The sequence below is a fragment of the Urocitellus parryii genome, chromosome 9, assembly GCF_045843805.1.
Source record: "Urocitellus parryii isolate mUroPar1 chromosome 9, mUroPar1.hap1, whole genome shotgun sequence".
Classification (NCBI taxonomy): Eukaryota; Metazoa; Chordata; class Mammalia; order Rodentia; family Sciuridae; genus Urocitellus; species Urocitellus parryii.
The window spans coordinates 21275339-21488419 of NC_135539.1; the positions used below are offsets into that span (position 1 = coordinate 21275339).

The 213081-nt window shown below is 45.3% G+C and overlaps 8 protein-coding genes, 2 non-coding genes and 1 pseudogene across 20 annotated transcripts; 6 read left to right on the forward strand and 5 right to left on the reverse strand.

Annotated features, from left to right (window-relative positions):
- Window positions 1-36579: 36579 nt before the first annotated feature.
- Window positions 36580-37438, reverse strand: LOC113190837 (elongation factor 1-alpha 1 pseudogene; annotated as a pseudogene).
- Window positions 37439-58455: 21017 nt separating this feature from the next.
- Window positions 58456-96851, reverse strand: Bcl7c (BAF chromatin remodeling complex subunit BCL7C). 2 transcript variants are annotated; one of them, XM_026400428.2, is made up of 6 exons: window positions 96538-96851; window positions 95946-96024; window positions 95504-95612; window positions 95249-95410; window positions 93667-93752; window positions 58456-58653 (listed from the first exon to the last, which is right to left on the reverse strand). In XM_026400428.2, exons 1-6 carry the CDS (start codon window positions 96627-96629, stop codon window positions 58456-58458), a joined length of 726 nt encoding a protein of 241 aa, XP_026256213.1. In that variant the 5' UTR covers window positions 96630-96851. The 2 variants fall into 2 exon arrangements, with proteins under 2 accessions (XP_026256213.1, XP_026256214.1); XM_026400429.2 differs by lacking the exon at window positions 58456-58653 and adding an exon at window positions 92891-93072 and having other exon boundaries at window positions 96538-96840.
- Window positions 75748-75853, forward strand: LOC113190930 (U6 spliceosomal RNA). Its single transcript, XR_003301841.1, has one exon. It is a non-coding gene; the product is annotated as a U6 spliceosomal RNA (small nuclear RNA).
- Window positions 96852-99191: 2340 nt separating the features above from the next.
- Window positions 99192-104925, forward strand: Ctf1 (cardiotrophin 1). 2 transcript variants are annotated; one of them, XM_026400448.2, is made up of 3 exons: window positions 99192-99266; window positions 100365-100480; window positions 102999-104925. In XM_026400448.2, exons 1-3 carry the CDS (start codon window positions 99242-99244, stop codon window positions 103482-103484), a joined length of 627 nt encoding a protein of 208 aa, XP_026256233.2. In that variant the 5' UTR covers window positions 99192-99241; the 3' UTR covers window positions 103485-104925. The 2 variants fall into 2 exon arrangements, with proteins under 2 accessions (XP_026256233.2, XP_026256231.2); XM_026400446.2 differs by having other exon boundaries at window positions 99205-99266; window positions 100362-100480.
- Window positions 104926-104929: 4 nt separating this feature from the next.
- LOC144256957 (cardiotrophin-2) lies at window positions 104930-108872 on the reverse strand. Its single transcript, XM_077802888.1, has 3 exons — window positions 108860-108872; window positions 106855-106991; window positions 104930-105388 (listed from the first exon to the last, which is right to left on the reverse strand). Exons 1-3 carry the CDS (start codon window positions 108870-108872, stop codon window positions 104930-104932), a joined length of 609 nt encoding a protein of 202 aa, XP_077659014.1.
- On the reverse strand, window positions 107643-107748 carry LOC113190932 (U6 spliceosomal RNA). Its single transcript, XR_003301843.2, has one exon. It is a non-coding gene; the product is annotated as a U6 spliceosomal RNA (small nuclear RNA).
- Window positions 108873-130238: 21366 nt separating the features above from the next.
- On the forward strand, window positions 130239-149051 carry Fbxl19 (F-box and leucine rich repeat protein 19). 3 transcript variants are annotated; one of them, XM_026400362.2, is made up of 11 exons: window positions 130239-130537; window positions 131797-131997; window positions 133406-133549; window positions 133663-133749; window positions 133842-134060; window positions 134537-134698; window positions 136073-136584; window positions 144140-144303; window positions 144398-144559; window positions 148272-148490; window positions 148595-149051. In XM_026400362.2, the coding sequence occupies exons 2-11, from the start codon at window positions 131821-131823 to the stop codon at window positions 148771-148773; spliced, it is 2025 nt and encodes a 674-aa protein (XP_026256147.1). In that variant the 5' UTR covers window positions 130239-130537; window positions 131797-131820; the 3' UTR covers window positions 148774-149051. The 3 variants fall into 3 exon arrangements, with proteins under 3 accessions (XP_026256147.1, XP_026256148.1, XP_026256149.1); XM_026400363.2 differs by having other exon boundaries at window positions 134537-134569; XM_026400364.2 differs by lacking the exon at window positions 133406-133549 and having other exon boundaries at window positions 130458-130537.
- Window positions 149052-150793: 1742 nt separating this feature from the next.
- Window positions 150794-156403, forward strand: Orai3 (ORAI calcium release-activated calcium modulator 3). The gene is made up of 2 exons (XM_026400408.2): window positions 150794-151226; window positions 154922-156403. The coding sequence occupies exons 1-2, from the start codon at window positions 150999-151001 to the stop codon at window positions 155588-155590; spliced, it is 897 nt and encodes a 298-aa protein (XP_026256193.1). The 5' UTR covers window positions 150794-150998; the 3' UTR covers window positions 155591-156403.
- Window positions 156404-157494: 1091 nt separating this feature from the next.
- On the forward strand, window positions 157495-181790 carry Setd1a (SET domain containing 1A, histone lysine methyltransferase). Of its 3 annotated transcripts, none has more exons than XM_026400343.2 (19): window positions 157495-158548; window positions 159301-159465; window positions 159690-159785; window positions 161996-162266; window positions 164599-164720; window positions 164931-165160; window positions 165546-166395; window positions 166548-167333; window positions 167807-167983; window positions 168105-168192; window positions 168858-169015; window positions 169154-169241; window positions 171498-171839; window positions 176996-178048; window positions 178476-178648; window positions 178725-178835; window positions 179020-179139; window positions 180790-180927; window positions 181004-181790. In XM_026400343.2, the coding sequence occupies exons 2-19, from the start codon at window positions 159316-159318 to the stop codon at window positions 181175-181177; spliced, it is 5127 nt and encodes a 1708-aa protein (XP_026256128.1). In that variant the 5' UTR covers window positions 157495-158548; window positions 159301-159315; the 3' UTR covers window positions 181178-181790. The 3 variants fall into 3 exon arrangements, with proteins under 3 accessions (XP_026256128.1, XP_026256130.1, XP_026256129.1); XM_026400345.2 differs by having other exon boundaries at window positions 157495-158509; XM_026400344.2 differs by lacking the exon at window positions 157495-158548 and adding an exon at window positions 158691-158968.
- A 530-nt stretch (window positions 181791-182320) lies between these two features.
- Window positions 182321-185813, forward strand: Hsd3b7 (hydroxy-delta-5-steroid dehydrogenase, 3 beta- and steroid delta-isomerase 7). 3 transcript variants are annotated; one of them, XM_026400365.1, is made up of 7 exons: window positions 182321-182479; window positions 182863-183034; window positions 183270-183425; window positions 183700-183808; window positions 183882-183981; window positions 184162-184324; window positions 184806-185813. In XM_026400365.1, exons 2-7 carry the CDS (start codon window positions 182869-182871, stop codon window positions 185219-185221), a joined length of 1110 nt encoding a protein of 369 aa, XP_026256150.1. In that variant the 5' UTR covers window positions 182321-182479; window positions 182863-182868; the 3' UTR covers window positions 185222-185813. The 3 variants fall into 3 exon arrangements, with proteins under 3 accessions (XP_026256150.1, XP_026256151.1, XP_026256152.1); XM_026400366.1 differs by having other exon boundaries at window positions 183936-183981; XM_026400367.1 differs by having other exon boundaries at window positions 182915-183034.
- Window positions 185814-189128: 3315 nt separating this feature from the next.
- Stx1b (syntaxin 1B) lies at window positions 189129-204188 on the reverse strand. 3 transcript variants are annotated; one of them, XM_026400431.1, is made up of 11 exons: window positions 204159-204188; window positions 198687-198695; window positions 196119-196193; window positions 195805-195904; window positions 195643-195717; window positions 192865-192938; window positions 192411-192519; window positions 192144-192217; window positions 189832-189969; window positions 189618-189728; window positions 189129-189353 (listed from the first exon to the last, which is right to left on the reverse strand). In XM_026400431.1, the coding sequence occupies exons 1-11, from the start codon at window positions 204186-204188 to the stop codon at window positions 189273-189275; spliced, it is 876 nt and encodes a 291-aa protein (XP_026256216.1). In that variant the 3' UTR covers window positions 189129-189272. The 3 variants fall into 3 exon arrangements, with proteins under 3 accessions (XP_026256216.1, XP_026256217.1, XP_026256218.1); XM_026400432.2 differs by lacking the exon at window positions 198687-198695; XM_026400433.1 differs by lacking the exons at window positions 195643-195717; window positions 198687-198695.
- Between the last annotated feature and the right edge of the window lie 8893 nt (window positions 204189-213081).

The following is a 213081-nucleotide window of genomic DNA, read 5'->3' on the forward strand; positions in this document are numbered from 1 at the left end:
GCGCTCGCCTGGCATGCGGGTTCAATCCTCAGCACCACATACAAATAAAGATGTTGTGTCCACCGAAAACTAAAAACTAAAAAAAAAAAAAAAAAGAATGAAGTTTCATCTAGGATTCAGACTGTGTAGCCACCAGGAAAAGAGGTCCAGCCCAGCCCTACCTCTTCTTGCTTCTCAGGGCTATCCCCTTTTACTTTCGCCCTCCAGGCACATCTGCCCCTTGTCCCTGGCTGCTACTCCTGACTCTCACTTTAGGGCCTTTGCCCCTCCTTAGTCTGTTCTTTTTCTTTCAGCCCACAACAGAACATTTCTGTGTTCTCTGTCTACCTCTATTTGTTCCTCCACATACCCTCATCACCTGATGTCACTCCTCCTGGGAAGGGGCTTTATCTCTTGCATACACTATTGTGTCTCTAATACACAAACAGTGATTGGCAGGTAGCCCCTGGGGCAGTGATATTATAGGAAAGCTTTACCTTGGAGGCTCACCAAAGAATTTAATCTGGCTTACAATTTTTTTGTTTGATATTTTAACTGAATTTTATTGCCACACTTAAAAATCAGTACACAGAAGCCCAGCACAGTATCACACATCTGTAGTCCCAGCTCCTGGGGAGGCTGAGTCAGGAAATTGCTTGAGCCCAGGAGTTTAAAGGCCAGTCTAGGCAAGACTTCATCTCAAAAAAACAAACAAATGAACAGTGTATTTCACATTAATATCTGAATTTGGGGTTTCTTTGGAAAATCTAAAGATGTGGCATTATGACCCAAATATTCACATGTCAAAAACTGACCTTAGCTGTGCTTGGTGGCCCATGCCTGTAATCCTAACAACCAGGAGGCTAGGCAGGAGGATTGCGAATTTGAGGCCAGTCTCAGCAATTCAGCAAGATCCGTCTCAAAAAAATAAAAAGGGCTGGGATATGTCTCAGTTGTTAAGAGTCCTGGGTTCAATCCATAAATAAATAAGTATATAAATAAGACAGATTGGGGATATAGCTCAGTAGTAGAATGTCTCTGGGTTTAATATCCAGTCCTGAGGGTGGGACAGTGGGGGGATCTGTTCTTAGTGGGACAGTATCTTCTTTCTGTATAGGGGCACTGACATCCCAAGGTTTTTTGCTCTTATTTTGTCCTCAATCCTGAGACTTAGAGGTGGTTTCATTACTGAATGGGCTTTGTTATTAATGTCCCAACAGCCTTTTAACTGTGGATATTGATAACCCTTAGTCTGCATCCCCCAAGTTCAGAGTAAACAACCTGAAAATGATGTCTTCTGAAGGGGTTGTCTTGATAAGCACTTACTATGTGCCAGGCACTGTTCCAAGTATGTGCAGGCTCAGGTTCCTTGAGCCTTCGTGACAACTCATGACACCAACATTACTACTGTCCCAAAGATAAAGAAGGTAACTCACTTGCACACAGCTTGCTGGTGACAAAACCAGATTGAAACTCAGGAGTGGTGGTTCCAGAGCCACCATGACTCCTATCCATCATTGTGCTGAGTGGAGAAGTACAAGTGTATTTGGGATCAAAGGGTAAAACTCTCAGTCCCTCCATTCTCTCCCTCATCTTGTTCTGGGAGCTGGAGAGAGGAATTGAGAAAAGCAGGGCAGCCCCATTTGGGTCAAATCCTTCTCTGGGAACAGCTTGGGGATCCTGCCTCTAGGAAGGTGAAGGGTTCTCTGATTGTACACAACAGTCTGATGTCCTCTTGCTTACAGTCAGCTGGTACTGGAAGCCATGAAGGTAAAGGTGACACTCCTGGTAGGGGAACTCTCAGAAGGATAAGGGTGACACTCTCCCATGCCTTTCATGAACAACCCACCACCATGTTCTTGGTCATGGCTCACTATCCTCCTACTGAGCTCCTCAATTCAAGTCCTTATGCTCCAAGGCCCAAGTTGCTGTGAGTTACTTGAGTAGACCCTGGTCCACCCCCTATGCCATCCTCACTAGGTGGTGTGTTCTTGGGCACTTTGCCTCTTGGAAATTGAGCTTCTTCTACTTTGGTTTCTACTATTTTTCCCTCCAGTGCTAGGGATTGAACTCAGAACCTTGTACATGCTAAGCAAGCATTCTACCACTGAGCTACCCCCTCAGCCTCAGCTTCCACTTCTTCGGAAAAAGAATAAGTCTTGGTACCCAAGGGTTGAGAGGGTTAAGTGAGATAATATTTTGCTGAGCACTTGGCAAGAATTTGTTTCCTTTCCCAGAAAGAAGTGACCATCTCTAGCCAAGTCTGCCTCACTCTTCCACATCAGGCAGGAGAGCCAGGGGTCTCAAAACCATGTCCTGAGGCAACTCAGGAGATGTTTAACTGGGAGGACTTAGGGACCCACAATCATATGCATAGTCCAATGCTTTGCTCCATGGAAGAGATGCAAAGGTCAAATATGAAACTGGCTAGGGATATAGCTCAATGGTAGAACACTTGCCTAGCATGTGGAGATCTGGGGTTTGATCCCTTTCACCTCCAAAACAATCAAATGTGAAGCTGAAGAGGCTGATGCTGTCCACCACTCTAGCTGCTTTCTCACCAGGACAGCTGCCTAAATGCAGGTAGGGAAGGCTGTCAATGGGAAAGGATGGGATTTGGAGATATGCATGCCCCTCCAGGGTGTGTTGAAGACTGCTTTTCAGGATATGGTCCTCAAATATGGGACAAGAGCTGGTCCAAAGAACCTGGAAGGACCCTTCCACCTCTGAGAGTTTGAGATTCCAGGACCAGTCACTCCTCTGCTCAAGAACCTGCTGTGGCTCCCTAAAGCTTCTCACATCAAATCCACCCTCAGGCTTCCTCATCACTGCTACTTTCCTATGGCTTAGACCTCAGTCCTTCCTCTGTGTAGTCTTCCTCAAAATTCTCAGTATACTCAATTCCAAAATCCTTAGATGCCAGCTGCACAGTCCTTGCTTGATCTTTCTTTCCGTTTGCTTAAATCTTATCCAGATTCACCAGCTCCATTTCACTACACCAAACTTAATCATCCTGTTCCCCAAGATCCTCATCTATATATGCCCCCTTAGCCAGAATTTCCTCAGGCGATGGCACCCCTGCTATCTGCCCACCTCCTCTGTTCAAGGTGCCCATCTCTTCTGCTTAAGCAACCCTTGAGTCTCATTCTCTGTATGTTTGTGGTAGTGGGGATTGAACCCAGGGGTGCTTTACCACTGAGCTATATCTCCAGTCCGTTTTTTTGTTTTGTTTTGAGACATGTGTTGCTAAGTTGCTTAGGGCCTCACCAAGTTGCTGAGGCTAACCTTGAACTTGCTATCCTCCTGCCTGAGCCTGCCAAATCCCTGGGATTGCAGGTATGCCTCACAGCAGCCACCCAGCCCTTGGGTTCTCATTCTTGAATCACCACAGTTACTTTCTTTTTGGTTGCCTGCTTCTAGCCCCCTTGACTCTTTCCTGCCCATCTGGGGCCCCATGGATCTTCCTAAAAGCATTGCTGTATTCTCCTGCAGAATATCTCCTGGTCTTCATTATCAACAAAGGATTTTAAAACATTTTTTTTAGATGTATGGACCTTTATTTTATTCATTTATTTATATGTGGTGCTGGGAATTGAACCTAGTGCCTCACAGATGCTAGGCAAACACTCTGCCACTGAGCCACATCCTCAGCCCCAAAACATTTTTTGAAATTATGAAATTTTTATATTTTTAAAAAGTCAAGGGGGCTGGAGATGTGGCTCAGCGGTAGCGCGCTCGCCTGGCATGCGTGCGGCCCGGGTTCGATCCTCAGCACCACATACCAACAAAGATGTTGTGTCTGCCGAGAACTAAAAAATAAATATTAAAAAAATTCTCTCTCTCTCTCTCTCTCTCTCTCTCTCTCTCTCTCTCTCTCTCTCTCTCTCTCTCTCACTCTCTCTTTAAAAAAAAAAAAAAAAAAGTCAAAATAAGCTGAGTGTGGTGGCATACACCTGTAATCCCCGCGGCTTGGGAGGCTGAGACAGAAGAATCCCAAGTTCAAAGACAGCCTCAGCAACTACAAGTAGCTAAGCAACTAAGTGAGACACGATCTCTAAAAAGAAAATTCAAAATGGGGCTGGGGATGTGACTCAGTAGTCAAGTACCCCTGAGTTCAATCCCTGGTACCAAAAAAAAAAAAAAAAAGTCAAAATAAGTTGGACACAGTGATGCATCCTATAATCCCAGCAATTTGAGAGGCTGATGCAGGATGATCACAAGTTCAAGGCCAGCCTGGGCAACTTAGCAAGACCCTGCCTCAAAAAAGAAAAATAAATAAATAAATAAAATAAAAAGGACTAAGGACACAGCTCAGTGGTAGAGTACCCTGGGCTCATTCCCTAGTACCACAAAGAAAAAAAAAGTAAAAATAATCTTACACTATAAAAAACATGTATAATTGGGCAAATAAAATGTGTATTATACTAACTAAAATAAATATAAATACAATTAAGGAATGTATGCAATTTTATAACCAAACATTTGCAGTATGTGATCTGAAGGTGTGATCTGAAGTATGTGATCTGAAGGTGTGATGAAGGTGTGATCTGAAATAACCCTGTCACATTTCTGGGCCTCAGTTTCCTCATTGGCAGAAAGACAGGATGGGATGAGATGTTCTCCAACTCTTAAGAACTGTGACTCTGGGGCTGGGGATGTGGCTCAAGCGGTAGCGCGCTCGCTTGGCATGCGTGCGGCCCGGGTTCGATCCTCAGCACCACATACCAACAAAGATGTTGTGTCTGCCGATAACTAAAAAATGAATATTAAAAATTCTCTCTCTCTCTCTCTCTCCCTCTCCTCTCTCACTCTCTCTTTAAAAAAAAAAAAGAACTGTGACTCTATCAATTTTTATGTCTATCTTGACTATCTGGGGTGGGTATTAAGTGTCTGAAAATAATAGTTGTTTCTGGGAGGAAGGACTGACTATCTGGAATAAGAAGGAAATTTAATTTGCAAACTTGTGTTCTATTTGATAATTTTAATTTAAAACACTTTTTAAAAATATTTATTTTTTAGTTGTGGTTGGACACAATACCTTTATTTTATTTATTTATATGTGGTGCTGAGAATCAAACCCAGGGCCTCACATGTGCTAGGTGAGCGCTCTACTGCTGAGCCACAACCCCAGCCCCCCAAAATACTTTTTAAATGTTATTTGGAGTATAATGTTGGGAATGGAGATTGTGGGATTAAAACTACATGTTTTAATTTACATCCTTTTCAGATTTGAACTGATCCAAGTTAGACTTGAGACAAATGTGACTGATTTCCTACCCACAATTGACATATGACCTAATCTTCCAGAGAGGTCCCTAAATCACCTCCAGGAACAAATGCCCTAGCATGGCCTCAGGGTTGGAAAGAGGATTGAAGGTAATTGGAGGAGAGTATTGTATTGTTGCACACAGTTAAGAATACTTGAAAAACCAGCAAATCTGTCAAAACACTTTCTAATTCCACCACAAGCATACCCCTAGGAACTTTAAATGGGGCCTACGAAACAGTGAAGGCCACACTCCCTGGGGGCCTATCAAAAAACTCCTTATCAGAAATTGACCTTTCTGGCTGGTGAGGTGACACATGCCTGTAATTCCAGCAGTTTGGGAGGCTGAGACAGGAGGATTGCAAGTTCAAAGCCAGCCTCAGCAAAAGTGGGGTGCCAAGCAATTCAGTGAGACCCTGTACCTAAATAAAATACAAAATAAATCTGGATGGGCAGGGGATGTGGCTCAAGCGGTAGCACGCTCGCCTGGCATGCGTGTGGCCCGGGTTCGATCCTCAGCACCACATACCAACAAAGATGTTGTGTCTGCCGAGAACTAAAAAATAAATATTAAAAATTCTCTCTCTCTCTCTCCTCTCTCACTCTCTCTTTAAAAAAAAAAAAATCTGGAAATGTGGCTCAGTGGTTGAGTGCCCCTGAGTTAAATACCTGGTACCCTCCCACCCCGCCCCAAATTGACCTTTCTGCCTGTCTGAACAATGCTCTCCTGGTAATTTCCATTCTCATGTGGCACCAAATATCCCTCCCCTGGCACATTCAAGACCATCCTGCTCCTGGGCCATTAGCTGAGCCAGGTCTCCCTTCACTTTCTGAAGAACTTCTTTGTACTTTGGCAAATTTTGTCCATTTTTTAGGGTCCTCCTCAAATGCTAGCCAACTTAAAGTCTAGGCCCTGGTATTAACTCACATTTAATTCACATTCATTAAACATTCTACAGTGTGAACTTCCATACACATTAAATCATTTGTCTCTTTTTGCTTTTTGTTTTGTTCATTTGCGGTGGTGCTGGAAAGCATCATGCCACTAAGCCACAACCCCAATCCATTTGTTTCTTTTATCTCTGAGAGGCCTTTATGACCCTCTTTATATTCATGAAGAAGTAGGACTTTAGACTGATGAGATAACAGGTCCTCCAGATCTTGGGATCTGGGGTCTTGGACTTTCTAATTCAAGGCTGGAACTTCCCACTTTCGAAATCCAGCTGAATCCTACCCCTTCCACCCAGCCTTCCCTGACTACCATGTCTCCTAAATAATCACTTTGGTTGTTCCCTTGGTCTGACTGCAGGAATGCCCAAGTTTTATTTATAATCATTGCCATACCCAGGTATCCTTTTGTATTGTTATTTACTTGATATTTTTCTTCAATTTGACTCATTTTCTTTACTGAAAGAAACATATCTGAGAAGGAAACTCAACATTAGGATGATAAATAGTAAACTGTTTGCTATAAGTCATAATTATAAAAATAAAATGAAATTCAAAATCAACTCCAAATAGATCAAAGACCTAAATTTAAGGCCTAAAGTTATAAAACTTTTAAGAAAAAAATGGAGCTAAATCATCATGACCTTGGATTTAGCAAGCACAATCAACAAAAGAAAAAAATGTATTTACTGGACTTCATCAAAATTTAAAATCTGTATATCAAAGGAAATTATCAAGACAACTCACATTCATGAAAAACAACAACTCACAGAATGGTAGGAAATATTAGCAAACCAAATATCTGACAATGTTCTAATACCCAAAGTACAAAAAAACATATCACTGAATAGTGAAAAGACAGACAACCTTATAAAATGAGCAAAGAACTTGAGCAGACATTTCTCCAGAGAAGATGTGCAATACCAACAAGTGCAGAAAAAGATGCTTAATATTGCTAATCATTGGGAAAATGCAAATCTAACCCACAGTGAGGGGCTGTGGTTGTGGCTCAGTGGGGAGGGCTTGCCTAGCATGCGTAAGACCTTTGGGTTGGATCCTCAGTACTATAAAAACAAACGATAACAACCACAACAATAAAAAAAAAAAAAAAACCCAAACCAAAATGAGATACCACCTGACACCCACAGGGATCATTATAATAAAATTAATAATTAGGACTGGTGATGTGGCTCAGTGGTAGACTGCTTGCTTGGCATGTGTGAGATCTTGAGTTCAATCCCCAGTACTGCAAAAGATTGAATAATTAAAAAATGGAAAATAACCAGTTGTGTTGAGGATGTGAAGAAATTAGAACCCTCACACATTAATAGTAGAAATGTAAAATGGTATAGAAGCTATGGAAAAGACTTTCATAATTCCTGAAAAAGTTCAACAGAGAATTTTCATATGACCTAGCAATTCCATTCCTAGTATACACTCAAGACAAATGAAAACATATTTCCACACAAAAACTTGTTTATGAAGGTTCACAGTAGCTAAAAGGTGGAAATAACACAAATGTCCATCAAGAGACAAACAGATAGACAAATTGTGGTATGTCTGGTATTTTTTTTTCCCTAAGCATCTTTTAAAAACCTAGTTGTTATTTCTTGTTGCTTCATTGTCTTTGGAGCCATGATTTTAATGGCTGTACATAATTGCTTCCACATAGCCAATACTTAATCGAGCAATTGCTAGGCAAGTGCTCTACCACTGTGCTATATACCCATATATACCCAGACTATGCTTCTATTTTTTCCTTTTGTAAATAAAACTTTGACCATTTTTTTTTTTTTTTTTTTTTTTGTGTGTGTGTGTATGGGGTGGGGAATACTGGGGATTGAACTCAGATTACTTTACCACTGAGTCACATCCCCAGCTCTTTTTTTTCTTTCTTTTCTTTTTTTTTTTTTTTTTTTTTTTAGTTGTAGATGAACAATATCTTTATTTATTTTTATGTGGTGCTGAGGATTGAACCCATTGCCTCATGCATGCAAGGCTAGCGCTGTACCACTGAGCCACAACCCCAGTACCCCCTAGCTCTTCTTTAAATTTTTTTTAAAGTTTTGAGATAAGTTTCTTAGGGCCTTGCTAAATTGCTGTTGAACTTGTGATCCTCATGTCTCAGCTTCACAAATCACTGAGATTACAGGTGTGCACCACTACACCCAGCTGATGAAGTCTTTGAGAATATACATCTCAAAAATATTGAAGTTTTCTTAAAATACATCCCTAGGAATAGAAGTAGTGGGTTAAATCTGTGAATATTTCTCTAGCTTTGGTGGTGCCTAATTTTTTTAATAACATAATACTTCTATTTATTTATTAGTTTTCGGCGGACACAACATCTTTGTTGGTATGTGGTGCTGAGGGTCGAACCCTGGCCGCACGCATGCCAGGCGAGCGTGCTACCGCTTGAGCCACATCCCCAGCCCGGTGGTGCCTAATTTTTATGAGTAGTTGTGATTCTTTTTTTTTTTTAATTTAATTTTATTTTTTTAGTTTTCTGTGGACACAACATCTTTATTTTATTTTTATGTGGTGCTGAGGATCGAACCCAGTGCCTCGCGCATGCCAGGCAAGAGTGTTACCACTTGAGCCACATCCCCAGCCCCTGTGATTCTTAATGACAGTCAGCCTGTGTCTTTCTATTTTGTCCAAAGGATGTGAGGAAAGATTTTATTATATGTCTTAATGTATTTATACTAGATGTATAAAATTTCTCTAACCTTATAATCACAGAAAATAGTTCCTGCTTCATAGAGTGCTCATGTGGATTAAATGTGTAGGTGCATGAGAGCTCTTAGAATGGTGCCTGGCTTGGAGTGAATATTCAGTTGTCATCAGTGATGACTCTGATCACTCTTATAAAGGACATGAGATTAGTTTTCTACTATGATTCTTTATAATTCATCATTGAAGTATTAGAGGTTGAGTTTTGGCAAGTTATCATCACTAGACAGCTGGCTTCTGACCATGAAGGGATTTTATTTTGCTTTGGAAGTTTTTTTTTTTTTTTTTTTTTTTTCAAATACAGATTCATAAAGAGAGCTACAAGGTCAAAGTTGTGCAGCTCATCTCTAGTATATATGGCCTCAGATATGAAAAACACACCTTTGAGTGAGTCCAATCAAGATGATGAAGGAATTTTTGGTTGTGCTTGTTTATTTAACCTTGCTTGGTTTAAAAAAGTACATGAAGCATTTATAGAGCCACATATTATACAACACGTGCTCCGCATCTAATAAGACTCACAGCTGCTCCATGTTGGCCATTGTTGCTGATAGTAGCAGCAGTAGTCAAGTAGTATCATTAAAAAGATTAAATAAATAAATAAATAGCGATTGCTGGAGTTGAGGCTCAGTGGTAGAGTGCTCATCTAGCATGTGCAAGGCGCTGAGTTAGATCCTCAGCACCACATATAAATAAATAAATAAATAAATAAATAAATAAAATCAAGGTATTGTGTCCAACTACAACTAAAAAAATAAAAAATAAATAGCAAAGGAAATTTGGGGAAATGATGGCCTGAAGCTAGCTAGGGTTGACATATAAAACATCTTTATAAAGTTCTGTTTATGCAATTGCTAAAAGTGGGTTATGGATTTGTCAAGCTTTCTAGAGGCCCAGGTAAATATTAGTTATATAATTCATGGGAAGCTTCAGGTAAAGTTCTCCTGTAGGTCCTCATCAAGATGCTCTTTTGTGGACCAGGGGAGGTAACTCAGTGATAGAGTGCTTGTGTAGCATGTATGAGGCCATGGGCTCAGTCTCCAGAACTGGGGGTGGGGTGGGGGGAGGTATTCTGTGGTGCAGAGGGCCACATCTACATCTTCTAACCCCATCACCTACATTATATATATATATATATAGTTGTCAATGGACCTTTAATTAATTAATTAATATATGGTGCTGAGAATCGAATCCAGTGCCTCACACATGCTGAGTGAGTTCTCTGTCACTGAGTCCCAGCCCCAGCCCTCTCATCCCAATCTTAATGCCAATAGCAGATTTATATAATGTTAATTTTTTTAAAAAAATGTATATATTCATTTAATTTTTTTAGTTGTAGTTGGACACAACACTTTATTTGTTTGTTTTTATGTGGTGCTGAGGATCAAACCAGGGCCTCACACACTGAGAAACAACCCCAGCCTCAGAATGTCAAATTTTAAGCAGGGTTGAACTCCAAGAAAAAACTAGCTACAACATGTTTCTTTTGGCTCTCTGGGGTTACTAGTTAGATACAGAGTACCTCTTCCTTGTCCTTCTCCAGCAGACATTCACAAAAAAATGAAACATGGTGGCCTTAGAAGTATCCAATTAGTAAAAAGATGAGTTTTGTTTGTGCCATGCTCCCTGCATTGGTATCAGAGACTGAAACTAGAGGCACTTCACCACTGAGCTACATCCCTGCACTTTTATTTATTTATTTGTTTTTTAGTTTTATGTGGACACAATATCTTTATATTTATCGGGGTGCTGAGGATTAAACCCAGTGCCTTATGCATGCTAGGCGAGCACTCTACCACTGAGCCACAACCCCAGCCCCTTTCCTGCATTTTTTATTTATTTATTTTTCTTTCTGTTTTTATTCATTTGGAACCTGGGGTTAAAACCAGGGGTGTGTAACCATTGAGCTTACATCCCCCAGCCCTCTTTAAAATGTTTCAATTTTGAGACTGGGGTCCCACTAAGTTGCTGAGGCTGGCTTTGAATTTGTCCTCTCAGCTGGAATTATAGGTGTGTGCTTCCACTGGCTTTGAACATGGGTTTTGTTACACACTAAAAATAAAAGGTTGGGCTGGGGATGTGGCTCAAGCGGTAGCTCGCTTCATCTGGCATGCGTGCGGGCCCGGGTTCGATCCTCCGCACCACATACAAAGATGTTGTGTCCGCCAAAAACTAAACTAAAATAAATATTAAAATTCTCTCTCTCTCTCTCTCTCTCTCTCTCTCTCTCTCAAAAAAATTGCTTGTACTAGAAAAAAAATAAAATAAAAATAAAAGGTCATTGGGGGGCTTGGTGGTAATATTTGGAGGTTTTGGTGGTGGTGGTTTTTTAAATATGTTTTTAGATCTGCCCACTGAGTTTGGAGCAAGCCTGCCTTTTATAGGGCAATCAAATTGTTCTGGCCTCAAGCTACTCTAGCTCCAGGTCATCTGCTGGGCCTCCTTCCCTTTTTCTCAGAGGTCTACAACCTATAACCTCAGAGAGCTTGAATTTGACTCTCTCCCTTCCATTTTCATTAACACCCATTGTGTCCCAAAAGCCTTTTGCATGCTAGGAATTGAACCCAGTAGTGCTTTACCACTGAGCTTAGGACTTTGCTAAGTTGCTGAGGCTGACCTGAAACTTTGGATCCTCCTTGCCTCAGCCTCCTGAGTCACTGGGATCACAGGCATGTACCACCACACCTGTGGCTGCTACTCCTATTTCATGCTGAAGTAATTTAAATTCAGAGTTATAGCCTTACCCAAGGATGCTGGCTACTGTGAACTATTGTTTAACACAGTCTGCAAGGACCACAAGGATTTGTATTTTCAAAATATAAAAAGAGATGAAAAAGAAAAACTCAAGGAAGCTGAGCATGATGGCACACACCTGTCGTCCCAGCTACTCAGCAGGCTGAGATAGGAGGATCATTTGAGCTCAGGAATTCAAGACCAGCCTATCCAACATAGTAAAGACCCATTAAAAAAAAAAAAAAGCATGAAAAAATATTTTTTATTTTTATTTTTTAATATTTATATTTAGTTATAGGTGAACACAATGTCTTTATTTTACTTTATGTGGTGCTGAGGATCGAACCCAGTGCCTCACACATGATAGGCGAGTGCTCTACCTCTGAGCCACAACCCCAGCCCCAAAAAACATTTTTAAAAAAAACTTATTAAAACTTATTAAAAGTACATATAATCAATCTATAGCCATATATAGCTAAAAATAACCAATAAAATTTTAAAAATCAAACAACAAATACACACACACACACACACACACACACACACACTGTATGGATATGATTTTTCTTGCAGTCAAGAAAGTGTACATAGTCGGAACCTAGAGATGTATTATGCTCTTTGGGGGGTCCTTGTGCTTTCTGTGGGATGCTCACTCCCTGACATTGCCCACAGGAAATAACCTGATGCAAGGTAAATGCCACCAACAGGGAAGCTTTACAAAACCACTCTCTTGCGGTTGTCTGGGGAAAGCCCCACGCTGTCTCAAGGGTTAGGGTGCTGAGAAGATGAGATGGGCAACATCTGCCTGCTCAAAGCTTGAACCAGGCAGAGGTTCATGGCCAAAGGCAAGGAAGTGAGAAATTCCTCTCCCCATACCTGCCCCCTTCTATGACTGCCTGCTAATTCCTAGGGTCCAAGATCTGCAGGGAATGAAAGAAGAAAGGAGAGGCTGATCAGAGACTCTAATGGAGGCCCTGTAGAGGCTCTAACATGGAGCCACGTGGAAATTGCCCCGAGGGAAATGGCCAGTAGGTGATGTCTGTTCTTCCAAAGCCTCCACTAGTTGGGTGAAATATCAGGCTTGCACATCAAAATGTGCTTTTACTGTATCCTTTAAAAGCTTATTCAATGCCTCTCTCTCTCTCTCTCTATCTCTTGCTTAGTCTCAGGGTCAAGAGTTTTTTTTAACACATTTGTTTAATTTTTAAATTTTTGTTTTTTAGTTGTAGATCGGACACAATACATTTATTTTGTTTATTTTTATGTGATGCTAAGGATCAAACCCAGTGTCTTACATGTGTGAGGCAAGTGCTGTACTTGTGAGGCAAGTGCTGCATCCCCAGCCCAGATCATAAGATCTTCAAGCAAGATTGGGGTCTTCTCTGGGCAGCAGCACCATTCCTGATGGATTTTTATCCTGTTGTAGGAATTAGGTGATTTTGTACAGCCCCCTCAGCTCTGACTAACTAGACATCCATGTCTGTGGCAGCCCCATGGGATGGATGCTTTAGTCTGGAATTTCCTGAAAAAAAGTTTCCCAAATCACAGATGCAATGTGGGGAAGAAAGATCATGCATTTTGGAATTAGGGGGCCATGAGTTCAAATCAGACTCTGACATGCACTCCATTATTAACCACAATTTCTTAATCCATGAAATGGGACTAATAAAGCTCCCCTCACAGAAGGCCCTGCGGTAAGAGATAATAGAGATAAAACACCTAAGGAATCTAGCCCATAGAAAGCGCTCACCTACAGGCAGGTACTAGGGGTTGAACCCAGGTGTGTTCTATCACTGAGCTGCATTCCCAGAGCTATTTATTAATTATTGTTATTAATTATCATGCCTGATATAGATCTATATCACATATATGTGGTACTAGGCATTGAGCCCAGGGGCACTTAACCACTGAGTCACATCCCTGCCCTTTTTATTTCTTATTTTGAGACAAGGTCTCTCTAAGTTGCTTAGGGCCTTGCCAAATTGGTGACTGGCTTTGAACTTGTGATTCTCCTGCCTCAGCCTCCCCAGCCGCTGGGATTACAGGTGTGTGCCACCGAGCCCCGCCATGACCTTTTATTTTTACTGTGAGACAGGGTCTGACTAAATTGCCTATGCTGGCCTCAAACTTGCAATCCTCCTGTCTCAGCCTCCCAGATCTATGGGATTACAGGCATGCATCACTATGTCTGTTTCACGATCCTTATTTTCGGGTCACAAAACTGATCTTCCATCAAGGGTCCTTTTGAAGTAGTAAAAATGAGGAAAATAATATCTAGCATTTATTGAGCATTTACTATATGGCACTCTTCTAAGTGCTTTACACAATTTACAGGTGTTCATTACAGTAACCCTTTGAAGTAAATACGATTATTTTACATATAAGAAAGCAAAGGCTCAGAGAGGTTTAGTAACTTAAAGGAGGAGACCCGCAAGGAGACCCACTCGGTATCAATCACGCAGTCAGGCCCTGCCCTGCAGATGCAGGCCCTAGAATCACCCGAAGGGTCCCGAATCGACACAATAGACTGCTCCGCCCTTCTCGGGAAGAACGTGGACGAATAACTCCAGAGAACCACTTAGCCTGCTGGAGCAGAAGGGGTTATTCCCACTGAGACGCCAGCCCCGGGCTCCTAGAGAGGCCCCATGTGGGCGGGAGCCGCGCGCGCTTCCTGCGAGTGGCCGGGACTCCGGGATTGCGACCCGCAGGCTCCGGGCTCGACGCTCGCGCCAGGTTGCGCGCCGGGCTGCGGCCTGGGGCCCCCATCCTAGAGGGCGAAGGGAGGAGGAGCCCCCACCTGAGCCCCGGAAAGGGAGGACGAGGGGCCGGGAGCCGAGGGGGTGCGGGCAGCCGGGCGGGTCTCTCCGGGGACCTTCGGCCGCCCTGCGGCTGCGGGTCCTCTGGTACCCGAGGCTCCCTGCGGCGGGCCCAGGCCGCCGCCCGCCGCGGCAGGGACTTCTGGAAGGACCCAGCCTGCTGCGCAGGGCCCTTCAGGTGACATGGAGCCTTCTAGAGGCCCCGGGTAAGGAGCCATCGTTCCTCCACTTCCCCAGGGCGGGCCTGGCCACCTCCTTGTCACCCTCATAACCGCCCTGCGGGTCGTGGCGGGGTGTCCCTACGGGCTGTTGGATAACCAGACTTGGCCGCAGGGCAGCCACCAGGCAGATCTGTGAGGAGGTTTTCAGGACCCTCCACGAGGTGGCCGCGACCCGATCCAGATTCTCTAAACTCAGATACCCCGAAACCAAACTGGCTGTCCTTCCCCTTGGCAGGCAGAGGGCTCATCCTCAGTCCAATTGGAACCTCGGTTACCTTTACTTACCTGCCACTCTTAGCCACTTCCCTGGTCCCCACCTTATCATATTAGTCTTTGGTGGCTTAACTACAGCCATCCCCCTTTCCCCACCCCCACTCTCTGGATACTGTCCTTATTCTCAATCCGTAGAGACTTGCTGCTCTCCGTTCTCTCCTTGAGAGATAAAAAGTTGCTCTTCTTTGTTCTCAAGAAACAGTAACTTGCCTTCTGCAAAATCAGGTGATACTTGCAATGCCAGTGACAAGGGCCAAATCCGCCGCTAACGCGCGGCCATGATCCCGGCCTATTAAAGGTGATACTCAAGGAGGAGTTGCTGCTGCGACCCTCTCCTGCCACTGTCTCCGCGTGGAGCAACCGGTCAGGTGCCTGACAATAAATGTACTTATGCCCCTGTCCTGCTTCACATTTCTTTCCGTCCTCATCTTTTGCAACTAACCTGGCTTTCCAGTCCTACTGCCACCATTTTTGGACCCCTCTGTCTCACTAAAGTAACCTGCCATCTCGACTGCTTCTCCCTTTTCTCTTGTTTTTTTTTTTTTTGATTTTTTTTTTTTAGTTCTCGGCGGACACAACATCTTTGTTTGTATGTGGTGCTGAGGATCGAACCCGGGCCACACGCATGCCAGGCGAGCGCGCTACCGCTTGAGCCACATCCCCAGCCCCGCCCTTTTCTCAAAAACCATTTGCAGAGTCCCCAATCCTTGCATCAAGTGGTTCCTTCTCTCTCTCTCTCCAGCTTACCTTTCTAACCTGACCTCTCTTGGTTCCTTAAGTAGAGGTCATAAACTGGCAGATTCAACTGAAAATTGGTTTCCACTGGCCAGCAGAATTTCAACTTGATATTTATTTTTAAATTAGGCGATATTGTTCTTTAAAAAATCAAAATTTGAGGCTGTGATTGTGGCTCAGTGATAGAGCGTTCACCAAGCACACGTGAGGCACTGGGTTTGATGCAAAGCACCACATAAAAATAAATAAATAAAATAAAGGTATTGTGTCCATCTGCAACTAAAAAGTATTAAAAAAATACAAATTTCCACCAGGCATGATGGTGGACCCCAGCAAATCAGGAGGATGAGGCAGAATAAGTTCAAGGCCAGCCATACTTATTTACAGAAACCCTTGGCAACTTAATAAAAACTGTCTCAAAATGAAAAATAAAAAAGAAGGGGCTGGGGATGTGGCTCAAGTGGTAGTGCGCTTGCCTGGCATGCATGGGGTGCTGGGTACCACCTTAATAAATAAAAATATTTTTAAATTTTTATTAAAATGAAAATAAAAATAAAATAAAGATGTTGTGTTCACGGAAAACTAAAAAATAAATATTAAAAAATTCTCTCTCTCTAAAAAAAATAATAATAAATAAAAATAAAAAAGGCCTGGGAATGTGGCTCAGTGACCCTGGATTGTTCAATCCCACCCCCCCAAAAAAAAAAAAAAAAAAACGGGATTGTGGATAGTGCTTGGGTGTGATACTGGCCAAATTGTATTGTTTCATTGTATGCATGCATGAATATGTAACAACAAATCCCATCATTATGTACAACTATAATGCACCAGTCTGGGGATATACCTCAGTAGAGTGCTTGCCTTGCATGCACAAAGCTCCGGGTTCAATCCCCAGTATCACACACACACACACACACACACACACAAAAAAAAAAAAAAAAAAAAAGCAAACTATAATACACCAACAAAAAACATGGGGAAAAAAGTCCAAATTTATTGTTTCTTTTGAAACAATAGTGCCAGCACAGTTGGTCCATGTTTTTGCATTCAGTAACTGGTTAATTTGGGAAGTGGTTGCCCCCTTTAGATAGGGCTATGACTCCCAATTTGCCATAGTCTTTACCACTCCCAAGACCTCCTGTCTCTGAGCCTGAGAGTTAGCTGTTGTGCTTGCACTGATGGTTTTCATATAATAGTGAACATTTCCAGGACTCATGTCTCTACCTAAGTATACATGTGGAAGTTAGACAAGAGAGATGATGTTTAAAAGACAACTGAGAATGTATCCAGTCTCTTTAACTCATTTATTTTTCTTTCTTGGACCCCATAGCTGCCACTCCAGCCTTATATGAGTCAACACAGCTAGATTAGATGCTTCACAGATTTTTATAGCTCTGCTCTACCTTCTCCAGTGAGTAAACTCTATTTAGCAAGGTCCAGAGCTACTTTTACTCTACAAAATCTTCCCAGAAAACAAACCATCCATCCATCATCCAGCCACCCACCCCAGCAACTCTTTTGGAGTCCAGGGACTGGGTTGGGTGGGTATGACCATATCACTATTACCTCTCCCTCCTCTGGATTTCTGTATCTGTCCTTAAATCACAGTCTTACTGTTAAACATAACATCATAATGTTATACAGTGACTTGTACTTAGTAGGTAGTCAATAAATATCACCTGGTTAAATGGCATGGTCATGCACATGTCTTCTAGTTTCTAAGGCCTTTGTATCTGTCTTTGCACTGACCTAGTGATTAGCACAATGCCTGACACATAGTGAACATTAGGTGATGTGGGAGGAAATGTGCTGTAGCCAGGCGCCCCAGACAAGTTTCTTGTGCCAAAGTTGGAAACAGCCCACCCAAACCTTAATAGTACAGAGGAATGAAAAAGAAAACCCAGAAAACAGAGGAGAGGCCTTACTCAGTCCTGAAAGCGGGAAACATGTCACAGACCACTTGACCTAGAGGTTCTGCTCAGGATTCAGCCGAAGCTACCTCTGGAGCTCAGCTGTATCCACGTGACCTTGTGAGCAAAACATCCAGCTGGATTCTGATTCTGAATTCCAAACTCTAGAGTGACAACAATAGTTGTCAGTACTGAGACACTCTTTCAGCCAAGCACTTGCCAAGAGCTTCATACCATGACCTCCATTTAGCCTCCATGACATAATACTGACTATCTCTAGTCTACAGATGACAAGCCTGGGGTTTCTGTGTCCAGGAAGCCTGCCTAAGCAGAGCCAGGATTTCAAATGCACACAGACAATTCCAGAGCCCCCATGCTCCTTTAAAACATTGAGGACTGGGCTGGGGTTGGGACCCCAACTCTTTTTCCTCAATTTTCTCTACCATACTTCTTTAACTCCCTGCCTAAGAGATCAAAATATATATCATCAGGGAGCAAGAAAACATTAAAAAGTCTAAAGAGAAAACTTCAGATTTGTATTTATTTTACCAAGCTGAGAGAAAATGTAGCTTCAAAGTCTTGAGTAACAAGCTTACACTAACAGAGGGAAGCCACTTTCCAAAGAAAGGGCAGAGAGGGCTGGGGTTGTGGCTCAGTGGTAGAGTGCTTGCCTAGCATGTGTGAGGCACTGGGTTCGATCCTCAGCACCACATAAAAATAAATAAAGGTATTGTTTTTAAAGGGTAGAGAGAGAAATTGTACTTATTGAATACCTGTTGTATACCAGGGCCTGACTTTCATATTATATCTCATAGATATCTTATGATAAGTATAAAGGTATTAACCTATTTTAGAGAAGAGAGATGTGAAGGCTTCCAACGTCATATAATTTTTCGAGCATTAAGCTGACGCTGAGGGGGACAGTGTGGATCAGATACCAGGCTTGGTGGTCACAAAGCATCTAACACTCACTACCCTAGTCCCTCACTGCCTAAATGTCACTCTACACTTTCTCTTCTTGTACTTCAGTGTTCTTGTAGATAGGTCTATGGAAGGGAAAACTAATGCCTCATAACCAAAAATAAGTAAGTTTTATAAAATATCCTTGTAAAACTTTTCTTCTTTATCACAAAAATCTATCCCTAACTATAAAGTGCCCAGTACATTAGTCCATTCATTTATTCATTCAATAAACCCATTAAGTACTTATTCTGGGTGCTCCTAGCACTGTGGGTATGATTATTGAACACACCATATAAAAAGTAATTTTTTAAAAATCCTGCCTTCATCATTTTTTGCCTTTTTTTAGCAGTTGGGAACTGAACCCAGAGCCTTGCACATACAAGGTAAGTACTCTACCAACTGAGCTATTTCCCCAGGCTGAAACTCTGCTCTTCAGGGCCTAAATTCTACTAAGGAAGACACATAAAAATGAAACTAAACCAGACAAACACACAAAAAGAGAAAATAAAGTGAGGAAAGGAAGATAGGAAGTGTGGGGATCAGGGAAAATGTCAAAATTTTGTATGGGTTGGCCAGGGGGACTTCTCTGAGAAGGTAGACTTTTAGTAAAGACATAAAGGAAGTAGATGTTTAATAACTGGCTTCTGGAATAAACAAAAAACAATTTTTTTTTTTTTGTATCAGAGATTGAACCCAGGGGCACTTAACCACTGAGCCACATCCCAGCACTTTTTAATTTTTATTTTGAGACAAGGTCTCACTAAGTTGCTTAGAGCCCTGCTAAAGTGCTGAGGCTGGCTTTGAACTTTTGATCCTCCAGCGTCAGCCTCCTGAGCTGCTAGAATTACAGGCATGTGCCTGGCAGGAATAAATTATTAAAAAGATGCTCCCTCCAGGAAGGAAACTGCAAAGCTACTTACATATGATATGTCATTCTTGAAATAGTACAAGAAGAAAAAAAATCACAAAAGATGAAAGTCCTTTTCCTTTTCACCATTCCCTTTTATTCTTTCTAATTTTGCCCAAGGAAGTTTCTCACTTCTCCGAATGTGCACCAAACTCATTTCTGTTCTGCCATTTCTGTTCTTCCCTCCACAATCCCAATTCCATCATGGGTAACTAAGAAATGAGGTGGCTATTGGCGGGACAGCCTGTGGTGCCTCCTTCAATTACATGAGCCAGAGCATAAAATGGTGCCCGAGCTTGAGATGGGCAGACTCGGAGATCCAGGAAATCATCTGCAGGGCCAGAAGGTCCAGCAGAGCACCCCAGATCTCCCAAGAGTGAAAGGGAAGAAACATTGCTTCCTGGGATGTTGCTTTTGATTTAACAGCTTTATTGAGATATAATCATATTCCATACACTTCATCTACCTAAAGTGTACAACCTACCGATTTTTAGAATATTTACAGGTGTGCAGCCATCACCATACTCAATTTTAGAACATTTTCATCTCTCCAAAATAAATCTTGTGTCTCTTAGCTGTCACTTCTTGCTTCTCCTCAGTCCCCCTCCCCAAACCCTAGGCAACCACTAATGTACTGCCTCTATAAATTTCCTTAATCTTGATATTTTGGGGCTGGGGTTGTGGCTCAGCCATAGAGTGCTTGCCTAGCACGTGCGGGGTGCTCGGTTCATTCCTCAGCGCCACATAAAAAATAAAGTTATTGTGTCGAACTATAACTAAAAACAAAATATTTAAAAAGATCTTGACATTTTGTATAAATGACACATATTGTGTTTGGCTTTAATTGGCTTCCCCCCCCCTTGCTCTTTTTGGAAGGTGGTTGAGTGACCAATGACAATTATGTGAAGGTGTATTTGGAATCGCTTCTGAAGGGGACAAAAGTAACAGGAAAAACAAGAGGGAGATCTGTTTACCTTTTGTCACTCCATTTTTGCTTTGAAAGTAACCATAAATGTAGGTAGGATAGAAATCCTAAGTAAGCCAGATGTGATGGTGTACACCTGTTATCCCAGTGGTGCTGGAGGTTGAGGCAGGAGGATCAAGAGTTCAAAGCCAGCCTCAGCAACTTAGTGAGGCCCTAAGCAACCCAGTGACACCCTGTCCCTAAATAAAATATAAAAAGGGGGCTGGAGATGTGGCTCAGTGGTTAAGCACCCCTGGGTTCAGTCCCCAGTACCACAAAGGAAGAAAAAAAGAAATCCTAAATAGATGAAAGTGGGAAGTACTGCAAATTAGTTTATATTTCTGTGGACAATTTTTAATTTTATTTTTACTGGGGTGGTGAGGATTGAACCCAGGGCCTTAGTGCATGCAAGACAAGCACTCTACCAACTGAGCTATATATACCCCCGGCCCATCTGTGGGCGATTTTCTTTCCCTGTTTTTACATATTGCCTTCTGTTTGTTAACAGTGTGTAAAGTCAATAATCACAAAGTTGGAAAACCTGGGTTTTTTATATTGTGACTCAGCCACCATTCAAGTTTACTATTCTGCAAAATGAGGGGGTTGCCATTATTCTCTCTAGCAGCATCTCCTGAGTTGCAGGCACAGTCTTTCAGGGATCTGTTGATATTTTACTTCAAGCTGCCAACCTAGACTTTACCTTTCTTTTCTAGAAGTTCAGTATACAGAAAGTGCAGGTGGGGGCTGGGGATGTGGCTCAAGCGGTAGCGCGCTCGCCTGGCATGCGAGCCTGGCACGCCTCTCTCACTCTTTAAAAAAAAAAAAAAAAGTGCAGGTGGCTGAGAAGATCTTAACTCCGTATAACATTTTAAACATTTACAAAAAAAAAAAAAAAAAAAAAACCCTTTACATACGTTATCAAAACTGTTAGCTAGAAAGGGCCTCAGAGGACATCTAATCCAATCCCTTCGAAATAAGAAGAGGAAACAATCCCAGAAATAGGATGTGATTCGATCAAGGCCTCCCCCAAGTCAGTGCCAGAGCTGGGGTCAGTTCTAGGCTTCCCCATGCCTATGCATTTACATATGAGGAAGCCCAAGCCCCAACAAACCTAAGGAATTTTGTAAGAACAGGGCCTGTCAGCCCTGCGGGGCGCGATGGCACACTAATCCCAGCGACTCCAGGAAGCCTGGCAGGAGGATCACAAGTTCAAGACCAGCTTCAGCAATTTAGTGAGACAATGTCTCAAAATAAAAAATAAAAAGGTCTGGGGAAGTGGCTTAGTAGTAAAACGCCCCTGATTTCAATCCCCAGTACCAAAAGAAGAAGGTGTGTGGGGGGAGTCCTGTCAAAAGGGTAGGATCCTTGGCGATCACCTAGAGTCCCATTCCTCCAACTTTCATCAGGCTTAGACGAGGGTCCAAAATTTCTTGGGATTTCCTGGACCCAGATCCTCCGAACTTGCAATGAGCCTGAATAAACGACCCGGAGGGGTCCCAGAGGCAGAGGCATCTTTCTTGGAGCCGGGCGGTGACAATTACTCTGGTCCCCAAGCTCCTCCTCTGAACCTAAAGCAGGGCAATCCCGCCTCCGCAGCCAACAGCTGGGAGAGCCGAACATGCCCGGGTTGGGGGCGTGGTCTTACAGCAAGCCAATCCCAGGCCGTACTATACCAGGGGTGGAGCCACCGCGGCCCCGCCCCTCCCCTTCAGCTCTTCGCGGGGGAAGCTGTGTGGTGACCCAGGCAACCGCCAAAACTAACCGCCCGCCTACTGCAATCAGCTGGTGTTGGCACAACCGTTCTTGAAGCCGAGGTCCTTTAAGGGACAAAAAGAATAAAGAATTTAACTGGTTAGTTGAGTAGCGTGAGTTTGGAACTGAGCAGAGGAAAAGGCTTATGCGGAATGAAAACTCGGTGTCTCTAAAGTACCTACTGTCGGAGGTACTGCAACAAGTTCTTGCTCTCTGGCCCCGTGCCACTACCTGCTAATGTTAGTAGTGGTCTTTTTAGTAGTATTGCAAGGGATAGGCGTTTGATTTTACATTTAACGTTTATTGAGCGCCTGCCTGTTGTGAGGTCCCGGGCTCAGTGAAGGAAACAGATTTCTGCAGTCTTGAAGGTTATATTCTAACAAAAGGAGGCGATGCATTATGTGGTGTGTTAGAAGCTGGTTACGAGGTTTGGGGGAGGAAGAAGTAGGGCAGTTCACATCATTAAATAGGAGGTCAGGTTAAACACCAGTGGGAAAGTGAGATCTGAAAGAACTGAAGGAGGCTAGGAGAAGAGCAGTCCAGGCAGAGAGAATAGTTGACATTATCAAAAAGAAAAGAGGGGCTGGAGAGAGGAAATGAGAAAGTGAAATAGAGGGCAGATTTCGCAAGGTCCTGCGTGGCTGTTACTCCGGAATGGAGAACATTGCAGGATTTTGAGCAGAAGAATGACTCCATCTGACTTATGTTTTAAAATAATTGCTCTGGCTGCTGTGTTTAGAACCAAATGAAAGAGAATATTGACAGAAGCAGGGAAACCTGCTAAAAGGTTATTCCAATAGTGCATAGTACAGGGTGCAGGAGATGAATATTGCTTGGACCAGGTTAGTAGTGAAAAGTGCTCAGATTTTTTTTTTTTTGGAGGGGTATTGTAAATTGAATTGAAGATCTCTTATGCATGAGAGCTCTACCACTGTGCTACCCACCCCTAGCTATTTTAATTTTATTTTGAGACAGGGTCTTGCTAAATTGCCAGTCACAAACTTGTGATCTGACCTAGCTCAGTGGCCCATGCTGGTAATCCCAGCAGCTCAGGAGGATGAGCCAGGAGGATGGAGAGTTCAAACAGCCTCAGCAATGGGAAGGCACTAAGCAACTCAGTGAGACTCTGTCTCAAAATACAAAATTGGGCTGGGGATGTGGCTCAGTAATGGAGTCTCCCTGAGTTCAATCCCTGGTACCCCAAAAAGAAACAAAGCAAACAAAGGAAAAACTTGTGATCCTCTTGCCTCAATTTCCTGAGTACCAGAATTACATGCATTCACCAAGTGCCTGACCAAAAGTGGTTAGACTGAATGCATTTTGAAGGTAGAGATGATATCAAGAGAGGAATTAAGAATCTCTAAGCCAGATCTGGTGGACTGTTACCGTAGTCTCAGCTATTTGGGAGGCTGAGGCAAGAGAACTGATTGAGCTCTGACCCTGGGCCACATATCAAGATCCCATCTCAAGGGGCTGCTGTTGTATGTAGTTCAGTGGTAGAGTGCTTGCCTAGCATGTATAAGGCACTGAGTTTGATCTACATAAAGATAAATAAAACGAAGGTATTTTATTCATCTACAACTTAAAAAATAAAAAAAAGAAAATCATCACTTTAAGGATTTGGCCTGAACAATTAAAGGGGGACTTGACATCAATTGAGGTAGAAAAGGCTAGGAGCGGAGGAGCAGGCATTGCAGAACAGAGAACTAGTCCAGGGTCTGCTGAGTAATTAAGAGGAGATGCCCCTGACCAAGGCTGGGATCCCAAAGCACTAGACCAAGAGTAATTTGACCCAGCTTCCTTGACACCTCAGGGAATTGGGGAAAGAAAATCTTGGTGAGAGTAGAGAAGAAAGAGGGAAAGAAATTATTTCTGAGAAATTGTGATGACACACCAGACCTGGGGTAGATATGCAGCTCTAAATTACATAAATTTTGCAGTTAAAAATACTCTTTTTTTTAAGATGTTGATGGACCTTTATTTTATTTTATTATTATTATTATTATTATTATTATTATTATTATTATTATTTAGTTATAGATGGACACAATGTCTATTTTATTTTTATTTATTTTTATGTGGTGCTGAGGATGGAAGCCAGGGTCCCAAATGTGCAAGGCAAGCATTTTACCACTGAGCCACAACCCCAGCTCCGGACCTTTATTTTATTCATTTATTTATATGTGGTGCTGAGAATTGAACCCAGTGTCTCGAACATTCTAGGCAAGCACTCTGCCACTGAGCCCCAACCTCAGCACCTTAAAACTACTCTTAAGCTATAAATTTCAAGTGCCTACAGAAACAGGACATTGTGGTGTGCACCTGTAGTCCCAGTTATTTTGGAAGCTGAGGCAAGGGGATCACAAGATCAAGGCAACTTAGTGAAACATTATCTCAAACAATGTTAGGGCTGGGGATGTGGCTCAAGCGGTAGCGCGCTCGCCTGGCATGCGTGCGGTCCGGGTTCCATCCTCAGCGCCACATACCAACAAAGATGTTGTTTCCGCCGAGAACTAAAAAATAAATAAAAATTCTCTCTCTCTCTCTCTCTCTCTCTCTCTCTCTCTCTCTCTCTCTCTCTCTCTCTCTCTCTCCCCCCTCTCTCACTCTCTCTTTAAAAAAAAAAAAAACACAATGTTAGTTAACTGGAAGAGGCAAATACAAATCTTCTAAAATGTTTTCATGGAGAATATAAAGTCAAAATATCCACATAGAGAAATAAGAAAAAGCAGAATCTGGGCTGGGGATGTGGCTCAAGCGGTAGCGCGCTCGTCTGGCATGCGTGCAGCCCGGGTTCGATCCTCAGCACCACATACAAAGATGTTGTGTCCGCCAAATACTAAAAAATAAATATTAAAAAAAAAAAAAAGAAAAAGCAGAATCTGACATACAAACACTTAATATATTGGAATTATATTCAAATTATAAAATATCTGTGAGTATATGTTGAAAGAAATAGAACATGAGTTTGAAAAATATTTGTAAGGAGCAAGAAACAGCATCAGCCCGGCATGGTAATGCATGCCTATAATCCCAGTAGCTCAGGAGGCTAAGGCAGGAGAATCCCGAGTTCAAAGCCAAACTCAGCAAAAACAAGGTACTAAAGCAACTCAGTGACATCCTGTCTCTAAATAAAATACAAAATATTTTATTTTGGGGATGTGGCTCAGTGGTTGAGGGTCTCTGAGTCCAAATCCCTGGTACCCCCCACAAAAAAAAAAAAAAAGAAGAAGAAGAAGAGGAGGAGGAGGAGGGAAAGAAAGAAAGAGAAAAAAATAAACAACATCAAATGACCTATCAGAGCTGAAAAGAAACAAATAGGACTTTTTCTTTTTTTCTTTCTCAGAACTGGGAATTTAACTCAGAGGTTCTATTTTTTTTTTATTTTATTGGTTGTTCAAAACATTACAAAGCTCTTGATATATCATATTTCATACATTTGATTCAAGTAGGTTGTGAACTCCCATTTTTACCTGGTATACAGATTGCAGAATCACATCGGTTACACATCCACGTTTTCACATATTGCCATAATAGTGACTGTTGTATTCTGCTATCTTTCCTATCTTATCTCAGAGGTTCTATACCACTGAACTATATCCATAACTCTTTTTTTTTGTTTTGTTAATATATATAATCTTTTAGTCGTCGATGGAACTTTATCTGTGGTGCTGAGAATTGAACCCAATGCTTCACACATGCTAGACAAGCGCTTTACCACTGAGCTCTACCACCAGCCCCCATAAATCTTTTAATATAAATTTGAGACAGAGTCTAAGTTATGAAGGCTGGCCTCAACTTGAAACCCTCCTGTCTCAGCTCCCCATGCCTGACCCAAATGGAAATTTTCAGAAACTAAACACAATAACTGAAATTTAAAACTCAATAGAATGGAAGTTTTTTATCTGATAAAAGATATACCTATAAACAAGTTCACAATTGTGAAACATGGAATACTTTCTTTCCAAGATTGCAAACAAGTCAAGGATGTCCACTCTCACTACTTCTATTCAACATTATACTGAAATTTTTAGCCAGTGCAATAAGGCAAGAAAAAGGAAACACATGAGAATTAGAGATCAAGAAACAAAATTATGGGCTGGGGATGTGGCTCGCCTGGCATGCGTGAGGCCTGGGTTCAATCCTCAGCACCACATACAAAGATGTTGTGTCCGTCGAGAACTAAAATAAACATTAAAAAAATCTCTCTCTTTCTCTCTCTCTCTCTCTCAAAAAAATTAAAAAAAAAAGAAACAAAATTATTTCCATTTGTGCCTGACATGATTATTTACATAGAAAAATCCTAAGGAATCTATAACATTACTACAACTAATAAATTAATTTGGCTTTGCCTTGGATACAAAGTCTATATTGCAAAAATCAGTTGTGGGCTGGGGATATAGCTCAGTTGGGAGAGTGCTTTCCTTGAATTCACAAGACCCTGGGTTCAATCCCCAGCATCACACACACACACACACACAAAAAAAAAAAAAAAAAAAAAAAATCAGGTGTAATTTTTCAGCTGTAAATTTTGTATATTATTAGCAAAAACTGAAAAGCAAAATTTAAAGGATGTCCACATTACAATTCTTCATTTAACAAAGTCCTAGAAATTCTAGCCAGCATAATAAGGCAAGAATAGGAATTAAGAGGCATACAGACTGGAATAGAAGAAATAAAACTGTCACAATTTATAGATTACATAATTGTCTACAGAAAAAATATCAAGGAATTTACCAAGAAAAATTCTAAGGGGTGGGAGATGTGATTTCGGGTAAAGCTCGCCTAGCATTTATGAAGCCCTGGGATCAACCCCCAGTACTACAAAAAAAAAAAAAAAAAAAAAAACTCCTAGAACTAAGGTCTAGGGATATAAGTTCACCAAGGTCTAAGGAAATAAGACAAACATTTTTCAAAAGCAATTATATTTCTAAATACTAGCAATGAACATGTGGACATTGAAATGAAAAATACAATATCATTGCCAGGTGTGATGTTGCACAACTGTAAACTTTGTGATTTGGAGTCTGATGGAGGAGGATTGCAAGTTCAAGGCCAGCCTCAACAATTTAGCAAGACCTTTGTCTGAAAAAAAATATTTTAGAAGTGCTGGGATGCAGCTCAGTGGCAGAGTGCCCTTGGGTTTAATACTCAGCATGGGAAAAAAAATCATCTACAATCTCTCAAAGTATGAAAAAAAGAAATAAATAACCTAATAATTAGTAACCAATAAAATGTGTATAGGGCTTCTATGCCTAAAACTACACAAAGGAGATATCTGTAAATGGAGAGATATGCTGTGTTAAAGGAGCAGAAGACTCAAGAAAAGACTCAAATCAATTCTCCCCTATTTGGTACACAGATATAATGGAGTTCCTATCAAAATATCCCAGCAAGATTTTTTAATAGATAGAGATAAGATTATTCTAAAATTTATATGAAAAAGCAAGGGCGGGGGGTGCTGAGTGGTGGCTCAGTGATAGAGTGCTTGCCCTAGCATGTGCGAGGCACTGGGTTTGATCCTCAGCACCACATAAAAATGAAGAAATAAAATAAAGGTATTGTATCCAACTACAAATTTTTTTTTTAATTTTAATATTTATTTTTTATTCTCGGCAAACACAACATCTTTGTTTGTATGTGGTGCTGAGGATCGAACCCGGGCCGCTCGCATGCCAGACAAGCGTGCTACCACTTGAGCCACATCCCCAACCCCCAACTACAAATTTAAAAATATTAAAAAAAAGAAAAAGAAAAGGCAAGTAGAAAAGCTTGAACAAAAATTGAAGAATAAAGAGGGGCTGGGATTGTAGCTCAGTGGTAGAGTGCTTGCCTAGCACGTGTGAGGCACTGGGTTCAGTTCTCAGCAATGCATGTAATAAATAAAAGGTCCATCAACAACTAAAAAATAAAATAAAAGAGGAAGGAATAGGGCTGGCAGACTGCCATCAGTTGCTGGCACTTAATATAGGGCTTCCTAACCTCCAGAACTGTGAGAAATAAATTACTGTTCTTTATGAATTACCTAGTTTCAGGTATTCTTTTATAGCTCAGTAGCAGAGTGCTTGCCTAGCATGTGTGAGGCACTGGGTTTGATCCTTAGCACCACATAAAAATGAAACAAATAGGGCTGAGGTTGTAACTGTGGTAGAGCGCTTGCCTACCACCTGTGAGGCATTGGCTTCAATTCTCAGCACCACATAAAAATAAACAAAATAGGGCTGAGGTTGTGGCTCCGAGTGCTCACCTAGCATGTGCAAGGCCCTGGGTTAAATCCTCAGCACCACATAAAAATAAATAAGAGAATTGTCTACAACTAAAAAATAAATAAATAAATAAATGTTTTTAAAAAATAAATAAATAAACAAAATAAAGGTATTTTACCCATCTAGTTAAAAAAAAAAATGGAACAAATAAAGGCATGCTGTCCATCTACAACTACAAAAAAAAAAAAAGTGTGGGGGGAAGGAATCACTTTCGAGATGTTTTATTTAAAGTTAACCAAGACGGTAGAATGGATTAGAGAACCCAGAAGAGATACACAAATATTCCCAGTGGTTTTGTTGTTGTTGTTGTTAAGATTCAAAACAATTAATTGGAGCTCTTTCAACAGATGGTGATAGTATAATTTGACATGCTTAGGAAAAAAATTACAAAAATTATTTCAAAATGAATTACAGGCTTAAAAGTAAAATGTGAAAACCTTGGGGAAGAAAATGGGAACATCATCAGGATCTAGTGCTGGAAAGAATTATTTTATTTTACACCTAAAGCATGTTTCATAAAGGAAAATGGTGATATATTGGACATCAGAATTACAAACTTAAAAATAGCTTTATTGAACCATATGTAATCTGCATGCCATGTAACTTACCCATATATACATATTATATACTTTAGGTTTATAGTTCAATGGTTTTTGTACATTATTTTAAAAATTGCAATATGCTATAACATAAAACTTTCTATCTTAACTATTTTTATTTTATTTATTTTTTTGATTCAGCAACATCAATGTTTATAATAGCACATTCACAATAAGCAGCCAAGTTATGAAATCAGTCCTTAATAGATGAATGGATAAGAAAATGTGGTGTATATACACTCCATAAATTTTACTCAGCTATAAAGAGCAATGGAATTATGTCATTTGCTAGTAAATGGATGAAACTGGAGAATATCTTGCTAAGTGAAATAAGCCAGGCTCAAAGTCAAGGGTTTGTTTACTCTCTTTTGCAGAAGCTAGAGATAAATAAGAAATAAAAAATGAAGGGAGACCTCATGAAAATAGAAGGGAGAACTGGAATAAAGGAAGGGGACTGAGAGGAGGAAAGAGGAATGGTTAGGGGAGGAATTGTAGATTAAAATTAACCAAATTATGCTGTGTGCATGTGTGAATACATCATGATGAATTCCACTTTTATCTATTTTTTTTTAGTTTTCTTATTATGTTATTTATATAGTATCTTTTTTTTTTTTGCATTACAATCCTTATTACACATATAGAGCACAATTTTTCGTATCTCTGTATATAAAGTATGTTCACGCCAATTTATGCCATTATACATGTACTTGTTTTTGCATTATAATTCTTAATACACACATATACCACAAGTTTTTATATCTCTGTTTGTATATAAGGTATGTTGACACCAGATTCAACTCTTCGTACATATACTTTAGTTTTTTTTTAATATTTATTTTTTCATTGTAATTGAACACAATACTGTTGAGGGCCACAACCAAGTCAAGATGGCGCCTGGCACTTTGCCAGGAGGAGTGGTTTGTGAAGTAACGCCACCAAGCCAATAAGATGATGGAGATTCCTTATTGGCTGATAGCTGTATCTAGATGATGTTAATTGAAACAAGCTGTGTATAATCGGTTGGGTATATATACCTCTGCTGTCCTGCAATAAAGCGGCTCCCGCTGTTTCAACCTTCACAAGTTGCTTGTCACCCCCCCACACACACCCGGTTATTTTGCCCAGCAAGACTGCGGCACAATACTTTTATTTTATTTATTTATTTTTATGTGGTACTGAGGATTAAACCCAGGGCCTCACACATGCTAGGCAAGCACCCTACCACTGAGCCATAGCTCCATCCCCCATACATGTACTTTGTATAATGATGATCATTACATTCCACCATCCTTGCTAATCCCTTTTCCCTCCCTTTCCCTCCCACCCCTCTGCCCTATCTAGAATTAATCTAATCCTCCCATGCTCTCCCTCTCTACCCCACTATGAGTCACCTCCTTATCTATCTTAACTATTTTTAAACTCAAAGGCAATAATTAAATTTGCAGTGTGGTGCAACCATTGAGCTATACTCCCAGTCCATTTTGTTTTATTTGAGACAGGGGACTCCATAAGTTACCCAGGCTGACCTTGAACTTATATCCTCCTGCCCCAGCCTCACAAGTAGCTGGGATTACAAGCATGTGCCACCATGCCTGCCCAAAACTTTTTTATCACATCAGACAGAAACTGTGTGGTGTTTGAATGTATTCCTTCCAAAATTCAGATATTGAAACTGGCCAGTGTGACAATATCGAGAGGGGGGGACTTTAAGAGGTGATGAGGTTTTGAGGCCTCCTAATTTAGGAATGGGATTAAGTGCTTTTATTAAGAGTTTGATGGAAGGAGTTTATCCCTTTTTGCTCTTTTGCCATGTGAGTATGAAGTGTTGCTACCCTTTGGAGTACTCATTGTTCAAGGCATCACCTTGGAAACAGAAAGCAGCCCTCATCAGATGCTAGCAGTCCTTCATTTGGGGCTTCTTAACCTCCAGAACTTTGAGAAATCAATTGCTGTTCTTTATGAATTACCTAGTCTCAGATATTCTTTTATAGCAGCACAAATGAGCTAAGACATCATTGAACTCCCGGGCTGAAAAGCCCCAGCATAGTGCTTGCTGATCCCAAAGAAAGAACTTGGAGAGGGGGCTGGGGTTGTGGCTCAGCAGTAGAGCACTCGCCCTCTTATGTGTGAGACCCTGGGTTCGATCCTCGGCACAACATGAAAATAAATATGCAAAATAAAGATATTGTGCCCATATATAACTAAAAAAATATTTAAAAAAAAAAACTTGGAGAGGATTTGGACATTTTCTGACTCACGAACTCCATGGCAACAGCAGGCTGGGACCATATGGAGAGCACAATGTACTTACAAGCTGGGGGAATAGATACACAGGATGGGTAGCATGCCAACTGTGCATATGAGGTTTTTCAGATATTTTATAAGTACATGCCTTTACTTCACAGCCAAGGTCCTTCTGCTTTGATTCCTACAGTAAAGATTGGAGATAAGTGGCCAGTTTGCCTCCTCCTTACCTTCCCTTGGAAGCACATTCTTTGAAGTCCTTCTTAACTTACCTCCTGGAACAAGCATTCCTGGGCACTGACACTCATTAAGTAAGAACTTCCCATGTTTCCCTCTTGCTAGGTATAGGTTACCTCTTGGTGACCTTTAATCTCCTTTCTGTCTTTTTTAATTTGCTTATTCTAAGTACCTCATCTAAGTAGAATGATAAAATATTTATATTTTGTGTCCGGCTTATTTCACTTAGCCAGGTTGATTCATGTTATAGCATCTATTGGAAGGAACTTGACTTTTTTTAAAAAAATTTTTTTTCAGTTGTAGATGGCCACAATACCTTTATTTTATTTATGTGGTGCTGAGGATCGAACCCAGGGCCTCACACATGTGAGATGAGTGCTCTACCACTGAACCCCAGCCCAGGAACTTCACTTTTTTAATTGCTGAAAAATAATTGTATATAAGTATATACCACATTTCCTCTCTTCATCTATTGATAGACATTTTGCTTGTTTCCATCTTTTGGCTATGTGATAATGGTGCATGAACTTGGCACACAAGTATCTAAGTCCTTGATTTCAGTTCTTTGGAGTGGAATTATTAGGTCATATGGATAGTTAGTGTTATGAGGAACCATTAAACTGCTTTGATAATGGCTGCAACATTTTACATTACCCCAGGCAATATACAAGGTTCCAATTTTTTCTTTTTTGTCTGAGGATTGAATCCAGAGCTTTACAGACATTCTAGGCACTTGCTCTACCACTGAGCTATTATATCCACAACCCCTAAAGACTGTAATTTATCCTAATCTTTGCTAACATTTATTTTTGCTTTTTTGTTTGTTTTAATAACCACCATAATGTGTGTGAAGTGGAATTTGATTGTGGGTTTTATATACATTCTCCTAATGATGCTGAGCATCTTTTTCATGTGCTTGTTGGCCATTGTCTTCAAATCCTTTTCCAATTTTTAAATTGATATTTCGTTTTGTGGTTGTTGAATTGTAGAAAATCCTTATATATTCCAGGTATTATTCAATCCTTCATCAGATATATGATTTGAAAAATATTTTCTCCCATTTAGTGAGTTGTCTTTTTCACTCACCCCCATTAACTTTTGTTTTAATGGGTCCAGTTGTTTCCATTAAAAAGTACTGCTTTGGGGCTGGGGTTGTGGCTTAGTCGTAGAGCGCTCGCCTAGCATGTGTGAGGCACTGGGTTCGATCCTCAGCACCACATAACAATAAATAAAAATAAAGGCATTGTGTCCAACTACAACTATATATATATATATATATATATATATATATATATATATATATAATTTAAAAAGTACTGCTTTTAATGGGCTAGGATTGTGGCTCAATGGCAAGCTCTTGCCTAACACTTATAAGGCACTGGGTTTGATCCTCAGCACCACATAAAAATAAATAAAGGTACTGTGTCCATCAAAACTAAAAAAAAAAAATATTGAAAAAACAAAAAAGTACTGATTTTAAAAACTAATAACTTAGATGGGCACAGTGGTGCATGCCTGTAATCTCAGAGGCTCAGGAGGTTGAGGCAGGAGGATCATGAGTTCAAAGCCAGCCTCAGCAAAAGCAAGTCCCTGAGCAGCTCAATTAGACCCTGAGCAGCTCAGTTAAACCTTGTCTTTAAATAAAATACAAAATAGGGCTAGGGATGTGGCACAGTGGTCAAGTGCCCCTGAGTTTAATCCCCACAGTAAAAAAAAAAAAATAAACCCTAATAACCTAAGGGCTAGGGCTGTAGCTCAGTGGTAGAGCGCTTCCGAGTATGTGTGAGGCACTGGGTTCAATCCTCAGCACCACATAAAAATAAATAAAATAATTATTAAAAATACCCTAACTTAAAACTGCTCCCCGCCCCCAACCCACAAACACAAAACATTCTCCTTTCCTGCTGAAGGCTTTACATGCATTGTTATCATTAACCAGTTGTTGGAAGCCACCATGAACTGTGCATCAGCTAAAATCTGTATGGAAGCCTTTAGGTGGGAAAATCTGGTATCTGGGGGCTCACAGCAGCACTCCTGCTGGGGAGATACCCAGGACATGTGATATTCCACCTAGCTCTGCCAGGTTCAGCACTGCACTGGGGTTAGGGTAACCTGCTGGAGCCCACATAGACACAGAGCCTCTCAAAGATAGGTGTGGCTTTTCAAGGTGCCAATGAACTGTTTGCTTCAACTCCCCTGCCATATGGAGAAGCAAGGCTCCTCCTGCTGAAACCCTATCACTACCTTGGATGTGTTCTCCCTTAAATAAAGGACTGGAGCCATTTTCTAGTTCATTCTGATCTAGCTCCTACCAGGGCTGAAGAACCTATCAGGAGCTCCATTTGCCTTTTAAAAATATTTCCTAGCTCTTAGCTCTGTCTCTTAATTCTTCTCTAATTATTTCAGACTTTATTTTCTCAGGTGGCTCATCACCTCCTAAGCAGGAAACTGCTCGGGCTAGGCACTGGCAGCCCCAAGATCACCACTCTTTTACTAGTAAACTTAAAAAGCCAATTGAGACAAACCATTCTGAGACCGTTCTTCACCACTGGTGAAGACTGGTGTGGTGGCACATGCCTGTAATCTCAGGGTTAGGGAAACTGAGGTGTGGAGCAACTTCAGAGCTAGCCTCTGCAATTTAGCAAGGTCTCTAAATAAAATACAAAAGAAAAAGGGCTGGGGATGGGATGTGGCTCAGTGGGTTCAATCTCTGGTACCAAAAACTAATTATATATTAAAAAAAATGGGGTAACAGGGTTGGGATGATATTCATTTTGCTTTCTGGGCAGACTTGGTGACCCTGCCAGCTCCAGCAGCTTTCTTGTCCACTGCTTTGATGACACCCACAGCAACTGTCTGCCTCATACCACAAACAGCAAAATGACCCAGAGGAGGATGTCAGAGAAGCTCTCAACACGCATGGGCTTTCCTGGAACTTATCCACAGTCACAGCATCACCAAATTTGAAGAATTTAGGGTCATCTTCCAGCTTCTTACCAGAACAGCAATCAGTCTTTTTCCTTCAGTTCAGCAAACTTGCAAGCACAGTGAGCTGTGTGACAAGCTAGTACTGGGGCATAGCCAACCTGATTTGGCCTGGATAGTTCAGGATAAACACCTGAGCAGTGAAACCAGCTGCTTCCATTGGTGGGTCACTTTTTGCTGTCAACAAAAACATTGCCACAATGAACATCTTTGAAAGACACATTTTTTTTTCACATTTAAAAAAATTAGTAGACATGCCAGTAGAGTATATTTTGACATATACATACATGGAGTATAACTTCCCATTCTTTTGATTGTATTCGTATGTTAAGAGGTCCGGCGGAGCGTCAGAGAAAGAGACCACACAAGAGACTGACTTCATGCAATTGGCAAGGGGGATTTATTGGGAATCCATTTCAGCGCGCTGGGGCTCCGTGCTCACTCAAGAAGGGAGAGCAGCCCAGAGCCCAGAGCAGAGGTCAAGCAGAGCTTAAGTACACTTTCTGGAGAGGGCGGTGGGCTTTGCATACATCAGAACAAATCATCATGAGGCGCGGGAAAATTGAACAACAACTCTGAGACAGGATTAGTACATTCATTGGAGGGAACAGGGCGGGCAGGGGTGATTGGTCATTCCTAAGCGGGGTACAAATTTAAACTGATTGGTTTTGGAGCCTAGATGCTTATGTGCCAAGTTACCTGGAGCCCTTAGCTATTAAACAACCAGGGAATCAATGGAGATATTTACTGGGCAGTTCCCGCATTGTCCTAACAACTTACAGAGTTTACAGGTTCCGGGGGTAGCAGAAGAATTTTAACAATACCTAGTCTTTACTTTTTAGCCCAGGCCTTGCCATTTAGAAGCTTTTCAATGCCCAGTCTTTTACACTTTAACTCAGACTTTTGCAGCTTAGAATCAGCTTAGAAATTTTACCTTTACACATATATGAATATAGTAAAGGTATGTCCAATTCACTCTACTGTCTTTCCTATTCTTATCCCTCTCCCCTTGATTTCCCTTTGTCTAATCCAATGAACTTCTACCCCCCCCCAACTTATTGTGTGTTAGCATCTGCATATCAAAGAGAACAACTGGCATGTGTTTTTTTGGAACTGGCTTATTTCATTTAGCATGATAGTCTCCAGTTCCATCCATTTACCAGAAAATGCCATAATTTCATTCTTTATTATGGCTGTGTATATATACCACATTTAAAAAAAAATTTTAATTGTCAATGGACCTTTATTTATTTATTAATTTGTTTTTTTATTGATATGTGGTGCTGAGAATTGAACCCAGGGCCTCACACATGTTAGGCAAGTGCTCTACCACTGAGCCACAACCCCAGCCCATCCACATTTTCTTTATCCATTCATTTGTTGAAGGGTTCCATAGCTTGGCTATTGTGAATTTATATACACTGATGTGGCTGCATCACTATAGTATGCTGATTTTAAATCTGTTGGGTATATGCTGAGGAGTATGATAACTGGATCAAATGGTGGTTCCATTCCAAGTTTTCTGAGGAATCTCCATACTGCTTTCCAGAGTGGTTGCACCAATTTGCAGTTCCACCACCAATGTATGAGTGTAGCTTTCCCCCACATCTTTGCCAACACTTGTAGTTTTAATTGGCATTTCTCTAATTGCTAGAAATATTGAACTTTTTTTATATATTTGTTGTCTGATCATATTCCCCCTTCTGTGAAGTGTCTTTAGTTCCTTTACCCATTTATTGATTGGGTTAGTTGGTTTTTTTTGTGTTAAGTTTGGTGTTAAGTTTTTTGAGTTCTTTATACATCCTGGAGATTAATGCTCTATCTGAGGTGCAGATGACAAAGATTTTCTCCCATTCTGTAGGCTCTCTGTTTACATTCCTGATTATTTCCTTTGCTGTGAAGAAGCTTTTTAATTTGATACCATCCCATTTATTGGTTCTTGATTTTACTTCTTGTGCTTTAGGAGTCTTGTTGAGGAATTTGATTCCCAAGCAAACATGATGGAGATTTGGCTCTACCTTTTCTTCCATTAATGCAGGGTCTCTGGTCTAATGCCTAGGTCCTTGATCCACTTTGAGTTTTGAACCAATACCACCAATTTCGTAGACATTCTGGAGGAGCAGACACAAAGGCTTGTCAGTTGAATGAGTTGGTGGCAGAATGAAATCTAAAGCTTTGAGCAGTGTGGTTCCAGGGGAACTGCCCTCTTTGCGGTTGATTTTCCATCCCTTGAACCAAGGCATATTAACATTTGGCTCCAACATGTTCCAGCCAGAAATTGGCACAAATGCTACTATGTCAGGATTGTAGCCAATTTTCTTAAAGTAGGTGCTGACTTCCTTAACAATTTCCTCATATCTCTTCCTACTATAGGATGGCTCAGTGGAATCCAATTCGTTAACATCAACAGTTAGTAGTTTCACATCCAGTGTGTAAGACAAGAGGCCATGCTCATAGGTTTGCCCATTCTCAGAGATAACAATTGTCAAATTCACCAACACCAGCAGCAACAATCAGAACAACACAGTCAGCCTGTGATTATGTGCCTGTAATCATGTTTTTGGTAAAGTCTCTGCATCCTGGGCCATCAATGATAATCATATAATACTTGTGGGTCTCAAATTTCCACAGGGAGATGTCAATGGTGACACCTTGCTCACGCTGAGCTTTCAGTGTATTTAAGACCCAGACATACTTAAAGGAGCCCATTCCCATCTCAGCAGCCTCCTTCTCAAAATTTTCAGTGGTTCATTTGTTGATTCCACCACATTTGTGGATCAGGTGGCCAGTGGACTTGCCAGAATCTACAGGTCTGATGACAACGATGTTGATGTCTTTTCCTTTCCCATTTTGGCTTTGATTTAGCAGTGGGTTTTCATGACACCTGTATTCTGGCAGCAAACTCATCGCACAAAAGTCATTCTCAATAGTGTCCTTGGGTACATAAAAGTTTTTAATTTTGATAAGGTCTAATTTATTTATCTTGTCTTTTATCGCTTGTGCTTTTTGAGTCCTACCCAAGAAATCATCACCAAATCCTGTGTCAGAAAGATTTTTCCCTATGTTTTCTTCAAGGAGTTTCATAATTTTAACTCTTACATTTTTGATCAATTGGGTTAGTCATAGTATATAGTTTAAGAATCCAACTTAATTTTTAAATTTTTTTTTTAGTTATACATGACAGCAGAATGTATTTTAACATATAATACATACATGGAATGTACATACATCAAAGCTTAATTTTTTTACATGTATTTTGTTTTCCTAGCATCGTTTGTTGAAAAGGTTGTTATTTGTCCACATTTATCCATTAAATGGTCATGGCATCCTTGTCAAATGTCAGTTGATGGTATGAGTTGGGGTTTATTTCTGGGGTCTCCTCTTTATTCCGTGGGTCTATATGTCTGTCTTTATCCAATACTATGCATTTTTTTTTAAAGAGAGAGAGAATTTTAATATTATTTTTTCATTTTCAGCAGACACAACATCTTTGTTGGTATGTGGTGCTGAGGATCGAACCCGGGCGCACGCATGCCAGGCGAGCGCGCTACCGCTTGAGCCACATCCCCAGCCCCCCATACCATGCATTTTTGATGACTGCTTCTTGTAGGAAGTTTTGAAGCAGGAAATGTGAGTTCTATAACTTTATTCTTTTTTAGTTGTAGTTGGACACAATACCTTTATTTTATTTATTAATGTTTATATGGTGCTGAGGATTGAACTCAGGGCTTGGCACGTGCTAGGTGAGTGCCCTATCACTGAGCCACAACCCCAGCTCAACTCTAAGATCATTTTGGCTATTTAGAATCGCTTAAGATTCCATGTGAGTTTTTGGATGGCCTTTTCTTTCTATAAAAAATACATTTGGGGGGCTGGGTTGTGGTTCAGTGGCAGAGCATTTGCCTAGCATATGTGAGGCACTGGATTTGATTCTCAGCACCACATATAAATAAATAAAATAAAGGTCCAATCAACAACTAAAAAAAATTAAAAAACAAAACAACAACAACAAAAGCACCATTTGAATTTTAAGAGGGATTGTTTTGAATCTATGGACCACTCTTGTATTGTCACCTTAACAGTATTAAGTATTTTAATTAATAAACATTAAATATATATTTTTTATGTTTGTTTAGGTCTCATTTTATTTTATATATATATATATATATATATATATATATATATATATATATTTTTTTTTTTTTTTTGAGATGGGTCTTGCTGTGTTGTTCACGCTGATCTAGAACTCTCTGACTCAAGAAATTCTCCTGCCTCAGCCTCCTGAGTAGCTGGGACTACAGGTGCATGCCACCTTGCCCACTTTGTTTTATAATTTTTGATGTATAAATCAATCCTTATTTAAATTTAGTCCGAAGTATTTTATTCTCTTTTGGCTACTGTATTTGAAATTGTCTTTAAATTTCCTTTCTAGGTTGTTCACTGAAAGTGCATAGAGAAGTACAACTGATTTTTGTGTTTTAATTTTAATTTTGTATGCTGTATTTTTGTTCAATTTTTTTTGTGTGTGTGATGGGAATTGAACCCAGGGATTTATCCATGCTAGGCAAGCACTGTCACTGAACTACATCCCAAGCACTTTTTAAAAATTTTTATTTTGAGAGTGTTAGCAAACCTGTAATCCCGGTGACTGAGGAGGCTGAAGCAGGATAATTTGCAAATTCAAGGTCCCCTGCACAATTTAGCAAGACCCTGTTTCAAAATTAAAAATTAAAAAAGGGCTGGGGAGGGACTGGGTTGTGGCTCAGTGGTAGAGTGTTTGCTTTGCAGTGAGGCACTGGGTTTGATCCTTAGCACAACATATAAATAAATAAGGTATTATGTCCATTTACAACTTAATAATAAAGGGGCTGGGGATGCAACTCAGTGGTAGAACACCACTGGGTATAATCCCTGCTACTACAAGTATTACAAAATCTTTTTTGAGCCAGAGTCTTACTAAATTGCCCCAGGGCTAGCCTTGAACTTGCCTCCATTTCCCAAGTAGCTGAGATTAGCAGTTATGCACCACAATGCCTGGTTTGAACTCACTTTTTAACACTAAAAATTGTGTGTGTGTGTGTGTGTGTGTGTGTGTGTGAATTGTTTAGGGTTTTCTACATAAAAGATGTCATCTGCAAACTAATATTTTTCTTTCTTTCCAATTATGTGCCATTATTTTTTTCTTACCTAATTGCTTTATCTGAAATTTCCAATAAGTCAAATAGAAATGATATAAGTAGAACTGGAATGTAGCTCAGTGATAAAATGTTTGTCTTGCCCTGAGTTGATCCCCAGTAATGAAAAAGAAAAAAAAAGTGACTAACATAGGTATCATTGTTTTGTTCCTTAGAGGAAAGGCTTCCATTATTTCACCACTGAGCGTGATGTTAACTGTGGGGTTTTCCTATGTGTGCTTTATCTACTTATTGTTGAGGATAAAATTCTTAGCATACTGTTTTTATCATGAAAATGTGTTAAATTTTGTTGAACTTTTTTCAGCCTTCAGATGATCATGCTGTTTTTTCCTTCACTCTATTTAAAGTTAATTCTCTTATACTTATATAAATATTAATTCCTTGTACTAATTATTCAATTTAACATACCTAATAATCTGTGTATTCCAAGAATTAATCTTTGTTATGATTATAAAATTCTTTTTTTTTTTTGAGAGAGAGAGAGAGAGAGAGAGAGAGAGAGGAGAGAATTTTTTTAATATTTATTTATTTTTTTTTAGTTTTCAGCGGACACAACATCTTTGTTTGTATGTGGTGCTGAGGATCGAACCCCGGTCGCACGCATGCCAGGCCAGCGCGCTACCGCTTGAGCCACATCCCCAGCCCTATAAAATTCTTTTAATTTGCTGCTAAGTTGGGTTTGCTAGAGCTTTTGTTGAGAATTTTTGCATTTATACTCATGAGATATTGGTCTGTAATTTTCTTGTCTTTGTTTGGAATTGTTATCAGGGTAGCGCTGGCCCCATAGAACAACTTAGAAAACATTCCCTTTTCTTCAAATTTTTGCAGGAGTTTGAGTAAAATTGGTAATGGTTCATTTAAATAATACATCAGTAAAACCATCTGATTCTAAATTTTTCCATTGTTGTAGGGATATTTTTTGATTATTGATACAACCTCTTTACTAGTTATTGGTTTCTTCAGATTTTTCAGTTTCTTCTTGAGTCAGTTTTGGTAGATCAGTTTTGGTAGATGGTGTGTTTCTAGAAAAACTTCCACTTCATCTAAGTTATCCAATTTGTGAGAATGCAACCATTTGTGGTTTTCTTTTATGTTTTTATTCTGTAAAATCAGTAATAATGTTTTCCTTTCATTTCTGATGATTTTTTTGAATTAGAAAACAGTTCCAATTTTATTCATAAAATTATTAATCCAAATTGCAAAAGCAGATTTACATAGGCATAGATCAATTACAAAACAGGAGGACAATGAAATGTTCCAGAAACATCCTGAAAAGTTCCAAGCAGCACATTCTATGCAAAACATCCAGTTAAACCACAGTTGTGGGACAGGTAATATTCATTACTGCCTTTTCTCCATGAACTCTTCCCTATATTTGCTTTTCTTTTCCAACTTGCTGAGACTTGGCTCTGCATACAAAAAAAAAAAAAAAAAATTCTTTATCAGAGTCTAGCCTGGTGATAACCACCTTGCTTGGGTGGATGCCCATGTGGACGGTTGTACTGTTAGGCCTTCTCAGATGCACCCACTCAGTGTAAATGACTTATTTTTCCTTACACCTGGACTACCTTGCTGATTTGCTGATCTTTGCAGTGTCCTTGAACTACCTGGACCTTGTTGTCCTTGCAGATAGGCACCTGAAGGTCTTGTAATTCCGCCACAGCTCCTCCGAGAGCCTGAGAACCAGATCTTCCTGCACATGTGCTTTTGTGGTTTTTAGTGGTCTGAGATCACTAAGAGGTTGAACTTCATGCAGACTGAGGGCACCTGCGGTGTCAGTTCGTTTCTGTTTTTTTTTCCTTTCTGGCTTTAATATTTTGAGTCTTCTCCCACCCCCACCCTTTTTTTTTAAGTGAATCTGGTTAAAATTTTCTCAATTTTGTTGATCTCATGAACTAGATTTTAGTTTTATCGTCTCTATTGTTTTTCTATGTTCTATTTATCTCCAATCTAATCTGTATTATTTTCTACAATTTGATGAATTTGGATTTCATATACTCTAATTTCTTCCTGTGCTTTGTCCCCTTGATCCGTTTCCCCGCTTCCTCCTCTTGATCCTCCTCTTTGTCCTCAGCCTGGGCAGGCTTATCTGTCTGACTGTGGGTGACTGGGCGAGAACAGGCAGAGAACAGGCCAATGGCCAGGCTTAGCCTTTGTATTAGACCGCCTTGGGCCAGCTCGGGTTGACTCCATGCCTAAGGCTAATGAGCGGAGCTCAGAGTCAAAGGATCTTAAGTCTTTTAAAAGTTGGATCTGTTCCCGTCTATGTTGGAGAGACTCTTGCAAGGGAGCCAGGTTAGGCAGGGGAAGTGGGGAAAAAATATCTGAGGGGGCAGTTGGCCCCTTAAGGGCCGGAGCACAAAAGGCAGGAGGGATATAGGAGGGAGGTGGATGTGTGAGTCCTATAGGCTGTGGCAGGGTCCCGAGAGGTGGCAGGTCTTCTGAATAGTAGCAAGCTGCTTCCTTCTCCAAGGTAGCCTCCTCCCCAGGGGCCAATGTGTCTCCGGGATTTAAAACTGGATAAAGGCAGTTGGTAACCGTTGGAGCCTTATTCATTAGGGTGGGATTTTGAGGGGACCAGGAAGGTTCCCAGGGTCCTGGGGAGACTGAGAAGGATCTATGTCTATACTAACTGAAGGGCATGCCGAGGGGGGACGAGAGGGACGGGAGGTCTTTTGCATAGCCTCTTCCCCAATCCTGACAAGTTTTAAGGTACCACTGTCAAAGGGTGAACTTTTAAGAATTTCATTAATTAAGTTCCAGTAAGAAAAGGTGGGAACAGGCACCTTTTCTGGGCCAAAGGATTCATAATAATCTTTTAAACATTCTCCTACTCTAAGCCATCTTTTACCATCAATGGTCCCTTCAAGGGGAAACCACGGACACAATTCTCCTATGTATGAAAAGAATAATTTTAAGTCCTTTTTCTTAACACGCACCCCCCCATGTCTTGAGGGCCTCCTTGAGGCCTGACAAAAACAAATCATGTGATGAGACTGCTTGTCCCATGGTGGGTCACTCACCGTGCGTCGTCCCCACTCTCCTCCTGGATCTGTCTCTTGGTCTTGTCTGCCGAGGTGATCGCAAGCTCCGCTTGGCCAAGTCTTCCTGGAGGATGGTGTTCCTTCTCAGTCAAAGGCTCGAGCACACAACGTTGGGCGCCAAATGTCCTGACAGGCAGGACACATCAACGTGGGCGGCGAACATAGGTGGGGAGGAATGAAGGGACAAGAGACAGGAGGGATGACAGCAAGACAGGAGTTCTAATCAAGCTGCAAACTTTTATTGTTCACACAGGGGTATTTATATGCTGGGGATGGGGAAGCTCTCTAATCAGCAATTGCTGGATGTGGGTGGTAAAACTGCCAGCTGCAAGATGTCTGATGATCCTGATAATCCCAGGATGTTCCAGGGAGATAGGTAGCTGCAGGATGTCTCCCAGGGGGCTGTTTCTTGTAAATGTCAGGCTATTCTTTGAAGGAGAATTTCCTTCTAGCCCCTGACATTTCTTAGGAAGTTTATTTTATTTATTTTTTAGGTACTGGGGATATAACACATTTTACCACTGAGCTGCATCCCAATCCTTTTTTTTTTTTTTTTTTTTTTTTTTGAGACCAAGTTACTTAGGGTCTCTAAGTTGTTGAGGTTGGCCTTGAACTTGTGATCCTCCTGTTTCAGCCTCCCAAGTCACTTCTAGAGGTGAACTAGCAAATCCACTTCAAAAAGTCACTTCCAATAGACAATTTCTGAATTTTTAAAACAAATGGACATTTACCAGAATCGTTATTTACTATCTTGCTTCCAAGCTCTTTACAACTAGGAAGTCCAGATGTAGGGAAAAGTTTTCCTTCAAAAGGATAGGGAGGGGGGCGTGGTGGCGCACGCCTGTAATCCCAGCGGCTTGGGAGGCTGAGGCAGGAGGATCATGAGTTCAAACCTAGCCTCAGCAATTGTGAGGCTCTAAGCAACTCAGTGAGACCCTGTCTTTAAATAAGATACAAAAATAGGTCTGGGGATGTGGCTCAGTGGTCAAGTGGTCAAGTGCCCCTGAGTTCAATCCTTAACCCCCCCACCCCCACCTCCACAAAAAAAAAAAAAAAAAAAAAAAAAGGATAGGTACTGCCATACCCAGCTCCAGATTTTATTTTTTTCCTCATGATTTCATTTTGTATCACACATCAATGCCAATCCTAAGGTCAAGAAAATTTACCCCTGTGTTTTCTTCTAAGGTTTTTTTTTGTGTGTGTTTTACTCTTTTATTTTTAGACCTTTTTTGTTGAACCATTTTCAGTTAATTGCTGTATATGGTGTGGGATATGGATAAGCTCAACTTGATTCTCTTGCATATGGGTAGCCAGTTGATCCAGCCCCTTTTCTTTCTACCTTGATCAGTCTTAGAAACTTTAGAAGTTGAGACAGGAGGATTGCAAATTGGAAGCCATCCTGTGAGAGCTCTGTCTCAGAATAAAAAGTGCTGGGCACGTAGCTCAGTAGTATGGCACCCCGTGGTTCAATCCCCAGTCCCCTTCCCCACTAAAACAAAAATCACTGAGCCCATCCCAAAGAAATGTTAATAAAGCAGCTCCCAGCAAATGTGGAGATGCTAATCCAAAAGTCCTTCCTGGGGCTGGGGATGTGGCTCAAGCAGTCGTGTGCTCACCTGGACCCTCAGCACCACATACAAACAAAGATGTTGTGTCCGAGGAAAAACTAAAAAAAAAAAGTCCTTCCTGCCCAGCTTACTGAGCACCTGTCCCCCACCCTTAGGGTCTTCCCACCTACATTCTATCACTGCAGAACAAAAGACAGGAATGCTGACTGGAATGTGGGAAGTCTAAAAGAAGACTTTAGCCATAAAAGAGGGAAGACCTCCCCCTTCCATGGATTCTACTTCTTGGGTCCCCTTCTTCTTCCTGGGAGAAGTCTTCTCTACTGTCCTTTAATGAAGTTTTACTTTCCACTCTAAATCAATCAATCAATCAATCACTGAATGATTTTGGCACCCATGTCAAAAATCAATTCACTATAGATATGGGATTTTACATCTGGACTCTCGATTCTATTCCATTACCTTTATATCTGTTAAATTGCTAGTATTAAACTATTTTGATTATTGTAGCTCTGCAGTTAAATTTTGAAATTGGCAAATGTGAATCTTCAACTTTTTTCTCCTTTTTGAAAATTGTTTTCACCATTTGGGGCCTTTGCAATTCCAAATGAATTTAAGAATTAATGTTTCCAATTCTACAATAAGAAGACATTAGAATTTTAGAGGGATAGCATTGAATCTTTAAACTGCTTTGAATATACTTGCTATTCTAATCATGTTACATCATCCAGCCCACATGTGTTCCTATTTACGTAGGTGTGCCTCAATTTCTTCTAGCAATGTTTTGCATTTTTTTTTTTTTGTACCAGGGATTTCACCCAGGTACTTAACTACAGAGCCACGTCTCAGACATTTTTATATTTTATTTAGGAGATAGAGTCTTGCTAAATTGCTTAGGCTGGCTTTGAAATCACAATCCTCCTGCCTTAGCCTCCCCAGCTGCTGGAATTATAGGCATGTGCCACCAAGCCTGGCTGTTTTTAATGTCCTAGCCTTTCATCTCCTGGAGTAAATTTATTCCTAGGTATTTTATTATTTTTGATGCTATTGTAAGTGGAATTGCTTTGTCAATTTTCTTTCCAGGTAGTTCATTGTTGATATGTAGAAACAGTTGATTAAAATATATATATATATTTATATATATTTAGTTGTAGATGAATACAATACCTATATTTTATTTATTTTTAATGTAGTGCTGAGGATCTAACCCAGTGCTTCATGCTAGGCAAGAGCTCTACCACTAAGCTACAACCCCCAGCCCAAATATATATATATATATATATATATATATATATATATATATATATTAAGGTGTAGATGGACACAATACATTTGTTTTTATGTGGTGCTGAGGATCGAACCCAATGCCTCACATGTGTTAAGTAAGCACTCTACCACTGAGCCACAACCCCAGCCACACTCTTAATTTTTGTGTTGATCTTGTACCTTGTAGCTTTGCCAGACTTGTTAACATTTTTGTGGAACTTTTGGCATTTTCTATATAAAGTTCATGTTATCCATGAATAGGGATAGTTTTGTGTCTTATTTCTGATATGCTCTAAAAAAGACCACCAGAGACCAAGATCGATGTAAGCAGCAAAGAGGTGTTTATTGCAAGCTAGCTCAGTCCTCTGTGCGCACCCAGCAACTGGTGATGCTGAGAGGCAGCAGTTTTATACACTCTTTGGGAAGGCAGGGACTTCACATATATCATAGCATCTCTTAGCAAATCATCACACACCACGGGAAAATCATAAAACAAGTCTAAAACGTGATTAGCACATTCACTGGCCGGAACAAGTTGGGTAGGGGTGATTGGTTAGTACAAGAGGGGGATTCATTTGAACTGATTGGTTTAAGCCAAGAGGGGTGTACGTGCTGAACTACATGGTTTCCCAACATGTTATCAACCACCATAAACTACTGGGAGGGTCATCTGGCATCCCAGGTATTTCCCTGTCTCATGCTGATTGGTGGCTGCTAGGGGGCTGCTATGGATCCCCACCTAGCCTGACTGAGTCAGGGACACCTGTCGCAGCAGATCTCTCCTGTTATTTGTAGATAAACAACTCAGCAGGGTGGGTAGGTGCCTAGGAGTGCTCTGTGGGTCTTTCCAAGGACAAGGGTCACGCCCCCTTCCTTGGACAGGCTTTGCTCTGAGGTAGAGGCTGGTTTTTCAATTTCCTCATCTGGATGCCTTTTATTCATTTTCTTGGCTAAATGCTTTGGCTGAACCAATCTTAGTTATTTAATTTCTACATATTGTGAATTTTCCAGTTTTCTTTCTATTATTGATTTCTAGCTTCATTCCATTGTGGTCAGATAAGATACTTAGTATGATTTCAATATTTCAAAATTCATTGAACATATCCATGTGCTCTTGAGAAAAATATTGCTGTTGTTGAGGGGGTGTTCTATATATGTCTGTTAGGTATAGTGGGTTTATAATGCCATCAAGTCTTCTTCTTGAATTTTATTATTCTGTCTAGATGTTCTATTTATTATTGAAAGTGGGGGTGTTGAAGTGCATCAAAAAAGACCTCAAGTAGGAGCAACTGGAGATGGAGGAAAAACACAGAGACAAAGAAATCAGACATTTTCAAGTACAGTTGGGGCCAGGTGGGGCACTGCATTCTGATTGAGGAAGAGTGACCCAGAACTAGCTCTACAAGTTTATTATATAGGGCCTCACAATCAGGAAGTTAAACTATAGGGGCATTGTAAATTGTTCAAGGCTTATGAATTATAAAGAGGCTTCTTTGTGCACTAAAACGTTACAGAGCTAGAAACATTTTTGCAGCTATCCTGCTGCACCCAGGAAGCCCATTGTACTGGAAGGTTAGGTAACTGTTAGCGTTAGAGCTGAGTGTGGGGGCTGTTAACACCTTTGCCTTTTGGTAAGGAGTGTTCCCAGGCCTGGCTTTTTCTGATACCTTAAGAGCAGTGGATAACTGGGAGCTCATCCGATCTCCACATTGAAGTCTCCAACTACTACTATTTCTTCCTTCAATTCTGTCAGATATTCATATATTTTAGTAACTCTACTATTGTTTTATCTTCTTGAGTGATTTATAATCTCTCTCTCTCTCTCTCTCTCTCTCTCTCTCTCTCTCTCTCTCTCTCTTTCTCTCTCTCTTTCTCTCTGGTACTGGGGATTGAACAATGGATGCTCCACCACTGAATCACATCTCTAGTCCTCTTTAAGTTTTGAGAAAGTGTCTTGCTAAATTGCTGAAGATGACCTCAAACTTTCAATCCTCCTGCCTCAGCCTCCTGAGTCATTGGGATTGCAGGTGTGCAATACCATGACCCACCTTCTTTGTGTCTTGTAACTTTTTAAAAAAAAATCTTAAAGTCTGGGCTGGGATTGTGGCTCAGCGGTAGAGCGCTCACCTAGCACGGGCAGGACCTGGGGTTGGATCCTCAGCATCACAGAAAAATAAAGGCATTGTGTTGTGTCCATTTAGACCTAAAAAGTAAAAAAATTAAACAAACAAACAAACAAAAAACACAACAACAACAAAAAATCCCAGTCTATTTTGTTTGATGTTAATACAACCACCCCAGCTCTCTTTCAGTTACTAGTTGTTTGTAATATCTTTTTCTAACCCTTTAATTTCTTTTTTTTTAAGTGAGAGAGGAGAGAGAGAGAGAGAGAGAGAGAGAGAGAGAGAGAGAGAGAGAGAGAATTTTTAATATTTATTTTTTAGTTCTCGGTGGACACAACATCTTTGTTGGTATGTGGTGCTGGGGATGGAACCCGGGCCGCATGCATGTCAGGCGAGCGCACTACCGCTTGAGCCACATCCCCAGCCCTATCCCTTTAATTTCAACTCATTTGTATCTTTGCATCTAAAATTAGTTTCTTGTAGACAGTATGTAGTTGGATCATGTGTTTGTTTTACCTTGTTTGTGTTGGGGATGGAACCCTTGCACATGCTAGGTGAATGCTCTGCCATGAAGCTACACCCCCAGACCACATTGCTCTTTTTAAAAAAAAAATTTAGTTGTAGATGGACACAATACCTTTATTTCATTTATTTATTTGGTGCTGAGGATGGAACCCAGTTCTTCACACATGTTAGGCGAGCACTCTTTCACTGAGCCACAATCCCAATCCATTCCATTCCTTTTTTAAGGCTGAAAAGTATTCTGTTGTACATATATGCCACATTTTGTTCATCAAGTCATCTCTCCATGGACATTAGAATTGCTTCCTTGTTATAGCTGTTGTGAACATGGGCCCTCTCTACTTTTTTGGTACTAGAGATTGTGTGTACTCTGTCACTGAGTTACACCCCAGGTGTTGCTGAATTGCTGAGGCTGGTCTTGAACTTTCAATTTTCCTGCCTCAACCTCTTCAGTTGATGGATTACAGATGTAATGGTCAATTTGATTTGTCAATTCGATTGGATTAAGAGATGCCCATGATTAAGAGGTTTATGACTGTGTTGATGAGGGTGTGTTTATGAATGATTGGCATGTGGATTAGCCAATTGAAATGGAGAGTGAACAAGAGAAATTCTGAAATGGAATACTGTGATCATCTTAGCTTAGAATCTCCCAGAAGCTGACCCTGGGCCAAGGATTAAAGTGCAAATTATTTATTGAAGAAATTTTCCTGGAAAAAGCCAACGAGAAAATGTAGGATAAACAAGAATGTGAAGCTGAGAGGAGTTCTGGATTATAAATGACACCTTAGTTAGAGTTTGTCCTACTTCAGGGCAAAAGAGCTGGATGATGATGATGATGATGGTGATGATGATGGTGATGATGATGATTTTGCACTGGGGATCGAACCCAGGGCCTTATGCCTACAAGGCAAGCACTCTACCAACTGGCTGTGTCCCCAGCCCAAAGGTGCTGGACTTTTGAACTCACACATCAGTCACTGAATATAGGTTCCTCTGGAAGAGGGCAGAGAATGGGTAAAGTGACTCCAATGTCCAGCAGCAAGCATCTGAAGGCTGTGGGTATAAGCCACAGCAGAACATACAGAATATGGGTTCACAGTGCTGGTAAAAGAAATTTGCGGAGATGAAAAGACTTCCCATGTTTATGGATAAGTAGAATTAATATTCTTAAAATGGCCATAATACCAAAAGCAATATACAAATTCAATGTAACCCTCATCAAAATACCAATGACATTCTTCAGAGCACTTGCCTAGCATGTGTGAGGCACTGGGTTCAATTCTCAGCACTGCATATAAATAAATAAAGTCCATTGACAACCAAGAAAATATTTTTTAAAAAGAAGACAAAAAAGAAGAAAGTGTTGGGTGTTGGGGACTGTAGCTCAGTGCTGGAGCACTTGCCTAGCACAGGTGAGACTCTGGGTTCAATCCCTAGCCCCCTTCCACCAAATGTGTGTGTGTGTGTGTGTGTGTGTATGTGTGTGTGTGTGTGTGTGTGTATGTGTGTGTGTGTGTGTATGTGTGTGTGTGTGTGTTTAAGTGCTAGGAGGCTTCAGCTTTATTTCCCCTTTCTAGTTTTTACAATGCCTTCTAATGCTCTATATGAGGCACCCTGTCTATCAAATATGTGCTGAGTAGATAAGAAAAGAGGTTCCTAAGAGTTTTTCTACCTCTGTACCAAAGGCCTCCCTGCCAATAATGGTCAGGCAACATAATGATGATCATAATAATGTTTAGCTTTATTGAGCACTTACTATATGCCAGGAAGTACTCTGAGTGCTTTATATTCAATATCTCATTTAATCTGAGAAGTTATACAGAGAGGAGCCACATCCCCAGCCCCTGAGAGATGATTTCCATTTTATGGAGAAGAGCCTAAGGTAATAAATGGGAGAGCTATAATCTAAATCTTTAGGCTATACGAGTCCAGAAACCAAGCTCTTGGCCTCACTCTCTGAAAGGTATAATTAATGGTGAAAGGGTTTGATTTCATATATGTTAAGTAAACAACAAAACCTATAAAATAAAATATCGATAATGCAAGAAAAGGGCTGGGGATATAGCTCAAAATAGAGTGCTTGCTTAGCACATGGGATGCCTTGGTTCAATCCTCAGTACTGAAAAAAAAATAAAGAAAAAACATGAGAAACAATTTTATTAGAAATATCCTAACATATTTTCTGGACAAGTAATCAAAAAATAAATAAGGACATAGAAGATATGAACATATAAATTTCTTTTACTCTGAAAACAACCAGTATAACTCCTTTCCAAGTTTCATGGACAGTGACAAAATTCAATAAATATTAAACTACATAGAATATTTCAGTTTTGAAAAGTAGAAATTGTAGAAGCCATTCTCTGAGCAAAATGCAGCACAACTAACAATAATATAAAACATGCCACTTAGAAATTTAAAAATATAAATAGTAAATTATCCTTAAGGAGTACATAAAGATTAAAAACAAACTGTTTGGAAAATAATTTGAGGTTGGAGTTGTGGTTCAGTGGTAGAGCACTTGCCTAGCATGTGTGAGGCACTGGGTTCAACTCTCAGCACCTCATATAAATAAATAAATAAAGGTCCATCAACAACTAAAAAAAATTTAAAAAAATAATTTAAATAGCCAAAGTTATATGTAGAGGTAAATTAGCATCATTAAATACTTTTTAGTTTCAAAAAGAGAGAAAAATAAAATGAACGAATTATGCATACAAATTGAGATTTGGGAAAATAAGGTAACAACAATTATTCCCTCCAAGTGAGAGAAAGGGAATATTTGACATAGAAAACAGAAAACCAAACCAAACAAAAACCCAAAAGCCTAAGAGCTGGTGAGATGTGCTTTGTGCCTGTGGATAGACAAGTACATTGTAGTGTCTGTGTGAACTTGGTCTTCTGACATGCAGCTCTAGATTTTTCTACATTTGAATATCCTGTACCTCTATTGTGGCACTGTACATGTTGCTTGACAGTGAGTTTTTCCACTTATGACTCTCTTACTATTAGACTTGACAGGACAGAGACCATCTCTCCATGCTCATTGTATTCTTGGGGCCTGGTGTGTGGTGTTGGACCCTTGATAAATGTTTGCTGAATAGAATCAATGGATGAGTTCAAGTATCGACTCCCATGTCTCCCACGTTGTATTTAGCCCCAGAGTTCCTTCTGTCTCCACTGCCTAGCCACATGCCCCAAGCCAATGTCATGAGGCCTGAAATGAATTATTCTTACAATAAGGGACAAACAATGAAATATCTGTCTAATGGAATATTTTGTAACCAATAATAATTGTGTTGGCAATGTGAATAAAATATGAAGATGTGGGGCTTTGCTTTTCTTCTTATTTCCACCTATCCACTGAATAATCAAATATTTCTTTTGTAAAATGGCAAATAGTCTTCTCTACCCTCAAGGCCCAGTTCAAATGCCACTCTCTTCTGGGGACCTACCCTGATTTCTCCAATCAGAAAAAAAAAAAAAAAAAAAAAAAAACCAAAAAAAACTTGCCTGTTCTGGGATTTCACAGCATCAGCTCCTCCCTCTGCTCTCTTAAAATTTCTGCTTTTGGTTATTTGTGTGTGCTAATGAGTCAACAGCACCCCCTAGCAGGATTGCAGCTTTCCTATGAACTACCACCTCTGATAAGAAGGTACACTGTGAAGTTCATCTGGACTTGGAAATCATCTCCCATGGTGAGGGGCTTGGGCAGGGTGGGGAGGGCACAAATGCACAGGTTTGAATGGGTGGTTGCTTGAATGACAGAGACCATGCTGGATTCACAGCATGCCAAAGCAAATGATCACAGAGTCCCCAGACAGATTTCAGCAATGCTCAAGGACCAGTCCATGTACACTCACCTACATTGTACCTGGCTGGGAAAAGTTCCCTGAAGCAAGTTGTATGGCATTAGCCAAAATGAGGAAAGAAGAAGGTGTATGCTGTCACAATACCTGGGGTGGATAAATGCAGTGGAGATAGGTGTTTATTGTATTTGTGCCCGGATGAACAGGAGGACATTCCAGGCATAGGGACCCAACTTATCCTAGTTACTTGAGAGCTACAGCATTGGAGAGCCCTCCAATCATTTCACTTGGCTGTCAGAACAATCTTTCTCTAAAGCCATCCCCGTCACTCACTCCTCTGCTTAGAAACTCTTCAGTGGTTCCCCATAACACTTGAGAATTGGCCTGATATCCCAGGCTCATGTGTTCTGGTGTCCACAGATGTATCATCTCCTGCTATGCATCCAAACTGAACATTTCAGTTTGCTCCTCACTCCAATGCCTACAGTGCATTCTCAGTAGGCAAACTGAATCATGCTACTTCATTGAAATAGAAATGAAAGGGTTCTCACTGGCCAAATCTGGGACAATTCTGGCACCAAAATCATTCAGGTTAATAATTATAAGATCATTGGAAAATCAGAAATCCAAGAGCCCCTATAACAGTAAATATGTAAACAAGTGGGCAAAAGAATGTCAAATGTTGATTAATAAATGTGGAGTGAATAATCCTTAGAGTTGAGAAGTTAGCATATTCTAACCATCATGATATTTATTCAGGCAAGGATTATCATCCATCAGTAGATGTTAAATCTATTTATAACCTCTGAGAATGGAGTGGGATGATCAGAAAGTATCTCCCCATGGATTGCTTATTAGTTGTAGGGAAAAAACAGTAATTCTAAATTGAGAAATCAGACAATGCCTTGACTGAGTGATCAAAATTTAAATCACCAAAGACACTGAGGACACAATATCACTTACACAGTCTTACGCCATGAATGCATTACTCATATATAATAATGAAGAAACAGAAAAGAAACCAAAAGGAGAAACATTCTATTAAAATAAAGGGGAAGATTGCATTCTTCAATAGTGTCAACATCATAAATGACAAAGAAAGGCTACCTATTCTAGATTAAAAGATACTAAAGAGAAATAACAACTTAATGAAACACATCATTCCTAGACTGGATCCTGTATACTACAGGGGAAAATGCTATATAAAGGACATCATAGAAAGAGTTTACAAGAGAGGTGGTTAGCTGCCGTGTTGCATCAATATTAAATTTAGTGAAGTGGGCAATTGCATTATGGTAGGAAATATACACTATATTTAGGGGTAAAAGAACATGATGTATGCAACATATTTTCAAATAGCTCAGAATAAAAGCCATTGTATAAGTGTTCAGGATAGAGAGCAAATTATAAAACAAATGGGGTAAATGTTAACAATAGCCTTTTGTTCTTGTCTTACAATATTCTGAAATTTTAAAATTGTTCCCCCCACCAAAAAAAGTTAAACCCAAAATTCCAAGTTCTTTACCATATCCCCCCCCCCAATATGTTCCAGTCACAGCCCCAGCTACACAGACTGAATTTCAGTTTTCCTAACATACCAAGGTCTTTCCCACCTCTAGACCTTTGTGTGCCTACTGTTTCCTTTATATAGAATTCTCTTCCTTCTATTCAGGTCTCAGGAATACAGTAATTGTCACTTATCAAAATGATCTTCTTTGTACCCCCCTCCCCCACATTTAGATTTATTGTATTCTTTAATAGCACCCTAAACTTTTCCTTCACAACACTTAACACAGTCTTATATAAGGATTTGTATTTGGGGAGGCTGGCTTAATGTCAGTCTTCCCCAGAAGCTTGGAGGATTCCTGAAACTAGGGCTCATGAATGCATCCTCAGCATGGGCTACTGAATCTGGCACATCAGTGGGCACTCAGTAGACAGCTGACTGGTTAAATAATGAATTCTAATCTCCAATTTACCTCCAAACTCTTGGCAGCTCTCAGAGAATGTACCCTGCATTCCATCTCTAGAATTATTCAAGAGGCTTTGTCTTTGAAAGCTTCTTAGATTCCCCACCATCACATTAGTATTTGAAACAAAGAGGCCATGGTAAGGAGGGGAGAGCTCAGGAGAGGCATGTTAAGGGAGAGATGCTGAATCAGAAACCTGGAATCACAGAGGAGGAGTTATCAAGGAGGCAGTTTGTTGATCAGGCTGGTGCTTAGAAGGAGAGTCTGGTAAGGAGAGATGACCAGTAGTTGAAGCTGTTAGCACAAAGAAATCTCACCTTGGGTACAACAAAAAAGGGTCCAGGGATGGGGCAGAGACCCTGCCTTAAGGGCTAAGCAGAGAAAAACAGCAAATAAGCAGCACATAGGAGAAAGAGTGATTACTGAAGGTAAGAGTGGAGGAAACTTGGGCACTGAACTTCCTTCTTTCTTGTTCAAGACCAGCAATCTGGAACCTGGTGGGTTAAGGCAGCTCAGTGCAGGTGAAAGGCTGGGACTCTGAATCCTGACTCAACAAAGCATAGAGCTGTGTGTTCTCGGGCACTGAATTTAACCTTCCCAGACTCCAAGTCCTCATCTGCAAAATGAGAGTAGTGCTAGTATTTATTTTATGGGGCTGCTGTCAGGATTACCTGAGGTCATCTTTGGAAGGCCCTTTGAACTACATTTGGTCTAAGGTCTAGGGAATGAATGACATTGCATGTGCTTGCACAGCAGGAGAGGATGTACTCGTCCCAACTATGGGGACCATGTCCTAAATTCAGCCTTTCCTCAACAAGAGTTTCTGACAAGAGTCAAGACAGCCCTCCTTACCTTGTGTTACATGTCCCCTTCCTCTGATTTGATCTCTATTAAAAAAAAATCCTATGATGGGGAGATTCCTTTTAACATCACTCTTTCCTCCACAGCCTCCTTTTGAAGTCATCAAAGTGGGAGTTTGCCCACTTGATTGCAATTAACCCTCACCTAAGAGCACTTTGTACCCTGTTTTTCAGGTAATGACACCTCCTCAACACAGCTACCTTCTGTGAATATAAGCTAGGATTCTCAGGCCCCCTACTTGGGGGTGCCACTAATGTCTGCCCGAAGCTTCTGACCATCCCATCTCTGAAGGAAAGAGTGATATGTGGATACCATTTCACAGTTTAGAAAGCACATCCCCCCAGCAGACTCCCCACTTCATCCTCACAACTGCCCTGTGAGGTAGATACAGCAGATAATAATAACTATACTGGTCCACATTTACCAAGCATTTACAATGTACCGTGCTCTATGTTAAGCATTTTCATGTGTGATCTCATTTAAACTCAACAACATCCTATGAAATAGATTCAATCAGGGTCCCCATTTTACAGAAGAGAAAAACGAAGTGGTTAGAACTTGCCCCAAATCAAAGAGGTAGTAGTAAGTAATGGAGCTAGGATTTGAACCTCAGACTGTCTGACTCCAAAGCCACACTCTTAACCCTCCCTGTAATACGGCCTCGCAAAGCAAGCATATTCTTTCCCAGATGTTATTCTGCTAAATTGAAATTCAGAGAGGTAAAGTGATTTTCCTAGTCTCACAACCAGAAAGTGGCAGAGCTAGGATCCACATTTGGATCCTTTGGCTCTAAGGCCTCTGACACCAGGAAGCTCTACTGGCTGAACTTGATTGACAAAGAACTAGGTCTTGCCTTGCCAGTGCTGCTCAGCCCAGGGCAGTGTCTTTGCAGAAATTCCTTTCTGGTATTAACTGAGAAATTTTATGTTTTTCTGAATCTCAAAAACAATTGGTGGGGCTGGGGTTGTAGCTCAGTGGAAGAGTGCTTGCCTAGCATGTGTGAGGCACTGAGTTTGATTCTCAGCACCACATAAAAATAAAGGTCCATTGACAACTAAAAAATATTTTTTAAAAATTGGTGAAGAAATTGGCAATATGGGGAAAAGCACTATAATTCTCCTGTGAGAATGAATGCTTAACAATACAGAGGAATTTAAAAGCAAGAAAAGGAAGTGTTGACACAGGGAACTTGAAGTTAAAGTACACATTTCTGAAATTTGGGATAAGGACCACATAAGAAAAAAAGTTGTTGCAATTTAATTCATTCTTTTGTAACTGTTGACATATTAAAAATTTATTTATGCCAGGTGCAGTGGCACATGCCTGTAATATAAGGCAGGAGGATGGCAAGTTTGAGTTCAGCCTGGAAAACTTGTTGAGACTCTATCTCAAAATAAAAATTTAGAAAAGGGCTGGGGATGTGGCTCAGTGGTAGAGCACTGGAAAAAACTGTATCTGTGGGTCTATGATTAATAGTGAGTCACACTAACAAATAAGATAACATGTTTACATGCATAGTATATTTTATACAAATTCTGTGAATGATGGTCCAAGAAATAAAATGTTTTGGAAATAAGCCTTATATTGGCAATTTCAACTCACGACTGTGAAGTTCTGTCAATCTAGTTATTTAAACACTTTGCTATTTAAATATTACCCAATAGTGTTTGTTGGCATTTCCAGTTTTTGGCTACCTGCTATGGCCTACAGTTCTTTTCTTTTTTGGTACTAGGGATTGAACTCAGGAGTGCTTAACCACTGAGCCACATCCCCATCCATTTTTTATATTTCATTTAGGGACAGAGCCTCACTAAGTTGCTGAGGCTGGCTTTGAACTTGCAATCTTCCTCAGCCTCCTGAGCCTCTGGGATTACAGGGGTGTGCCACCACACCCAGCCTGGCCTATAGTTCTTTTAAACTGCTACTAAATGTGTTTTTACTTGTTTTAAAAAACATAGAAAGTTAATGAAAAATACAGAATAACAGATTTCAGGAATTCATAAGAATTCCAGTTTTTCATTTCTAAATTTGGAAGATTAATATCTTTGGGAATTTGGAAATCTTAATTAACAAAACTTTGTTATTTGAGCTTCCCAAGCAACACAGTGGGATAGCAGATGGTGCCCAGAGGCCCTCTTCCTTCACCTCCAGGAAGCATCCACACAGGAACTGGTCTGAGTGGGGACCAGCTTCCTTCACCAACATCACTCTAGAGAGGTCTGAAAAGAGGTCACTCTAGGGAACTATGGGTTGAGCCTGAAGCACTGGTCTTAAGCACCAAAATTCTATGTCATCTCAAATTTCATTTCAATCATTGGTACAAACGTTCACTTTCCTCCCAGGGAGCCTGAACACTTTAGTATGAAAAGTGTTCTGTATAACTTATCACTGAGAAAAATGAATGCTCCATAAATGGATGCCTTGTCAAACTCACAGCCTTAATTCCACCGTGTCCAGCACAAGAAGTGGCATATTAGCACCGACTGTGGAGTCAGACAGGCAGACCTGGGTCCGAATGCTGGTTCTGCCACATACTGGATGTGTGACTTTGGGCAAGTCCCTTAACTTCTTGGAGACTTAGTTTCTCTGTCTGTAAAATGCTGATAATATCAATGACACAAAGATGTTGTGAGGATTAAATGAGATAATTCCCATAAATCACATCGCCTGGCACAGAGTAAGCTCTGGATAAATGGGAGATGCTATTGTTTCCTAGTGTGATAGGCCCAATAATAAAGTCAGGAAGCAAGAGGTTGGGGAAAGCCCTGGACCACTCATTTGCCATGGGTTTCTCCAGGTGGGATTTTCCAGGTAGGGTGGGTTGGCTCAGGGCTGCCCCAGAAGTCTCCATCAGTCCCTCCATATGGGTCCTGCAGCAGGAAGCGGGGTGCCTGGGCTGGAAGGCCTCTGGACCATGTGGGTTCCTAGGTTGGCTGGCAAGATTGGCACCCTGGTGTAAGTTCCAGCAGCTCAGAGGCCAGGCACCCATAGACTCTCGGGGCTGCAGGCATGGTATCACAGACCCCGTGCATGGGTGGCCGTCGGAGACCTTTGTCAGCAGCGTGTGGTGGGGCAGGCAGCTCAAGGACAGTCTTTGGTGCCTCCAGCACCCCTCTTGGTGGTGAAGCCCCTCGCCAGTGTGGTCCCTGTGGCACTGCACAGTCGGACTCAGCCTGTCTCCGGGAGTCAAGGTTGCAGTCACGTTGCAAGCACACTCAGGCCATTTGGCCAAGGGCCGCGCTGGTGTGAGGAGGCTGGCAAGGCCGCCTGGTGTCCAACTTCCTGTGTGCTGGAGGCACTGCTGGGCCTCTCAGGGAGGTGTCCTCAGGCGCTTGGTGTGGTCCGAGTTCTGCCCTAATCTCTTCCCACACATTGAGGCTCAGGTGGGGAGCAGGATGGGTTCTGTGACCTTAGGTTCTGGGCAAAGGTAGACACACTTGCCCTTGATGTTCCTGCAGTGGATGTTGAGCTGGGAAGCTCTTTCTGCCCTCAGGGCATGGGTAGGTGGCTGGATCTTGGGGTGGCCAAGGGACCCCTAAGGGCCTCACCTTGCCTGGTGAGCAGGCTCACCTCCCCTTCCCTTGGGGGATCGTCCTGGGTGCCCTAGGGGCCTTGCTTCCTCCCCCAGGAGCTCTGGTATCTGGCCCAGTGGAACTAGGCCGGGCATTTGTCCGGAGGCCCCTCCTAGGCAGGAGCCTTCTGAGGGGCTCTGTCTTCAGGCCTTTCTCGTGGAGGGCTCTCCTTGTCATTCTGACTCCTGAATCCTGCAGGGAGAGAAGAAAATCTGGGTAGTATTTCCTCTTCTCCTCCCCCGACCCAATGCTAGCAATACCCTGCCTTGGGAGTCCTAAAGGAGATGACTTGGTGGACATCTCTTGGCAATGACTAAGTTCTGTATTTCTGACAGCAGACAAGAGATTGATGGTAGAACCTTGTGGGAATCTGTAAGGGCTCACTTGCTGAAAATAGTGCTGGGTTTGAATTCCAACAACAACACTTTCTTGCAGTGTAATCCTGGTCTAACTACGTAATTTTGTGCAGTCTCTGTTCAGTTGTTAGTTGGACAATGATAACAGCAACCTCAAAGGATTCTGTCAGTGTGGATGGTGAATCCATGGACCATCAGGAAGGCAATGCCCAGCAGTGATAGGTTAAATTGGAAAGAGGAATACAAATTTTACCTTAAGGAAAACTTTTTCTAACAAAGTATTGGTTCTATACTTTACCCTCTACTAATAATGTCTAATCAGGGGTCCTTGGAGGATAACTGATTTAATTCCTTGAGACAAGGAATAAAAATGGGTCTACAGTATCCTTTTGAGACCAGAAAGCAAGGATATTTTCAAGGACATTAGGGGTAGTGATATGAAGACAAATGATAATTAAATGGATTGTCACTGTCCAAGCTATTACAATTTGGGTACCCTAAAATATTTATTCATTAATATGCTTAAGTAAAATATCTGGGAAAAGCTGTGAATCTATAAGTCATTCAAAAGTAGAAAGCTATGATAAAGACTTTCAAAAGGTAGTTGTACCATGAAAAGTGATAACATGTATCATTTTGATAATAGTTATAAGTAGAAGAATGTTAATAAATGGATATTTTGTTTCTATATTTTCTCTATAAGGAATAAATATTAACTAGTATCTTTCTGTGCAAGGAGGAAAGAATAGAACCAGAAAACTGTGAGTCTGGTAACATCAAGAAAATAAAACCCTTGGGCTGGGATGGATATATATATATATATATATATATATATATATATATATATATATATATATGGTCTGGGGATGTAGCTCAGTGGTAGAGTGCCTCTGGATAGATACATAAAATGTGGTATTAACCCAAGTATTAAAAAAAAAAAGAAAGAAAGAAAAGAAAAGAAAAAATTAAAGGTGCCCCATAGGTGGTACACACCATCAAAAACAGCAAAGGACCTGAATAGACATTTGTCCCAAGAAGATAAACAATGGCCAACAAGCACATGAAAAGATATTTGACATATTACTCATTAGGGAAATGAAAATCAAAACTACAATGATAGGGCTAGGGATGTGGCTCAAGCGGTAGCGCGCTCGCCTGGCGTGCGTGCGGCCCAGGTTCAATCCTCAGCACCACATACCAACAAAGATGTTGTGTCCGCCAAATACTGAAAAATAAATATTAAAAAATTCTCCCTCTCTCTCACTGTCTCACTCACTCACTCTCTCTTTAAAAAAAAAAAAAAAAAAAAGAAACCACAATGATACTCCTGATGCCCATCAGGATAAAAGTGTTGGAGAGGATATGAAAAAATTTAAACCCTTATGCACTGTGAATAGAAATATGAAATGGAGCGTACATTATGGAAAATAGTATGGCAGATTCTCAGAAAGATCCAGCAATACCAGCTGATTCATATATATATATATATATATATATATATATGAATGAATTGAAAGTAAAGTCTCAGAGACATACTTAAACACCCATATTCACAGCAGCATTATTTACAATAATCAAGGGATGAAACCTAACCCAGATGACTACTGACAGATAAATGGATAAATAAAATGTGGTATTTAGATACCATGGAATATTAATCAGTCTTGAAAAGGAAGAAAGTTTTGACCCATGCTACAACATGAATGAAACTAGAGGATATTATATCAAGTAAAATAATCAAGTACAAAAGGACAAAGACTGTGTTGACTCCACTTGTATAAGATACCTAGAATAGTCCAATTCATAGAGACAGAAAGTGAAAAGAGGGTTGCCGGGGCCTGTGGGGAGGGGAGAATGGGGGGTATTATTTACAGTGTACAATTTCAGTTTGGCCAGATGAGAAGAGTTCTAGAGATGGATGGTGCTGGTGACTCACAACAACATGAATCTACTTAATACTACTGACTATACACTGAAAAAAAATGGTTAAAGTGATAATTTATGTTATGCATGTTTTACCACAACTTTAAAAAGATCTCCAAATTCTAAAGCCAGGCTTGAGTTTCTGTCTAGGGATATGGCAGAAAATGGTATGTATGAAACCTCAGTGACCCTACCAATTATAAATAATATTGGCATACATAGGTTTTAATCATGCCAAAAATCAGGCATGATTATGATAGGACATGGCTCAGATCATGTAAAACTTGAATATATCAACAACCCTGGGGAATACACCAAAGTTCAGAAATAATATATATATAAAATCAGTCAAATATGTGACTCTTACTGGATTCTAATTCAAACAAACTGAAAAAAATTAGTAAATATTTATGGGACAATTTGAAAATTTGAGGCTGGGCATGGTATGACACACCTGTAATCCCAGCAACTGGGGAGGCTGAGGCAGGAGGATTATAAACTTGAAGCCGGTCTCAGCAATTTAGTGAGATCATCACAAAAAAAATAAAATAAAATAAAAAGGGCTGGGGATGTGCAAAGTGGTTAAGCTCACCTGGTTCAATCCACAGTACCCCAATCTTTTTTTTTGAATAATCAGGATATTTGGAAAAAACAATTAAATATATATATATATATATATATTTGTAGTGGGGTGTTGAACCCAGGGGTGCTTACCACTCAGTCATATCCCTAGTCCTTTTTTTTTTTCCTTTTTGAAACAGGGTCTTGCTAAGTTGCTTAGGGCCTTAATAAATTGATGAGGCTGAGATTATAGCCATGTGCCACATAATGTCCAACTTCCAGGGCATATTTTATTATAATACTTATCATACATTTTTAGTTGTGATAATGGTGATTTAAAATCCTTATCCTTAACCAGGTGTAGTGATGCACACCTATCATTCCAGTGACTTGGGGCATCACAGGTTTGAAGCCAGCCTCGGCAACTTAGTGATGCCCTAAGTAACTTAGTGAGACCCTATCTCAAATTTAAAATAAATTAAAAAAATAGGGCTGGAAATGTAGTTCAGTGGTAAAGTACCCCTGGGTTCACTCCCCAGTACTCAAAAACAAACAACAACAACACCTTATCATTAGAGAACATAGGATTTTATCTATGATATCTGGGATTTGCTTCAAAATAATAAAGGGACAGAGTTAGTGAGCATGAGCTGATGATTGGTAAAGTTGACTGGTAGTTTCATATACTATGAAATTTATTTGTATATGTTTGAAATTTCCATAACAAAACTTTTTTTTTTTTTTCCAGTACTGGGGATTAAACCCAGGGGCACTCTACCACTGAACTACATCCCCAGCCTTTCTGGATTTTTATTTTGAGACAGGGTCTTGCTAGGTTTCCCAGGCTGCCATCGAACTTGTGATCCTCCTGCCTCAGCCTCCTGAGTAGCTGGGACTACAGGGTTACACTATGCCTAGGTTAATGGTTTTTTTTAAAGCATACAAAAGGAAAACAAACAGATAAGGAAAGTTAAAAGTGCCACGTGGTAACAAGAAAAATTTTACCATAAAAAGGTGCTAGTGTTAACTATGAGCAGCTTGGATTTGAACCTGAGACCCACTCAACCTAACAACAGGTCTCTGCTCAGAACCTGCAATCTCAGCTTATTCTGGGATAGTTTCCTTATTCTTTTAGGTCTAGTAGGATCACAAAAACTCTAGGAAGATACACAAATAATAACTGGTAGAATTACTGAAATCCTAGAGAGGCTCCAGGAAGGTGTTGGAAGAATAAGCAAAAAAAAATTTTTTAAACTTTCTTTTTTGAGAGAGAGAGAGAGAGAGAGAGAGAGAGAGAGAGAGAGAGAGAGAGAGAATTTTTTAATATTTTTATTTTTTAGTTAGCGGTGGACACAACATCTTTGTTTATATGTGGTGCTGAGGATTGAACCCGGGCTGCATGCATGCCAGGTGAGCGCGCTACCGCTTGAGCCACATCCCAGCCCAGAATAAGCAAAAATTAAATCCAGTTTTTAGAAATTTTATAACCACTTTTGATGGCAGGTTTTAAAAAATTCTGTGTGTGTGTGTGTGTGTGTGTGTGTGTGTATCTGTCTGGTGCTGGGAATTGAACCCAAGGCTTCACATTTGCTAGGCAGATGCTCTACCACTGAGCTATAGCCCCAGCCCAAGAATTTTTTTTTTAATATTTATTTACTTTTTAGTTTTTGGCGGACCCAACATCTTTGTTTGTATGTGGTGCTGAGGATCGAACCCAGGCCGCAAGCATGCCAGGCGAGCACACTACCGCTTGAGCCACATCCCCAGCCCCAACAAGAAATTCTTTTTTTTTTTTTTTTTTAAGTTTTTTGGCTGTAGTTGGACACAATACCTTTATTTTACTTATTTTGTGCGGTGCTGAGAATCGAACCCAGTGCCTTCCATGTGCTAGGCAAGCACTCTGCTGCTGAGCCACAACCCCAACAGCCCAAGAAATTCTATAAGCATTGTATTTGTGTATGCTTAAAGCAAATGAAGTAGCTAAAAGAAGTAGCCATCTTGAATTTGTATTTGCAGTTTAAATTATTTAATTAGTTAAATTTGTATCAAAGCCTAAATCTCCTGTGAACAGAAGGCTTTAATTTTTTCCTTTTTGTTAAATAGAGACTAATAAATTGACCAATTTAAATTGAGTACAGAAGGTACTTTCTTTCCAGTCCAGAAGTCTCTGGAATATGATTGTTAGATTTTTGTGAGGACTTCAAATAAGTAGAGGTTATAAAGCACTTGGCAGAGGGCCAACAATGTAGATGCTCTCAAGTCCAGTAACAACGAGTTAATTTACTGGAAAGGGAGAGGTTGACAGCAGAAGTTGACATCAGAGGTGCAGAGCCTAGAGAGGAGAGCTTGGTGGCATGCTGTCTGCTGGTTGATCAGAAAGGCACTCAGTCACCCGGCACCAGCCAGGTGCCAGGCACTGGAGATGTGTTAGTGAGCAGGGTCCTACCATTTTTCCCTCTAAGTCCCATTGTCTGTCTGCTTTTACCCACAAACAGCTCCCTATCACACTTTTCCCTTCAGGCCATTCCCATGGATAGAACTAGGACATGCCAGGACTCTTCCCTTTTCTAGGTTGGGACATTGGCTTCACCACAGAATAGCCCTGGCTTCTATTCAGGGGAAGAGAGCAAAGGTCTCAATTCAGGACGCTAATCTCCACACAAGTGGTTAGGAGCACCAACTTTGGATTGGCTGGTAGAGGTTTCAATCTGACTCAGCTTTTTATTATCCATGACCTTTGATAAGTAATATAATATCACTGAGCCTCACTTTTTTTATCTATGTAGTAGAGATAATATTCACCCAAAAAGGATTCCTATGAGGAGGATATTATGTATATATGGGTGTTCATGTGTGTGTATTCAGTGCATAGTTATAGATCATATATATCTCTGATCTGTATCTATACATGGGATGTAGCTCAGTGATACAGCACTTGCCTAGCATGTGTGAGACCCTGGGTCCCATCCCTAGTACCACAAAACAAAAACAAAAACAATATATATATATACTTATACATTTATAATAGATATAGACAGTAAGTAACATTAGTGGCTGCTTTTATTACCTTAATGTTGTGGTTATTTCAGAGTTTGCCTCTTGCAGATCTTGAATATTTGTGTATAACAAAATACTGGATTAGACCAATGACAATTTTGAGGGGATACCAGGGATTGACCCCAGAGGTGCTTTACTACTGAGCTACATCCCTAGCCCTTTTTATTTTTTATTCTGAGTCAGGGTCTCACCAAGTTACTTAGGGCCTTGCTAAAATGCTGGAGCTGGCCTTGAACTTTCAATCCTCCTACCTCAGCCTCCTGAGTCACTGGAATTACAGGTGTGCACCACTGCGCCCGGCCAGTTGATGGTGATTTCATTTCACATGTCCCCTGCATTATCAACAGATAAAAAAGAAATCAATGAAAAATGTCATAAAGAAAGATTCTTGGGGCTGGTGTGGTGGCACACGTCCATATCCTAGCTGCTAGGGTGAGGCAGAGGATCACAAGTTCAACAGGGCAACTTCATGAGACCCTGACTCAAAACCAAAAATAAAAGGGGCTGAAGATGTAGCTTAGAGGTAAGGCAACCGGGGTTCAATCCCTTGAAACACCCCCCCCACACACACACACACACAGGCCAGGTATGGTGGTGACACCTATAATCCCAGCAATTTGGGAGGCTAAGGCAGTGTATCATAAATTCAAGGTCAGCCTCAACAAATAAGGGTTCAATCTCCACTACAAAAAAAAAAAAAAAAAAAAGATTCTGGGGGATAAATGTCTCTATAGACAATAGCCAAGGTGGGTAAGTGGTTGGAATACAGAAATTTTATCTAAGACCACAGGATCTAACAGGGATCAAGGCAATTGCTCATAATTGTGAGAGTCATACACGACAACTCCTGGAGATGCTATTCAATTTTGGGTAAACGTAGTTTTGTATAGTTATTACAAAAGTTTTCTGTAGATTGTTTTAAGAAAAGGGCACCTTTTCCCAACTCACACAAAGTTGCTAAGAATTTATAAACCAACTGAGGAGCTGACTGTAATTGTCCAGACAACAGAAACTGAACCATAATTTCTTTCTTTTGTGCTGGTATCTAAGAAACCTGTGGCCTAAAGAGCCTGATTTTTCTCAAGGTCTGGGGCAAAGACAGAGATTCCTTGGGGTGGTAGGCAGAATTCTGAACATGGCTCCCCAAGATTCCTGTTCCTGGTTATTCAAACAAACACTAATCTAGATACTGCTGTGAAAGGATTTTACAGATGTCAGGTTCCAAGCAGTCGATGTTAAAATACAGAGATTAAGACCCCACGGGGGGAGGGGGGGCAAATTTTTGTTTGTTTTTGATGCTAGGGATTGAATCCAGGGCCTTGTGCATACTAAAGCATACACTCTACCACTGAGCTACACTCCTAGCAGAGTTTTCCCCAGCTGGAAGCAGAAGAGGAAGTCAGAAATTTGAAGAGCAAGGGGCATTGCTGGCTCCACACAGGGAGCTGTGATGAGGAATGCCACCTAGCTGACAGCTAGCAGGGAAGCAGCAAACACTGTCCTACCTGCAAAGAACAGAATTTGGCCAACAATCTAAATGAGCTCAGAAGTGGATTCTTCCCTGGGAACTCTACATATGAGCCAACACTTTGATTTTGGCTTTATGAGATGCTGAGCTGAGCACCTAGACAGGCCCATGCTGTCTGACCTGTGGAACTGTGAAATAATAAATATATGTCGTTTTATACCACTTGCCTCTGTTGGAGAACCTAATATCCTGTTCTAACTGCCTGGAGTCAATAAAATCAGGAATAAAGAAAAGTTAACCACCCATCTGAAGTACTCAGAAACCAGAAGAGAGGAGAGCAATCTAGTCCCAGAATAAAATGGCTCCGAGTGAGATAAAACTGCTTGAGAAGAACTGTTTCAAAAACAGGTTACAAGAACTCAAACATCCTTGTGAACAATCTTCCAGTCCTGTTCCTTTCAAATCCCTGTCTAGCCAAACTATCAGCAACTGTCCTCAGATTAGTAGAGACCTGAGCTTCTGCCTGTTTCTCAGGCCAGTTAGAGTGAACAAATGCCCTGTTCTAGGCTCTGTCCAGTAAGGATTTCACATCCTCATTTTCCTTCAGTTTCACCCAAGTGGGGCTGTGGTACTACAGCTGTCACTGTAGGTTTTAACAGTAGATCATGTACACTGATCTGTAAATAGGCTCTAGTTTGTTCTACCTGGGACAGCTGGTCATAAGAAACACCCAGGAGGTCATAGGCATTAACTGAGGTCAAGAAGACAATGCAATAGGAGTTGATGTTGAAGATATCTGAGTCTCCTGCTCCTATAAATGGCTCATACCTTCTGGACCTTTCCTATCCAGGTCACCTATATACCATTTCCACTTGCTGATAGATTGCTGCTGAACACAACCAACCTTATGGCTGGATCGGTCAGATGATACTCCACTTGTGAGGAGAAGCTCAACTCACATGGTCACCTGATGTCTCTGGTTAGACCCCATCAATGCCCAGTAGCAGAGTTTCTCAAAAATAGAATAGTTGTCTGCAAAAACGTCTTAGGTTTACTAAAAATCCTGGGAATCTGTGATTTTAATCTCCTGTTGGTGCAGGCTAGAGGTCCCACATAGCATCTCTGTTTGCCATGGACACTTTTAGGATCACTGGCATCTGCTGCAGAGCCTTGGTTACTACTCAAAACTGGCAACCGTTTAGGTGACTCTATTGATGATGTAGTCTTTTGTCTCTGACATTCAAATAGTTTCTTTAAGGTAGGAACAGGTTGTATGAGGTACAACTTGTCTTTCACTTTGAAGGAGATATCTTTACATACTGTAAATCACTGAGTCAGCAGAAACTCCACTAAGGTATGGGCCCTGAATCTTTTTTAAAAATATTTTTATAACTTTATAACATTTATTTATTTTTATGTCATGCTGAGGATCGAACCTGGAGCCTCACACATGCTAGGCAAGCACTCTACCACTGAGCCACAACCCCATCCCTGGGTCCTGGATCTTTAATGAGGTTTACCTCCCACTTTCTAGTTTGCATATGTCTTACTAAGGCATTTAAAGTACTTATTACTTCCTGCTCATCAGATCCAATAATGTCAAGATAGACCATTGTGATGTGTTGTAGAATGTCAAGATGATTGAAATCTTTGTGGATTATTTTATGAGAGAGCAAATTTGACAGAGCCTTGAGGCAACCTGAAGATTCATGGTGGCTTCACCAGTTAAAAGCAAAACTGCTTCTGGCAGGTGTTGTATTTGGAATGGAGATAAACAGGTTGATGGTTACACACCTGAATCATATTGATTTGCCCCAAGAAAGACCTATAACTGTGACAGCAGATGCAATTGGAATCATGACCTGATAAAGTTTACGAAGTGCCTCATTGTTCTCTAAAATCCATCTGACTTCTGCACAGAACGTACTTGTGAGTAGAATGGTAGTGACAAGAATCACTACCTCGGCTTCTTTCCATTCTTTGAGGGTGCCATTAATCCCTGCACTTTCCCCAGGGATGTTACTTCACTGGTCTTTGCAGGGAAGGAAAGGGTCCAGAGGTAGCCCTTCCTAACATATTGGCTCTCAGTGTGTGGGCCTATATCAGTTTTCAATGTATTACTTCTCAATTCTAAGTTCATCTTCCAGTATTGGCTTTGAGATAATGGGCTCCACTAGTTACATGTTTCATATAGCACTGTTAAATTTTGTCAGTAGAGGGCGCTGGAGGGACACTGCAAAAAGATGGGATGCTCTTCAAGGTTCTGGTCCTGATGAGCTTTCATTTATCTTGCCGTAGTTTTGCTGGGGCAGTATGTGAGCACATCTCAGTGGTCCTCTGCCCTAGATGCATGTCCAGAGTGAGAAGCTCTTGGGTAGCTTGCAACGACCTTGCCACACCCCCTCTCCTAATGGTGTATGTCATAACCCCCAGGCTATATGCTGCCTTTGTGTGACTTCTGACACCTGGATAGTCTTTGCACATCCACCACCCATCTTGACCTTCATGTGGCTTTTTCTAGTTCTGAACACTGGCACATCAATCTTCCTCCAGCACTTGACTTCTGTAGCAATCTGTTTTTTTCCAGCACTGGAATATCTGTATTGGTACAGCTTTTTCCAGTACTGGGCTCTTACTGAGGATACATGCTTTAGTGCTTGATTCCTGTATTAGCATGTTTTTCTAGAGTGCTCAATTCCTTCCAACATTATTCTTAAAGATACACAAGCATATTGGTAAAGGTCTCTCTAACACTGAGCTCCTGCAGAGTACACTTGCTGTAGTACTTGGTTCTAGCAGTTCTCAGTGGTCAACAGCTTCACTGACACGGCAGAGTGCAGATTTCTAGGAGGTCCCATTGGTAAGACATACCAATGACTTCTCTGCCATGCCTTTGCGGAAGAGGACTCTTCCTTAACACTCTCAGCCCTAAGGACAGTAGCTGATCTTTATATCTGCTACCTCTGTATTCTTTAAAATTATCTTTAGCTCTCATTAGCCAATTCCCCATTGTTCCAATCCCCTACCAATAATTCTTAGTAATTAACTATTCTAATGTTAAAATTTTTCATTGTGGCTCTATCTCCCGTTTGGACCCTGACTGATAAAATAATTGGTATTGGGAATAGTCCAAGGAGATAGTTGCAAAAAGATAGGATTTGGGGATTGATCTGGTAACGCCCTTGGGCTTGAGCACAATTTGAAGCTCTTGTCAATGGGAAATGGGATGCCAGTAACCATGGTGTGCAGCGGAACCAGTTAATCCAGGTTACAGCTTCTTGTGTGCAACTGTAGCATGTACCTTAGGAATCCAAATTATTGCTACCCTTGACTGCTAAGGCAGGTTCTCTTAATACATTTGGGTGATTACAGAGAGAAAAACAAAAGGTCAGGTCTATTAACTTTCAGTTCAAGTCACAATCTAAAACCAGAATGCTTTTACACAGTCTGTTACTATTTTTGTGTGTGTGTGTGTGTGTGTGGTGCTGGGGATTGAACTCAGGGCCTTGTGCATGGGAGTACAAGCACACTACTAACTGAGCTATATCCCCAGCCTCTAAAACAGTCTGTTACTTGTGTAGACTTTTGATATTGTTAAAAGTCAAGCACAACATTTAATTGCGTGATTTGCTGAATTACAGTGACAGTGGAATTCAGTCTCCACAAATTTGTCATGGAAAAACTAAGAAACTGCTTGGGTATGTTATACACACCTAAAATCCTAGTGGCTCAGGAGGCTGAGGCAGGAAGATCACAAGTTCAAAGCCAGCCTAAGCAACTTAGGCCCTAGGCAACTTAGAGTGACCCTATCTCACAATAAAAAGGGGGCGGGGGTTGTGGCTCAGTGGTTAAGTGTTCCTGGATTTGATCCTGGTAGCAAAAAAAAAAAAAAAACAAAATCAAACGAACAAAAAACTAAGGTATTGATCAGGAAATAACAGAAATTTGGAATGGTGCAGGACCCAGAGGAAGCAGACAATACTTAACTCTTAAGACATTCAGTCTTCCTTGTGAGTCGAAGTAACCTGCCTTCCAGTTTTAGGAAACTATTTGTTTTGTTTTGTTTTTGCTTGTTTGTGTGTTCGTTTTGGTACCAGGGGTTGAACCCAAAGACATTTTTCCACTGAGTTACATTTCCAGTCCTTTTTTTATTTTTTTATTTTGAGACAGATTCTCCCCAAAGTTGCTGAGACCAGTCTGGACTTGTGATTCTCTTGCCTCATCCTCTAGAATGGCTCAGGATTACAGGTATGAGCCGCCACACCTGACAGTTTCTTCTATTTGAAAGCCCTGTGATTTCCTCACCTGGGCAAATGCCTTGAAAGTGGACAGTCATTTCTCTCAAAACCCACCCAAACCACCATTTTGCTAGTGTGCCTTTAACTGGAGTCAAATCTCAGCATGTTCTAGCCGGGAAGGTATACATTATATGATCCAAGAGGAAACAATTTACATACCACAGGAATTGCAAGATATTAATATGGTGGAGAAACATGGGGAGTATGGAAAAAAATGGATTCTAAGGGTGTTAAACCAGTGAGGATAGAATGTGACACTCAGTAGGGCTGAATTCACTGATGTAGGTATGTTTATTTGCAGATTTAATGTGTTAGCTTGTGTGTTTCAAGTTAGCCCTAAGAGGTATTATTTGGTTGTTGACTGAGATTTGGACTTAATGGTGGGCTACAATTAGTGGATTGAGATGCTAAAATTTTCCTGGCATCACACAGAAAGGGAAATTAAAAGGATCCATATGATAGAGGGATTTATCATGTGAAATCTTTCCACTATACTCTGTGAGAGGACCTAGAAGACACTCCTTTTGTTAAGGCATTAAAGAGAATACTTCCATCTTTGCAAAGCTCTTTGCTATATTTTATAGTACAGGCAAGACTCCTTGAGCTGGGCAGAGTGGTACAAGTCTGTAGTCCCAGTGACTGGGGAGGCTGAGGCAGGAGGATCACAAGTTCAAGGTCAACTATGGCAATTTAGAGAGACCCTGAATCAAAATTTAAAAAATGTAAAAAAAAAAAAAAAAAGAACTGGGGATATAGCTCAGTGATAAAGTTCCATGGGCTCAATTTTCAGTACTGGAGAGAGAGCAGGGGAGGGGAAAGGAGAGAGACAGAAGAGATCCTGATCTCAGTGAGTAAGTCTCAGTGGTTATGGAGAGGATCCCAACAAGATGGATATATCAACTGTAAGGGCAGCAGAGACCACCAGGCAATCTTATTTCTTAGCTTGAGGTGGTCTTGGTAACTAATTGATCACAGTGTCCCTAGATATGAAATAGATGGAATGAACTCCAATATTGCTTGATCTATATCCTTGCTGATCTTCTACCCACTATTCAAAAGTCTAGTATTGAAGTCTTCAGCTATTATTGTAGCATTGCCTCTCTCTACCTTTAGTTTTTTTTGTTTTTGTTTTTTGGTGGTTACCTGGAATTGAACTCAGGGGCACTCAACCACTGAGCCACATCCCCAGGCCTATTTTGTATTTTATTTAGAGACAGGGTCTCACTGAGTTACTTAGCACCTTGTGGTTGCTGAGGCTGGCTTTAAACTTGATATCCTCCTACCACAGCCTCCTGAGCTGCTGGGATTACAGCCATGCACCCTCATGCTTGGCTAGTTATGTCAGTTTTTGTTTTATGTTGATTTGGGGGCTTGCTCATTAGTGCATATATGTTTATAATTATGTATTCCTGACATAATTGACTCTGTTATCATTATAAAATGTCCCGTCTTGGGGCTGGGTATGTGGTTCAAGTGGTAGCGGGTTCACCTAGCATGAGTGAGGCACTGGGTTCGATTCTCAACCCCACATAAAAATAAAATAAAGATATTGTATCCACCTAAAACTAAAAAATAAATATTAAAAAAAATAAATAAAATGTCCTGTCTTGAGAAAAAATTTTGGTCTTAAATTCTGCTTTGTGTGATATTAGTGTATAGTCATTCCATATCTCCTTATGGTGACTTTTACATGGCATATATTGGCTTCTTGTTTCATCCTTTTACTTACAATCTGTTTGTCCTATTTATATTCTAGAGTATATAAGTGAATCTTTTTTTAAAAAAACTATTCTGCTTTTGTTTTTAGTGATGGGACTCAAACCCAGGTCTCACTATGTTAGGCAAGTGCTCTCTACCACTGAGTCACACCCCCATCTCCTTTTATTCTCCCTGCCCTTTATGGTACTAGGGATTGAACCCAGGGGCACTCCATCACTGAGCTATATCCCAGCCCATTTAATTTTTTTTCTTTTCTTTTTTTTTTTGAAACTGGGGATCCAACTCAGGGCTATGCAAATGTGAGGCAGACGCTTTGCCACCAAGCTACATCCCAGCCCCTCGTTTTAATTTTTTTATTCTGATACAAGGTCTTGCTAAATAGCTGAGGCTGGCCTTGAACTTGCAATCCTCCTGCCTTACCCTCCCAAGTTGCTAGAATTACAGGTGTACACCATGTTGCTCATGGAACCTTCTATCTTTTGACTGGAGTGTTCTTTACATTAACCTAATTAAAATCACTAAATAACCTAATTACTAATAAGATGTGATTTACATTTGTCATTGTGCTATTCAATATGTGTTCTACTTTTTGTTCCTATATTCTTCCATTATTGCTTTCTGTATTACATATTTTCTAGCATTTTTTTTAGAGAGAGAGAGAGAATTTTTTAAATATTTATTTATTTTTTTTAGTTCTTGGCAGACACAACATTTTTGTTTGTATGTGGTGCTAAGGATCAACCGCGGCCGCACGCATGCCAGGCGAGCGCGCTACCGCTTGAGACACATCCCCAGCCCTAGCATTTTGTTTTAATACCCTTGTTGTTTCTTTCCCTTTATTCTTTTGAATTCTTTTCTTTTCATTTTTGTGGTAGCAGGGGTTAAATCCAGGGCCTCTATCACTGAGCTACATACCCAGCCCTTTTAGTTTTTTATTTTGACTACAGGGTCTCACCAAGTTACCTTGGCTGGCCTTGAAATTGTCTCAGCCTCCCAAATTGCTGGGATTACAAGTGTGCACCACCATGCCCAGCTGAATTACTTTCTTAATGATCCCCCGAGGATTATAGTTAACTTGAAGCAATCTAGGTCACATTTAAACCAACTTCATTTCAATAATACATAAAAACTTTGCTTTTATAAAACTCTGTTCCCTCTTTCTAATACAAGGTAATATAAGTCCATAAACAGATATTTTTTTACAATTACAAATGGTTCTCTACTTATGATGGTTTGACTTGTGATTTTTTTTACTTTAAAATGTTGCAGAGGTGATATGCACTGAGTAAAAACTATTTAGAATTTAGTCTTTTCCCAGGCTAACACTATGTGGTATGATACTCTCTTATGATGTGGTATAGCTCCCTGTTGGCCACTCAGTCACAGATGTGACTGTGTCTCTAATATATGATGTTTAGTAAACTAAATGTATTAAAGGCATTTCTCCAGCTGAGGATGTAGCTCATTGGTGCAGCACTTGCCTAGCATGGGCAAGGCCCTGAGTTTTATCCCCAGCCCTGAAAAAAAAAAAAAAAAAATTTTTTTAAAGGAGGCTAGGGCTGTAGCTCAGCGCAAGAGTTCTTTCCTAGCACACATGAGGCACTGGGTTCAATCCTCAGCACCACATAAAAATAAATAAAATAAAGGCATTCTGTTCATCTACAACTACAAAATAAAAAAAAATAATAAACTTAAAGGTATTTGTGACTCAAGCTATTTTCAATTTATAATAGATTTCACGGAACATAGCCCTATCCCCATCAAAAGTTGAAGAGCATCTGTATTGCTTTCCACAGTTGTCTTTGTGTGTGTGGTGTGTGTTTGTGTGTGTGTGTGTGTGTGTGTGTGTGTGTGTGTGTGTGGTGCTGGAAATGGAACTTGGCCTTCTGCATATTAGGCAAGTGCTCTGCCACTGAGCCATAACCCCAGCCCACTGCAATTATCTTTTTTTTTTTTAAATTTTGAAACAGTTCTTGCTAAGTTGCTTAGGGCCTCACTAGGTTGCTGAGGCTGGCTTTGGACTTTTGATCCTCCTGCATCAGTCTCCTGAGCCCCTGGATTACAGATGTGCACCACCACACCTAGCTGCAGTTGTCATTTTAAAATCTTTAAAAGAGGGGCTGGGGTTGTGTTAGAGCACTTGCTTAGCATGTGAGAGGCATGGGGTTTGATTCTCAGCATCAGATATGAAATAAAATAAATAAAATAATGGTCCATCAACAACTAATATATATATAAAATGCCTCAACCAATAAGTCTCCTAGTCTTTTCTAAATGTGTGTGTGGGTGTGTTGGGTCATGTTTTCAACACTTAAGCAGGTAATTTACGAGACTGCTCTAGCCTTCACATACTGCTTGCACAGAAACTTAAGGTTAGGTAGAGATGAGAGTTTAGGGTCTTTCTAGGTCTTTCCTGGCATGTTCACAGCCCTATACACACTGGTAACTTTCTAACAATTCCCAGGAACGTGTATATATATATATAATATATATATATATAATGTTTTCAAAACTCTCTATAGATAGTTCATACTCCAGTCCCTCCACCCCACTTTTTTTTGTCAATCTCTTATTACCCTCCACTGGTACGTGATATCACCTCAGGCAGTTGTATGTTACAATTACCACTGAGTGTTCTCAACCAATGCCCCAGGGATATGGCTATAGGCAAGGGAAAGTTCAGAGTCAGGTCAAATAGTGGCATGTCACAGGGGATGGAGCTCTTATAGGGCTTCAAACATGCTCTGCCTGCTCCAGTGGCTGCCAGGCTATTGGTTCTCACAGGTCCTTAGCTATGAGGCTCTTATTGTGGACCTAGGGAGAGGGAATAGGGCAAGTTAAAATACCACAAAGCTCATTCTTCCTAGGAAGACACAGATGTTTTTCTTGAATAACTAAGGTTTGCATCATGGCTAGCCTTTGGTTCATTTCCAGATTCTAAAAAAGCTGATTTTGCTCCAGGGTTCACATTGAGACACTGATCATTGTCTCCAGGGTTGACAGTGCTTTTATGAAGAAGTAGATTATTGGAATCCTATTCCACCATTCTGCAAATGCTTCTCTCCTGCTTGATCTATACAGTGAAGAAAGCCTAGACTTGGTAACCAAAGTCCTGGCTTGGGTTGCCACAGTGGAGTCACAGCCTCTCAGTAGTTTTGAGATCCATGTTGTCAATGACCCAAGGCCCTGATTGAAGACACAGTGAAGTCCCCTTGAGGAAGGATCCTGTACCACTGCTGCAAGTGCTCCTCATAAATCCTCCTCCAAACCTTCCCCAAAGGGACCAATGGCCATTTACTAGGGTGCCTATGCTCTGGGGGGAAAAGGAAATATCTAGACCTTTTAGGGATTAGTAGACATTGGCTCTAAGTTTATGCTTATTTCTGGGGACCCAAAATACCATTGTGTTCCACCAATCAAAATAGGGGATTATGGTGGTCAGGTGATAGATGGTCTGAACTCTAGATCAACCTAATGGGCCTGGCTGGTCCACAGACTCATCCTGTCGTTACTTCTTCAATGCCAGAATTTTTACTTAAACTTGACATACTTGGTAGTTGGCAAAGTCACTAATGAGACACACGAACATACTGGAAAAGATTATATGACATGTCAGAAATACAAAGAGAAAGAAATTATGCCATTAAATGCAAAGTTGAAAGATCAATTCAGAAGACCTGACATGCAAATAACAGGATTCCCTAAAGGAAAGTAAAATAACAGATGGAGACGGACATTTGAATGTGAAGAGTCAAAGGACTCCCGTGAATAAAGATAAGCATCCAGACACATCCCAATGAGATTTCTGAATTCCAAATACTAAAAAAAGACCCCACCAATTTCAGACAGAAAGACCAGGATACTGAAAAAGTAACAAGAACTGGACATTAAGACCAGACATCTGGGGCTCACTTTGACAGCACATGTACTAAAACTGGAATGATCCAGAAAAGATTAGCATGGCCCTGCACAAAGATGATACACAAATTCCTGAATCAGTCCATGTTTTTATCACAATGAATCCCACTTTTATGTATAATTATAATACATTAATTTAAAAAGTTAATAAATAGAAGGAAGATCATAGAGTAGAGGAAGAGGACCAGGAGGAGAGAGAAGGAAAAGAAGGGGAAATAGGGGCTGGGGTTGTGGTAGCGCTCTGGCCTGCCATTCACGAGGCACTGGGTTCGATCCTCAGTACCACATAAAAATAAAATAAAAAGATATTGTGTGTTGGGCTGGGGATGTAGCTCAGGCGGTAGCGTGCTCGCCTGGCATGCATGCGGCCCAGGTTCGATCCTCAGCACCACATACAAACAAAGATGTTGTGTCCGCCGAAAACTAAAAAATAAATATTAAAATTCTCTCTCTCTCTTTAAAAAAAAAAGATATTGTGTCCACCTAAAACTAAAAAAATAAATATATAAAAAAGAAGGGGAAATACCAGAGAGTGAAATGGAGCAAATTATGTTATGTGCATATATAAATATGCATATAATACATGAACCTCACTATCACAAACACCACTGTTATGTATAACTATATTGCCCTATAAAAGCATTTTTTAAAAGGGGAAATGTGTGGGGCTGGGACTGGGGCTCAGTGGTAGAGCGCTCACCTAGCATGCATGAGGCACTGGGTTCAATTCCCAGCACCACAGAAAAATGAAATAAAGATATTGTGTTCACCTACAACTAAAAAATAAATTAAAAAAAAAAAAGGGGGGAAAGTGTTACTCATTAGGTAGCAGAAAGTATGAAAGAATTTCATGAAGCCAGGTGCGGTGGTACACACCTATAATCCCAGTGGCTCAGGAGGCTGAGACAGGAGGATAGCAAGTTCAAAGCCAACCTCAGCAACCATGAGGTGCTAAGCAACTCAGTGAGACTCTGTCTCTAAATAAAATACAAAATAGGGCTGGGGATGAGGCTCAGTGGTTGAGTGCCCCTGAGTTCACTCCCCAGTGTGTGTTTGTGTGTGTGTGTGTGTGTGTGTGTATGTATATAATTTCATGAGATGTATATTTAAAAATAAAAGGTAAAAGTTTATTTCCAAATGTTTATTTATAATACAATCTCTAATTTATATGTACAAGTTCCAAGACTCAGTAGAAATGAGGTGGGTCCAGATGTGGAGGTGGGTAATGTTGGGAGTAGCTTATTGTAATGACAGACAGATAATGAGTCCTATATTGGTTCCTCAGACTTTCAGTCTGCTTGCCTCAACCTCCCAAATAGTTGGAATTACAGGTATACATTGCCATGCCTGGCTCACATCTCACTTTTTAAACAACTCTGCAGTTTTTTCACTGGCCATAGCTTTATGAGATGACAGTCATGGAGAGAAACTAAGTAGAAAGAGCACTGATCTCAGAAGATAGAGGACCAGAGTTGTAGTTTCATCTTTGTCCTATCTTTCTGTGTGACTTTGAGCCTATTGCTTTCCTTCTCTGAGCCTATAACCTTAATTATTTTAATTGTAACTATAAATTGCACAAAACATTCAGCTAGGTACTATGCATGGGGCATAATACTCCCATAATCTTAAGTTCTTTTTACATTAAATTATTACATGTACAAATTTATTTCTTTCTGTCCAACTTTTAGGTAACTGTAAGAATTTCAGATCCAGTACATACACATCTCCAATCATTTATTGTCATCATCTAGGCACCTGGAGCAGTAAAATTAAAAAGGCAGCAAACATCCCACAAAATATTCCTCTTAGAGAGCAAGTTACCTGTGTCAAAATAAGTCATTGGAAGAATAAATCTTCCATTTCAAGAGAAAAGTAAAGGAACACAGAATACCTATCAATAGAGTAGATAGTTTAAAATGCTTTAAGGGCTGGGGATGTGGCTCAGCGGTAGCGCGCTCGCCTGGCATGCGTGCGGCCCGGGTTCAATCCTCAGCACCACATACCAAAAAAGATGTTGTGTCCGCCGAGAACTAAAAAATAAATATTAAAAATTCTCTCTCTCTCTCTCTCTCTCTCTCTCTCTCCTCTCTCTCACTCTCTTTTAAAAAAATAAATAAATAAATAAAATAAAATGCTTTAAAATTTTAAACTATTAATTTTCACTTAAGCCAGACATGGTGGTGCACACCTGCTGTAATCCTGGTGACTCAGAGGGCTCAGGCAGGAGGACTGCAAGTTCCAGACTACCCTGTGCAACTTAATGAGACCCTGTCTCAAAATAAAAAATAAAAAGGGCTAGGGATGAGGCTCGGTGGTAGAGCGCCCCCTGGGTTCAGCCCCCAGTATTGTAAAATAGAAGAAATATCACTTATTGTCTATTTAAGGAGATAGTAAAAAAATTTATAGGCTCTTTTGTATATCCCTCTCTGCTTTCTAGCTGATGAGAGTTCATGTGGGGCCTCACAATACCTTGGGACATTGGTCATGCCCTTTGCAACCCATGGAAATCACGGGACCCTGGCATGTCATTGTTCCTTAGAAGCATCACACATACTTCCTTGCACAGTGACTCTACCAGACTCTTGATTTGGCCTCTGTTGGTCGCCATTATTTCAGTTCATTTTTTTCTAGCTTTGGTTCTCAAACTTCTTCAGAGATTGGATTTAATCAGCTTAGGAGTCATGGCCCAGAGAGGCAGTATTTTCTACTCAAACACCTCCAAGGCCACATGGCCAACCTATAGGAATCCACTAGCATTTCTGAGTGGGACATTAGTTGTGTGGGTGCCAGCATCCCTTGGGCATGCTAACTACATGCCAGTAACATCCTCAGAAATTATGACACTCAGAATGCCCCCGTACTTCTTAAAACATCAAGGCCCAGTACTGCACTGCTTGGGGGTCAGGGATTTAGGGGGAGGAAAGTGGGGTATTGTGACACTTGATCTTTTCACTTATAAGGGACTGCAGATTTAGCTGTCACTTGAATTATGAGGGCACCTTCTAGCAAAGTCCCGACTTCCTTGCTAGTATTTTTCACAGCATGGGAGTTTTGAGGCACATAATATTTTAAATGGAGAAAGAAGGCTGGAGTTATAGGTCAGTGGTAGAACACCTCCCTTATCATGTAAGATGCACTAGGTTCAATTCCCAGCACCATGAAATGTAAATAAATTGAAGAAAGAGTACTGCATACTTTGAGGGGAGGGAGGGCACTGATTTTTTTTTTTTTTAACAAAAACCACATATGTGCATTGTAGAAAACTAGGAAATACAGAAAGGAAGAAATAAAGAGTAACACTTTAGCCAGGCATAATGGTGTGCACCTGCAGTCCCAGCTACTTGGGAGACTGATGCGAGAAAACGGCTTGAGCCCAAGAGTTCAAGGCCAGTCTGGGCAACATATAAAGACCCCAGCTCTTAAAAAAAAAAAAAAAAAAAAAAAAAGAAAGAAAGAAAGAAAAAGAAAAAAGTAACACTATTCCTGTCACCTAGACATTCTTGCTGTTAACACCTTCCATTGGTCTTTTCTATCATTTCTAAAAGCTCAGCATGGGCCTTGCAGAGAATAGAACTTCCATGACTGTTGAAGGAATGAATAGAAATAATTCCTTGTCTCTCAATTAGAAGACAGAATGTAGTGATCTCTAAGAAAACTCCCTTCTAAAAACTCCCTAGAGAAGCTACAGTATGACTCTGTGTGTGTGTGTGTGTGTAGCCCAGGGTCTGGCACGTGAAGTAGACCCAGTAAATGGGACCCACTGTTACCATCATGTTCATGTTCCCCAAGCAGACTTGAGGGTACTCCTCTTTTTCATCTCAAACTCTGAACCTGGTCGCTGTTCTCTAAAACAGCTTAGGCAGAAAATGGCGCTAGAAACTTAGGCAGGCCTTAGGACTCTCCAAAAAGAGTCCTTTCTACTTAAAAACACCCTCTTCACAGATAAAAAAGTGGAGAGGCTGGGATTGTAGCTCAGAGGTAGAGTGCTTGCCTAGCATGCATGAGGCACTGGGTTCGATCCTCAGCACCACATAAAAATAAAGATATTGTGTCCACCTAAAACTAAAAAATAAATACTAAAAAAAAAAAAAAAAAAATAGTGGGGCCAAAGAGAGTGACTCTCATTAGTTTGTCACAGCTAATCTGACTCCTCACTTAGTTGGCTCCCAACTCTGCAAGGTCACTACAGAACTAACAGAGCAGTGGACTCTGGGATGGACATCTGGGTTCCCAATCCTTGACGGGAGCACTAGTGTGTGCTCCTAAGCAAGTCATTCTTACTTTCCTAAACCTCAATTTACTTGTCTGTCAGATGGAGATAATATTTCCTAGCTGGGTGATAGCAACAGAGAAATTGTAAATGTACCTAGCCCTGTGTGGTACACAGCAATAATTCAGGGTGGTAATTCCAGGTCAGGGAAACAGTAGTCAGTAAACTCAGCCCCAGAGAGGCAGGACTGGCAAAAGAAAGCTGTCCTGGGTGGGAAAGCTAGGTTCTGGGTACTCGGATTCCTCTCTGGAAAGGGGAATCCTCAATTCTTTTTTTAAAAGTACTTGTATTAGTTATTGATATTTATATGTGGTGCTGAGACTCGAACCCAGTGTTTCACACGTGCTAGGCAAGCACTCCACTACTGAGCCACAATCCCAGCCTGGGAATCCTCAATTCTATTTCCCAAACAACTATAGACTGCTTTAAGAGGGTCCCAATATATAACACAAAAATATTGTTGCAAATGATGGATAAAATAGTCCTCATCTGTGTTTGAGAGTGCTCATGCTGATGTCAAGACTATATGGGTTCAAATCTGCCTCTACTAACTAGGGAACAAGTGACTTCTCTATGCTTCTGTTTTATAAATGGAAATAGTAATAGTACTTATCTCAGAATTGAAATGATTTTGTGAGTGTGAATGTAGCACTCTTAAGAATATTACCTAGGGGTCATGACTGTAGCTCAGTGGTTGAGCGCTTGCCTTGCATGTGTGAGGCACTGGGTTCAATCCTCAGCACATTAGAAAAATAAATAAATAAAACAAAGATATTGTGTCCATCCATCTACAACTAAAAACAATTTTTTAAAAAGAATATTACCTAGCTTACTGATCGTAATTTTGTTTGATATGGTACACAAGTATCATATAATTACTTGGAGTAGGTTGAGATTCTCATCCAGGTTGATGAAGAACATTAGCCTCTATATGCTACAGTTTTGAAAGGGTTAAAAATTAAACTGGGGCTGGGGATGTGGCTCAAGGCATTCATGCAGCCCACAAAGCCGATAACTAAAAAAAAAAAAAAAATTAAAATTCTCTCTCTCTCTCTCTCTTTAAAAAAATAAAAGTAAATGTATTTAAAAAAAAATTAAACTGTCAGGCTGAGGTTGTGGCTCAGCAGCACAGGGCTAGCCTAGCATGCGGGAGACCCCAGGTTCCATCCTCAGCACCACAAAGATAAATAAATAAAATAAAGGTATTGTGTCCAACTACAACTAATATATATATATATATATATATATATATATATATATATTTTTTTTTTTTTTTTAATTAAGCTCTCTCTGGAAAAGGAAACTAGATCTACTAGAAATGAGCTCTGAGTTTAATGTGCTGTTAAAGCCCATAGTGAAGGATAAGACATGGAGTATGGTTTGAATGTGGAGGCAGAGGGTCTTGGTTAGCATAGCAAGGGATGAGAAAGTCCCTGGCCAGCAAGGAAAGAGAGGGAGCCCTGGTTCATACCCCCATGGCTGTGGTCCTGGGAAGTGCCAAACCAGAGAGCAGGTACCTGGCTAACATTCTAGGAAACATGGGATCCTATGTACAGAGTCCTAGCCAGTCCAGAGATTCTAGTGCCCACATGTTGTACAGGCCAGAAGCTAGGGATTGTGGGCTTGGACAATGAAGCCAACAGCAACCACAATGACCTATGATTAGACTCCACTCACTCACACACATGCTGGATACCCAGGGAACACCTTCCAGGTGAGGAAGTTCAAGGGAAGAAAGCCCAATGGTGACTGAGTTAGGATTTCTGTTTAGGGTCATAAATTGTTTTATAGAAATATTTGAATATTTGTTTAAAGGGGTACTCAGGACAACTTAGTCAACCAAGCACTCACATGTTTTGGTCTAATTGTTTCAGTCTTTTTTGTTCCATTCCCCAGCTCTGTCTTACTTCCAGATTTGGTAAGGAGGTGGTTTTGGGAATCAGATAGACTTAGGTCTTGTCACTAGCTGTGTAATTTTGGATAAGATACTTACTTCTTTGCTGAACCTGTTTTGTTGTTTTAGAGTTCAGGACTCTGTGCATGCTAGGGAACCACTCTACCTTTTAACTACACCCTCAGCCCTGAATTCTATCTTCATTAGTAAAGTGATATACTTTCTCACAGAAGTTATTGGTAAACTGAAATTAAATCATATGGTTATTTTCAAATTATGTTCTGAAGAACCTTAAATCAGATAATCCAGTGCTTTCCAAACTTCATTCATATCCCATTCTCCCTTGATACATATTGTATTTTTTACTTAATTTTGTTTCAACTAATCACTTTTTTTTTTTTTTTGTACCAGGGGTTGAACCCTGGGGTGCTTTACCATTGTGTCACATTCCCAACCCTTTTTATTTTTTATTTAGAGACAAAGTCTCCCTAAGTTGCTTAAGGCCTTGCTCAACTGCTGAAGCTGGCTTTGAATTCGTGATCCTCCTGCCTCAGCCTCTCGAGTTGATGGGATTACAGGTTTGCACCACCACCCCCAGCACATTTTTAGACAAATATATGTTTACAGGATATGCCTATCATTTACCCTATAATGGTAAAAATATATGGGTCAAAATCAGAACTATGCTGTTCGCTTCTTGTTAGCCATGGTTACGATCCAAAACTTTGAGCTCAAGGCCTGGATTTTATTTGTTGAAAAGGATTACCTCAACCAGGTATGGTGGTGCACCTATAATCCCAGGGATTTGGGAGGCTGAGGCAAGATGATCTCAAATTCCAAGTCAGCCTCAGAAACTTAGCAAGGCCGGTCAGCAATTTAGCAACCCTGTCTCAAAACAGTGGGGATTTAGCTCAGTGGTAACACATACTTGGTTCAATCCCCAGTACCAAAAAACAAAACCCTAGGGAGCTGAGGACATAATTAGTGACAGTCTAAGGCTGGAGGGATAGGAGTTATTGCTAACAGGTATAATTTCTTTCAGGGTTGATGACAATGTTCTAAAATTGCCTTTGGTTAAAGTGAAAACTGAATATAGGAAGAATCAATGAATCGTACACTTTAAATGGGTGAAATCTATGGTATATGAATTATATATTAATAGAGCTATTGTTTTAAAAAATATGAAAAATAGCATAAATCCAATAAAGGGAAGAGACTTCATACAAGTGAACACATTTTGGCTTATCTTCATTAAGAATATTAACCCTCTTTTGAATTATTTCTACAGTAATTTATAAACAATTATTTTTACCTGCTTTTGATTTATCTTTTCATGTCAAAATTGTTTTAGTGCCCTTATTTGTCAAAATAAAGATTCTCACATTAAAAACCACTGTTTACAACACAGTTATTTAAATTTCTCAGTGCTTTATAGCTTTTGTGTTAATAAAGCATTTTCATCTTAAAAAGGTAATTAAAGGAATCAAAGACACCTGAACCGGAACTGCTATTCTTTTTTTTTTTAGTTGTTGATGGACCTTTATTTATTTATTTATATGTGGTGCTGAGAATCAAAGCTAGTGCCTCACACATGCTAGGCAAGTGCTTTTCCACTGAGCCTGATCCTGAGCCTGAGCTCCAGCCCCAGCCCGGGTATTCTTTCAATTTAGCTAGGTTTGTGAACCAGTGGTAGCAATCCTGCTCTTTGTTACGGGATCGGATGGTAAGCCCTGTGCCAATCAGGTCAGACAAACCTGGGCCCTGACCTGAATCATGACACCAGAGAAATCACCCTTGAGCCTCAATTTTCCTATCTGTAATAAGTGGAAAGAGGTCCCAACTCAGGAGATAGGAAGAATAATGACAGGAGATGATTTTGTGTAACACGCTCGATGCCATGAGCTCGAAATCCGGTCTGTTATCAGAAATGTCGGGGGTTTGGCTCTGTGGCGGAGCGCTTGGGTATCATCCCCAGCACCACGGAAAAAAAAGAGAAAAAAAAAAAAAGAGAGAGAGAAGAGAAGAGAGGGGAGAAGGGAGAGGGGAGGGGAAGAGAGGGAGAGAGAGAGGGAAAAAAAAAAAACAACTTGGTTTCCTGGAACAGGACAGCAGGTGGGAGAGATGCCCTTCCAATTCCAAAGTAACTTCCTTTCGGCCTTGGCTTCCTTGACTGTGGATCGCAAGCGAGTTGAAAACACCGAAAAACGTCCTCAACTACCCTTGGGATCCTCACGCCCTCATCACAGCTCAGGAAACCAACGCCCGAAAGAGGCTAATAGGCTGCCCAAGATCAAAATCGCCAGCGCTGACCCCTGCGGAGGAGCCGAGCGGGCAGGGCCTGGCCTCGGTGCCGCCAGTCCCGACGCGGCCAGGACGGAGACTGAACTACCCGCCTTCCACGTTCCAAGCGCACACAGCGGCTGCAGACGAGTCCGGACTTGGCGCCCCGCGGGGCGGCAACCGGCGGTCTGCACCCTGCGGCGCCCCAACCCCCAACACCACCTCCCCGCCGGAAGTCCGCCCTCGGCCACTCTAGCATGCCAGAGGCGCGTCGGTGGCCTTAACCCTTCCCACGGCCGCGCCCGGCTCTCAGCGCGGGGCCGCGCCAGGCACGCTGTCCTCCTTTGTTTCCTCGCGGCTTCACAAAAGGCCGCGCGGGAAGCAGGGGCTGAGGCTCCCACGTTACAGACGAGGCGACCGAAGGTAACAGCAGCTGACCCAGAACACAGCCCTTTCGGGGCTGATTTCTTTTAGTCCGATAGCATCTCTCTGGCTCCCTCCCTCTTTAAATATACATGAAAACCTCAACCAGGGTAATGACCGATTACAGATTACAACACTGCATTTCCCAAATCCCCTAAAGTGCCTGCGATACTACTACGTGGGTTCTAACAAGTAAACATTGAAAATAGTCACTTTACCAAAAAAAAAAAAAAAAGTTTACATATAACTCTGACCATGAACCCCAAAAGATTGCTAGTTCAATTTTTCGGTGGAGGCAACAAGGTCTAGATATGGGAAGGTGACTTGCTCAAAATCAGTACAAATCAGTTTGAACCAGGGAACACCTCCATTCCTATCCTGATCCTTCCCCACACCACAGCTGCGGGACTGAAGAGGAACAAAGGAGGGGACAGCAAGAAAGACATTTCAATCTGAAAAATGGACAAATATAAGACATTGGAAAGTAAGTCACTGTGTTCTGACCTTGAGCTTGCCCTGCGTGGGGCTTTGAAGTCACCAAGCAAAAAACACTCCTGCCTTAACAGTCTTGCAGAGACACAGGGAACTGATGTGGAGATTCTGCTGGTTGCTGAGTGTGCCTGTTCCAGAACACATTCTGGAACTGGGGAAATAACCAGTTTGAGGACACACTGGTCCGAGGTGAGATGGATCCTGAGCTAACACTGCATTGATCACCTGACCTCCATAACATTTTTGGTCTCCAGGAGAACAGAGTTGGATGCCATAGTATAAATAAAACCAGAAAAATAATAGGATTTTACCAGTGAAGAAAGAGAGATGTACTTGGGTTTGTTCTTTCTTTTATCATTAATGAAAAATGATTTACCCTGCACTACACTAGACCCTAGGGGGACAGAGGTAAAGGAGACAGATGTGGTCTTATTTCTAGCAGCGGAAATGATATGTCCCATGCAAGAGGAAGTACAGTGACTAAACCACTAAACCAGGACCTGACCAAGTTTGAAAGTCAAGGAAACCTGAAAGATAAGCAAGCAAGCACTGGCTAGGGTGAGAGAAGAAGGGGAAAGAGAGGAAGAGAAGCACTTCCCAGGCACAGGGAGCAGCAAGTAAAGTGGAATAGACTTTACTAGCAGCAAGTGTTAAGTGGAATAGACTGGCCAATTTGATGTGTTGGAAGTCAGGAGTGTTAGATGGTGGAGAGCTTGAGAGAGAGAGAGGAGCAAGGGAGATGGACAGGGCCCCAAGTAAACAAGTATTTGTTTGCCGTGCAGAGAAAATTGGTGCATGGGCAGAGGCAGGCATGACAGAACATCACAACGTCCATGTGGTCAGAGGCCAGGAAGTAACATATTACTAGGACAGTGGGTGGGGAGGCTGAGAAGGGGCACAGTGCCTAAAAGGCCTAATTATGGAGGCTATGTAATGGAACATGAGAAAACTAAGACTCTAGGAAGCCAGGTGTGGTCGCAGATGCCTCTAATCCCAGTGACTCAGGAGGCTGAAGCAGGAGGATTGCAAGTTGGAGGCCAGCCTATGCAACTTAGTGAGATTCTGTCTCAAAATAAAAAATAAAAAAGGCTGGGAGTGTAGAGCATACTTAGGTTCAATATCAGCACCAAAAAAAAAAAAAAAAAAAAAGGAAAAAAAGAAAACATAAAACACTAGGAAAGGTAGGGATTATGTTGACTCAAAAGCATATGCTCTATGGGGCTGGGGATGTGGCTCAAGCGGTAGCGTGCTCGCCTGGCATGCGTGCGGCCCGGGTTCGATCCTCAGCACCACATACCAACAAAGATGTTGTGTCCGCCGAGAACTAAAAAATAAATATTAAAAATTCTCTCTCTCTCTCTCCCCTCTCTCACTCTCTCTTTAAAAAAAAAAAAAAAAAAAGCATATGCTCTGTCTTCAAGGGTGTCCAGTGTGCTGCTGCATTCCCTTGTGATGCCCTCTGGAAGGCAAACTTGATGTCTCATATTCTACTTGTTCCCCCTCCTTTATGTATTTGTTTATCTTTTATGAGATGCTGAGGATTGAAACCAGCACCTCACACATGCTAGGCAAGCGCTCTACTGCTGAGCCACAACCACAGCCATGTATTTCTGCTTTTAAGGGTAGCTGGGAGTCCAGATTTATATATGAAATCACTTGATCTTAAATGTTGTCAACATATTCAATAATGTGTAAGCCAAGCAAATCATTCCCACAGGCCAGTGGTTCCCAAGTGTCACAGCACATTTATAGTATCAGGGGAGCTTATAAAAATCCCAGTGCCCAAGTCATCCACTATGCCAATTAAAAATATCTGAAGTAGAAGCCAAGCATTAGAATTTTTAAAGGATTCCCCAGGTGGTTCCAAGGTGCAGCAGTTCAAGAAACTCTTGTTATAGTCTGAGAATATTCTTTGGGTTGCCAGGCAAAGCCATAGGGAGCCATGAAGGTTTGGAACTGGGGAGGAGTAGACCAGTTTGGAGTTTTAAGGAAAATCAATTCTTAGGAGGAAAGGAGTACAGTATGGGGTGAGAAGGGAGCCCCAGGGGCAGGATCCTGCTAGAGTGACCAGTCATTCCCAGTTGCTGTGAACTGCAGAGTTTCCTGGGACATGGAGCTTGACAGTGCTGGGCAAACTGGGTGCTTGGTCATGTTAGAGCCTTCCCTGGTATAGGAGGTCTGTCTGGGGATGCCATAGACTCCCCTTTCTTGAAGTTTTCTGGGAAAAGGCTATCTTCCCAGAGGGCACTCACCTGGGTCTCTGAAGCCTGAGCTTAACAGGCTTGTGGTAGGAGAAAAAGGAAGGGAGGGAACCTGGTCCCATTTGATCTCACTGAGAGAGTGATCTTGTTGATCAAATCCAGGTCTATAGAATGCAGCTCAGCAATAGAAGGGTAAAAACTATTGAGCCATAAAACAACATGGATGATTTTCAAGAATATTATGCCAAAGAAAAGAACACAGATGCAGAGGAGTACATACTGAATAATTCCATTTATAGGAAGTTCTAGAACAGGTTCACCTAATCTGTGATTTAGAAACAAAATCCCAATAGTGGTTGCCTCCTAGGGAGTTGGAGCTGGGAAAGGGGAATTCCCTGGGGTGCTAGTGATGTTCTGTATTTGATAATGGTTGCATTATGCATGTTTGCATTTTAAAAAATTCACTGAGTTGTACAGTTATCTGTGCATTTCAATATATAGATATTTTACCTCAAAGGGAAAATATACCTACAAACAAATCCTGGACTTTAGTTAACTTGATGTACACCAAGTGTTTAGAGGAATGTGTATTGTCTGCAGCTTATTTTGAAATGTATCAAGGAAATAGGATGGATGGCTATGGATATGTGATAAAACAAATTCAGTAAAATGGTACAGGATCTAGGTGGCAAGTGTATGTGTGGATCATAGAATTCTTTAAATTACTGAATTATTTCAATTCATTCAAAACTTTTTTTTCTGTATGTTTAAAACTTTTTTATAATAAAAAAACCTAAGTCTGATCATGTTGCCCCTCTGCTCAAGACCCCTTCATAGCTCTTTGTCACATCCAAAGCAATAACCCAAGTCCTAACAATAGTTTCCAAGGAGGATGACCAGACATTCTGGTTGTCACAGATTTCACCTGCTATCTGCATATAATTTTTAATACTCTTCCTGGTTTTATTCTCAAAAATCTTCCAGTTTGAATGACAGACTATGCACTTGCCCTGCCCGTGAGGTCCCACCTGACCTGAACTTACTTCCTACCACTCTCTCTCCACTCCAGGCATATTGATCTCCTTGCCAGGGCTGCACCTCAGGGCCTTTACATCGGCTGTCCCCTCTGCCTAGAATGCTCTTTCCCCAGATATTTGCATGGCCTTTCCCCTCACCTTTGAAATTTTCTTCAAATGTCTCCTCAGTGAGACATCTCCTGACCTCCTTATTTAAAAACTGCAACGTGATCTTTCCACATCTGCCAAATTCTGCTTTGTTTTTTCTAAAGTTCAGTCAACAATAGGCTACGTATACCATAGAGGTCCTAAAAGTTGATATCACCTCATGACATCATAGTCATCTTAGCTTGTGTAAATATATTCTCTGATGTCGCACAATGATGAAATTGCCTAAAATTCATTTCTCAGAACATATCCCTGTCCTTAAGCCACCATGAAACTCATAACTTCCAACTCAGGACACAATTTACTGAAAGTAGGCTCCATGAGGGCAGGGATTTTTTTCTGTTTTGTTTTTTTGTTTATTCATTTTTGCAGTATTGGGGATGGGACCCAGGGCTTCACCCATGCAAGGCAAGTGCTCTACTACTGAGATATACTGCCAGCCCTCTTGTTTTCTTTATGCTGTACCCCCAGGGCCTAGAACAATGCCCAGAAAACAATAAGTACACAATATTTATATCACTATGATTCAAAGAAATTCCTCTGCCCTCCTGAAGGAGGTGTTGAAAATGTGAGCAGACACAGACCACTGTGAGGCAATTCCTGGGACTCCATGCAAAGGAAGAACAGGAGGTGGGTGGGCATGATCAAAAGGAGAAAAGATGCCAACAGGAAACTGTGATTTGAAAAACAAGAAGACATCTTCCAGGTGAAGAGCAGAGGGGCAAGCAAGACGCTTCTAGCAGAGCAAAGAGCATGAGCAACACCCAAGAGGTAAGACATTTTGGGGTGATTATAAGCAGTTCAGAGGGTAGCTGGGGTTGGGTGGAAGCAGCAGAGCATGAACTCTAGCATGCAGGTAATGAGCACTGGAAGGTTTTGGCCAGGGCCAGCATCATGGGCAGATATGGGCTTCTGAAAGGTTGCCCACTGCCAACTGGACATGGGCAAGCAGGGAAACCCACCAGGAAGTTGTTGCATTGATTTGTTGGCACTCGAAGAAAGTAAAGCAGTGTGGCCCTGGAGAAGGGGGTCAACTGGAGAATCATTTAAGACAAAGACTTGGGACATGATGGCTCGGGGAAGTGGACTCAGACTCCTGGGGCCAGGGAGCCATTTAAGGGTACAGGAGACAGTGGGAATGGTTGATGAGGAGATGAGGCTGAGGGTGTTTGGGACTGAAGTGAAAGTGTTGCAAGCTATTTAATTTTTTGAGTCTGGAGATTGGGGGCAGAACTTCAAGGCACGGAATTAGGAAACAATAACTGAAAAAGAAGGTGAGGGGCTGGGGTTGTGGCTCAGAGGTAGAGAGCTCACCTAGCATGCATGAGGCACTGAGTTTGATCCTCAACACCACAAAAAAATAAAATAAAGATATTCACCTACAACTAAAAAATAAATATTAAAATAAAAAGGTGGGGCATTGCAGGAGAATATTCAGGAACAGAAGAACCAGGGTAGGGCAACAGATACTAAAGATCAGGAAGAGGAAAGAGACCAAGGATGGACAGGATCCAGAGCAGAGAAGGGGAGAGCCCAAGACTTAGGGTAGAAGAACTTCCAGAAGGAAAGTGTGAACATGGGTAGGGGATGGGGAGAACACAGCCAGTCCTAAATCAGAGTTGTGACATGGGAGAAGTGTCTTATAGAAGAGGTTAGGAATTAGCCACAGAGAAAGTGGGGGCAGGCCTGGGTTGGGGACACTTGCCCAGAGCCTGTGTCCAGGAGATGGTCAGGAATGGGGAGACTCAAACTTTAGCTTCTCTAGTATACTCAGAAATGACATCCTATCCAAAACCAAAATTCTTCTTTAGCCTGACTTGTGGGCAGGTCTATGGTATCTCCCCAGACCTTAGTGTCCTCATCTGTGAAATGGGGTAGTAGGAAAAACAACTGCCAATGATTGAGCATTTACTATGTGCTAAGCCAATGACTCTCTCTCCAGGAATTGTGTTATTTAATCCTCAGAAGTCTTGCCAGGCTGACATTATGGTTATCCCATTTTACAGAAGAGAAAATGAGGCAAATGAGAACAGAGGTTAAGTCACCTGGTTAAGGTTACATAGCAAATGAATGCAGATGCTGAGATTTAACCCCAGAATTTGATTTCTGGGCCTTAACACTGTACCACTAACCACACAAGGTACTTTAGAGTTTACAGAGCACTCAGATCACCTCATGGGATCATTGAGGGCATAATGACATGACTCACACACCCAGAAAATGGCTGAAATTACCACATATGGTAGGCTGAATAATGACCCTCCTGAGGTGGCCATATTCTAAGCCCCAGAATCTGTGAGTGTGTTACTTCACATGGCAAACGGAACTTTGCAGATTGGTGAAATTCAGGATTTGGAGAAAGGAAGAGCATCCTGGACTGTCTGGGGAGACCCAGTGTCCTCACAAGGGGCCTTATAAGAGGGAGGCATAAAGGTCAGAGGAGGAGATGAAATGATGGAAGAAAGACAGAGAGAGAGATATTAGAGGATGCCATGCTGCTGGGTTGAAGAAGGGAAAAGCCACAAGCCAAGGAATACAGAAGCCTCTAGAAGCTGGAAAAGTCAAGAATACAGATTATCCCTGACAGCCTATGGGAAGAACTAGCCCTGTGGACACCTTGACTTTAGCACAGTATGTCTACTTTTGGACATCTGACCTCCAGTACTGTAAGGTAATAAATTTGTGGCTTTAACCACTGTCTGTAGTAACTTGTTACAACAGCAATAGAAACAAATATGTCACATCACTGCATGCCTCGCTCCCCTGGCCACCTCTGGCTCCACTATTATTACAGGAAACACCCTTCTTTCTTTCTTTCTTTCTTTTTTTATTTTTTATTTTCTATTTTTTGGTGCTGGCAATTGAACCCAGGGCCTTGTGCATGGAAGACAAGCACTCTACCAACTGAGCTATATCCCCAGCCCCACACCCTTATATTTTTAAATGGCTTGTTAAAGTTCCAATTTGGTCCATTCTGAACCTTGGTCTGTTCCTTCATTAAAAATAAGGAGCTGGGGTTGTAGCTCAGTGGTACACCGCTTGCCTCACATGTGTGAGGCACTGGGTTGAATCCTCAGCATCACATAAAAACAAATAAGTAAATAAAACAAAGATATTGTATCCATCTACAACTAAAAATAAAATTAAAAAAACAAAAGAAAGGGCCGGGCACAGTGGCACATGCCTGTAATCCCAGCAGCTTGGGAGGCTGAGACAGGAGGATCGCAAGTTCAAAGCCAGCCTCAGCAACGGCAAGGTACTAAGCAACTCAGGGAGACCCTGTCTCTAAATAAAATACAAAATAGGGCTGGGGATGTGGCTCAGTGGTCAAGCCCCTCTGAGTTCAATTCCTGGTACCAAAAATACAAATACAAATACAAATAGGGCTAATACATCTGACCCTACCTCTCTTGCAGAAACAGAGGGACCTGATAGGATATGAAGTTTCCTAGAAACCACTGAGGCGAGAAGGCCTAGTTATTATTCCCATTGCTCAGATGAACAAACTAAGGCTCCGAGAATAGTAATAGCCTACCTAGAGCCATAAGAATAATAAATTACAAAGCCAGGACTTGAGCCAAGGCTTCTCACATGCCACCTCCTTAAAGAAGCTCCCCTGGACAACCCCAAACCATTCACTTATTCACGAAGCAGTTACTATGACTACATTGTTCCCAATGTTGAGCTAGACCAGGCTGGGGATCCAGTTCTGTCTTCAAGGTGCCCACAACCTGTGGACAAGACAGACACAAAGACCAATGACCCCAAAACAAGCCTAATAAGTGTTGAAACAAAGGGAAGAAAGCCTGAGGGGTTTTGGGAACTCAAGGAAAGGGACACTGATGGAACCTAGGGTTAGGGATGGCTTCTTGAAGGAGGTAGAGATTGAGCTGGGGACATGGAGGACTCAAGCAGAAGTGTAGCCAGGGGTACCAGGTGGAAGAAGGGCTCAAGAAAGGAAGGGAAGCACAGTGCTGCAGCCTCCTGAGGCCAAAAATAAGTTGGGTAATCCCAGGCCCCTACATCCATCTGGGCCTGTGTTCCCATGAATGAACTGGGAATCACGGACCTCACTGCTCAGAACTGTGACAATTCCTGGGCCCAGGGGAGGCCTGAGCAGGAAGAAGGGTCCTGGGATTCCCAGAGGAGGAAGGTGAAGGGGAGAGAAGGTCAGTGAAGGGAGACAGGGCAGGGTAAGGGAGTGTTGGAGCAGGATCCTGGCTCAAGCCCCCACTGCACATCTGATCATGTGTGACCATAGGAAGGTCCTCTTAGAGCCTCAGTGAGCCCATCTGAGGAATGGAGCATGAGACAAAACTGTCTCCAAAGACCCTCCCCAGCCCTGACGGGGAAATGACATATGACACAAAATTACAAAAGGGTCTTTATTTGTAAAAAGCCAAAGGGGCCCCTGGGACAACAGGACAGGCAGGCCGGCTTCTCAGGGGTCAGGGGCATTTGGGCAGATGCGCTTGAGTGGGGGGGCGCCCTCCGAGTCCTCTGTGTCACCCTGGGCTGCCTCAGGGACAGGTGGCACTGGCTCAAAGACGGGGTAAGCTTCGGGGGCCTGGAGAGGAAGGGCGGACAGGCGTGAGCTCCACCCAAACCCAGGAGTACAGCCTCCTAGCCTCTGCCTTCTCCAAAGCCTCCACTCCACTCCCCTCCGGACCCAGGAGTCTAGCCCAGGGCCAGGTGACTAAGATGCAGATTAAGAAGGACACCAAAAATAATGGCAACACTGGGGGAATTTGATCTTTCTGAAAAATGCATAAAGGTAGTCCATTGAGAAAAATTAAGTTTATGAGGGACTTTCGTAAGTTAGTTTTAGGATTCACTTTTGTGTGTGTGGTGCTGGGGATAGAACCCAGAGGCCCTGCATACTAAGCACGCCCTCTACCACTGAGCTATACCCCCAGCCTAGGATTTTTTTTTTTATATACATGGAAAAGCACCATGATCATTTCAGACTTTTAAGGGTCTTAAACCAGCCCTAATTCAGTCCTCAAGACTTCATCTATTTCTTTTTCAGTCCCAAGAATCCAGCCTCTAAGCCTTTAGCTGGGTCCTTGGGTCCACATCTCCCTCCAGGACATCAGGATGCAGCCACCCATCACCCAGAGTTCCCATTCCCTCTAAGACCCGGGAGTCCAGCCGCTCTCACCTCAGCTTCCAGCAATTCTGGAACAGGCTCCTCCTTGGTCAGCATTGGGGGTTCATCAGTGCTGCCTGCAGGTGTGCCCCCAGGATCTAGAAGGTCAAGTGAACACACATCCTCTGAGCAGCCACTCTGTGCCAGTAGCACAGAGGGGAAAACAAACACAGACGGGCACCAACCACATAAACCAGATCTTCGGGAGCAGCAAGAGGGAGCCAGACCCCTGGCTGCCATCCAGGATGCAAAGAGGAAGGAAGATTTAGGTGGGACCTTGAAATGTGAGTAGGGTTTTATCAGGTAGACAAACAGAATGGGGGGGGGGGTGTAGAACACAATTAACACAAATACTTTAGTAAGCACAGATTCTGCAACTGAACTGCATAGGTTCAAATCCTGACCTTGAGCAAGCTACTTAAAAGTTCTCTGGATCTTAGTTTACCCATCTGCTCATGGAGATAATGACAGTAATTACCACATGAGATTGTTGTGAGGATTAAATGAGATAATACAGGCAAGGCCCTTAGCATATTTGCCCAATAAATCTAGGTATAATTTCTTTATTTGCAGCACTGGGAATCAAATTCAGGGCCTCCTGCATGCTAGACAAGAGCTCTACCACTGAGTTACACCCTTAGACCCATAATTTTTATAGTAGCAAAGTACTTGGCACAATCTAGACCTAGCCCTTAGGTCCATGGGTTGGACTTCTTGCCAGGGAACAATGAGGTCAGCAGGGAACAGTTCCTGAAGACCCCAAGTATCAAGCAGAGGCATCAAAGGCCATGGGGAACCTATGAAGGATGAGAAACAGGACAATAACTATGTCAAACTTGTGCTTCAGAAAATGTTGTTTTCCACACCGCTGGAGACCAGTGTGGAGGCTGGAGCAGGGATGGGTGAGATGGGTGAGATGAGATGGCCAGAGCTGGACAGGACTGGCAAAGGAGGGGAAAATGAGAAGTGTTTTGACCAGACAGGGGACTATGTGGAAGACAAAGGTGCTGAGGAGCACTCAAGCTCGGGATGCTGGCTTAATGGTATGTGAGTGTGGGCACCTTACTTAACTTCTCTGGGTCTCAGTCTCCTACTCTATGAACAGGGATCTTAACAGGATCATAAACCCTATATTATAGTGATGATTAAATGAGAAAAAAAAAACATGTGAAGTGCTTAGAAGGATGCCTCGCACACAGAAAGGACTCAATAAATATTAGTTGTTGTTAATCCTAAAATTATTAATCATTCCTGTGATTATCACTATTATTTATTCACTCAATTTACTAAGCACCTATTACTGAACAAGAACAATATGGGCCCAACATTCAGGAAGCTGACATGAGATGGGAATAGGAAGAAAAACAATAAACAAAGAATTAAATGTGTACAAAAATCTCAGATGATGATTATCAACAAATCCTAAAAAACAAGAGAGGAAGAGGGCAGCTAGAGGTAGTTTCTGCAGGGGTGAAAGGAGGCCCCCTCAGGAGGCAGCAGGGGTGGGGGGACAGGTATAGGGTTAAGCTAGTAGGCTCAACTTTGGAGAAAACAGGACTCAGAGGAGAGGCTCCTGGGAGGCAAAATGTCCTACCTCTCTCTTGGCCCAGTCGTGGGGGTGGAGTTTCCTCTGTGACCCCTTCTGCAGGTCCAGCAGGTGAAACAGGGCGGCTGGGCTGAGGGGTGCCACCAGGGCTGGGCTCCGTGCCCTTTTGGAGGGAACCTTCAGAATGGAAACTCTGGTTGCTGTTCTCATCTGTAGGAGTAACAGCCAAGAAGGTTGTCATGAGGCCTCCAGTATCCTCCTTCAATCCCTACAGTCTCCCCAAATTCCATGATCCTTACATACCATTGAGATCCAGGAGGATGAGAGGACCACCTGCACGGGGACTGGCTCCCCTACCCCTGCGGTCCCGGCCACGGGATCTTTCTGCCCCTCCACCAGCCCGCCTTCGCTCCTAAGGATTACACAGATAAGGTCAGAGCCAGCTTTCTAGTTAGTTCTTGCAAAGTCCCCCCCCCCTGTAGAAATAAGGAAACTAAGGCATAGAGAAAGCAAAAGTCCCTGCCTGATGTGGCAGATAATGCGTACATTGGGTTACATCTTGATCTTGGGTGTCTGGAGCAGGAAAAAAGGGAAAAGGGGGAGGAGTTGCTGATAACCGTTAACATCTGTCCGGCTGCTACACTGGAGGTCTCAGAGTGGGGACTGAAGGTGGAGGCCAAGGGGGGAGGGGCTTGCTTGAGGTTGCACAGATGCAGGGCCTGGTGGGGGGGGGGGGCTTGCTCACCTCCTCTTGGGGGTCCACCACTGGCACCCACTTGAAGATACGAAGGGAAGTGTCGCCCACAGTCACCCAGCGCTTCTCCCTGTGGGAGGACAGGAGCTGGGTCAGAGAGGTATGAGGGGAGAGCCACCCCTCTAGAGCTGGGGTAGCTGCATTAGGGAGATGCACTAGGGTAGGGGCAGTTTCGCTAATGGAGTACAGTTAAAGGGAGAAAGGCAGCCCTGCAAACCCCAGGGCACAGATGGGAGTGATTCCAGAAGGTAAGACTAGGGGGCGTGGCTCTTGCAGACCCCTGGGGCACACATGGTGGTCGGGGGCTGGCTGGGAACCCTGGCTATGAAGATTGCGCGGCATACTTACAGGAGGAGTGTCAAAGCTTTAGGGGGCGGGACATAGATGAGGGCTCCCACTCCAGGAGGGCACGGCTGGGGATCACGCTTTGTAGACCCCCGGGAATAGCCAGGGAAAGAAGGACAGAGCCCAGTCGATCCAGCGCACAGCGGGTGGGCGAGGGACACACCTAACGCCAGGGGCCACGGCTGGCGAGGGGGGGTGGTACCCCATGTCCCGTCGCTGGCACCGAGGCAGGACTCACCATCTCCGGACCTTCTCGATGGTCGCCATCACCTTCTTGATGTCATCCTTGGCCCGGCTCCGGGTCTCGGCCCGTACGGTGCGGCCGGCCATGCTGCCGGGGCTGGGGCCGGGGCCGAGCCCGCGGCGGGGCCGCCTGCCGTCCGGCGGGCTCAGGCTCGGCGCCAGGCCGGGGCGCCGCTCTCTCGGCCTGCCGTCCCTCCGGGAGTTGGCCGCGCCCTCCCTCGCTCCTCAACGCCTCCGCGAGTCCCCGCCCCGCTTCCTGCTGCCGCGCCCCGCCCCGGCCCGTCCCCGGAGCGGCCGGGCGGCGCGGGCGGCCAGAGCCCAGGCCTGGAAGCCGGGCCGGGCCCGCCCCGCCCCGGGCCCGCCCCCTCGGGGCGCCGGGACGCGCAGCGCCCCCTGCCAGCCGCCCAGAGGGAGAGTCTGGGGGCAGCTCGGCGGCTAGACGCGCGCAGCAGGGCCTAGCGGTGCGTTCAGACCACGTGGGTGCCGGGGTGCACGAGAGGGTCTGTGTCCTGATGTGCGTCCGCAGCGGGTGGGCGTCCCTGAAATGCTGGGTGTTGTGTTTGCGCGCGCGCGCGTGTGCTTGCTTCCGTTCTCACCAGCCTGATTCTACACTGTTCAACTTACTCGCTCATCCATTCATTCAACAGTCTGTTAACTGAGTGCCAAGTATATGTCAGAAACTGCAAGTACGAGTGGGTCTTCCCCAACGAAAATGGCCAAAGTGAAAAAGACCTACCATCTCCAGTTTAGGCAAAAAGTAGAGCAATTGGATGTCCCTTATATTTCTACAGGAGTGTAAATTAGGAGAGACTCTGAAAAACTGGCATTTTTCATGCCAACCCACAAGGATAATTGGAATGGATTACAACCTATTCACACCATGGACTTAGACACAGCAAGCAGAATGACCAGTGTCCTGCTACACCCAACAACCTAGACGAGTCTCATGGACAAATCTTGAGTAAAAAAAGCGAAATCCAATGGTAACCATTAGATGATTCTATATATGAAGATCAAAAACAGACAAACTTATGATGTGAGAAGTCAGGATTGTAGTCATTCTTCAGACAGGGAGAGGGTAAGAGTGGGGCTTCTGGGAAGTGGCTGTGTTCTATTTCTTAATCTGGTACTGATTGATATTCCTGGGGCATATTTACTCTCTGAAAAGTCATCAAACTATATATTTATTATGTGTGCACTTTTTCATATGTTTATTACAGTTCAGTTAAAAGTTTTCTTAAAAATATGAATATGTCTCAGTTAATTTTATTTGAGGATGCTCAGTCAGTAGATATGATAAAGTCTCAACCTGTGTTGCTGTGCTTTATGATTTGTATTTCAAAGATTTGTCTGTGAGTTTTGGTGTGATCATGTTCAGAGGGGTTAAAGGATTAGGAGAGTGGTTATGACAGCATTTCTGGAGCCGAACTATAGATAGATAGTGATAGATACATATATATCTTATGTATCTTATATCTTACATCTTACATATTAGATACATATATATCTTAATCCCATGTTGTAGATACATATATATACACATACATGTAGTATATATATTACACATGCATATACGTGTATCTTATACACATATTTCGTGTGTGTATGTGTGTGTGTGTGTGTACAATGCTTGGAAGACAGTAAATACCCAGTAAATGTTAACTGTTGATTAGTGTGTGATTGTGACCCCTGACAACAGTCTGGCTCCTACCTCTGCTATACCCTCCTTTATTTTGGCAATTGTCTGCTCATGGTAATATCCTCTGGTGTCAGGTAAGGAGCCGGTGAGTTGGGAGAAAGGGCATGCTGGCCTCCTTCTCAGTCCCTTGGCTCACAAACTCTGTTACCTGCTTGTTTATGGTCTCCTCCATCAGACTGTGAACTCAAGGGGCCAGAGACCAAATATGGATCCTCTCTAACTCAGAGGCCAGGATAGAGTAGATGCTTGGGAATCAGCTGTGAGGATAAGTGTGTATAATAATTTCAGTGTGTACACCACACTAATGAGGTTGCTGTTTGAGCTTGACCTCCTATACAGGTCTCTGAAACCTGTTCTCTGAGCATGCGCATTTGAATACCTTAACTCTCCAGGAGATGCAATGTACACGTGGAGGGGGGTTGTTGGTTAGTGAGCCTGGTAAAGTGAGGCGTGGTGGTGTCTTGTTTCCCTCCTGGCAGATATGAGGAGAATGGAAGGCATCTAAGATTGGCCAGGAGGTGTATGTTTGGAAAGGTGCTTCTCAAGCCGGCGGCCCCCACCGCTGCCTCTTTAGCACGTAGCCCCAGTCAAGAGGGAGGGCCTGCACATTCCTGTTAGCCCGCGGCTTCCCTCTCCTGTCCCTGAAGCTTTAATCCCAAATCAACCCTGGCGTCCCTCCCCGCTTCAGGTGGGAACCAGAGCCTCCTCTTCCAGAGGGTTACAAGGCTGTCTCCCAGGGCTTGAGACCCCCAGCCTTAAAGTAATGTCCACAGGTCAGACTACCTGCATCCCTGGCGGGGCCCCTTCCCTGACCAGGCGGCGCAGGCTAGTTGCTGAGCTCAGGGCCAAGGAATCTTGCCTAGAAGGGCTGGTGGGGCGGGGGGGAATGTTTGGGGTCTGGACTATGATTGGCTGCGCCCGAGCCACGCCCCTACCCCTTTCCCCTTCTCCCCCCTCGGAAGGGGGGCGTGGAGGGAACCGGGATCAGCCAGGGGCCAGCATGAGCCAGAGGGAGGGAAGTCTGGGTAAGGGGCTGAGGGGCCAGACGCTGGGTCACCGAAGGGAGTAGGAATCAGAAGGGCTGACAGCTGGGGTCTGGGTCTTCACCACCCCTGGGTCCGGGAGGGGAGCGGCCTGGGCGGGGGAAAGCAGGCTCCGGTGTCAGGTAACGTGCGGGTGAGTTGGGAGAAAGGGCAGGCGCAAGGGTTTAGAGGAGGCCTGGGGCTGAGTCCTCCAGGGTGTGGGCTCAGGGCTTAGATCACCGGTGAGTACAGCACATTGAGGGAGGGCTGGGGTCGGGGATGGGTCAGGCGCCAAGGTCCTCTCTGATTATTGGGAAAGAATCAGAGCTGGGGAGCCGGAGGGAGAGGTAGAATTAGGGAAGTAATTTTTCGAGCCACAGGAACTAGTGAGTGACAACCGGACTCGAAAGTCAAAGCTGCTGAGGATAGGGACTGGTTGTGGGAAACTCAGGCGGGGGCGGGGCGGGAGTTGCCGGGCCTGGACTACAGTCCCCAGCATGCACTGTGCGTCTCAGGACTCATAGTCCTTCTGGGCGCCACACTCTGGCTTGTGTCAGGGAAAGTCAGGCGATGCTGCCCTGCCCAGTAGGGGCATCAGAGAGGGAATGGGACATGGTCTCCCTATCTGTAAAATGGGCCTTAAAGTCACATTCCAATTTGAAGTTCTGTGCTTCAGGGATGTTGAATTCCACCAACAGTCACAGGGCATGTGTAAGGCCCTATTCTCAGAAGCATCCCAGGCTAAGGTAGATATACACAAGTTGGAGAGCTACCTTGGAATTATGAACAAATGGCCTTAAGTCAAAGGGAGCAGTTCATTTAAGGATTCTGGATTCTGCAAAGAGGAGGCAGAATTTAAAGTTAGTTTTAATGGGATTTCAATAGTGATTTGGGGACAGGGGACACATTTCATGTAGAGCAACTATTTGATAAAAGTCTGGTGCCCCATTTTTCCTCACTTGGAGTGGGACAGATCTTTCCTGGCTTGAATGCTGGAGCATTCAGAGTAGAGTTTCTGGGTTCAGGAGAGAAGAGTGGCTGGGTGGTCAAGGAGCAGGAGCTTGGGCTGCCCTCATTCCTCCCTCCCTTTCCCACCAGAAGACCCCCAGGCTGACGATTCAGTCTCACTCCTCCCCCACTTGGAGGCCAAGATCCGTCAGACACACAGCCTTGCCCGCCTCCTCACCAAATACGCAGAGCAGCTGCTCCAGGAATATGTGAGTGGGAAAGGGGTTGGGGGTGCCTTGGGCCTGGGAAACAGGGAAGCACAGGTCACAGAGGTCCTCTATCACCTATTTTCTCAACCTCATTCCCAGCTGTGAAAAACAAACCTCCTGAGAGAGACAGCAACTACTCCTGGCCACAGAGCAAATGGAGGAGGCAAATGACCTCTGCCTCAGATTGGAGCCTCCCCTCCTTTGTTGTAGGGACAGATGAGGCAAGGCACTGAAGTAAGATAGCAGGAAACAAGTTTTATTTGGCTGCAGCTAGGTTCAGAGGGCACATAGCTTTTGCCTGAATCCCGAGTTCAAATAGTTTCAGAATTTTATACCCAGCATGTAAGAGGAGGTGCTCAGAAGTTTACATAAAAGCAGTTTTTTTTTTCCCCACTGTTTTGGGCAAGTTAACCCTTTAAGGACAACACCTGAGAAGCGGAGAACTTCTCCCCATTCTTTCCTCTCCCTGCCAGCTGTTTCCATGGAGCCCAATCGGTAACTTTTCTTATCTTAGAAATGTAGAAGACATCTTTGTGAAGCTGCAGCCCAAGGCCAAAGACCTTGTTAAATGATTTTTGTTTTTTAAATCACATTTTGTATTTGCAAACAGTTTTACAAACTACTATACTGGATATATGTTTGTGAAAAACAAGTAAAAGGGCGTTCAGCACCTGGAATGCTGATTTTTTTTCCAGCCAGTGGCCAAGTAAAATAGAGCAACAGGAAAATAGGAAGTTTAACTACATTGAACTTTTTTGTAAAGACTCTTGTTTATAGTCTTAAAATCAATGATGGTGAAGATTTCTGGAGAAACTTAACTAAGATTTTTTTTGTGGAGGAGGGGGTGCCACTACACCTTGGTGCCTGAAGTCAAAGCCTGAGACTGTAAAGGGTACTCTAGTCTAGGAGTCAGGAAACCTACATTCTAAGCTCTGTGTGATCTTGTCACTTTTATCTTCATGGGCCATAAAAGGAGGCACTAAATAAAGATGGACTGTGAAGTCCTCTACCTAGAATATTCAAAGGGACCAAGAAGGAGCTGATACAGAGAAGATAGAGCTATCAGCACCTTTGGTTGGCCTAAAGGCCCTACCCTGCCCAATGAGAGAAGATAATCCCACTTTAGTGGAGTGAAAATAGACTGTAGTATTTCTCTTTCTTTTTTCTTTTTTTTTGGTGCTGGTGATTGAACCTAGGGCCTTGTGCTTGCGAGACAAGTAAGTACTTTACCAACTGAGCTATATCCCCTAGCCCCTAGTATTTTTTTTTAAAAAAAAAACCTTTATGTTATTTATTTTTATGTGGTGCTGAGGCTTGAACCCAGTGCCTCACATGTACTAGGCAAGTGCTTTACCACTTAGCTACAACCCCAGGCCCAGGGCTGTAGTTTTGAATCAGACAAACAACAGGCCTACTCACTTGTGACCTTGGGCAGTAATGATAACATTAAAATAATAATGAAACAAGACAGTGGGTAGTGGAATAATAGAATTAGCTTTGTAGTCCTACCAACTGTGATTCAAATTCCAGCTCTGCCACTTCCTAGATGGGTTACTGGGCTAGTCACTGTCTTCAGTTTAACTTTCTTATTTACAAAGCCATTATTATTATCATCACACCCACTATTGGGAAGATAATGTTTTTAAGCAGCAAACAAAGCTTGAACCAGAAGTAAGATGTTTGCAAAAGAGAAATGTTTGCATTTGAGAAGTTGTAAATCACCTTTATCTTTGTTCATTCATATGAAAATTGTTCATTAAATAAACCTGCCAGTACAGAGGTTGGGAGGATGGGAGAAGAGAGTGAAATCCACTGAGTATCTCTAATTTTTGAGAGAACCCTGGTAGAAAGACAGGATAGGGGAGCTGGGCCTAGTTGTGCAACTTGAGAGACTAAGGCAGGAGGATCCCAAGATTGAGGCCAGCCACACAAGTTAGCAAAACTGCCTTAAAATAAAAAGGGCTGCAGTTGCAGCTCAGTGATAGAGTAAGTACTTGCCTAGCATGCAGGAAGCCCTAGGTTCAATGTGGTAAGGGAGAAGACAGGACAGAGAGCTGTTCCCCCATATTATGGATGAGAAAACTGAGGCTCAGAGAAGGGAAACTGTTGCCCAAAAAGGCACAGCAGAGACAAGATTTGAACCCTGACCTTTTAAGATAATATTAATGAAACATCTGACATTTACTGAACCCTTCCTAGAGTCCAGGCCTTGTTTTTAGCACTTTATATGCTCATAACTACCTTATGAAGTTGATACTGTTACTGGATCCATATTAGAGACAAAAAACAAAGGCCCTGGTGTAAACCCATGCTTTTTTTGTTTGTTTTGTTTCAAACACAACGGCCCCTTACGAGGGAATTATTTGCAGGATGAGGAAACAGACGTCCTAGGAGAAGGTCGAGGTCTCCGCTAGGACTGGAGGAACCCCCAGCGCTGGCCACAGCACCCCGCCCCCGGCGAGTCCCCCCGACTCTGGCCGCCCCGCGCTGACCGCTGACTGCGCCCGTGTTTCCGCAGGTGCAGCACCAGGGAGATCCCTTCGGGCTGCCGAGCTTCTCGCCTCCGCGGCTGCCAGTGGCCGGCCTGAGCGCCCCGGCACCTGGCCACGCGGGACTGCCGTTGCCCGAGCGGCTGCGGCTGGACGCAGCGGCGCTGGCCGCGCTGCCCCCGCTGCTCGACGTCGTGCGCCGCCACCAGGCCGAGCTGAACCCGCGTGTGCCGCGCCTGCTGCGACGCCTAGAGGACGCTGCGCGCCAGGCTCGGGCCCTGGGCGCCGCCGTGGAGACCGTGCTGGCTGCGCTGGGCTCCACCGCCCGCGGTCCCTGGCCGGAGCCCTCCGCTGCTAACGCCGCGGCTGCAGCCACCGCCGCCACCACCACCACCAGCGCCGCAGGGGTCTTCCCAGCCAAGGTGCTGGGGCTCCGCGTGTGCGGCCTCTACAGCGAGTGGGTGAGCCGCACCGAGGGCGACCTGAGCCAGCTGGTGCCCGAGGGGCCCGCGTGAGCGCGCGCACTGGGGGCGACTTCGCGCTGTCGCCTCCTCTCCATCAGGTTTCTTCTCCATGTTTGTCTTCACTTCTGTCTCTTCCCGTGTCTGTCAGTGTCTCTGCGAACTGTCCCCTTGCTCTGACTCTGTACCTCTTCTCTTTCTGGACCTCCTTGTCTGCCCAAGGAACTTTCCTGTGTCCCTCATTTTCTCGCTTCCCCTCTCTTTTTCTCCATCCTTGGGCCTGCCTCAGTCTCTTTAGGTCTCCCCTTTACCCATCTCTGAGGATCTCTGGGTCTGTTTTCCCATCTCCTCTCCCTGTGGCCCCACGTGAGCATGTGTACATCTCAGCCTCATCTCAAGGAGGCCACACCTTGTCTCTCTCCCTCAGTTTTGTCCTTTCTTGGCCAGGAATGTGCCTGTTGGTCCTGTGGTGGGTAGGCTACTGCAAACAAATTTTAGATACCCTCCCCCAGGGTCATCCCAACTGCTGCCCTCATTGTCCCCACCCCATCCCTTTGGGCCCTTCCTCTTCTCCCTTCACTTTGCCCTGCCCTGTGCAGGGATAGTACAACCCTCACCTCTCAAACCAGAGAGGGGGGAAAAAAAAAAAAAACATAATGCCTTAAAAGAGTTTTATTTGAGAATAAATTAATTTTTTTGTAAATAAAATGTTAAAAAATAAAACTAAAGTTACCTGTATATACAGTTGTTGAAAATGGAGAGACAACTTTGAGAAGAATAGGGTCCTTGGGGTACAAACTGATCCCCCACACATACCCCAAAGGCACAGTCTGCATAAGAGATTCACCAAAACCCCAGGACAGGGATACCACCTGTCAGCCCAAAACACGTAGTGAAAGTGCCCTGAGCAGGAAACAGATGTGATGTGACATGAGTCCTTAGTTTTTCCAGAATTCTACTTCCATTGATCAGGAAGTGAAACCCCATTTGGAGATAAAGTGGAACAATGGCCCAGACAGGCAAATCAGGAGAGGAAATGAACTCCAGCAAGAAGGGAGAGCTATCTGCTCAGAAAGGTCATATTGTCACACAGAAATGGAGGTAGACAGAGACAGGAAGACAACCCCTGAACTTCCTCCAATTATAGAAAGGAGAAAGTCTCAAGGGGAGCCCAGGAAGGAGACCAACTGTCCTCTCCCTAGAGTAGGAGGTGAAGCCTCTTCAAGGGGCTCTTCTTTCTAACTAAGAAGTAGGAAAACAAGTACCACTGGATTGGAATCCATGAAATAGGACCCATGGAGACCCAACTACTTCTGGAAGGGAGGTCATAGGCAATAAGGAATGGAGGCCTGGTGTCCAGATAATATTCTCCAAAACATGGCACACAAACCCTGGTCTCTAGAGAAGTTGTAGCTCCTTCTCTATCCCAAAAGCAAGGCAAAAAAGAGTCCACTCTGAAAGAGGAAGTGTTGTAGCCTCTGACAAGAAGCCCCACTCCTCTATGCTGGGTATTTGGCTTTGAGTAGAGCCAAGTCCCTCACAGCTCGATCTGTCCAGTGGCCATATTCCCGGGTCACTACATAGCCTCGACATTTTCTCTCGAAGGCTGAGGCCCCAAAGGTAACAAGCCCCAGAGTGTCCTCTTCTGGGGGAATAGGCAGCCCCAGGGCAGTCATGATGGCAGCCATATTGCCCAACAGGCCTTGGGCCCTGAGTCTTGCAGCTCCAAGTTGGGCCAGGAGGATGGGACTGCCAGGATTTAGGTCACTCTGGTCGTCTCCCACGAGCTGCAGGTGCTGGGTCAAGGCCAGGAAGGCTCCCTGGGCACGGTTCAGTCTCTCCCCATCATCCAGGGCATGCCAGGTCTTGAAGGGGACAGCAGCAGGAGGCAGGCTGCTGAGCTGCAGCTCAGGGGCTGAGAAGCCAGGGTCACTAAAGGGGCTGCCCTGGTGCTGGAGCTGTATGCGGGACAGAGAGAGACAGAGGTAAGGGGACCAAAGGGATGTATGGTGCTGACTCCACATCTGCACTCTGAGACTGGCATCTTCCCAGGAGAATCCACCATTCACCACCCTTCAGGGAGCTGGTAGGATGTCCTAATACAGATCGAGAGCCTTTTTAGGTTCCAATTGGTCATCTTCCATGTACTATCTATATGACATCAAATCACAAGCTTCTGTAACTCCCATGTAACATTGTTATGTGAAGATGATGGAAAATTTATATATGTATATGCATACATATATAGATATATAAACAGCACCTGAGATACAATAAAGGAATAAAAAGTAATCATTAACTAATAATATATAGATATTAATGAACTCTGTGACTATTTTTTAATAATATGTTCAATCTAAGTATATTACTGACAATATAGTTACGGTTTAATATTTTTATTTATGGTATTTAATTGCTTATGTTTGTTAATTTTATTATGATCACTAATAAATATTTGTTAACATTGTTTAATGTAGTTGAGAGTTTTCTCCATCAAAGTTCTGACCCCCCCCCACAAAACAAGACCCACAGAATCTTAATGCATACTGATAGAGCTTTTAATTGACATATAACTTAGTTCCACATCTTCATTGTATAGATGGGGAAACTGAGTCTCAAAATGCCCAAGACTGTCCAGGGAATAGAGACAGATATGGTACCAGAACCTAAACTGTGGAATTCATAAGGGGCTGGAGTATAGTACAATGGAAGAATTGTAAACTCCAGGACTCACCAGGGCCAGCCATGTCATGTAATTTGGGGGAAAAAAGCAGGAGTAAGACGGAGGATGGAAGTTTTGGTCTACAGGATCCCTGTGTTTTAGGCAGCCACTTTTGTCTGACAACACATTGTCAGAACCAGCAAGCAGGCTGCCAATTTTGTTTCTATATGGTGGGGTGGGAGTAAGGGGTGGAGGGTTGTGGTGTGGAATTCCATAGACCTGATTTTGGATCCTGGCACTACCAGTTTTTAGCTCTGTGCCCTTGGGCAAATTATTTATCCCCTCTAGGACTCAGTTTGCTCATCTGTAAAATGCATTCTAATTCCACCAGTCAGAATGGCTTGAGGAATTGATGGCATAGAGCCCAAGTGAGCACATGGCATGAGGTGGTTAAGGAAATCACCCTGATTATGTAAATCCTTCCTTCTAATTGCTTCCTTTGACTGTGTAACAATCCTGAAAGGTCACCAAAGGTGGTATTACCATCCCATTTTGCAGATGAGGAAGCTGAGACCAAGAGAGGAAGGATCACTTGCTCAAGATCACCCAGCCATCTGCGACAACGCTTGAGTATGTCTCTAGTTAACAGGGCCCCTGTTCCCTTGGACCCACTGAAGAGAATACTCCTGAGCTTGCTCTGCTTCCCCTACCCAGGGTAGTATCCCTCTCCCCTCGTCCCCTGCTTGTGCCCCGGTCACTCACGTAGGTCTGCAGCAGTGTTGATGTATTCTTCTGCATGTAGAGGGCCAGGCTATAGGCTTGACTGATGGGCTCAGCTGGGGAGATGGGGGCTGCGGGACTGAGGGGTGGCAATAGTAGGCTCAGTAGACAGAGCGGGGCTGGCAGAGGAAATCAGAGGTCAGCACCAAATCCCTGACCCTGCCTACAAATTCATTTATTCATCCTAAAACTTCTTCAACAGAGCCCTCAGTGACTGTCATATCCTGTGATTATTAGGGCTTGCAGAATTGCCCTATAGGTAGATTATTTCCACTTGAACTTCCCTTGAACTCCAAAACCCATATATTCAACTTCCTACTTGACATTTTCCCTGGATATTAGTAAGCAACTTAAACTCAGAATACCCAATACTCAATTCTAGATTTATCTCCCTCCAGCATTCTTCCAGTTGCTCAGGCCCAAATTGTGGGGTCCTCTTTAAGACCTCATTTTTTCTTACTCCACACATCCAAATCCTGTTGGTTCTGTCCTTACAAGGTAGCCAAGGCAAGGGGTTTTTTGGTTTTGTTCTTTTAAATATGGAATGTGCCAGGTGTGGTGGCACACTCTGTAATCCCAGTGGCTAGGAGGCCAAAGCAGGAGGATCACAAGTTCAAAGCCAGCCTCAGCAACTTACTGAGGCATTAGGCCACCTAGTGAGATCTTGTCTCAAAATAAAAAAAAAAAAAATTTAAAAAGGGCTGGGATATGGCTTGGTGGTTAAGTGCCCCTGGATTCAGTCCCTAATATCTAAATAAATAAACAAACAATAAAATATGGAATGCTTTACAAATATGTGTGTCATCCTTACACAAGGGTCATGTTAATTTTTTCTGTATCATTCTAATTTTAGTATAAATAGCAGGTGAAAGCTGGGTGCCCATTACAGGGTATATCTTCACTGTATGAGAATTAATTGAGCTGTATACTTACAACATGGACCTTTTTGTATATTTGTTACTTTCAGTAAAAACTTTTAAAAGACGAAACAGTATATCCAGAATCTGACCATTTCTTCTTCCTCAAGGAGGCCAGCCTAGACAACTTAGTGAGATCCTGTCTCAAAACAGAAAGTGCTAGGGATGTAGCTCAGTAATAGAGTGGCCCTGGGTTCAGTTCCAGTAATGGAAGGGTGGGGGGGGGAGAAGGAGGAGGTTGGGGTAAGGCGAGGAATAGAAGAGAGAAGAGTAAAACGGGCAGTGCAAGTTTCTTTTTTCTTTTTTAATATATATTTTTAATTGTCAATGGTCCTTTATTTTATTTATTTATATTCGGTGCTGAGAATTGAACCCAGGGCCTCACACATGCTAGGCAAACGCTCTGCCACGGAGCCACAACCCCAGCCCCAAGTTTTTTGTTTCTTAATCTGAATGTTCATTATAAGGTATATGCTCACTTTGTGAGAATATATTGAGCTGTATATGTCCAAGCTTCTACATCGTCTCTTGCTTCTTCCCCAGTATCAGCTTCTACCCTGGCTTCTGCTTGCTTCTGCAGACCCCCAGGCCCGACTATGTTCATCCCCTCTCTAGCATTCCCATGGGCTCCCACCTCACTCAGAGTAAAATTAAAGTCCTCAGTGTGGGACACGGGTTGTAGCTCAGTGGCAGAGTGCTTGCCTAGCATGTGTGAGGCCCTGGGTTCGATTCTGAGCATCGCATATAAATAAATAAAATAAAGGTCCATCTACAAGTCCTCAGTGTGCTCTGCAAAGGCTTATTCCCCCTGAACTGGCCTTCTTTATGTTCTGTCACATTCCCTGTGGGGACCACCCCCAAAACCCTCCCAAGGTCATCTCCCTCCTGTTCCTTAGGCCCCAGCTCAGATAAACTGTCCTGGCCACCATCCCCAAAGTCCTGCCCACTCCCTGAGAGTTTGCTTGTTTTCTTGTTTGTTTTTTAATTGGAAGTTATCTCATTTGTTTGTTAACTGACTTATTGCTGTCTCTTCCACCAGCATGACAGCTCTAGGCAAGAGGAGACCTCACCTGGTTCATTCATTGCTGGTTCTCACTACTAAATATTTGGTGAACAAATGAATGAATGCTGTCATGGGTGGTCTTATTGTTGTTTTGCTTTTGTGGTGCTGGGGATAGAACTCAGGGCCTTGTGAGTGACCGACCACAGCTCTACCACTGAGCTACATCCCCATCCCAGGCCACAGGTTTTTGTCTGATCACTGGTTCTATTCCCAAATGCTTAGGACAGCACAGTCAGCCCTCTGTATTTGCAGGATCTGTAGCCACATATTCAACCAACTGCAGATAGAAAATTTCATCTAAACTGAACATGAACAGACTTCTTTTTTCCTTGTCATTATTCCTAAACTATAAAATGACTATTTACATGACATTTATATTGTATTAATTATAAGTTATCTAGAGATGATGTGAAGTATATAGGAGAATTGTGTAAACTACATGCAAGTATCACGCCTTTTTAAAAAAGCTTATTTAATTTATTTATGTTTATGTGGTGCTGAGGGTCGAACCCAGTGCCTTACCTGTGCTAGGCAAACACTCTACCACTGAACTACAACCTCAGCTCAATATATCGTGCCTTTTTATATAAGGGACTTGAGTATTCTAAGATTTTAGTATCCTCTGGGGGGTCCTGGAACCAACCCTCCATAGATACCAAGGGATGACTATACCTCACATATAATAGGCACTCAGTAAATATTTGTTGAATGAATGAGGAATGAAGCCTTCAATGTATAAGGATTTAGAGGTTTCCAGCAAGTGCAAAGTCACTAGGCACATGAGTCAGAGCAGCCAGAGAGGGCCCCCATCCCTCCTGGCCTCCGGGTCCTGGTGCTCAGTCCCCTCACTCACCCAGGTGACAGCTCATGCTCTCTCCTTGGCTCCTTCCTTTCTGCAATTTCTGGGTCTTTCCAGGGCACCTGTCCTCCTGTCCCTCAGGTAGCTTTATACCTAGATCTGTGCCCTGGAGCCGCCCAGGAGGGAGGGAGGGAGTACACCCTGGAGAGAGGGGGCGGGCAGTGGACAGGGTCCTGGCAAAGAATGAGGCAGACCCAGTTAGGGGACAGGACAAGGAGAGGTTTGGGAGGGACCCAGAAGAGGGTATATATTTCAGGCCAAGTGGCCTGGGACTCAGGGTACAGAAGACTCCCATGCAGGAAATAGACAGGGATGAGGACACTGAGTTGACACCCTGGACTCCTACAAACCCCAAACTCAACCTTAAACCTTGGTGGCTGGGAAGGAGCGGGCAAGGGCGGGGAGGGGATTATGGGGGACAAAGGGGCCGCCCTGCTCCCTGCTGCTCTGCACGTCCTGGGATCCAGTTTCCCCTGAGGAGGCGGGCCCCCTGCTCCGCCCACAGGGACCCAGGCATTGGGCACTGGCTCCCAAAGAGTTTGGAAAAGGGTCAGAAGGAGTGGTGTAGGGGCAACATCATCCAAAAGCAGGTGCACCCTTGGACACAGGAGCACACACACGTCCACACACGCATAGGCACGCGGACACACAGCAGACCTGAATGCACAATTTCATGCATTCATTCATGAGTAGTCCTGGACCCTACTGTGTGCCAGTCCTTCTTCTAAGTGCTGGGACAGAACAGGGAACAAAACAGACAAAAATTCCGTTGTCTTGGAGCCAACAGTGGAGCTGTATGTGGGGCTGGGCCTCACCCAAGAAGGCAGGAAAACCCCCATCAGGCCAGGACTATGCATGTTACACATCCCGAAACTCAGACAAATGAGTGCTCCTGTGTACACAGATGTACACTGACATGTGAATACATGCTGCACACCTGGAGACTCGGCCAGAGGTACCTGCACAGAGCAGACATGAGCACATGGAGCACACACGTCATGCCTGTACACATGCATACAGACACACGTGCGGCAGAGGAGCAGGAGTCCTGGATCTAGCCACATCTCAGTCTCTGATAGACAAGGAGAGATCCTGTCCCCTGCCAGGCAGAACACACAGGGACACACACACACACACACACACACACACACACACACACACACACATTTGAGGTCCTCCTCTCCAAGGAGCCTTGAGGCAGAGGGGCAAGACTGGGGAGAGAAGCTGGGTTTAGGTCCCTGCCCAGAGCTATCCCAACAGTGATTCAGACTGATCAGTAGGATCCCACCCTGACTCCATCCAGGGGGTAGAATACTGCTTCTCCCTACTGCTCAGGTAAGGGGGTGACATGAAGAAAGAGGTACCCTACATTTATTCAACAGATATAACCCAACACTCACTCTGTGTGCCATTAGAATGAACAGAAGGGCAGGTGAAGTCCGTCCTCACAGGGTACGTATTCCAGTGGGGGAAACCAACAATAAACATGTGAACTAATAAAAACCAATAATACTTCCTAAAATGACAGGGGCTAGGAAGGAGCCAAAGGGAGTTGATGTGATTAGCCGGGGGTTGTTGGGAGGAGACTTAACTAAGGAGCCAAAGGCCAGAAAGGGCAGCTACTTACCTGGAGTCACACAGCAAATCCAGGCCCGATCCTAGGCTCTATCCCCCAGCTTGGGGCTAGAGGTGGGATGTCCCAGATTTGAACTGTGAGCTGAAGGAGGGAGTAGGTTAAGGATAAAGATGGTTCTGAGTTGGGGTTTTCTAAACAGCATCTCTAAGGCTGGGGGCTGCCAGGCTGGCAGGTAGGGCCTGGGCTGGGCAGAAGGTGATGTCAGGGGATTAGAGTAGCCCCATTGAGTGGGTGCACTGAGGCGTGGGCCAGGCCCTGGTGGTGGAGTATGGGGAGGAGGGGAAGAGGGAGGCAGATACTGGATCTGTGCTATTCACAGGTGGAGGTGTACGTGGGGCTGGGCCTCACCCAATGCGGCAGGAAAACCCCCACCAAACCTCAGCACTGCCTGCATCTCTCAGGGGACTCACTTTCTCTCTCTGAACCTCCTGGGTGTCATTCACAGCTGAAGGAATCAGTCCCCAGGCCAGGCCCAGCTCCATTTGTCCAAAGTGAGTGTCTTGGCAGAAGTCAGTACCTCTGCCATCCTGACCTGCTCCACTCACCATGGATCCATATGTCTCCATCTATGTTCTGGTCTCATCAGGAGCTGATATCTTGGGGATCCCAATAATTTTGGAGGGAGTAGGGTTGGGTTCAAGTTCTGCATTTATCCATCACTAGCATGGACAAGTTACTTAACTTCTTTGAACCCATTTTTTCTTTTTACCTTGTCTGGAAACAGGGATGATAATTCCCACCTCACAAACCCTTACTGACTCCACACACCAAGTGCCTTGATCCCTGCTGTGAGCACACCCCCCACCCCCCACCCCCACCCCCGTCTCTTGTCTCTTGGGGATTCTCCAGTAGTGCAGAATGCTCCCAAGCAATGGCAAAACTCTCAATATCCCACCACCTTATGTTTCTGAGCCCAGTCCCTGTCCCATCCATACATGTAATCTCAAGAGATCCAATGCCCAGCTATCCCCAGGACCCCCAAGCATGACCCCAACATCATCCAGAAACCACATAATGAAGACAATTCAGAATACATATATATGAACTCCAAATCAGGCACAGTGGTGCACACCTGTAATCACAGCTACTCTGGAGGCAGAGGAAGGAGGATCACAATTTGGAGGCCAGCCCGAGCAACTTAGTGAGACCCTGCCTCAAAATAAAATAAAAAGGATTGGATTGGGGTATAGATCGTGGTAGAGAACTTGTTTGGCATGCTCTAGGCCCTATTCCATCCCCAGTACCGCGAAACAAGCAAAAAAGATACCCTATCCCAGACAGTAACTCCAACCCTGTTCCTATTCCTGACTATAGATCTTTCCCCTACCCAAGGTGTAAGCATAGCTTGACAGCTTTCAGAAATAAGCAAGGCAGGTACAGAAAGCAAAGAAGTTGGTGGTTGCTCTAATAGGACAGAAGAAAGATAAAGAGCAAGTTTCCTTGTCCCCTCCTAGCACCCTATCCCTTTACTATCCCCAGTGCCCTCAGAGGTTTTGATTTCTTTTCTTTTTTTTTTTTTTAAGAAAGAGAGAATTTCAATATTTATTTTTTAGTTCTCGGCGGACACAACATCTTTGTTTGTATGTGGTGCTGAGGATCGAACCCGGGCTGCACTCATGCCAGGCGAGCGCGCTACCACTTGAGCCACATCCCCAGCCCCAGGTTTTGATTTCTTAATCTGACCTGCAAGGCCTTTGGTCCCCTTGTCCCTGGTACAGCCTTGAGCCTTTTCTTTGGCTGTTCCCCACTTCTCCAGCCACACAATTTACTCAGCTTCTGCTGAACACCAGGCCTTTGCTCATGTCATTGCCAGTATAGAAATCTCTCCTGCTCTCCTTCACCTGACTTAACCCTCACATCTGAACCTCCCACTTGGGTTTTATCTCCCCTGTCTCCCTTGCCTCCAGCTACATTGAGGGACTCTTCTGGGCTCCCAGACCCCTGTTTCACCCCTGTCCATTTACTGGTCACCCTGCCTTGACATTCTATCTCTTGACAGTTTCTCTCCTCTACCAGACAGAAGGCAGGTCCTTTCATCTCCAAGTCCCTAGCACCAGGCCATGCACAAAGACAAGATCTCAGTGGTGCGGGAAGAAGAAAGGCAAGGAAGTAATGATTCCAACTCAGGGTGCTGCCAAGCCATGTCCAGGGGTCTGATCTGTTGAAAAGAATGCCTGGCCTCAGGAAATGTCCATGTTAGCTCTCCTCCTGATGGGGTGGTGGGCCAAAGAGACAGCTAGTGTGAGGCATAGAAGAGAGATCCTAATGCTGCGATCATCAGAGTGAGGAGCCCAACCCACTCCACTTGGGAACTCCATGAACCTGCTCAGCACCCTTCCAGAGACAGGGAGATGCAAATAAGATTGAGAGGGGCCCTGCTCTCCTGCAGCACACAGCCTTGCAGATGAGCCTTCTTCTTAATCATTGTCATTATTGTCACCAATGTTTATTTATTTATTTATTTGTTTGTTTGCTTGCTTGCTTATTTATTTATTTATTTTAGAGTGGAAAGTAATAGGCTTTATTAAAGGACAGCAGAGAAGACCCCCCCCCCCAGGAAGAAAGGGATCTCACCAATGTTCATTTGTTGTTGTTGCTGTTGTACTGTGATTTAACCTAGCTTGCTCTACCACTGAGCTACATCCCAGCCCTTTAAAAAATTATTTTTAATTTTTTAAAAATTTTTGAGATGGAGTCTACAATATATATATTGTAGATGGACACAATGCCTTTATTTTTATGTGATGCTGAGGATTAAACACAGGGCCTCACACATACTAGGCAAGCCCTCTACCACTGAGCCCCAGCCCCAGCCCATCACTAACATTTCTTGAGTGCTTACTAGAGTCCCAGAGTTGCCCTAAGCTATTAAGCTATTCCTCTATATTTATTCATTTCTTTCTTTCTTTCTTTCTTTCTTTCTTTCTTTCTTTCTTTCTTTCTTTCTTTCTTTTTCATGCTAGGAAAGCACTTTACCAACTGAGCTATATCCCAGGCCCCTCTTGTTTTCTTTACTCAACCCTTTGAAGTATAGTATTGTTTCCCCATTTTATAGATGAAGATATTGAAGCACAGCAAGGTTATGTGATGAGGTCAACATCACACAGCTAATAGGAAGCAGTGCTAGGGCTAGGTTTTGAACCCAAGCTCTGCAGTTGGGACTCTTTACCATTATGACTATTTCTAACTTCTGGGCCTTATGCTTGCCAGACTTTGAGCCCTTTCCATGGTCTTTGTCTCCCTGGATTCCCCTCAGGGTTATGTGACAAGGACCTGTCATTTCCACTTCTCAGATGAGATATAAGGTAAGGAAAATAATAACTTTTTTAGCCTCTGTTATTCTACCTGTCACTATACACACACATATGATCTCACTTAACCATTTTTATATTTTTAAATTCATTTAAATTTTTTTCACAATGCTATGCATAGAACCCGGGGTCTCACACATGCTAGATAAGTGCTCTACCACTGATATATATCCCCAGCTCATTTAATCCTATAACAATCCTGAGATTTGTGGTCATATTCAAAGTTTTTTCCCCCTGTGGTACTGGGGATCAAACCCAGGGCCTCCCACACTGATTTATCACCAAGCCACATCCCCATCCCTGTTATCCCCTCTTTTACAGATGGGGGTCCAGAAAGGTTGGGGACTTTCCAAGATGACTCAGAGAAGGAGCTGTAGAGGACTTGAACTCAAGTCTGGTGCCAGGTTTCTGTTCTCGCTACTAAAAGGCTCAGGGGTCACTCCAGTTGAACTGGGCTGACTGGGCTGCACAAAATAACCACACAAGAGACACAAATACCTTTTTCTTTGGGGTCGCTGTGACAGCTCCTCTGACCTTAAGGGTCCGCAGAAAGAGAGACAGCGAGAGCACATGCTGACCCCTTTTATGGAGGAGAAGCTATTCAAATGAGGCAAGGGGTCAGGTTTCAGGGGGCTGAGTCTATCTTCATGATGTCCACTCTCAGCAGGTTGACTGACACCTGGGTAGGCCACACCCCAGAGCATAGTAAGAGAAGGGGACACACACAAGGCACTTACATGGAAGATTCTATCCTAAACAGGGCAAGGGGTTATATTACAAAGGAACAGGAGAGCGTAGCTTCACCCATGGGGCTGTAGCAAGACACACCCATGCACAAGACACCAACACTGGAACCCAAGAAGGATGGGGAAAGCTCTGCCACATTTCTGTGACTGAGTGCAACACCCAGCTGGGGAGTGTCACCCAGTCAAGTGCAAGGTTGGTTTCCCACAGTCTGGCTCTAGGGATTGAACAGCTCCCTACCATCCCAAGATGTAGCTCTTTTGCTGTCTCAATGTGTGCAACACAATTTGTCCCCAGGTTGGGGACACATGGTTGGACACCATAATGATAAATTTGGGGACACAGATATGGCAGTGATTAGCACACTTCCTAACCCAGTCTTTGCCAACTTGGGAGATCCAGACAAGTGTTTACGCCTTCTTCATGAGCAACCCTATGATCATAGAGACCGATGGGAGATTGGGGCACCATTCAGCAATTACACGTGAATGGCCACTGGGTGACCTGAATTTCCCACAGAAGTGACACTTGAGCAGAATCTAATCAGATGAGTAGACTTTACTGAATAAAACTACCCTCCAACTATATTAAATACAACACTGTGTTGTGGGCTTGGTGGTATGTATCTTAGTCCTAGTTACAGGGGAGGCTGAGACAGGAGGATTGCTTGAGCCCAGAAGTAGGAGGTCAGCCCAAGCAATCTAATGAGACTCTATTTCCAAACAAAAACAAAAACAAACACAACTGTGTGATAATGATGTACAACTAGACAAGCAGATCAATGAAACAGCATTGAAAGACCAGGAACAGACCCATGTATACATATAGGCACTCAGAATGCGATAAAAGTAACACTACAGGGCTGGGGTTGTGGCTCCTTGGCAAAGCGCTTGCCTAGCATGTGTGAGGCACCGGGTTCGATCCTCAGCACCATATAACAATAAATAAATAAAATAAAGATTAAAAAAAAGTAACACTTCAAATATGGGAGGATAAGAATACACTATTTTTTAAAGGGGGACACACACACATACACACACACATAAGCACCATGTGGGTCATGGTGGTGCACACCTGTAATCCTAGCTACTCCTGAGGCTGAGGCCGAAGGATTGCAAGTTCAAAACCAGCCTAGGCAATGTAGTGATACTCCCTAAGTAATAAAAGGTTTGGGGCTGTAGCTCAGCGGTAGAACACTCCTAGGTCCAATCCCTAGTACCACAAACAACAACTAAAAGGCACTGGAACAGCTAGAAAGTGATATGGAAAAATTTAATTAGATCCCATAGAGAATACAGCTGGTGCCCCACCCAGATCCAACGCACCCACAGTGCACTCTCCCCAGCTGGTATGGGTGTTGGTTGCTAATGGCTCACAGCTACCTCCCTCTGCCTTGGACCGAGAAACTCACCTTCTAGCAAAGGCAACATGGTGGAGGACACACTACCATTTGCTGCATGTCCAGAAGCCTTTGGCCTGTTGGGGTGGTGGGTCAGCCTTTGGAAGGCACAGCTGGAGAGGTCAGCATGGGGAGAACACAGTGCCATCTTTTAGAAGGCTTAAACTCAGGGACTGTTTTATGATGAAGGTACATGGGGGGGCTGGGGTTGTGGCTCAGTGGTAAAGCACTTGCCTTGCATGTGTGAGGCCCTGGGTTCGATCCTCAGTACCACATAAAAATAAATAAATAAAACAAAGGTATACGGGCTGGGGATTTGGCTCAAGCGGTAGCGTGTTTGCCTGGCATGCGTGCGGCCCGGGTTCGATCCTCAGCACCACATACCAACAAAGATGTTGTGTCCGCCGGAAAAATAAATAAATAAATAAAAAAAGAAGAAGGTACATGGGTCTGGGAGCCAAGGGGTGGAAGTGGGAGTGGTCCCACATACTACCTCTCTCTGTGATCCCCTCTTAGGGAATTTGTGCTTCCAGTGCTTCCCAACTTTGAGCTCTGTAGGTCTAGAGAGTCCTGGTTCCCAGAGTAGGGAGGGATAATGGTACCAGGGGACATAGAAGGAGTCCCATAATATTTTGAACCTTGGGACCAACAAGCAAAGAAAGGGCTTGCTGTAACTGGCAGGATACTAGGCCATGGCCATGGTCATCACCAGTGGTAGGAGTGTGGTTAGCAATTAGGCAGGCCACTAGAACATTTCTAGGTACCCATGCTGAGCTTTATTTGTAAATGGTCAAGTACAGTTAGTCCTCTGGATTCATGGGTTCTGTCTACGACTGAAGATTGAAAGTATTCAAAACAAAAATAATTATATATGTACTGAACATGTACAGACTTGTAAACAAAATCATTATTTCCTAAATGGTTCACTATGATAACTATTTGCATCACATTTACATTGTACTATTATAATTCATCTAGTGATAATTGAAAGTATATGGGAGATGTGCATAGGTTATATGAAAATATCAGGCTGTTTTATGCAAGGGCCTCAGAATTACAACTTAAGCATCCTCAGACTTTAGTGTCTGCAGGGGTTCTGGACAACTCCCTGTGAATACCAAAGTATGATTATGTGGTACACAAGCATGCTATATGACATAAATTATGTGTATGTTCTATTTGCATATGAGAACCAATCAGTGTCTCAGAATCACAACAATGAAATATATAAGTGAAAACTGAAACTGAAAGCTGAAAGAATATACAAATTCTAAAACTGTTGCATATCGACTATGTTTTTTAAAAATATATTTATATTTTAGTTATAGGTGGACACAATATTTTTATTTTACTTTATGTGATGCTGAGGATTGAACCCAGTGCCTCACGCATGCTAGGTGAGCTCTCTACCACCGAGCGACAATCCCAGCCCTTGACTATGTTTTAATTGTTAGAAAATATAGAAATATAAACATTTCAATTGGGGAAAGATAATTATATTTATGGAAAAGAAAAAAGAAAAGGAAGAAAGGAAGGAATAGAATAGAATAGAAAGGAATAGAATAGAAAAGCAGCCAGCCATAGAAAGCAGATGACCTCTGACTCCTGCTCCCTAAACCAAAGCAAGTGCAGGTCATTCTAGTAGAGAGAGCTTCCATCAGCAGAAAATCCAAGACCATAGAGGGTCCTAGTATCTTTAAGGGATTGGCTGGAGTTTAAGGGCTGCCTTGGCATTGGGGGAAGCTGGGCCCATATCAGAAAGGAAGAAGGCAAAATCCTAAGTGCTGCTGGTAGTGACCATTGCATAGGGACTCAGGGCTCTCCATAGAGCTTTGGAAGGGCCCAGTATTATTCAGTAGGTCACAGAGTTACAGATCCTAGATTATGCAGAGACTTCATCTCAAACCCTTATCCCTAGAAAGAGGCCTAAATCTCCCTTTTCATTCTAAAGGAAGACAGCATTCTGCATCATAATTGCCTAGTGTGGGGTTTGGCATGCCAGAGGTGCTTAATATTTGTTTCATCCAGTGGTAGTGAATTGTCCTTAACCAACCAGAAAGTACATATCAGAATTTCCCAAGAAGCTTTACATTATTTTATTCTTTATGATTGTTTGTGTGTGTGTGTGTGTGTGTGTATGTGTTTCTACAAATGTAATGCAGTCATTTGGGGACAGGTAATTCATTTCTTTCTTTTTTTCTACATATTGTATTGGTGCATTATAGTTGTAAATAATGGTGGGATTTGTTGTTACATATTTGTACATCAACCCAAAATAATAATATAATTTGGTCAATATCATTCTCCAGTATTTTCAGTTTGAGGCAACTTGTTTCTATGTATGGTTCAGTATACAAAGGAGACAAAATGTTGTGGATTTCCTCCCACCTCTGTTTCCCAGTCCCCTGGTTCCCATCCCAGGAGTCAACAACTGCTACTGTTTTCTTCTAATATTTCAGGGAGTTTTTACATATATGTTACTAAATGTGTATGTTTGATTTTTCCCTTCTTAATACGAATGAGAACAAACCACATACAATATTCTATACCTTGCCTTTTTCACTTAATAATGTTGCTCAAAATCATTCTATACTAGTCTCATGGTGGCACACACATGTAATCTCAGCAACTTGGGAGGGGAAGCAGGAGAATCACAAGTTTAAAGCCAGCCTCAGTAACTTAGCGAGATCCTGTCTCAAAATAAAAAATGAAGGGCTGGGGATGTGGCTCAAGCAGTAGCACGCTTGCCTGGCATGCATGAGGCCGGGTTGGATCCTCAGCACCACATACAAAGATGTTGTGTCCGCCGAAAACTAAAAAATAAATACTAAAAAAAAAATCTCTCTCTCTCTCTCTCTCTCTCTCTCTCTCTCTCTTTAAAATAAATAAATAAAAAAAAAGAAGAGTGCTGGGGACATAGCTCAATACCCCTGGGTTCAATCTCCAGTACTCAAAACAACAACAGCAAAAAAAAAAAAAAAAAAAAAAAAAAACACTACTAGTTGTTTGTTTTCTAACCACAATTTTATCTACATATCCTATTTTTACAAGAAACTGGAAAGTGATTAGAATATAAAAGTTTAAAAATTCTCAGGAGGGTTTGGGGGTTTTGCTTTGCAAAAGAAGAAAATTAACAGGGCTGGGGCTATAGCTCAATGGTATAGTGTTTCTGTAGTGTGTACAAGGCCCTGGGTTCAATCTCCAGGAAAAAATAAGTAAATAAATAAAAATAACAAAGTAGAAATTTTCAGGTAATTATTCTGAATATATCATAAATTAGCCCTTTATCTCTATATCGTCTATATCCATAGTAGATAACATGTTTTATATTACAATATAGTTTTTGTTGTTTATTATACATATAACATAAAGTTTACCATTTTTATCATTAATAAGCGAACAATTCAGGGGTATCAATTACATTAATTAATGGCATTAATTGTATAGTCATCAACCACTATATCCAGAATTTTCTCATCTTCCAAAATTTACTGAAATTCTATGCAGTAAATAACACATTTCCCTTCTCTGCCCCATACCTGGTAATTACTATTCTACTTTCTATGGCTCTGACTACTCTAGGTACCTCATATAAGAGGAATCAAATAGTATTTGTCTCCTTGCATATAATTTTTTCACTTAGCTGACTGGAATCAAGGTTCATTCACATTGTAGCACGTGTCAGAATTTTCTTCCTTTTAAAGGCTGAATAATAGTCCAGTGTGTGAATATAGCACATTTTTTGTCAGTGAACACTACTTGAGTGGCTTCTACCTTTTGGACATTGTGAATGATGATGCTATAAACATGAATGTGCAATAATCTGTTCAAGTCCCTGCTTTCAATTCTTTTGGATATATACCCAGAAGTGCGGTTGCTGGATCATACTGCAATTGTTTAATTTTTTGCTGTTTTCCACAGTGGTTGGACTATTTTATATTCCCATTGGTAATGCACAGGGGTTCCAATTTCTCCATATTCTTGGCTACCACTTATTTTTTGGTGGTGTTGGTGATCAAAACCAGGGTCTCATGCATGCATGTTTTTTTAGTAACAACCATCCTAAAAGGGCTAATGTGTTATCTTTCTGTGTGTGTTTTTTTTAATTGTCAATGAATCTTTTATTTATTTATATGTGATGCTCAGGATGGAACCCAGGACCTCACACATGCCAGGCAAACATTCTACTACTGAGCCACAACCCCAGACCCTCTTTGTGAATTTGATTTGCATTTCCCTAAGGATTGATGATGTTGACCATATTTTTATGTGCTTATTGGCCATTTGTAGATCTTCTCTAGAGAAATGTTTGTCTGCAATTGCATTCTTTTTAAATTTTTTTTTTAGTTGTAGTTGGACACAATATCTTTATTTACTTTTTTAATTTTAATTTTATTTTTTTAATTGTACACAATATCTTTATTTTGTTTATTTTTTTTTTATGTGGTGCTGAGGATCGAACCCAGTGCCTCACATGTGTGTGGTGAGTGCTCTACCACTGAGCTACAGCCCCAGCCCTGCAATTGCATTATTAAAAATATACACTGAAATGACTAATAAATTTATCATTTCTGTTAAAATACCTGTTCACCATAAAAATTCAAGCAAATCTTAAAAGAGCAAAGAAAAAAATTCAACAAACCACCCTATTTTACCACTTAGAAATAATAACAAACATATTAATGTTTGGTGAACATCATTCCATTTTGTTAGCTAAATAACATTTTAAAATATATGACAGTCATATGTCATATTTTAAAACAAAAACATTAATTGTTTGAATTTAGCAGAAATAAATGGAAGTAAAACCAAAAGAACTGTGGAACTTCAGATAAATGACATTATTTCCTAGAATTTCCAGATTAAGAAAAAAGATCTTGGGTGTGGGTATAACTGAGTGGCAGAATGCTTGACTAACATGTGTGAAGTCTTGGATTCAATCCCAGCACTGAAAACAAAAATTTTTAAATCATGGATGGTTGCATTATTATTTATTAATCACACTTTTTAGAGATGGACATTGCTACTTGGTTGTTCCCATTGGTCATTCCCAATTAATTCTTAATATTTTTCCCTACCTTCCTCTGTATCCAAACTTTGGCTAGTTTTATTATTACTTTTGTTTATTAATGTTCATAACATTTATGCCAGGGATGGTGGTACACACTTGTAATCCTAGTGATTCAGGAGCCTGAAGCAAGCAGATCAAAAGTTTGGGGCCAACCTTAGTAACTTAGAGACACCTGTCTCAAAAACATATATATAAAGGGCAGGGATATTGCTCAGTGGTAAACTGGCCCTGGGTTCAATTCCCAGTACGGAAAAAAAAGAAAGGAAAAGAAAAAAGAAAACCCCAAACAATTTATACTATTTTCTATTATGCATCCTGACTTTTAAAATACTCAGTTTATTGATATTTACATATTTTCAATAGTAATCAATGATTTAACATTTTGACTAATCTCTTGGTTGGCTGGATTCCATCTACAAATAGTTTTTTTCAAGAAAGTATTATGCCCTTTTCATACTATTTAGAGAAGGTTCTGTTCTGTGTTATCCCTAGTTCCTGTAAGAACATAAACCTTAAAACTATGGAACTGGGGCTGGGGTTGTGGCTCAGTGGAAGAGCACTTGTCTAGCACGTGTAAGGCCCTGTCTTCGATCCCCAGCACCACATAAAAAGAAATAAAATAAAGGTATTGTAATCAATTACTTCTAAAAAATAACATTAAGAAAACAAACAAACAAAAAAACTATGCAACTATATATGGTAAGTGACAAGAAAATGACTCAGTGAGAAGTTGGTGGTCAATCCAGAGCTCAGGAATCAACAAGCAAGGTTCCCCAATAGCCATATATATCTGGTAAGTGAAAATTTCAGACACCTAAATTCTTTTTTCTATTTTTAACTGTGTTTTTTTAAAAAAGTGTAATACTGTAAGGGTCCAGCGAAGCGTCGGAGAAAGAGACCACACAAGAGACTGGCTTCATGCAATAAGCAGGAGGGAGTTTTATTGAACCAGCATGCTGGGGCTCCGTGCCCACTCAAGAAAGGAGAGCAGCCCAGAGCCCAGAGCAGAGGTCAAGCAGAGCTTAAGTACATTTTTTTTTGGGGGGGGGGGCTTTGCATACATCAGAACAAATCATCATGAGGCGCAGGAAAATTGAACAACAACTCTGTGACATGATTAGCACATTCATTGGCGGGAACAGGTCGGGTGGGGGTGATTGGTCACTCCTAAGCCGGTTACATATTCAAACTGATTGGTTCGGGCCCTGTGACAAACTGCACAGGGCCCTAGGCTAAATGGCCAGTAGGGTGTTGTCTTAACTATCTCAGGAATTTCAGGTTCTGGGTGTAGCAGAGGAACTTAACCATACCTAGTCTTTTACATTTTAATTCAGGCTTTGCAGCTTAGAAACTTTACCCTTTCAATATATGGCTGGCAAACCAGCTCAGTGATAGATCACTTGCCATGTGTGAGGCCCTGGGTTCCATCCCAGCAACCAGCATTTCAACAACAAAAGAAACAAACAAAAAATGCTAAATAAAATTCACCATTTTCAAATGGGCAATTTTAGCCAGGTATGGTAGCACACACCTATAATTCCAGCAGCTTAGGAGGCTGAAGCAGGAGGATTTCAAGTTCAAATCCAGCCTAGGTAATTTAGTAAGGCCTTAAGCAACTTAGCAAGACCGTCTCTAAATAAAAAGGGCTAGGGATGTGGCTCAGTGGTTAAGCACAAACAAACAAAAAAAGAAACCCCAATTCCCCCCCCCCAAAAAAAAGTAATTATATACTTGGTTTGTAAGTTTAGTGGTAGAGCACTTTTTTTTTTTTAAGAGAGAGAGATAATTTTAATATTTATTTTTTAGTTATTGGCAGACACAACATCTTTGTTTGTATATGGTGTTGAGAATCGAACCCGGGCCGCACGCATGCCAGGCGAGGGTGCTACCGCTTGAGCCACATCCCCAGCCCAGTGGTAGAGCACTTGCTTAGCAGGGCAAGACACTGGGTTCAATCCCTAGCACTGCAAAGAAAAAAATATACTCAATTATTATACTTCTATTTTTGTTGTTGTTGTTTAGACAAAATTTTATTTTAATGAATAAGCTTGCCAGTAGAACAGATGGAAAGGATAGGAGTTAAATCTGGTTCAAGGTTCAAGAAGTATTAATTTGGGCCTGGGGATGGTAGCGCGCTTGCCTGGCATGCGTGCGGCCCGGGTTGGATCCTCAGCACCACATATCAACAAAGATGTTGTGTCCGACGAGAACTAGAAAATAAATATTAAAAATTCTCTCTTTCTTGGGGCTGGGGATGTGGCTCAAGCGGTAGCGCGCTCGCCTGGCATGCGTGTGGCCCGGGTTCGATCCTCAGCACCACATACCAACAAAGATGTTGTGACCGCCGAGAACTAAAAAATAAATATTAAAAAATTCTCTCTCTCTCTCTCCTCTCTCACTCTCTCTTTAAAAAAAAAATAAGAAGTGTTAATTTTTTTTTAAATTTTATTGATTTTATTTTTTTAAATACACGACAGTGGAATGCATTACAATTCTTATTCACATATAGAGCACAATTTTTCATATCTTTGTATATAAAGTACATTCACACCAATTCATGCCTTTATACATGTACTTTGTTTTGTTTTGTTTTTGCATTACAATTATATATATATATATATATATATATATATATATATATATGCCACAATTTTTCGTGTTTCTGTTTGTATATAAAGTATGTTAACACCCAATTCAAGTCTTCATACTCTTAAGTACTTTGGATAATGATGTCCATCACATTCCACTGTCCTTGCTAATGCCCTGCCCCCTCCCTTTCCCTCCCACCTCTTCCCTATCTAGAATTCATCTATTCCTCCATTGCTCTCCCTCCCTACTCCACTATGAGTCAGCCTCTTTATATCAGAGAAAACATTTGGCATTTGTTTTTTTGGGGATTGGCTGACTTCACTTAGCATTGTCTTCTCCAATGCCATCCATTTATCTGAAAATGCCATGATTTTATTCTCTTTTAATGCAGAGTAAAATTCTATTGTGTATAAATGTCACTTTCTTAATCCATTCATCCACTGAAGGGCAGCTAGATTGGCTCCCAGTTTAACTATTGTGAATTGTGCCGCTATAAACATTGATTTGGCTGTGTCCCTGTAGTATGCTGTTTTTAAGTCCTTTGGGTATAGTCCGAGGAGACAGATAGCTGGGTCAAATGGTAGTTCCATTCCCAGATTTCCAAGGAATCTCCATACTGCTTTCCATATTGGCTGCACCAATTTGCAGTCCCACCAGCAATGTAAAAGTGTGCCTTTTCCCCCACATCCTCGCCAACACTTAATGTTGTTTGCCTTCATAATAGCTGCCATTCTGACTGGAGTTGTTACCGCTGTTGACCGGTGACCAGTCCTTGCTTCCCCAATGTTGAAGAATAACACCAGAGAAGCATGCTGAGGCAAGGTCAGAGTGGAAAGTAGAAGTTTATTAAAGGACAGCAGAAAAGACTTCTCCCGGAGGAAGAAGGGAACCCAAGACGTGGAATCCATGGAAGTGCGGTTGTGATGGAATGTAGGTGGGAAGGCCCTAAGGGTGGGGCACAGGTGGGCCAAAGAAGTAATCTTCATTAACATTTCTTTGGGATGGGCTCTGGGCCTTGGGGACATTAACATTCCAAGAGTTGTTCTGCTTTTCCCGGAATTCATTCTCAACATGGCCTCCATTTTGGATCTTACTCGATATTAGACCCCATTTACCTAACTACACTGACTTCCTAACTTTAAATTTGGCTTCAGAGTGAGATGATGTGCATTTCTCTGATTGCTGGAGATGATGAGCATTTTTTCATATATTTTTGATTAGCTGTGATAGAATGTCCTGGGTTCAATACCCAGTACTGAAAAAAAACTAACCTTAGGATGAATGCGCCATTCCAGCTCCTGAATTCAATGCATGCATTTATTTCCAAGATAGCAGTTTTGAAATAAGGCAGGTGTCCTCCTTTTAGAAGCTTTTGCCTGAAGACTGGAAGGCATGAACTGTTTCTGAAATTGATCTGCAGCGCCTTCACCCTATGTGATTTCCTATGTGGTTTCACATAGGAAACCACCATTATCAAATGGCCTTAGCCATCCTTCAAAAGGTTAAAACCAAACACATAAGTAAGACAGAGAACATCACTTTTTGTTATTTTGTGGTACTGAGGATTGAATTCAGGAGCACTTTACCACTAAGCTACATCCCCAGTTCTTTTTTACTTTTTGAGACAAGGTCTCACTTATTTGCTGAAACTGGCCTTGAGCTTGCAATCCTTCTGCCTGGACATCCCAGTGCCCTATTTTGTATTTTTGAGATAGGGTCTTGTTAATTGCTTAGGGCCAAAGTTGGGGAGGCTGTCCTTGAACTTTCCATCTTTCTGCTCATAGGCGTGCATCACCTTTCTAGGCTGTTTTGTCTTTATATTTCAATGTTAGTGTGGCTCCATTATAATCATGTTAACTTATATTTTAAGCATACAAACAATATCTGCTCATGGTACACATTTCACTTATGAAGTAAATATATATATATATATATATTGAAGTGCTGGGGACATGCAATGTCTCACACATGCTAGATAAATGCTCTATTGCTGAGCTTTACCCTTATCCTTTCCTGTATCTTTATATGCAACCTCTTTATATGTTACCCTCTACCCATCCAGCTGCAGGTGCAGGCATAGTACCCAGTACTGAAAGGCTATATACAGTATAAAAATTGGTCTTTGGCATCAATAAGCTTATTCTGGTGGTCTCCATTGATGGGAATGGGCCCCACAAAGATTATGCTAGGTCTCAAGCAAGCAGGGTGAAGACTGGGAGAAACCAGGGAGCATGTGTCTTTTCCAAAAGAGGTAGCCACTGCTCAGCTACAGCTGTTTCTTATTCAAGGAATGCAGACCCAGCACTGCTAGATTTCAGGATTTTTCAAGAGAAACTAGAAACCCATTTTTGCAAAAGAAATTTGCTGTTGCTATCTATACTAAACTAAAAACACATAGCTGGATTTGAGCAGTCTATGGCTATTGTAGTAGTTCTGAGCATGGTTTCTGGTTTTAAATTCTGGCCCTACCATTTATCTGTTGTGTACAGTTGAGGGCCCCAATTCTCTTCATCTATAAAATGGGGTTCTACCCTTATACGCGTCCGAGCTTTCCCAGGATTTTTTTTTTTTTTTGAGAGAGAGAGAGATTTTTTAAATATTTATTTCTTTTTAGTTATTGGTGGACACAACATCTTTGTATGTAGTGCTGAGGATCCAACCTGGGCCGCACGCATGCCAGGCGAGCGCACTACCGCTTGAGCCACATCCCCAGCCCCTCCCAGGATTCTTATGTGGATCAAATGAGATGCTGAAAGCCCTTAGTAACATAAAGCTTACAGGTTACAGTGATTGAATAGATTTCATATGAAGATAACAGGAAAGTTCATTGGGACAATGGCATTTAGGGATCAGAAGATTAAACAGTGAACTGGGTGGAGACGTGAGATGGGGAGGTGGCAAAGGGCATATCAAGTCCAAGAAATGCACTTGAGAAAGCCCTCATTAAAGTAATGAGGATAGACAGCAGACAGGCAATTCTGTGGAAGCCAAGAATTTCCTGACTTCTGACAGTGCGAGCTGCAAGGAACCTCAGTTCAGCTTAAGTCTAGTCCCTGCAAACTTGGGACTTTACACTACGTTGGCCAGCGTTAACTTCCCTGACAAAACCACACCCACCAAGTCTTCCGCAGGGCCCCCGAACGCAGAAGAGAGAGGGAAGCAGAGGGGGCTGGTTTGGGGTCAGCAGTGAGCAGTTTTCTAGACGGAGGAAGATCTAGAAGGCAGGTAAGACGGGGCAGAGGTGGAAAGCAGTTCCCATTTGCATTGGTGACTGAGGGTCTAAGAAGAGCCCTCCAAGGTTGCCTGGAAGTCAGGCAAGGCATTAGAGTGGACAGCGTGCAGCGCCTACAATTTCAGGTTGAGGTATTTGGCCAGTTTGTAGGAACTCAGTTAAATGGAGAATGGGCGCCCCCTGGGAGCAGTACTAGGTAGTGAATGCTGGAGGACCCAGATGAGGAGGGCGGGGAGGGGGCGACTCAAGATGGGGGTAGTCTGCCCGTCACAGTTTTCTTCTCACAGAGGCTAACTGTGTCCGGCATGATGGATTCCTGGGCTCCCAGAACGGCTGGGCTGGAAGGGACCTCGAAAAAGGAACTACCGTCACGTGCCCCGTGCCAGAGCTGGGCACTTTCGTGAACATTGTCTTAACACTTCTAACTCTGCTTCGAGGTGGGTATCATCATCCCCAATTTTCAGGTGAGAAAACCGAGATTTGGTGACTTCCCAGGGCGGGGCGGGGATTTTGTGTAATTCCTGAGTCTTTTCCTTGGAGCCTCGTGACTTGTAAAATACAACCTCTGGATTCCCAGAGGTTTAGGGGAACAAGCATTGGGTGTGAGGCGTCCGAGCTTTCCCAGGGAAAACAGCGCTGAGTACTTTCCGCGAGAACCACGCCTCCCTTGTCGCGACAATATTGATCACTGTTGCTTTCCTTTAAGAGCCTTCCTTTGAAATATGAAATCCTCACCACACGGGGAGGCGGGCATTCTGTATTCCTGGATTTCTCAGACGTTTGTCTCTCACCCGCACCGATACCCACTGGTGACACCAATTCTCCTCCACTGGCGAGTGAAAGCTTGGGACTACATTTCCCTGCAAGCCATTCAGAAAGGGATGGCGAGGAGAGGCGGAAAAAGACTTTCCGTTTCCGTTGGCTCTCAAGTAGGATGTCGGCGGTGATGCACTTTTCAACAGCCAACGTCCTTTCTCTGTGTAGAGCTCAGAAAGGGACTACGTCCCCCAGCAGGCACTGGAGCGGAGGTCGAGTTACCAGGTTGCCATTATTACTGTAGTCCTTTCTTCCATTTCCGCAGGGAATAGTCTTAGCGTTTGGACTACAAATCCCATGCCGCCATCCCTTCTTTCCCTTGGCCGCCATCTTGGTTGTAGTCCCCGCCCCATCCCTTCCATTGTCTGGACTGAAGATAATAGAGGGGAGCCGAGAAGACTGCAACTCCCGTCAGGCTTTGCGCCACCGGGTGCGGGATTTTGATATTATAGGCGGGCGAGATGCTCAAGGTGGCCGAATGAAGCGACCAGGAAAGGCTAGGTAGCCTGCCATCTTTATGGTAGTCTCTTCATCCCACCGGTTCCGCCATTCTTAAGGAATACTAGAAGGCTAGAAAACTACTATTCCCATCGCACCTCATAAGATCGGCAACTAGTCAGGTGTACGCCCCTCTTCCGCCATCTTGCTTGTAGTCCTCGTTTCTTTTCACCTTTCCATTGTTCCTGACGAGTAGAAATGGCAGCGGGAAGGCAGCAGATGGACTGCGACTCCCGTCAGGTACTACACACGCGGAGGGTTGTGGACAAGAGGGCGTGTGAGTGCCTGGGAAGGAGGTCGGGTCGGGGGAGAAGGCCATCTTGTTTGTAGTCATCGTTCCCGCTCCTTCTCTATGTTCTACAACGGGAAGCCCCAGGGCAACCGGACTATAACTCCCGGCATCCTCGGTTCCCGGCTTGGCACGCCCTCTGCCATCTTGTTTGTAGTACCCGCTGGTCCCAGCGTCCCATTTTTCCCACGGTAGCGCCAGTGTCCGCAGGACTACAACTCCCGCCGTGCCCTGCACGCGTTCGTCCTGGAAAGTTGAGGTGGTGGAGGAAAGAGGGGGCAGGGGGCGGGGTCTCTCCGGGAGAAGGAGGGAGTAAAGAGGAGGAGGAGGAGGGAAGGAGGAGAGAGGGGAGGGGGAAGAGAGAAGGAAGGAGGAAGGAGCTGAGGAGGGATGAGAGAGGCGGCCAGGGCCCCGGGCCGAAGCAGCGCGGGGCCGGGGGACCTGGGGGGCTAAGGCACCCCAACTGCCCCCTCCCCCTTCCTTGCTCCTCTCCATCCATTCCTTCCACCCTCCCGCTTGAGGAGGGGGGTTTATTCAAATTTTATTTAAATCCCTATCTCCCGAGGGTCGCGCGCTGGGGGGAGGGGGAGAGGGCGGGGGTGCGCGCGGGCTGGGGGGGGCGGGGCCGGAGCAGCTTCCTTCACCCCCCTCGGTTAGCCCCGTAGCCGTAGGGCAGGGGGCCGCAGTCCAGGGGCGGGCCCAGGGGAGGGGGGCAGGTTACAGCGACCCCCCCCTCCCCGGGAACCGGCGGTGGGCGGGGCTTGAACCCCGGAAACGGTGGGGGGGGGCCGAGGCAGGTCCCTGGACCCCCGGGCAGGGGGAGTCTGGAAGGGGCCAGTTAAAGGGCCGGGGGCGCAGGGAGAGGCGGGGCGGGGTGGGGGGAGGGGACCTGGGACTCTGACCGGGACTGAGTGGGGCCCGGGCAGAAGCTGAGCACCCTGCGCCCGAGAAGCCCCCGTTGGCCTGGGGGGGCTGAGGGACTGAGCCCCCCAGAGCAGGACCTCCCCCTGGAAGGGCCGCGCCGCAGCCCGTGGGAGGGCCTCGCCCCCGGCGCCCCCCATCTCCACTCGCCGCCGTCCCGGCCTCCGCCGGAGGGAGGGGCCGAGCGCCCTCGGGGGGCCGTGGACCCCGGCGTTCTGAGCGTTCCGCGCCCCGCGCCGCCCGGCCCCCCCGCCGCCGATGGCCGCCGACCCGCCGGGAGCTGCCGAGAAGGGAGAGATGGCTCCCGGGACACGTGTGAGGTGGGTTCATGCGGCTCCTCCTCACCCCCAGACCTGGGCAGCTCCCACTCCCATTCATCCTCAGCCCGGCCTCTCTACCTTCCCCGCCTCCAGCCTCACCCTCCCTCTCCCTTTGCTTCAAACTCTTCATCTTCAGCCCTCCTTCCTATAACCTCTCAACCCTGGGGAACTGGCCTTCCTTCCCAGACCCAGCTTCCCCTTGCAAATCCCCCCACCCCCAAATCCCCGCCTGCAGTCGTCGCCCTCTAGGCCCCTCCCCTGGAACGCTGGAGGGCCCCTTACCCTCATGGATGGGTCTGGAAGTCCCTGGAAAGGGGGAAGCCAGGGTAAGACTGGGAAGCGACCCTCCAGGCCTGCTGAGTCCATGTGGGATCTTGGAGAATCTGGTTTCCATGGGGAGGGGAGCCCCCCATGGGATTCCAGACAATTAGGGATGGAAAGCAGCTTGGGAAGCTGGAGAATGTAAGTCTGAGCCCATCCTGAGATGTCAGGTTGGATTCTAGAATCCCATGGAATCTGGGAGATTGCCCAGGTTGACCTAAGAGATCCTACAGGAAGTCTGGAAGCAGAGGGAGCTCTGTGGGGAACAGAGGAGTTGAGATCTTGGACTGAGAAAGAACTCTGAAGAAGCATCTTGGGGGTATCAGAGTCCTGGGAAGTTCCGGAACAGATGGGTCATTAGGGATGGGGGGGCAAGGATCCCACTGGATCTGATGAGGTTTTGGGGGAAGAGCAATTGAATGATGTTACCTATAAGAAAGAAAAAGGAGAAAGAAAGAAAAATCTGGTGTTTCCACTGAGGAATCTGTGGGTGTCTTGAAGGTAAATCTGGGCATTTTAGACTGGGGAAGGCCTGGGATATTTTACATTTGGATAAGAGAGGAAATGTTGGGACCTCTCTGAAGGTAATGCCACAGACTAGGAGTTGCTGGCCTTTCTGAGGAGTTTTAACTTGGGGACGGCAGAGGAAAGGCCTCTCCTCTGTGGGTGAGGGTATGGGCACTGAGGAAGTGTTAGAGGAGGAGTGAGGTCAGGAAGTCAGTTTTCATGGATCCCAGAGGAGTTGGATGAGCTAGGGAGAGAGTGAGAGGCCTTGAGTAGAGGGAGTGGCCCCCCACCCCCAGACATACAGAAGGGGTGACATTTTCCCCTAAGTAGGAGGGCAGACTCTGGCTGCCTATGGTTGGAGGGAGCTACCAGGAGTCGCCTGGGCCTGGGCTCCACTGGGCCCATTTGACCCTGCTACCATCTACCAACAGCCCTCGGCGTTGCTGACGCCCCCAATGTCGTCGAGCAGCCGGGGGCCGGGGGCCGGAGCGCGCCGACGCCGAACCCGCTGCCGTCGCTGCCGGGCCTGTGTGCGAACTGAGTGCGGGGACTGCCACTTCTGTCGAGACATGAAGAAGTTCGGGGGGCCCGGGCGCATGAAGCAGTCGTGCCTGCTCCGGCAGTGCACTGCCGTGAGTTCCGATCCCCTCACTCCTCCGCTGTTGGGCCCCTTCGCAGCACTCCTCTCCAAAACTGTCTTTCACCCTAGCCCCCAAGTACTTTTCCAGGGTGACCGATGAGTGCTTTCTAGAATGTACTGCAGAGTTGCTGTTTATTTCATTCTTTCAATGATTTGCTTAAATGTCCATTTGTGTCCTTATCTCCATGTGAGGGACAATGTTAGGGTGAGCAGAAGAATGTGACAGTCCTTTTCTTCACCCCCTCAATTCTCAGAGACACAGACCCATAGAAAACAGCCTCTGTTGGGCAGCTCCCCAGAGGTATCTGTGCTTAATGCAATCCATCCCCAGACCCGATTCCTAGAAAAGTCTCTTTTTTCTGGTCTCTTCCTCACTATCAGGGTGGTCTTGGATTTGAGGCCAGGCTTCCCCTTTGTGTGACCTTGAGTATATTACTTTGAATCTCAGGTACTTTCTTTGTAGAATGTTTCCTTTGCTGAGTTGTAAAGATTAAACAATGGCATGGATATGAATGTGCTTACCATGAGGCCTGATACACACAGTAGGCATCAGGGAAACATGGGTTTCCTCTCTGCCTTCCTTAGCCTTTGAGCATCCCTGGGCTCCAGAGAATGGCCCCTCCCTACCAGCCATGAGGAGCCAGCTGCATCCTGCATCCCCCTCCCCACACTCAACTACCTCCCTCTCTTCCTACAGCTACTTTTTCCTGGTTGGACTCTTCTCCCACACAGCCCCTCTCTTCCTTTGTTCCCCAAACCATTGCCTCACTTTCCTGTTTCTTTTTCCTCTACCTGCTTCTTCCTTGATCCTGTCATAACCTTCAGCATCCCTGATTTGATTCAGTATTGCCATTGTCCTCCCGAAAATCACATTGTCTGAGGACTACTCCCATTTTCCCTAAGACTCAGCAGCTATCTTTAGTGTCCCCAAAAGTCTTGTCAAAGTTTGGTTTACTGTAGGATCCAGAGCACCCGTGGGCTGCCCACTGAGCAACCTCGGAATTGCGCCAAGTTGCTGCTGTGTCTTCTCCAGCCTTCTCTGAGTATTATTTGCCTGTGGTTTCTCTCACGCCCCAAAGCCAGCCATAATTTCAGGGTCACACTGGCTGTAACAATCACAACATTAATTACAACTGTGTATCAAATGCCCCTCATGCATTATCTCATAACAGTCCAGCAAGGGAAAGATTCTTTGCCCAGCTGTCCAGGTGCAGAAACAGTGTCTTGAGGTTAAATCAGTTGCTGAAGGTCATACTGCCAAAAAAAGGCAAATTCAAGATTTGACTCAGCTTGGCCCATGGGTTCTGAACCTCACCTAGCTGCTGACCAGGGTCCCCAAAAGGAAGTCTTTCCCTTGTAGCTTGCTTTTGGGGTCCCTGATGCCTCCTCTCCCCCAACAGCCCGTGCTCCCACACACAGCTGTGTGCCTCTTGTGTGGGGAGGCTGGGAAGGAGGACACAGTGGAGGGAGAGGAAGAGAAATTTGGTTTGAGCCTCATGGAGTGTACAATCTGCAACGAGATCGTCCACCCTGGCTGCCTGAAGGTGATAGCCCTGGGGACCCTGGAATTAGATTGTCAGGGGGCAGGGAGGTGGACCACACTGCCTCTGGGTTTATATTGGCACCTTCCATCTACTCCTTGCCCTCTTGCCTGCAGATGGGGAAGGCTGAGGGTGTCATCAATGCGGAGATCCCCAACTGCTGGGAGTGCCCTCGCTGTACACAGGAAGGCCGCACCAGCAAGGTAGGGGAATGGGCTAGGCAGGGTTCTGGGCTCTGAGTCAGTAGAGGGTCAGGAGCTGTGCAGGGCCTCATCCCCAGTTTCCATCTCCCTAGGATTCAGGTGAGGGGCCAGGCCGCCGCAGGGCTGACAACGGTGAGGAGGGTGCCAGCCTAGGGAGTGGATGGAAGCTGACGGAGGAGCCGCCACTTCCACCGCCCCCGCCCAGGCGGAAGGGCCCTCTACCTGCTGGGCCGCCCCCGGAGGACATGCCTGGGCCCCCCAAACGCAAGGAGAGGGAGGCAGGGAATGAGCCCCCCACCCCAAGGAAAAAGGTGAGCCCCATGGGGCATGCTCACTAGCTCAAGGCATGTTGGAGCTGTAGTACTGGCCATTTTTTGGTGGGGGTGGGCCTGGGAAGCAGGGGTTGTTGGGAGATGTAGTTCAGGAGTGGCTGGGGTGGTAGATCATGTTCACAGTAAAGAGAAAATCAGGTAAGGGAGAACTGGCACAGGCCAGGAAGCTTTAGGAGCCCTAGGTGGGTTAGGGAGGAAGGAGAGCGCATGCTCAAACTAACCTCTACAGAGGAAGAGGGAGGGGCTGGAAAGAGCCTGAGGGGGAAGAAAGAGGAGATGAGAGCATGCTCAGTGAGCTGAGACTCTAGTTGCAAGGTGAGCATGCTCAGAGTTCTCCCTGGGATGGGGGCTTCTGGGATTTGTAGTCTAAGAAGGTGGCATGGACTGTAGGTTTGTGGGCACTGAGGGCCTAATGGGGTCTCCCCTTCCCCCATATCTTCCTTTTGCCCTGGTAGGTGAAAGGAGGTCGAGAGAGGCACCTGAAGAAGGTGGGTGGAGACGCCTGCCTCCTCCGAGGATCGGACCCAGGCGGCCCTGGCCTTCTGCCCCCCAGGGTTCTGAATCCAAGCCAGGCATTCTCGTCCTGCCACCCTGGGCTCCCTCCCGAGAACTGGGAGGTGTGCCGGGGATCTCCTCCCTCCCCTACCCACCTCTCCTTGCCCCACCCTTCACCACAGAGACTGAGATTGTCCCTTTCTGTTCACCTTTTCCTACCCTATCCCTACATGGCCCCAAAGGGTACCTGGATCCCTAGGAAGAGTGGGGTGGAAGAATGGGTTGGGTCCAGGCCACAGGAACCCCAGACTTCCCTAGAACCCTTAGGTTCTTTTGCCTCATCTTTTTAAGTCTTAAAAGGAATTCAAATTTCTGCCCAACCACGGACTGTGTATGGTCTTGGCAACTGGTCAGCTGCCCTAAGCTTCAGTTTTCTCATCTGTAAAATGGGATGAAGCTACCTTCTTAACCTACCTGTGGTTACCCCACAGCACTATATAAATCAAATGCTATAATGAAAGTAAATGAACTTTGTTAACTATAAAGTTCACCTGGATTCAAGGAACATGAGGCACAGGGAGGTTAAAAGATTTACCCAAGGACTTACGGCAAAGCCAGAATTCAGATAGTACTTTGCAAGAATTCTATCTGGTTGTGTTCAAACCTACTTCTACCATTTAGTTGGGTGTCTTTGTCTAAAAGGAGTGGCTCGAGTTGCCACTTAAATTATAATAGGAACTCTCATTTTGTGGAGTAGGTACTACCTAGTTCAGCTGTTTTATGTCATGAACGATTAAATGGTCTTCACAGTGTTGGTGGACAAGCCAGCATTCAAGCTAGGTCTCTTTTTTAAAAATATTTATTTATTTATTTTAGTTTTCGGTGGACACAACATCTTTATTTTTTAAATTTTTATGTGGTGCTGAGGATCGAACCCAATGCCCTGCGCATGCCAGGCGAGCGCATTACCACTTAAGCCACATCCCCAGCCCCAAGCTAGGTCTCTTAACTGTTCTCTTTTCTGACTTGAGAAATTTATGAATCATTGAAACCTGTAAGATGGTTTTGTTTGTGTTTTTTTTTTTTTTTTTTTTGGTTTGTTTCTTTTTGATTCTGAGAATTGAACTCAGTGCCACTTTACCACTGAGTCACATCCCCGGTTCTTTTTTTTTTTTTTTTTTTTTTTTAATTTCGAGACAGGGTCTTGCTAAGTTGCTGAGGCCAACCTTGAACTTGCAGTCTTACCTCAGTCTCCCAAGTCACTGGGATTACAGGTGTTCTATCATGCCTGGCTTTCCATAAGACTAAATTCTTTGAATTAGTGCCTTCATATTCAAGATGAGAAAACTGAAGTCCAGAGGTATCATGTTATTTGAGAGCAGTTTGAAATTGAGGACCATCCCTTGGGCTCTGCACTCCCTGGTGATTCCTTGTGGGTAGAGGGGTGGGAAAGTATGTCCCAGGCCCTAGAACAGTCTCTCCTTGTGTTCTTTTAGAAACCAAAGCCGCCTTTGGCCTCTGCTGAGGGCCCGGCCGTGCCATCCCCATCCCCACAGAGGGAGAAGCTGGAACGTTTCAAGCGGATGTGCCAGCTGTTGGAGCGGGTGCCTGATACCTCTTCTTCTTCCTCGGACTCGGATTCCGATTCCGACTCATCAGGCACTTCGCTGAGTGAGGATGAGGCCCCTGGCGAGGCCCGGAATGGGCGACGGCCAGCCCGGGGCAGCTCTGGCGAGAAGGAGAACCGTGGGGGGCGGCGGGCTGTGCGCCCAGGTAGTGGGGGGCCCTTGCTCAGCTGGCCCCTGGGCCCCGCCCCCCCACCCCGGCCTCCACAGCTGGAGCGGCATGTGGTACGGCCCCCACCTCGAAGCCCTGAGCCTGACACACTGCCTTTGGCTGCTGGATCCGACCACCCCTTGCCCCGGGCTGCCTGGCTTCGTGTCTTCCAGCACCTTGGGCCACGAGAGCTGTGCATCTGCATGCGAGTCTGCCGGACTTGGAGCCGCTGGTGAGTGGTGGACAGACTTGAGGTCTCCTTTGCTTTGCGACCTGCCATAGCTCTCTGATCCTCTCTAGGCCTTGCACTTCTATAGTATGTACACATAGTGTGATACTTTCGTATTTACTGTGGGCAGCCTGTTTTCCATTTAGGAGCTCATTTAACCCTCTCCAACTTTGTTAGGAAATTATTCCTCCTTGTTCAGATGAAGCTGAGACCTGAGGTCATGTAGAGAAGAAGTTAAAACCAGGAATTTGAACCTAGGCTCTTTGGCTCCAGAATTTTTTCTCTTAATAACTGTTGTTATTTATATTGAGTGGTTAGTATGTACCAAGTGTAGTGGTGTAATACAATATCTCACTTTTTTTTTTCTTTTTTTTCTTTTGGCAGTACAGAGGGTTGAATCCAAGAGTGTTTTACCACTGAGTAAAGCCCTTTTTATTTTTTATTCTGAGACAGGGTCTTGCTAAGTCATTGAGGCTGCCTTTGAACTTTGATCCTTCTGTTTCAACCTCCTAAGTTGCTGGGATTATAGGCATATGCCACTGAACCTGGCTATCTCACTTAATTTTCATGCTCCCTCTTCTGCAGACAGTCTTGACTAGTGGTCCCATTTATATATGAGAAAGCCCTTTGCTGGGGTAGCCCCTGCTTTCTCTAAGACAGCCGTGCTTAGACCTCCTGATTTGGTCTATCTTCTCCCTATTCTCCCAGATATATCCTACTGCCTCTTGACCCTTGTTTTTCAGAAATGTCAGTCATCCTCCCAAATCTAACTTTTCTTCTCTCCATCAGACTCCCACAGCACTGTGTTCCCCTAATGGAGCACACAGAGGCATTTGGCATGTTGACAAGCCTTCATTCATTTATTTGTTTTCATGTTCCCATCGCATATTGTGTCTTTTTTATCTTCATGTCCCCAGCATGAGACAAAGGGCAGTAGAGATGCTGAAGAAATGTTTTACTAAATGAGTAATTCAGGCTCTTTCCCAGTATTCACTGTGGCCTGGGCTTCCTGTTGAATGCGTCACAAATTTTAACTGATTTGTTCTTTATAATAGCAGCCCTGTGAAGGAATGAGGGACACCTGAGGCCATAGTGCAAAGTTAGTGATTAAACTCAGATTCCATTCCTGGACCTCTGAGATGAAGTCTAGAAGTCAGCTCTAGACTTCTAGACTGGTCTGTGCGGAGAAGGGGGCTGGAGTGCAGGCTATAGAGGCAGATCGCCTGCGGCAGACTTGTTCTTCCTCTGATGAACACGTTTGCCCTTGGACCAGTTTCTTAACTTCCCCATGCCTCAGTTTCTGCATATCTAAAACTGGGATAATCAAAGCTCTCACTTCATAGTGTTCTTGTGATCTGGTACACAAACTGAGCAGAGTAGAAACACTTGGCCTTAACTGTAATCTTTATTATTCACTCATTTTTATAAGTATTTACTGAAAGCTCAACGTTTTAGTCCTGGGAACATAGATCTGTGCCCTTGAAGAGCTCCCAGTCTGCAACATAGAAGCTGATAGTTACAAAAGTTGCTGGGGATTACCACCCCACCTCAAGTATTAATTGAGAATTAACTGCAGAGACCCCTCCAAGGCCAGCTTTGTGCTTGGCACCTGGGACCCAAAACACATTTCTGCCTCTCGCATTTCTGCCTCAGGGGAGAGACTTGTAGCTGGAAGTAGCTGTATAGAGGGCCACACTGCAATTTTCATGTTAATATAGCCCTGCCTCAGGGTCTGGGGAATTTGTTCTAAGACTCCATTCCCTCCAGAATACCAAAATCTAAGAATGTTCAAGTCCCTTATATAAAATGATGCAGTGTTTGCTATAACCCTTTCTTCCTTCTTTCCTTTCTGTCTTCCTTGATGCTAGGAATTGAACCCAGGGGCCTTCTACCATGGCGCTAACATCCCCTAGCCCTTTTTAAAATTTTTGAGAAAATCTTGCTAACTTGTCTAGGCTAGCCTCAAACTATGATCCTCCTGCTTGGATCATATATAAATGGGACCACTAGTCAAGACTGTCTGCAGAGTTGCTTAGATTATAGGCAACAAGGAACTGCAGCCAGCTCCCATGTACTTTATTTATTTTTTTTTTATATTTATTTTTTTTAGTATTTGGCGGACACAACATCTTTGTCTGTATGTGGGGCTGAGGATCGAACCCGGGCCACACACATGCCAGGAGAGCGTGCTACCGCTTGAGCCACATCCCCAGCCCCTCCCATGTACTTTAAATAATTTGTAGATTACTTATGGTACCCAATACAATGTAAATGTTATTTAAATAATTATTACACTGTATTGTTCAGAGAGTGATGATGAAAAGTCTGTGCGTGTTCAATACAGGTTTTTTTGTTTGTTTTAAATGATTTTGATTTGTAGTGGTTGAATCCACAGAAGTAGAACCCTTGGATACCAAGGGCCAGTTGTATTTACTTTATGGGGATGAAATGAGGTGGTTCCTGCAAAGCATTTAGCACAGTTTTCGATGGGTACTAAAAACTTAGTAAGGCAGTGGAACAAGTAAGGAGGCTCTCCCATGTCTGCACAGAAGCAGGTAGGGAAGGGATCAGGTTGAAACCTTTTTAAGAAGGGTAGTTACTTGGGCTTGGTGACTTATTGGCTATAAGGGCAGCAGGGCAAATCTCAGCTGAGTTTGTGCCCCAAGAACATGAATGGGCAACAGCACTGTTTCCTAAGATTGGGAATCACAGTGAAGAAGCAGGTTCCAGGGGAAAACGAAAGAGCTGTGACCTGTTTGGTGTAAAGGGGTTGTGGCACAGTCCAGGAGAACTAGTACAGCAGCTGAATCTGCCTATTGGGTGCTCAAGAAAAAGGTGAGTTTGGGGGTTTTCAGCCTAAAGGTAGCACCTTGGAATGTGAGAGCAGATGATAGAATGTCAGTATTTATGAGTTAGAGAAAGAGCAGCCCAAGAATTAGAGATCAAGGATGGAGGTTTGCCTAAAAAGAAGGGAGACTGAGAAAAGTGGAATGAGGAGCACTGGTAGATGTTGGTAACAAATCACAGGAGGTCAAGGACCAAGAGGTAGCAGTTGGATTTTGCTACAAGAAGGCCTTAGTATCCTTGGCTGTGGTATGTGGGAGTTGGGGGAATAAAGCCAGACCACATGAAATTGAGAGTGTTGACTCCAAGGCAGGGACCTGCTCCGTTTATTCTGCTGTGTCCCTGGTTTCTAGTGTGGTGCCTGGCATACAATAGGTACTAAAATAATAGGAAAATTTGGATGGTATGTATAAAGAGGTAGTAGAGGGTGGAGCTGGAGAGAACTTTGTAGGTGGGAGAGCAGGAAGTTGCAGGCTTTCCTGTCTGGTGACTTTCATCTTCTCCTGGAACTGGGAGGCGAAGTGATCTGCCAAGAGCTGAGGGAGAGGGCAGCAGGCAGGGAGGCAGGGAGGAGTTGTTGAGTTGCCAGGATTGGAACTTTCAAGGACACAGATATAGAGGATGACAAGGGAGGGACTGGAACACAAGGTCAAGACCAATTGGGGTTGGGAGTGAAGGCCTGGAGGTAAACAGATTGGAGGACAGTAGTAGCATCAGGGAGCTAAGAGAGCTGATGGGAGCTAAGAACTGTAGTCAGGGACCAGGAGGTGGTAAGCTTGCAGGGAACAATTAGGACTGTTCAACTCTTTGTTCCCCAGGAGCTTCTGCAAGATGAGGCTTAGGACTAGAATGTAGGGTTTTGTAGGTGGGCTTAATAGGATGATGACTTAGTCAGAGGATTGCTGGAGTCAAGCAGAAGATGGATAGATTGGGGCACTTGGATGTCAAGCCCTGCCTATCCAGGATGATGACAGGCTTCAGTTCTTAAGTCCTTCTTTCCTCTGGGCTTACCATCATTCCCTATCCACGCCTCTCCATCACCTTCAGTGAATTCCTGTAGGGATGCAGGACATGAACCTCGTTCCAGTCATGGCACTAAACACTTACCCTATATAGTCTCTCATCATTGGTGCAGCAAACCTTTGAAATTAAGTGCTGTCTTTTGCCTTAATTTTTGGTTTCGGGAATGAAGGCCCAGAAAGGGCACATGCCTTGCCTGAGGACACCCCAACCATAGAGGTGGGGAAGCTGGGATTTAGATCCCCATAGTTCATACTCTTCACCTTTGGGCTCTGTGGCCATGACAGCTGGTTGCTTGGCATTCAGCCCTCCATGACATTGAACCCTCATCCTGAGCCTCTTGTGCAGCCTCAGCCCTGCTTCTTCCTGCTCAGAGTTCAGGCTCTCTCCATTTCAGACCAGCTTGGTTTAAGCTTGACTTGGCTACCACTTTGTAGCTGTGGGACCTTGAACAAGTTTCTTAACCTCTCTGGACCTTGTTTTTCTTAACTGTAAAAAAGAGATGATAATGATCTCCTAGGGCTGTTGTGAGGTTAAATGCTTAATGCAAAGAATAGTACCCAGCTTGCAGTAAACCCTGAGTAAACACGTTATTACTGCTATATAATGGTGGTCTTCATCACCATTATATAGGATGAGCTGCCCTTGGTTCCTGCTGCCCTTGGTTCCCAGAGCTCTTGAGTTTTTCTCTCCTGGGCCTAGATGCAGGCCCTACCCTGTTCCTTTTCTCCCCTTGCAGGAAATAACAGCCTCATTTCAGGCACCGTCTCCTTGGGGATGCTCCCTTGTTCCAGTCTGCAAGTTGACTCTTACATGTCCCTTACTGCCTCAGTTACTGCAGACTGTGTCTCCCCTGATTGTATAGCAAGAACCCTGTCATCCTTAACTGCTCTGTGTCCAGTAGAAACTGGACACATGGTATCAGTAGAACCCTCAAAGGTTGTTGCCTGCCACTCAAGTTTAAACCAATTGCTCTGGAACTAATTGCAATGAAACTGATTGGCTCTAGCCAAGAAAGGATCAAGGAGACTTCCTGGAAGTGAGGGTACTAGAGCCAAGCCTTAAAGGGTCTGTGGTGGTTGACCTTTCCAGCAGAGGCATAGCATATTCCAGAATGTGTTGGCACCAGACAGTATTGTGTGTCTGTAGGCGGGAAGGTGGTTTCACCTGGATCTTGTAGAGTGGTGCAGAAACACAATTGGGGACCTATGAGTGCCCCAAGGAGAAGGGTTCCCTTCCAAGTGTGGACAATTTCCAGAAGGGCTTCAAGGAAGCAGATGAGCTAGAATTTACAACTAGGTCAAAGGGGAGAGAGAGAGGGTTTATTCTTTCTTTGTTATTTGTTTTTGTTTTTTACCGTAATGGGAATTGAACCCAGGGCCTTACATACGACAAGTTCTCTACCACTGAGCTGTATCCCTGGCTCAGAGAGAGGGTTCAGAGTAGGATTTCACTGAATGGAAAGAGAGAGACAGGGCAGAAGCTGGGTTGAAGGTAGAATTTCCCCTCTCCCTTTTCATTCTTAGAATTGGAGAGAGTTGTGTTTATTGCTTGAGTGGAGGGAATCAGGGGCAGACTAGAATGCCAGAATGGAGGGAGGGATGGTAGGAGGAGGACTGTTGGAGAGGGGCTTTGGTGAATGCTTCTACAATTCCAGAAATACCATACTGAGGCTCTGGAGTATGCCTGGCAGGTTTTTTTTGTTGTTGTTTTGTTTTGCTTTTTGCAGTACTGGGCACTGAATCCAAAGGCATTCTACTACTGAGCTATATTCCTAGCCCTTTTTGTTTTTATTTTGAGACCAAGTATTACTGTTGCCCAGGCTAGCCTCAAACTTGTGATCCTCCTGCCTCCCTGAGGTAGATAATACACATGCACCATCACACTCTGCGTGTTTTTTTTTTTTTTTTTTTGAGTCTGGATGCTGCTGTGTTGCCCGGGCTAGCCCAAACTCCTGGGCTCAGGTGATCCTTCTGCTTCAGTCTCTTGTGTAGCTGGGAATACAAGCACACACCACCCTGCCAGACTGCCTGACTCAAAACCATGGTTTAATCCTTCTGTCAGTTTTGAAAAATACCAGAACTTCTTTAAAACTATTGGGTGCTATCATATCTTCAGCGCCTCTCTAATATTTTGCTTTGTCTTTCTGTTTAACAAAAGTGGTTTAGCCTAAAGCCATAGCAACTTCTGGCTAGAATTTAATAGTTTCTCTTGTATTTATTACTTAAGCTTACTATATTTATGTGAAACAATATTGGTTTTAAGTGCAGAGAGGGGATGATTTAAAGGTAAAGTCATGTTCTATAGATAAGTGGACTGCAAATGACTGGAGTTTAGGAAACCCTTCTCCAGTTCAAGGCTTCTTGAAGGGAAAGCCCTTCAGTATCTTGGGGGTTGGGAAGGAGGTTAGGTAAGACTTTGAGGCCCATCTATTCCAGAGGGAATTTCCTGACATGCCATCAAGGACTACTGAATTAGATGACAGTTCTTAAACTAAGTCATCAAGAGAAACTTAGCCAGGCATGTTGGTTCACATCGGTAATACCAGCAGCTCGGGAGGCTGAGGCAGGAGGATTGCAAGTTCAAAGCCAGGCTCAGCAACTTGGCAAAAGCCTGTTTCAGAACTGGGAATGTGACACAGTGGTAAAGTGAACCTGGGTTCAATCCCTGTTACATTAAAAAAAGGAACTTAAGGTACCAAAAAGTGTTCATGCATTACCTTAGAAGAGGTGGGGAAGAGTTCTTTGGTGAAATAAGTTTGGGAACCCCTTTTCCCATTCACTGCATGTTAGCCTAGTCAAAGCAATTAGAGTGCTGGGGTTAGGAAACCTGTTTAGCTTTGTTTAGACCTCAGTCGTCTTTGTAGTTTCAATACCTAGGACCTGCCAGACCTTCCAAAAACTGTGAGTGAATAACTGCAAAAATATAAATGAAGTGTGTGGGAAGGAAGTACTCAGTAGAAGCTTTAGATATTCCACCCTGGCTTGATTTATTCAATAAATGTGCAACAGATAACCTATACTTTATACCTGGAAGTGTTGGATACTGAGGTTACTGAAGTGAGAAAGAAAAAAAGAAAAGCCAATTTTGCCCTTGTAGAGCTTACATTCTAATTGGAGGAACACAATAACCAAAGAGAAAATGCCAGGACCATAAGTCCAGCATTGGGCAGCTGTCTATCAACATGGCAGAGGTTAGTAGAAGAGATGAGAAGTGCCAATGAGGAAGCCACCTTAACAGCAAGGGAGAAATCTAGAAGCTCAAAGGTAGGGGGTTGGGGGGCTGCTTAAAGATCCCTTTGGCATTACATCAAATAGTGTATATGGTGTTTGTGTAGTTATTTGGCAAAATGTTTTAAAAGCTGTAAGGCCTACAAACTATAATTACCTCATTTGATCTTACAGCAGCCCTGTGGGGCAGGCAGAGTCTGGATCATTATCTTCATTTTATAAATGAGGCCTCTTAGGCTCAGGGAGAGGAATGGACTTGCCCAGGGTCTTGCATTCAGTTAGTGATGGAGTTGGGTCCCAAACCCAGTGCTCTTGGCTCATAGCCTGGAACTTCTTGCTACCAGGCTGCCTGGGTGGGCCTGGATGTTGGAGGGATAACTGGAGTGAACTGTTGGGAGTGTGGGGATTGGTATGCTCCCTGAGAACTGAGGCTGAGGTTTCTGTCTCCCCCTTGTGCCCGGCAGGTGCTACGACAAACGTCTGTGGCCTAGAATGGACTTGAGCAGGAGGAAGTCATTGACCCCGCCCATGCTCAGTGGGGTGGTTCGTCGCCAGCCCCGTGCCCTGGACCTCAGCTGGACAGGTGTCTCCAAGAAACAGCTCATGTGGCTTCTGAACCGACTGCAAGGTAGGGTGGAGTGACAAGTCATAACAGGGTAGAAATGGGGACAGGCCTGGGGTGGAGTCTGGCTTCCTGACCCCCACCCCCACAAATCCTCTAGGCCTGCAGGAGTTGGTGCTCTCCGGCTGCTCCTGGCTCTCTGTCTCTGCCCTGGGCTCAGCCCCACTGCCAGCCCTGCGGCTCCTGGACCTCCGCTGGATTGAGGATGTAAAAGACTCCCAGCTCCGCGAGCTGCTGCTGCCTCCACCAGACACTAAACCAGGTGTGGCCTCCGTGTGCTCTTCTGTAGAATGGGTTGGGCAAGGTGGGGATATAGACCTCTAAGGTCTCTTCTGACTCATTGGGTGTTACAATTATTGGAGGAAAGGGAGGAACACATGAATTTGAATAGGAAAGCCATCTTAGCTATCATTCATTTGTTCATTTGCCTTCGATGTACTTTGAACTGAGTCTTGAAAGATTGGAGTTTTCTCAGGGTGTTTGAGGTATGATTAGCAGTTCAGTGGGGCAGGAGGCCCATATTGGCAGAGAGGCATACTAGGAGCAGAGGCCTGTGCATATTGGAGGTATGTGGAGTAGGGACACTGAGGCCTCAGGGCTTCTTATAAAGTTAGCAGATGGGATACTTGCAGAATCTTTTCTGGCCCCCAGTTTCTTCTTTACAATAGACCCAGGGGAACTATCCAGAAGAGTATATCTGACCATATCACCCCTGTGCTCTAAACTCATATTGCTTCTCTCTTATCCCTTTGGATAAAGATAAGGGTTTTACTGTAGTTACTGAGACCTAGCATGGCTGAGTCCCACTAACCTAGGCCATCCCTGCATTTGGCCTCCTCAGCCCCTTTGCCAAGTTCCTTTCAGTTCCCACTTTTCTTTGCCTCAATGTTCTGTCCTCCTTCATTTAATTAATACTGTAGACTTTGGCATAGATGCCACCTCCTAGAAATTCTCCCTGACCAACCCCACCTCACTCCTTGCCTTGAGCTCTTGAGTCCTTCTCAGTCTTGGAAGCAGGCCCTGGCATAGTGCTGTACATGTGGGAAGTGTTCTAATTAAGATGATTCTTGTAGGGCTGGGGTTGTGGTTCAGTGGTAGAGCACTTGCCTCGCACATGTGAGGCGCTGTATTCAATTCTCAGCACTGCATATTAGTAAACAAAATAAAGTCCATTGACAACCTAAAAAAAAAAAGATTAAAAGAAGAAAAAAAAAAGATGATTCTTCTAGCTAGTCTCTTAGGCTCTACAGGGTACCATGTGCTCAAAACCAGCACCTTGCTTAGTGGTCTGCTCAGCAAATATTTGGTGAGTGAATGAACTGAATGAGCACAGAGATGATCAGGATGCAAGGGGGAGACCTGGTTTGAGGAAAGGTTTCCAAAGGGAGATTTTTTCTAAGTTCTTTCACAGTTCTTTTTTTTTTGTGTGTCCCTTCTTCCTGCCCCACCATGCTCTACAGTAGCCCTGGAAGGAGAGTAGGGAAGCAACTAGGATTCTTCCCATTTTGTGGACAAGGCTCTAGAGCCCTGTTTGATTCAACAAGGAGTTGAATGACTGATATAAGTCAGGCAGAGCCAGGCCAGAGCACTCACCCATGGTCTGCTCTTACTGGAATTGAACTGAGCTGGGATGATTTGGGCAGGAGGGTGAGATGGGCATTGGGAGCAGTTTGTTCTTCGAGGTGAGAAAATGCTGGCTGACAGAGCAAACCTTCCTCTCCTGTCTTATTCATCTCTGTTTAAGCCCTTTATCAGAAGCATGCAGAAAGGAGCTTTCTTAGCTGTCAGTCCTGTTGTGCAGGTTAGGATTTCCCCCACCTTTCCTCTCCTGGCTTCCTGGCTCCCTGTACCATTCTCACAGCAAAATATAAAGTTCTTTTACTTCTAGGCTCTTGCCTAGTGTATTCTTCGAGTTATTGCCTGATATATTCTTTTCCTATCTTGCTGCATGTTCAAACCCTCGAAGACCCAGCTTAAATGCCACCACCTCAGGGAAATCCTCAGTGATGCCCACATTGCCCCTAAGCCAGAAGTGATCTCTTTGATCTAGTGTCCTTTATCTGTGGCCCAAGTTTGGGAGTTTTTATAAATATACCTCCCTCTCTAGGCTCTCAGCTCTCCAAAGAGGAGAGGGTAGAATTCAGGACATGCCATATGGAGTGCCTACAGAGGTGGCCTGGCAAGTAGCAGAAGTGACACATTGGTGCAGGACTTTTGGGAGTGGCACTGGCAGCCCTATTCCAGCCAATTACTGTCAGGCAGGAAGGGTAGTAGCCCAGTGATGCCAGGTCAGTTTTTTAAGGAAAAGCTCCACATCTAAATTTCTGTATAAAAATATCTTTTTTGTAGTGTTAGACATTCATGCAAGAAAAGTTTTAGCACCATGCAGATTCCATAAAATTTGGAGGTTGGTTTCATGAGTCTGTGGCATCTGATGGAGTTTCCCTCAGTCAGTAGATCTGGGTCTCCTGGCTCTTACTTCATAATTATGTGATGACAGCTTTATGATCTGAATCTGAATTATATATATATTTTAGTTGTAGATGGACACAATACCTTTATTTTATTTTTATGTGGTGCTGAGGATTGAACCCAGTGCCTCACAAATGTCAGATGAGCACTCTACCACAGAGCCACAGCTCCAGCCCTCAATTTTCTTATCTGTAAACAACAATAATGATCAGAGAGCTTCTCTCCCAAGGCCAGGTTCTTAAAATGTGGTCTACGGCCCAGTGGTCCCAGTGTCACAGGAAAATTTGTCAGCAAAGTAAACCCCAAGTCCTTACACTAAATCTACTGCAACTCTGGAGTAGGGTCAGCAATCCAGCCCTCCAGGGGACTTGAGCCTCTTGAGTTTGAGAGCCAGTAACATAGAAGAAAGACATATTGGGTGCTTTGGGTGCAATGGGGAGGGATGTGAGCTCTTCTCAATGGAGATGGGGAAGAGGAAGCCTCTGAGCTCTGAAAGCCAGGCAGTACGCTAAACAGAGGTGGTCTTAGGAGTGGGACCTTATAGAAATTGGGATGTTTTTCCAAGGAGACTAGACTTCTTTGAAGTGCCCTCACAGTTTCTTTCTCCTTTTTTTTTTTTTTTTTTTTTTTTTTTGTGGTGTTGGGGATTGAACCCAGGGCCTTGTGCATGCAAGGCAAGCACTCTACCAACTGAGCTGTATCCCCAGCCCAGCCCTCACAGGAAAGATATTGTCACATTTGAGTTTGAGATTAGCTCTCTGGATTCTAAAAAGAAGAGACTAGAGGGAGTGAGGTAGTGGGAGCAGTTCAAGCAAGAGTGGTATGGACCTAGAGTAGTGACCAGGGGAACTGGAGGGCTCCACAGGGCAACTTAACTAATTATGGAGAAATAAGAGGGAGGTGAGCCTGGAGTGGTAGTCCCTTTAGGGATGTTATATGTTGGATGAAATTATATTGAGCACCCTATTGTGTGTTTCATTGCTGGGGATAGAGCAGTGAGCAAGAATTCCTTCCTGGGAGTGCTGGGATTATGGCTCAGTGGTAGAGTGCTTGCCTAGCATGTGTGAGGCACTGGGTTTGATTCTCAGCACCAAATATAAATAGAAATAAAGGTTCATTCACAACTTTAAAAAAAAAGCTATCATGGAATTGACATTTTTGTGTGGGGGAGAAAAAAATTAACAAGAAGAAATTAATGTGTCAGATACTGAGAGGCAGGGAATGAGGGGAAAGGGTGGGGTACGGTTGTGAGAACTATTATAGTTTCAAATAGAGTACTCATGGAAAACCTCAGTGACAAGGTGATGTAAGCAGGACAGATGAGATCAGGGGTGAGGTGGTTTAGGAGAAGAGCAAGCCATGCATAGAGTACAGCAAGTTGGGGCCCCCATGTGATGGGAGCAAGTTTAGGACAGAAGTTAAGGGACATAGAGGAGGAGACAGTCCTCTGGGTGCATCGATGGTAGTGGCCAGGAGTACTGATATCTCCTTTGCCTGTCCAGGGCAAACAGAGAGCCGTGGGCGACTACAGGGTGTAGCCGAACTGCGCTTGGCAGGTCTGGAGCTGACAGATGCCTCCCTGCGGCTCCTGCTGCGCCATGCGCCCCAGCTGAGCGCCCTGGACCTGAGCCACTGCGCCCACGTTGGGGACCCCAGTGTCCACCTCCTCACAGCTCCCACTTCCCCACTCCGAGAGACCCTGGTACACCTCAATCTTGCTGGTAAGCATGGTTGCCTGTCCATCTTGCTAGGCTGTTGGTTCCCCTGGTCAGTGCCTACTACCTACTTACCTACCAGGTCTCAGCTGCCACTGCTGTGTCCCCAGGTTGCCACCGCCTCACGGACCACTGCCTCCCGCTGTTCCGCCGCTGCCCACGTCTCCGCCGACTAGACCTGCGCTCTTGCCGCCAGCTCTCACCTGAAGCTTGTGCCCGTCTGGCAGCTGCCGGCCCTCCTGGTCCCTTCCGCTGCCCAGAGGAGAAGCTACTTCTCAAGGACAGCTAGTCGGGAGCCCCCCACCATCCCCCAGGACTCATCAGGAGCCTGGACCTTGGGCCTTCATTTCATCCTCTGTTGGGAGGCCAGGTTACCCACCTCATGACTTGGGATTCCTGAGTTTGGTGACTTGGGATTCCTACCCAGGGACCGGAGCCAGCCTCCTGCTTCTCTTCCCCCCTGCACTGATATCTCTGGGGGTCTCTCCTTCCCATCTCCTCCCCCTTCCACTTGCTTCATTGTCCATCCCCTGGGGGAAGTGGGTCAGAGGTACTGGGGGGTGCTGAGCCAAAGGGATGGTGGGAGGGGGGTTAAGGTGCAAGTTTGAGGGAGGGAGAATGGGGAAAGGGTATCTACACACAGGATACTGGGAGCCAGGGGGCTGGGGGAGGTGGAGGATGGGTGGGTGGGGGGGCAGAAAAGAGACCACCAAGGGTTCAGAGAACAAAGACCAGATATTTGGAGTGGGGGGTGGGGGGGCCAAAAAGGGAAACTGGAGGAGCAGTTGGGGATCCAGGTATCAGAGGTAGGGGGACTTGGGGAGCAAGAGGAAAGCCAGGGCTGAATGGGGGTTGGGGGACAAGAGCAGGTTGGGGCAGTAGTACTCCTCCCTCATGGGGGAGTTACCCCTCTTCTTTCCTCCTGCCCAAATTTGAGTTCCTTCCCTCTACCCTGACTCCTTGAACGTCACTGAAAATGGCAGCTATTGCGAGGAGTGGGGGCCACGGGTCTACCTGCTGTTCAACTCGTGGCCCAGGGGAGTGGTGAGGGGTGCCCCAGCCCCCTGCCTGCCTCTCCGCACAATACTTGAACATTCATCTGTACTGAAGTGTTACTTGAACCGGGGGAACCTCGGACCTGGGGGAGCCTGAGTGTGATTGGATGGGACCAGCTTGGACTGAGACTGGACTGGTGGGCACCCAGAGTGGACTGCACCACCTCCAGATATCTCTGGCTTTACTGTCTTGAGCAGCTCCACCCCTCTTGACCCGAGTTGGGGGTGGTGGGTGCCAGCCCAATGATGGGGAAGATGGGACTCCTCCAGCTTGGCTCTTCCCACACTTTCATCGTCATGGAAACTTGTATCCCATTCGCCCAGGGAACTGCCACTCCTGGTTGCCATGGAAATAGCAGCCAATGGACACCTCCCGATGCCAGTGCTAAGGCTGGAAATGGCCCCTCTCAGTTGCCATGGGAACTTAGTAACAGACTCTTTTTGGTCCTCTTCTCCACTGCCCCTTCCTCCTGTGTTGGGGTGGGGTCTTGGGAGCCAGAGGGAGGAGCTGGGCCAGGTTCCGCCCCTCAGTCCAGGCCTCTGGGGGCAGCCGGGTTGTACTATGTAGGGGAGGGGGAAATCTATCCACATACCTCAGGTAACAGGGAGGTGCGCGGGTGGGGGGAGGGACTGGGCGGACCAAAGGCCGAAGGGGAGGGGGGCCTGGGGATGGAAAGGCTTGAGGATGGGGCCCCTTGGGGGAGGGGGAGGAGGCAGCCCGGCGTGGGACGTGTTGGGGACCCAGCCGGGCTGGGCCCCTGGGCCCCCAAGTCTGTACAATATGGTTTGCTATAAAACTCAAAATCTTCCAGCCGGGGCCACCGTGTTCGTGTTCGCGTTTTTGTGTTTTGTGGTGTCGGGGGAGAATATGGGTAGGGTGAGGATGGCCAGAAATCCGTTCCTTGGGGTTCTTGGAGGAAGGGCTTTGGCTAGATCCTGCATATCAGAGTCACCTTTCCCGACTTAAGTATTTAGATTGGGGGAGTGGGGGCTTGGCGGTCTGGACACCTAAGAATATTCAGGTATACCTAGGAGTGATCCAGGGCCCAAGAATTCCCAGTTATAGAGAGGAACTGAGGGCTCACCTGGATCGGGTTGGGGCGCAAGGATATCTTTGGTGGACTGGGGTCGCGGGGTCCCCCAGATCTTTCCCTTCAGGCCAGGGACTGCGGGGGCTCGGTCCCCCGGCTCCACCCCATCATGTGGCCGCCCCGGCTCCGCCTCTGCCCCAGTTCCTGTTTCGGCCTCCGCCGACGTCCCACTTCGGCCCCTGGGGCTCCCCGCAGACGACTCTTCTGCTCCGCTGGGGCCGCCTCTCTGGGAGCCCGGCGCCTGCATCCGCGCTCACCCCCGCCGGGGGATGGGGCCTCCCCGCTGCTCTGACCGGCCCTTCTGGGGTCCCCGAGGTGCCTTGGCCCCTCCCTGACCGCCAGGCGCTACTGGTGCCGCCGCCCCCAGGATGAAGGGCGGCGAGGGAGACGTGGGCGAACAGGCCCCGTTGAACCCGGAGGTCGAGAGCCCGGCGGGCTCGGCCACGTACCGGGAGTTCGTGCACCGCGGTTACCTGGACCTTATGGGGGCCAGTCAGCACTCGCTGCGGGCGCTCAGCTGGCGCCGCCTCTACCTCAGCCGAGCCAAGCTCAAAGCCTCCAGCCGCACATCTGCCCTGCTGTCAGGCTTCGCCATGGTGAGGGGCGGGAAGGGGCACGCGGGGAGTGGGGTGGAGGTGAAGCACGTGGGGGGCACCGGTCGGAGGTGAAGTAAATGGCTCCCCAAGGAATACAGGGAAAGAGGAAAGGGAAGGATGGACTTTTAAGAGCCAAAGGGGAGAACAAGCAAGGTCCCAAATGACTGAAGAAGTGTCTTTATATTGGGGGAAGAGATATAAACAGGACCCTAGTAATATAAATCGGACCATGGGGAAGATTAGTCCTCTAGGTGTCGTGGGAGAAGGGGTTAACAAATCAATGACAAATATGCAACGATGGAACAAAGTGGTCCCAAAAGAGCATATTTCCAGCAGAAATGGTTACTAAGTCCTCCTGGCCAGGTTCAAAGGCAAATTAGAGCTGGATGCTGTCTGTGTCAACAAGGCCAGGGGGTCTGGAAGAATGAACTGTGTGGAGAGGTCACCCAGCTGAAGGAAAGCCCATCCCAGGAAGGAGGCTACTCCCCCATAGGGGCAAAGAGTGCTAGATTTCGTCCAGGAAAACTCTGAGAAGAGATGATGCCTGAGGATGCCGCTGGGGAAGGAAACTGATCAGGAAGCTGATAAGTGATTCTAAAGCTGATAAACTGCAGGTGTGGGAGGATGATGCCAGCTAACGGTCCCTCAGTGGCCTCAGGAAGTGGGACTGAGGGTGGTCCCAGGGTGTAGAGTCAACATAAGTCCTGTTCCTCCCTGGGTATGGCCAGCTGTGTAACCATGGACAAACCTCCACTCCCTGAACAGCCAGTGGGAAGTTGTGAGATCATGGAGGGTGCGTCCTCTGTAGCCTGCTAAGTGCCTGCCCAGGATGAGCTGAGATTCTTGTTATTGGGAACTCTAGATCCAGGCGTGTCAGAGCAAGACCTATTCACCAGAGGTGGCTCAGACCAACATGCTAATTGGAAAGGTATGAAAACTGAGGCTCTGCCAAGGGCAGTCAGCAGGGGAAGGGTATATAGAATGCAATCCTATTAATCCAGGGTTCTCCCCAACCTTCATTACAGGAAGCAGGGGGTCCTTGGGGAATGTGCTCCTCCTGTGTATGTGGACACCAGAGGGAGCTGAGATGGGGTCATATCCCTAGGTGATTTGGGTTAATCCTTGCCCCTTTCTGTGCCATAGCCACTGGATTTGAACGGTGATAGGGAAAATCTGTAATTTTAAGGGTCAACCCAGACCTAGTTGTTTCATGGGGGATGTGGGGAGGGGGTGTTGTTGCAGAATCCAAAGATTTGCCCACCTTCCTGATGGGGATGACATCTTGGAACAGGGAGTTAGCTCCCCTTCATCTGTATGGACTACAGAAGGAGGGACACTGCCACCCATGGACCTAGCTGAGGAAAGTGAGCCCCATGTTCCAACTTGTTCCCAACAGGACAGTCTGGTGTGCTGCAGGACTTGCAGATTGCTAGGGTGACACTTAAGGGTCAGAGCTTTCTTTTCAGGATAAGGAGGCTGGATGTATAAGTTCTAGGGGCAGGACTGGCCCCAGTCCTGGCAGGGGAGATCAATCCTGGGCCAGACCCTGGGAAAAACCAGAACTAAGCCTGGCCCAGATCCCTGTTTGTGGAAAACACCTGCTGACATCTGCCATGGCCCAGTTTCCTAAAATACTCAGGCTTGTCTTCCTACCATCACCTGCCAGGCTCTGTACCTTCCTTTTCCTTCTCCTAGCCCCAGAGCAATCCTTTTTTTTTTTTTTTTTTTTTTTAAGAGAGAGAGAGAGAGAGAGAGGAGAATTTTAATATTTATTTTTTAGTTTTTGGCGGACACAACATCTTTGTAAGTGGTGCTGAGGATTGAACCTGGGCCGCAAGCATGCCAGGCAAGCGCGCTACCGCTTGAGCCACATCCCCAGCCCCACAGAGCAATCTTAATGGATCCTATAAGAACTAGGAAAGAGGAAAGAACCAGATTCCAAAATCCAGGTTGCCTGAGTTAAAATAACATTATTCGGATTGTATTCAACTGTCACTAAGTACCAGGTACTGTGCCCAGAACTTTTCATGTGCATTCTTTATTTTGCCCTGTGAAAGACGTATCACCATTACGGCCATTAATTTTATTTTATTTTAGTTATAAAATTAGTTCTAATTTTATTTTAGTTTAGTTATAGGACAATACCTTTATTTTTAAATTTTTTTTAATATCTTTATTTTTATGTGGTGCTGAGGATCGAACCCAGGGCCTCACAAGTGCTAGGCGAGCACTTTGCCGCTGAGCCACAATCCCACCCCAATGTGTTTAATTTTTATGTGGTGCTGGGGATCAAACCCTCACACATGCTAGGCAAGCACTATACCACTGAGCTACAACCCCAACCCTATGGCCACGTAGCAGACAGGAAAATTGAGGGTCAGAGATGTTAGGACATTTTCCCAAGGCCCCATAACAAGTAAAGGGCAGGATTTGAACTTAAGCAGTCTGGCTCTATAGACCAACAATGTTTAGGTTTGTTTTTTTTTTTTTTTTTTTGGTACCAGGGACTGAACTCAGGGGCACTCAAACCACCGAGTCACATTCCTGGCCCTATTTTATATTTTATTTAGGGACAGGGTCTTACTAAGTTGCTAAGCTCCTTGCCATTGCTGAGGCTGGCTTTGAACTTGCAATTCTCCTGTCTCAGCCTGCTGAGCTGCTGGGATTACAGGTGTGCACCACCGTGCCTGGCTCTGTAGACCAAATTTATATTTGCTTAGAACATGGTCATCAACTGAAATGTTTGCAAAGACCAGGCAGGTAATACGAATGCCAGTTTGGCTGGGTAGGGAACTGTGATCAAGAGACCCCATGATCTGTCTAAAGGGAAAAACCATAATTGCCATGCTTGAATGTCAGTCTGGTGTGACCAGATCTGCTAAGTTTTCAGGAGGATCTGGAAACAGGTATTGTTTATTTGAAATCTCCTGAGTTTTAAAAGTAGGCCACTTATTCATTTTTTATAAAAGCACACTGTGTGAGCCAAGAAAACATGTTTGCAAATTGGTGTGGTGTGCCAATTTGCAAACTCTAGCTTTGGACTTTAGCATCAACTATAATAATAACAGCAAACACTTGCCTAGTGGTTACTGTGTGCCCAGACACTGTTCTTAGCACTAGATGTGTATTATCTCATTTAATTTCTCCAAAAACCTTATACGTACTATTAGCAATCTCCATTTTCCAGATAGGAGTTTGAGCCACAGAGAGAACTAAATCACTTGTTGAAGATTCCACAGCTGGCTAGGTATGATGGCACACACCTGTAATCCCAACCAATCAAGTAGGCGGTCGAGGCAGAAGGATCACAAGTTCAAGGCTGGCCTGGGCAACATAGTGGGATCCTGCCTCAAAATTTAAAAAAAAAATAAAAAGAGCTGAGGATGTGGCTCAGTGTTATTGTGCCCCTGGGCTCAATTTCCAGTACTGTAAAGAAAGAAAGAAGGAAAGATTACACAGCTTGTAGGGTCAAGAATGAACCTAGGCAGCCCAGAGTCTATGTTTTCTAAACCCTGTTATAACCAGGTAAAACTGTCAGAAACATGTCATCCAGCCCTCTTAATAGGTAGGTAGGGAAACCAAGGCACTACTCTAGGTCCTAGGGATATAGCAGTCATGGGTCCTAAGAGCCACAAAAATTCCTTTACTGTCAAGGAAGTTATGGGCATTCAATCCATCCCCTCTTGTGCCCACAGGTGGCCATGGTGGAGGTACAGCTGGAGAGTGACCATGAATACCCACCAGGCCTGCTGGTAGCCTTTAGTGCCTGTACCACCGTGCTAGTGGCTGTGCACCTCTTTGCACTTATGGTCTCCACATGTCTACTGCCCCACATTGAAGCCGTGAGCAACATCCACAACCTCAACTCTGTTCACCAGTCACCACACCAGCGACTCCACCGCTATGTAGAGCTGGCCTGGGGCTTCTCCACTGCCTTGGGCACTTTTCTCTTCCTGGCTGAAGTTGTCCTGGTGGGCTGGGTCAAGTTTGTGCCCATTGGGGCCCCTCTGGACACACCGGCCCCCATGGTACCTACATCCCATGTGTCTGGGACTCTGCCACCAGTGGCTTCCTCCCTTGGTCCAGCTTCCAAACTCCCACCATCCTCAGCTTCTGTAACCCCATCACAGGTTGAGCCTTCTGAGGCCTGCCCTCCCCGGCAGGTATGTGGTAGTAATGGTGGGGTTCACGGGCCAGGCTGGCAAGCAGCCATGGCCTCCACAGCAATCATGGTACCTGTGGGCCTTGTGTTTGTGGCCTTTGCCCTACATTTCTACCGTTCCTTAGTGGCCCACAAGACAGACCGCCACAAGCAGGAGCTAGAGGAGCTGAGTCGCCTGCAGGGGGAGTTGCAGGCTGTGTGAATCTAATGTTAGTCTCTGCTGTGTGCACTGCCTCCCTCAGGGTTCTGCAAGAGGCCACAGGGGCCGATAGACCATTCCCCACTCCTGGAGGGAGCCACTTCCTGTGGCCACTCTCAGGTAGAGACCAGACTTTTGCCCACAGGTTCTCACATTCCCAGGGATTTTCCCTGTCAGTCTGTCCCATGGTTTTTGTAAGCTCCAATCTACTAATGTCCAAATCTGGGAAGAGTAAGTGTGAAAGTGAAACATTCTCAATACAAGGATCCTGGGGTAGAAACAGGGAGGCAAGGAGACCCTAGAGGGATGTGTGGTGCTGACCTTCAGCTGCTCCTTTACAGGACATGGAGATCAGAAGGTCACAGACCTACACAGCTGCCCCCAAAGGCCATCAACCCTTGCTTCAGTTGTGTAGAATGTATTTTGCAGTTGGCATTTTTGGGGAAAATTTCCCCTGTACCCAGATTTTGATGGGTTCTACATTCTTGCTTTGGTGACTGTAGAGGGATTTTGGTGTTTCTGTGACAGATATAAGCCCAGGCCTTCCTAGGAAGAACCTACTTTTGGATTCAAGCCCACCCTCCACTGTTGACCTGTGGCCATTGGCAGAAGGGGGAGATCTTGCCTCACTGCCCTAGGCCCATACTCACATGCCTGTATCGGGGAGTTCTCGCCCTCCTGGCCCCTGGCTGGGGGTTCTTGGAAGACTGAGGGCCTGTGCACCCAGTCTGACTCCTTAGCAGGGACTGGGTGAAGAGATTTTAATGGAGAAAGTCCAGTCCCCAGCCCTTGGAATCAGAGCTCTTTAACACTTAATTTTTGATGCATCTTGTTTTTTACAATAAATTGTTTTACAGATGTCCTGGTGACTGTGTATTGGGTGAAGGGCAAGCTTTCTTGGGGTAAGATTACTTGTTCCTAAGAGCAAGTGGAGGCAAGTGTGCCTGGTGGGAAAAGGATTCCAGGTAAACCCCCATCAGGAGCTAACAAAGGCCAGTTGCTCCTTAATTTGGAGATATTCCAAGGTTGAAGGCCTTTGATCCACTGTTCCTGAGCTTAGGGTCTCTATCTCTTCTATGGAGAATTCCATGTAAGTTTTTGCATGACTCCATACTATATTCTAGGGACTTTATAAATCATCTCATTTAACCCTCACAGCCACCTCAAGAGACAAAAATCTATCACTTCCATTTCAGAGATAAGAAAGCTGAGGCCCAGGAAGGCTGATGATCTTGCCTAAAGCCACATAGCTTATCAGGGAAATTGAACTTGAATTACCTTATGGTAACATCACATGAGAATCTCTTTCTGATGGAAAGAAGGAACCAATACCTTTCAACTGGGACAAAAAAAAAAAAAAAAAAAAAAAAAAAAGAATCTGATCGCATCTATGCCTCCATGTTTCCAGCCTCATTTCCCTCAAATTTTAAGTCCTAATTCTCTGTCTTTTCTTGTGGTGGGAGACCTTGGACAAATCCCCCTTTTTCCCTTTCCTTATTGCTCAAAATGGTGAATGTGCAGCCCTTCTTGCACTATTTTGAAGACTACAATAAGTCCCCTGTGACAGGAATTACCATCAATTTTTACAGGAAGAATCTTAAACTTATGGAGGTCAGTGGCGTGCCCAAGGTCATACAGTGAGGGACTGCTGTATGTCAGAAGAGATGAGATGTCATAAGCTTAAGGCATCCTCCGTCATGCAAAAGGGCCTGGTGGGAGTGCGGTTCCTCCAGAGCAAGGCTCCGGTATCCACACCGAATAGAGAGGGTGATCAGACTTAGGGAGGCCTCAGCTTCAAGGTCCCAGGTTACTCCTGGACTGATGCTGCCCTCAAGCGGTGAAAACCTGTGAGCATAGGGAAGCACAGCTGGAGAAAGCGGGAACTGGAACCATTATGTTTGTATTCCTGCACATTCTTTATTTTTTACAGGAGCCACGTAAAGTCCTTTAGGCCCTATTTAGGCTTATCCGAGAACCCCGAGACTAGCTCAGATTTAACCACAGAGCTGGGGTAAGCACAGCAAAATGCAGCACTTTCCGCAGGCCTCAGTCTCCCCATCTCTCAAGTGGGCTACTTAAAACAGAGGCCCAGGTGGAATAACGGGAAGAAAACCTGCGCTGCATGTGTGTGGGTCCAGGCAAACTATCTGAGTCACCGCTCCTCGTTGTATTTTTCCACCTCCCGGCTGGCGGGGTTCAGCAGGTCCTACAGGAAGCTCCCCCGCGACGCCGGGCTTCGCACGCCCTGGCCACGCCCCTCTGCGCGCGGAGGTCTGACCCCGCCCACAGAAGGATCCGCAGATTCGCTAGACCCGCTTCTCTGCTGAAAATTCTCATTGGACTCTGAGAAGACTCTTTGCGTTGTCCATTTTCCCCTGGGTCGGAAGTGGGCTGTCCCCTGAGTTGTGCTAGTACGAAAGATCCAGAAAAAGTGGCTGACCCTGTCAACAGGGCTGGGCTAACCAGGCGTTATTTTCTTGACTCCACGAAGGCGGCTGAAGGGAGGCGACGGCTGAAGTCAGGAACAGTGGCGAATCTGCAGCCTCTTAGATCTTTGGCCGCGCAAGGAAGGGGCAGGGAAGAGGAGCAAAGGAGCACGCATCCTGTCCACCAATTCGCCCCGCCCGCCTGACGAATCTGCGTCTGTTCAACGCGCCACTCAGAACTCCCGAGCTCTGGCTGGCCTCCTCCCCTTCGCCCCGCCCCCTTTTCCTCAGGGATTAGTCGCAGCTTTCGTCGCCGCTGATTCGTTAAGAACCCCAGTCTGGAGCAGCTGGATAGTGGTGGTGAAACCCACTCTCCGGGGGATGCGGCCAATCTCCAGGTTCCTTGGGCCACAACTCCCGAGCCATACAGGGCGCCGGCCGAGGCAGGGTCGCTACCCTCGGACCCGTGGATCTCCAGGCAGCGCCTGTGACGAAAGTGCGAATGCAGACGCTGTGCCCTCTGGGCCTCGCGCAGGTGGCGGTGGTGTTTGGTGCGCGCGCCGGGGAGGTGGTGGTGGGGGGGCGCCGCCGCCGCCACCGCTGCGGGGCCGGGTCTCGCGCTGCCGCCGCCGCCACCGCCGCCTCGCGCCGCTGAGGTGCCGCGCGGGGTGGGGGGGAGGGGGAGCCGCTCGCCACGAGCGGGTGAGTAGGGCCGCGGCGCGCGTGCGCGGAGACGGGGGGGTGCAGAACGCGCCGGGGCGGGAGGAGAGGGCAGCGGCGCGCGTTCCCCCCACCCCCCCCGCCCGGATTCGGGGCTGAAGCCGGGTCTCGGGCTCGGTCTCGCGGTGTTTCCAACGCCCCGAAGAGGTGCCACCTCTCGGCCAGAGGATCGGGGCGCGGGGACGGGAGCGGCTGTGTGGGAGCGGGAGCCGGGCTTGGCCCGGGCCGCTGGCCGGTGAGGAGGCGTGAGGGGGCGGGGCCTGCCAGGGGGCGGGGGAGGGGTCTTGCGCCGAGGCCAAGTGGGGCGCGCGCTGGGGAGAGCGGGAAGGTAAGGGGGCGCGAGACGGGCCTGGGGGCCTGAGGGTAGAGTTGGGAGGTGGAGAGAGAATGGGGTGTTGTGGTGAGACAGGGTACTTGGGGCAAAATCTGAGGGAGCCACGGGTCTGGGTGAGGTGTGGAAACTGGAGTGATGAGAGAACCTGGAATCTGGGCTAGCCAATGAGGGGACAGCAAGGGAGTCAGGCCTAAGTCCTGGACCCTCTTTGCGTATCCCTCTTTTCCTAACAGTGTAAATGAGCAAAGATGGATCAAGAAGGTGGGGGAGATGGGCAGAAAGCCCCGAGCTTCCAGTGGCGGAACTACAAGCTCATCGTGGATCCTGCCTTGGACCCTGCCTTGCGCAGGCCTTCTCAGAAGGTGTACCGCTATGACGGAATCCACTTCAGTGTCAACGTGAGTGCCCCAGGGCTTTCCTTGCTTTCTGGGGGACTCTAGGGCCCCCCTTTCTCTCTTACTCCTTTCAGCACCTAGAGCTCCCATACTCAGAGCTTGCCTTCTCAAAAATGAGCAGGTGACCCCAGCTCTTTAGCATCATATGGGTCCTCAGATGGGCCTTTTAGAGCTCAACAATTTGGCTTCATCCTGAGCTGTGTTTCTGTTCCTGCTTTCCTTATTAGGACTCAAAGTATATACCAGTCGAAGACCTCCAAGACCCCCGTTGCCATGTCAGGTCCAAAAACAGAGACTTTTCCCTCCCAGTCCCTAAGTTTAAGGTAGGTGTCTCCTGGTATGGTGGCCTTTGGAGGGTGTGGAGGATCCTGGCACTGTAGTCTTTACAGAGCCTGATAAAAGGGGTATTCCAGTGAAAGACTGACAGCCAGATACGACAGCTTCTGGGTCTGTGAGGCTGGGATGTTCTGGACAGGAGGTACACTTGTATAGTTGTGGTGTCTCAGGTGTATCTCTGGTGGCAAGGCTGTTGAATTCTTGAAAGATGAGGTAAGGACAGGTTTAGCTGTCATGTCTGTCACTGTGTATTCCTAGACATGACAGCAGGAAATCCCAGTTCTTCAGCAATTAAGGGGAGTGACAAGACCACTGCCCATGTTCTTCACCTCTCATTTGGCCATGTGATCCTCCATCTTGTTTCCTAAGAGCATTTCCATTTTCCAATCCAAGCAGAGTACTTACCAGGCCTTGAACTGAGCTTAGAAAACTGGTGGTTATAAGTTTTTGTCTTTGTTTTTGTCTTAATTATTTTTCCTTCACTAGTTTTCTTCTTTCTAGGTAGTTTATAATAGAGTCCCTTCACCCTTTTTTTCCTTGGTGTACTTTTCCTGGACAATCCCTATAGCTTTGACTATTACTTCAGCATTAATGACTTCCAAATATGTTTCTAGTCAACATCAATCTCGAACTCTACACTTGTGTGCCTTGTAGGGGGCAGCTCCATCTGGAGGCCCCACAGACATTTCAAACTCAAGAAGAGATTTAAAACAAATCTCTTGGGCTGGGGATGTGGCTCAAGCGGTAGCGCGCTCGCCTGGCATGCGTGCGGCCCGGGTTCGATCCTCAGCACCACATACCAACAAAGATGTTGTGTCCGCCGAGAACTAAAAAATAAATATTAAAAAATTCTCTCTCTCTCTCTCTCTGTCTCTCCTCTCTCACTCTCTCTTTAAAAAAAAAACAAAAAAAAAAAAAAAAAACAAATCTCTTTGCCTCTCAGTCCTATTCTTCCTTCATTTTCTCTACTGATAAATGTGACACCATTTCCTTACCTGCACAGACTGGAAATCTAGGAATTAACCAGCAGTTTTTCTCTTAATTTTTAAATTCCTGTTGCCATTTCCTTAATGTGGACCCTTGTATTCATTTCACTGGGTTTCCTTGCCTCTGTGCTTCACTCAACTGCTCTGTCCTGCTGACAGTTGTGTCTATGCTAGGGATGTGGCTCAGTGGTTAAGAGAATAGTAAAGAGATTTTACTATTCTCTTATTTTACTTTTGTTGCCAAGTCTATGTTTTTGAGCATTGGCATGTATAGTGATTGATGTGGCCAAGCCTTATCCTCTGCTTTGACATCTATCTTTTCATACCATATAATTTGTAATTTTTATAAATACCAAGTCTTTCCTAAAAATCTTATATGTTTATTTACATATTGTGTTATTCAACCTAGGGCCTCACACATATTAGGCAAACACTAAACTACATCCCCAGCCCTTTTCATTTTATTTCAAGATAGTGTCTCAGTTGCACAGACTGGCCTTGAACTTGTGATCCTTCTGCCTTTATCTCCTGAGGAGCTGAGAGTAGAAGTGGCACCTCTGTGCCTGTTTGCTTGTTTTTTTGAGATGGGGTCTTGCTCTGTTGCCAGGCTGGCCTCAAACTCCTAGCCTTAAGCAATTCTCCTGCCTCAACCTCCTGAGGAGCTGGGACTACAGGTGTATGCCACTGTGTCCAGCTGCCAAGTTGTTTTATAGTTCCACGTCCTAGAAGTCCTTGTTATTTTGGTAGACTCCTGTGAATTCAGAAACCCATGAGTTCTTCCCTGATTCAACTCTGTATATAGGTTCCCTTCTTTTGGCTCTCAGAAACCATTTACACTCTTTCTGTGTCACTTTGTGATTGTGTATGTCTGTCCTGTCTACTTTTGTAAATGGGAATCTCTTTTTTTCCACCTTTGTATTTCTAAGTGTCTAGCCTATTATAGTCGTTAAAAGCTGAACTAGTGGATTATTTCCCTACAAACCAGTTCTTTCCATTTGTATATTTCTATTCCTAGTTCTTGCCATTCTATGGTACAGGAATTCAGGGAGAGAAAGGTCAAGACTGATGTAGTCCTTGTTGTGACCTCCTTCCCTTGCCCCTACTTCCGAGACATCTCTCTTGACTTCATGAAGCTTAGCTAAAGATTCTCAAAAGGCAAAGAAACAGTGATTAGTATAGAGATCTCAGACCAACTCTTGTCTTCTCCACAGCTGGATGAGTTCTATATTGGACAGATTCCACTTAAGGAAGTGACTTTTGCAAGGCTGAATGACAATGTGCGGGAAACCTTCTTAAAGGATATGTGCCGAAAGTATGGTGAGGTAGAAGAGGTAGAGATCCTTCTTCACCCCCGTACTCGAAAGCACCTGGGCCTGGCCCGTGTGCTTTTCACCAGCACTCGGGGTGCCAAGGAAACAGTCAAAAATCTCCACCTTACCTCCGTCATGGGCAACATCATCCATGCTCAGCTTGACATCAAAGGTGAGGGGCTTCCATGCCTGCTGCTCAAGGTTGGTCTTTATCATAGATTGTAAACTCACATGCTTGTTGGGATTCCTTTTCTGAAAGTCTTGGGGGCCAAATTTGTATTTAAACTGAGAATTTTTCAACTTTTAAAGAGGAATTATAGTCTGTGTATTATGCTTTGTATGTTGCCAGCATGGTTGGGGTGGCACTTCATAGTTGCATGAATATCCATAAAAAATTGTAGCTAGGTGTGGTGTTGTATGCCTGTAATTCCAGTGATTCTGGAGGCTGAGGCAGGAGGATTGCAAATTCCAGGCCATCCTCAGCAATTTAGTGAGACCCTGTCTCAAAATAAAAAATTTAAAAAAAAGGGCTGGTGGTGCATACCTATACTATAATCCCAGGGGCTCAGGAGACTGAGGCAGGAGGATCATGAGTTCAAAGCCAACTCAGCAACTTGGTGAGGTCCTAAGAAACTCAGTGAGACCTTGTATTTATATAAAATACAAAAAAGGTTGGGGAAATGCCTCGGTGGTTAAGTGCCCCTGAGTTCAATCCTCAATATGGAAAAAAAAAGAAAAAAGAAAGAAATTTAAAAGAGGGTTGGAGATATAGCCCAATGATTAAAGTACCCCTTTTTTCCAGTACTGCAAAAAAGAAAACAGGAAACTGTAATGAAGCATAATACATGGTAGGATGAATAAAGACTATAGTAAATCAGGTTTGATTTTAATAACAAATTCTCAAAAATATTAGGTTTTCAAGCCGAGCACACTGATGCACTCCTGAAATCCCAGTGGCTCAGGAGGCTGAGGCAGGAGGATTGTGAGTTCAAAGCCAGCCTCAGCAACAGCAAGGCGCTAAGCAACTGTGTGAGACCTTGTCTCTAAATAAAAATACAAAATGTGGCTCAGTGGTTGAGTGCTCCTGAGTTCAAACCCTGGTACCCCAGAAGTATTTTTCTATATATTAGGTTTTCAGCCGGGCATGGTGGTGCACACCTGTAATCCCAGCAGCTTGGGAGGCTGAGGCAGGAGAATCAAGTTCAAAGCCAGCCTCAGAAACTTAGCAAAGCCTTAAGCAACTTAGTGAGATCCCATCTCAAAATAAAAATTAAAAAGATCTGTGGATATGGCTCAGTGTTTAAGCATGTCTGGATTCAGTCGCTGGTACAAGGGGAAAAAAATTAAGTTTTCATCTTTTGGTTTAGTTTGGTTTGGATTTTGAAATTTTAGCCAGACATGGTAGCACATGCCTGTAATCCTAGGGACTTGGAGGTTGAGGCAGGGGGCTCATAAATTTCAGGCCAGTCTTAGCAATTTTGTGAGACCCTAAGCAACATCACAAGACCTTATCTCTGAATAAAAAATCAATAAAAGGGCTAGGGATATGGCTCAGTGGTTAAGCACCCTGGCTTCAATCCTTGGTACAAATAAATAAGGGCTGGGGATGTCACACAGGGGTAGAACACCCCTGGGTTCAATCCCCAGTACCACAAAAAAATAAAAAGAAAGAATCATCTCTAAAGACAAAGCAGTCTGAGCAATAGGGAGGAGTGGAATCTGGTACACTGTATATATAACTCTATCCAAAAAGGCAGCTGTTAGCTGATATTAACCAGTTTGCAAGTGAGAATGAGGACTAATATTCCCAACTTTAATTTTTCAAAGAAAAGTCAGTAACCTAGATTTTTATATGTAATCTGATTGTTTAAATGTTGCATCCCTTCCAAGATATTTTAAGTCATTTTACAAGGCAAATAAAATAGGTTGTGGGCTGGATTTAATCTTCAGGCTGCCATCCTGGAAACTTTAGTATATAGGATGATTTATCATCAGACAACCTGATGTTTGTTTGAATTCCATTTCTTATATTGACTGATTTTGTGACTTTGTGCAGATCAGTTTGCTTTAGGTTTATAAAATAGGGATACTGGGGCTGGGGTTGTGGCTCAGCAGTAGAGAGCTCGCCTAGCATGTGCGAGGCCCTGGGTTAGATCCTCAGCACCACATAAAAATGAATAAATAAAGATATTATGTCCAACTTAAAAAAAAAAAACAGGGATACTGATTCTTCTCCTGTGAATCATCTAGTGTAAAGGCTAGAATACGTAGAAGTATATTTGTAAACTGCAAAGTGTCATAAAATATGTTACTTATAGCAGTTAAGAGGTGGAGATGAGGTAGCAATTTGCAGAGATAGAGACAAGGTAGGAAAACTGAAATCCCAGTACCCAAGACTCCAAGAAATTGTAGGAAGCTTGAAGCCTAAGAAAGAAAAAGGACTACCAAATCAGAAAGAAGTTGTTTCTCTTTCTGACTATTGTTTCCCATTTGTCTCCCTCCAGGACAACAACGAATGAAGTACTATGAATTGATTGTTAATGGCTCCTATACTCCTCAGACTGTGCCCACTGGGGGCAAGGCCCTGAGCGAGAAGTTCCAGGGATCTGGTGCAGCCACTGAAACGGTAAGAAGTTTGTGGTTGCTATAATCCTAACTGCTTGATTGCTAGGAGCAGGAGCCATCTTTGGAGGTTCTAGGCCTCACTATCAAGTGTAGAAAGAACCAAGAAAAGATGCTTAAATGCTTTCAAGTCAGGGAACTATGATTCTTGGTTTGGGGCAACCAAGTTTTCAAATGGTGTTTTCATTTCTCCTTGCCTCTTCTCTCCCTCCAGACTGAGTCCCGCCGCCGCTCTTCCTCTGACACAACTGCCTACCCAGCAGGCACTGCTGTGGTGGGCACCCCTGGCAATGGCACCCCTTGCTCCCAGGACACAAGCTTCTCCAGCAGCCGACAAGACACCCCATCTTCCTTTGGCCAGTTCACCCCTCAGTCCTCCCAAGGAACCCCCTACACGTCTCGGGGAAGCACCCCTTATTCTCAGGACTCTGCCTACTCCAGCAGGTACAAAGCACACACTCTCTGGGGCTCCAAGCTTTCAAATTCTGGGACCTGCGTCTGAGGAGATGTTCAAAGTCTGAGAGAAGTTGGAAATTATTTGTGCTGGTCTCTGAAAATTTAGCCAACTAATTGCTGTCTTCAGGGACCGTAGCTCAGTGGTAAAGTGCTTGCCTAGTATGTGTGAGGCACTGGGTTCGATTCTCAGCATAGCATATAAATTGACAACTAAAAAAATATTTTAAAAAATTGCTGTCTTCAGGGATGCTAATTGGCAACCTGACATTTAGTTTTTTGGGTGGCAGTTTAATAAGGATTTGGGCATGAGAACCAGGATGGTTGGATTTGGTCATATAGAGATGAGCCTATAACTCTCCTACTTCTTCTCTAGCACCACTTCAACCTCCTTCAAACCCCGGCGGTCAGAGAACAGCTACCAAGATTCCTTTTCCCGCCGCCATTTTTCTGCATCTTCTGCACCAACAACCGCTTCTACAGCCATCTCAGCTACCACTGCAGCCACCGCTTCATCCTCCTCTTCTTCTTCCTCATTGTCCTCATCTTCCTCATCATCGTCTTCTTCCTCGTCCTCTCAATTTCGTGGTTCTGACTCAAACTACCCAGCATATTATGAAAGCTGGAATCGCTATCAGCGCCATGCTTCCTACCCACCACGCCGGGCAACTCGGGAGGAGCCCCCGGGGGCCCCTTTCACAGAAAATACCGCTGAGCGCTTCCCACCTTCCTACACCTCCTACTTGCCCCCTGAGCCCAGCCGGGCCACTGACCAAGACTACCGGCCTCCTGCCTCAGAGGCCCCACCCCCTGAGCCTCCAGAACCTGGTGGAGGTGGGGGTGGTGGGGGGCCTAGCCCTGAGAGAGAAGAAGCTCGGACCTCCCCTCGCCCAGCCTCACCTGCCCGTTCCTGCTCCCCAGCCCCAGAGACCACCAATGAGAGTGTGCCCTTCGCCCAGCACAGCAGCCTGGATTCCCGCATTGAAATGCTGCTGAAGGAGCAGCGCTCCAAATTTTCTTTCCTGGCCTCTGACACAGAGGAGGAGGAAGAGAACAGCAGTACAGGCCCTGGGGCTAGAGACACAGGGAGCGAGGTTCCTTCTGGGTCAGGTCATGGGCCCTGCACACCCCCTCCGGCCCCAGCTAATTTTGAAGATGTGGCACCTACAGGAAGTGGGGAACCAGGGGCTGCCCGAGAGTCTCCCAAGGCCAACGGACAGAACCAGGTGAGGCTGGGGTCAACCAGGGGAGGTATTTGGTATCTGGGAGGCAGGGTTGGACCCTGAGGGAGAGGGAAGGGATTTAGAAAAGACAAAGATCTGAGGAAAAGCCCAGGGAACAAACAGATTCTCTGTGACCCTCCTCTGCACCCCCACAGGCTTCTCCATGCTCTTCTGGAGAGGACATGGAGATCTCCGATGATGACAGGGGTGGTTCACCCCCTCCGGCCCCAACACCCCCTCAGCAGCCTCCTCCCCCACCTCCTCCACCTCCTCCTCCACCTCCTTATCTGGCTTCCCTTCCCCTTGGCTATCCTCCCCACCAACCTGCCTACCTCCTCCCACCCCGACCTGATGGGCCACCACCCCCAGAGTACCCCCCACCTCCACCACCGCCACCTCACATCTATGACTTTGTGAACTCCCTGGAACTCATGGATCGACTTGGGGCTCAGTGGGGAGGGATGCCTATGTCCTTCCAGATGCAGACCCAGATGTTAACTCGGCTTCATCAGCTGCGGCAGGGCAAGGGATTGACTGCTGCCTCTGCTGGCCCTCCTGGTGGGGCCTTTGGGGAGGCCTTTCTCCCCTTTCCGCCCCCGCAAGAGGCAGCCTATGGCTTGCCCTATGCTCTATATACCCAAGGGCAAGAAAGCCGTGGGGCATACTCTCGGGAGGCCTACCACCTGCCTTTGCCCATGGCAGCCGAGCCCCTGCCCTCCTCCTCAATCTCGGGTGAAGAGGCCCGGCTGCCTCCTAGGGAGGAAGCAGAGCTGGCAGAAGGCAAGGCCCTACCATCAGCGGGCACTGTGGGCCGTGTGCTGGCCACCCTAGTCCAAGAAATGAAAAGCATCATGCAGCGAGACCTCAACCGCAAGATGGTGGAAAATGTGGCCTTTGGAGCCTTTGACCAGTGGTGGGAAAGCAAGGAAGAGAAGGCCAAGGTAAGGGCCAGTGCCTAGGACTGGGCAATCTTGGACTTTAGTGGAAGAGGTAGAACTCTGGTTTCTGCAGGTCAAAGCAAGTGAAAAATGAGATTGCTGGCTTTTGGGGACATACTAGTTGGTCAGGGGAGTTTTAGTGGGGCACAAAGCAGCAGACAAGGACAGACCTGAGTTAGAAGAGCTTTATCCTGGCTCTGTTGCTTACTTACAGTGGAAAAGGCCCTTAAATTTTTATTGTCCTTAATTTTTAGTTTTGTCATTTGTAAACTAGGAAAAATAGTAGCTGTTTCCTAAGGTCAATGAGCTAAGTGTGCAGACTTTTGAGGAAAATGTCTGTAAAGGACTGGTAGAGGCAAGACAGAGATGGTGTCAAGTGGAGGAACAAGTTAATGCATCTCTATTCTTGGAACCTGGGAAGAGTGGTCCTCAGGTAGAAGGGATCATCTGAGTTTCAATCCCCCTTCTGTCTGCAGCCATTCCAGAATGCAGCCAAACAGCAAGCCAAGGAAGAGGATAAAGAGAAGACAAAGCTCAAAGAGCCAGGCATGCTGTCCCTTGTAGACTGGGCCAAGAGTGGGGGTACCACAGGCATCGAGGCCTTCACCTTTGGGTCAGGTCTGCGAGGGGCCCTACGGCTGCCTTCATTCAAGGTACCCTGAACTGTGATCTCTCTGAGTTGAATGGGGAAGGGGTCCTTCCATCCTTAGGGTAGGGGTGATTGGGAATTATGTGTGAGTTCTAAGTGGACCCTATGTCTTCCTTCTCACCCAGGTAAAGCGGAAAGAGCCATCAGAAATTTCAGAGGCCAGTGAAGAAAAGAGGCCACGGCCCTCCACTCCTGCTGAAGAAGATGAAGATGGTGAGTGGGAGATCAGGCAGAAAGAGAAAGGGAATGGGATACTTAGAGAGGAAAAGAGCCAAGTGGAAAAGTTGATATTGAGTTAAAATGAAAATAAAGCCATTCTGGGAGGTGTTAGAAGCACTGATAGGATTCTCCCTGGATCTTAGTTTGGGTCTTAACTCTGGTAGGTTGGCTTGAGTTTTTCGCCTACCACATGAAAATGATAACTTCAGTACTTGGAATCAAACTTGGAGGTTAAACAAGTCATCTACCCAAGTTTACTATCTAAATGTTCACCTACAACCTTCCTCCCACTTTGTTGAAGTCTGAGCTATTGGTTAACAGCTTGTATAGCTGGGAAACTTCCTTATTGAGTCAGATCAACTTCCCAGGAAACCCATTGGCCTTAGTACTCTTTTCATGGGCCAGGCAGAATAAGTTGACTTGTTCATGTTCTCCTAATGGAGAAAAGAACGAAAGATAAACTATGTGGTATGTGTCTAAACTATAAAATATTAGGTAATTGCAAGGTGTTTGTGTTTCTTCTCTGAGCTTCCGCTTTCTATAAACTGAGTCCTGTTGGGAAGTTCAGCAGCAGTGTACAGAAAACTCTTCGTGTATGGGGTAGGGAAGTAGAAACATTGTTGATGGGCATTTCCCTAAACTTCACTCACCTGGCCTAGACCCCGAGCGAGAGAAGGAAGCTGGAGAACCAGGACGTCCAGGGTCCAAGCCCCCAAAGCGAGACGAAGATCGAGGCAAGACCCAAGGCAAGCACCGAAAGTCCTTTGCTCTGGATAGTGAAGGAGAAGAGGCATCCCAGGAGTCTTCCTCAGATAAGGTGAGAGGTGCCAGGTTCCTGCCAGAAGCCTATTTCCTGAATCTTTGTTCCTATGTCAGCTTCTCTCTGGGCTGGAGCCTAGGTCCTCATGGAGGACTAGTTGTTCCTTTCCTATTAGTCCTTATTCTTTTTGTTAAGGATGAGGAAGATGATGAGGAAGATGAAGAAGATGAAGATCGAGAAGAAGCTGTGGATACTGCTAAGAAAGAGACAGAAGCATCAGATGGTGAGCAAGATAGTGAGTTTTGGCTTAGGAAGAAAGGGATTCAGCCACATGATTTGCTCTTTCTTGAGCCCACATAACCTTCCTGTTGATCATACTGTACAGTAGCAACCCTTTTTTTTTTTTAATGTGGTGCTGGGGAGTGAACCCAGAGCCTTGTGCATGCTAGACAAGCACTCTACCAACTGAGCTATATCCCCAGCCCTACAATAGCAACTCTTTCAGCCACATCTTTTGGAATCCTTGGCCCCCTGGAAACATTAACTCAAGTATTCAAAGGGATCTCTCCTGCTTGCTTCTTCTGAAACACAGCTCTTTTCTGAGGACAACTCAGCAAAGTGTTATTTTCCCAAGCCCTAGAGATAAGGGGGTCTTTATTCTCTTGCCCTTTGATGCTGCCAAACCGGACCCTGCTCTTCCTTGAAGGACCAGCCACCAAGCTGTGCCTCCCTCTCCCCCTCCTCATGACTGCCATCAACCAGTCAGTCCTCTTGTCTAATTAAACACCTGTTGGCTCCCAATGTCCACTTAGATACATAGTTTAGTCTTCCTTTTCATTCATCCTTTCAGATATATATTGGGCCCTTCCTCTGCCAGATACTGTTTTAGGTACTTAAGACACGGCAGTGACCAAGACAGATATGGTTCCTTGGTTTGAGAGCTTGTTGGATGGGTGGCAGAGACTTGACAAACAAGTGAACAAATCCTCTCACTTCAAATAAGTTTATGCTTAGAAGACAAAATAGGGTAATGGGGCAGAGAGTGATAGGGTGGCAGACCTGGGGGAAGAGTTATTGTTCTCTGTATGATGGTCAAAGAATAGCTCTGAGAAGTACCATTTCAGCAGGGACCAGGATGGGGAACATAATCTGAGGCTCTCCTTTACTGAAACAGAGGACAGGATTAGCTACTAAGGATGAGGGGTACAGATCACTACTTTTCATCAGTTTTACCTTCTGATGCTTCTTGAATTTGTCACCTGTTTGTTCCCACTGCTGTGCTTTCTTTCCTACATTTTTTAAGTAGTTTTGGCTGATTTCTGTCTCTATTTCCACCCTCCTTTCATTCCAGTTCATTTCCCAAATTACTTATGAAATTATCTTTTCTAAAATGTGCACCTGATCCTCTTCTCTCCATAGCGTCTTTTCCTGTTCCCTGTTTTTAACAATGTGACTCCTCGGACTGACAGCATAGGCCACTTATAATCTAGCACCTGCTTAACTGTTCAGCTTTGTCTCACTATTCTCCAACCCCCTTCCCAGTCACTAACACCTATTCTAATTTACCCAATTATGTTCCTTAAGGGCAATGAAGATCTTAGATTTTTTTTTTTTTTTTAAGTTTTTATTTATTAGGATAAATGTCTAAGAGGACAACTAGTAGATTGCATGGCAGCTGCATGTTTACTTTTTTTTTTTTTTTTTTTAAAGAGAGTGAGAGAGGAGAGAGAGAGAGAGAGAGAGAGAATTTTTAATATTTATTTTTTAGTTCTCGGCGGACACAACATCTTTGTTGGTATGTGGTGCTGAGGATCGAACCCGGGTCGCACGCATGCCAGGCGAGCGCGCTACCGCTTGAGCCACATCCCCAGCCCGAAGATCTTAGATTTTTTTTAAAGCACTTCCCATATTACCAGTCTCCCAGAGGCATGGAGCATGCAGTGTTCTCGAGCTTATTTCACCCCAGAATCTTTTTTTTTTTTTAGAGAGAGAGAGAGAATTTTTTAATGTTTATTTTTTAGTTTTTGGCGGACACAACAACTTTGTTTGTATGTGGTGCTGAGGATCAAACCCGGGCAGCACGCATGCCAAGTGAGCACGCTACCGCTTGAGCCACATCCCCAGCCCCCCAGAATCTTTTCTTACAGAGGCTTTCATCCAGGTTGTCCTTAAGACCCACAATGGGAAAAGCTTCAGTAGTACAAGCAGATGCTTTGCCTGTCTCCAGGTCTCTTTTTCTCTTGCCTTTGTTGTCCCTGCTTAGCCCCCATGTCTGCTTGGTGGGACCCCTTCATGTCCTTGATTTCAGTAGCTCCTCAGGAATACCTTCCCTGACTTGCTTATGCAGGCAGAATCCAGGGCTCTCTTTGCCATGCTCCCCAGCCCTGTGAATACATGTGCTTATCCAATTCCTTGACAAATTGGACTTCCAGCATCTGGTGTAGAGCCTTGTGTTCAGAGTAGTGAGCCAGTGAATGAACTTGGCTTGACTGAATGAGGGTCTTCCCACCTCGCCTAATTACCCCTTCTGGATTTCCAGGCGAAGATGAGGAAAGCGATTCGTCCTCGAAATGTTCTCTGTATGCTGACTCAGATGGTGAAAATGGTAGCACGTCAGACTCAGAGAGCAGCAGTTCCTCCAGCTCTTCATCTTCCTCATCTTCTTCCTCATCATCCTCATCATCCTCTTCATCATCGGAATCATCCTCAGAAGAGGAAGAGGAAGAAGAGCAGCCAGCAGTCATTTCCTCTGCGTCTTCGCCCCCCGGAGAAGTCCCAGCACCTCTCCCAGCACCTGTTGAGGAGCCAGAGCCAGAGAGAGTTGCAGGCTCCCCAGTTACACCTCTCTCTGAACAAGAGAAGTCTCCCGCAAGGCCTGCAGGTGGGTGTATAGGATCTGAAGTGTGATCTGTACGTGTGTATTTGTACTCGTCCGTGTCTTTGAGAGAGAACAGTGCAATATTTATTAAGTAATTGTAAGTATGTGTGACTTTATTGGAAAAACATACAAAAAAAGTCACTATCTTTTGTCCCATCCCCTTTGGAGACATTAGTGGCTTAACATTCAAATTGCACTGCTGTGGTGGTTCAGAGCCAGACCAAGGTATTTAGTTACTAAAGTAAAACAGGATGATCTCCTCCCAAGTAAAAGTAAGTTAAGGAGGAAATTCCCAATTTAATAAATTTTCCTACTAATTTTTCTTCCCCCTCTCCCCCCACCTTGGCTATACTGGGGATTGAACCCAGGGCCTCGTGCATGTTAGGCAAGTGCTATACCACTAAGTTACATCCACATCCCTTTTTATTAGCTTTATTTTGAGACAGTCTTTCCAAGTAGCTGAGGCTGGTAATTTGCAATCTTCTTTCCTCAGCCTCCTGAGTTTCTGGGATTATATGTGTGTATCACCATGCCCAGCTCCTATCATTTTTCTTAATCCTATTCCTTAATGTGTAGAGTATATTTGCAGGATTAATCTGACATATTAACATTAATCCAGAACTTGGTTTTATCTTTGCTTTCCTTTGTGAACTTGCACATTCTGTTATTTCATAGCACATGCATATACTTTATTCTGTGGAAATTGCTTATTCAAGAATTATTGAATGTCTACCACAACCAGTAGCAGGTGCAGAGGGTATGGTGGTATGTCTGTTAGGCTAGTCCTACCTGCATAGAGCTTTACAGCCTATAGGAAGAGATATCAGTTGAATAATTCATACATAAGAAAATCTGTGATTGCAAACTGAAAGCATCATAAAGGCAAAGTGTAGGGTACTCAGAACCTGCATGCAATCTGCAGGCCTGGAAACATTTTCCTGCTAAAGCATTGTCAGCTTGAAATCCAGGTAAAGTAGGCAGGTAGAAGGGATTAGATGTACATGGACCCTAAGGGAGAGGGAATAGCAGCTTGGGAGATCTGGAAGAAAGATAAACTCTTTGTGGTTGAAAACTAGGGCTGGTGAGATGACTAAAACTGGAAAGGTTGGCAAGAGCCAGGTTGTGCAAAGTGCATAGGCCACATTAGAAATTTGGTTTTATCTTCAGAGCAGTAGAAAGCCCTCAGAGGAGTGACATGATCACATTTGTGATTTCAAAAGATGCAGTGCAGAGAGAAGTGGAGAGGGAGCAGAGTGATGCAGGGATACTACTAAGAGGCTGTTCAGTAAGTAAGATGAGCTATGTTGATAGCTGGGACTCCATGCAATCAAATCAGTCAGTTTTCAAGATAGACTTCAAAGATACATATGATCTCCCACTTGTTATTGAGATCCCATGATCCAAGGTGGGCAGTGACCACAGGAAAACTCCCTAACACTGGCACATGCTGCTCCCTTCTACACCCCACAAGATGAGGAGCTGAGTTTCTACTGATACCTCAAATACTCACCAGCCTCTCCTGAGTCCATTGGGTAGCAGAAGGGACTGTGAGGCTATAAGCAGTCCAGAGGGCATCAGTATTAGTAGCCTTCCATTCTCTGTGGGGCAAGAAGGTCTTCTGGAAGAGTAGACTACTCTTGCTGAGAAAGAAGAGAGTTGAGGGGCCATAATAATATTAGCTAACTTTTAGTGTTTTTTGTGGGCCAAAATCTAGGGGCTCATTGAAAACTCATTTTCTCATTCAGTCCTCACAGCATTCCCGTCATTCCTGTTTTAGAGATGAGGAATTCAAGGCTTAGTGAGATGCAGGAACATGCTCAAGGTAACTTAGCTGGAATTGGAGAGATAAGGAGAAGAGAATGCGGGATTGATAGAGGAGTTAGCTTTTCAATGTAGGCGACACTTGGGCATGTTCCTACACTGAAGGCAACCAGGGACAGTTAAGAACTAGAAGAGGAAGAAATTCTTGCTGTAGTGACATTCCTGGGGAGAGCCTGTAGATCTGATGCAAATGTATCTTTGAGTGGGGAGGCAAGGAGCTGTGGTGTTTGATTCCTGAAGAGCAAAAGAGCAAGAGGGATGGCTTGAGTAGGAGCCTGCCTGGAAAAGTGAGGAGAGTGGGAAGCGAGGATGGAAGCTGACCAGGCTTGCCAGCAGCACCAAAGCCCTGCGGAAGCCAGGGCCTGGGGGAAAGGAAGAAATAAGTAAGAAGTAAAGGGAAATGACAAAGATAGAGGGTAAATAAGTAGAGATGGTGGAAGGATGAGGATGTAGAGGTGTGGAAGGTACTGTGAAAAGAGAGGACCAAGTGAGGTCCCTGGGGGCTAGGCTGAATAAAGATAGTAGTTAATATGGAAGAAGAGAGATGGACTAGAGAAAGTCACAGGATGAGAAATCAAAAAGGGACGTGGGAGGGTGAACTGAGAGGTAAGTTTGGACTTGTCACATGGTAGGAAATCTAAGTGTGAATCCAAAGTGTGACTGGTAGAGAATAGCTGAGGATGAATGAAAGAGATCTCTAGAGATGTGAGAATCCAGGTGAATAGTTGGGATAGTGAAGTCTCCTGGGTAGATGGCCAAGGTGGGAGATTAGAGGAAGATTAAGGCAAGTCTGTTGGGTTTTAGAAGAGAGGGCAGGACAGGGAAATCGTTGAGTTCCCAAGAACAGGCCAGAACTGTATGACCTGATGGCAGGGTCCTGGGAGGGCAGCAAAGGGGAGCTCACCCCTATCTCCAGAGAACATGTGGCTCCTGGTAAGTGGGAGCCTAATTGAGGGCTTATTGAGGATTCTAGTGATGGGAACCAGTTTCTGTTAGTTTAAGTAGAAGAATGGATTTGTTTACAGGATATGACCTGCCTGGTAAAACCTATTGTCTCATGAAGCAAGGACCAAAATTCCTGTAGGTCCTGCCTATAGGTCTTACATTCTGTGTCATTCTTTTCTCCTTTGAAAATTAGCTTCTTCATTCCAGTAGAGGGTGACTACTCCATCTAACCTCTAGACAGGCCACTGACAGCTCTGCTCCTTTCTTAGATCCTTATTCTCAAAGAAGTTTCTGATTATACTGGCTTGAATCATCTTAGTGGTATCCATTAGTGCTGGCCCTGGGAAGACGGGGGTGGGAGGGCGTATGGGGCCTTCCTCTGTGGATCTGAAGGCATCAGGAAAGCAATTCTCAGAGAAAGGAGGGATCCCCCAAATTGTCTCCTGAATGAAAGGAATGCTTTAGGTGAGGAAGCAAAGAGACATTTGTGTGAAGCTGAGCTTGGAGGTGGAATTTGTTCTCCTTAGCCAGGCTTCTGGAAGACAGTGGGCTGGGTTAGGAAAAGGGCTTAGTTGGGAGATTGCCCCAACATGGAGAAAAGAAGTGAGAAGATGCATAGAAACTGGAGTGCCTGGAACAAGCACCTGGGCCTCACCAGCTTTCAGGTGTGGATTGCCACTAGTATCCAGAACCTAGGACATAGCAAGCTGAGGGCCTTGCTGAGGATACCAGTCTTAGGAGCATGGGTTGAAGCCATGGACACAGGTTGACCACTGCCTGTTCAGGCCAGGCCTGGTGCTGTCTGCTCTTCAGGTTTTTTGTTTGTTTGTTTTTTAGTTGACAAAAGATCTTTTATTTTTATTTATTTATTTGTTTGTCCACTTATTTATTTATATGTGGTGCTGAGGATCAAACCCAGGGCCTCACACATGCTAGGCATGCGCTCTACCAATGAGCCACAATCCCACATCCTGCCCTTGAGTTTTGTGAGTGGTAGAGCCAGATGTGAAACCACCATATCCACAAGTGTCCAGAGCAGCATAGGGCAGCTATTAATTAAGAGCATGAACTCAATCTAGGCTGCTTATATGCAGATGTTCTGTCACTTGCCAACTGTGTGATCTTTTTTTTTTTTTTTTTTTTTAGTTGTAGATCTTTATTTTATTTATTCATTTGTATGTGGTGCTGAGGATCGAACCCAGTGCCTCATGTGTGCCAGGCAAGTGCTCTGCCACTGAGCCACAACCCCACCCCAACTGTGTGATCTTGGGCAGGTTATTAACCTCTCTATGCCTCAGTTTCCCTATCTGTAAGATGAGATTAATATAGTACTCTCTTAGGGCACTTTATTTTGGGGAGGGTGACATGAGATAGTATATATAAAAAAACTTGGATCCATGTGAGGTGCTGCTGTATTAGCTATTAATCTACTATAGCCAGCCAAAAGTTCCAGGATTCTGGTTCTGCAGGGAAACCAGTGTCTAAAGAAGTGGACAAGGCTTCATAAGGACAATGACCTTGAACTTGGGCTAAAAGCTTCTTCCACTGACAAGGGAGGGGGAAGGAGGCCATGTTCCCGGTACTAGGGGCTGAGTTGGAGAGACAGAGCAAGCAGCACCTCTCAAAGACAGATGTTCCTTTCTCCACCTGCTCCTCATTGTTTGGGTGTCTGCTTCAGTCTCAGCTTTTTCAGCGAAGTCTTTCTTCTGACCCCTTCCCCATTAGGAAAAATCACCAGTTCTATCTAGGAACTGGGAAGGAAGGCAAATTTTATAAAATATTTTTAATACTGAGATTCAGCTTTTTACATTGTATCTTTTCCACCTCACTAGACTACAGAATTTTATATATAATTGGAGTGGGTATTTTAGTTCAGATCTGGCTAATTGGATCCTCATTATAGAATGCAGCTGACAAAAACTGTCTTGGTCCATGTGCCTAGTCGTTGGATGTGGTTCCATCACTGCCAGTCTTGGTAAAATGGCTAAAATCCAAATGTGGAGAGCCCTCCCCCATCTTCCCTGTTTGGCTGTGCATTTGATTTGTGTACTCATTGGACTGAGAACTCTGTGAGGATGTTGAAAGTGTCTGTCTCCTTTGTTGGTATAAAGTCAGGACTCAGTGTACATTTGCTGGCTATGTGAATGATAAAAGTGCAGAATTCCATCCTATCAAGGGAGCCCATAGTGCTGAGTATAGTGTGCGGTTGAGAGGCAGGCAGTGTGTCCCCTGGGCCAGGAGAAGGATCTGTGCAATTGCCCGAGTTTGCTGGGTGGAAGCTGGGAGTAGAGTGAGCACAGCCCAACTCAGCCCCAAGGCTCCTACCTCTAACAGCGCTAATGAAGTTGGGGAGAATCTAACTCTCCTCTTTCTTGGTGTGCTTCCTTCCCCAGGTCCTACAGAGGAACCACCTCCCAGTGTGCCCCAGCCTCCCCCAGAGCCACCAGCTGGGCCCCCAGCCCCAACCTCCCGCCCTGACCAGCGACCCTCTTCTCCTATTCCCCTTCTTCCCCCACCTAAGAAACGCCGGAAAACTGTCTCCTTCTCTGCTGTGGAGGAGGTGCCTGCCCCAGAGCCTCCCCCAGCTGTCCCACCACAAGCCAAGTCTCCTGGCCCGATCTCTCGCAAAGTCCCCCGGGGCGTAGAGCGGACCATTCGCAACCTGCCCCTGGACCATGCATCTCTGGTCAAGAGTTGGCCCGAGGAGGTGTCCCGAGGGGGTCGGAGCCGGGCTGGAGGCCGAGGTCGCTCCACTGAGGAAGAAGAGGGTGAGCCAGGGACAGAAGTGGACCTGGCAGTACTAGCTGACCTGGCCTTGACCCCAGCCCGGCGCGGGCTGGCCACCCTGCCTACTGGCGACGATTCAGAGGCCACAGAAACCTCAGATGAGGCAGACCGCCCCAGTCCCCTGCTCAGCCACATCCTTCTGGAGCACAACTATGCCCTGGCCATCAAGCCCACACCTTCCACACCGGCCCCCCGGCCTCCGGAGCCAGTTCCTGCCCCTGCAGCTCTCTTCAGTTCCCCAGTGGATGAGGTCCTAGAGGCCCCTGAGGTGGTAGTGGCTGAGGCAGAGGAGCCAAAGCAGCAGCAACTGCAACAGCAGCCAGAGGATGGGGAGGAGGAGGAGGAGGAAGAAGAGGAGGAATCCGAGTCCTCAGAGAGCAGCAGCAGCAGCAGTAGCAGTGATGGTGAGGGGGCTGTCCGACGGCGCAGCCTCCGCTCTCACACCCGGCGCCGGAGACCAGCGCTCCCACCCCCACCTCCACCACCCCCCTCCTTTGAGCCCCGCAGCGAGTTTGAGCAGATGACCATCCTGTATGACATTTGGAACTCGGGCCTAGACTTAGAAGACATGAGCTACCTGCGGCTCACATATGAGCGGCTACTGCAACAGACCAGCGGAGCTGACTGGCTTAACGACACCCACTGGGTCCATCACACAAATATCCTGAGCCATAGGGTTCGGCCTGTCTATGCAAGATAGGAAGACACAGGCCTGGGGTGGGGGGGGCCTTCCCTGGGGTCACAGCCCCAGGCAGTGTCTTCTTCAGGTCACTCCTTGTGCTACATTGATTTCCCTCCCTGTCTGTTCAATTCACTCTGCCATGTTCAGCCTGGGGGTTTCTCCTCTGGCTGCCCAGCCATCTTTTCTCTCTGCTTCATACTTCTTTTCTGCCTCCCAAAGTTTTTCTGGCAGAAAAGGTGGAGTCCAAGACTGACTTCTGTCATCTGCTGTCCCTTCACACCTAATATGCCCATCAGCTCAGACCGGCTGCCCTTTCCTTGGGCTGGGACTGGGGTGGATGGAGAGGAGCAGGCTCCAGGGATCTGGCCAATGAGGGACCCATTCTCTTCCTTAACACCCTGCACTCACCAACCTGAGCACTCCAAAGCGCAAGCGCCGGCCCCAGGATGGGCCCCGAGAGCACCAGACAGGCTCGGCACGCAGTGAAGGTTATTACCCCATCAGCAAGAAGGAGAAGGACAAATACCTGGATGTGTGCCCCGTCTCAGCCCGGCAGCTGGAAGGAGTGGATACTCAGGTGGGGCCCTGCCTTCTGGCCTACTCTCTCCTCTCACCATCTTCCCATTGCTTACTTCCTTCTGTCCTCCTTGCAGGGGACTAACCGTGTGCTTTCGGAGCGCCGGTCTGAGCAGCGGCGGTTGCTAAGTGCCATTGGCACCTCAGCCATCATGGATAGTGATCTGCTAAAGTTAAACCAGCTCAAGGTGAGGAATGGGGACCTGGGAAGGGAAGAGGCTCAGTGAAAAGCAAAGTGAGCTACCCTGGTAGGATCCTGTGTTTGGGTTGTGAGGGGAATGAGATATTCTCCATTCTGGGAGGTCTGCAGGAAAGGTGAGGAGCTTGGTCTTGAGAGGCATGCAGCAGTAGAATCTATCTTCTGCCCCCTAGTTCCGAAAGAAGAAGCTTCGATTTGGCCGGAGCCGGATCCATGAGTGGGGTCTGTTTGCCATGGAACCCATTGCAGCTGATGAGATGGTCATTGAATACGTGGGTCAGAACATCCGCCAGGTGAGGCTCCACATCCAGCACCAGGCTCAGCTTCTGATCTGACATACCAGACAGACAGCACAGAATTTCCCAGGAGTTCCATTTGACCCTCTGGGCAAAGCCTTACTTACCCTCCCAGCTCCAAGAGTTAGCCAGTGAAAACCTGTGTCCTTCATCCTTCATTAGTAATATGCAATAGTAAACAATATTAGTGGTCCAGCAGGAAACAGGACTAGTAGTGTCTTTCCCTTTAAGGAAGTGGGGTGCCGGGCACAGTGGCATGTGCCTGTAATCCCAGCAACTCTGGAGGCTAAGGCAGGAGGATCACAAGTTTGAGGCCAACCTCGTCAACTTAAGCAACTTAGTGAGACCCTATCTCAAAAACTTTTTAAAAAGGTTGAGGATGTAGCTCAGTGGTAAAGTACCTCTGGGTTTAATTCCCATTACCAAAACAAAAAAAGGAAGTGGGGAATATTGGACAATTGATGACACTAAAGGATAGTGTTTGATATTAAAGGGAAAGTTTAGGGAGACAGGAGCAGTGTGAGCACATACAACAGGGTCTAAGACCATCAAGAGATAGTGTGTTTAAGTTGGGAGCCTAAAGACAAGGAGGAACTCCCAGGTCCAGGTGAGAAGTGTATGAAAGCCTGGAGGTAGGGTAGTCTTAGGAGTGGGAGATCAGAGTGGCTAGTCAGAAAAACTAGGGCCAGTGGCAGATGAGAGTTTGGAGGGGAGGGGCATGTGGAGCCCAGATTTTCCGTAGCTGGGGAGCAATATTAGTAAGTATGGGCCTCTAGTGAGAGGGAGTCTCTGAAAAGCTAAGCAGAAGAGGTCCTTGGAGGGTAGTAAGCTCCCTCTAGTTGTGCTGGGAAGAGAGAACTAGTCTAGGCTGACACCAGTGGTGCTGTCATAGATCAAGCCAAGGTGAAGGTGGCCTGGACTGGAGACCAGGCAGTGAGCTGACTGTGGAGAGTGAGGACAAAGGAGGAGGTGAGGCTCTTTCTTGGGGTGCTACCATTAGCTGTTATGACTCTGATGGGGCCCCAGTGTAATGGGAGTGAGCCGGAGGAGCAGATGTGTGATCAGGATGAGTTCCAATCAGGACATATGATGTTGCAGGGCCCCAGGGAAATCTAAAGATGACGCCCAGGAATTCTACTGAGGTGGATTTTGGCTGGAGATAGGAGTTTGGGAGGAGTCCCCACTATTTAGCTGACAGCAGAAGCTCTGGGAGGGAGTGAGATCACCCAAGGAGAAAGTGCAGACAGCTCATTGTCCCGTTTACTGGGATATAAGAGTTGCTGCTTCTCATACAAGACATGGGTCCTTACAGGTGACCTGCCATTTGCATTGGTCATCTAGGCCAACAGGTGCCTGTTTTGGAGAGAGGGTCCTAGGAGAAGAGATGAAGTGGCCACTGCCAGTGCAGATTTCTCTGGAGTCCTCTTGTTGGTGACTTAGTCAAAAAGACAGAGGATTAGGATGGATGGCCAAAGAGGCAGGCTGGGTTTCTAGAAGCAGTCAAGTTGGGGGTTGAGATCTAGGCCTAGTTGGTATGGACACTGGAGTGATAGCTGGCAGATTATCCAGAGGGGCTGGTGGGACCAGACCTGGTCCATCTGGAAGCTGAGAGGCCATGCTATGACCTTTTCTGTCCTATATTGCCAGATGGTGGCTGACATGCGGGAGAAGCGCTATGTACAGGAGGGTATCGGCAGCAGCTACCTGTTCCGGGTGGACCACGACACCATCATTGATGCTACCAAGTGTGGCAACCTGGCGAGGTTCATCAACCACTGCTGCACGGTGCGCTGGGAGCTAGGCGGAGGGATGGGAGGGATGTGGAGGGGGGCACAACTCACACTGCCCTCCCCCCCTGTAGCCCAACTGCTATGCCAAGGTGATCACCATTGAGTCACAGAAGAAGATCGTGATTTACTCCAAGCAGCCCATTGGCGTGGATGAGGAGATCACCTATGACTATAAGTTCCCGCTGGAGGACAACAAGATCCCGTGTCTATGCGGCACTGAGAGCTGCCGTGGCTCCCTCAACTGAGGTGGGGCAGGACTGGTGCCCACACCCCTATTTATTCCCCCTTGGTGCCCTGAGCTCCCAGCACCCCCCCAGCCTTAGTGGGTTCAGCAGGGCCCACATGCCCCCATCTCCAAGTGTGGGGTTGGGAGCTCCAAGCCCAGCGAGGGAGCCTCAGTCCCTTGACGAGGCAGCTTCTGCCTCCCCTGTTACCCCTGCCCACCCACCTCTTAATTTTTTTCTTTGCGGAGAAGAAGCTGTAAATGTTTTGTAGCTGCCAGCAGCTGTTTCCTGTGGAAACCTGGGGTGCCGGCTTGTACAGATCCTGTTCTTGGGGGGTTGCACAGCCCTCTTGCTTTGTGTTAATGGGGATTTCCCCTTGTGCCCTGTGTGCACCCCTCCCCAGTTCAGGGGTCTCTAGGGGCAGTGGCCATGTTCTCCCCCTGGGGGGGCCCTGCGCCCCCAGTCCTGGGGACTCCGTGCCTGGAACCCTGCCTCATCTTCTGTTCCTGCCAGACCCTTTGGGTCACCCTCCCACCCTGGTGTCTGGAGGCTTTGGCTCAGCCAGGCCAGGATGGTGGGGGTGGGCCCTTCTTGTTGGGCTGGATTGTATATATGTTAATAGCGCAAACCCAAGGCCACATTTTTATAATTGTGATTAAACTTTATTGTACAAAAGTGCTTGGTCAGTATCTTTGGGGGAGAGCAGGCTGGGATGGGGGTTGAGGAGACATGGATGGGGCAAGATGAAGAGAGGGAAAGGGTGGTCTGAAGTTTGGGGTGGGTAGAGGGCTTTCAGGCAAGAGCCCAGACCTGCAGACGCAGCTGCCATTGCTTTGGATCACCTGACAGGCTGATACAGCCATGCCAGGAATCCCCCACTGAGGCCAGCCAGAGTTGGGCCAAGGTCAGGCCTCCCTTTCCTTCCCAGAACCACAGCTGTTGCTGGGCCTCTGGGCTCCTGGGAGATCCAGCAGGAGGGAAGGACTGAGGTCATGCAGTGGGAATGAGGTCATCCTGCTGCTTTGATCCTATGGGCCCCCAAATCCCTCAGCACCCACCCAGCAGGTTCTGGCTTGTCCATCCTCTCTCCCCAAGTACTTCGCTGTAACCAGATGCCGGTGGAGTGCTGAGTGACCACCAGGTGGCACCCTGTGGCAAGAGAGTGAGGGACAGAGGAGTTGGAGGCTGGGCTAGCCTCCGTTCCTGGAATAGGCCAGGAGGGAGGAGAAGCGAGCGGAAGGAAGACGGTGTGTGGCTGGCCAGCCAGCCCAGGAGACCGCCTCCCCCGTGGCCAGTTTGGGCGCCCTGGGACAGTGGCTGCAGGTAGGCAGAGGTGATACCAGGGTTCAGTCAGCCTTTCCCTGGTTTGAGCCCTTCCCTTGGTCCTGGCCTTTCCCACCTTCCTATACTTTCTCCTTTCCTCCCCTTCCCACAATGCCCTGTCTCCCCATCCTTCTTTTTTGTCCCCAAACCTCTCCCCATCCACCTCAATCCCTTACTCTTTTAGTAACTCAGCAGTTAACAGGATCAGAGGGCAGGTAGCCTGGCTGCTGCCCCCACCACTGCAGCCTCCAGGAGCAGCTCTGCCTCCCCACCCTCTGTCATGGAGCTCTGGTTCACTAGGGTGCCAGGCCCCTTCTAAGAGTAATGAGTAACTGGGGCAGGTAGCACAGGCAACTCAGATGAGCCAAGGTTTCTCCCCACAGCTGGGCATGGCAGAATCTGCACAGGCCCCGAAGCTGGTGTACCTGGTCACAGGTGGCTGTGGCTTCCTGGGGGAGCATGTGGTGCGAATGCTGCTGGAGCGGGAGCCGAGGCTCCGGGAGCTGCGGATCTTTGACCTGCACCTGAGTCCCTGGATAGAAGAGCTGAAGACAGGTGACTACAAGGGGAGGTTGTCTTGAAGAGGGGATGGTCTCCCCCATTCCCTCCCAAACCAGGATACTCCCCTGCTTGGTGGAAAAGATGATGCCTGCTATGCTGTTTGGTCCACACGGATGGGATGAATGAGTCACTTGGAACATGTGGCTCCCAAGGGTGTAGGCTTAACCAAGCAGCTGGCTGATGACCTCGAATCTGACATTGCCTCTGGCCTCCCCGGCTTTTCCACCAGGGCCCGTGCAGGTGACTGCCATCCAGGGGGATGTGACGCAGGCCCAGGAGGTGGCAGCAGCTGTGGCTGGAGCCCATGTGGTCATCCATACAGCTGGGCTGGTGGATGTATTTGGAAGGGCCAGTCCAGAGACCATCCACAAGGTCAACGTGCGGGGTGAGGTGCTCCCCACCTACTCTAATCTTGCATAGGACATTCCCTGGCACATGGCTTGATCTTACCTCTCTGTTCCCCCACCCCATTTGACCTTGACCTCCTTTGATTCTCATGTGACAACCTGTACTATTGAAAGCCCTGCCCCTGTGTGATCATTGTTCACCCTGTCCATCATCACTCCACCTGTTCTGGTTCTCCCTGGACCTGGGGTGGGCAGGGGAAAGATGCAGAGAGGAAGGAAGCCTCAGCTTGGATCCTTCTTCTTCCTCCCCAGGCACACAGAATGTGATCGAGGCTTGTGTACAGACTGGAACTCAGTTCCTGGTGTACACAAGCAGCATGGAAGTTGTGGGACCTAACATCAAAGGACACCCCTTTTATAGGTGAGCTAAGATCCCCCATTACTTAAAGAGTCCACTTCCTTAAGCATTGAGTCTTCCCTTTTACCCTCACTAGGGGCAATGAGGACACCCCATATGAGGCAGTACACAAGCATCCCTATCCTTGCAGCAAAGCCCTAGCTGAGCGCCTGGTCCTGGAGGCCAATGGAAGGAAGGTAAGCCAAGAGACAGAGATGTGCGTTGGGGGTGCAGCCAGGCCAGCACAGCCTGACTTGCAGGCTGCTTTGCATTCTGCCCTGTGGGCCTCTTATCTCTAGCCTGAGGAGGCTAGTACAAAGGGGAAGCTGCTAGGTTCCAGGTCCTAACAGTGTTTGTCATTTGGCTTTTGCCATCAGGTCCGAGGGGGGCTGCCTCTGGTGACTTGTGCCCTGCGTCCCACCGGTATCTATGGTGAAGGCCATCAGATCATGAGGGATTTCTACCGCCAGGGTCTGCGCCTTGGGGGTCGGCTCTTCCGGGCCATCCCAGCCTCTGTGGAGCATGGTCGGGTCTATGTGGGTAAGGACGGGGCTAAGCAGGGGGAGACCAAGAACAGGGCAGGAGAACCTGCTTTGAAAGTGGGTGGGACCCATGTGGTTCTGGGAGGGGCAGTCTGTGCTCTGACTGGAAAAGGATGGTCTGTTCACAGGTGCAGGTAGATGATGATTATGTAGGCATTGTCTGCATGGACCGCAAAGGAAACAGTATCCCTGCTATTAGGGAATGCTGACATAAAAAGCTATAGGCTGAGAAAATTGCAGGCATGGAAGCAGCAGTTCCCCAGGAAAGAGAGGGGTAGCATGTATACAGACCAACTCAAGAGAGCAGTGGCCTCAGGATCTGGGGAAAAAGCAGCCATTCCCAGGCTGTGGTAGAGATATGGGCAGCATCTAAATGGGTCCAAATAAGGGGTGGCTTGTGCATAAGCTGGTCCAGAAAAGCAGCATCTTACGTGATTGCAAGAGCCCTTGGAGGCATAGCCACTTCCCCTCACTGGCAGGCAATGTGGCCTGGATGCATGTGCTGGTGGCCCGGGAACTGGAGCAGCGGGCAGCACTCATAGGCGGCCAAGTGTACTTCTGCTATGACAAGTCACCCTATAAGAGCTATGAAGACTTCAACATGGAGTTCCTGGGCCCCTGCGGATTGCGTCTGGTGGGCACCCGCCCACTGCTGCCCTACTGGCTGCTAGTGCTTCTAGCTGCCCTCAATGCCCTGCTGCAGTGGTTGCTGCGCCCACTGCTACTCTATGCACCCCTGCTGAACCCCTACACACTGGCTGTGGCCAACACTACCTTCACTGTCAGCACCAACAAGGCACAGCGCCATTTTGGCTATGAGCCCCTGTTCTCATGGGAGGACAGCAGAACCCGCACCATTCTCTGGGTGCAGGCCATGGAAGGTACAGCCCAGTGATGGTGGGGCTGGGGCCTGGGGCCATCATGGCATATCTACCCAGGTCTCGAGCCCTCACACCCTGGATGGGATGGAATGGCTGGATTTCAGAGCTTTCAGCTCTGGTGCCATCTAGCTGTCCCAGAGCCCTCCACATTTTATGGCCACAAACTCTTGAGTCTGGGTTGTGTTCTTATACTTGGTTCCAAGTTCCAGGGCAGGGTTTTCTTCACTCTCAACCCAGGCCTGCTGGATGTTTAGCAAAAAACTGATTTCCAGATGTTCTCACTATGCCATCCCACTTCTGATTCTCAAGCATGAAGTGGCCAAGGTTCTAAAGACTGATACCCAAGTGCCTCTGGACTAGGTTCAGGTTGAAGAGACTTCTCTGGTTTCTCCCTCCACCTCTGTCCTCAGGGCATTATCTTCCCATTATTTAAAATGATATATCACCTTTAGACATTTTCTTAATTCCCCTCAATGAAAGCTGAGAAAATCAGTGTTTTTTCACTTCTTATCCCTCCTCCCAAATTGAGATCCTGCAATATTATTAGCTCTTTGCCTGAGGATGTCTCAGTAATGCTGTACCTTGCCAAGCCCTGTATTAAAATCCTTTTCCAAGCCTGTGTCATTAGTCTGTCCAGCAACTCTGCCACCCACTACCCCAACAAGTTTCCCCTCCCCACGGCGCCAGTCCCATATGGGGACAGAAGGAAGTGAGCACACAGCACGCCCGCTGTTGGATTGGTTGCTATTTCTCCCGTCCCACGGGGCCCGGCCCGGCCCGGGAGGGGGGTTGGGGGGCTCTGGGGACAGGACATGCAGGGCTGGGGGGTAGAATTTCTTGTATTTTATCCATTTGCAACTTGGTCACCAATAGAGAGAAATGAGACTGAGGGCTAACAGGAGAGGGTAGCCTGGCTCTGGGCCCCCAGCCAGGCCCCAAGAGTCCTGTCCCCTCTAGAGAGGGAAGGGAGAGAGCTCTAGAAACCAACGGAGAAACAGAGAAGGGGGCAGGGGCTCATGTCAGCAAACACAGCTACATCACGTGACACGCCAGCGACACAGAAACACACGCCAACGCACACAGCTGCACAGCGGGCAGGGGGCAGGTGGGAGAGAAGGGAGCCGGGGGCCACCCATCTTGTCCTCTGCTGGGCGGGCTGGGGGGGCAGGGTAAATGCATAGAACACATCATGTGTACACGCTCAAGGCGTGGCATGAGCGTGCGACGACCCACGGGCACATGGGATGGACACGCAGTGTGCTTCATGAGAGGCCGGGATGGGGAATAAGGGAGGGAAAGCACTGAGCCCTGGCCAGGCCTGGGACCACCCACGGGGCACATGGCTTGATGGTTGTAGATGCATGGAGTGTGGGCAGCACACACTTGTCTGAGAACATGCAAAAAATTCCAACCCCTAGACAACACTCGGACACACATAGACAGCAGCCAACAAGCAAACCTATCATATAATGTGTGGGACTTTTAGAAAGCTAGGGCACAGCAGAACCTCAGGGATCCCCTGGTCCACCTAAGGCCCAGAGATGGGCAGCTGTGAGCCTAATGCTATTCAAAGAGGCAGGGGCAGCACTCCAGCCTCTGCTCCACCCTTCTGGTGAACTTCAAAGCTTTGGGGTTTCTGGAAACACCTGGGCTGAAAGGGGGTCCTGGCTGGGAAGCAGGAAGGAAGAAGGGGGCTGGATGTTGGGATCAGCTCTGACATCTCTATAGAAGCCTGGGATGGGAGCAGGAGGGCTGCAGTCAGACTCCAGGCAGACTTCCTGTCCTGTAGAAGGGCATTCTGGGAATGGACAAGCAAGCTCCCTTCCTCAGGACAGCTGATCTGGGGTTTACATACATGTGGCCATATTGACACAGACACACCCAGGATGGGCAGAACCTAAACAGTGAGGTAGGGAAGAGGTTGGCTGTCTGAGTTGTGGGGGGCTGAGAAGGATGTGTTCTGGGAGGTCACATTTGCATGGGCTCGCATACAAACACGCAAACATACACACTTTGCATGATGTGGTAACCTGCAGTCTACACGCATAAACCAGAGTCCTTCAGCTAGTACACAGGTATTAGATTCATGTACTTTGTATGTTCAGCCTATTTGTTCCTGGGCCATTGGGAGGGGGTGGGTTTCCAACACTGTCCTTTCCCCCATCTACCCTCTACTATCACCAAATACAAAACCCACCAACTATGCATATGCTGTCTACACCAAAAAGAAGAAATTAACCCTTTCCTCACCATCAGAAAACCAAGTCTACATCCCTCAATCTCACCCCTGGTGTAGGGAATGGCCATTGATGATATTTCAGCAGGAGAGGTGGGGATGGGGCCCAGGACTTAAGCCACACTGGCCACTCCAGTAAATCTGAAATCAACAGTTGCCCAAACCCAAGTTTCCTGAGGAAGAGCCTGGAGCATAGGATAGGATAGTGAGGACAAATGCTTCTCCCAGGTTCAAGGGGAGTGTGGAAGAGGCAGGAAGGGTCAATGCCCTGATTTTCCATCTGACTGAGGGAAGCTCTTGACATCTCACCTCATCAGTAACATCCCTACAAATGTCTTTCTGGGAGGCATTTGTGTAAAAATGTACAGACCTGAAGGGACACCATGCCAACATTAGCATGCATGGGTGCCCCAGTATACATGTTGTGCCTGGGTGTGGCTACCTTCCTGGGACCTCCTCAGCCTTGATATGTGTGAGTACATTGAGCTGTCACAGATTCAGGCCTGTCCCTGGGCAGAGACACAGAGAAAGATAAGGATCTGGGTATGTGTGCACAGGGGCCCTGAGGTTGGGCAGGGCAATGTGGATATAGCAGTGTGTGCAGCCACATTGGTCAACAGCTCTGCAGAGAGGGAGGGGGACAAATAAATCTGGATAAACAAACCAGAATAGGGCACATGTCCTTAAAAACGAACAAGTGTATGTGTGTGTACACAGGGGACAGAAACACACTATGTAGAAAGCCCCTAAACAGACATGCACGCACGCGCGCACACACACACACACACACACACACACACACACCCTCACACACTGTATTCCAGGTAGCATAGAAATATAGATATCTGTACCCACCCAAAAAGGTGTCCAGTCCATGATGTGGAGGGCTCTAAGAAAACTTATCAATACTTCAGACAAGACAGATGTACTCACACGCATACACACGTACCTCCTATCACCTATTGGGGAAAATGCGTGTCTATGTAGGCCAAGCTAGTTCATTTACAAGTATATACTTCCATTCACCTCTGGGATCTCCAAAGCCCACAACACACACACACACACACACACACACACACACACATACACACACACACACCCTCCCTAGGGCACACAGCAGCCCCTGGGGTATCTAAGCCAGGAGGGTTTGTTCCAATCACGTGGAGTGTCTGCCATGGCCCATGTGTCTCTGGGCCTCCCTGAATCCTTTGAGAATTTAGAACATCTGCACACACACACACTACCCGCCTCATTTGTAGCAGACGGGGGAGGAGGTGTCAGTGGAGGAATTGCTGTTGCATTAGGTTCAAACACTCAAACACAAAATTCCATGTACACAAACTGTGTGTCTACAAATCTGTGGCCACACACATACCCACACACACACCTATTCACTGAAGACAAACCAGGGTGTGGTGGGCTGCTATGTTGTACTCAGGAACAGTCTACACAACAACCCAGGTGAAGGGGAAGCTCAGACCACACACAGACTCAAGGTGGGGGCAAGAGGGGTGATTCGGTGCATCTACACATCTACACATGTTCACACACGCTGGGGTGTCCACACGTCTCGAGCATGTGCCGGCGGCATGCATGTTGGTGTGCATGTGTGATCACGCCTGCTGCTATCTACGTGCGGGGGCAGGGGGTGGTCCATGGCAGGGTGAGGCCCAGGAACTCCAGGGTCTGCCGTGGGTGGAGGAGGGAGTGGGGTTGCCTGGGTCTGTTCTGGGGGTGAGCTCGGAGCAGGGGATGGAGTGAAAGGGGTGGTGGGGGTATTGCTCCCAATGTGGTGGGGGAAGGGTCTGGGAGAGATAGGGGTGAGGGGCCTACAATCCCAGCGTCCCCCCAATGGATGACGCCAAGACCACCCCCAGCACCACACAGCAAATGATGATCATGATTTTCTTCTGCAGGTAGAAAGATGAGAGAAAGAGTGAAAGACAGAAACAGAGTGATAGAGAAGGAGACAAACCAACAGACAGATGGGGGAGAAGACGGGGGAGGAGGGTGAAAGGGAAAAGGGGAGAAAAAACAGAAATAGGAAGAGGTCAGAGCCAGAGATAAGGCCTCTCACCCGATTTCAACACTCAGCTCAGCCTTGGCCTGAGCCCAGCCCCACCCACCAGGCTCCTGGTCTCCCTGCCCCCATCAGGCCACCTGCCCTGGCTCACCCTCCGCGCCTTGCTCTGATATTTCACAGCTTTCTTGGTGTCGGACACAGCTCGCTCCACATAGTCCACGGAATGTTCCACGTTGTACTCGATGCGGTCAATCATCTCCCCCTGCAGACAGAAGAAGTGTGCACAGGGAGAAATGGGGGCTGGGCTGGGAAACAGAACCTTGGGGACCAGGGCAGTTCCTGGGGTGGCATGGCAGAGCCAGTACCTGGCTTTCCACAAGCATGGCCATGTCCACGAACATGTCGTGCAGCTCGCGGATGCTGGTTTCCAGTTTGATGATCTCATTGTGCCTCGTCTCAATCTCATTCAGTGCCTGCTTTGTCATCTGTGAGTCCATTTTGATCTAGGACCATGGGAGTTAGGGAAGAAATGCAATTACCCTTTGCCCCTGTAAGAGCTTCGATTCAGCAGCCAGAGAGTCTAGGTTCAAAACTGAATGTCATTTACTAGCTGTAACCTTGGGCAAATTTAACCTCTCTGGGCCTTGGTTTTCCCACCTAGAAAACATGGATCCTAACAGCGCCCGCCTCACTAGGCTGTTGTGAAAATTGAGTGAGTTAATATGTAGTATATCAGGGGCTGGGATGTGGCTCAGTGGTAGTGTTTGCGTAGCATGCATGAAGCCTTGAACCCAGGGCTTCAGGCATGCTGGCAAAAGCTGATAACCCCGCCCAATCCCTTGGCCACGCCCCAGGCCTCTGGTTGGCTCTGGACCCAACCCACCCAGCTGCAGCTAGCACCATTAATAAATAAATCATAAATAAAACATAAATATTTCTTTTTAAAAAATCAGTATATCAGTTGGAATACCTGGCACTAAAAAGAAATTTTGTTTGATTATAAGAAATAAGACTTGTCCAGAGCCCACCACCTTGCCCAGGAGCTTCCTTTAACACGCACACCAGGGAAGGAAGCCCAGGGAAGAAAGATGTCAAAGGCAGCAGGTGACAAAGTGGCCCAGATGAAAAGGCAGTGTGCCCACAAGTTGCCTAGAGCCTGCATGAGATGAGGCAGGGGATAAATAATAGTAAAATGTACTACAGTCCTTGAAATTCAAGTCATGGCACTAGAAAGGCAATATGTCAATCAATGGAAGGGTAACTGATGTGATTCAGCAATCTGTATACGGGGTAAAATTGGGAGTTCATAACCCACTTGAACCAAACCGTGTAATATGATGTATTAAGAACTATGTAATATTTTGAAAGACCAATAATTAAAAAAAAAAAAAAGAAATTCAAGTCATGGGGAGAGACTCCAATTCACAGTCGATCTCCCCTGCCCCCAAATTCCTAGCTTGAGCTGGTCTACTACTAACTTGCCAAAGTTTAGACTGTGTTAAGCTACTCCTTTTCTCTAAAGCCTTCAGGACTCCCCACTACCTCAGCCTACACACCTTTATTTTGAGAGTCAAGGCCCATTCTCCCTTTTTAGCACACACTCTTGCTCATCCTATAAGAATCAAAATCACCCAGTAGCTGTTTGGTAAATTGTCTCCTCTTCCTGTTTTTTTGCTTTGTTTCGTTTTGTTTTTTTTTCAAGATTGTTCTCTTTGCCTATTTCCCCCTGTCCAAAATCTCCTTGCTTCTTGAGAGACTGCTTAATATCACTTCGCCCAGGAAATCCTCCACAGCCCTCAGCCCAGGTCCTGACCACCCTTCTTTATAATGATAGGTTTCTATTGTAATGATGGAGGGCCAGTTGGTAGGGTCAGCTCTTGTCCATTGAAATGACCCCCTTGGAACTGTCCACCAGGTTTCCTCCATTCTCATACAGACAGACAGATGGCCTGGCTGCAGGTGTTTGGAGAGAAGGAGCTAAATGGCCCACAATCAATTTGCCCAAAGTAAATTCAACAAAGACCAATTATCCAAATAACAACTTACTGAAAACTATTAAGACAATCACAGTGCATACTTTAAAGCTGGTAGAGAACCATTACTCAGACCACTTGCCTTCAGAAGCAAAAATAGGACTGGGTAGGCCAGGAAAAAAATCCATAAGGAGAAAGAATTGCGGTTAGGGGAAAGCTCACCAAGTCACATATAAAACAAGGAAAGGAAAGTGTGCAAAACTTAAGCAAAACTAAAACTTATGTTTTAAAAATCTTCAAAATGTTCACAAATGCACCATATGGTGAATGACATGCTTCAGGTGGGGAGCATGTAGTAGATCTGAGTAGTGGAGAGTCCTGACTCTCATACTAGACGGTGGAGTCAAATCTTTCTGAGCCAGATTTCCTCATCTAGGCCCCCCCCCTGAGAGTTGTGGAGAGGATGAAATGAGCTAGTAAATGTAAATGTGTAAAGTGCTTAGAACAATGCCTGGCTATTGTTTGCCAGTTTTATGGGGATGCCTTCCTGCCCTGCCCCCACGGAATTCCCCAGTTCCTCATCCAGTCTGCCCACTGCTAGTTAGTTATTCCAGGGTGGACTTAGGACCTAGGTCCAACCTGAACTTGGGGAGGAGAGGCAAAGGATTTCCAAAAACAGACTCCGCCCCCACCCGGGGGCTCACATCATCCGTGAAGATGGCCAGTTTCCCGCTCTCCAGCATGTCTTCCAGTTCTTCATTGGTCGTGGTCCTGCCAGCTGTGGGGAGAACCGACTATCGTCTGCTCAGGGACTGGGCCTGTCAGGGGCCCTGAAGTGGTGGGGATGGGGCAGGGACCCGGGAGTCCACCCTCCCAGCCGGCTTGGGTCAGGCGTTCCCCTCCACAGAGAGGAAGGGCCTGGAAGGGCGCTTGGGCAGCCGCGGGAAGTACGGGGCAAAGGGCACACGCACTGATCTCCAGCTGTCGCTGGATCCGGTCCTTGCAGCGGTCCCGATACTTGGACTGGGTCGCGTTATATTCGGTCATTACCTCCACGAACTTCCGGGAGAGCGTAGAGTGCTGGGGGGTGGGTGTGGGGGGACAGACACAGGGAGTCAGGGAGCCCAGAGGGAAGCAGCACGTGGACGTTTGAGGAGGGGAATGGCCTCAATTCGTTTACGGGCCTCTCTTCAACTCGGCCGCGACCCTAATGCCTCACAAATTCAGACTCTTATTCCCCCACTGGGTATCTCCACCCTAAACCAGCGGGTGACCCCCCAAAAGTGGCTGGGTTACGCCCACTTCTATAACCCCGCCCAATCCCTAGGCCACGCCCCGCGCCTCTGGTCGGCTCTGGACCTCCTGCACCCAACCCGCCCAGCTGCGCCAGATCCAAGTGCCGCCCCAGCTGGGCCCGCCTCCTACCTGGGTCTTGCGGATGCGCAGGTCCGCGGAGGAACGGTTCAGTCCCTCCTCTTGTTCAATGCTTTGCTCGATCGCTGCAAGAGAGAGGACGCAGTGAGGCACAGGAAACCTGGGGCATGTGGGTCCCAGGTTTATGAAGGATCGACACGGGGAAGCAGGCTCCAGGCCTGGGAAGATGTGTCATGCCCATGGCGAGGGAGGGCAGTAGAGAATCCAGGGTTAGGGGCAGGCCAGCAAAATGCACAGATGTTTGTGGGGTTCCAGAAGGCAGGTAGATTGGAAAGTTGAGGGTCAAAAGGTCACCAATTAGAAGGGGGGCTAGACGGGCAGAAACATACCCTGTGGTTTTAGTTCTTTTCATTGGGGTGTTTTGTTTGTTTTGTTTTTTGGTACTGGGGAGTGAGCCCAGGGGCACTTTACCACCGAGCCACATCCCCAGCCCTTGTTCCTATTTTATTGAGAGACAGGATCTCTCTGAGTTGCTTAGGGTCTCTCTGAGTTGCTTAGGGCCTGGCTAAGTTCCTAAGGCTTGCTTTGAGAACCTCCCGTCTCAGCCTCTCTGGCTTCTGGGATTCCAGGCCTGTGCCACCTTGCCCAGCTATTGTTTTCGTTTTGAGACAATGTTTCATTAAGTTGTCCAAGCCAACCTGGAACTTCTGGGATCAAGCCATCCCTCCTGCCTCAGCTTCCTAAGTAGCTGGGCAAGTCACCACACCTGGGTCCCCTGTGATTTTTTGGTGGAAGGCAGACACTTCCAGGTAGGTGGGGTTCTAGCGGCCACCCTTTCCTTAAAGAATTCTAGGGCAAACAGATGGATGTTTCAACAGAAAAACAGCCCTCCCCCTGCTCTTCGAGGTGATCCCTGTCCTGGGAGTTTCCACTTCTAAAGGATGTTCTGGGAAAGCGCACAGATTAACTGGGATTCCTGCTTCTGGATCATGCACTCCTGACACTATCATTCAGATTTTTTAAAAAAGGAGCCTGCAGTAAGATCTACTTTAGTAAGATCAGAAAATGCAGCAGGAATGAATCACCAGGCCTTCTCAGACCTCACAGGGCCTCCAGGCCATTCCTGAGAACATCACTTCTCTGTTTTGCTGGCAGCAAGGAAGGTATGGGGCTGGATGACACCCCAAGGATCCCCTGCCAGCAATAGCAGGCACAGTGACTGAGTGACAGTTCTGGCCCAGCTGATTCAGGAAAATCACAGGAACACATATCCAGGGATACTGGAATCTGCTGTCCCAGCTTGGGGCCCTGTTGTCAGCTTTAGGGTTGGAGCCAAGTTGGGATGGAGGGGTCTTTTACTATAGGTCACTGATTTTTTTTTACAATCATCCTGGGGGTTCAGTGATACCAGCTCATGCTTCAAACTAGAAATGAGTCAAAGGGATGAAACAGCTCTTTCAAGGTCACACTTAGGGCCTCAGTTCATGTCTCCAAAAAGAGATTGGAGATGAGAATCTTCTCTTTTTTTCTGGAGATATGGAGGGTCAGCTTCTTAAACCACTGCCTCTCTTATTTCTGGGTCTATTCATGAACCCTGAATCACAGAGCTCTCCTCCGGGTCTTCTGAAGAGCATTCAAGGTCGGAGCTCAATGAGCACAAAGAAATCATTGAGCTCAGGGGTTTTAAGCTACGATCTAGGAGGAACCGAGCTTTTGAGAAGGAACCTCAGGGGCTATTGCAGAGACTGAAGGGAAAACCAGGCAGGTAGAGGCTCCCAAACCCAATTCAGCCAGAGCAATCTTTTATATGTTTCACATGTTGAAGGGTTTTTGTAAGATTTCATTAGAGGAAAAAAGATTTTTATGCTAAAAAGAGAAAAGGAAAGAAAAAGAAGGCAGTTTTGAAATTAGTGTAATTTCTCTTAGTATACCCATGAGCAAGCTGAGAGGGAGGAACTTGTCCAGAGTGAGTTAGAGTGGAAGCTGGATTCCCTCTGCCTGGCTTGGCTCTTAATGTGACCCTCGGTTAGGGCATTTTCCATTCCAGCACACTCACCCGAGTGCAAAGGACTTGATTTTATGAATCAGCACCAGAGATTCACATATGGCCTCCCCTTCAATCCGGGAGGACTTGGAGTTTCTGTCCCCGGGACCAAGGTCAGCGCTGTCAGGCCAGACATCTCATAAAGTTCCTTTCCCCAAAGCCTGAGACATTAGAGGTGCTTGGCAAATATTTCTGATGCTGAATTACTATGAGCACACAAATTACCATCCCGGTACCACTGCCATTCCCCTGGCACCAGCAGACAAGGAGGTTCCCAACCCACAGTGCTTTGGGAGAAGGTGGTTATTACCAGCACCCAAGTCCTTAAATTAGAGTGAATACATGAGCATTTGGCAAGTCCCTCCTGAAAGCTTGCCAGCCCCTGATGTCAGCCACACAGTCCAATCTGTCCTGAGCCGAGGATACCAATTCAGAAGCATTTGCTGAGCCCACCTACTGGGTGCTCAGTGCTAAGCTAGGGACCTGTTCAGGAGGAATGAGGACTTAACAATACCAAAGCCGCTTGCAAGATTCCATTTTTCTGATGGACCTTTATGCAGAGCTCAGAGGCAATTTAAACAGAAACCTTTCCTCTCCCTTATTTTCCTCTCAAGTGTTTTTCTCCAAAGAATCTGGATCAAGTGGGCCAAACCAGGCTTGGGTGCTTTCTCACCATTCAGGAATCTAGCTCCTGGAAGTCTGTGGACATTCCTTAGAAAAGGCCAGTTTTGTCCAGTGGAGACAGAGTTCTTTTTTTCCCCTAGTAATGGGACCGCATTCCTCACCTTTCAACTTGGACCGAACCTTGTTGGCCGTCTTCTTGATGTCTGCAGTGAGGTCCTCCAGTTCCTGTTTGGTCTCTGAGGGGAGGGTGAGGAGGGTAAGTGAGAAGTCTGGGTGGGACCCCAGGCCTCCCCCTACCACTGACACCTGGTGGCAGCACTCACTCTCATCTGGGTTGGGGGCAGCCAGGATGGCACTGTGCTGTTTTTTCACCTGCTCTACATCTTCCGACAGTTTCTCAATGCAGCCTCGGATCTCTTCCACCTGGAGCAGAAAAATCGGTGATACCCAGTCAAGTGGTTGGGCCAGATGAAGGGATCCAGGGTAATCAGCCAGGGAAGGAAATAAGCCGGACACAGACGGATTGATAAAAGGCCAATGAGAGTGAAGAATAGAGAAGGGGGGGGCGTGCTCAGAGAAAAGAAAATGGCTGGCGAAGGGCCAGGTTCTGGGTCTGGGGCCACTGGGGACTCATCACCTGTTCAAAGAACTCATCCATAAAGTGGTCCCGATCCACGTGGACAACCTCCTCCTCATCATCACTGTCTTTCGCCTGCAAGGCAAAGGAAGGCTGAATCCGTGAGCTGTCCCTATCTTGGTCCCTCAGGCTGGCTCTCTGGCCCTCTTCCCATGACATATTTCTAGATATTCTAAGCTCAGAAAAGAGGTCTTGGGAGGGGTCCTAAGTAGGGGAGACGGCAAGGGCACCTAAAGGGGGAATGAGCACCTGATATACCTTGTGGAATAAGGTCCTGGAGACCAGGGTAGCTGATAACTCAAAGGACACCTTGGAGGGAATTAACAAAAGGCAGGTGGCTGTGGCCTTATGGGTACCTGGAATCAGATGGTATTCAGGGCTGCTGCTACTGACCCATCAGTACGAACATATTTCAATATTTTAACAACCAGCTAAATGTCAGCCTTGCAATAATTGGCTCTGGGATCCAAGAGGGACTCTGGAATGGTGTCCCAGGAGCCTGAGTGTCCCTGACATCCCCAGCAGTGGCTGCCCAGGCCTCACTTTACTCTGCTACTATTTCCCCCCTGCCCCCACCTGACCAGCCATGTCCCCTATGCAAGGTCACTTCACTGCTAGCAGCAGGCGCCAAGCATGGTGAGGCCCAGTGAAGGCTGGGTGAGATGCAGGCAGCGCCCAGACCTCCCTAGTTCCCTGCAGCTCCCCCCAGCACTCTCACTCCCCCCTCAGCCTACTCTTTTTCATGTATTCACTCTCTTTTATCCAACCCCTTCCAACTGCACACCCACCTCCTCTCACTGGCTTGGATTTCCCAGTCGCAACCTGCAGCTGCTCAGCCCTCCACCCTCAGGGCTCAGAGACACAAAGGGATTCACCCACCCACACCACCATCGCCACCAACAGTCAGACCAGTGACACAGACAGAAGTGCACACAGAAATAGGCCCCCGACACCCACGTGGAGACACGCTGTCATGTTAAAGCTCACCCGCACACAGACCCAAGCAAGGCTGCACGTGGACACACAGACCTTCGGGCCGTGCCCCTGGGGACATTGAGGAGGGCCCTGGAGGTTTGTTCTCCCAGCCTCTCTGAACCTTGGGTTTGCACATTCATTTAGAGCTGGGCGAAGGGCACAGGGAGGGCTCCCCAGGGCTCTCCACTCCTGACTCCAGCTCTTCTCTGCTTGGGACAGAGGTCTGAGGGTAAAATCTGAGCCCATCAAGCTTAATTGTGTCTGGAGCCCTAATCAGCCCCAGTGGAAATTTCAACAGAGTTCATCCTGATTTCTAGAAAGACTCTAGCCAGAGTTCGGACAGAAGTTCATTTGGAGCCTGAATGAAATCAAGACAGGATCCAAACGGAATCTAAAGAGAAGAGCTAACAGGGTCCGAGTAGAATGCAGTCAGGCCCTTGCAGAAACCAGACAGGCTCAGACCAAACTAGGCTAGGCTCAGACAGATCCCAGACAGCTCAGATCGAACCACCGAGACAGGGCCAGATGGGACCTCGATGCAATCCAGACAGCCGAGAGAGCGTGGAATCGGCAGATCCCCGACAGCATGGGAAAGAGCCCGCACAGCCCAGAGGAGCCCTCCCACTGGACGCCCCCAAAGGCGCCCCAGTCTCCTGCCTAAGTCCTGCCCCAACAGAATTTGAGGGATTCTCCACACAGACTCCAGGCCCACACCAAGTCAGAACACATGTCAGACACTTGAAGACAACACCAAATATCTGCCTAGAGAGGTGGGTGCCTCTGTCACAGCCCATAGCTGCCCCCAGAAGGAGGAGTGGCACAGGTGGATCTTGGGGACCCTGATAGGACTTGTGGCTTCTCAAGCCTCCACCCCAGACATTGGCCCTGAGAGGTTCTGGGATGTGGGGCTTATCTCTGAGGACCTGCTGGTCTCCCATGATAGTTTCTAACATCTCAGTCCTCAGAACCCAACTACCCTAGGAGGCCTCCTTCCCCTAGAGCCAAGAGCCTTGCTCTGCCCCTTCTGTTTCTGCACACTCTCGCAGCCTTCGCCCTACCTCACAGGGGTCAGGACACCCTCGCTAGCCTTAGTATGTAGGAACTTTCCTGATCTGTCTTTCCCTTTCCCATGCCAACTTTAGGAAGTCCTTCCTAAAGTCTGATTTCACTCTCTCTTTTTGTTCTCAGAGCCACTTCCCTTAGATTCTTCCTAGAGTATCTTGGGCTACCTGTTTACTTGCCCTTGAGAGAGGAAGAAAGGTGGAAGAGTGCAAATATGATTTATTTGGAATAATAATTATGAAGAGAGCTAAGAGTTAATAATAATCCTTCCTCTGCATTCACAAACACTTTTACACCCATAATCCCTTTTGATCCTCACCATCATAGCTAGCCCTGTGAGAAAGCTGAGCAAACATCATTATCCCCATTTCACAGATGAGGGAACAGGAAGTCACAGAGGAGAAAAGGAGAGTGATTTGCCCAAGGGCACCAGGCTAAATAGGACCAGGACCTGCCTCCTCCCAAGACCTGCCTCCTCCCAAGACCTCATCTAAGGCTTCAGGTCCGGTCCCCACTCTCAGTGACTGTCACTAGCTCTTTCTCCTCTCAGGTCAGCTCCTGCTAAGGCCCACTCTGGGTAAAAAGTCTCTGTGTCCTGAAAAACCTAACAAAATGTTATCATTTGACAGTAACTTCTGTATAAGTCTTACACTTTAGTTATCTTTTTCAATCTTCATTAAAACTCTGTAAGGATCATTGGCCAACATAATTACAATTATGACAAACACTGAGACAGTGTTTTACAATGTGCTGGGCACTCTTGATATATTTATCCACTTAATGTTTATAACAGCCCTCTGAAGTAGAGATTATTATAGCTCCCTTTTATCAATAGGGAAAATGAGGCAGTGGGGGCTAAAGAACTTGCCCCAGGTCCCCAGCTAGAAGGCCATGTGACTTCTCCCTTCCCAGTCCCAGTATCTGCATTTAGTGAAGGCAATAATGTCCAACCCCCAAGGTGGTCAGGAGGGGCAATGAGATAACGTGGGGAAAATGCCCAATGCTGCAAGACAGAGATTAATAAGTGTTTGGGGAGGGTTGGCTATTACCCCCTGCCTCTTCCACATTATAGAAAAGAAACAGTCTCAGACAGTTCACCTTACCTGCCTAAGGCTTCATGGAAAATAAAGCCTTATTATTAAGGCCTTAAACCTGAGACTGTCAAATCCCAGGTTTTTCCCCAACCATCCTTCTGAGGATGACAGTCCCTCTATTCCTCACTGGCCCAAAGAGCCTTCTCTGTTGTTTCCTCAGTACTTTTGATCTCCTGTGGCCAGGACAGAAAATCCGTAAAATGGGCCCAGGGCTGCAAGAAGAATCCAGCAGCTAGGTCTTCCAGCCTCCTCTTGACTTGCTGTGTGGTCCTAGCCCTCCTTGCTCTGAGGTGTCGTTGTTAAATAATGAGCATATACAGCTTTATTTTTTTTCTTTTTTGGTGTGACACGTTTTAATGCATGTATGTACATATTGGTTACAGAGAAAAAGAATTCGATTGATTTCACAAATTTGACATTGGACAACCAATAAATGCCCCCTGCATTTAATATCAGTGAGAAAACTGTGCTATTGTAGGCAAGCGTTCTACCCCTGAGTTACACTCCCAGCCCACCTGCTATTCTAAAGATAAAATAAATTTAAACAAGTTCTAATAAACAATGAGCACATTTCTAGAAATCAGGCAAGCCTAAAAGAAATCAGGCTATGAGAGTACTAGGCAAAGATGATCAAATGTGTCCTAGTCCACTTCATGGTGGCCTCAGATGGACCATTCAAGTCTCCATTTCCTCATGGGCAGAATGAGGAATATAATAATTTATACTTGTATAACACACAGTACCAATGACCATGAGTTGGGCCTGGATACAAGTGCTTTGCATTTCTTGTTTAATCCTTATAACCACCCTGTGAGGCACATACGATTCTTATTTCTTATTGATACAAGAGGGAACTGAGATAAAGAGACTAAGTAACTTGCCCAAGACTGTTCAGTGGATCGGGTGCCGATGGGGTCGCAGTGCCTAGATTTGGACCCAGGCACTCTGCTCTTTACTGCCCCCCAACTGCTTGAGTGCTTGGGAGGATTAAGGGAGTTGGCGCTGAGTTCTGGAGCACATTCTAGAACTGTCTTGGCAATGGGGGAGCATCCAACTCAGGCCTCCTCAGACCCCTCAAATCCAGGGGTTCCACATCAGAGATACCGAGGGCCCCTGTGTGTGTGTGTGTGTGTGTGTGTGTGTGTAAACACACACGCGTGCCTGTGCATACTAACACACCCTGCTCACCCATGCTCCTCAGCATCGTTTGATCTAGAGACAGCAGCCTCTCTCCCACGCCCCCCTCCTGCTTCTGTCCATCTGTCTCCCTGGCCTGGGCCGCTCATTCCTCCCTCCCTTCTGCCCCCCCCATGGTCTAGCCCTCTCACCCCGACCTCTCTCCTCCACCTTCCCTGTCTGACCCACCTGCCCCCGTCCCCATCTCCCTGCCTCACTGAGTCATTCATTCATTCATCTAACAAATAGGTACGATTTGTGCCAAGTTCTCTTCTGGATGCTGCTGGAGATACAGTGGCAAAGAAGACAGGCAGAGAGGTCCTGCCTCCAAGGAGCTGACACTCCAGAGGCGGGGTTTGGGGGGAGACAGACAATGAAAAATGGACAAGATAATTTCCAATTGTGCTAACTGGCAGGAAGGAGATAAATAAGAAGATACAGAGAAACAGGTACGGGAAAGACTTCAGATAGGGTGGTCAGGGAGGGCCTTTTTAGGGAGATATTTGAGTTGAGCCCTAAAAGAGCCAACTGTACTATAATGTAAGGGATACGGCACTCAGGGCAGAGGGAACAGTGTTCTGGGCAGAGGGAACAGCATTCTAGACAGGGGGAACAACATCTGCATATGGGAAACAAGTGCAGAGACCCTTAACACACATTTGGTGTGTTTGAAAGGCAGAAAGAAGCCGGGGGCCTCTAGAGGAGATCCACTCACTGCTGGGGTTCTCTTGGTGTCTGTCTGCACCCTCCTTCATCTCCTCCTTCTCGCTTCTCTCCTCTTCTCCTGGCTTCCCACTAGATGTCCCTGCACGTACCCCCTCTTATCTTCTCCTCCCCACTACCTTTCTTCTCTACCTCACTTGCTTGCTTCTCCTCCTCTGGAGCCTCACCCCAGCTTACTCCTTGGATCTGGGAACTCCCCATCCATATCCAGCCCAGCACCTCCCAGTTCCAACCAAAAGTGCTTGGTGAACTGGAAAAAAAAAAAAAAAAACAACAACAACAACAACAACTCTGGTTCAACCCCAGCTCTGACAGTGAGTTATGTGACCTTGGGTAAATCATTTTTCTCCCCTAAGGTTCTCAGTTAACTCCAAAATAAACTAGAGGTTATAGCCTGCCCATTTTAGGGGGCTTACATGGTACTCAAGAGGAATATACAAGTCGTCTGTGGAAAAGCAACCACAGAGCACTGCTGTGCCTCAGGCCCCCTCTGAGACACTTTATGCAGGCCAAACTTGTAAAACAGGTACTATTCTACTCCCAATTCATATAAGAAGAAAGTGAGGATCAGACAGGTTAAGCAATTTGCCCAAGGTCACACAGCAAGGAGCAAAGTTAGGATTTGAACCAGACCACTGGCTCCCAAGTATGGGTCTTCAATCACTGAATGTTAAACAGACTGGAGAACCCCTTGGGAATGCTAAGGACCACTAGAAAGACAATAAGACCATCAGGCTAACATTCCTTCCCACTACTGAGCCCTCACAGAATCTCAGAGACCCTCTTTTAAGGGTTCCCAATGCCCATTCAGTCTCTCCTGCCTCTCAGCGCCTTGTGAGGAGATCTTTCTTTTCCTTGCATCCTGCCAGCTTCTTTCTGAGCCCCACCCACTACCCTGCCAAATCTCCAGTCTCCCAGAGCTGTGACTAACACCAGAGCCATCAGCATCCACTCAACCCCCCAACCCCACACCATTCCAGCTCCCCAACCTGGGCCCCAGCAACCCAGCCCCAGGTTCCCTCACCTGGGGGTTGGGGGCCCTGACTCATTCAGCCCAGGGAATGAGGAGCACTCCCCACCCCCACCTCCTCCACCAGACCTGTCTTAGCCTCTTCCCTCCTTCTCTATAATTATACCACAATTCTGCTACCACCTCACCCCAACTGCTTTGCATTTTTCTGGGTTTTGGAGACAAGGAACAGACTTGGCTGCAAGAGATTTGGGTTCAAACCTGCATTCCTCCCTTTGTGCTAGTTGTGTGACCTTGGACAAGTCATTTAACTCTCTGGGCCTCAGTTTCCCCAACTAATAATGAGGAAGTCTCTCAGTCCGCCTACCTATCCAGGTTGGTGGAGATTCTGATGATAACAGGCTTTGTAAACTGCACCATGAGGGAAAAGGGAGTTTTGAGGAAGGATGCTGAATCCAGCCGACCTGGGTTTGAATCTAGCTATGTGACTTTGGTCAAGTGACTTAACCTCTCTGGGCCTTTGTTTCCTTACTGTACAATGAGATAATATCAGTACCAGCTTCATAGGGTTGCTATGAGGATCAAAATGATTTAATATGTCTAAAACATTCAGGATAGTGTTGATGATTATCATTATTGTCATTTTCCTCATGCCTGAGTGTATATGCAGTAAAAGTTTAAAAGAAATAAACCTTTTGATTCCCTCCCCATAAACGGCAGTCACTGCCTCCAAGCTTGTGGTCTCTCTGAAAGCTGGGTCCCTGCCCCCTAATCCAGGGGGCTCTCCAAAGACAGAGCTCTTTACCCCCAGTGTCAAAACTTCTGCTTCAAAGGCCAGGAAAACAGAGACCTCTGTCAACTTGGCAGACTGGAAACCCACATCCGAGTCCAACACCTGCCCCCCAGACGTGCGTGGTGACCTTGGGCAAGTCCCTTCCTATATCCAAACCTCAGTTTCCTCATCTGCCAAATGGGATAATAACCTCGGAGGTAACCATTGTCAGTCTCTTGGTATAGATCCAGTACATCAGGATGCAGTGGCCACTGTCCTGAGCCAGTACCTTTATTAGCATAGCACCACAGGCCAGGATCTTATAGCAGACTGCCAGCTCTGCCTCCTTGGGACCCAGGTCATTTCCCTATATGCTCCAGCATCTTCTCTATCTCCCAAACCATTTTCACCCAAAGCCCCATTCCCCAACCCTTCCAAAGAGAAGCTTCCTCTGCAGCCTCCAGAGCTGCTTCCCTGGTCTCCCAAACACAACCAACTACCTGCCTGGCTGGACTCCTAGAGCCAGGCCTCTTCCGGCCTGCAGACCGGGGGCCCATGTCAGCCTGGCCTGACTGCTCAAGATGCTCCGGTTCCCCCCAGCACAGCACAGCCCGTGTCACACAACCCAATTCTGTGACCCTATGCGTGCAACCTCCTTTCCTCTCCCACCTCGGAGGGGTCACCCGGACTCAGGCCCTAGCCCTCTGGCAGTCTCCTGGGGCCAACCCTTCTTTCCCTGTCTCTGACAGGGGCCCCCTCCCCACGAGGAGCAATACACGAGTGCACACACACGCACACACTTCATTCACTGCCAGGTGTTGGCATCCAGTCCCAACCTGTGTCCTTCCTCATGGCACCCCCCAAATCTGGGTCCTGCTACACTCTCAGCCTGGCCCAGTAACCACCCCAATCCTTCTAATTTGGCAAATCTGCTCCCAGGATGACAGTACCCTCCAATCCTCTACTGACATTCACTCTCTCCCTTCCCCAGGTTAGACCCAGAGGGCCCTCCTGGAAACATGGGGTGTCCAGGGCCCTGAGACCTCTCTTGCCACCTCGTGTCTTAATGGCCTCCAACCCCTTCTAGCCACTGTCCCCAAAATGCAGGTTCACTGGAGACATCAGGTGTCTGGAGATACTGGGGTGCCCCAGCTCCCAGCCTCCAGTCTCATCATTCGCCCCCACCTACCAGCACCTCCCCCACCCCATCCCCACGCGCTCCCCAAATATTGGGGTCCCGCCCCCCGTCCCCCCACCCCCAAGCTCACACTCCGCAGCTCCTGAGTCCGATCCTTCATCCTGCGACGGCTCCTCCTCCTCCTCCTCCTCCTCGTCCTCCTGTCTCTGCTGCTGCTCTCCGCCTCCCACCTCAGAGCTGGAGGCCGGGGGTCTGGGGGCGCCGGGGGGCGCCGGAGCCACCGAGAGGGACCTGCGGGAGGGGACGCGGGCGGGGGCAGTGGGCCGAGGGCCGGGCAGGGACAGGGGCCTGGGCCGGGCTCAGCTCTGCCTGGGCTGCGGTGGCGATGCGGCTGCGGCACAGGGTTGGATGGAGGGATGCGGGAGCCGAAGCGCGGGGGAGGGGGGCGGAGGGAGGTGAGGAGGAAGGGAGGGAGGGGGGACCAGGAGGGGGCGGGGAGCAGGGGGCATGCGCAGCGCCCGGGGCTGGGGGCGCCTGGGGGTTGTAGTCCGGGGAGGGGGGGACCCACGGGGAGGGGGACTGGAGAGGCCTAGAAGGGGGTGGGGGAGGGCAGAGCCAGAGAAGCTGGGAGAGATGCAGGGAGACAGAGGAGATGCTGAGACGGGCACCGAGATGCTGGGTGCCCTGGGGGGTGGCGTGGACCGGCGGAGAGACGGGGCAAGGGAATGGACTCGGGGAATAACCTGAGGAGAGGTGCTGTGGATCCCTTTACACCAAGAGCTATAGATAGATTTGATGTTTCTGTCTCGGTGTGAGTTTGCGCACGACCCCCTCTCTGTGAGCGTGTTCCCTGCAGGAGGCTCTTTGGACAGTAGAAATAGCAAGACTGACCCTCTGTTGTAGCTTTTTTTTTTTTTTTTTTTTTTTTTTTTGATGCAAGGAATCAACCAAACGCTCCCTGAGAAGAATAATGTGGGGCTTGTTTTGAACAGCCTTCCCTACCCTACCTGTCAGCATCCCTGGCAGCCGTGGGTCTCAGAGCTCTGCTTGTCTACCTCCAGGGACAGGGTGCTCACTACCTCCCAAGACCTCCTGGCCCATCTTTAGATTGCTCTGACTGTTAACAAAGTTTGTTCTGGTCTGGGGATGGAGCCTCAGTGGTAGAGCTTTTGTCTAGCACCATGACCTGGATTGATTCCCAGCAGCCCCTCCCCACAAATCCTTATTGGGAGGAGGAAATCTATTACCCCTGCGGTCTGAGTTGCCCTGACCCCTCCCTCTTTCAGGCCCACCTTTTCTCTCCTCATCTCCTCATCTTAACATCACATCAGCTCCCCTGCAATGGGGCTTTGGCTCCTCATGGAACAGGTCTGGACCCTGCTTTTGCTTGATTACCTCTTTGATTACCGGCCTGGTAATTGATTACCCTCCATGACCTTTCAGTAGCACTTGACCCAAATGATCTCTTCCTTGACTCCCCACCTGCCTCCTGCTTCCTGTGCCACACTGCCCCCAATCTATGGATCCCAGCCTCCTTCCAGGCGTCTCCTCTCCTGCAACCCTTCAATGTCAAGGTTCCCTGCGTTGTATCCAAGGTCTCATCTTTCTTTACACACACCTTTCTGCATCTACATGCCTGCAGTACCCACATCTGTACCTGCAAGACAGATCCCTTTCCTCAAAGGAAGCCACTACTATGTGTCTGAGCTGGCCACCAAGAACACGGAGATAAAACAGGTATCAGATCCATAACCATGGTGAGAGGGCCAGAACTTTGACATGAGAACCTCAAATACAGTGGTGCCCTTCCACTCTCTAGAAGTGCCCCTTCCTGTGCTCTCCATCAGGGATGGCGTCTCCACTCACCTAGCTGTTCACCACAGACAGAGAGCTGTCCTTGACTTCTTCTCCATTCTACCACAATCTGAGTATCCACCATGTCCTATTCACTACTTCTCCCGACTCATGGCAGCCACTGTTGTCATTCCAAATGTACAGATCAGAAAACTGAGGCTTTAAATGGTTAAGTATCATGTCCAAGTTTACCAGGTGGGACTCTTATCTGCAGCTTTTTTTTTTTTTTTTTTTTGTATTGGGATTGAACTCCGGGACACTCAACCCGTAAGCCACATCCCCTGCCCTATTTTGTATTTTATTTAGAGACAAGGTCTCACTGAGTTGCTTAGTGCCTTGCTTTTGCTGAGGCTGGCTTTGAACTCATGATCCTCCTGCCTCAGCCTCCCAAGCCACTGGCATTACAGGCTGGTCCCACTGTGCCCAGTTTATCTGCAGCTTTTGATCACAAAGCTATTTTTTTTTTGGGGGGGTGCTAGGGATTGAACCCAGAGCCTTGTGCATGTGAGGCAAGCACTCTACCAACTGAGCTATGTCCCCAGCCCCACAAAGTCCATTCTTGTAAAACCACAGATATAGCTCTTCTCTCAACTGCCACATCCAGAGCTGTCTCCTGTGTCCTCTCCATCCCTATTATCTCTGGTCAATCTAAATCCTCCTTATCTTAAGCCTGGACCATCAGGACAGCTTTTTCCACTTAGAGCCCCTTTTATTCATGTCCATCTTCCTCCCTGGCCTCTAGTGTAATTGTCCCTCAAATAAATGTGATAATGTTAACCCCCTGTACCAACACCTCCCAATACCCCCCATGGCTTGCCAGATTACACTCAAAAGCCTGCTCTGGGGTTTGAATCCCATCACCATCACCTTAAGTCTTCTACCATTTCCTTCCTGAGCTGTGGATCTCTGGCCTTCATTGCACCAAGGAATCATGGATTCCCTGAGTTCATTGCACCCTGAGTCTCTCACTGTGTATTTGCTTTACCTGGAATACTGTTAAGCACCTTCTGTGATAGTCAGACTTCTCGTCCTTCAAGATCCAGATCAAACCTCTCCCAACAGTCCAGGCAGACAACCTCACTAGGTATAGGTTCAGCTTGCTTCCCTACCAGACTAGACTGGGTCTGGCTGGTGTCTGCTTCTCCCCAAACATAAAGGTCAGATATAAAGTAGATGCTCACTAAAAATCCATATGACCAAATGGCATGTTCCGTCACACATTTACACAAGGAAAAATAAACTCTAGGAAGGCAGTGAATTTTTTTTTGTTGTTGTTCATTGTTGATTCTTTTTTAAAAAATATTTTTAGATGTTGATGGACCTTTATTTTATTCATTTATGTATACACGGTGTGGAGAATAAGACCCAGTGCCTCACACATGCTATGTAAGTGTTCTACCATTGAGCCACAACTCCAGTCCCGACATTGTTTGGTTTTTAGTGGCACTGTGGCCCCCAGCATGTAGCAGGTGCTCAGTAAGTATTTGGTAAATGAATGAAAGCGTAAAAGGTACATAACTCAAATCTGACTGCAGCTCTAAAAATGGAGACAGGCACACATAACGTGATGATGGTAATGCCTCTCGTTGTTTAGTAATTTAATGTTTTTTTTGTTTGTTTGTTTTCGATGCTTAGTATTGAACCCAGGTCCTTATATATGCTAAGCAAGTGTACCACTGAGCTACAGCACCCCAGTGATTCTGAACTCATCACATACATGACCACTTAAAATCTACCAAAATAACCTTGGGAGTTGAGTTTCCTAAGTAGCAGTTTCATATACAGTCTGTCATCTTGAGTGGTCTCTGTTTCTTATACTGGGGATTGAACCCAGGGGTGTTCTACCATTGAGATACATTCCCAGGCCTTTTTATTTATTTATTTTTTATTTTGAAACAGGGCTCACTAAACTGCTGATTCTGGCCTTGAACTTGCCATCTTCCTGCCTCAGCTGGAATTATAGGCATGTGCCACTATGCCCAGCTCTTAAGGAAGACTTCAGGAGGACAAATTTATTTTTATTTTGTTCTTAGTTCAGAAGTTTATTATGGAAAACACTGCAGATGGTGGAGAAATTTATACATAGCTTATCAACTTGCTGGGCTCTGAGTTCCTCATGCTAAAGGACCCCATTGGATTAAGCTCTGCTCCCTTCCTGACGCAGGACCTATCACAGCTGTTGTATTCAGAAACAAAAGAGTGAATACATGTTTACCTATGGTCCATTAGCTAGAGTTTATTAAGGCCCTACCCTTTGTGCCAGGACCTATGCTTTGGTAACCCTACTTTTTAGTACACAGAGTTTAAGTAACTTGCTCAAGGCAGGAGCTTGGATCCAATCCACACAGAAATCCCAGAATCAGAATGTTCTCTTGGTCAACTGGTCTTTGCCTCCCAGGGGACTCATTCCAGCAAAGTCAGCATTATACAGCAGAGACAGGATTATAGCTTTGCCTTTCTAGAGACACTTGAAAGAATTGATGACCTTATAACATTGAGTTTTTCTATCCATTTACATGGTATATCTGTCTATTCATTAACTTTGAACTTCTTTAAAGATTTTTAACAAAATTTTAAAAATTGTAAGCCAGGGAAGGCATGGTGGCACATGCCTGTAATCCTAGTGACTTGGGAGACTAAAGCAGGAAGATTGCAAGTTCAAAGCCAGCCTCAGCAACTTAGACCCTACGCAACTTAGTAAGACCCTGTCTCAAAATAAAAAGGGCTGTGGATATGGTTCTGTAGTTAAAGGTTCAATCTCTGGTATATATATATATATATATATATATATATATATATATATATATATATATATATATATATATATTGTAAGAAAGGTAGGTACCGGGCACTCTTGTAATCCTAGTTACATAGGGGGCTGAGGCAGGAGAATTGCGTGAACCCAGCAATTCTCCTGATTGAACCCAAAAATTTGGGGCTGTGGGTCTGGGGATTTAGCTCAGTTGGTTGGGTGCTTGCCTTGCATACATAAGACTCTGGGTTCAATCCCCAGTACCACACACACACAAAAAGCCAGGGTTGGGGGGGCACTGGGAGTGTAGTTCAGTGGTAGAGCACTTGCTTGGCATGTATGAAGCCTGGGTTCAACTCCTAACATACCCCCCCAATTAAAAATTTTGCCTTCTAAAGGACATTAGCATATTTTAGAATATTTACTTTTAGGCACTACATATATTTACATTTCCTAATAATTTGTTGCTGTGATTTATAAAGGCAATTTATTTTACGAACTCACTTCAGCAAATTTATTCCATATATAGCCATAACCAAGGACCCAGAAGTGATCTAGGCTCCTTCTATTCCTCATTTCCCCTTCAATCAGCAATTGTGCTTGATAAATTCCATCTCTTTAGTGGATGTTTTATCTCCACCTCCAGACCTCTCTTGATTTTTGGCTTGGTGTGATTCCTAACTGATCTCTCAATTAACCTTCAGAGACCCAGGGGTACTGTCAACCCCTAAATGCCCCTTTGTGTAAATTGGCAAAAGGTATACCTTTCTCACAACATGCCACCTCTGTCCGTCAGATAATTGTTGTAGTAAATATTCAAATACACGATGCCTAGGATGCGAATGGTGCCCATCTGGTGTGATGCTTCATGTAGAGCATACCCTCATAGCCATCTGTGTTGTGGTGGCCTTGCAAATGACCACCAGTGGGATCTTTGTAAAATTAAAGTTCTGTCATGGCTATTCTGTTATGAACTGAATGTTTGCATTCTCTCAAATTTATATGTTGAAGCTTTAACCCGAAAAGTGATGGGATTAAGAAGTGGGGCCTTTTGGAAAGCAATTAGGTATGTGTAAGATCATCAAGGTGCAGCTCCCATGATGAGTTTTTCATCGTTACAAGAAGTAGAGACTTGGGCTGGGGATATGGCTCCGTGGTAGAGCACTTGCCTTGCACGTGTGAGGCCCTGGTTTGATTCTCAGCACCACATAAAAATAAATAAACAAAATACAGGTATTCTGTCCATCTACAACTAAAAAAATAAAAAAAGAAGTGGAGACTCCAGAGCTTCTTCTGTCTGTCATATGATAATACAAGAAGATAGCCCTCTACAAACCAGGAAGCAAATCCTCACTGTGAATTGAATCTGCTGACAGATTCATCTGGACTTCTCAGCCTCCAGAACTCAGGGTCACTTGACCCCATGAGCCACATCCCCAGCCCTATTTTGTATTTTACTTAGAGACAGGATCTCACTGAGTTGCTTAGTGCTTTGCTCGTTGCTTAGGCTGGTTTTGAACTCCTGATCCTCCTGCCTTAGCCTCCCATGAGGCTGGGATTACAAGAATGCATCACCGTGACTGACTTGGGATCTTTATATTTATTTATTTAGATTTATTTTTAGTTGTACTTGGACATAATACCTTTATTTTATTATTTTTATGTGGTGCTGAGGATCGAACCCAGGGCCTCATACGTGCTAGGCGAGCACTCTATCACTGAGCCACAACCCCGGCCCTGGCTTGGGATTTTTTTAAAACACAGTCTTGTTAAATTATCCAGGCTGGTCTTGAGCTCACAATCCTCTTATCTCAGTTTCCTGACTAGCTGGGGTTACAGGAATGCACCATTGCCCTGAGCTCACTCTTTCACACACACACACACACATATATATATATATATATATTTGAAATATAGTACTTTTACACAGTTCAAAAATCTAAGTAATATGAAAGGTATACAGTAAAATTCTTACTCTAGGGCTGGGGTTGTGGCTCAGTGGTAGAGTGCTTGCCTAGCATGTATGAGGCACTGGGTTAGATTCTCAGCACCACATATAAAAATAAATAAAATAAAGTCCATACATACATTTAAATATATTATATATATATTAAAAAATTCTTACTCTAACAATTGTAGTAACCACCTTATTCCCATGGATCACTTCTAGGGAACTTGTATTAGTTTCTTACATAACTTCCCAAGATTTCTTTAAGAAGATACAAACAAACACATCTCCCACACACATACACACCTTTCTTTTCTTCTTTTAAGTTTATAGCAGCTTTATTGATAATTGCCCAAACTTGGAAGCAACCAAGATGTTCTTCAGTAGATGAGTGAATAAACAAACTGTAGTACATCCAGATAATGGAATATTATTGAGCACTAAAAAGAAATGACCTATCAAGTCATAAAAAGACACAGAGAAGGGGCTGTGGCTGTGGCTCAGCGGTAGAGTGCTTGCCTAGCACATGTGAGGCACTGGGTTTCATCCTCAGCACCACATAAAAATAAATAAATAAAACAAAGATATTGTGTCCAACTACAACTAAAAATTTTTTAAATAAATAAAAAGACATGGAGGAAAATTAAGTACATATTGCAAAACCAATCTGAAAAGAACTATATACTGTGTGATTTCAAGTATTCAACATTCTTGCAAAGACAAAGTTATGAAGACAGTAAAAAGGTCTGTGGTCTCCACAGGATAAGGGTAAGTAAATGAAGTGCTTGGGACAATAGGGAAGTAAGATTATCCTGTATGATACTATGTGGGATACATGTCATTATGCATTTGTCAAACCATATAAAGTATAACATAAGGAATGAAATCTAATGGAAACTATGGTCTTGAGTTAATAATTACGTAGTTCTGATTCATGAATTGTAACAAACGTACCACAGTCATTCAAAATGTTAATAATAGGGGAAGCTGGATGGAGAACACATGGGAACTCTGTACTTTCAGCTCAATTTTTCTGTAAACCTGAAACTGCTCAAAAAGAAGTTTTATTAATTAAAACAGAACTAAATTTTAGTCTATGATTCTATGTAGCTAAATTTCTGCCCCTGCCCTCCACATTGGGGATTGAACCCAGTGGGGATCGAACCCAGTGGGGATCTGCCATTGAGCTACATAACCAGTCTTTTCATTTTTTATTTTTATTTTGAGACAATATCTTCCTAATTTACCCAGGTTGGCCTCAAACTTGAGATCTTCCCTCCTTAGCATCCCAAGTTGCTGGAATTACAGGAGTGTGCTACTGTGTCTAGTACAGGTAATATCTCTCTCTCTCTCTCTCTCTCTCTCTCTCTCTCTCTCTCTCTCTCTTTGTACAGGGATTGAAGCCAGGGGTGCTTAACCACTGAGCCACATCCCAGTCCTTTTTTTTTTGACACAGGTTCTCGCTAAGTTGCTTAGGGCCTCACCAAGTTGCTGAGGCTGGCTTTGAACTTGCAATCCTTATGCCTCAGCCTCCCAAGTTGTTAGGATTACAACAAGTCAGTTTGTGCCACTGTGTCTAAATTCTTAGTCTGTAGTCAAGGCACCAGGAGACAGTAAGGATGATTAGGACCCAACACAGCAATCACTGGGACACAAATCAATCTAGCTATGACTATCTCCACCTTTTGTCCTTCTTGGTAGAGAGAGAAGGAACTTGTATAGATGTGTGTTCTGTTTTTTGCAAATAGTAGGAAGGCAGAGCTTTATTATATCTGCTTCTTGACAATTGCCTTCAAGTAATATGCTAAAGGGACATATTTTTAAAACACTTTTTTGGACACCCTTATTCTTTCTTTATTTTTTTATGTGGTGTTGAGGATAAAACCCAGTGCCTCACATATACTGGGTGAGCACGCTACCACTGAGCCACAACCCCAGCCCCTAAAGGGACATATTTTGAGGTGGTGTAGTCTGGCCTCCTACAGCATGTTTAAACCAGGTTGCTTATCCTTTCTCAGTGTAATGCTCTGTGGGAAGCCAACCTTACGGGTGACTGAGTTACACTCCCCAGCTGGGTGCTGAGGCGCTCAGTCACAGAAATGGGTGTGTCTTGCTACAGCTCCACGGGTTTAGCTATGCTCACCTGTTCCTTTGTAATCTAACCCCTTGCCCTGTTTAGGATAGAATCTTCCATGGAAGTGCCCTGTGTGTGTCCCCTTCTCTTACTGTGCCCTTGGGTGAGGCCTACCCAGGTGTCAGTCAACCTGTTGACAGTGGACATCATGAAGACAGACTCAGCCCCCTGAAACCTGACCCCTTGCCTCATTTGAATAGCTTCTCCTCAATAAAAGGGGTCAGCGAGTGCTCTTGCTCTCTCTCTTTCTGCAGACCCTTAAGGTCAGAGGAGCCGTCACAGCGACCCCAAAGAAAAAGGTATTTGTGTCTCTTGTGTGGTTATTTCGTGCAACCCAGTTAGCCCAGTTTAACTAGAGTGACCCC

Bases quoted from the DNA above. Each gene is read 5' to 3' on its own strand.
- Bcl7c (XM_026400428.2), bottom strand. From the start codon at position 96,629: ATGGCCGGCCGCACCGTACGGGCCGAGACCCGGAGCCGGGCCAAGGAT. The intron at 96,025-96,537 runs GTGAGTCCTGCC...GTCCTCCCACAG, and splicing joins ATCGAGAAGGTCCGGAGATG to GGAGAAGCGCTGGGTGACTG. The intron at 95,613-95,945 runs GTGAGCAAGCCC...TGTAATCCTTAG, and splicing joins TGGTGGACCCCCAAGAGGAG to GAGCGAAGGCGGGCTGGTGG.
- Setd1a (XM_026400343.2), top strand. From the start codon at position 159,316: ATGGATCAAGAAGGTGGGGGAGATGGGCAGAAAGCCCCGAGCTTCCAG. The intron at 162,267-164,598 runs GTGAGGGGCTTC...GTCTCCCTCCAG, and splicing joins TGCTCAGCTTGACATCAAAG to GACAACAACGAATGAAGTAC. The intron at 180,928-181,003 runs GTGCGCTGGGAG...CCCCCCCTGTAG, and splicing joins TCATCAACCACTGCTGCACG to CCCAACTGCTATGCCAAGGT.
- Orai3 (XM_026400408.2), top strand. From the start codon at position 150,999: ATGAAGGGCGGCGAGGGAGACGTGGGCGAACAGGCCCCGTTGAACCCG. The intron at 151,227-154,921 runs GTGAGGGGCGGG...TTGTGCCCACAG, and splicing joins TGCTGTCAGGCTTCGCCATG to GTGGCCATGGTGGAGGTACA.
- Ctf1 (XM_026400446.2), top strand. From the start codon at position 99,242: ATGAGCCAGAGGGAGGGAAGTCTGG. The intron at 99,267-100,361 runs GTAAGGGGCTGA...CTTTCCCACCAG, and splicing joins CCAGAGGGAGGGAAGTCTGG to AAGACCCCCAGGCTGACGAT. The intron at 100,481-102,998 runs GTGAGTGGGAAA...GTGTTTCCGCAG, and splicing joins AGCAGCTGCTCCAGGAATAT to GTGCAGCACCAGGGAGATCC.
- Stx1b (XM_026400431.1), bottom strand. From the start codon at position 204,188: ATGAAGGATCGGACTCAGGAGCTGCGGAGT. The intron at 195,718-195,804 runs GTGAGTGCTGCC...CCCTCCCCTCAG, and splicing joins TGCCCCCAACCCAGATGAGA to AGACCAAACAGGAACTGGAG. The intron at 192,939-195,642 runs GTGAGGAATGCG...TCTCTCTTGCAG, and splicing joins GGTTCGGTCCAAGTTGAAAG to CGATCGAGCAAAGCATTGAA.
- LOC144256957 (XM_077802888.1), bottom strand. The intron at 105,389-106,854 runs GTGAGTGACCGG...TCCCGCATACAG, and splicing joins CAACACTGCTGCAGACCTAC to CTCCAGCACCAGGGCAGCCC.
- Fbxl19 (XM_026400362.2), top strand. From the start codon at position 131,821: ATGTCGTCGAGCAGCCGGGGGCCGGGGGCCGGAGCGCGCCGACGCCGA. The intron at 134,061-134,536 runs GTGAGCCCCATG...TTGCCCTGGTAG, and splicing joins CCCCCACCCCAAGGAAAAAG to GTGAAAGGAGGTCGAGAGAG. The intron at 148,491-148,594 runs GTAAGCATGGTT...CTGTGTCCCCAG, and splicing joins GGTACACCTCAATCTTGCTG to GTTGCCACCGCCTCACGGAC.
- Hsd3b7 (XM_026400365.1), top strand. From the start codon at position 182,869: ATGGCAGAATCTGCACAGGCCCCGAAGCTGGTGTACCTGGTCACAGGT. The intron at 183,035-183,269 runs GTGACTACAAGG...CTTTTCCACCAG, and splicing joins GATAGAAGAGCTGAAGACAG to GGCCCGTGCAGGTGACTGCC. The intron at 184,325-184,805 runs GTAAGGACGGGG...CCTCACTGGCAG, and splicing joins GCATGGTCGGGTCTATGTGG to GCAATGTGGCCTGGATGCAT.